Genomic DNA, 288,358 nt, shown 5'->3' with positions numbered 1-288,358 from the left:
ATTGCCATTCTAACTGGTGTGAGATGGTATCTCATTGTGGTTTTGATTTGCATTTCTCTGATGGCCAGTGATGATGAGCATTTTTTCACGTGTTTTTTGGCTGCATAAATGTCTTCTTTTGAGAAGTGTCTGTTCATATCCTTCGCCCACTTTTTGATGGGGTTGTTTGTTTTTTTCTTGTAAATTTGTTTGAGCTCATTGTAGATTCTGGATATTAGCCCTTTGTCAGATGAGTAGGTTGTGAAAATTTTCTCCCATTTTGTAGGTTGCCTGTTCACTCTGACGGTAGTTTCTTTTGCTGTGCAGAAGCTCTTTAGTTTAATTAGATCCCATTTGTCAATTTTGTCTTTTGTTGCCATTGCTTTTGGTGTTTTAGACATGAAGTCCTTGCCCATGCCTATGTCCTGAATGGTAATGCCTAGGTTTTCTTCTAGGGTTTTTATGGTTTTAGGTCTAACATTTAAGTCTTTAATCCATCTTGAATTGATTTTTGTATAAGGTGTAAGGAAGGGATCCAGTTTCAGCTTTCTACATATGACTAGCCAGTTTTCCCAGCATCATTTATTAAATAGGGAATCCTTTCCCCATTGCTTGTTTTTCTCAGGTTTGTCAAAGATCAGATAGTTGTAGATATGCGGCGCTTTTTCTGAGGGCTCTGTTCTGTTCCATTGATCTATATCTCTGTTTTGGTACCAGTACCATGCTGTTTTGGTTACTGTAGCCTTGCAGTATAGTTTGAAGTCAGGTAGTGTGATGCCTCCAGCTTTGTTCTTTTGGTTTAGGATTGACTTGGCGATGAGGGCTCTTTTTTGGTTCCATATGAACTTTAGTTTTTTCCAATTCTGTGAAGAAAGTCATTGGTAGCTTGATGGGGATGGCATTGAATCTGTAAATTACCTTGGGCAGTATGGCCATTTTCACGATATTGATTCTTCCTACCCATGAGCATGGAATGTTCTTCCATTTGTTTGTATCCTCTTTTATTTCCTTGAGCAGTGGTTTGTAGTTCTCCTTGAAGAGGTCCTTCACATCCCTTGTAAGTTGGATTCCTAGGTATTTTATTCTCTTTGAAGCAATTGTGAATGGGAGTTCACTCATGATTTGGCTCTCTGTTTGTCTGTTGTTGGTGTATAAGAATGCTTGTGATTTTTGTACATTGATTTTGTATCCTGAGACTTTGCTGAAGTTGCTTATGAGCTTAAGGAGATTTTGGGCTGAGACAGTGGGGTTTTCTAGATATACAATCATGTCGTCTGCAAACAGGGACAATTTGACTTCCTCTCTTCCTAATTGAATACCCTTTATTTCCTTCTCCTGCCTAATTGCTCTGGCCAGAACTTCCAACACTATGTTGAATAGGAGTGGTGAGAGAGGGCATCCCTGTCTTGTGCCAGTTTTCAGAGGAAATGCTTCCAGTTTTTGCCCATTCAGTATGATATTGGCTGTGGGTTTGTCATAGATAGCTCTTATTATTTTGAAATATGTCCCATCAATACCTAATTTATTGAGAGTTTTTAGCATGAAGGGTTGTTGAATTTTGTCAAAGGCTTTTTCTGCATCTATTGAGATAATCACGTGGTTTTTGTCTTTGGCTCTGTTTATATGCTGGATTACATTTATTGATTTGCGTATATTGAACCAGCCTTGCATCCCAGGGATGAAGCCCACTTGATCATGGTGGATAAGGTTTTTGATGTGCTGCTGGATTCGTTTTGCCAGTATTTTATTGAGGATTTTTGCATCAACGTTCATCAAGGATATTGGTCTAAAATTCTCTTTTTTGGTTGTGTCTCTGCCCGGCTTTGGTATCAGAATGTTGCTGGCCTCATAAAATCAGTTAGGGAGGATTCCCTCTTTTTCTATTGATTGGAATAGTTTCAGAAGGAATGGTACCAGTTCCTCCTTGTACCTCTGGTAGAATTCAGCTGTGAATCCATCTGGTCCTGGACTCTTTTTGGTTGGTAAGCTATTGATTATTGCCATAATTTCAGCTCCTGTTATTGGTCTATTCAGAGATTCAACTTCTTCCTGGTTTAGTCTTGGGAGAGTGTATGTGTCCAGGAATTTATCCATTTCTTCTAGATTTTCTAGTTTATTTGCGTAGAGGTGTTTGTAGTATTCTCTGATGGTAGTTTGTATTTCTGTGGGATTGGTGGTGATATCCCCTTTATCATTTTTTATTGCATCTATTAGATTCTTCTCTCTTTTTTTCTTTATTAGTCTTGCTAGCGGTCTATCAATTTTGTGGATCCTTTCAAAAAACCAGCTCCTGGATTCATTAATTTTTTGAGGGGTTTTTTGTGTCTCTATTTCCTTTAGTTCTGCTCTGATTTTAGTTATTTCTTGCCTTCTGCTAGCTTTTGAATGTGTTTGCTCTTGCTTTTCTAGTTCTTTCAATTGTGATATTAGGGTGTCAATTTTGGATCTTTCCTGCTTTCTCTTGTGGGCATTTAGTGCTATAAATTTCCCTCTACACACTGCTTTGAATGCATCCCAGAGATTCTGGTATGTTGTGTCTTTGTTCTCGTTGGTTTCAAAGAACATCTTTATTTCTGCCTTCATTTCGTTATGTATCCAGTAGTCATTCAGGAGCAGGTTGTTCAGTTTCCATGTAGTTGAGTGGTTTTGAGTGAGATTCTTAATCCTGAGTTCTAGTTTGATTGCACTGTGGTCTGAGAGATAGTTTGTTATAATTTCTGTTCTTTTACATTTGCTGAGGAGAGCTTTACTTCCCAGTATGTGGTCAATTTTGGAATAGGTGTGGTGTGGTGATGAAAAAAATGTATATTCTGTTGATTTGGGGTGGAGAGTTCTGGAGATGTCTATTAGGTCCGCTTGGTGCAGAGCTGAGTTCAATTTCTGGATATCCTTGTTGACTTTCTGTCTCGTTGATCTGTCTAATGTTGACAGTGGGGTGTTAAAGTCTCCCATTATTAATGTGTGGGAGTCTAAGTCTCTTTGTAGGTCACTCAGGACTTGCTTTATGAATCTGGGTGCTCCTGTATTGGTGCATATATATTTAGGATAGTTAGCTCTTCTTGTTGAATTGATCCCTTTGCCATTATGTAATGGCCTTCTTTGTCTCTTTTGATCTTTGTTGGTTTAAAGTCTGTTTTATCAGAGACTAGGATTGCAACCCCTGCCTTTTTTTGTTTTCCACTGGCTTGGTAGATCTTCCTCCATCCTTTTATTTTGAGCCTATGTGTGTCTCTGCACATGAGATGCGTTTCCTGAATACAGCACACTGATGGGTCTTGACTCTTTATCCAATTTGCCAGTCTGTGTCTTTTAATTGGAGCATTTAGTCCATTTACATTTAAAGTCAATATTGTTATGTGTGAATTTGATCCTGTCATTATGAGGTTAGCTGGTGATTTTGCTCGTTAGTTGATGCAGTTTCTTCCTAGTCTTGATGGTCTTTACATTTTGGCATGATTTTCAGCAGCTGGTACTGGTTGTTCCTTTCCATGTTTAGCGCTTCCTTCAGGAGCTCTTGTAAGGCAGGCCTGGTGGTGACAAAATCTCTCAGCATTTGCTTGTCTGTAAAGGATTTTATTTCTCCTTCACTTATGAAGCTTAGTTTGGCTGGATATGAAATTCTGGGTTGAAAATTCTTTTCTTTAAGAATGTTGAATATTGGCCCCCACTCTCTTCTGGCTTGTAGGGTTTCTGCCGAGAGATCCGCTGTTAGTCTGATGGGCTTCCCTTTGAGGGTAACCTGACCTTTCTCTCTGGCTGCCCTTAACATTTTTTCCTTCATTTCAACTTTGGTGAATCTGACAATTATGTGTCTTGGAGTTGCTCTTCTCGAGGAATATCTTTGTGGCGTTCTCTGTATTTCCTGAATCTGAACGTTGGCCTGCCTTGCTAGATTGGGGAAGTTCTCCTGGATAATATCCTGCAGAGTGTTTTCCAACTTGGTTCCATTCTCCCCATCACTTTCAGGTACACCAATCAGATGTATATTTGGTCTTTTCACATAGTCCCATATTTCTTGGAGGCTTTGCTCATTTCTTTTTATTCTTTTTTCTCTAAACTTCCCTTCTCGCTTCATTTCATTCATTTCATCTTCCATTGCTGATACCCTTTCTTCCAGTTGATCGCATCGGCTCCTGAGGCTTCTGCATTCTTCACGTAGTTCTCGAGCCTTGGTTTTCAGCTCCATCAGCTCCTTTAAGCACTTCTCTGTATTGGTTATTCTAGTTATACATTCTTCTAAATTTTTTTCAAAGTTTTCAACTTCTTTGCCTTTGGTTTGAATGTCCTCCCGTAGCTCAGAGTAATTTGTTCGTCTGAAGGCTTCTTCTCTCAGCTCGTCAAAGTCATTCTCCACCCAGCTTTGTTCTGTTGCTGGTGAGGAACTGCATTCCGTTGGAGGAGGAGAGGTGCTCTGCTTTTTAGAGTTTCCAGTTTTTCTGTTCTGTTTTTTCCCCATCTTTGTGGTTTTATCTAGTTTTGGTCTTTGATGATGGTGATGTACAGATGGGTTTTTGGTGTGGATGTCCTTTCTGTTTGTTAGTTTTCCTTCTAACAGACAGGACCCTCAGCTGCAGGTCTGTTGGAATACCCTGCCGTGTGAGGTGTCAGTGTGCCCCTGCTGGGGGGTGCCTCCCCGTTAGGCTGCTCAGGGGTCAGGGGTCAGGGACCCACTTGAGGAGGCAGTCTGCCCGTTCTCAGATCTCCAGCTGTGTGCTGGGAGAACCACTGCTCTCTTCAAAGCTGTCACACAGGGACATTTAAGTCTGCAGAGGTTACTGCTGTCTTTTTGTTTGTCTGTGCCCTGCCCCCAGAGGTGGAGCCTACAGAGGCAGGCAGGCCTCCTTGAGCTGTGGTGGGCTCCACCCAGTTCGAGCTTCCCGGCTGCTTTGTTTACCTAAGCAAGCCTGGGCAATGGCGGGCGCCCTTCCCCCAGCCTGGCTGCCTCCTTGCAGTTTGATCTCAGACTGCTGTGCTAGCAATCCGCGAGACTCCGTGGGCGTACGACCCTCTGAGCCAGGTGCAGGATATAATCTTGTGGTGCGCCGTTTTTTAAGCCGGTCGGAAAAGCGCAGTATTCTGGTGGGAGTGACCCGATTTTCCAGGTGAGTCGGTCACCCCTTTCTTTGACTGGGAAAGGGAACTCCCTGACCCCTTGCGCTTCCCAAGTGAGGCAATGCCTCGCCCTGCTTCGGCTCGCGCACGGTGCACGCACCCACTGACCTGCGCCCACTGTCTGGCACTCCCTAGTGAGATGAACCCGGTACCTCAGATGGAAATGCAGAAATCACCCGTCTTCTGCGTCGCTCACGCTGGGCGCTGTAGACCGGAGCTGTTCCTATTCGGCCATCTTGGCTCCTCCCCCCGGGTATGTTTCCATGTAAGAAATAAAAAGGAACATTCTTACATAGCTGTTTATTTGTCAAATATATCTGTATATGTGTAAAATGTCTTTTATTATTTTGAAATGCTTTGATTTGCATATTAAATATATGCAGAAAATCATATTAAAATACATGAGGAACTCAGTGCATTGCTACAAAAGGAACACCTCTACACTCACTCACTCATGTCACAAAATAGATACAAAACCAAGCAACCTCCCGTGTTCATCTTTATCACCATTCTTATTTTCCTCCTCGGATATAACCAAAGTGTTAACTTCACAGACACACACACACACACACAGACACACACATACACAGTGAAAGATGACACATTACCTAAGCAAGCTTATGTATAGAACACTTGAACAACTTTATAAACATATTTTACCTGATAAGATATTTTAGAAACACTCAAACAACAACCAGATACACATTGTTTTAAAGTGCACCCTAAACATTCACCTAGATTGACTGTGTTTTGGAAAATAAAACATTTCAACGCATTCAAAAGGATAAAAACAATGCAAACTATGTTTTCTGTGCACAAGGGAATCAAATTACAAATGCATAGAAAGATATTTAGAAAGTTTATAAAATCCTGAAATATTTAGAAATAAAAATAATCTAACTCTTGCTTGGGTTGGTAAAAATCAACAGAGTATGTTGAACTGAAATAAAATGGAAATCAAGGTATATCAAATTTGTTGGATGCTGACAAAACAGTAGGCACGGGGCAATTTATGTAACTAAACACATATTATAAAAGGTCTCAATCAATGACCCAATATGATAAACTCTGGTGTTTTTAAACTACTTAGAATTAATATGATTATTGTTATAACTGGATGAAAACCTTCCTTCTTTCTAGTAGTTTTTTGTTTGTTTGTTTTCTTTATTCTCTTTTCTTTATTTTTCCTTTAAAAAACTGTCTTAGGTTAATTCAGCATTTTTTTAAGGTTCAATTTTATCTTAACTATTGACTTATTACTTAGATTACCGTTTCCTAAAATATTTTAGGGCTTCAGGATTTAAAATATACATCCATAAATAATTCAATTCCACCTTCAAATAATAGTATACCATTTCATGTGTAATGTATTTACAGTTACAACACTGTATTTTTAATTCCCATTCTTTGTGCTATTAGTGCCATAGAATACTTTTACAAATGCTACAATAGCATAATATAGTGTTACCACTTTCACTTCATACAGTCAAATATTTTTTGGTCTAATTAAAAATAAGAAAAAATATGAATCCTAATTTACCTGTACATATTTTATTTCCTGTGCTTTTCATTTATTTGGGTACATCAACTTTTTAACTAGTATATTCTTTTCGCCTTAATACCTCCCCTTACAATTTCTTGTGGAGTAAATAAGAGGATAAATAACTACCAATGTTGTTATTTGTGAAATTCTTTATTTAAAGTCATTTTTGTAGGACACCGATACTGTGTTTTCCTTTCCTAGAACTTTCTTTAGATGCTTTTTTTTAATGATTTTCATTTCCTTGATTAAATTACTTTGCTGAATCATTCAAGTTTTACCTCGACTGAATGTTGTCTATATTTTTCACTGACTCCTTTAGTATTTTAATCATAATTATTTTAAGATTCTGGTCAAACTGTTTTTGTTTGTTTGTTTGTTTTGTTTTGTTTTGAAACAGGGTTTTCTGGTGCTGTTGCCTAGGCTGGAGTGCAGTGGCACTATCTCAGCTCACTGCAGCCTTGAATTGTTCCATTGTTCCATTATTTATGTCCTATCTGAATACTGTTCTGATGATTGCTTTATTTCTTAGGGTTCTGTTGCTTTTTTTTTTTTTTTACATGTATGTATGCCTCATCATTTTGTTGTTGTTGTTGAAAACCAAACATCTTACGTAGGCTGTTAGAAAGTGATGTAAATACTTTGTGTGTGTGTGTGTGTGTGTGTGTGTGTAACAGAGTCTCACTCTGTCAAACCAGGCTGGAGCTCAGTGGCTCGATCTCGGCTCCCTGCAACCTTCACTTCCCAGGCTCAGGCGATCCCGCAACCTCAGCCCCCAGAGTAGCTGGGAATACCAGCATGCCACCACCAAGCCTGGCTAATATTTTGTATTTTTTGTAAAGACGGGTTTTCCCATGTTGTCCAGGTTAGTCTGTCTCAAACTCCTGAGCTGAAGCGATCTGCCCACCTAGGCTTTCCAAAGTACTGGGATTACAGGTGTGAGCCACTGTGCCTGGCCTGTGTAAATACTCTTAGTGCCTTGATTGGGCACATCTTTCCTTTGCTAAGTCTTTGTCGTGGGGCTTTGAGTTAACCTAATTAGATGGTGGGCTGGATGTAACACTTGTTGTTGCTCTATTACTATCAGTGAAACATAGGCTTCGGTTACCTCTAGCAATAATTTATGTTAACGGCAGAGATGGTTCACCAGTGAGTTCTTTTCCATCCTTCATTTTAAGTGTTCTGTTTAGTCTTCACTTCAGAAATGGTCTGCCTGTGCCGAGTTGTATATTATTTGATAGTTTCCAGCCTTGTATCTATGGCAGGAACTGGGGTTGGGGAATGGTGGCATTACCTATCAGAATAGGTAGGCTCAGTCACAGGCCATCACTGTGTCCCTAAAACTCCTGAATGTGGCCTTCACATTGCTCCTACCCCTTCCCTGGCATGTTTCTGAGATCAGGCTATTTCCCTGACTCTCTCTTAGAAGGACAGCTGTGTGTGTGTGTGTGTGTGTGTGTGTGTGTGTGTGTGTGTTTCCCTGACTCTCTCTTAGAAGGACAGCTGTGTGTGTGTGTGTGTGTGTTTCTTTTTTTCCCCTTCCCCTAGCTGCAACTAGTTTTCTCTCCTACTTAATGGAAGGGATTAGGTGTAATATTTTGCTTCTACTGCAGCTGCTGCTATTTCCTTTCACTGGATCTGCTCCATGAGTAGGAAGTACTTTTCCCAACTTTTCTTGAAGAACCAGTGGTGATAATCGAGAAAATGCCTGCAAGAGAGTGAGAGGGAGAACTTGCTGTGTTTATCATCTTCAAGTTTTGGCCTTCACAAATCTGCAGGACTCTTCTTTCTGGTCTCTCCCTGCATCTTTCCCAAGTAAGCCTGTGCTTGTATCTCCTCTCTCCTTCTAGGAGCTCTCTCCCCTTAGATCTGTGTCCAGTTGGTTGCCTTGTGACCTCAGTTACCCAGAGGGTTCAAGAAAATCCTTTTGCTATTTGGAAGTAAGGTTTGGGTTGTTGGGTTGTTTTTCTTTACATTTATCTGTGTCTATGAATGGAGTCTTTTCCACAGATTAAGCTGGGAAAAAAGGATATCCTTCTGCAGTCAATGAACTTTGATCCATAGGTCAAAACATCTGTAAAAATTAACTCAAAATGAATCATAGACTTAAATGCAAAGCTTAAAACTAGAAGCTGTTGCTTGTAATACAAGTACTTTGGAGGGCCAAGATGGAAGGATTATTTGAGGCCAGTAATTTGAGACAAGCCTGGGCAACATAGTGAGACTGTACAAAAAATTAGCTGGGTGCAGTCGCACATGCATGCAGTCCTAGTTACTCAGGGGACTGAGGTGAAAGGCTCACTTGAGCTGTGTCCAGGATTTGGAGACTGCAGTGATCAACGATTATGCTACTGCACTCCTGAGTGGACAACAGAGTGAAAGCCTGCCTGTAAAAGACAAAAAAAAAATGTAAGAAAAACTGTAAAATTTCTAGAATTAAACATAGGATAAATACGTATGACCTTGGCTTAGGAAAGATTTCTCCTGTAAGTAGTAGGATATAAAAAATACAACTCTCCCAAATTAAACATTGATATGTTAATTTTGTCAAATTCAAACTTTTGCTGTTTACCTCTTTAATGTACCTTCTTAAATAAATGAAAAAAGTAATCAACAGACTGGAAAAAATATTTTAAAACATAGTGCATGATTGAAGTCTTACATCCAGAGTTTAAAAATAACTCTCAGAACACAATAAACACCAGGCAATTAATAAAAATGGACAATAATTTGGGCACACATGTCTCTAAAAAAGATGGTTCAAAGGCCAATATCCAAACGAAAGATGCTCAGCCTCGTATGTCAGTAAATAATGCAAATGAAAATAACAAAGAATTGCCACTATAGATCCAATAACTGTATTAACTAAAAAAAAAAGGACAATATTAAATGCTAAAGATGTGAAGCAACTAGAATGTTTACATATTGATCGTGCAAATGTAACATGGTACAACCAATTTGAAAACCATTTACTAGTTTTTCAGGAAATAACACACCTGCTTGTTATTTGACTCAGCAATTTTACTTTTACTTTATTTCCACAAAATAAATTACAAAAATATATATCTACACAAAGTATTTTATGTGACTACTCCCAGTTAAGGAAGCTAAAATATTCAGTAAGTAAGGGATGCAATTGGACTTCATATTCTTTCTGTATAATCCTGAACTTTACCTTGTTTTTGTCTAAATAGGTATTTCTTACCTGAAAAATATCTAGACTATTAATTTTAAAGCTATGCTGTATTTAAGGGGAAAGCTGGTGTATCTAAATAAGTCTCTTGAATGTGAATGAAACATGATTTATATTAAAGCTAAATAATATCTATGCACTTAGAAGAATGATATATAAGCATTACATATTTACCGGTTAAAATATGGCTGGAAAAAGACTCTTGCCTTAATAACAAACAACTTTTATTAATTATTATTATTTTCTAATTTAGAAAGAAGATGTGTAAAATTCTTATAGGCAGTAAAATGAAGGAAGCAATGGCCAGTTGGACATATTATAATTTTGATAATAAAATTAATTGCATATTGAAAGCCACAGATATTGAACAGCAGCAATGATTTTTAGTATTTTATTTATCTTGTTCTAAATAGTCTCCTGGCTTCTGAAATTGTCAGAATGTTTCTTCTCATATGTACTTTCAGGACCATTAACCTCCAAATACTTGAGAGAGATTCGCTTGCACTGTAATGAAAACACATACAGTATCACGAACAAACTACGCAATTTTTACTTCCTTTTGAATATTGGCTTCATAGAAATGTTCTGTATAATAGGCTGGATTCATGCTTGGCAAGACAATCTATGTTTTTTACTTTTATTGAAATTGTCTTAGAGAAATAGAAACTGAATCAAATGTTCACTATAATAAAATAAGTAATTACCTTTAATTGAAAGGATGTGTATAAGAAACGATTTCAAGATAGAAAATCATAAGGTAGACAAGAAAAATACAATTTTTATTTATTCAATTATAACTCAGATCTAAAATAAACCATTTGAAAAGCTATTTACATTCCCTTTATTATGTACAATTGAATTTACTGAGTAGAATACAAATAAATTGGGTCATATTATTTTATATATGAAAGGCATTAAAGTGCATAGTTTTTCATGTCTATCTGAAATGATAGAAATTCAAGTGTATTGATTCTCTTTTTTCTAGTTATTTAAGGCAATGGACATTTGATTCGGTTTGTAAACCAAAAACATTTGATTATGTTCATAAACTGCTTAAAAGGAAGTAGGAAGAATAACCATCAATGTAAAATCGTGTTGACATTACTACAGCAACTCATAAATATATTGGGGATGTATGAAATTTCTTTTGCATTGCTTTTGTTCTCTTTATTCCTCATGCCTCACCATTTTAAATTCCATCCTAAATAACGTCTCTAGGCTTTTGTTATATACCACCCCCAAATGGGGCAATTATTATTTACTCATTTATCACTCAATATTTGTTGAGCTCCTGATATGTTTTGGCACTATACTAGTGATGGAAGACAAACAAATCAATAGCTATGCACTCAAGGAATGAGATAAAGGAACTAAAAACAATCAAATTCTCTCTTATTTTCAATGACAGAGATTTACAGAAAATACCATTAAAGAACAGTTTTGTAGATGAAGATTTGAGGAAAGATTGGCTTTTACAAGGAACACAACTAATTCTTTAAGTATCAGTTCAAGTGTAAAAGGTAAATAGTGAGTAAAGAAAGGGGTGAAGATAGTCTATGTAAATGGCCCCCATGAGCAAAGACATATCAGGGAGAAACAGCCTGGTGTGCAAAAAAATACAATGGTTGTTTGACCTGAAAATTGTAAGGCAGAACAAACATGCAGAGTTATGATGATAGAGAGGTTGAGAGGCCAGAAGATAGCAGCAATAATGTGCCATTAGGGAGCATGACTTTTGTTCTATAGGCATTGATTATGCTTGCATAATAGATTATATCAGTGTATTAGTGTAAGAAAGATCACTGATAATTATCCAGAGATTATGTTAAAGGAAGGCAAGACTGGAACATGGTTTAAAAATTAAGAAAGTGCTAGAGTATCTTCATGTTGTTGGATGTGGATCTGAATGAAGGCACTGGTAGCAGAGATGGAAATTATTGACTTATTAAATATTTAAGAGATGCATACAGTAGGAAATGATGAGTGCTTAGATATAAATGTATACATCATGTTAAAAGTCAGAATAATTACCACTGGATGGTTGCTTCCACTTCGAACATATAACAGAAACTACACTTACCCATGTACAAATGATTTTTATTTCATCACATGCAATGAAAACTTCTATTTATTTTCTTCTTCAACCTTTCAGCCTCAATTGACATGGTTGTCCTCTTCTTCCTTTTAAAGACATCGTACCTGTCTTTCTTCTGGTGCACTGTGTATTCCTGTGTTCTGATGACTTCTCAGGCCCTTTCTCTATTGTGCTACTAGCATATGCTCTACTTGGCCTCCTAACCATCTTCTCTCTTTGTATATCTTCCCTCCCCAAGTGATCCTTCCCATTTACATGGCTGAAATACATATACATTCAGAAAATCCCCAAATCCAAGACATTTCCTCTGCATTTCAGGCTTTCATGTTAACTTTCTAATTGATATATTTGATTAGAATAACTTCTCAAAAATGAAATCTACTTATTTGTGTTCTATATTAAAACTTGGGGTTTGATGTATCCCAAATATGGACAATTAAGATCTTGACTACATAAAGATTATTTTTCTAATACATTATTTCAGAAATTCAACTCAGAAATTAAGGTTATTGCAACTGTAGAAGAAGAGTACAAGTCTTAAGTTTAACCTGATTTAAATTGTCTACTAGAGCTAAAAATATTTTTGTTACATATTTTCATCTTTCTATTGGGGCTGATTTGACATTTTGATTTTTTTTATTTTGCAAGGTTTATTATTTACTGGAGTTTATTTTAGTATTTTTGTTTGTTCATTTTACTTTTGGAAAAGGTTGGTAATTCAGCAAATTAGATTGGTGGAGACAGAATAATGGATAGAGTTGTACGTCTTTCCCACACCCAAACTGGCACACCGATATCATTGATTTACTTACTTACAGCCTAGTTGTTATGACTAAAAATTCTAGTTCAGACTGGAGTTCAAATATGGGCTCAAAAGTGTGTAACTGTTTCTTCTTTGTTTATTTTTATAAATGTTATTTATATGTAATAATTTTATGTATTTATAGGGTAGAGAGTAATATGTCAACACATTGTAAAATATATAATGATCAACTAAGGGTAATTAGTATATCCATCGCTTGAAATATTTATCATTCCTTTGTGTTGGAAACATTCCAAATCATCTTTTCTAGCTATTAGAAAAAATACATTATTCTTAACTATAGTGACATGGTTTGGCTGTGTCCCCACCCAAATCTCATCTTGACTTGTAGTTCCCATAAACTCTACACGTCAAGGGAAGGACCGAGTGGGAGATAGTTGAATCATGGGAGTGGTTACCCTCATGCTATTCTCATGATAGTGAGTTCACATTAGATCTGATGGTTTTATAAGGGGTTTTTCTTCCTTTTGCTTGGCACTTCTCCTTGCTGCCACTACATGAAGAAGCACGTGTTTGCTTCCCTGTCCACCATGATTGTTAGTTTCCTGAGGCCTCCCCAGCCATGCTGAACTGTGAGTCCATTAAGCCTTTTTCCTTTATAAATTACCCATTCTTGGGTATGTCTTTATTAGCAGCATGAGAATGGACTAATACAGTAAATTGGTGCCAGTAGAGCGGGGTGCTGCTGCAAAGATACCAGAAAATGTGGCAGCAACTTGGAACTGGGTAACAGGCAGAGGTTGAAACAGTTTGGAGGGTTCAGAAAAAGATAGAAAAATGTGGGAAAGTTTAGAACTTCCCAGAGACTTAGAGGGCTCAGAAGACAGGAAGATGTGGGAAAGTCTGGAACTTCCTAGAAACTTGAATGATTTGGACCAAAGGGTGATAGTGCTATAAATAATGAAGTTCAGGCTGAGGTGGCCTCAGATCAAGATGAGGAACTTGGTGGGAACTGGAATAAATGTGACTCTTGCTATGTTTTAGCAAAGAGGCTGGCAGCATTTTGCCCCTGCCGTGTTGAACTTTGAACTGGAGAGAGGTGATTTAGGGTATCTGGCAGAAGAAATTTCTAAGCAGCAAAGCATTTAAGAGATCAGAGAGCATAAAAGTTTGGAAAATTTGCAGCCTGTTGATGCCATAGAAAAGAAATTCTACCCCATTTTCTGGGGAGAAATTTAAGCCAGCTGCAGAAATTTGCATAAGTAATGAGGAGCCAAATGTTAATCACCAAGGCAATGGAGATAATGTTTCCAGGGCATATCAGAGACCTACATGGAAGCCCCTCCTATCACAGGCCCAGAAGCCTAGAAGGAAAAAATGGTTTCCTGGGTAGCGTGAGAACAGACAAATACATATAGTCATCCTATAATGCTATAGAACACTAGAACTTATTCTTTCTGTATAGATGTAATTTTATGTTAACCAACTTCTCCCCATCTCCCCCTGCCCCCTACCCTTCCCAGCCTCTAATAACTACAATTTTACTATTTATTTCTGTAAATTCAATATTTTTTAGCTTCCACATATAATGAGAACATGCCATAGTTATCCTTCTGTGCCTGACTTATTTCACTTAACAATGTCCTCCAAGCTCATCCAAGTTGTCATGAGTTACAGGATTTTTTTTATGGCTCAATCATATTCTAGTGTGTATATGTGCCATATTTTCTTTATCCATTCATCTGTTGTTGGACAATTAAGTTGATTCAATATCTTGGTTATTGTATATAGTCCCGCAATAAACATGGAGGTAAAGATATCACTTTGACATACTGATTTCCTTCCTTCCTTCCTTCCCTGCTTGCTTTCTTTTAATAAATACCCACTAGAGAACTTGCTGGATCATATAACACTTCTATTTTTAGTTTTTTGAGAAACCTCCATACTATTTTTATAATTGCTCTGCTAATTTGCATTTTCATTAACTATGTAAAAGAGTTTTCTTTTCTCTGTATCCTCACCAAAATTTGTTATTTTTTGTCTTTTTGAGAATAGCCATTCTGACCGGAATGAGATGATATTTCAATGTTGGTTTTATTTGCATTTCTCTGATGATTAGTGATGTTGAGCATTGTCAAATATGCTGCTTGGCCATTTGCATGTCTTCTTTTGAAAAATATCTATCTGGATTTCTTGCCCATTTTTAAATTGGAATATTTGTTTTTTGCTGTTGAATTATTTGAGATTATTGTGTATTCTAGATATTAATCCCTTGTTGGATGAATAGTTTCAGATATTTTCTCCTATTCTATAGGCTACCTCTCTTCATTCTCTTGATTGTCACCTTAGCTTTGCAGAAGCTTTTTAGTTTAATATATTGTCTATTTTTGACTTTGTTACTTGTAGTTTTGAAGTCTTACCCATAAAATATTTTCCCAAACCAATGTCCTATATGTTTTCTTTCAGTTGTTTAGTTTTACATTTTTTTGTCTTGCATTTAAGTTTTTTACTCCATTTAGAGTTGATTTTTGTATGTGGTGAAAGACAGAGTTCTAGTTTCAGTCTTCTGAATATGGATATTCAGTTTTTCCAGCACCATTTGTTGAAGAAACTGTCCTTTCCTCAGTATATGTTCTTGGTGCCTTGATTGAAAATCAATTAACTGTAAATATGTGACCTTTCTTCACAGTTCTCTACTCCATTCTATTAGTCTCTGTGTCTGTTTTTATAACAGTACTATGCTGTTTGGTTTACTATTGCTTTATAATGTATTTTGAAATATAATGTATTTTAATGTATAATGTATTTTGAAGTATTTTGAATATAATGTATGTTATGCTTGCAACTCTGTTCTTTTTGCTCAGCTTTGTTCTTTTGGATATTTGGGATGTTTTGTGGTTCTATACAAATTTTAGCTTTTTAAATTTTTGATAAGAATTCCATTGGCATTTTGATTGAGAGTGCATCAAATCTGGCAGTTGTTTTGGGTAGTGTAGTCATTTAAATAAGGTTAATTCTTCTAATTCATCAACATGGAATGTCTATTTGTTTCTGTGTGTCGTTTTCAGTTTCTTTCATCAGTGTTTTTCCATTTTCCCTTGTAGAGATCTTTCACCTTGTTGGTTAAATTGATTTCTAGGTATTTTATTTTTGTAGCTATTATAAATTAAATTTCAATCTTAACTTCTTTTCAGCTAGTTTGTTATTGGTGTATACAGATACTACTTGTTTTTGGATGTTGATTTTCTATTCTGCAACATTATTGAATTTCTTTTTTTACCAGTTCTAAGTGGGGTTTTTCAGTGTAGTATTAAGTTTTTCTATACATGACATCATGTAATCTGTAGCTATTAAACTTACATTTCTGTAACTGCTGATTTATAAAATGAGTAAATGGCATATTCCATTAGCTTTTTGCAAAGATTAAATTCATATAAATGAATATAAACATAAGCATATAAAATGAATTAAATATATATGCATAAATATATAATTTATTTCTATTACTCAAAGCCATTCATGTGGCAGGCATTCAATAAATATTAGCTTCATCATGATCATCACAATCATTATGATAAGCATCATTTTTATTGGAATAGCCATCTGCTATTTGCACTGCATGCAAAGATGGGAGGTTTTGTTTCTTTCATTCAATGGGTGCTGTTCAATGTTTTCAGTAGATTAACTCTCATTAAACTTTTGTTTTTGGCATAGTAAGAAAATGTAACATGAGATACACTCTTTTAACAATATTTTAAGAGTACAATGCAGTACAATATAGTATTTTTATTTTACTGTAGGCAGGATGGTGTAGAGTAGGTATCCAGAATTTATTAATCTTGCATAACTGAAACTTTATATCTGTTACATAGCAACTCTTTTTTTTTTTTTTTGAGACAAAGTATCACTCTTTTACCCACATTGGAGTGGAGTGGCATGATCCTAGCTCACTGTAACCTGAAACTCCTGGGCTCAAGCAATTCTCTCGCCTTAACCTCCTGAGTAGCTAGGATTAAAGACATGTGCCGTCACATTCAGCTAACATTTAATTATTATCACTTTTGCTTTGTAGAGATGAAGTCTCATTATTTTGCCAGATGCTAGTGTATTAGGCCATCTTGCATTGCTATAAAGAAATACCTGAGACTGGGTAATTTATAAACAAAAAAGGTTTAACTAGCTCCCGGTTCTGCAGGCTGAACAAGCATGGCATAGACATTGCTTGGCTTTGGGGGAGGCTTCAGGGAGCTTTTGCCCAGGGTGAAAAGCGAAGCAGTAGCAGGCACTTTACATGGCAAGAGCAGCAGAAAGAGAGAGAAAGAGAGAGAGAGAGGAAGAGGAGGAGGAGGAGGAGGAGGAGGAGGGAGGTGCCATCCACTTTTAAATGACTGAATCTTGCAAGAACTCACTCAGTGTCAGGAAGACAGCACCAAGCCACGAAGGATTTACCCTCATGATCCAAACACCTACTACAAGACCACAACACCAGCTTTGAGGATTACAATTCAACATGAGATTTGGGCAGGGATAAATATCCATGCTATATCAGTGGAAACGATCTATTGATTTAATCCTTCAGCCACTGGGTATTGTCTGGGAGAACGGCAATGACTCCATGACTGATTTTTTTTTTCCTCCTTGTTCGTTCTGTGGTCCTCAGCTCCCACTCTATAGGCTTTACTTTACCGAATTGATTATCTGTTAATCAACCTCCATTACTTCTGCTGATATGTAAAGGCAAAAATTGTTCTTAAAATTAAGATTTTAGGTTGTTCAACCTCCACATGCATTTCTGGATTTTGATCCTCACGTTTCTACCTCATGATTGATATGCTATTATTTGGAGGAGTTTCATGCACTCAAGCTCTGTTCCAATTGCCATATTATATTTCTTAAGTAAATATCTGTATCTGATTTCTATATTTTGCTTTCTTTACTTGACAAGAAGTGATTGGAAAATATGAAGTGCACAATAAAGATTCAGAGGACAATGTCACTTAAAATTTTTTTATTATATCATAAAAGAAAATCCATTAGTGTTCAGTATTATGAGTGCTTTTCTACCATTGGTAGGTAGACATTTCTAGGTGAAAGCCTAGATATATCTGTCAGCAGATATCAGTATAAATTTGTGAATTTATTAAGGCACCAGAGTCCACATCACTACTAAGGATGTATTTTATGTGTTGTTGGCCAAGGCAGCTTAATTTGCTTTAGAAACAATTTCTTGATTGTGCCAATATGCACTGAAATCTGATCACCTGTCATTATCTGTGAATATTTTCTTAAGTTTATAGAGAAAGGACTATTAAATAAAATGATTATTCTAGAATTCTTACATATTAGTTAATCAGAATATTCATTTCTAATTAAACAATATATCGAGTTACCATCTCTCCTTCATTTTAACAACAGTTTTCATTCTGAAAGAGAACCTTTCAATTGCAGGTCATAGGCAGAAATTCAAAAAAGCCATATTAATTTCAAATTTTTTTGGTTCCTGCTTAATTTTGTTGTTTACCCAAAAGTCAATCAGAAACAAGGAGGTGAATTTCTATATAATTGTGTGGTTTTGAGAGATCTTTTTGGTGTTGATTTCTATTTTGTATTCCATTGTGGTCCAGGATTATGGCTGGACTGATTTTGATTTTTTTAAATTTATTGAATCTCGATTTATGGCAGAGCATGTGATCAATATTAGACTATGTTCTGCATGCTGATGAGACAAATGTATGTTCTGTGGTTGGTGGATGGGTAGTTCTGTAGATATCTTTTAGGTCCAATCGGTCAATTGTCAAATTTAAGCCCAGAAGTTTTGGGGGTTTAGTTTTCTGCCTCAATAATCCGTCTAATGCTGTCAGTGGAGTGTTGAAGTCCCCACTATTAATTGTGTAATTGTCTTAGTCTTTTCACAGGTCTAGAAGAACTTGTATTATGAATCTGGGTGTTCCAATATTGGGCACATATATATTTAGAAGAGTTAAGTCTTCTTGCTTAATTGATTCCTTTATCACTTTATAATGGCTTTGTCCTTTTTTACTGTGGATTGTTTAACCGTTTTCCTGTTTAGAAAAAATAAGTGTAACTCACTGCCAGAGCTCATTTAATTTTATATAAACCTACTCTTTGAGGCTGAGGCAAATCTAAATGATTTTCTACGTGAAAATAAAATATAAAACTGTTATTGAAGTTATTTCTAAACAGAACTAATATCAGAATCATGTGAATCATCAGAATTGTCTATTTCAAAAAAAAATCAGATTTCTCAAATGAATCTTCAGTCGACAACTATTCAGAAATGACTTTAACATCACATGTAACAATGCTACCTTTTCTGGGGTTTGACATTTACAGCCATCAAGAATTACTATATTTTGTAAATGCAAATACCACCACTAGAAACAGAATGCTGTAAATAGAATGATGCCGTTTGTTTCCAAAGTCAATATACTAGAGCAATGCAAAAATAATAATAAAAGTGAGGTATTTCGTGGCAAAGTTATCTTGGGGTAAACGTTGCAGCAGTAAGTGCCACCAGCAAGTATTCTCAGGGCAAGTGGGGAAAGAGTTAAAGTTTGGTTTGTCTAATTTGAGAACAGTGACCCTTGCTCTTTTTATGTTTTTCATTTGCATTTCTCCAACACTTTATTTTGAGCCTACTGGTAGCAATATGCATGAGATAAATCACTTGAAGATAGCGGATAGGTGGGTCTTGTTTATTTATTTATTTATTTTTATCCAACTCACCATTCTGTGCCTTTTAACTAGAAAATTTAGACTGTTCAGATTCAGTTTTTATATTTATTATGTGAGGCTTTGATTGTATCATTAAATTGTTAGTTGGTTGGCCTGTAGTTTTTATCATGTAGCTGTTTTATAGAGTCTGTGGGCTTTATACTCAAGTGGGTTTTGTTCTGGCATGTATCAGTCTTTTGTTTCCATGATTAGAGCTCCCTTAAGGATCTCTTGTAAGGCTGGTCTAGTGGTAATGAATTGTCTTAGCAATTTCTTATTTGCAAAATTTTATTTCTCCTCCACTTATGAATCTTAGTTTGGTGGGATATAAAATTCTTAGCTGGAATTTCTTTTATTTAAAAATGATGAAAATAGGCCTCCAATCTCTTCTGGCTTGTAAGCTTTCTGCTGAAAGTCTACTGTTAACCTGGTGGGATTTTCTTTGTATGTGATCTGATCTTTTTCTCTAGATGCCTTCAAAATATTTTCTTTAGCATTAACCTTGGACAATCTAATTACTATATGGCTTGCTGATGCTCATTTTGTACAGTATCTTGAATGTGCACAGCATCTTGCATCTGGATTTCTTGTATCTAAATGTCTACATCTCTAGCAAGATTAGGATTTTTAAAAAATTATTTCCTCAAATACATTTCCTAGGCTGTTTACTTTTTCTGCTTCTCTCTCAGATGTGTCACAAATGTGTAGGTTTGTTTACTTTACATAATCCCCTATGTCTCAAAGACTTTGTTTTTACTTTTAAATTACTTTTTCTTTAAATTTATCTGACTGGATTTCAAGCTTTGAAACTGTTATTCAGGCTTTAAAATACTTTCTGCATTGTCTGCTTTATTGACAAAACTGCAAACTGTATTTTAAAATTTCTTCAGTGAGTTTACCAATTCCAGAATCTCTGATTGATTTCTTTTTACGATGTTTATCTCTTTCTTAATTCCCTGGATTCGTTTAGAAATTTCTTTGTGTTCATTTTCAACCTTGTCTTAGATCTCATTGAGCTAACTTGTAACCCATAGTTTGAGTTCTGTATCCATTATTTCTGAGTTTCCATTTTGATTAGGGTCCATTGCTGGAGAGTTTTATGATACTTTGGTAATGTCACAACACTCACATTTTTTATGGTGCCAGAATTCTTGCACGGGTTCCTTCTCATTTAGAGAAGCTGGGACTTATCGTTGTTGTAATTTTAGTTTTGTATGGGTAGAATATTACAAAATCTCTGGAATGCAACAAAAGTTATGCTGTGAAACACCTTCATCAAGAAGTTATAAAGATCTCAAATTAACATTTAATATCACTCCTAGAGAAACTAGAAAAACAAGGAAAAAAAGAAGTAACTAACCCCAAAAATAGTAGAAGAAAAGAAATAACTAAAATCAGAACAGAATTGAATGAAATTGAGACACAAAAATCTCTACTAAGGATTGACAAAACCAAAATTTAGTTCTTTGAAAAGATAAACAAGGTCAATAGACTTCTAGCTAGATTAGCAAGGAAAAAAAGAGAAGTTCCATGTAAACAAAAATCAATAACAACAAAGGTGATAGAAATCAAAAGATCCTCAGGGATCATTATGAAGACCCCTATGCACACAAACTAGAAAATCTGGAGGAAATGGGTAAATTCCTGGAAACACACAACTTCCCAAGATTGAATCAGGAAGAAATTAAAAACCTAAACAGCAATATCAAGTTCTGAAACTGAAACAGAAAACGAAAACAAAAACAAAAAAAAAACAAGCAACAATAACAACAACAAAAAAGCCCTTGACCAGATGGATTCACAGTCAAACTATCATATATACAAAGAACTGGTACAAATTCTACTGAAACTATTCCAAATAATTGAGAATGGACCCATCCCTAATTTATCCTGCGAATCCAGCATCATGCAGATATCAAAATATTGCAAAAACATAACAACAAAAAATCTTCAGGCCAATATTTCTAATCAATACAGATACAAAAATCATCAACAGAAAACTAGCAAACTCAATCCAGTAGCGCATCAAATAGTTAATTTACCATGATCAATTAGCTTTATTCCTGGGAGGTAATTGTGGTTCAGCATATGCAAATCAATAATTGTGATTCACCACATAAGCAGAATAAGAACAAAAACCACATGATGGTTTCAATATATTCAGAAAAAGCACTAAATATTACTCAGTAGGCTGAGGCAGGATAATCACTTGAACCTGGGAGGTGGAGGTTGCAGTGAGCCGAGATTGTGCCACTGCGCTGCACTCTAGCCTGGGCGACAGAGCAGGACTCCAAAAAAAAGAAAAGAAAAGAAAAGAAAAAGCATTAAATAAAATACAATTTCCCTTCATGTTAAAAACTCACAAAAAACTAGGTATTGGAAGAACATACCTCAACATAATAAAAGCAATCTATGACAAACCCACAGCCAGTATCATACTGAACAAGCAAAACTGGAAACATTCCCCTGAGAACTGGAACAAGACCTGATTACCCACTCTCACCATTACTATTTAAAATAGTACTGGAAGTCCTGGCCAGGTTAATCCAGTAAGCAAAAGAAATAAAAGGCATCCAAATAGAAAAAAATGACAAACTAGCTCTATTTGGTGATGATATGACTTCATACCTAGAAAGCCCTGAAGACTCCACCAAAAGGCTACTAAAACTTATAAACAACTGCAGTAAAGTCTCAGGATACAAAATAAGTGCATAAAAAATTAGTATTATTTCTATACATCAATAACAATCAAGCTGAGAACCAAATGAAGAGCCCAATCCTATTTAAAAGAGCCACAAAAATATCTAGAACTACATGTAACGAAGGAAGTAAACAGTCTCCACAAGGAAAACTACAAAACACTGCTGAAAGAAATCATAGATCACACAAATAAATAAAAATATATTCCATGCTCATAGATTGGAAGAATCACTATCATTAAAATGGCCATGCTGCCCAAAACAATCTTCAAATTCAACACTATTCCTGTCACAGCCCAATGTCATTTTACACAGATTTAGGAAAAAACTATGACAAAATTCATATAGAGTCAAAAAGAGCCTGAATAACCAAAGCAATTCTAAGCAAAAAGAATAAAGTCAGAGGTGTTACATTACCTGACTTTAAACTATTCTGTAAGGCTACAATAACAAAAACAGCATGAAACTGGTACAAAAACAGACATATAGACCAGTGAAGCATAACAGAGAACCCCAGACTTAAGCTCCACACAACAACCATCTGATTTTAAACAAAGTAAAAAAAAAAAAAATAAGCAATGAGGAAATGTCTCCCTATTTCATAAATGGCACTGGAATAGCTGGCTAGCCCTATGAGGATAAATAAAACTGGACCCTTATGTTTCACCATACACAAAAATTAACTCAAGATGGATTAAAGATTTAAATGTAAAACATAAGCATATAAAATGTAAAAGTTCTAGAATAAAACCTAGGAAATACCGTTCTGGACATCGGCCTCAGGAAAGGATATATGACTATGTCCTCAAAAGCAACTGCAACAACAACAAAAACATTGACAAGTGGGACATAATTAAAGAGCTTCTGTACAACCAAAGAAACTATCAACAGGCCGAGGTGGACGGATCACCTGAGGTCAGGAGTTTGAGACCAGCCATAAAAAAATGAACAAAGTAATGTTCTTTGCAGAAACATGGATGCAGCTGAAGGCCACAATCCTAAGCAAATTAATACAAGAACGGAAAACCAAATATTGTATGTTACCACTTGTAAGTGGGAGCTAAACATGGGTACACATGAACAACATGCATGTGAAGACAGAAAAATAGACACTGGGACTGTTAGAGGGGAAGAAAAGGCTGAAAAATTACCTATTGGATACCACGCTCACTACCTGGATGATGAGTTCATACATATTCAAATCCTTAGCCTCATACAATATACGCATGTATCATATCTGCACATATACCTCATGAATGTAAAATAAAAGTTGAAATTATAAAAAAGCCATATTATAAAAGTGTTCATTTTTTTATAACAAGGTTGTTTTTTGCAAAGCCATTATGGCAGAACATAAATATGCAATCAATGTGTTTTTTACGTTTAGTTTGGCAGAGAGCAATGGTATTTTCAAGCTTGGAATCTTACTAGAATATATGGTGACAAGAATAATGTTCCAAAGACTTGTTAATATAACTGAGAAGCTTAAAATGCTCTATTACATGAATAGTGATTTGATTAAAAATCTTGAAATTCTTTAAAGATAAAAAAAGGAATATAAAAGACCTAACTCACAGTTAACTTAAATCACTATGAATGATAAGGAAATATGAATTTAGGAGGATATTGAAGTTAACAGCTGAAAAAGAAGAGTCAGTTATAAAGGCTTAATATACAGAAGAAAAAAGTATTAATAATAAATAAAAGTAGTGTTTAACATACTTTTGTCTCCTGAATATTCTGAGTTAGATTTCTCAGAGTTTAATCATTCTGCACAGGGAATGCAGCTTCCAATAATAAATTTTTCTTCAAACAAACACAAACCAAAAAACAAAACAAAACAAAAAAAACAAAAAAAAACCCCAGCATCACATATTATAATATTGATAATGAAAATAAAAACAAAGAAATAAAATTGTATTAAAAATAAATACTACTAAGATACAAATGAGGAGTAACATTAAATCTAATTAATTTTCAGAAATTTACAATGAAGGACAGAATCCTTCAGTAGAAATAATGGAATATTTTTATTACAGTCATTTATGTGTAAATATTTGCCTGATATTGATTAATGTTAAGTGAAGAAAAGAGTAGGCGCTAAGAATGTGATTTTGTTTCTTAGATTTTATTTTACAAAACATCAATTATTCCAACAAATTTGGGAACATATTTGTATAATAAAAAAAGAATTAAAAGTTTAATTACATCTCACTGTGAACATAATTTCCTAATCTACTTGATTTAAGTAACTTTTATTCAAGAAATCATCTGAAAAAATATTGAGAATCTGCTCTTCTAAAAGTGTCAGCTTATGTGGTAAAATCTCCAGTGTGATGGAAAACATAAATCTTCACTTATTACTTATGATCACAGGGCTTAAAAAAGTATCTATATACTCCTTTTTACCTGGAAGATAATGTTTTATTCTTGATCCTCTTAATTTACAAGTTCACTTTTGATATTTACTTATAAAATTTTGTCATAGGGTGTAACAATGTTAACCTGATTGATCACTATTTACTTATTTTCATTTTTTAAAATGACTAGAAGTAACTGTTGTGTTAGTATCAGAGATATCATAAAAACATGATTAGCTAGACATATTTTAGTGTTAATACTAATGCAAAAATAAAATGAAGGCCAAATATTTATATCTAGAAATCTATCTATTTTTACACACTGCATACTCCTATCAAAACATGCCATTCCTCTTAGGAAGTTAATGTTACATTCCAATTTCATAATTTATACCACAACTATGAAAATATGGACAACCATTTTATATTTTCGCTGCTATATATTTAATTTATTTTTATTCTTATTTTTTTCAACTTTTATTTTCAATTCAGGAGGTACATGTGCAGGTGTTTTACCTGGATCTATTGGATGATGCTGACGCTTGGAATACAAGTGATTCTGTCACCCAGGTATTGAGCATAATACGCAATAGTTTTTAGCACTCTCTCCTCTCCCTAACCCTCTCCTCTAGTAATCCCCAGTGTCTGTTATTGCCATCTTTGTATCCATGAGTACCCAATGTTTAGCTCCAACTTAAAATTGAGAAAGTGCAGTATATGGCTTTCTGTTCCTGCATTAATTTGCTTAGGATTATGGCCTCCAGCTGCATCCATATTGCCGTAAAAGACATGATTTTGTTTTTTTTTATGACTGTGTAGTATTCCATGTTTTCTTTATTCAATCCACTGTTAATGGGCACCAAGGTTGATTCCATGTCTTTGTTATCGTAAATATCACTGAAGTGAACATACAATTGGATGTTTCTTTTTGGTATAATGATTTATTTTACTTTGACTACCTATCCAGTAATAGGATTTCGGGGTCAAATGGCAGCTCTGTTTTAAGTTATTTGAGAAATGTCCAAGCTGTTTTCCATACTAGTTGAGCTAATTTACATTACTACCAAAGGTATATAAGTGTTCCCTTTTCTCTACAGCCTTGTGAGCATCTGTTGTTTTTTGACTTTTTAATAGTAGCCATTTTGACTGCTGTGAGATGGTATTTTATTATGGTTTTGACTTGCATCTTTCCGATGATTAGTGATGTAGAAAAGTTTTTTCATGTTGTTGGCCTTGAGTTTGTCTTCTTTTGAGATAAGTCTGTTTTGTCTTTTGCCCACTTTTTAATGTGGTTCTTATTATTTTGCTTGTTGATTTAAGTTCCTCGTAGATTCTGGATATTAGATCTTGGTGTTGGATGGATAGTTTGTGAATATTTCTTCCCATTCTGTAGGTTGTCTATATACTCTACTGATAGTTTCTTTTGCTGTGCAGAAGCTCTTCAGTTTACTTAGGTCCCATGTAAATTTTCATTTTTGTTGCAATTGCTTTTCAGGACTTAGTCACAATTTCCCGAGTCCAATGTCCAGAATGGTATTTCCTAGTTATTCTTTTAGAATTCTTATAGTTTTAGATCTTACACGTAAATTTTTAATCTATCTTGAGTTAATTTTTGTATGTGGTGAAAGGTACGGGGTGCAGTTACTTTTTTCTGAGTGTTGCTAGCCAGCTATTCCCCACCATTTATTGACCTTTTCCCATTGCTTATTTTTGTCGACTTTGTCAAAGATCAAGTGGCTGTAGGTGTACGACTTTACTTCTGAGTTCTTTATTCTTAAACTCCTTTTATAATTTATTTCAAACACCTCAGAACAACCATGTTGGTCTTATAAAAAATACGTATTTTTTTGGTCAATTACAAGATATACTAATCTACTAAGAGAGCTCAAATCATACTTGTCATAGAAATAACGGAAGTGTTTTTCTAGAAATTACTAAAATTCATTTTACAACCCAGTGAAAAAATGAGTGATTTTAATGTAAAAAACAAATAGTTTTTGAATTTAAGAAAACGTTAATTTTGGACGTTGCCTTCAGAGGATGAAAAATTCAGAATTTACTGGCCACTCTGAAAATATGTAAGAATTTTAGCCATTTCACTTAATATTCCTATTAAATATTTATGTATATCAATGGCAGCTATGTTTATTGTGATAGCAGTTGATTGTAGAATTTGCTGCTGGTGCAATGTCTTTTGTTTAACAGGAGGATTCTTACTAAACAAGTATGTCTATAATTCTTTGAATATATTGATTTGAGGTAATGTTTTATTTGGCATTCAAAAATATGTGATCTCAAATGAATGACTAAAAATTGACAAAGTGAAATGTTTCCCTGAACAATAAAAACAAGCTTAGAAAAGTTAACAATATTTGTAAATACATAAAATTGAATTAAAATGATAAAATTTGGCTGGGCGCGGTGGCTCATGCTTGTAATCCCAGCACTTTGGGAGGCCGAGGCGGGCGGCTCACCTGAGTTCAGGAGTTTGAGACCAGCCTGACCAACATGGAGAAACCCCATCTCTACTAAAAATAGAAAAATTAGCTGGATGTGATGGCACATGCCTGTAATCCCAGCTGCTCAGGAGGCTGAGGCAGGAGAATTGCTTGAACCCAGGAGGTGGAGGTTGCTGTGAGCCGAGATAGTGCCATTGAACTCCAGCCTGGGCAACAGAGCTAGACTCCATCTCAAAAAGAAAAAAAAAGATAAAATTTGCCATACTGTTTAATATTTTTCCTGATTTCCTGTTCAGCTGATGTTCATGCTGCTGTGAATCTGTATTATGTAAGATAAATCCCTCATTATCTGTTTTTTTTCTTCATCCTTCACTTTTTTATTGCACTCTTTCTTTGGCATCTTTTGATAAAACTTTTGCCAATCACTTCCACATCTCTGGTGTTTAAAATTATACTGGATCCTTTAACAATGAGACCTTTCATGACTTTTGAATTTTCATTGCCTGTTACACTGCACATTTCAATTCTGTGATGTTATATGTCTACACCCCTTATTAATACCTATTATATATACCTCGTAGTTTCCTTTATATCTGACACTGTGGCTGAATGATTTTACTTCAGAGTTTATTTCTTGCGTTTAATGCTTAAACACAACTTTACATCCCTAAAAGGATCCATAGATTGCTACGTATGTTTCTACCTTGTTTAATATGGAATTCAGTTTGTAGCAGGTGGAAATAAGGATCTGTACCTATTTTTCGAAATAGCTAGATGTCCCAGCACCTTATTTAATGATCTTTCTTTCTCATTATTTTCCTGTGCCACTTGTTATCATATTATCTCAGAGATGTCCATAATTTTGGCTTGTTTTATCAATATGTAATCAAATGACATAACAGCTTTCATCATCATATGTTTTGTTTAACTAATATTGTCAAATATCTTGTATACATGTGCTTCCAATTATTATTTTTACATGTTTTCTTTTCAGTGCAATCTATTTATTTTTCCGGTTTCAGATGAAATTGTAAACTGCCTTATTATTTCTTGAAAGCTGGCATCTTCTAATCTCTCCCACCTGCTCAATTAAAAGAAAAATACTAGTGTTTTGAATAACATTTTATTAGAATTACAAGTTAATTGAGAAAAATGGAAAAATTTGCGTCAGTCATTAAATACCTTCAGGAACATGGCACAACCCTTGATTTCTTAAAATTGATAAATGATACGCATATGCTTCACCACAACAACGTAGATGTCGCCACGTAGGTCCTATCTATGTCAAGTAATAGTATCCTTAGAATTTGTATATTGTGAAATATGAGTATATTTATATATTACTGAAAAGTATTTTTCCGGTATAATTGTTATTTATGAATGTTGGAATATATGAAAGCTCTTGCTTTTCTAAATATTGCTTTTTAACTGACTACCTTACTGACTTCTTAGGAATAACTATTTTTATCATATTGCTTTTGTGGAACACGGCTAGATCATTCACAACTGATAATAATTTATCTTTCTTCTTAGGGTCATAATTTTCATTATATTTAATGCATTAAAAAACTCACATTTTTATGAGATGATTTAATAATTTTATATGTAGACCTAAGTAAGGAAGATGTGTAATTAATTAATACTGATTTAAATTGTTAATGATAGAAAAATATCTACAATCTTAAGATTCAGAAATTTTAACGTCAATAAAGCAAAATTTTGAACTAAACTTAAAAGCATAAAAAGTTTAATGAAAACTTACAAAGCTCTAAAAGAAAAGACAATTCGAACCAGATAACATAAGGACATCATCAGAGCTGCTATTTTCTTGAAAATATTTATTAATCCCTGCAAATGCAAGCTTTTTGTTTAATATTCCCATCAGTAAAGGTGAGTAGATATATAAGCCCAAATCCACACAAGTGAAGAAATATAATAGGAAATTGTCATCATAATAAATTAAGGCCAGAGGGTGCTGTACTCTGAAAGAAAAGGTGAACCAGAAATAAACCTGAACTACAAGGCAAAATAAACAACATCATAGCATAAGATTGTAATAGATATGTCCTAACATATTTGTCGATCCTTATTTACAGGTAGAACAAGCAGGCCAAAAAATAAGTAAAGGTATACAAAATGTGAATAGCAGGATTAACAAATTTCATGTAAATGGCACATGTAGAACTGGGAACACAACAAAAGCAGAACTGTATTTTATTTTATATTTTAGTTTTATAAGCCCATGTGGAACGTTTACAAAGGTTGACTGGTGCTAAGCCATAAACTTTACCTTATAAGAAATTAAAGATTAAAATCATATATCAAAGTGATATATGATTTTGATAATACAATTAACACCCAAATCAACAACAAAACGAAAACACATCCCCATATGTTTGAAAAATCAAGAATTTTAAATGTATATGAAAATTGTTTCAAAAAGGTTTCCACACAAGAAACTAGAACTATTATAGGGTAATGATTATTAAAAATATTTTATATTAAAACTTGAGAGATGTAAGTAAATTGTATTTAGAGAGATATTAGAAGAATTTATATACATATTTATATACATATATTTTGTGTGTATATACATATATACTTAATGTGACTATTAGAAAAGATGAATGGCTATATATTAAGGAGCAAGCATCCATCTCAGGACATTATTTTTAAAAATGTAAAAAATATTCTGCACAATTAAAGGGAAGAAATAATATAGTCAGAAATTAGTGAACTAGACCCAAAGTCATACAAAATTTGGCAATGTCAATGGTTGTTTTTTCAAAAAAAATTGAAACAACTTATAATGAAATTTATCAAGAAAAAAGACAGGAGACCGGGCTCGGTGGCTCACGCCTGTAATCCGCCTGTAATCCTAGCACTTCGGGAGGCCGAGGCGGTTGGACCACCTGACGTCAGGAGTTCAACACCAGCCTGGCTAACATGGTGAAACCCCATCTCTACTAAAAATACAGAAATTAGCCTGGCGTGGTGGAGACCGCCTATAATCCCAGCTACTCCAGACGCTGAGGCAGGATAATGGCTTGAACCCAGGAGGCGGAGGTTGCAGTGAGCCGAGATCGCACCATTTCCCTCCAGCCTGGGCGACAGAGCGAAACTCTGTCCCCAAAACAAAACAAAAACAGGAAAAGAAAAATGACAGGAAATACAAACGATGTTAATAATGCAATGGTATACAAATACTGATAATAACAAATATAATAAGCATGTTTACGGCAACAACATTTAATATTTAGATGAAACGGCCATATTCCTAGAAACAGACATAAGAAGAAATACAAAAAAAAGCAAAACTAACATAAAACTAAACAAAAACTGTATAAGGCAATTTAGAAAATGAAGTTTATGACCTCACAGTAGAAATTACTAGAAACAAAAATTAGAAACTACATATGTAAACTATCTTTATATTTATAGTTAACATAAATATTACCACAATAAATAATTGTGAGATTAGGTGTCTGATGGAAGTCTTCAGTAAACTTAAGAACAGCATAAACCTAAAACTACACACATATATATGAAGAAAAAAAATAAATAAAATGAAAAATATATAAATATATTCTACAGATCAAGTAGAATACTAACATTAAAATTGAACAAATAGCAAATATGATTAGTAGACAAACATAAGTAAATATGTAAATAGGAATTTAAAAAAGGTAGAAACACTAAGAATCCATTAATGTATGTGATGTTGTAAAACCTTTAGTAGTCATTAGAAAATGAAACAGTATCAATTAAAATATCATTTCACAATCACCAGGTAGGTGGTAATTAAGAGTAGGTCTATATTAATTGCCAGGGGGTGAATTTGGAGCAAATAGAACTCTTATCCACTGCAAGGGATGTGTAGATTCATTTAATTATTTTGACAATCAGGTTACAGTTTCCTAGTGAAGCTCAACTTGTGACTACCTTATGATTTATCATTTCCTCTGATTTCTTGCATGTGTGCACCAGGAGAAGTGTACTTACATGTCTATAGTAACGTTGTTCAGAATGACCAATAAAAACAGAAAGTTTTCGTGTAATCCCAGCTGCTTGGGAGGCTGAGGCAGGAGAATCACTTGAACCGGGAGGGAGAGGTTACAGTGAGCTGAGATCATGCCACTGCACTCCAGCCTGGGCAACAAGAGCAAAACTCTGTCTCAAAAAAAAAGAGATCAAGTTTTGTGGCATATTAAAAAAATAGAAAAATAGAATACAAAATAAAAATATGAGTGAACCTCCAATACAATTTTGAACAACCGAAGTGAGTCACAGAAATCATTCTGTATAGCTTCATTTATTTAAAGTTTAAAAACAGACAAAACTGTACAATATGTTGTTTAGTAACACATATGTGTTTCTGGTGATTTTCCGATATTTTCCACATATCCCTTCTTTGTGTTGTGTTGGGTAAAGGTGAGACACAATAGAACTTTTCATGAGATTTAAAATACAGCAGAAGCCATTAATGGTAAAGGACATCCTGGGTGAAGGCAGTGTCGAACAGAAGCGGAGGTTCTGGCTTTCCTTATTGACATCAACCCCACTGTGTGATAGTAACCCCAGTCCCATCCAGACATTGGCTGCAAACTCACAGAGCTGGTAATCTTCCCTTGACTGTTTACACCAGGCATTGTGCTTCCATTCCAGTGCTGGACATACCTCACTTCCTTAAACACCAATGTGTTAATGAAGCCAGGCATGGTTAGTGATATTTTTCCGATTGTTTTTGGACCTCTCCTTCCCCACCTAATTTCACAATTACGTAAGTTCCAGTTTCCTATTATAAATTTTATATTCCTTTGCGTATAGTGGTTTTCCTTCCCTCATTGCAACCTTACTGATAAAACATACATATGTAGTTTTAAAACTATGTAGAAACAGAAAGATATTAATATAAATTCAGAATCGTGGTTACTCCTGAAGGAGGAAAGAGTGTTATTGGGAAAGGCACATGGAGGGTTTTGAGAATAAATTAATATTTTATGTATTGTCCTGGAGTGTGGATATTTTGTATCATTTTTGTTTTATTATTGTTTTTAAAGCACATATTTTTTCATAAGCTCTTTTTATGATATATTTTACAATTCACTGCTCAGTATATTGAAAAGTAAACTTCTTATTGCTTACTGTCTTGAAAAAGTTTCTTTAAAAGGCCTAGTATGAAATAACAAAGTGCAAGAAACAACAATAAAACACACATAAACTAAATAACATTGAAGCAAGTTCGAACTTTTTTTTATGACTAAAAGTATCGATTTTAACTGGCTCACCTCCGAAAGATTTGAAATATAAATACATTTGAGATAAGCCACAGTGTCTTTTACTACTAACTACGTAAACCAAATATGAAACAACAATTAGCTTTTTTGGTAGTAAAAATGTTTTATCAAAGGCCAAAATTATTTGGCTGACATCTAAGACATTTATAGAAGGCTAGAAAGTTGGGCATACATGAATGCCTTCTTATCATTTGATTAATGTACAGCTATTTGGAGGAGTAATGGGTCCATTTTACATGCAAGCAAAGAAATAATTTTGCTTTCAATTTGTTAATTTCTATTTGCTCTGACATTTGCTTTGTCTAAACAAGATGTTTCCAACGATCTGGTTTTGAGAGCTAAGATGAATTGTCTTTTGGAATGACTTTTTTATTAAACTATAAATTAAAGCAGAGAATTAAATCAATTCTTTTGCCAAAAAGGTATAACTGGTAACTGTTCCAGTACATTTTCTCAGGGGCTACTTTTGCAGAATTACAAGGCAAGCAATATTGTGTCCAGAATTGGTGGGTTCTTGGTCTCACTGACTTCAAGAATGAAGCCGCGGACCCTCGCGCTGAGTGTTACAGCTCTTAAGGCGGCATGTCTGGAGTTGTTCGTTCCTCCTAGTGGGCTCATGGTCTCGCTGGCTCAGGAGTGAAGCTGCAGACCTTTGCAGTGTGCTCATAAAAACAGTGTGGACCCAAAGAGTGAGCAGTAGCAACATTTATTGCAAAGCGTGAAAGAACAAATCTTCCACAGTGTGGAAGGGGACCTGAGCAGGTTGCCACTGCTGACTGGGGCAGCCTGCTTTTATTCTCTTATCTGGCCCCACCCACATCCTGCTGATTGGTAGAGCCGAGTGGCCTGTTTTGACAGGGCGCCGATTGGTGCGTTTGCAATCCCTGAGCTAGATACAAATGTTCTCCACGTCCCGATCAGATTAGTTAGATACAGAGTGTGCACACAAAGGTTCTCCAAGGTCCCACCAGAGCAGCTAGATACAGAGTGTCCATTGGTGCACTCACAAACCCTGAGCTAGACACAGGGTGCTGATTGGTGTGTTTACAATCCCTGAGCTAGACATAAAGGTTCTCCACGTCCCCACCAGACTCAGGAGCCCAGCTGGCTTCACCCAGTGTATCCAGCACCAGGGCTGCAGGTGGAGCTGCCTGCCAGTCCTGAGCCATGCGCTGGTACTCTTCAGCCCTTGGGCGGTCGGTGGGACTGGGCGCCATGGAGCAGGGGGCGGCGCTCGTCAGGTAGGCTTGGGCTGCACAGGAACCCACGGAGGCGGGGGAAGGCTCGGGCATGGCGGGCTGCAGTCCGGAGGCCTGCCCCGCGGGAAGGCAGCTAAGGCCCTGTGAGAAATCGAGCGCAGTGCCGGTGAGCTGGCACTTCTGGGGGACCCAGTACAATCTCCGCAGCCGCTGGCTCAGGTGCTAAGCCACTCATTGCCCGGGGTCGGCAGGGCCGGCCGGCTGCTCCGGGTGCAGGGCTCGCCAAGCCCACGCCCACCCAGAACTTCAGCTGGCCCGCAAGCGCCGCACGCATCCCTGGTTCCCACTCGCGCCTCTCCCTCCACACCTCCCTGCAAGCTGAGGGAGTGGGCTCCAGCCTTGGCCAGCCTGGAAGGGGGCTCCCACAGTGCAGCGGTGGGCTGAAGGGCTCCTCAAGTGCCGCCAAAGTGGGAGCCCAGGCAGAGGAGGCGCAGAGAGCGAGTGAGGGCTGTGAGGACTGCCAGCACGCTGTCACCTCTCAATATGGCTGCCTTTACTCAAGCATATGGATTTAGTGGAAAGATCTGATGGAAGTCTTCAGCTTATAAAGATAATAAAAGCCATTCTCCAATTCAATCAAAAGGAAAATATGAGTATTTTATGAAAATATCCAAAATTTAATTTTCATTCTTCAAAATATCAAGTCGTGTATTATGTCTTCTGCACAAATTTGTAAGTAGTTTATTACAGACTATTTAATTAGTTGTTTCATGGTTGAGGCTTCCAACTGTAAGCTTACATAAGAGCTGTGGCTATAGTTCTCTTTTATTCTACATATCACATTCTAATAACTTGACTGTTTACATATATGTGTTTTCATTAGTTCTACATTAGTAGGGTTTTTTTTTTTATTTTGACGTTTCACCCTGAATTACAGCCTTATTTCTCTTTTTCCAGAGAATAATTACCATTCATCGTCTTCTTCATTCCCCCTTGTCCCTTTCTCTTCGGAACATACGTTTTTTGAAGGGGAGAGGGGAGGCACTCCCAAACATTCCTCGGAATTGCAACTTGGCAGTAACCTCAATGATGTTCATATTACAAAATCTAAATGCCAGATTCTTTCCCTTATCCACCACAATTAAGTGATATTTACAGACAAGTATTTCAGGCTTCCTGAAATACATTTCTGTATTTCTTTCAAGAAGTTACTCTCCTTCAATTCTGCTTCTACCTCGGGTAACCTTAGAAAGAATCGTAACTTTGGACTGCTGATCACAACAATGTGCTCTGTGCTCAGCCCTTGGATAACTTCTTGCCTCTATTTACACTCACACTCGAAGGGACCTTATGTAGTCAGCATATGTAGGCGAATGCTGACCTCTCCCAAATGCATAACTGCAATCCTGACAGCTTCTCTGAAATACAGGCTCATCTATTCAATTATGGATTCAATGTCTCTACATGAATGTCTACTAGTTTTTACAAACTTAAATTGTGCTACACAGAGCTTACTGTTTCTGCCCTTCCCACATGCAAATTATTTTTTCTTGACCTTTCTCATTCTTCTGTCCTTGATACACCAATAGGTGCTGGCAGCTCTACCTTCAAATACTTCTGGAATCTGACTATTCTAACAACTCCTGTCAACACAACCATCATTTCTTTCTATGAATATGAACAGTTTTTCCCAATGCTTCTGCCTTTTTTCATCATGGTCTCACCATCATATTCTACTTTATATGCACTTGTTTAGGCTATCCTTTCAAAATATAAGTCTATGTCATTCTTTACTGAAAATCCTTGTCTTCACTAGACAACTTTGGTATTTTAGTTCTTATCATGGACTACAAGGCTCTACCTTTCCCTCCTATTTTAATTTTTACTTTTTGTTATTAACATTATCATAATTTATTTTTACCATAACAACAATTATTGTTATGATGATGATGTCTCCATCTTTCACAAAAAGAAATTGAGTTGTCTTAACTCCAAAGACATATGTATTAAAGTAAATTAAATAAAAATTGGTGATAAAAGATAAAAAGAGGAAATAACCATATTTTAATGTACATTGAATTAGGCTCTGAGCTTTGTGCCAGCCAGAGTAAATAGGGAAACATAATTGCTTTCATACTTATCAGAAATATGCTCACTTCTCAGGGAAGTACTTTTTTCCTGATACTAAAATCTGAAATAAATGTTCAATGAGATTTGTATGGATGATACTGAACTATGCATTATTATATACCTTCAACTTTAGTTTACAGAAAACACAGAAGTGTGTTCACAAGCTCATGGATTGAAACCTAGCATTTAATGCTGAAACATTCAGTCAGTGGTGGTAGCTGCCTGGACACAGCTATGATACAGGGGGGCACAGCCAGGAAGAGTCAGGAGGCCGGGTGTTTCCATGTGTTCTTAGGCAGGTCATCTGGTTTTCTGGTTTCCAGTTTCATCATCTATAAATTAAAAGAGTTGTGGCTTGGTAATCTTTTGTTCCTGATGTTAAGTGCTCTTTTAATACATTCATAATTTGTTAGTCTGTTCTTCTGTTGCTATAAATACCTAAGTCTGGGTAATTTACAAAGAAAAGAGGTTTAATTGGCTGACAATTCTGCAAATGCAAGGTGTACAGGAAGCATGGTAATGTTATCTGCTAGGCTTCCAGGGGAGGCTTCAGGAAGCTTTTACTGAAGGGAAAAGGCAAAGCAGAAGCAGGCACATCACATGGCAAAAGCAGGAGTACAAGAGAAAGCAAGGGGAAGATGCCACACACTTTTAAACAATCAGATCTCACAAGAACTTACTCACTATCACTAGGAAATCACCAAGGGGGTGGTGCTAAACCATTCATGAGAAGTCCACCCCCATGATCTAGTCATCTCCCTACAGGCGCGACACCCAACATTGGAGATTACATTTCAATATGAGATTTGGAGGACATATCCAAGCTTTAGCATATGGTGTGATTTCAAAGCCGGCTTCCTAACCTCTCTCAATTCATTGTCTTCTCCTGTATGAAACACTATTTGTAAAGTGAACTAAAGTAGAAGGAAAAATAAGAATCACTTTCTGTCTTCCGGTTTTCTAAAGAAAACCGGGAGACAGAAAACTGGGTTCCAGCTCCCATTTTAACTGCTGCCTGTATGTTGGCAAATCCCTTCCTCTTTCTGGGCCTCAGTGTCTGCATCAGTAAATGTTGGACATGAATTAAAGAAATTCTAGGATTTTATCCTTTTCATCTACTAACTGTCTCAGATGATCCCAGTAGTAGCGTCTGGTGCCATGACGGGCTACTTTAGCCTGTGTGTGTGACCCCACTTAGGGCAGGATAATCTCTGCCTTTGGCCTTTTCAGCCTCAGTGCCAGCCTGTCATGCTGGGCATGCTCAGTATAGAGACCCATAAGCCTCTGGGCATCTTCCTTTTGGACCCCTTCATGGAACAGGTATCCTGACTTCTTCTCAGATCTGTTAACTAGCAACATAGAAGTATATTCAAAGTCTTTTCTTCAGAAGTACATTCGAACACAAGTCTCCATCAGACACAGCCACACATATTATATTAACTCAACAAGTCCTTAACTGCCCAGGAAATAGTTTGGGCAGGACAATATGAAGTCTGACTTACTTATCATTTCCATTATGCACCAAATATTCTGCAGGTTTCTCAAAGTGACCATCTAGCCAGACAAATCAGGCAGGAGCAAGAAATAAAAGGCATTCAAATAGGAAACGAAGTCTACTTATCTCTCTTCACTGATGTGATTCTATACCTAGAAAATCCTAAGCCTCTGTGAAAAGGCTTCTAGAACTGATAAATGACTTTAATACAGTTTCAGGATACAAAATTGATGTCAAAAATCAGTAGCATTTATATACACCAAGAATGTTCAAGCTGACAGTCAAATTAAGAATATAATCCCATTTATAATAGCCACAAAATAAATGAGATACCTGGGAATACAGCTAACTAAGGAGGTGAAAGATCTCTACAAGAAGAACTACAAAACACTGCTGAAATATATCAGAGATGACACAAAGAAATGGAAAAATATTTCATGTTCATAGATTGGAAGAATCGATATTGTTAAAATGACCATACTGCCCAAGGCAAGTTACAGATTCAATGCTATTCTTATCAAACTACAAATATCATTCTTCACAGAATTAAATAAAATTATTCCAAAAGTTCACATGGAACCCAAAAAAAGTCCAAATAGCCAAAGCAAGCCTAAGCAAAAAGAACAAAGCTGGAGGCATCATATTACCCAACTTCAAACTATACTTTAAGGCTACAGTAACCAAAAGAGTGTGGCACTAAAACAAGAACAGATAGAACACATGAAACACAAAAACACATAGAACAATGGAACAGCATACTGAACCCAGAAAAGCTGCACATGTACAACAATTTGATCTTTGACAAAGCTGACAAAAACAATTAATGGGGAAAGAAAAAGCTATTTAATAGATACTGCTGGGATAACTGGTCAGCTATATGCAGAAGAATGAAATGGGACCCCAACCTTGCACCATATAAAAAATTAGCTCAAAATGGATTAAAGATTTACATGTAAGACATCAATATGTAAAATATAAAAATTCTAAAAGAAAACCTAGGAAATAGCATTTTGAACATTGACCTTGTGAAATATTTATGGCAGTCTTCAAAAGCAATTACAGCAAAAACAAAAATTGACAAGCATGGCCTAATTAAATTAAAGAGCTTCTACACAGCAAAACAAAGTATCAACAGAGTAGACAGACAACCTAAAGAATTGGAGAAAATACTCCCAAACTCTGCACCTGACGAAGGTTTAATATCCAGAATCTATACGAAACAAACAAATCAATAAGCAAAAAAAAAAAAAAAAAAAACCCACATTTAAAAAGTGGGCAAAGGACATGAACTCCAAAGAAGATACCCAAATGACGAGCAAACATGATAAAATGCTCATCATCACTAATCTTCAGAGAAATGTAAGTCAAAAACTACAGCTTGATACCAGTCACTGTAAATACAGTGACCCATTCTCAAACCAGTCAGAGTGGCTACTATAACAAATAAAAAAATAACAGATGCTGATGAGGCTATGGAGAAAATGAAATCCTTATACTCCCTTTTGGGGAATGTAAATTTAGTTCAGCCTCTGTGGAAAGCCATTTGGACATTTCTCCAAGAGAAACAGTGCTACCATTCAACCCAGCAATGTCATAACTGGGTATATACCCAAAAGAAAATAAATTATTCTACCAAAAAGACACATGCACTTGCATATTCATCACAGCACTATTCACAATAGCAAACACATGGAATCTACCTAGGTGCCCTTCAGTGGTGGATCGGATTGAATAAAGAGAATGTGATACATATATTCCATTGAATACTAGGCAGTTTGGAGAAGAATGAAATCATGTCTTTTGCAGCAACATATATGCAACTGGAGGCCATAATCCTTAGTGAATTAACACAGAAACAGAAAACCAAATACTACATATTCTCACTTACAAGTGGGAGATTAACACTGAGCACACATGAACATAAACATGGGAACAGTAGACAGTGGAGCTAGTAGAGGAGGGAGGGAGCGAGGGTTAAACAACTACCTATTGGGTACTATGCTCACCACCTGGGTGACAGAATCCATACCCCAAACCTCAGCATCATGCAACATATTCATGTTAACAAATTGGGACATGTACCACCTGCCCCTCCTATTTGAACACTGTCTTCCTTCATCAGGCAACTCCAGCATGATGATCCCTCTGTGATGAATCAAATAAATTGTGCCCTCTTCTTGGGATATGTTTCATTAGTTATTTATATGACTAGTGGTTATATATTTTTCATTTCCTATGTCTTCCTTTATTCTTTTATTTTTTGTTTTTAGCATTTTGTATTCATTTCATTTATTTATATGCTTATTTACTTATTTATTTTATCATAGTCAAACATTAGTATTTTCTTTCCTTCAAAATTTAAGTAATGTACTATAAAAATAGTAATACTTAATGTATATATTTAGACATATTTGACCCTCACGTATTAGTTTGCATGTGTATGTATACATACATATATATAAAATATAAATGTACACATATATAAATGGTTAATTTTTAACATATTCTAGTTGCCATGATTTGGAAAATGTTTAAAATAATTATGTCACATGAACATTTTCCAGAAACATTTGGTAGATTCAGAGGCTGTAATATTCTTAGTGTGGAAATCTTCAACTCCCATGTAGCTCTAGTTAAAAGTGATTTTTAATCTTATGTTTTCTACTTGATAATATTTTTGAAGTCAGAAATCTAAACGTTCTTACTTAACGTATATTTTATGCTTATTGATGTGTTAAGACATATATTATCTATTTACAATAAATTATCACTCATATGGTACAATACTGTCAGATGAAAAAGGATAAAACAAATTCCCTCATAGTGTAGATATTTAGATTAAAAGATTTAACCAAGATTAAAAGAAAAAGATTACTTTACATAGGTGGAAGTATAATAATCCAGCTACTAGATCAATACTTTTTCAATTGTTTGATGCTGTTTCCTAGTTATCAGGATAAAAAAAATCCACAGTGACAAAGCAGGTTTTTAAAAACATATATTTGTGCTTTCTTTTAAAAAGTGAGAAGGTAGGGGAAAATAGTTTTTTAAATGTAAAAAAATAATATTAATGTTATCCCTATGGATAAATACATCAAAGTTTTCTTACTATGTATTTGTTCTAACATACGAAATTTTTATCACAACGTATTTTAAGCATAAATATCAGTCACTAAACTCAAAATATCATATTATACTTTTGATATAAGAACTTTTAATTTGTGAAAAATATATATTTTTAGTGCCAAAATAATAGTCTAACAATAAATGTCAAAAATGTATTAAGTAGGCCTTGATCATTGAGCATTGGTGTCATTTTGAAGTTTTGATTCTGTGTTTAAATAATGTATTTTATTTTTGTCAATTTTGTTTTTTGTAAAAAGCTTTTTCAAAGTATTTTAATGATTTTATAATATTCTATTATATAAAATCTAAAACAATCTCATGTCTTCTGTATTTTTCATTACTATTAAGTGTGTTAGTTACCATTAAGTGTGTGTTTTTTCAATAAAGAAAGCATTCTTTACAAAGCAGGTCCCTGGCATCTGGCATTTACTACTTGTCCATTAGCCCTACAGGTAAGGGACAACCATTATGACAAGAGTGCAATCTTTGAATATTTACATATTTCACAAATCAAAAACAATAATTTAAACATGATTAAAATTCAGATCACATATTGGGGAAATATTTTAAGAAAGGGATTTTTATTTCAAACCATTAAAATACAATAGTATACATATACACACATATACATAATATTAATTATAGATATAATAATGTGTTATATATACCTATTTATATATAAATACCATTAAAATACAATTGTATATATACACACATAAATATATATTAAATAATTTAATATATTTTAATTTATGTAAATATATATGTAAATACATGTATGTAAACACACACTTAAGATATTTACATATGATTATATAAATATATGTAAATATATATTTATATTTGTGTGTATATATACAATTATGTTTTAATATATATTTTATACATTAAAGGATATTATATATATACCTCCTTTCAGTTTGCCTGGCTAAGATTAAATAAAATGATATAGCAACAATATATGGCAAATATATGGCAGAGTCTTAACAATAGCAGCAGAGTCTTAATGTTAGAAACTTAAAGTGGGATAGAAAGTGTGTCAATAAACTTTGCCACATAGATGTAGAGATCTTTAAAAATATCTTTATTTATAAATCAAAACTATCTGAGGTAATTACTTGACAGGTATATTCCTGAGACTGAAACTGAATATACTGAATCAAAACCTCTGAAAATGGTATCCCTGGACATATATTTTAAATAAGCTCCTAGGTTATTCTTGAACAAACTAAATTTTGAGAACTATTTTGAGTTGTATTTGCATGCTAAAACGTGTTGTAAAAAATGTTTAATTAATGTTAATTGTGATAGCATTAACTCAAAATGTTACACATCCAACCATAGAAAATTGTAGAATTCAGGCTTTATAAAAATATTATGTCCTTTGCCCATTTTTAAAAAACGGGGTTATTTGGTTTTTCCTTATTTGTTTAAGTTCCTCATAGGTTCTGAATATTAGACCCCTGTTGGATGCATAGTTTATGAATATTTTCTCCCATTTTGTTGATTGTCTCTTTACTCTGTTTATAGTTTCTTTTGCTGTGCAGAGGCTCTTTAGTTTAATTAGGTTCCACTTGTCAATTTTTGTGTTTGTTGCAGTTGCTTTTGAGGACTCAACAAAAAATTCTTTGGTAAGGCTAATGTGAAGAAGAGTAATTCCTAGGTTTTCTTTTAAGATTTTTATTGTTTGATGTCTTACATTTAAACCTTTAATTCATCTTTACCTAATTTTTGTATATGGCACAAGGTAAGGATCCAGTTTTCTTCTTCTGCGTGTAGCAGAAGTTTTCATAGCATCATTTATTTAAGGGGAAGTCACTTCCTAATTGCTTGTTTTTGTCAACTTTTTCGAAAGTCAGGTGGTTGTAGGTATACGGCTTTATTTCTGGATTCTCTATTTTGTTCCATTGGTCTTTATGTTCTAGTAGTGTGCTGTTTTGATTACTGTATCCTTATAGCATAGTTTGAAGTCAGGTAATGTGATGCCTCTGGCTTTGTTCTTTTTGCTTAGTATTACTTTGGCTGATGAGGCTCTTTTTTGGTTCCATATGAATTTTAAAATAGTTTTGTTTAATTCTGTGAAAAAAATGATACTTGTCATTTGACAGAAGTAGTGTTGAATCTGTAAATTGCTTTGGGTAGCATGGCTATTTTAACAATATTGATTCTTCTAATTCATGAGCATGGAATGTTTTTCCATTTCTTTGTGTCATCTCTGATTTCTTTCAGTAGTGTTTTGTGGTTGTCCTTGTAGAGATATTTTACCTCCTTGGTTAGATGCATTCCTAGGTATTTTATTTATTTTTTGGATATTGTAAATGAAATTGTGTTCTTGATTTGACTCTCAGCTTGAACATTATTGGCGTGTAGAAATGTTACTGACATTGATTTTGTATCCTAAAACTTTACTAAAGTCATTAATCAGTTCTAAAAACCTTATGGCAGAGAGTTTAAGGTTTTCTCAGTACAGAATCATATCATCAGTGAGGAGAGATATTTAGACTACTTCTTTTCCTACTTGGATGTCTTTTATTTCTTTCTCTTGCCTGATTACTCTGGCTAGGAATTCCAGTGCTGTGTTGAATAGGAGAGTGAGAGTGGGTGTCCTTGTTTAGTTCCAGCTCTCAAAGGGGCTGGTTCCAGCTTTTGCCATTCAGTGTGATGTTGGCTGTGAGGTTGTTATAAATGGCTCTATTTTTTTGAGGTATGTTTGTTTGATACCTAGTCTGTGGAGGGTTTTTATCATGAAGAAATGTTTGATTTTATCAAAAAGTTTTTTCTGTCTCTATTGAGATTATCAGATGGTTTTTGCTTTTAATTCTGTTGATGATTCACATTTATTGATTTGCGTATGTTGAACTAGACTTGCATTCCAACAACAAAGCCAACTTGATGATAGGGAATTAACTTTTTGATGTGCTTCTGGATTTTGTTTACTGGTATTTTGTTGAGGAGTCTTGCTTAGACTAAACAGAAATATTGGCCTGAATTTTTTTGTTGATCTTTGCCAGATTTTGGTGTCAGTCAGATACTGGCTGCATTAAATGAGTTAGGGAGGAGCCCCTCCTCAACTATTTTTTTCAATAGTTTTAGTAGAATTGATACCAGTTCTTTATACATCTGGTAGAATTTTGCTATTAATCTATCTGGTCCAGAGCTTTTTATTTGGTTGGTAGTTTTTAAATTACTGATTCAGGCAAAGAACATAACAGATGCTTTTCAAAAAAAGACACGCAAGCACTCAATTAATATGAAAAAATATTCAACATCAATAATCATTGGAGAAATGAAAATCAAAACTGCAGTGAGATGCCATCTCATATCAGTCACAATGACCATTATTAAAAAGTCAAATAACAGATACTGTCAAGTCTGTGAAAATAAAGAGAATGCTTATAAACTGTTGGTGGGAATGTAAATAAATTCAGCAACTGTGGAAAACAGTTTGGAGATTTTTCAAAGACTTAAAACTGAACTACCATTTGACCTAGCAACTTCATTACTGGGTATATACCCAAAGGAAAATAAATTATTCTATCAAAAAGACATATGCACTCATGTGTTCATCTCAGCACTACTCACAATAGTGAATCAACCTAGGTACTTATCAATGTTGGATTGGATAAAGAGAAGGTAATATAAACATACTATGGAATACTATGCAGCCATGAAAAAAAGAATGAAATTATGTCCTTTGCAGCAATATTGATACAACCAGAGGCCATTATCATGAATGAATTAACAGGGGAATAGAAGACCAAATAGTGTGTGTTTCTACCTTTAAGTAGGAGCTAAGCACTGCGTACTCATGGACATATAGAAGAGAACAGTAGACGTTGTGGTCTACTGGGAAGTGAGGGAGTCGGGGGGAGAAGGAGGGAATGGACTGGAAAACTACTTATTGGATACTATGCTCACTATTTTGGTGAGGTACCCCAAACCTCAGCTTCACACAGTATACCCATGTAACAAATATGTACATTTGCCTCCTGAATGTAAAATAAAAGTTGAAATAATAATAAGAATTAAAAAATAAAATATCCCCTTTCCTATTCTGTAAAATATATCAGATGGAATAAAAATAGTCAAAATTATTCAAAGTGGGAAAAAATAAAGACAGAAGATTGCGTATGAAAATTCTTAATCTTTATTGCACATTAAGTGTATTATTAATAAACTCAGTATGCATGAGTTATGTTCATTACTGATTTTCTAAAGCAACTAACAATTGATGGAGGTTTTCAGTTCCACAGTTACAATCACAGAGGTCTATGGTTGCAAAGGAGTTATATAAATATAAATGAAAAGTGTTTAGAAATATATTCCAATAAATTTACATCCATTTGTATTTAAATACCTTAACTTCTGGTAAGAGTAATTGTTTCTCGTTCTCTCTCTCGCTCCACCCTTTTCTTTCCCTCTCTGTTTGTATTTTTTCTCCCTCTACTCTTACCTTTTATGCACATCTTTCTGCCAATCTTCATCTCTGCTTTGAAAAACAGAGATTTAAGGAGATATTCAGGTGTTTATTATTTTAGAATAAATTTATTTTAATTCCAGCCTTATATAGCTGTTTATGTTATACTAGTTGTTTTTCCTACTATACAGATACTTCATTTTCTCTGCTAAATACTGATTTAGGATGCCAAGTATACATTTACGTACAAAAACTAAGAGTGAGTATTAAAATCTAATTAGGTAACATGAGTTTTTAAATATTTTCTTTTCTCTCACTTCTTTCCAATATTCTCATCTTAATATCATTATTTTAATATTTACCATCCTCTTATCTTGAAATGTCTTATTTTTACAACAAAGTTTTAATCAAATACAGAACTGTGGCATGATTCCGTAATGTCTTAGTTCATTTTGTTCTGCTACAACAGAATACTGCAGACTGGATAATTAATAATGAACAGTGATTTATTGGCTTACAATTCTGAAGACTTGGAAGTCCAACATTATGACAGCAGCCTCTGGTGGGGGCCTTTTTGCAGAGTGATCACATGGCAAAAGGCATTACATGGAAGAAGGGAAAAGAGAGGGAGGGCAATAGGGGGCTTATCTTGCCTGTCTGTGGTGGCATTAGTCCCAACCCTTAGGGCAGAGCCCTTGTAGTCTAATCACCTTTTAAAGGTCCCAACCGTTAATACTTTTACAATGGCATTAAGTATATTTCAACATGAGGGAACAGACATCCAAACCATAGCAAATGTGAATACCATAAAGCATTTAAAATTCATGCCCTGTGGATTTTAGATTTTTACAGATTACAGTTTAAATTAAAGCCAAGCCATTTACTCTCTATGAGAGGTTAACTCCCTAGGCTAAAATTTTCTCAAGATTATAAATTTAGAAAAATAATACTTGCTTCTTACATTTATACTAGGGGTAAAATAATATTTAAAGTAGGCATAATTTTTGACATAAAATTATTTTTTAAACAGACTACTCATTTTCAAATATGCAAAAATTTCACAAGTTAATTTTTTCCACTTATTTATTGCGTTGGTTTTGTGTCTTTCCTCAGATGTAATAAAATCTTCGATTAAACTTTTATGGATGTTTTATATGTTCTTAAATATTGTCTCACATATACACACTTCAATCATTAATTGATTCAGAGATTCTTACATCTCCATACTCTCTTAATATGCATTTTCATTTTGGATGTTATTTAAATTGTGGTGCAATTCCTAGTTTATCTTTTAAATTTCTTCAACTGAATCAGTGAAGCAAGTGACTATATTTTGTTATTATTAATCATTAGATGTTAGCTCCATCCCTATCACAATAAAAGTACAGACAAAACATATTCAAATAAATGACTAATCATACATGAATTAAAATCAAAAGCATTCATTTGAATAATCTTACCCTTGAAGAACTTCATTTGACCATGAACAATATACAGTTTTTACTGAGAGAGAAATTAAATACTCATTTAAATGGATTTAGGTCCAAGTTACTGAATACTTTAAGGAATATCTGGCAAATAATTCATGAACGAGTTGTGTTGAATCAATATTATTAAATATCCATTAATTAAATATTCATTAATTGAGTAATCAACAAACATTAAAAAATTATATATCATAGTTTATAATACTGATATTTGCTGATGTTTATATCACTTTTTAATTTATTTAGTAAATAATATATTCATATGGTATACCAGGTAGTCTGTAAGAGCACAAGAATGTAAAACTTTATAGATTACAAACCTTTCTTTCTATGGGATTTACCTATCTGTTTTCTATTCTAGATTCTGAAAGTCTCAAAAGCTAAATTACAAGACTCTTCTCTTCGAATATCTAGGATGTAATAGAGAGCATCGGGTAGACTCTGGTATGTAAGCCAAGTCTCTACAACCCTCAGTATTAAAGCACTCCTTCTCCCAGCAACTGGGAGCATAGACAGCCAACAGCATGCAGCTAAGTTCCCTCTCCCAGACTATGTCCTTCGCTAAACAGAGTCAACTCACTTCTTAGCCCATTTGCTTTGGCTGAAGGAGCCTCCTTGCCTCATCCAATGGCATGAATGCAGGGAGTATAAGCACTCTCTTACTTCATCTGGAGCAACTTTGCAGGGCTATCCCAAATCCAGAGATTTCTATCGCAGAGTCTGGGGCCTTTGACTGTGATGCTGCCCAACTGTGATGTTTAATTGTATATGTCACCTGGCCCATATATTGTGCCCAGATATTTTGTCAACCATTATTCTGGGTGTTTCTATGAGAATGTTTTTGAATGAGATTGACATTTAAATGGGTAGACTAACTAAAGCAAATTACCCTCCCTATTGTGGGTAAGATCCTTCCAATAAATTGAGAGCCTGGCTAGCTTTCCCTCGAGTAAGAAGGAATTTTTTCTTGCCTGATTGCCATTAGCTGAGATACTGCTTTTGTTTTGCTTTGTTTTGTTTTCTGTCTTTGAACTAGAATTGAAATTATGACTCTTTCTGGGTCTCCAGCCTGCTACGTTAAGACTGGAATTATACAATCAATTGTCCTGGGTCTCCAGCTTGCCAGCTATAGATCTCAGGACTTGTCAGTCTACATAAAATTATAATAAATCTATCTATCTATCTATCTATCTATCTATCTATCTATCTATCTATCTATCTATCTATCTATCTCTATTATCCATCCATCCATCCATCCATTTATCCATCCATCCATCTATCCATTCTTCCATCCATCCATCCATCCATCCATCCATCCATCCATCCATCCATCCATCCATCCATCCATCTCCTATTGGTTCTGGTTCTGTTTCTCTGAAGAACCCTAATACCCTGTTTTTTAGTTCTTTCAGCTTCCTCAACTTTTCATAGGTGTGGTTACCAAGAGTAGTTTTCTTGGTAAGTAGTAAGAAGTAAACTTCCTGCATGTGCATGGGTCTCAGAGTTGCTTTTTGGGAACCCAATTTGTAACTGTGCTTAGCATCTAACCTTGCACTAAACATCATAGATAAATTCTTTTATCATTTTGCAATTTTTGAATGCAAAAACTATGTATTTTTAAAAAATCTCTAACATTCTTGTCATGCAAAAATATATGCAAATTATTTTTCTTAAATTAGATCACTCAGTGATTGTCACTATACTAACCTACTAGCGATTTATGCCTAGTGTTCCAATAGTGGAACACTATGCTTATGGGAGTTATTTATATCCTACTGCTCAAGGTCATCATCAAGGTCTGATTTTTCACACAAAAAAATTTGCAACCTCTGGCATAAATGGGTAAATCTCCGGTTTTTGAACACATTGTATACATTTTATACTTTACCTATTTAAAAGATTACTTTATTCTCCTTTTTATATTTCCAATATAATTTCTTCTGCTCATTTAACTCCTACTGCTACTAAACTTTTCATCTTCTGTCATTCCAACTACATCTTATAATTCTGAGAATAAGTAAAACTACAAAAAGCAATTTGACCCTCCTATTAAATTATATTTTTAAAATGATGACTAAACAGATGATGAATATTTGGTCTCTTTATAAAATTGATGCAAAATTACCCTATAGAGGATTCTGGATTTTTGTTTTTTGAAGGGGTAGGGTGCTGACGGAGGGAGTGGGGAGGATTGAGAATATAAAAGAAGACACATGAAAGGTGACGAGTGTTCTTTACTTTCTTATTTTGCCAAGTATCCCCAGTGTTCTCTTGTTGACAATACATCTCCAATAGTTATACTAAAGGTGTTTAGGGCTGATAAACTATATTTTTCTTTTGCCTTGGTTTTGTTCATCATTTGCTGTCCTGGGCTTTCCAATTTTCCACAGCCAATTCCTTAATTTCTTCAGTTCTCCTCATCTGATTTCCCTAAAATTTATCTGCAAAGAGCGAGGAGGACAAGAAACAAAGAAGATGAAATACCTATGAGAAACATGAAAGATGTCTTTCCCTGGCTAACTTGTTTTTAAATATTAATTAGGGATACTGATGACGACTCTCTACTAATATTTTAAAAAATCCTTTCAAACTGGCACCTTCCTGTCTGGTTTGACAGTCTTTTATTTTTTCTATTAAAAATTATTTTTTTAATTTTTATTTTGTGTTCAAGGGTACATGTGCAGATTTGTTATTTAGCTAAATTGTATGTTGGGGGCTTTGCTGTACAGATTACTTTGTCTCCCAGGTAATAAACATAGTACCTGATGGGTAATTTTTTTTAAGACGGAATTTCGCTCTTTCACACAGGCTGGAGTTAAGTGGTGCGATCTCGACTCACTGCAACCTTGGCCTCCCCAGTTTAAGTTATTCTCCTGCCTCAGCCTCACAAGTAGCTGGCTTGTATTTTTACAAGCTAATTTTTGTATTTTTAGTAGAGACAGGGTTTTGCCATGTTGGCCAGGCTGGTCTCGAACTCCTGACCTCAGATGACCCACCCTCCTCGGCCTCCCAAAGTGCTAGGATTACAGGCATGAGCCACTGCACCCAGACCTGATGAGTAATTTTTTATCTTCACCTTCCTCCCACCTTCCATCCTCAAGTAGACCCCAGTGTCTGTTGTTCTCCTTCTAGTATTTATGTGTTCCCATTGCTTAGCACTTATAAGTGAGAACATGTGGTATTTGGTTTTCTGTTCCTGTGTTAGTTTGGTTAAGATAATGGCCTCGGCCGGGCACGATGGCTCACGCCTGTAATCCCAGCACTTTGGGAGGCCAAGGCAGGCAGATCATGAGGTCAGGAGTTGGAGACCAGCCTGATCAACATGGTGAAACCCCGTCTCTACTAAAAGTACAAAAATTAGCTGGGCGCAGTGACGTGTGCCTGTAATCCCAACTATTCAGGAATCTCAGGCAGGAGAATTGCTTGAACCTGGGAGGTGGAGGTTGCAGTGAGCTGAGATCACACCACTGCCCTCCAGCCTGGGAGACAGAGCAAGACTCTGTCTCAAAAAAAAAAAAAAAAAAAAAAAGATAATGGCCTCCAGCTCTATCCCTGTTTCTGTAAAGTACATAATATTATTGTTTTTTATGGCTTCCTAGCATTCCATGGTGTATATGTACCACATTTGCTTTATACACTCATTCATTGATGAACACCTAGGTTGGTTCCATGTCTCTGTGGTAGTAAACTGCATGATGATGAACATATGAGTGCATGTGTTCTTTTGGTACAATTATCTATTTTCCTTTGGGTATGTACCTAATAATGGGATTGCTGGGTCAAATGGTAATCCCGTTTTAGGTTATTTAAGTATTCATCAAACTGCTTTCCACAATGGCTGAACTAATTTACATTCCCATCAGCAGTGTATAAACATTTCCTTTTTTTCAAAATCTTTCCAGCATCTATTATTTATTTACTTTCCTTTTAATAATAGCCACTCTGACTCATGTGAGATGTTATCTCATTGAGGTTTTGATTTGCATTGCTCTAATGATTGATAATGTCAAGCATTTTAAAATATGCCTGTTGGACATATCTATATCTTCTTTTGAAAAATGTATGTTCATGTCCTTTGCCTACTTTTTAATGGGGCTGTTGTTTTTTGCTTGTAAATATGTTTAAGTTTCTTCTAGATTCTGGATATTAGACCTTTGTCAGATGCATAAATTGCAATATTTTCTCCCATTCTGGAGATTTTCTGTTTACTCTGTTGATAATTTATTTTGCTGTACATAAGCTCTTTCATTTAATTAGATCTCATTTGTCAATTTCTGTTTCTGTTGCAACCGCTTTTGGTGTCTTTGTCATGAAGTCTTTGCCAGCAAAAAATACTCAACAAATTACTATCAAACTGAATCCAATAGCACATCTGAAAGCTAGTCCACCATTACCAAGTAGGCTTTATCCCTCGGATGCAAGATTGGTTCAACATACACATATCAATAAATGTTACTCACCATATAAACAAAAAACACATGATTATCTCAGTAGATATAGAAATGGCTTTTGATAAAGTTAAACATCGCTTCATGTTAAAAACCCTCAGCAAACTAGGCACTGAAGGAAAATACCTTAAAATAAAAGCAGCCATCTTTGAAAAAACCCACTGACACCATACTGAATGGACAATAACTGGAAGCATTCCCCTTAAGAACCAAAACAAGACAAGCAATTCCTCTCTCACCAGTCCTATTCAACATAGTATTGGAAGTCCTACCTACAGCAATTGGGCAAAAGAAAGAAGTAAAATGCATCCAAATAGAGAGGATGTCCAACTATCCCTGTTTGCAGACAATAAGATTGTATACCTAGAAAACCTCATAGCCTCTGCCCAAAATTTCCTTGATCTGATATGCAGCATTTGACTGTCATTTTGATAAAAGCCATTTTAACTGGAGTGAGATGACAGCTCATTGTAATTTTGATTTGCATTCCTCTGATAATCAATGCTGTTGAGCAGCTTTTCATATGCCTGTTTGCCATTTGTATGTATTCTTTAGAGAAATGTCTATTCAAATATTTTGCCCATCTTTAGATCAAATAGTTAGATTTTTTCCTATGGAGTTATTTGAAATCCTCAGATAGTCTTTTTATTAAGCCCTTGTCTGATGGTAGTTTGCAAATACTTTCTCCCATTCTGTAGGTTTTCTTGTCATTTTGTTAATTGTATCCTTTGCTGTGCAGAAGTTTTTTAACTTGATGTGATCCCATTTGTCCATTTTTGCTTTGGTTGTCTGTGCTTCTGGGGTATTGCTCAAGAAAGTTTGGCCCAGACTAATGTCCTGAACATTTTCCTTGATTTTTTATAGTAGTTTCATTGTTAGAGGATTTAGATTTAAGTCTTTAATTTATTTTGATTTTATTTTTCTATAAGGTAAGAGATAGGAATCTATTTTCATACTTCTGCATATGGATATCCAGTTTTCCCAGCACTGTTTATTGAACAGATTGTCTTCTCCTCAATGTATGGTCTTGGTACCTTTCTAAAAAATAAGTCAACTATAGGTGTATGGATCTGTTTCTGGGTTCTCTACTCTGTTCCACTGATGTATGTATCAGTGGATGTATGTATCATGCTATTTTGTTTATTATCACTTTGTAGTATAATTTGAAGTCAGGTAATATAATTCTGCCAGCTTTGTTCTTTTTGTCTTTTTGCTTAGGATAGCTTTGGTTATTCTAGGTCTTTTGTGGTTCCATGTAAATTTTAGAACAGTTTTTTTTTCTTTGTCTTTGAAGACTGTCACTGGCATTTTGAGAGGGATTGCATTGAATCTGTAGATTGCTTTGAGTAGAATGGACATTTTAACAGTATTGATTCTTCAATCCATGAACATGGAATTTTTTTCCATTTTATTGTGTCTTCTTAAATTTCTTCTATCAATGTTTTATAATTCTCATTATAGAGATTTTTCACTTCTTTGGTTAAGTTTGTGTATGGGCATTTAATTTCATGTGTGGCTGTTGTAAATGGGGCTACTTTTTAATTTTTTCTTTTCACATTGTTCACTGTTGGCATATAGAAATACTACTGATCTTTGTATGTTGATTTTGTATCCTACAACTTCACTGAATTTATTTATCAGTTCTAATAGTTTTCTTGTGGAGTCTTTAGGTTTTCCAAATATAAGATTATATCATCAGCAAACAAGGATAATTTGACTTCTTTCTTTCCAGTATGGATGTCTTTGGTATATTTCTCTTGTTTCCTGCTCTAGTTAGGACTTCCAGTACTGTATTAAATATGAGTGGTGACAGTAGGCATCCCTTTCATGGTCCAGATCTTAAAGGAAAAGGCTTTCACTTTTTTCCTATACAGTATGATATTAGTTGTGGGTTTGTCATACATGGCTTTTATTATGTTGAGGTAAGTTCCTTCAATCCCCAGTTTTTTGAAGGCTTTTATTATAAAGGAATGTTAAGTTTTATAAAATGATTTTCCAGCATTAATTGAAATGATCATATGATTTGTAGCCTTCCTTTGTTTGACATGATGTGTCACCTTCATTGATTTCCTTATGTTGAAGCATCTTGCATCACAGGAACAAATCCCACTTGTTCATGATAAATGATATTTCTAATGTATTGTTGAATTGAGTTTGCTAGTGTTTTGTTGAGGACTTTTGCCTCAATATTTATAAAAGGTATTGGCCTGTAGTTTTCTTCTTCTTCTTCTTCTTCTTTTTTTTTTTTTGAAATGTCTTTGTCTGGTTTTGGTATCAGCACGATACTGGCTTCATAGAATGAGGTTGGAAGCATTCCCTCCTCCTCTGTTTTGTGGAATAGTTGAAGTAGGATTGGCACTATTTCTTTAAATGGTTGGCAGAATTCAGCAATAAAGCTATGAGGTTTCTTCTGGGAGAATTGTTTTCTTTTTTTTTTTTTAGACGGAGTCTTGTTCTGTCACCCAGGCTGGAGTGCAGTGACGCGATCTTGGCTCACTTCAACCTCCGCCTCCCGAGTTCAAGCGATTATTGTGTCTTGGCCTCCCCAGTAGTTGGTATTACAGGCACGTACCACCATACCCAGCTAATTTTTGTATTTTTAGTAGGGACAGGGTTTCACCATGTTGGCCAGGATGGTCTCTATCTTTTGACCTCCTGATTCTCCCGCCTTGGCCTCCCAAAGTGCTGGGATTACAGGTGTGAGCCACCGTGCCCGGCCCCTGGGAGAATATTTATTATGGCTTCAATCTCGTTACTGGTTATTGATCTGTTCAGGTTTTGGATTTCTTCCTGCTTCAGTCTTGGTAGATTTTACGTGTCTAGTAATTTGTCAATTTTTTTATATGTTTCCTAATTTATTGACATATAGTTGCTCACAGTAGGTACTAATGATCTATTGCATTTCTGCAGTATCAGTTGTAATAGCTCCTTTTCTGTTTCTGATTTTATTTATTTTGATCTCTCTTTTTAGTTGGTTTGGCTAAAGGTTTTTCAATTTTGTTTAACTTTTCAAAAAACCAAATTTTTGTTTCATTGATCTTTTGATTTTTATTGTTTTCTTCATATCAATTTTATTTCTGCTCTGATCATTATTATTTCTTCACTTCTACTAATTTTGATTTGTTTTGCTCTTTCTTATCTAGTTCTTTAAGGTGCATTGTTAGGTTGTTCATTTGAAGTTCTTTCTCTTTTTATGTAGGCACTTGTAGCTATAAACTTCCCTCTTAACACTACTTTTGCTGTATCCTGTAGGTTTTGGAATATTGTATTTCCATTTTTATTTGTGTCAATAAGTTGTCAATTTCCATCTTAATTTACTCATTGACCCACTGGTCATTCAGGAGCATAGTGTTTAATTTCCATGTATTTGTATAGTTTCTAAAATTCCTCTTATTATTAATTTCTGGTTTTATTCCATTGTGGTCAGAGAAGATGCTTGCTATTATTTCATTTTTTTCAAATGTTTTAAGACTTGTTTTGTGACCTAACCTGTGTTCTATCCTTGAGAATAATCTATGTGTTGATGAAAAGAATGTATATTCTGCAGACTTTGGATGAAATGTTATGTAAATATTAGATCCATTTGGTCTACAGTGCAGATTAAGTCTGATGTTTGTTGATTTTCTGTCTGGAAGATCTGTCCAATGCTGAAAGTGGAGCATTGAAGCCTCCAGTTATTATTGTATAGGAGCCTATCACCCTGTTTAGCTCTGATAATATTTCCTTTATATATCTTGGTGCAACAGTGTTGGGTGCATATATATTTAAAATTTTTATATGTTCTTGCTGAATTGATCCCTTTATCATTATATAGTGATCTTTTGTGTCTCTTCTTGCAGTTTTTGTTTTGAAATCTATGTGGTCTGATATGAGTATAGTGACTTCCACTTTTTTTGTTTTCCTTGTCATAGAATATTTTTACGTTTTATCATTTTCAGCCTATGTGTGTCTTCATAGGTGAAGTGTGTTTCTTGCAGGTAACAGATCAATGGGTCTTGTTTTTTCATCCATTAGGCAAATCTATGTCTTTTGATTGGAGAGATTAATCCATTTACATTCAAAGTTATTTTTGATAAATGAGGACTTATTTCTGCTATTTTATTATTTGTTTTCTGACCTTCTATTCCTTATTTATTTCCTTCCTGTCTTCTTCTAGTGAAGATGATTTTCTCTGGTGACATGATTTAGTTTCTTGCTTTTTATTTTTTGTGTATCCATTGTATGATTTGTGCTTTGGGGTTACCATAAGGCTTGCAAATACTGTCTTATACTCATTATTTTAACCTGATAACAACACTGTTTGCATAAACAATCAAAAACAAAACTAGTAAAAACTTTATACCTTAACTTTGTCCTCCCACTTTTTAAATTTTTGTCATTTCTATTTATAGCTTATTGTAATGATTATGTCTTGAAAAGTTGTTGCAGTTATCATTTCTGATTGATTCATTGTTTAGTCTTTCCACTTAGGATGAGTATTTTATACACCACAGTTACTGTGTTACAATATTCTATGTTTTTCTATGTACTTACTATTTCCAGTGAGTTTTATACCTTCCAGTGATTATTAATATTTATTATTTTCTTTATGATTGATGTACTCCCATTAGCATTTATTGTAGGACAGGTCTGTAATTTATGAAATCCCTCTGCTTTTGTTTGTCTGGGAAAATGTTTATTTATCCTTCATGTTTGAAGGATATTTTTACTGGATATACTATTCTAGGGTAAAATTTTTTTGTTTGTTTTTTCCTTCAGTACTTTAAATATGTCATGCCACTCTATCCTGTCCTGCAAGCTTTCCACTGAAAAGCCTGTGGCCAGACATATTGGAGCTCCATTGTTTGATATTTGTTTATTTTTTCTTGCTGCTTTTAAGAACCTTTATTTATTCTTGACTTTTGGGAGGTTGATTATTAAATGTCTTGAAGTAGTCTTCTTTGGGTTAAATCTGCTTGGTGTTCTACAACCTTCTTGTCCTTAGATATTGATATCTTTCTCTAGGTTTTGGGAAGTTCTCTGTTATCAACCCTTTGGTGTTTTTCTTCATTTTACTTCAATAGTTTTTGAAGAACAGGTGGTTTTTTTGTTACATAGATATGTTCTTTAGTGGTGATTTCTGAGACTTTGGTGAACCTATAACCTGAGCAGTGTACACTGTACACAATGTGTAGTCTTTTATCTATCACACCCCTCCTGACCCTTCCCCCAAGTCCCTAAAGTCCATTATATCATTCTTATGCCTTTGTGTTCTCATAGCTTAGCTCTCACTTATAACTGCGAATATATGATAATTGGTTTTCTATTACTGAGTTACTTCACTTAGAAAAATGTTGTCTAATTCCACTCAGGTTATTGCAAATGCCATTATTTCATTCTTTTTTTATAGCTGTGTGTATATATGTACACATACACATACACACACACACACGCACACACATACACTCATGGAATACTGATATGTGATATATATGTATGCATATATCTCTCTCTCTCTCACATTTTCTTTATCCACTCTTTGGTTGATGGGCATTTAGGCTGGTTGGTTTCATATTTTTGCAACTGCAAATTGTGCTGCTATAAACGTGTGTGCAAGTGTCTTTTTCATAAAATGACTTATTGCCCTCTGGGTAGATACCATAGTGGGAATGCTATATCAAATGGTAGTTCTACTTTTAGTTCTATAATGTATCTCCATGCTGTTTTCCATAGTGGTTGTACTAGTTTATATTTCTACCAACAGTGTAAAAGTGTTTCCTTTACACCACATCATGCTAACATCTATTAGTTTTTAATTTTTTAATTAAGACCATACTTCGAGGAGTAAAGTGGTTATCACACTGTGGTTTTGATTCACATTCCCTGATCATTAGTGATGTTGAGCATTTTTTCATAGGTTTGTTGGACATTTTTATATCTTCTTTTGAGAGTTGTCTATTCATGTTCTTTGTCCACTTTTTGATGGGATTATTTGACTTTTTCTTGCTGATTTATTTGAGCTCCTTGTAGATTCTGTATATTAGTCCTTTGTCAGCTGCATAGTTTGTGCATATTTTCTATTTTCTGTTACACTGCTGATTATTTCTTTTGCTGTGCAGAAGCTTTTTAGTTTAATTAGGTCTCATCTGTTTATTTTTGGTTTTTTTCCATTTGCTTTTGGGTCATGAACTCTTTGCCCATGCCAATGTCTAAAAGAGTTTTTTTTTTAATATTATCTTCTAGAATTTTTATGGTTTCAGGTCTTAGATTTAAATCTTTGATCCATCTTGACTTGATTTTTGTATTAGGTTGGTGTAAAAGTAATTGCTGTTTTGCTGTCACTTTTAATGGCAAAACTGCAGTTACTTTTGCACCAATCTAATCTAAGTTGAGAAATGAGAATCCAGTTTTATTCTTCTGCATGTGGCTTGCCAATTATCCCAGGACCATTTGTTGAATAGGGTGTCCTTTCCCCATTTTATGTTTTTGTTTGCTTTGTGAAAGATCAGCTGGATATAAGTATTTGGCTTTATTTCTGGGTTATCTTTTGTGTTCCATTGGTCTACCTGCCTATTTTTATGCCAGTACTATGCTATTTTGGTAACTATAGCCTTGTAGTATAGTTTGAAATTGGGTAATGTGTTGCCTCCAGATTTGTTCTTTTTGCTTATTCTTGCTTTGGCTATATGGGATCTTTTTTTGTTCCATATGAACTTTAGGATTGTTTTTTGTAGTTCTCTGAAGAATAATGATGATATTTTGATGGGAACTGCATTGAATCTGTAGTTTGCTTTTGGCAGTATGGTGCTCATTTTCACAATTTTGATTCTACCCTTCCATGACCATGGGAAATGTTTCCATGTGTTCAAGTTGTTGATAATTTCTTTCAACAGTGTTTTGGAGTTTTCCTTGTAAAGATCTTTCACCTCCTTGGTTAGGTATGTTTCTGAGTTTTATTTTTTTACAGCGGTTGTAAAAGGTATTGTGTTCTACATTTCATTCTGGTTGTTGGTGGTGTATAGCAGTGATACCTACATGTGCGCATTAATTTTCTATCCTGAGACTTTACTGATGTCCTTTATCAGATCTAGTAGCTTTTTGTATGAGTCTTTAGTGTTTTCTAGGTATACAGTTATATAATCAGCAACAGTGACAATTTGACTTCCTCTTTACTGATTTGGATGCCCTTTATTTCTTTCTCTTGTCTGATTGCTCTCGCTAGAACTTCTAGTAATATGTTAAATAGAAGTGGTATAAGTGGGCATCCTCCCTTTGTTCAAGTTCTCAGGGGGAATGATTTTAAGTTTTCCCTGTTTGGTATAACATTGGCCGTGGGTTTGTCATAGGTGGTTCTTATTACCTTGACATATGTACCTTCTGTGCCAATTTTGCTGAGGGTTTTAATCATAAAGTGATCCTGGATTTTGTCAGATGATTTTTGTGCATCTATTGAGATGATCACGAGTTTTGCTTTTAATTCTGTTTATGTGATGTATCAAATTTATTGACGTGCATATGTTAAACCACCCCTGCATCCTTGCTATGAAACCCACTTGATTATATCTTTCTGATATGTTATCATATTTGGTTAACTAATATTTTGTTGAGGATTTTTGCATTGATGTTCTTCAAGGATATTGGTCAGTAGTTTCTCTCTTTTGTTATGTCCTTTCCTGGTTCTGGTATTAGGGTGATACAGGCTTCATAGGGTGATATTGGCTTCACAGAATGACCTAGGGAAGAGTCTCTCTTTCTCCATCTTTTGGAATAGTTTCAAGAAGTTTGGTACCAATTCTTTTTTGAATGTCTGATAGAATTCAGGTGTGAATCTATCTGGTCCTGGACTTTTTTTGTTGACATTTTTTAAAATTACTCTCTCAATCTCACTACTTGTTGATCTATTCAGAGTTTCTATTACTTTCTAATTTAATCTATGATGATTATATATTTCCAGAAATTTATTCATCTTCTCTAGATTTTCTAGTTTGTGTGCATAAAAGTGTTCATAGTAGCCTTGAATGATCTTTTGTATGTCTGTGGTATCAGTTGTAATACCTCCCATTTTGTTTCTAACAGAGCTTATTTGGATCTTCCAGCCTCTTTTCTTGGTAATTTCATTAATGGTCTATGAATTTTGTTTATCTATTCAAATAATCAGCTTTTCTTTCATTTATCTTTTGTATTTTTTGTTCTGCTTCATTTAGTTCTGCTTTGATCTTTATTATTTCTTTTCTTCTGCTGGATTTGAGTTTGGTTTGTTCTTGTTTCTCTAGTTTCTTGAGTTGTGACCTTTGATTGCCTATTGGTGCGCTTTCAGACTTTTTCATGAAGGCATTTATGCTGTGATCTTTCCTCTTAACATTGCTTTTGCTGTATCCCAGAAGTTTTGATAAGTGGTGTCACTGTTATTGTTCAGTTCAAAGAATTTTTTAAATTTCCATCTTGATTTTATTGTTGATCCAAAGATTATTCAAGAGCAGATTATTTAATTTGCATGTATTTGTATAGTTTGAAGGTTTCTTCTGGAATTAATTTCCAGTTTTATTCCACTGTGGTTTGAGAGGATATCTGATATAATTTTGATTTTATTAAATTTTTTGAGACTTGTTTTGTGACCTACCATATGGTCTGTTATGCAGAATGTTCCATGTGCTGATGAAAAAAAATGTATATTCTGCAGTTGTTTGGTAGAATGCTCTGTAAATATCAGTTAAGTCCATTTGTTCTAGGATATAGTTTAAACCTATTGTTTCTTTGTTGACTTTCTTGATGACTTTCCTAGTGCTGTCAGTGGAGTATTCAAGTCCCCCACTAATTATTGTGTTGCTGTCTATCTCTTTTCTTAAGTTTAATGGTAATTATTTTATAAATTTGGGAGTTCCAACGTTAGGTGCATATATATTTAGGATTGTGATATTTTCCTGTTGGGCTAGTCTTTTAGAGTTATATAATGTTTCTTTTTGTTTTTGTTTTACTGTTGTTGCTCTAAAGTCTGGTCTGATACAAGTATAGCTACTCGTGCTAGCTTTTGGTTTCTATTTGGAATATCTTTTTCCACCCCTTTACCTTAAGTTTATGTGGGTCCTTATGTGTTAGATGAGTTTCTCGAAGACAGTAGATACTTTGTTGGTGGATTTTTATTCATTATGCCATTCTGTATCTTTTAAGTGGAGCATTTAGGCCATTTACATTCAACATTAGTATTGAGATGTAAGGTACAGTTCTATTCATTATGTGAGTTGTTGCCTGTATATCTTGCTTTTTTTTCTTTTTCATTGTATTATTGTTTCATAGGCCCTGTGAGATTATTTTGTTTCACAGGCCCATTGCATTTTGTATTTCTCTAAGTGTGTCTTTCATTTCCAGAATTTGTGATTATTTTTTCTTTATGGTATCTATTTCTCTAGAAAATTTTTCATCCATATCCTATTTTTTTATATTTCTTTAAGGTGGTTTTTAACTTTCTCTGGTATCTCCTTGAGTAACTTAATAATCAACTTTCTGAATTATTTATCTGGGAATTCAGGGATTTCTTCTTGGTTTGAATCCATTCTTGGGTAGTTAGTGTTATCTTTTGGGGATGTTATGGAACCTGCTTTGTCATATTGCCAGAATTACCTTTCTAGTTTCTTCTCATTTGGGTAGACTATTTCAGTGGAAAGATCTGGAACTTATACCTTGCTGTTCAGATTTTTTCATCCCATCAGGTGATCTCTTGATGTGGTGCCCTCCCCCTTCTTCTAGGGATGGGGCTTCCTGAGAGCCAGACTGTAGTTACTATTATTACTCCCCTGGGTCTAGCCACCCAGCAGGGCTACCAGGCTCTGGACTGGTGCTGGGGAATGTCTGAAAAGAGTCTTGTGATGTGTGTGATGTGATCAATCTTCAGGTCTTCCAGCCATGGATACCAGCACGTGCTCTGGTGGAGAGTGAATAGATTCTGTGAGAATCGTTGGTTATAGATATGTTTAGGGTACTGGCTTTCTTGAATGCTGGTTATGTTAGCAGTGAAGTTGTCATGGTGACAGACTCAGAACCTCTGGTTAGCCAGGATGTTGCAGGCAGTGATATTAGCTGCTGTTTTCTTCTTCCTGGGAGCAAGGTTATTCTGTAATGAGCTGCTGTAATGGCCCGAGTTGGTTATCCTCCAGCCAGGAGGTGGTGCTTTCAAGAGAGGGTCAGCTATGGTAGTAGTAGGGGCATATAAGCTTGCCCTAAGTTGGCCAGGGTAAGTAATCTGGTTTATCAGGCAATGGACAGAACCATAAAGCTCCCAAGAGTTTCTGTGTTTTGTGTTCAGCTACAAGGGTGGGCAGAGAAATACCATCAGATGGGGGCAGGGTTAGGTGGATCTAAGCTCAGACTCTCCTTCGGTGGGGCTTGCCACAGCCACTGTTGGGGATGGAGGGGTGGTTCTCAGGCCAATGGGATTATATGTTCCAGAGGGGATTATGGCTGTCTCTGCTGTGTCATAGAGTTCACCAGGGAAGTGAGGGATAGCTAGTAGTGAGAGTCCTCCCCCAGGTCACATGCAGTTGGCATAGAACCTAAGGCCTTCTGTTCAGACTTAAGTCTCACTCCTGCAGTGCTGCATTAACTGTGTCAAGTTTCGATGGAGGCAGCCTGCACACAGAACTCAGACCTTGCCACTGGTCATAAGCTTCCCCACTGAGAAAGCAAGCATGGCTTTGAGGCCTTGCCCCTCCCCATTTGCCCACAATGCTTGCAGCATTCCTACAGCAGTTGCCATTCACCCCCTTGACTCTGCTCAAGAAAGTTTGTGCCTAGTCGAAATTATTACAAAATCCAGTTGGAGGCGTCTCTCACCCTGTGACCCCTCCCTAATTCTGCTGGCTGCGTTCCCCAAGGGCCCCTGTGACATATAGTCAGGGTTGGCTTCCCTGGGATCAAGCTGGACACTGGGAATGCCTACAAGGCTCTTTCTGCTGCTGCTTCTACTTTTATATTTCACACAGCTCCTTAAATCCATTTCATCTCTAAGTAAGGTTAAATCCTTCTCCTGTGATCTGGATTTTCACATTCCCCAGTGGGGATGTGTGTTTGGAGGCAGGTTTTACCCTTCTCACACTTTGGGAACTCACAGTTTTTTGCCTGCCCTGTGGAATTTGCAGTATCATGTCATTTCTTTCAAAGGATCTGTGAATTCGTTCAGTTTTCCTGTTAGGTTCCTGTGGTGGTCCTTGGAGCAAAAGTTCACAGTGTGAGTTTTGACACACTGCTCTGTGAATTCAAGTGGGATCTGCACATTAGCCCTGCATCCTATCCCCCATCTTCCTCCACAATCTGTTTTTAACCCTTTGAATAAACTACTCCTATCTCTTTCTCTATCTCCTCTTTAAGGCCAATAACTCTTAGATTTGCTCTTTGAGGCTATTTTCTAGATCCAATAGATGTGCGTCATTGTTTTTTATTCTTTTTTCTTTTGTCTCTTTTGACCACATATTTTCAAATAGCCTGTCCTCAAGCTCACAGATTCTTTCTTCTGCTTGATACATTCTTCAGTTTGCCAATTGAATTATTCAGCTCCAGAATTTCTGCTTCTTTTTAATTACCTCATTCTCTTCATTAAATTTATCTGATAGAATTCTGTATTCCTTCTCTGTGTTATCTTGAGTTTCTTTGAGTTTCTTCAACACAGCTTTTTTTTAAAAAAAAAAATTCTCTGTCTGAAAGGATACACATCTCTGTTTATCCAGGATTAGTTCCTGGTGCCTTATTTAGTTCATTTTCTGAGGTCATGTTTCCTGGATGGTGTTGATTCTAGTAGGTGTTCTTTGGTATCTGCACATTGAAGAGTTAGATATTTATTATAGTCTTTACTGTCTGGGCTTATTTGTAGCTATCCTTCTTAGGGAGGCTTTATAGATATTTGAGTAATGCTGTGGTTCTTGCAGACTTGTAGAGGCACCACTTTGCTGTTCTTGGACAAGATCTGGGAGAATTGTCTGTATTACTAGGCAGTAACTCTTGTTCTCTTCCCTTACATTCTCCCAAACATAGAGCCTCCCTCTGTTCTGAGCTGCCTAAAGCTGGAAGTGCAGTGACACAAGCACTTCTGTGGCCAACATATAACTGTGGTGGGTCAGACTTGAAGCCAGTGCAGTCTGCCTTCATATGAATACTGCCCAGAGTGTTTTTTTGTTTTTGTTTTTTTTCAAGGCAGCAGGTTCCCTTCTGGTCCAAGTGAATGCTTCAAGTGAATGCTTCCAAGTGAGTGCTGGCTTCAAGTGAATGCTGCCAGGACTATGTTCTTTCTTTCAAGGCAGCAGGTTCCTTTCTGGCCCACGGTGTGTCTGGAAATGTCATCTGGAAGTTAGGTCCTGGAACCGGGGCCTCATGACTCTGGTCATTTCCCTATCCTGCCATGGCTGAGCTGGTATCCTAGATGCAAGAAAAAGTCCTGTCCACTCTTTCTTCTCTTCTCCTCAAGCAGAAGGAAAGAGCCTCTTTTGGAGCTGTGAGCTGTGCAATCTTGGGTTAGAAGAGTTTAGAGGAGGAGTGATGCCCTCCCTTAGCTGCCCCAACTTATGTCTCAATATGTTGCATGCCCACCCTCACCCCAGTCAACTGTCTCTGGCCTAGTTCAGCATTAGGACTTGCCTAAGAATTGCAGTCCTTATGGCCTGGACAGGCTTTCGCATTTACCTGGAGACACAGTGCCGTATCCCTTGGTGGCAAGTTTTGCAGGTTTGGAACACTAGCATCAGTGATTCCCCTCTGGCTAGGGCTGGTTTAGATGCTTCCTCATCAGGCAGGTATCCTTTGAGTTTGGTTCCGTTTTCCTTTCTGCTTTAACAGGACAGCACTGAGTTCAATGCCTCACAATTGCTATGTTCTCCTCCCTCTGTGCCCACAGAAGCTCTCTGCCTGTTGCTGCAGCTAGGGGTGAGGGAAGGGTGGCATTAGTGATTCAGGACTACTTTTTCTATCTCTTGAGTGACTCTTCCGGCGCTATGAAGTTACAAGCAGGTACTATGAGTGCTCACCTGATTTTTGGTTCTTATGAAGGTGTTTTTTTTTCTTTTTTTTCTTTTTCTCCATGTAGATAATTGTTAACTTGATGTTCTTCAGGAGATAGGGTGCAATCAGTGGAACTTTCTGTTCTGCCATCTTGCTCTGCCTCCCTCCCAAACTTTAGTTTTGATTTCAGTAAGACTTGTCTCATACCTACTTGCTTTTTATTACCCTAGGAGATTAGGAAATATGTATTGTGTTTACTTTTATTTATGAAATTGTAAAATTAGTGTGTGTGCACCTTCCTGTGTTGGGCATGTGCTCATGTGTGCTTGTTTGTGTGTGTGTGTGTCTGTGTGTGTTTTACTATAAAAGTATATTTTACTAATAGAAAACAACTGGTAGAATAAAATATATACATTGTTAGTGGAATTTTCTTTTCTAAGTGTATTTACCTTTGGCCTTATTACAAGACATAAAATACTAGCAGTAATATCAAGTAGAAAACTGAAGTTCTTTCAATTGCCCCCGCTAACAATTTCAAACGAAATCATTACATTCTATTTCAGATTGTTTTCAAATTGAAGCATTCTGAATCAAATGACGTGAAAGAAAGATGAGCAATAAATGTTCAAAGGCTTTTAAAAGTTATTGCTATTACACTATCTGACATGGATTGTCATATTGATTATAGTTGAACAATGAAACATAACCACAAGCAATCATATGTATTTTAGCTGATGATTCACTTTGTAAGCTTCTCTTCTCATTCAAAAAGTATTTGCCTTAGGAGTTTGAATTGACTTTCTATATTTTCTTCCCTCCTGTAATGACAGTCTTGGATATTACGTCTTCATTTCAAACCCCTTGATCAATATGGTGCTTGGTTAAGTGGTGGCTCTAATAAATGTTAAACTGCACCTTTGCATTTATTATAAATTCAAAATAGATTTTAATAAAAAGCACAAAAGCACTATGTAGTGCTATACAGAGTATAGGAGAACTGCAAATTTACCCTCTAGATGCTTATAACCATTTCTAAAAATTGGTTTGAACTAAAAAGTACTATGAAGCATATTATATAATATTTGAATATATTAAAGTCCATCATGTTACAAATAAACGTTAAATCCTTACTTTTTAAAGTTTTGTTTTCATGTCACCATGTTTATTTCTACTGCTAGAGCCAATATAAAATAAACACTAATTGCATAAGCACTACATGAGCAATGGAAAATGAAATAATTGTTATGTAGTTGAATAAAGCTTCATTTTTAAAAAATTGTTGAGTTTTTATTGGGTCTGTATCAAACAATGTAGGAAATGAGCCTTTCATAAGTGCAAGGAGCAATATTACTAGATTCTGAGAACAACAGGAAGAAATGAATGCACAGAAGTGGTGAGCAGTAGATTGCAAAGAGAAATATGGATTCTGAATGGAGAGCCTTGGTCTTATACATTTGTACATACATTAAGCAAATGTCAAAGGCACTTTACATGTTCTTTATATTCTGATTAATAAAGCAGTTACAAACATGGAGGGGATACATTGGGGTATTTCCAGAAATTGCTTCATTTAGTCCCACATGTGTACTAATCAAATCTTTCCCAAGTGAGACGCAATAATATTAACAGCATAATGTTCACTAATGAACTACCTACTTATAAAATTAGCCTCATTCCAACATGTCTCTCCTTTAAAAGTATAATCAAACCACATCTTCCAATTGTTAATTCTTTATAGGCTGCTATTTCTAAAAGTCCAGTATTTGAATGTCTCACAATATAATTCAATTACCTAAAGTAATAAAAATATAAATATTAATATCTTGTAAATAAGGCTTGATATAATGAAGTTTATGGGAATGACTTGTCCAACCTCACAGAAAGAGTTTCCCACAGATGAAAGAGTTTCTCATAGTCCTGTAAATATCTAAAATAAAAAAAAGCAAAAGTGCTATAGTCAAGAACATCATGGAATTTATTTTGAATATCAAGGTATTAAGAAAGACCTGTGGGAAAAGAATTCTTAGAATATTGGTGCAAAATGGCTTTTATATTCACTTTAAGAGAGAATTCAGTATAAAGTAAAACATGTTTGATCTTGGTATCTTTTTAAAAAATTCCAGGAAATAGAACTAAATGAGTATTTTTTTTTCTTTCTTTAATTCCTAGCCCATAGGTATGGTTTAAACAATATTTTATAATGGAAAAAAATAAACTTTAAAATATTTGCTAATGTAGTTTCATAAGAAAATGTGCAAATTAAACATTAAAGATAACTAGTAGAATATTTTAAAACATTTCACATGCATTTGCTTTATATATATTTTACTACTATTATCCATACCAAATTCTTTTTTATATTTTGTTCATATCAGCACAGCCCACAATTGAAGACTTTTAGATACATATAACTCTAATTTGAAAAGGGTTACCAAGCTACATTTCTCTTTGCAATCTAAAAACCCATTTACTTATTTCTGTACCTGTTTGTTCAGTTTAACACCTGTATAAAAAGATTCTCTTGCTCTCAAGAAAATTTAGAATATAGTAAATTAACATCAGTACATTGTGTAAAGGACCTAGGCAGCAATACTTCAATCACAAACTGCTATGGAAAAACATCAAACAAAGAATCTCCAATATTTCCAGAGGCTGGAAAGAACTGCAACTGTGTTAATAGATAATGGTGTTAATATTTATATATAGATAGACTGTTGCTCTATTACACATTATGATAAACTTAAAAATCTTTATCTCCAAATATCCAAGTCAGCTCTTTCCCCTCTAGATTTCTCTATTTTTAACATTCATACCAAATCTATCAATTATTGGTGCAAAGCATAACTACTTTTGGCATTTTTGCTTCTTCTCTTTCACACTCCACCCCCCTGAATCAAGAAAGTTGAAAAAATAAGTCTTGCTTACTCTTCTTTAAGGTTTGCTGTTGACTACTTATTCAGATTTGAATTTCCAATGAGACAACATTATTGTAAGTGCTCATGGTCTGATTAATTCAGTCATCAAAATAGCTACTGAGTACCTATTCATTCATTCATACTCAAAATATCTATTGAGATTGCATGGGAATGACAGAGAATAACATGCTTGTTTCTTAATGTTTCTTGTGTATCAAAATGTGTTAGTTTGAAAAAGAGATCACTCAGAACGTGATTAGTTATTCATGAAAAAATAAAAACCAAAGATAGGTAAAGATCATATAGGCAGAAGCTTAGATGCAGCGAAAAAGTACCAGTTAAGCAATAATCATAGGAATAAAAACCAAGGAACCATAAAGCCTCCCCTTATCTCATCTACACATATATTTTTAAATACATATCTACTACTTATTTTAACCATTAAATCATTCATCCTCCCTCTCTGTTTTCACATCACCTTTTACTTAAAATATGGCACATTCTTTTAAAGACACTCATTTGGAGCGTACTCTCTTCATATTTAAGTCTGGACTGATTGCTTGTATATCTACAGTGTCCTTTGTTTGATGTTCACTGTTTTTTTGCTGAATGTGCCTTCCTAAGAAATGATGCATGGGAAAAAATTCTGTTTGCATTCTTATATATTGGAAAATGTATTTTATTTTATATTGATTCTTGAAAGATAACATTTAAGGGTATGAAATTGGTGAAACAGAATTATCTCACCTCAGAACTTAGAAGGCATTTTCAGATATCATCTGCTGTAGTTTTGCTGATGAAAAATCAGATATCAGAATATTTTTATTTTTTTCGGGAAGTTTTAGAATTACATATTTATCCTTAGAAGTCCCAGCATATAATTAAGATCTACTTATGCTTCAACATTGCTTTACTTTTGCAGATATACTGATTTTTTTCATACACATATGCACACACATATATGAAACAGTTGTGTTGTATTATTGCACAACAAAAATCATAAAATCAAAGAAGAGTATTCATTTAAAAATTTATAAAAATAAGACTCCTTAACTACATGAATTATATATTTATATGCACATATATACATACATATATGTAGACTATGTCTATAGAACACATATAGACGTCAATGGATTCATGCTTTATATTCTCCACAGTTTTGAAAATAGTTATCAATGTATCATAAATACTGAATGAATGCATTTTGTGGATTTGTGACATAATGTAGCAGAGGGGAGTGAAATTTTTTCTTTATGATTTCTGAAGTACAATTTATATAATATAACTTATAAGTCAGTATTTATTTACTATTTTCATCTGTGAAAATAGGAATCTGTATACATATTTCATATGTTTCATATTGAGGAATTTGACTGTCATGTATTACCCCTCCTAACACATTTGCAATGTCATTTAGAAACTCAAAATTCTTTCATCAGATATAAATATTCACATATCTAATTATATGTTGGTAGGATTATATATATGAGGTTTAACTCAAGGTGTTTTCACCTTAACACTTTGTTATTTTTTTCTTGATATATAAGATCAGTATGCAAGGCTATGTCACTTTTGACTGCACATTAATAATCAAAGAGTAGTTTTTCCTGCAGGAGTTGTGTCAGGGCAATTTGACAAACAGTACTTTGAAGGATCATGACCTTGGAGGTTTCTAGCAAGCCAATTTCTGAATTTGAAGAGGCTGTCAAGTTGAATTTCAAAGAACAGTATATTAACGCCCATGATTAAGACTAGAGATACCCAAGCAATGGTTTTTATTTCTCAAAATTAGTCTGTAATTAGATCATAAGATCCATACACAACTAATTAGAAACAAAATTATCTAATGAAAAAAGCATACGGTAAAGAAGAGTATTGATGCCTTTGCTTACATCTGTTTTTTTTTTTTTTAAATGAGTGTAGGAAATGCCATAGGTGTGGCTCAGTTTTCACCTAGTTTAACTTTACTATGTGATCAAAACACTGAATAACTATGCTATTCAAATCGTAAGTTTCATCATTGTGAAAGTAAAGCTGTGTGGCCTACAAGGTTAGAACTCCAAGTGTTAGCTTAACCTGTTAGAATGAGATCCAAGCAATTTTATTCTTGCAGCAGAAGTGATAGTGAGCAACGTATATAGTAAAGACACCATGTTATAATTTCTCCATAAATATATGAAATAACATTTTTATGATTTATCCATTTCAGGTAACTACTATAAAAGATCTTGAATTTCTTTAAAATTATTTATTTTATTTTTAGAAAAAGATAAATATTTAGCAGAAGAAGACTTTCAAGATTCAAAGCTTCAAAATAAAAGGTATGCCTCTATGGCATTTGAAAACACTTTTATGACAAATGGGTAAATATAGCATTTATGATGAAACTTTGAAAGCCATGTTACCATTGCAATACACATACGCATACATAAACATATACATACATATATTTTACATGTACAAAACAGACCATTTTTCCTATGTAGCTGATATAAAAATTAATGTTTTGGAAGATAATTATTGCCTAATTTTGAATTTCACAAAAACACTTTTATTAAGTGAGAATAATTTATGGAAGCTATATGTATGAAAATATTTTCCCATGTATATAGTCATAAAGTTTATATATATTCTGTTAATTGAATAACTGTTATTTGAGTTAACTGAGCTGTTGTCCATGTTCATAAAAATCATAAATGATTTTAGTATTTATAGATTTATAAATTTATAGTATTTATAGATTTATATTTTAGTCCAATTCATAGTTCAATATTGACACATAAAATATCAAAGTTGTACTGCTAAATATAACAATGACAATTGTTATAGTTAATCCTTAACTTGTCACAAATATAAGAACCAAAATAGTGCCCATGATACAAAGACACTAAAAGAATGTGTGAGAGGACAGTCTTAATAATAAAGTAGTATTCATGAATCATAAATGCTTTTTACTCTAAGTTGTTATTGTAATGGCATTTCTATTTAAATTTCTAAGCCATAGCTTCATTTCTATTTGTTCAATGTTTCTTATTTCTCAAAATACGAGAATTTCCACATTAAAAATACAGCCTTAACCATGGAGTTATTTCATACATATAGTCAGTTAAAGTATATATTAGGTTTATACCATGTGGCAGGATCTTTGCTATGCAGTAAGGATAGAGCGCTGTATAGTTAAATCATGTTCCATAGTTCATGCAGAACCTTACAGATCAGAGATAAACATTTAGATTGTATTCCAAGGGTAATGGGAAGCATTTCAAAGCTTTTAAACTTTCTAAGATTGGGATTATATCAATAATAAAGCATTAGAATTACAATTGGAAAATTCAAAGATATGTAATAGAATCAAAATGCACACATCTTTACAGAATTGCAGAGTGTAAAATATTCAGGACTGAAATATTCAGGAAGCCATGTTCTAAGCACGTTCATGAATATATAAGATAATGTCTGAAAAGTTACATTGAAAATGATGATAAGGTGGTTACATTTTCAGGTAAAAGTAGTAAGAAGGGTTGGCAGTATTTTCACATTTTAGAGTTTTAATCTTTTAAAAACTAATTAATATAATCATTATTTAATTAAAAATAAATTTAAGAAAAAATAACAAAGAAAATTACATCTGAGAATGTCTTCCAAGATGTCCATGATGTTATTTCATAATAGAAATTATTTGAGTAAATATTTGAAGAAACTTACGTATTTTATTCAATCGGTTCACAAATATTCAATTTTAAATATTTTGAACACTCAAGACTAATCTAGTCAAACTCTAAGCTCATATTTTCAGAAATATTAGAGTGGTCATTGGTGTAATGAAGTATTGTTAAAATCTTTTATTTACTGTTTCCAATGAGAAACATCTATGAAACTTTCAGTGTGTACTTTTCTCTCTCCCATCTTATTTTTTAAAATTTAAAGTTACTAGTTTTTAAAATTAAAACAAACTTTTACTTTCTATGCTGTTTTTTTTTCTACATCACATACATTTAACTTTCTAGGAATAAATTTATTTTTTTCTTCAAATAGAGTGGGAGAACATTTTTGCTACCCATGTATCCTTGGTTTTTGAGGTGAACATGTTTATTTTTTTCTCACAGTCCTTTGGAAGATTCTTCTAATCCTAAATTTTGTGGTGCAGCATCATATTGCATCATAATGTATCTAAATATATAGTATATTTAGGTATCTAATATAAATACTTGATAATATTTGTGAGTAATTCATAGTTGGTAGAACTTCATTTATTTATTTAAATAATAAGCTTTTTAAGTCTCCATTTTTCATAGGCAAATCTGAAAGTATTAGTTTTATATAATTAGATGATCTTTCGAATCTTTACAGTATCTATATATGAAAATGTCTCTAAATATTGACACAGAATTCTGATATCTATGTTCTCCAAACTGTTTCAAAAACATTTTTAAAGGGGCTTTATTCTCAAATACACTTGTGAGCATTTCAAATGAACACTTTAAATGACCATTTTATTACGGTGCAATGTTATTTGTTGTTTAAGATTAATTTTACTCAGAAATCACTGCTAAAGAACTTATTCATATAACCAAACACCACCTGTTCCCCATAAACCTATTGAAATTTAAAAATAAATGAAATAAAATATAAAAAAAATCTATTGTATAACATGGTGACTACAGATAATAACAGTGTATTGTTTACACTTGAAAATCACTGAGAGTAGATTGTGTTCTTATTTCAAAAAATAATAAATATATGAGGTTATACATATGTTAATTAGCGCAATTTAGTCATTCCACAATGTACACATATTTGAGATCATGTATCACGTTGTTTTAAATACATACAATAGGCCGGGTGCGGTGGTTCACGCCTGTAATCCCAGCACTTTGGGAGGCCGAGGGGGTAGATCAGTTGAGGTCAGGAGTTTGAGACCAGCCTAGCCAACATGGCGAAACCCTGTCTCTATAAAAAATACAAAACAACAACCAAAAAATTAGCTGAGTGCTGTGGTGTGTGCCTGTAATCCTAGCCACTTGAGAAGCTCAGGCAGGAGAATCACTTGAACCTGGGAGGTGGAGGTTGCAGTGAGCTGAGTTTGCACCACTGCACTCTAGCCTGGGTGACCGAGTGACTCTGTCTCAAAAAATAAAAATAAATAGATGCAATAAATATATATAATAAAAAGATTAATTGCACTTAAGAAGAGAAATCCAAATTTTTTAAACTGATAAATGTTCACCCAATTTAGGTCTGGTGGCATGTTATCATATTATAAATCTCTCTTCCAGGTAGGCCTTTTTAATTCACATAGGTTAATTATAATCTCCCCCCAAAAATATTTCACTTGAGGCTTAAATGCCATTGGAAAAAGACTTGCATAAATTAACACTTGTACCTTCTTAATAATGTTTTTGCAGAAAGTTATAAATGATAATATTTAGTGTTTGTAGGCATTGAACCTTTTGCTATCCTTGTGAATTTCAGTTTTATTGAATTCTTCCAAAATATAAGAACTAAATTCTTCTTTGCCAAAGTAGTTTCTGTTGCTAACAGAGCTGTAAAAGAAGCATGATGCATGATACTGACAGGACATAAAATGTGCAATAAAAAATGTTTAAAACTCTTTAAAATTTTATTATAAGTTTAGGGGTACAAGTGCAGGTTTGTTACATAGGTGAACTTGTGTCATGGGAGTTTGCTGTGCAGATTATTTCATCACCCATTTTTTTCCTGATCCTATCCCTCCTTCCACCCTCCACCTTCCTAAAGGCCCCAGTGTGTGTTGTTCCTCTCTATATGTCCATGTGTTCTCATCCTTTAGTTCCCACTTGTAAGTGAGAACATGATGGATTTGGTTTTCTGTTCCTGCGTTCATTTGCTAAGGATAATGGCCTCCAGCTCCATCCAAATCTTAATTGTTTCATTTATTTTTCAGTTGTATGGATTTGGGTACCTCATTTAAATTTCTGAATCTTAAATATTTTATCTGAAAATGTTACATTATTGAGTTTGGAGAAGTGGGAAATGTAAAAAGGAAGTGCAGGGGGAGAAGGAGGAAGGGAAGAAGGAGGAGGAAGAGGAGGTAGAAGAAAAGGAAATAGAAGGAGGAGAAAGAGGAAGACGAGGAAAAAAAGAGAAAGAAGAGCAGCAGCAAGAGGGAAACAAAAGTTCTACAGTAATCAAATTGCTAGAAACATCAACATTAAATTCTAAATTTGTAAGAGAGTTAAGGTTATGAACCCACATTTACAAATTTTGAAGGGCTATCATCTGAAAAGATGAGGTTTCCATTAAAAAAATATATCCTAGTATCATTTTATAGTTATTTATTTACTTATGTATTTATTTATTTTTTGGAGATGGAGTCTGGCTCTGTTACCCAGGCTGGAGTGCAGCAGTTCAATCTGAGCTCACTGAAACCTGCACCTCCTGGGTTCAAGTGATTCTCCTGCCTCAGCCTCCTGAGTAGCTGGGATTACAGGTGTGTGCCACCACACCTGGCTAATTTTTTTTCTTTTTTTGAGATGGAGTCTCGCTCTGTCACCAGGCTGGAGTGCAGTGGCACAATCTCGGCTCATTGCAACCTCCACCTCCCAGGTTCAAGCGCTTCTCCTGCCTCAGCCTCCCAAGTACCTGTGACTACAGGCACACACCACCATGCCCAGCTCATTTTTGTATTTTTAGTGGAGATGGGATTTTGCCATGTTGGCCAAGATGCTCTCAATCTCGTGACCTCATGATCCACCCACCTCGGCCTCCTATAATGTTGGTATTACAGGCGTGAGACACTGTGCCCGGCCTAATTTTTGTATTTTTAGCAGACACGGGGTTTCACCATGTTGCCCAGCTGGTCTCGAACTCCTGACCTCAAGTGATCCACTCGCCTTGGCCTCCCAAAGTGCTGGGATTACAGCTGTGAGCCACTGTGCCAGCCCATTTTATAGTTTTGAACTCATTGTACATAAAATGAAGAAAAGTATGCTTTTGTTTAAAAACTCAGACTGTATTTTTTAAAAAATAAATCTAGCCCACACATTTAGCAATTTTTGAAGACTGTAGACATTTATATGAAGGCAGATCTATCATGTAACAGCCAGCCATCAGAGCCCCCACAGATAATAACCCTGTTGAAGAGTCATCCTACATTCCCAGGCTGTTTTCTGCTCAACTGCCTGATACGTATAGGGCTCTACATGTAAAATGAGCCCACAGACGATGTCACATTATAGAAAATGGCAGGACTCTTCCCAAGTCTCAGGTGTGAACCCATTCCTTGTTACATTTTTCTAGCCGTATACATGATTGTTTCATCATAGACCTTTTTTGGTTTCTACCTTCATTTAGTATCTGAATTACCAGGCTTTTATATCAAGTGACAAAACCCTACAATTATTTCTATCTATGATAATTCTGGTTGCACTGTAGGAAACTGACTGGATTAAAAGTATTGCTATTTATTGAGATTGAAAATCTAGGAAGAAAGTATGTCTGGGTCTCATTTGAACTAGTTCAGTTTGAGATATCTACTAGGCATCCAAGTAGCAATTAAGAAAGGGGATTTTGGATATATGAAAATCAACTCCTCCTTGAAAATTTTCTTCTTTTTTTTTTAAACATGGTTTCACTCTTTTGCTTATGCTGGAATTGATCATAGATCACTGCAGTCTCAAACTCCTGGGCTCAAGCAATCCTCCTGCCTCAGCCTCCTGAGTAGCTAGGACTACAGGCACATGCCACCATCCCTGGCTATTAAAAAAAAAAAATTATAGAGGCCGGGTGCTGTGGCTCATGCCTGTAATCCCAGCACTTTGGGAGGCTGAGGCGGCTAGATCACAAGGTCAGGATTTCGAGACTAGCCTGACCAACACAGTGAAACCCCGTCTCTACTAAAAATACAAAAATTAGCCAGGCTTGGTGGTGCACGCCTGTAATCCCAGCTACTCAGGAGGCTGAGGCAGGAGAATCGCTTGAAACCGGGAGGTGAAGGTTGCAGTGAGCCGAGATTGCACCACTGTACTCAAACCTGGGTAATAGAGAGAGACTCCACCTCAAAAAGAAAAAAAAAGAAAAAAAATTATACACATAGTGTCTCGTTATGTTGCTCAGGGTGGTCTTAAACTCCTGGCCTCAACTGATCTTCCTATCTCAGGATCCCAAAGTGCTGGAATTACAGGTATGAGCCACCATATGCGGCTGAAGATTTTTCTTAAAGGCAGTAAGAATATTAGGTTTAAACAATTTGTCTTTGCTTAAAGAAATATTTATTGAGGGTATTTTTTTGACAAATATCTTATTTTCTCCTCCTATTCTCCCTTAAAACTTGTTCATTTAGCCACTCTTTGAAAATGATTCTGATGAACAAGTCCCAAAGATGGTTATGTGGTTATGTAACTGTGCTGGCTTTTCACATTAACTTTTAAAGTAATAGTTCCTTTATAAAACAAATTCTACAAAAGGGAATAGAAAGGAAAGAATCCTAAATGGTAGAGAAGAAACTATGGGAAAAGAATAAAGTTAGGTTATGATATAAAAAGTTTGAGCCAGATAGAACTGGCTTTAAATAATTACTCCACAACCAATACATGATAACAGAAAGTTCATAATCTCTTTGAGCCAAATCTTTCATTTTTAATTATTAATATGATAATCAGTTGCATTTTATTAAATTCTAATTGAGATTACATTATCAAACATGGAAAATTTTGTATGACATAACCTACTATTTAACTTACAAGACTCAATGTTGTCAAGGTTAATGAGAAATACAATATAAATCTTTTGGTCATAATAGAAACCCATTGAATTTAATACACTCTAACACATCCAAAGACGATGTTAGCTTTCTCAAAATATCTGATGTTGGTGACTACTACTTGCAAGACAGAAATAATTGCTTGCTCATGTTCAAGCAATTTTACAAACATGAAAAAAGCACCATTAAGATATCAAACTGCTTTACTATTAAATGAAAAAGAAATGATTAATAAATAGAGGTAAATAAAAATGTAATGTTTTAGAGAATCAAGAGAATATCAAAACAGGAAAAAACTCAGAATTTTAGGCTTGGAAAAGTTCAATAGGTCATGCAGCCCCATAATAATTCAACTGTATTTCCTAATCAATTCCCTTTTATTTGTCAATGTTTACAAACTGTACTGAAAAATAATGATAATAATAATGATAAAACAATTTTTGTAAGATTATATCTTAAATAGATATAATCAGTCACTTCATAAAACTCTGTACCTATGAGTCATATGTGCAAGAGATGTGAATCCAGGTATAATTAGAAAGTTGAAATCACTCTTTTGAGATTGTGTTTAAAATCATACATGCTACGCTGGATTTGTTAATCCATTCAACAGATATCAAATAAACAGTATTTTAAAGAAATTTTTTAATTATTGGAGCAATATCGGTAAAGTCTCTGCCTTTACAGACATTTCATTCTGGAATATTGATATTTATGTTAAATTAAATTATAATGCTTAATTATATATGTCTGTAATAGGAGAGGTAAGGATTGATAAACAATAATAACTAAAATTTGATGGGTATTTGCATTGTGGCAGGCACTGAGCCAAACAGTATTCTGCATTATCTAATTTAAATCTAATAAAACCCATATAACTTGCTTAGCACATTTTTCTAAGTTTATAAATGAGAAGACAGGAACATAAAAAATTAACTAGGTTAGATAATGTCTCTCAGAAAAGAGACTATCAATAAATGAGTATGAGACAGAATTTGCTTTGCAGTATTAAAGTATTAAAGGGTTTAAAACATTAATAAAATATTTTTCAATGTTTATGCACTATAAATTGAAAAATAGTTTATAAGACCAAAAATGGCTTCTACTTTAAAACTGTTTCAAACGCAGTGAATTGTTTAATTGACTTTCTTTTCTAATGTGTTCTTCTGTGCTGTGTATTCACAGTATCCCAGTAGGCTGACAAGAGCAATATGTATTTTATGAATAAACATCTGAAGAAACCAAGATATACAGCTGTTGCACATGTCAGTTTCTATCATTTATGATTCTCACATATTGTTCATTATGTGTTTTCCTTGGAAAGTACAGGATGCAATGATTACTCTCGTGGCAATAATACAGGGACATTGTATAGGCTCCAGAGGAGGCATTCTGCTGATCACGGTGGTATCTTCTACCTTAATTATGCACTATATTTGCATTATTGAGAGCACAATTGCTGCCAAGAAACTGTTATGATGTCAATGCAATTACACTGATATTATGCTGTCTCAGCATTTGTTCAAATGCAAAATCCTTACTATGCAAAATTTGATCAAAAAGGCAATTGGATATTTATATCATCCCTATCAAAAGATGTTTGATGTAAATCAAATGTGCATATTTAAAGTTTCCTAAAGAATTTAGTGTTTTAAAAGCTTGATAGTTAATGTATACGCAGATTTTTTCTGTACTGATATTTAGTTTAAAACATAATTGCTTATAGTCACACATTTGTGAATATTAGAAAAATGGCAATTTCACATGATTAAAACTAGTAAAAACAATGGCCACTAAATTGCCTATGTTCTTATAAATACTGTGTTTGAGAGCTGATATACTTTTTATTGAATTTATACCATTTGTTGAAAATATAGACAAAATGTATGTTTTAAAGAGACTCGAAATTTACATGTTACTTAAGTTCTTTCAAGTTTATACATACCATGATATTACGCCTTCCAGATAAGACACCTGCCATAAAGCTAAATGATCATTTAGTTAACTCATTCACACATTCAGCAATCATTTTAATAAATACTTCCTTATTTTAGGAACAGTATTAAATGATAGAAAAACAAACAAAAAACAAGAGTCACTGATGTTACCAGTGGAAGAGGTCCGAGTTATCCCGAGTTACTGGTATCCATGCGGGTCTGCAGCAACTTCAATTCTTGCCTTCTCAGAATAAAGAATTCAACTGGGCGGGGGGCATAAAGCAGAAAAAGAGACCAAGGCAAGTTTCAGAGCAGGAGTGAACGTTTACTTAAAAGGCTTTAGAACAGGAAAGAAAGTTAAGCTCACTTGGAAAAGATCCAAGAGGGTGCCTGAAGGTCAAAGACAGCATTTAACCTTGATTCCAGGACTTTATAGACTTGCCTGTTTCTCATGATTCTTCCCTTAGGGTGGGCTTCCCGCATGCACAGTGCGTTCCTTACCCCGGGGAACTGAGCCTGTGCAGTGTGTTTAGGAAGTTGTATGCACGTCTATCAGAAGCTTTCTTCCGTTCAATGGAGTGCACCCGGAAGGTCATACTTCGCCATTTTGTCTCAATGCGCATGTCCAGGAAGTTTCTTCTCCCTGGCATCTACATTCAATTAACACTTAAATGTTAATAACCATGGATCATCCGGAGATTGTCTCTGCCTGGTACCTTGGCACTGGCTGCCGAGTTATCACTGTTAGAGAGGCAGTGTGATAATTGTCAGAACATCATCTGACATGCCTAGTGGGTGGGGGAAGAGCCCACCCCTGTCCCTGCTCATGCCTATCTAACTACCTGTAACAACTGATAAAATTGCAAGCTAAAAAATAAGACGAATACGTAAACTATATAGAATGCCGAAAGTCAGTAATTTACAAAGAAGAGATATTAATAAACTTTTGTGTATATACAGATAAATGTGAATAGGGAAATATAGGTAAGCTTCATTGATGAGATGACATTGAACTGAGTCTTAATGAATGATAGAAATCGAAAAGATGTTTTAGGAGAGAAAAATATGTATAAAAAGAAAAAGGCATAATTCAGGCTAGTGAGTAAGAGCAGTTAGATCCTCAATGTTGAAAGATCCTCACCCACACTGGGTACAAAAAGAATAAAGTGGAAGCCATACAAGAAAGTTAAGGCCAGGCGCGATGGCTCACGCCTGTAATCCCAGTTACTGGGGAGGCCGAGGCCGGTGGATCACCTGAGGTCAGGAGTCCAAGACCAGCATGGACAACATGGTGAAACCCTGTCTCTACTAAAAATACAAAAATCAGCTGGGAGTGGTGGCGCATGCCTGTAATCCCAGATATTCAGGAGGCTGAGGTAGGAGAATCGCTTGAGCCATGGAGGTTGCAGTGAGCCGAGATCACGCCATTGCACTCCAGCCTGGCAACAGAGCAATAATCTGTCTCAAAACAAAACAAAACAAAAATTAAGGGTGAAAAAGTGGGATAGAAAATCACATACCTTAAATGTCGATTCAAGGAGTTTCAATTTTCTATTGTAGTCAACAGGGTTCCATGAGAGCTTTGTAAGACAAAAAGTGCTGTGATCATTTTATACAGGAAACTTTGAGCATCACGGAGAGCCTCTACAAACAGCAGTCATAAAATGCTGCTTCTTCCATTAAATGAGAACTAGAAAAATGACACCTATCTGTCTGTGGAAGGAATACATATGTGTTGATGAAGCACAAAGTTAACATTAGAAGTTAGAGTAGCAAAGATCAGGGAAATCTTGGTAATGTCCTATAAAGTAGAAAGTAGAATCACTGAAGAGAACTTCTGAGTATCTCAGCTGCCAGTAGCACAAAGGCAGGAGGTTTTCAGGCAGCAGTGTGGAGACTCACATGCTGGAAGCTGGCAAAACCTCTCATCCAACCCACAAAAGTCAGGAGGCACCCCTGCTCTATGTGAAAGGGATTTCCACTTGTCTTCCACCTTCCAGTTTAAGTCCTCATTCACGAGATAACAAAATCCACATGGATAATCCTTCTAGCACTCTGATCATGTCTTCACTTCCAACTACCTCTTCCTCACCCAGTCTCACCCACCAGCTCCCATCAGTAATACTATTGTTGCTATCATCAGTATTAAGTATAGTGTCCAAAAATCTATATTTGAAAAGTTCAACTCTCCCCAACATCCTGTCTTTAGAGTTTACTTGCTCTAATACTCGACTCTTTATATTATTCAATCACATTTGTACCCTATCATCATTTTCATTTTCCACCACTACCCTTATTTGCCTTTACCCAACCTAGATAAGAAATTCTATTCATTTTTATGTGTACATCCTCAATTCTTACTTTTCTCTTATTCTACTACATTTCTCCATTAGACTTTCCACCCTAATTACAATCATCCTTTGGCTAACTCTCTGCTTTCAACCACGCGGTTGAAAATGGCTGTAGAAAAGCACACAGGCAACTGGTCCGACAAAGAAATCTCAAGTGATCTCTCAGTGATACTCAGTAATACAACTATATTCTTCCATAGATTTACTCTCCTATCCCTCAGATAAGTATTTGTCTCCTTATTTCTCTCGTCAGATCTAATGCTTCCTGCTCCCTATAGCTTTCTCATAGAATGAACACACCTGTGAAATGACGAGTCACCAGAGAACTCACTCAACTTTACACCATTCAATAAACTAATGTTTTAAATCTGTTGCCATATACTCTGCTGATTTCTACCCAAATAAGCTGTCCTAGTGAATACATAGGGTATAAACCTTCACGTTGTTTGCTGGGCAACACTGTCTCTTGCCTTCTCTAGTTCTTTTCTGCAATATTCCTTTCGATCTCTTAAATTGTCACATTTTCCCCTTCTATTGGATTGTTGCCTTTGTCATAAAAGCATGTTGTAATTTAACCCCAAAAACACTGTCTTTACTCCATAACCTAATCCAATTATTGCCTCACTTCCTCCTCTTTAGGGCAAATATCTTTAAAAATGTCTGTTGCACAAGTCTTTGGTTTCTCATGTATCATTCTCTTCTCAATTCACTCCAACAGGTATCCATTCAATTATCATCAAGATCCTCAACTAGTATTCACTTCTCAGTCCATGATGCCCTATGCCTCTCAGCAACACTTGACCACTTCATCAGACATTTTCTTCTTAGTTTCCAGGATATAATAGCCTTCTTGCGTTTCTTTTTATCTTTGCTTTTTCTCAATAGTTTTTTTCTATTTCCTCCTCTTCTTTCCAACCTTTAAATGTTTGTGTTTCCAGGCATCCAGTCCTCTGTTCTCTTCCATTCTCCCTCGACATTTAATCCCTAGATCAGTGTTTGTTTTTCAAACTGATGCCTAATACAAAACTTTATGAAATTAATTTTGTAGGCTATGACTATTACATAAATATGGCCATTATTAAATAAAATAAAATAGAAATTCACTGAAAATATCAGTGAACACCACACATATTAAGTGTGTAAGAAAGAGCTATTTTATAGCCAGACTGGGACTGCACTAGGTTAATCTCTGAGAATGTCTGAAATTTTGTATGGAATCTTGGTCAAGATAAGAATGAGTTTGAGGCCAGGCACCTGGCACGGTGGCTCACACGTGTAATCCCAGCACTTTGGGAGGCTGAGGCGAGCAGATGGCTTGAGGTCAGGAGTTCAAGACCAGCCTGGCCAACATGGCAAAACCTGGTCTCTACAAAAAGTACAATATTTAGCTGGGTGTGGTAGTGTGTGCCTGTAATCCCACCTATTTGGGAGGCTGAGGCAGGAGAATAGCTTAAACATGGTAATCACTTGAACCCGGGAGGCAGAGGCTGCAGTGAGCCGAGATCATGCCATGGCACTCCATTCTGGGTGACAGATTGAGACACTGTCTCAAAAAAAACAAAAACAAAAACAAAAAAACAATGAGTTTGAATAACTAGTAGTATATAATGTGTACTTTAAGTGTAAAACATTTCCTGAAAGCAGCCAAGGCAAACTTATTGACATTATTTACCAATATATAAATTGATAGCTTACACCTAATTTAACTGCTTAAACAATCTAGTTTGGGAATGTGACCAGGGAGGTAAGACAAATCCCACTGGAAACTCCTGGACTGCCCTAAGACAAAGATGCTATGTACATGTCTGAGTGAAATAGATAAAAGATGATGTGCCTTCTGTGAAACTTAGAAAGAACTCTGGAAAGCTGCCTAAAAATCTCTCCACCACCGAGGATTGCTTGTACTTTCTTTCTTCTGTTGTACTGCATTATTTAACTTTGTTAAAGCTTTAGTAAGTGTATGACTTGCAAAGCCTTGTGGGTCTTTAAATATTCAATCCTGCATAATCAATGCAAGCAATTTTGTGAAACTTTTGTTTTAGTAGTTATACATGAATATGAGTTAAGAAGCAAAATGCTTTTTATTGTGGATCAAAAAAAAAACTTGACAGACACTGCCTCAGATAATGGTATCCAGCTCCATGATTTTAATTTGTATGTGGTGACTCCCACATTTATATCTACAATTGCTTCTCTAAATTTTAGATTTGCATAATGTACTGTATACTTGACATTGAATATATAATAGCCACCTCAACTGCAACATATCGCAGAGTAAATTTTAGTTTCCCCTATCAAATGTTTTGTGACATTTTTTCCATTATTACTACATTGAATCGTGAGTTATTCAATTGTTCATGAATAAAAAGGACTTTAAACAATATAAACCAGGAGTTACCTTTGTCTCTTTGCTTTTCAGTACTCATTTTCTGTACTCAAATCTATCAGCACATTACATATAATTGGGTTCAAAATATATCTCAAATCTAACACTTCTCTCCACTGCCCCTGATACTGTCCTTGGCCAGGTAACATCCCCCTCCTGCCTAGGCTAATAACAGCCTCCTGATCTCTCTATTTTTCATGTGCTTTTCCTGCTTCTTCATTTCTCCTTCTGCACATTTCCTAGGTCAGTAGGTTTTTTCAAACTGAGGCCTAAGACAAAGATTGATGATATTAATTTAATAGATTATGACCAAATTTGCTTTTAATAAAATAAAATAAAATAAAATTTTACGAAAAATGTCAGTGAATATCACACATAGCAAGTGTGTAAGAAAGAGAATTTCCTGTCTAAGGCACTCATTTTCCCAGCTGCTGGGAATGTTGGCTGTTGATGGCTCACAGCTGTGTACTTCTCGCAGCACTGCCTTTACCCAAAGGGAGGTGCCTTGCCCATAGAGTAAATGACATCTAGTTACTGTCTGATGTGAGGGTATAAAGGCCCAAACACTCTTGATTCCCTTTGGGACAACTCCAGAGGGCCAGCTCCTGAGCCGCATGTGGGATTGTCTGAGCCTTCTCTTTCACCTTTATCACAGTTTGTTTTCTCCCTCTGCCCAATCCTGCTTCCCAGCCTACTGTTTGCAGGGAACCAAACCTAAGATCCTGTATTGGAACCCTTTAATCACAGAATGGCTAAAATGTCTTTTCATTAAAATCAGATCAAGTAACTCCTCTGTTCAAATATCCAATGTCTTTCTACTACACACATAAAAGCACATGGTATGACTTTTAAGTCCCTGATAAATAATGACTCAGATTATCTCTCTTTTTAAAAACATTTTGCTTTTTTACTCATCCTGTTTTAAATACTCTGGCCACTTTTTATTATTTATTTCTGGCAAAATTTCTTTATGTTAGGGCTCATGCACCCACTGTCCCTGCTGGCTGGAGTGTTTTTATTCCTAATCTTCAAAGGTTTAGATTGATCCTGTCATTTTAGATCTCAACTTCAATGCAACCTAGCCCTTTGGCAGAGACCTCCTCTGTCTAAAAATCTGAAGCATCATTCCAGTTCCTTTCTATGACATTCTAATTTAGCTTTTTTTTTTTTTTTTTGGATAGCACTCATCACTAGATTATTTTTGTTTTTATGATTTATTTATGTATTTATTTTTTACCCGAAGCATATATGTGTGTACACATATGTGTATATATTTACTTATTTGTATACATCTCCAAACTGGAAGAGAAACTCTATAAAAACAGAAACTTTATCTATTGTATTTACTGTTACATCTCAAGTACATAGAACATGACCAGGGCTTTAGTAGGCTGACAATGAATATATTTGATACAAAATGATCTCGTGGCTGATTGTAACTTATATGAGTATAAAACACTCTGATTTATATTTTGTCTGGTGTCAGTACCATCACACTTGAATTCTTTAGTAAATATAAGTTGGACTTTCGGGACGTCAACAGAGAGGAACATTTATGTGGTAGTAATTTAGTCGTTCCCACAAAAAAACAGATTAGATGAAAGAAATTGGGACAAGAAAGGGAAGAAGCCAAGCAAGGGTGCAATATCAGCGAAAGTCCCAGAAAGGGTATTTCTGGCTCATGCTGGGGTGCTCTGGGGAGTGTTGGTCACACCATGGAGTTGTCTCAGTCAGCAGCAAGAGACCTGGAGAATTAATACTTCCTCACCTCTCAGGCTTTAGTTATAATCTGTCATCTGTGACATAAGGTTCTGGTCACTTGTGCAAAAAACCACAAGTACAGTGGGCATTGGCAGCCTGAGGGCAGTTCTTCTACATAGAGAAACGAGCAAACTGTAAGAAGTAGAAGGACACCCATGGGAAAGAGATTTGAAGAAATATGGGATAAAGCCAAGAAGACACTTGGTATATAACAGGTTTTTGAATAGAAGCTTTAAAAAGACCTAAAGTGCTAATTTTCCTTTATTAAATAGACAAAGTCAAAATCAGAGCTTATCAAAAGTGTGGCACTAACACAAAAATAAACATTTCCATGTAAAACAGAATACTGATAAACATGGTCCCATTAGATATTGCAATTTGATTTATGGTAAAAATGGTGAAATGTAGTTGGAAACAATGAATAGCCATATGGGACAGAGCTAAACTTGATCTTCAATAGACTAAAATATTTATTTCAAGGTAGAATAAAGATAAATTAGAGTGAATCATAGTCTGAGGTTGTTTTGCCTTTACTATACATATAACAGAAAATAGAAACCATAACATATTGAGAATTTTACTATGTTACATTTTATGTAACATACATAATTAAAACCAAAACAATAACTAAAATGACAACACATTAAGGTAGTCGAAGCAATCACATTATATGCTTTTAAAAATCAATTAATCTAACATGAAATATTAATATGTATTTTGTTGTAATTTATCTTCTCTTTTCTGCTAAAAATAAGTCTATGAGTCAACATTTCACATAACTCATATTGTTTTCTCTCTGAAGATTTTAAAAGACATCAAATTTCATTTTTATTGATGTTTATTTTTAAAAAGAAAGGAATCTTTTTGCCCTGTCAAAAGATGCTACAAATAGTATTCTTTTTTCTTCCTAAAAATACTTTGTCCTCAATGTTTTATTTTTCAGATTGCATAGGAGTACATAAGCATAGGCATATTTTAATTTATATACATACATATGTATCATTGTAACTTGGAAATTAAGAATGTCATAGAAGAATAGTTAAAGGCAATGAGAAAGTGTTGATTAAAAAGGAGGAGCCTATGGGGAAACAAAATAATTATATGCAAATACCCGAAGGTAAGAAATATGGAAAAGGCAATTGTCTTGCTCTAGGTTGTCACAGACAAGAGAATTGTACTAATTGGGTAAAAAATTGCATGTGAGTTTTTTCAAAATATTTCTATTAAAAAGTTAAAGATCATTTTTTTCTATCATATCATTGACCTCCTTTTTACAATAGCTATGGATTATTATTTCACCTCTATTTTCAAGAAAAATTAGTAAAAGTTAAAGATTATATCAACAGCTTCATGGAGGTAGCTGATTTTGCTTATATACACCCTTATTACATTACTTGTATTAATAAATGGCTTCTAGTTTTCTGAAACAGTTTACAAATATGCCCATATTAATAAATATTTTGCTATAATTCAATTAGCATTTTTCAGATATCTTTATGCAGCTAGATATCATTGTGTATTTATGGTATTTGAAAAATTGAAAAAAACCTAGTTTAAAAAAATAAGTAATTCAAAATTCAGTCCACAATTTATAATTAAAGATGGCTGTCTATGTATGACTTATGGTCTGCATCAGGTCAATTTCCTCATTCATATGGAAACTCATAAGAGGGTGAAATATATTGGGACTACTTATAATGTGGACACAGGATCTGTAAATTCTCTACTTGCATAATGATTTGTAACATTCTGAAAATTCATGTACAAGGACACATGCAAAGCACTAGTTAAAATAATAAATACTAACTCATAAACTTTGGAGTCACGGGTATTTAAAATAATTAAATATGAAAGTAAAGTTGAATAGTAGCCATTACTTAAAATTTGAATATTTCTGCACAGATATAACACAATTTTTGTATAATTAAAAGTTATAGAGAATATCAGAATACTTAATGAAAACAAAAAATTCCTGCTTCCCATTTACATTTGTCATCATCACTGGAATAAATCTGATTAATTTTTCAAGTTGAGAAGAGCAGAACAATTAAAAGTTTCACTTTTAGGCATCTTAAATAAAACTAACATGAAAAATAGTTTCATTATTAAGCATTTTTTGAAATTTCAAGATCATTTATGCATAAAAGCACAAAAGACATTATATAAGAGAATAAAAATCCCAGTCTTCAAATCAAAAAAATTTAAGCTCTCTTATCAAGGTGATAACGTTTTGATCCTTTGCCACCTAGGTAAAAGAAAGATGAAATAAAATAGTTAACATTTAAATGTCAAGAAACAAGTGAAAAATATAAAATAAATTATGTATTAGCTTTATAATTTTAGCATTACTTAAAATAATACAAAGTTTGAAAATAAATATTTTTTAAATTAGTTGGTGACTGAGTAAAGTATGCTGTGTCTACACAGTTAAGTATGTATGGGACTACAAATGGAAAGAAGGAAATGACTATATATATATTTTTGAAATACATCCAGGATATATCAAGTACAAAAAAGCAAGCTTGTTCAGGCATGGTGGCTCACACCTGTAATCCCAGCACTTTAGGAGGCCAAGGCAGGCAGATCACTTGTGCTCAGGAACTGAAGCCCAGCCTGGCCAACATGGAGAAGCTCCATCACTACTAAAAATACAAAAAATTAGCTGGGTGTGGTGGTGTGCACCTGTTATACCAGCTACTTGGGAGGCTGAGACAGAAGAATTGTTTGAACTTGGGAGGCAGACTTTGCAGTGAGCTGAGACCAGCGACTGTACTCCAGCCTGGGTGACAGAGCAAGACTGTGTCTCAAAAAACCAAAAAAAAAAAAAAAAAGAAGCAAGCTGCAAATCAGTCAATATATGAAAATCCAACGTGGCATGCTACTACTTTTCATATAAAAATGAGAGGATACTATATATATATGAAATATATGACTTTTTAATATTTATCTTATATTTAATAACACTTATTTACTACTTTTAGTTTATCTTTTATTATTTTTATATATTATATACTACATTTAATTACTTTATGTATAATATACTTTTCATGTTATATATTATAAAATGTAACTTATATAGTCGACCTTTGAATAATACAGGTTTGATTTGCATAGGTCCATTTATATGTTAATTTATTTCAATAAACATATTGAAAAAATGGAGAATTGGAACAATTTGAAAAAACTTACAGACAAACCACATAGCCTAGAAATATTGCAAAAGTTTAGAAAAACCCAGATATTTTCAAATGCATAAAATATATGTTGATAATAATCTATATTATCATTTATTATAAAATATGTATAAATCTATTATAAAAGGTTAAAATTTATATAAAGATACACACACAAACACTTATAGATGATACATTGCAAAATTCCAGGTTAAGAAAAATGTAACAAGTGTAAAGATGCAGTTTTAAATTGTAACTGCATAAAATTAACTGTAGTGCATACTGTACTGCTGTAATAATTTTGTAGCTACTTTGTGTTGCTATTGCTGTGAGCACCTGTTATGAGTATCTGTTTAAAATACCTTGTGACACTAATCATCTCTCCTTGAGTAGTTCATCTCTTCAGTAAATTGTATATCAAAATAAAACGTGATCTCCACAGTTCTTACATATTTTTTATGTTTAGTGCAATATCATAAACCTTGAATAACACCATAAGGCCCATCCAAAGTGCCACTAGTGATACTGGAGGTGCTCCCAAGTGGCAAAATCATCACATTATATGAAAAAGTTTAACTGCTTGATATGTACTATAGATTGAGGTCTTGGAGCCACATTCGACAGCCATTTTGTGATAAAAGAATCCAGCATAAGACCCACTATAAAATAAGAAAAAAAAAAAACCTTTGATGCTGTCACTGCAGCTACACCAGCAGGTGTAAAAACCTTGCACTTTTTGTGAAATACTTTTTTATCTTGTATTCAAAATCCAGCTTTTATGTGGGTGTAAGACTACTATAAGACAAGCATATCTATAGACTGTAATATGATTTGAGAAAAAGTGAATGTGAAGAATATAAGCTGAAAAATGTAATGCCAGCAAAGGATGGTTTAATAATTTTATTACAGAAAGAGTTTTGGCTTTTAAAATGTCAGGATAACAGCAGAAATAGCTTCTGCTGACCAACGGAGCAGACTAGTTCCCAGACAACATTAAGAAAATCATTGAAAAGAAATGGTACCTGCATAAACAGATTCATAATGCAGATGAAAGTGCACTATACTGTTAAAAAAAAACTGGACATTTATTAGCAAAGAACGGAAAGCACCATGATTTAAGGCAGGAAGAGATGGTTTAATCTTTTGTTCAAATTCAGTTGGGTTTACGGTCAAGGCTTATCTATAAAGCTGCCTTGAAGGGAAAAGATAAATACCAACTGCCAGTCTTTTGGTTGTACAACAAGAAGGCCTGGACAGTGAGAACTCTCATTCTGGATTGTTTGCATTGAAATGGAATGGATTGATGCTTTGTTCCTAAAGTCAGGAAGTCCCTTTCCAGTAAGGGATTGCATTTTGAAGCTATTTTAATATTGGACAATGAACCTGGCCACCTAAAACCCCATGGGTTCAACACAGAAGTTGTCAAGTGGTCCAACTGCCTTCAAGCACAATGTATCAAATTCAGCCTCTAGATCAGGGGATCATAAAGACCTTTAAGGCTCATTACACATGATACTCTATGGAAAGGATTACCAATGCTATAGACGAGAACCCCTATACAGATAACATCGTGAAAGTCTAGAAGGATTACACCACTGAAGATGCCATCATTGTTAGGGAAAAAGCCGTGAAAACCATCAAATCTGAAACAATAAATTCCTTCTGGAGAAAACTGTCCAGATGCTGTGCATGACTTCACAGGATTTACAACAGAGCCCACCAAGGAAATCATGAAAAAGATTGGGGATATGGCGAAAAAGATGGGGGTTTGAGGGTTTCAAGTTATGGGTCTTGGAGAACTTCTAGAGATAATAGACACCAAGCAAGAGGAATTTACAGAAGACGACTTGATGGAGATAAGTGCTCTGAACCAGTGCCAGATGATAAGGAAGATGGGGAAGAAGCAATGTCAGAAAAGAATTTGATGTTAGACAATCTTGCAGAAGTTTGCCAATTATTCAAGACTGCTTTTGACTTCTTTTATGACACAGACCTTTCATGATTTGGGCACTTGAACAAAAGAAAATGGTGGAAGAAGGACTGGTGACACACAGAAATATTTTTAGAGAAATGAAGAAGCAAAAAGTCAGAAGTTACAATGTACAATTTAGTGTAAAATTACACTGAGTGTGCCTGCCTCTCTTGCTTCCCCTTTCATCTCCTCCATCTCTTCTGACTTTGACACCCCTGAGATAGCAAAACCAACAGCTCTTTTTTTCCTCCTGTTCAGACTACTCAATGTGAGGACAAGGATGAAGATCTTTTTTTTTTTTTTTTTTTTTTTTTTTTTTACTTTAAGTTCTAGGGTACATGTGCACAATGTGCAGGTTTGTTACATATGTATACATGTGCCATGTTGGTGTGCTGCACCCGTTAACTCATCATTTACATTAGGAATATCTCCTAACGCTAACCCTCCCCCCTCCCCCCACCCTCTGGCAGGCCCCGGTGTGTGATGTTCCCCACTCTGTGTCCATGTGTTCTCATTGTTCAATCCTCACCTATAAGTGAGAACATGCGGTGTTTGGTTTTCTGTCCTTGAGATAGTTTGCTCAGAATGATGGTTTCCAGCTTCATCCATGTCCCTACAAAGGACATGAACTCAAGGATGAAGATCTTTTTGATGATCTACTTCCACTTAATGAATAGTAAACATGTTTTCTTTTTTCAATAATTTTTAAAATAAGTTTCTTTTTTCTAGATAATTTTATTTTAAGAATACAGTAGATAGTACATATAACATACAAAACAGGTGTTAATTGACTGTTTATGTGCAGGTAATTGCACCACTGCACTCCAGCCAGTGGAACAAAGTGAGAATCCATCTCCAAAAAATAAAATAAAATAAATTAACCAGTGCTTTCCTCAGTTTCCTCATCAGAATAATAAATAAATTTAAAAATTTATTTCTCATTGAAAGTTTGAGCATTTTTTATGTTAAGAATTGTGAAGGGTCTGAAATTTTTATTGTACTTGCAAGTTTACAACATACCCCACAGTATCACAGATGCTGGTAAAACACATGAAATTCCTAGATCAAAAACAAAAAAAATTTCTAGTTACTCAAGGCATAGCAGGCAACATCAGCTTTGTGTTTAAGTTGGTTTCTGTTGCTCTCCCACATCCCATGGAAGCTGTGTGGAGCAGCCCAGGTAGATGGTACACACAGTGAGTTTATAGAACTTTCAGTCTTCTAAGGCGATTACTGGCAAGCTTGCCAAAACTTTATGTCAGAAGGAGATGTTATCTTTATTTTTTCAAGTCAAGGCACAAATCTGTCCTCTGTCCCTGTGGGGATCACTGTTTTTCAACGTCATTTGCTGTATAAACTTTCTTGGAAAGATAGTCTGGAACAAAAGCTAATACAAGATATGTCGAAACATCATGGATAATTTTATCTCAAGATTTTATTATACATTCTAATAAAAAATCAAATGTCCACCTTCTTTATGCTCCCTAACTCTAAAATATGTTTACAAAATACTACATGTGGGAAAGTGAGAAGAAAATCCAGTCAAGTTAATTTAAACAATCTTGTTTCCTATTGATCGTGTTTTTCTAATATTACGTTATACATAAAATATTAAAAAGTAGGTGTTTGTGAAAAATACTGCAATTACTTTGCTTTAGAGTTTTTAATTATATTCTTACTTAACACAAATCATGTTTTCTATATTTGACCCTAATTTACCTGAGATCTTGTAAAGCATACCTGCCCCTAAAAATTTATGTAAGCCAATTTTTACTGTCTTCATGCCTATGCCACTGATTTTCAAATTATTCTTCCAGATTTTATTTCAGTTTAGCATAAATGAAATTTAGCTCTAGAGGAAATGGCAAAATATTAAATATTATAATAGAGTATTTTCAAATGAATCTGTGCCATAATAGTCACAATTATAAATTACAACTCTATTACCAAGAAAGAAAGATTAATGAGTTGAATATAGTATTTTATTTAAGATAAGCTAAATTTAATGCTCTCAGTGCTTAGTTCTCTGTGGGTGTGCGTGTGTGGGTATGCATCCACTATCGTTTATCAATTCAAGGCATCAAAATGGGTGTGTTTCATTTCCACATTTGTTTTTCTTTTCACTTTTCTTTTTAAATAAATTTAGTCATGTAGTGAAACTAATTGGTAAGCTCTATTTCAAACTGTATCTAAACTTTTTATGGACTTTTTTTTTTGCTTTGACTTCCTTGTTTTATTTTTAATAAGACTTATTTATTTCCACCTCCTCACAGTGCTTTATGCTTTTTGTTCTCTCTTTATAAAGTCATTGCAAATTATATTTCAAAGTGAGTGTCGTGGTTAAAAATGAATGTAGAAATGAAAATAGTTTCATCTTTTTAATGAATAGCCTCTAGCCCCCAGCTCAGATCACTTTAACACTTGTCTTTATTGTCTCCAAATTCAGCTAACTGATGTTTTTGGTCCTGGATTGCTTCTATTTCTAATCTATGCTCTACACTTTCACTCTTTTTAACAAAGCAGAAATCTCACCTGCCTAGCGTGGCTTATAGGAAATTGAGATTGCCCTAGTTTCACTTTGGATTGCTTGTTTTTAACTATAACACTTTGCAATGATGTCACTTTTATTTCAGACACGCTCCAAACATACTCCTTAAGATTATGGTTTGTTGAACTTCAAAATATAAAGTAATAAAGGTTACTTGTTATTTGGTTTATCATAGTGATATATTTTGGTGATGGTTCAAATGTTAACTTGCAGATTAAAGATAATGGTGAAGGAAATCCTGCAATATGAGGTAAAGCCTTACTGCTTCAAAAGAAATCTAATAAAAAGATGAATGAAGAATACCTATAGATAGATGAAAGAGAAGAGGCGTTTATCTTAGATGAAGATGCATTAACTATTCTGCCAATCCAGGCTTCTGCTAATTATTTCACACATCACTTTATGCTTAATCAAAGGAAATAACCAAAGATGAGAAACTGAACCCAAGTGGAGGCGCTTCAGAGGCAATCCATCTGAGAATTTTGGGAGAAGCTCTTACTTTTCTGTTCATTCGTTGGGCAAGATCAAGAAAGCTCTTGACTTAATATATCATCTGTCCTTGTCTCTTTATTTGAAACTTGAGCCAAAAACTACATAAATGATTATTTTTCTTTTCTTCTCAAATCTCTTATTGTTTTCTGAGGAAAGACTGGCAAACAACACTTCAATAAAATTGCAGATACTTGCTTGTTTCTTGGCCCTAAGTGCACTTCAGGCACAGTTGCTTTCTAGAAAGATGTTGTTAGGGTAATTAATTTAAAGTTTTAAAAATGCCTGCCCCAAATAGTTTTTGGCTTAATTACTTTTATTAGCCATTCCCTGCAGAATGTGACCCACATCACTCAAAATTACTTAACATTGTTTTTAAAAATACAGTAAAAGCTAACTTGATTGTTGTATAGACTACTTTTTTTTTCTTTTTTTCAATACAACCATCCTACACCATTACCATTCTGGACCATGAATAGTTTCTTAAATAAACCATGCTCTGTTATATCTCTTTGATATGGCTCATGTCATTAATTATTTTCTGAAATGTGCTTTTTCTCTTCTCCTTCTGAAAGTATTTACTAACTCTGGAAAGACCTATCCAAATCTAACCTGAACAAAAAATCCTTCTCTAAACCACTAATTCCTGCTTTTCTAGTGTAGAATTAATAAAATAGATCACTTCATTGTGCTTTCATATAATTTTTGTAAGCATTTTCCTATAAGTATGTAAACACTGTTTTATAATTGAATAGTTTTTTGCTTCCTATATCAAAGTTTAACCCTATTAAGCTACGTACTTCAGACCCTAACACTGTAGCCAGCATGTGGTATTAAATAACTCCTAGCTAAATAAAGAGTTGAATGCATGTTGAATCTCAAATGAACTTGTATTTTGCTGACATTTATCATTTTAATATTTCCGAAGTATTTTAAATGGCGTTCCATAAATGCAGACAATCGGGATTTCATATGTGTGCATGATGTTTTAGAGTGGACAATAGGTCTTGATCTAGAAGCAAAACATACAGTCAGGTAGTCTGCATGATACGTGTGGGGTAAGGTTGTAAATACTGGATATGTTCACTAGATGAAATGTAATCTGTCAACATCTCTATTACATAAAACTTTTCATTTACTTCTTACTCCATTGTATGTTGAAGCACACAAACGTCTATATTCTGTTGTTCTCAATGCACTTGGTGCCTTAGGACGAAAATACAGAATGTCTTCCGGTGACAAAGGGACAGGAAGTAACAAATGGACAGGAAGTAACAGAAAAAATTAAATACATCAAGTAATTTTATTTCTTTCTAGTATATTCTCTCTTCTTTTAGCAGTAGACAGTCTTCAACTACAGCAGGAGGAGCCTCAACCAACGAGGACTGATAACAAACTTCTAGGCTGTGTCTCACAAACCTTCAGCAATATGGCAGGCTGCTGTATTGAAGACAAAAATGTAGAAAGAAAACGTCATTGTAATTTTAATGGCAAGAGAATTACAATAAAAAAGGTACATTATGTCAATATTTTCCAAGAATATGAAGTTATTCAACTGCTCTTGTCATATAAGATTTTGAAATTTATAAAATCCTGTAGGCTGGGCTACCTTTGGTCATGTAACTGAATCTGCTCTGCTCTTCAAAACTGCTTTTCAAAAACAGAGTGGAATGTGGCCGGGCGTGGTGGCTCACACCTGTAATCCCAGCACTTTGGGAGGCTGAGGCGGGTGGATCACGAGGTCAGGAGATCGAGACCATCCTGGCTAACACAGTGAAACCCCGTCTCTACTAAAAAACAAAAAATGAGCCGGGTGTGGGGGCGGGCGCCTGTAGTCCCAGCTACTCGGGAGACTGAGGCTGGAGAATGGCGTGAACCCGGGAGGCAGAGCTTGCAGTGAGCCGAGAATGAGCCACTGCACTCCAGCCTGGGCTACAGGGTGAGACTCCATCTCAAAAAAAAAAAAAAAACAAAAAAACAGTGGAATGTTTTAATCTAAAATATTTAGATTTTTAAATACTCTAACATGTACAATACATTTTGTTTATTATAAAGTCACCTTTTAAATGCACATTTTAATTATAACATGTAATCGGCTGTATTTGAGCTTTATTTTCATAGAGCTATATTATGAGCTTTAATCCGTGTTATTCATGTTACCAACTTTTATTCAATGAACTGACAAAAAATTTGGCTTTTAAATCAAATGCCTTAAAATAGAACTTGTGGAAAATACAAAGTTCAATTTATTGACTGTTCACTTGATGAACTGTACAGTTATTCATTGATTTTTTTTCTCAACTCAATGTTATTGATTACATGAAATTTACTGAATCAACTTTTGTCCAAAAGGATCCCAATGAGTCAGCAAATAACTGTTTTGTAATAGAAATTATGTAAAACAGACTTATAAGTATTGAAATGTGGAGTTTGAATTGAATTTATCTAGTATTGGTAACTTTTTTCTCATCTAACGTACTATATATTATTTTTTTACAATCAAAGCTAAGTATTCATTTATAGGCTGGCTAGGCATGGCTGCTGATTTTGATATTATAATCCAATGGTTGTCTATTGAAAGCAAATTTATAACAGTTCCTTTAATATCAGGAGTCTGCAATATAGAGAAAGGGACAGATATTTGCAAATATTTAAAGTAAATCAATGTAATATTTTATTACTTGTGTTATGATTGAGCAAAGTATATCATTGGGAAAAATCAGTAAAAAATACAAAAGATAACTTATTTTAAAAGGAGGGATCTGGAAAATATTATAGAATAATGAAATTTAGGCTCAGTCCTTTAAATTTGACTATTATTTTAATAGGTGGAAATAGAGTATTAATTGGGGAATTCTTGGTGAGGAGAATAGTAAAAGCGTAGATGGAGAAGAAAGTCAAGTTTATGCTATCCATACCACACATGGAGCAGGACTGTATGTAAATATGAACTTATAGGTGTTTTGGAGAGCAACATTTCTTTGCATGATAAAAATTACTTCATAATTTCTTTTAAATATTAATCTTTGATTTAACATTACAACTTTTAAAAGTGAATTTTTTTCCAAATGTTTGGTATTAACTTATAAATTATTTTAATTTATAAATTTCAGCATATTTTAACTGAAATGGAGTGCAGGTGCCTGATCACAGCTCACTGCAGCCTCAAACCCCTGGGCTCGGTCAGTCTCCCAACTTTCCCTCTGGAGTAGCTGGGGCTACAGATGCATACTATCATGCCCAGCTAATATTTCTATTAAATATGCCTTAATTGTCTTACTACCAAAACCTTCCCAAGTAAGTATTAGCTTTATCAATATAAGGGGCCCTTATAGTCTTAAATACTGCAATAACATTATATATTTGTGAAATAAGTGGCTCCATTTTATTCACTTAATTAAAATTTTAATTCGAATCACAATTACAGTAGATTGTCGCAATGGCTGAAGTCACTAGATTAAACAAGCAATCAAGTTGAAGTGTTTCCTGATGCTGGTGTTATCACTGAGGAACTTTCTCAATGCATTGCACTAACTGGAGGTGCTGCAGAGGTTGCTGATTATGGTCATGATGGAACAAAGACAGAGACCTTCAGAGGGTTTTGTGGCCACAAGTTTCATGATGTCTTAATTGCCCCAGGAACAGCGGATCTAAACGCTGATGTGGACTTCAGTTATTTGCAAAGAATGGCACAGGGAAAAGTAGCTCTCTGGGCCCAATTAAACAACCCACATTTTTTGAAAATATGGGTATCGATGTCCAGCTGAAGATTCTTTTAGATAAATCAAATGAGACATCAATGAGGCAGCAATTACTTCAAGGATATGATATGTTAATGAATCCGAAGAAGATGGGAGAAAGATTGAACATTTTTGCCTTGCTACTTCATCAGAGACTTCAAGGTGGAAGGAATCAGATGAATGTGTGTCAGTCAAAACCCTATGCATCTCCTGTAGCTGGATTTAGTGAATTTGTTTGGCAGTGATATATTTCAGCAAGGATATTTTACCCTTCAGTCTGCCCAAGAAATCAAAACAAAGGAAACACATTTCATACATTGCAGGTAAAAAAAGAAACACAAAATACACAAAATATCAAAATGTTGTTTTGATTTATTTTATTCCCTATATTTAACTCTAAATTTCTTTAGGTTAGAAAGACTTTGCCTATGTTGAAGTGCTTTCCCCAGAAAACATTGACCGATAACTTCATAGTTAGTGGAAGTTTCATATGTAATCAGAGACAATCCTCAGCTCTCCATTCTGTACTCCCACCCAGATACATAATGGATTCTTACCTATATTTATGACCACTATAACAGGAACTTCATAACTTATTTATAGGAATTAATCATAAAGCTCATATCTTCAGATCCATATTATGTAATTACTTAAGTATTCTCTACTCAAAGATGTCCAAAAACCCTTGCTGGATATTTAAATAACTAAAGGAATGAATACAATAAGGAATAAAAGATAAAAAAATCATCAAGAAGCCAATATTTAGACATAGATATTTCATATCAACACTTTCCTTCCTCTTTTGTGTTCCATAGTAATGAAAGCCTATTTTGTTCAATGTCTGTTATAAGATTTTGCTTTTCTTTTTACTTATGACTTTTAATATCATCTCAATTGCAATATAGTTATGTTTTTTCTTTCTAGTCCTTTTAATTTTACCAAAGTAGTATACATAGGATTGGTGCTTAATATACGCTGTTATATTGTTCATTATCCGACAATATGAACAAATTTAATGCTTTTTAAAATTGACATTAAATAGTAATAGTTTTCTCCATGGAGATATTGTTTACATTAGGAATAAGTCATAAGTAAGTTAATCATACAGTCTGAAAAGAAGACTGTGACTTGGATTATAGAAATCTGTCAGAATTAACAATAATTTAATGCTTCCAAGAGATGTGGCATTCTACATCATTTTAATTATTCTAATATTTTTGAATTATACAATAAGAATTATGTGAGTATCATTAGAGGAGAAGCAGTTAGACTGTAATAAGATTTAATTCAGTGATTTATATCTACTTTTGTTTCTTGCTGTTTTCGAACAGGCTTTATATTGGCTACATTGCACATCCTGGAAGAAGCTGTTTGATCTTTCAGTTATTTTCAACATCACCACATGACAATTAGTGAAATAAGTTCAGGCTTTTTAAAATAGCAGATGTTGAATATTTATAGAATGTTACTCTGGTTTATTTTATAAAATTTTGTACATGAATTTTAGATTCAAATGTAAAAGAATGTCTGAAATGAGTAATTGCATATGCCAAAGATTTTTTTATATATATTTCAGGGTTATGATTATTGGAAGTCACTTTTTACTTTGATAAATTGGAACTCAATATGATATAAGGCAATTTACCTCAAACGATAAAATCCAAGTGATCATACATAAACGTATCATGTGTTATCAAATAAAACTTCAATAAATACAATGTGGCAGAAACAAAACTTATGTAGATTATCCATCCATAAACTCTTCATTAGCTTGTTTGTAAAGAAAATATGTTTATCCCAAATGACACTATTGCTAAGCTACATGGCGTAGATGAGGAAAATTAAATCCAGAAATCTCTCTCATAAATGTACTCAGAAATATAGCACTTTTGTAACAAGAATTGAATGTTGCTCATTTGTTGTACTCAGCAAAAAAAGAACCATTTATAATTTTACAATAATGCTGTTTTAAATTTCAGGCATTTATTTATTTAAAAAATTAAATTACTAATCAGTGAAAACTATTTTTATGCATATATAAAAAACTAGGTTTTGTAATATCACCTCAAATTTTTATGGTAATACACAATTCATGGTATCTTTTTTCAGTTATTGAAAACATTAAAATTACCTTGCTGTTAATATTAACAGGTGAGAAGAATAACATATTTACTAGATTTAATTTGATATTTTACTGTTAAGCAACATGTCTTTTTATTTTCTAAGTGTTCAACAACAGACTCTCATTCCTCCAATAATATTTTGGCAACAGAAGTATGTTTGAAACTCCCAATATATTAGGATTTATTGAATATTACCTTTTATGGTAAGCATGAAGACAGGTAATTATATTCTTAGGCTTATATTCATAAGGAAGTTGTGAGACTAGTTGGCTTATGTTTATTTGTTATAAATAACAAGTCATTATTTGCTATATAAAGAGTGTAATTAATATCTTATTTAGTGATAGTTTCATTTTTCTCCCACTGGTTTGAATTACACATTCTAATAATTGTCAGTGAGAGGAGCTTTCTAATATCATCTCTCCCTATGAAGTGTATTATTTCATGGCCAAGAGAGTCATACACAGATTTGGCCACATAATTTGTGGGGTTCAATTCAATATGAAAATGTGGGGTCTTTTTTTGCAAATTATTAAGAATTCCAAAATGGCAGCAGCACAGCATTAAACCAAGAGCAGATCCATGTAAGCATGGTGCCCTGTGCAACTGGACAGGTCATAGGTCCATTAAGTCAGCCCCATAGACACACTATGACATAATCAATTGTATTGTAGCATTGGAGAATATGGCCTCCGGGGCCGCATGCCTAGGTTTTAATTCTACATTATCAATTCTTTAACTGTTAGACTTTAGGCAAGTTACTTAAAAGCTCTCTGCCTCAGTGGTTTTACCTTCATTAAATAATGATTATAAGTATGTAATTTATGAGATTATTTTGAGGAATGAATACTATATGTAAAAGGTCAAGGAATAATATCTGACATAAGTAAACTATCAATAATATTAGGTAGTATTAGTTTATACAAAGCAGTTATTTTTAATAAATACAACTAGTGAATCAACTCATGTAGATCATCCTATTCCATGCTATTTCCATGAGATAACATCTTATCTTTGGCACTCTTTTTGTTGCATTTTTTTTTTTGAGGCAATTTATTGCTCTGTCACCCAGGCTAGAGTGTAGTGGCTCAGTCAATTATGGATAACTGCAGCCTCAACCTCCAAGATTCAAGCAATACTCCTCCCTCAGCCCCCGGAGTAGCTGGGACTACAGGCACATGCCACCATGGCCGGCTAATTTTTGCAATTTTGTAGAGACATGCATTTTTGCATGTTGTCCAACTGGTCTCGAACTCCTAGGCTGAAGCCATCCACCTGCCTTGGCCTCCCAAAGTGCTAGGATTATTCCTTGCAATTTTGAAGACTATTATTATGAAAGAAGATCAGAGGATACAACTCTGGTTCCCAAATGTCATTCTCCCAGGTTTATAATACCCTGGCATTTAATTCAAAGGGTAAAGTTAAGATCAATCTATTATCCATCTGATAATTCTGTAAATCCAGTGGACATACAATCTGGATTTTATAAGCCAGGTTTGACTTAATTTTGCCATTTTGAAAATATGATTAACTCCAACCTACCTCTAATGATTAACAACTACCAAAGTTTAAAAATAAAAGCTTAAAAGTTGTGCATTATTAATTTAAAAGAATCACTTTACAACAATTACATACATACTACAAGGACATAACATTTCACCTTCCTTTTAGGATTCCATATGAATATGTTCAAAATTCAGAGAAAAAAGTAGAACACATTTCCTAAGTATTAATTAAGAAAAAAGGTAATCATATTTTTATTACTACAGATGGGAAGAAAATTAACAAGTAATTAAAATTTACAATGCTCCTAGTCCTTTACTTATATAACCTCATTTTATTTTTATATTAGCCCTAAAATATTATTTTAGTTTTATTAATGAGGGAAATGAAGCTAAGAGATGTTAAGTATCCTAGCCACAACCCTATGATCAATAAATAATAGAACTAGGATTCAAACCTGGTATACATAACACCAAATCTATAAGCTTTATTTTTCTTTTCTTTTGTTTTCTTGTTTTTACCCACCATGTTTTACCTACCATTTCAGAGATATAAGAATAATTATGAGAATAATCATTGAAGAAATATAAGCCTTGTTATAATTACCAGGCCAAACACATATATCAAAATCCTGAAAAGTCACTTACCATTTTTCTTTTTATTGTCTTCTTTTTGTGATTTCCGTATAGATTTTTTTTGTAACTATCTTACCGTTTTTTCTCACCAATAAATTCCTCTTAGAGTACAGGTATGTATTTATTTTTTCTTTGCTATAAATATTTCCACTTAAGAGATTCATCCCTGCCAGTCAGCCATTGTGGAAGACACTGTGGTGATTCCTCAAAAACCTAAATACAGAAATACTATTTAACCCAGCAACTCCATTGCCTAGTATGTACCCAAAGGAATATGAATCATTCTATTATAAAGATACACACATGCGCACGTTCATTGAAGCACTTTTGACAACAGCAAATACATAGAATCAACTTAAATATCCATCAATGATAGACTGGCTAAAGAAAATTTGGTACATACATGCCGTGTAATACTACACAGTAATTAAGAAAAATGAGATCATGTTCTTTGCGGGAACATGGATAGAGCTGGAGACCATTATCTCTAACAAACTAGCACAGGAACAGACAACCAATTACCACGTGTTCTCACGCAAATTGGGAGCGAAATGTTGAGACACATAGATACACAGAGGGCAACAATGCACACTGAAGCTTTTTGGAGGGTGGAGGGTGGAGGGTGGGAAGAGCGTCAAGAAAAATAACTAATGCATACTAAGTTTAACACCCGTTTGATGAAATAATCTGTAAAACAAACTCGTGACCAAAGTTTACCTATGTAACAAACCTGCATTTGTATGCCCAAACTTAAAATAAAAGTTAAAAAAAGATAAAATATATTACATTTAAGGCCTTGACTAAATAATACATAACAAAACAGTTTTTGGGTTGAAAAAAAAGTCACAGTAAATGGAATACATTAGATCTTTAATAGCCACTCTAATATGCTTTCTCATATAATGAAAACAAACTGATGAAAATAAAAGTAACATTTGGTTTAAGAAAGTTTGCACATCTGGACACCAGATCAAATTATAAATAAGTCAGTCATTGTAACTAGTAGTCTGAAAAGACAGAAAATGTGGAATCTACAAAATAGAAGTAAAAATCCAAGTTTATATTGTAACTGAAGCTCAGTTTTGTTTATAAACAGTTGCCAAATAATGCCACAGTTGACATATAATTATTTACTGTCACTTTCTAAGTTAAGACTACAAGATAAATACACTATTCACCTATGTTTCTAAATATCAAAAATATTGAATATTCTAATGGTTGAGCCATTAATGGCATAATTTTGGAAACCTAGAATAGCTAATGACTTAGAAAAAAATTCACTAACTACTTATTCTATTTTAGAGTAGTTTCAAGCAGTGAGACTACAAATGATCTCATAAGACACTTTAAGTTTAAAGATTAACTTGGAAAAGGGCAGAGTATCGGCAGTTTTTTACATTTAACCATATTCACAGAGGGCCTAAATTTAACAAGGATTGCCGAGATTTACAAGCAGGGGTTATGTCACGGAGTATCTTATACACCATGCTATAGTATCAAGTTTCATCTTGTAGTGCACAAGTATTTTAACAGATAGTCACTTTGTCAAGAGGCATATATTTTATCTATATTTTGGGAAGTATAATTAAGTTGCTGGTGCCCCAAATTAAAGTTCTTTCCCAAATTATTTGTCCTAAAATGAGCAGCCGAAATTGTTGGAGCACAATGGAACTGCTAAGCATCTAGAAAAAATAAAACACCAAAGACAGCTGGATACATGGCTCTCAAACTTGAGAGTGAGAAGTCATGGAGATATAGATATGGGAATAATTAAAGCTATAGATGTAGGTAGCATTGTGTCCGGAATTGGTGGGTTTTTGGTCTTACTGACTTAGAGAATGAAGCCACGGACCCTGGCGGTGAGTGTTACAGCTCTTAAGGTGGCGCGTCTGGAGTTTGTTCCTTCCGATGTTCGAATGTGTTTGGAGTTTCTTCTGGTGGGTTCGCGGTCTGGCTGGCTAAGGAGTGAGGCTGCAGACCTTCGCAATGAGCGTTTCAGCTCTTAAGGCAGCGCGTCTGGAGTTGTTCGTTCCTCCCGATGGACTCGTGATCTCGCTGGCTTCAGGAGTGAAGCTGCAGACCTTCGCGGTGAGTGTTACAGCTCATAAAAGCAGTGCGGTCCCAAAGAGTGAGTGAGCAGTAGCAAGATTTACTGCAAACAGCGAAAGAACAAAGCTTCCACAGTGTGGAAGGGGACTCTAGCGGGTTGCCACTGCGGGCTCGGGCAGCCTGCTTTTATTCTCTTATCTGGCCCCCACCCACGTCCTGCTGATTGGTAGAGCCCAGTGGTCTGTTTTGACGGGGCACTGATGGGTGCGTTTACAATCCCTGAGCTAGATACAAAGTTTCTCCACGTCCCCATCAGATTAGTTAGATACAGAGTATGGACACAAAGGTTCTCCAAGGCCCCACCAGAGCAGCTAGATACAGAGTGTGGATTGGTGCATTCACAAACCCTGAGCTAGACACAGGGTGCTGATTGGTGTGTTTACAAACCTTGAGCTAGATACAGAGTGCCGATTGGTGTATTTACAATCCCTGAGCTAGACATAAAGGTTCTCCACGTCCCCACCAGACTCAGGATCCCAGCTGGCTTCGCCCAGTGGATCCCGCACCAGGGCTGCAGGTGGAGCTGCCTACCAGTCCGGCGCCGGGCGCCCGCAATCCTCAGCTCTTGGGTGGTCGATGGGACTGGGCACCGTGGAGCGGGGGGTGGCGCTCATCGGGGAGGCTCTGGCCGCACAGGAGCCCATGGAGGGGGCGGGAGGCTCAGGCATGGCGGGCTGCAGGTCCCGAGCCCTGCCCCGCGGGAAAGCAGCTAAGGCCCTGTGAGAAATCGAGCGCAGCGCCGGTGGGCCGGCACTGCTGGGGGACCCAGTACACCCTCCGCAGCCGCTGGCCCAGGTGCTAACCCCCTCATTTCCCGGGCGGCAGGGCCGGCCGGCTGCTCCCAGTGCGGGGCCCGCCAAGCCCACGCCCACCCGGAACTCCAGCTGGCCTGTAAGCGCCGGGCGCAGCCCCGGTTCCCGCTGGCGCCTCTCCCTCAACACCTCCCTGCAAGCTGAGGGAGCCGGCTCTGGCCTTGGCCAGCCCAGGAAGGGACTCCCACAGTACAGCAGTGGGCTGAAGGGCTCCTCAAGTGCCCCCAAAGTGGAAGCCCAGGCAGAGAAGGCGCCAAGAGCCAGCGAGGGCTGTGAGGACTGCCAGCACGCTGTCACCTCTCAGCATTTGCCCAAGGAGAGTGGGCTATGCGGAAGGAAAGAGAGAACTAGAAAGGATTATCTTGATTATTTATAGAAAAGGTAAGGAAATTGTCATCTTTGAAGTGGAATCTCAAATACTTTGAAGCTAACTAGATAAGGTTGTTGTCCCATTAGAAAACATATTAAGATGAAATGAATGGCATACAGTGAAAAATAATGCAGAGATTTAAAGTAGCTTAAAGATTGAAAAGGTCAATGGAGATCTTGGAGGACAACATTAATTTGTGTTTTGGGATGCAAACAGACAACAGTCAGTTGAAGGGTGAAAGAAAGAAATAAAATACACGTAGCAAACAAGCATAGACAACTCAAGAAGCTTGAGTGGGAAGAAAAAGAGTTAAGGGTCAAGGAGAGGAAGAAAAGGAGAAAGAGAAGAGGAAGAAAGGAGGGAGGAAGAGAAAGAGAATGAGAAAGAGAGACTGAATGGAACAGATGTGATATGATACACAAGTAAAGAAAATATCACTGTACCAGAGGCAAAAGGAGACCATTTCCGTTATAAGACCTGAGAGAATCAATGATGGGTGTCATTGTTTTTGGGGTCTAAGAGAAAAATAAATCAATCTAGAATGACACTATTTTATGTAAATCAGAAATGGCTTAATGGCTTATTTTTTTTAAGCAGGAGGAAAAACAATTACTACAGGCACAAATAGAAAAGTTAATATGATTTGGAATCTATCTCTGCCTAAAAGTAGATCTTGCGCTATTTTCTTGGTTTAGCTTTTTAAAAATCCATGCTCTTAACCAGTACCCTCAGATAACTCTATTTATATTGTCATTTAACCTGATATGTACTGTGTTTAGTAGCTAAACAGTATATTGTTAGTTTTTTAGTTTACAGATGAAGAAACTGAAACAATGATAGGTTAAGTGAGTTGTCAAGGTCACACATTTACTAAATAATAAAGCTATAATTTGAACTTCTTCCAAAGAAGATGGGCATGAACCACAGCTTAACTTAAAATACCTCTTTAATGGCTTTATTTAAACAAAATCATCATAAAAGATACTTTCCATCTTCTAAAATTTTCCATAGATACACAAGAAAATATATTACAAGAGAAGCGATATATTTGTAAAACAACAAAATGTAAATATGAATGATGATGCTAGAAGTGTTTCAGAAAGGAACTAACTTCAGAGAATGAGAGAGCATGTCTTAAGCTAGTTATCTAAAGAGTGTCTGACTATAAGATTTAACTTAAATTCCCTCTGAATTATGGAAATAGCGGAATAAAACTGGACTTAAAGCTGAATCTTCTTGTTTGCCTCAGACCAAAACTTTTCTTTCTAGTTGAAAGTGTAGATGTAAAACGTGAGACAGTTTCAGAGGTTCTGAGAAATTACAGGTAAATGGGCTATTTAACTCAAAATTGAATTCAATTCTTGGAAAAATAGAACTGAATTCACTTGCCAGCGGAACAAACTGTCTTGTAGACCATGTCATTCCAAAATCAATTCTAAAGCTTTTTTTATATCTGAACATGTAAAAGTTCTTATCATTTTGTTTTGTTTCGTCTTGTTTTTACTATCCTATTCATTAATATCCCTTCATGTATTATAGGAAAAGTCACTATTAATTATAAAATCCAAATTTCTCCACTATATAAAATACAGTTCTTAGGATTAATCTAACACACAACACAGGATAATGGATTTTTGAAGAGACTTTCTGAAATTTCTGTGAACTTTATAGCAATCAGTAGTATAATTGTACCAGATGATAACTTCTATATTAGGAACTCAGTTACAGATGCACCAGAGACAAGAAACTATTATTAAGTGCCTGACATATGACTCAGAGAATGGGCTTAGGTAAATATGAAAGAGAAACACTTCTATAACGTTGAATAATATTTTAAAAATTCAGAAGCTTCTCGTTCAATTATTTGTGCTCTAACTCTTATTTGTTGAAGTTTTCTCTAGTGTGATGCTCCTGCATATTATTTCTATTGTTAACTGGTAGCTTGGGTAGCTGTCATTTATAGCGGAGTGAAATGATAAAATTACATACTAAATGCAAGTACCATTTGAGTATAACAACTCTAATTGGAAAGATGAAGAGCGACTTCCCTGCAGCTCTGAAAATTACTTGGTATAATGTAAAAGGTGAATAAAACCTTTAAAGTCTCCTGGAAAACAAAGGTCAAGTTGTGTCCTTAGTAAATCTTAGACACCTTGCTGAGTACCTGGAACTCAGTGGTTGTATGCCAATTTAGGTTTATTGAAGGAAGAAAGCATAGCTGACATGTATTTGTAACCTATTGTGTAATAGGAATAAGGGAGACATTTTATGTTCTTAAAATATATAATTGTGGCCTTCTAGTTTCAGCTCTGACATTTAAAGAGCTTGGAAGTCATGACTTCTATCTTTAAAACAAGATGAATTGGAAAAACTTAAAATCGATTAATTTTCTTTGACCAACAGAGAACTGAATTTGCAAGGCAAACTTTTAATCCAATATCTGGGGTGATAGATAACTCCAGAGAGTCATGGCCAACATCTACTTACCTGGAACAGAAGCTTCTACAGCAATAAACTGGTAAAAAAAAAAATAAATAAAAATAAAGTGTATCAAAATTTGTATGGTGTAGAAAAAACAATGCTTAGGAAAAATTTATTGAAGTAAATTAATATATTAGAAAATATGGTAGATCTACAATCAATAACCCAAGTCTCTAAGAAACTAGAAAATAAAGACTGAGTTAGGCAGTCAGAAAGTAGAATAAAATTAAAATTAATATTAGAGAAATATCAAGAATATTGAAATACAAAACAAATAAAATGAAACCAAAATCTTGTTCTTTAAAACAAAGGATAAATGCTTGAGGGGATGGACACCCCATTCTCCATAATGTGATGATTACATAATGCATGTATGTATCAAAACATCTCATGTATCTCATAAATATATATTTCAACTATGTACTCACAAAAATAAAAATTAAAATTAAAAAAAATTTAAAGCTTTTTCTTTAAGAAGATTGATATGATTCAAAAACCTCTATCCAGGCTAATCAAGAAAAAAAGAGAGATGACCCAAATTACAACATCAGAGTGAGATGGGTCCATCACTACCAACTGTCGGGCAGTAAAATTTAAATAAAAGATACAACAAACATCTCAAAGGCACCAATTTTCTGCCTTAGGTAAAATGAAACAATTTCTTAAAAGACTACCAAAAATGAAAAATGGAGAAATAATGCTTGAATATTTCAAAATATATTAAACAAATTAAATAATTACAAATTTTCTAAAAGAGAGAGCACTAGACATATGGTTTTACTAGAGAATTTTAACAAACATTTAAAGAAAAATAATACCAATTTTTACAAAATCTCCCAGAAAGTAGAAACAGAGGGAAGTTCTAATCTTTACATAATTTAATAGAATATCTCCAGAATCTGTTTGTAGAAAACTACAAAATATGGTGAAAAAAATCAACAAATAATTAAATAAATGGAGAAATATTCCATGTTCACGGATTGAAAGATTTGATATTATTAAAATGTCACTTCTTTCCAGCTTGGTCTGTGCATTTCATGCAATCGTAATCAAAATCCCAGCAAACTATTATTGATGTTAATAAAAAGGTTCTAAAGTTTATATAGAAAGGCAAAATGCCTAGAATAGCTACGCAATATTGCTCAAAAATATAAAAGCACTCACACTACTCAATTTCTACATTAATTACAGTTATAAGAATCAAAACAGGATATTGACAAAAGAATAGAAACATAGGTAAATTGGACAAAATTGATTTCCAGCAATAAACCAATAAAATACAATCAATTAATTTTTGACAATGATTGAAAGCCAATTTAATTAAGAAAGAATAGACTATAACAAATGTTTCTGGAACAATGGGATATCCATGTGCAAAAAGGAAAAATAAATACCTGTGCAAAGACCCAACACATTTTATATTCTTAATAATTGTATCAAAATGGCTCATAGACCTAAATGTAAAACATAAAAGTATAATACTTATAAAATAAAACGTAAGGGAAAATCTATACGACCTTGGTTTTGGTGACAAGTTTTTCAATGCAACACCAAAAGAACAATCCTGAGAGAAAAAAAAAGAAAAAAATTGATAAGTTGGACTTTGTTGAAATTAATAACTATGTTTCCCTGAAATGCACTGTAAAGAGAAAGGAAAACCTAGCATCAGGAGGCTCCAATTAAAGCAAGTGTTGGAGGATCCAATTAAAGCAACAAGTTAAAAATAAAGGAGTTAAGCCTTTATTCATATACTGTGATGGCATAAGCAGGAGTCTAAAACCAAACTGTCTCATCTCTCCCATGGAAGGGCACACAGGTGGAGGGGTTTCTGTTGCACAGAGAGGTGGATCATTTCCCTGTTGAGGAAGCCGCAAACAATAGAGTCAGGCAGCTTTATAGACCCTGGTGTCAGGGGCAGGATGAGGAGGAAGAGCTAGGAGTGACAAATTACTGGGTGCTGAGTCAAAGTGGGAAAAAAAGCATATCTTGAAGTTTTCCCACCTTCTCCTCCTCCAGGAGGTCTCAGCAGAGATACTGGAAGAAGATCTCTCTGTCCTAGACCTCAGATAAAGAGATCTAGGAATGAAGGCACTAGGAATTTGAATACCGTAAGAGCCTGACCAGTCAAGAGGCCCTGAGTTCTCAACTGCAACTACCTTCAGAGACTGTAATGAACTGTCTGTGTACCCAGTCTGGTGTGTGGGAGTGCAGTTTATTCCCATGAGTCCTGCCAGGTAAAGCCTTTGTAGTTGCCTGTGGTCAGGTCTAAAAAATCACATATAGGTTTTGAACCAGGAGTTAATCTCCTCAACTAGACACAGTCATTTTTTTTTCAAAATGACTTGTATCTAAAATACACCAAGAACACCTAAAACTAAACAATAAAAAATACACAAAGAACACCTAAAACTAAACAAATGACACAATTACAAAATAGGCAAAAGATCTAAATAGACACCTCAGGTAAGAGGATACACAGATGAAAAGATGATCAACATTATTTGCTATTTGAAATGCAAATTCAATCCGTAAGGTATAACATCACACCTATTAGAATAGCTAAAGTAAAAATAAATAAACTATATCAACTGCAGTAGATTCAGAACTACTAGTGCTCCGTTCGTTGCTGGTGGGGATGTAAACTGCTACATTCACTTTTGGAAATGGTTTGACAGTTTATTTCAAAGCTGAACATAGGCTTATTTTACAATCAGGCCGTTGTGATCCTAGTTACTTAACCAGTGACTTGAAAAATTGTCCCCACACAAATCTTTATGTAGACATTAACAACAGCTTTATACATCATCACAATAAACTGGAAACAACCAATATATTCTTAAATATGGAACAGAAAAATATATTGTATAATATTATTCAGCAATAAATAGATATAACCCATCAAGCTATTCAAAGTCATGATGAATCTTAAATGAATATTGCTAAATGAAGAAAGGCATTCTGTAAAGACTATCTACTACATGATTGCAATTTATCGGCAAAATTGTAGAAACTATAAAGAAAGCAGTGTTTGTCAAGGGTTTGGGCAGAGGTTGAATTCATGAAGCACATGCATTTTCTTAGGGCGTTGAAATTATTCTGTATAACATCTGTATAATAATGGTGGATTCATACTACTTTGCAGTTGTCAAAACCTATTGCACTTGCAGCACAGGACATGAAAGCTGATATATGCAAATTATTAAGAAATAGGAAGTCAAGGAATCCCAGGATGAAATGTTGAGTGTGATAAAAGAATCTAACTGTATTTACCAATGTATGAAGCAACCTACCTGAAGGCAATGCACAAATGGTGCTGACCTAAGTAACTTTGGAGAAGGGTGGATTCTGTAAGACTGAAGGCTATGTAATCTTTACATAAACTCTGCACTGTACGAGTTCATATCTTGTCCCGACAGGGCATATGTTAACAATCCTGTACATGTACATTTGAATTGAATAATTGAGTAAATTGTATACTTGGTACATCCACTTTGGAAAATGGTTTTACAGTTTCTTTCAAAGCTGAACAGAGTCTTCTTATACAATGCAGGTTTCTCACTTTTACAGTGGAAGGTAACAAACCAGCAAGATGAGACTACTAGAATGATATATGTGGTATTCATTTAGAGTTGGAGAAATCGGTATTAATTCATGTTTCATCTTATGTAAATTTAGATAGATGATAGATAATGTGTAGTGTATACATGAGTTAGTGTTTGCGTATGTATTTCCTTACTTTGTCAGTTAAGAGAGCCTAGAAACATTGACTTTCTTGTAACAATAGCACACCTAGCACCCAGATTTTTGTTTAACATTTATTTTAGGTTTGGGAAGGTTTGCTGTATAGGTAAATTCCATGTCACAGGGGTTTGGTGTACAAATTATTTTGTCACCCAGTAATAAGCATAGTGCCCAATAGGTAGTTTCTCGATCCTCATCCTCCTCTCGCTCTTCACCCTCAAGCAGGCCTCTGTGTCTGTTGTTCCCTTCTTTGTGTCCATGTGTACTCAGTATTTAAGCTCCGACTTAAAACTGAAAACACTTTAAAGAAATTGAGAACACATCTAAATCTTGATTTCTGATGTTATTCTCCAATACAAGGTACAAGTGCTCCATGGAGAAAATGGTGATTCAGCGCCTGAGCCATGAAATATACAAGATGAGCCTGGAGAATCCTGCAGTTCTAGAAAGTAAGAAAGTATTTAAAAAAATCAAAACAAAAACCGAACCGAAACAAAAACCTTCACACAATAATGGTGGTATATCAAAGGCACATAGAAACAAAGGGAAAGGGTTCCCAATGATAAAAACTATCACAATTTGAGTAGCAAAATGAATAGTGTCATAATAGATTATTTCCCAAAGTGTAAAATTAATGGTGTAAAATATGTTTATAGTATTGTAAATAAATAATTGAGTAAATACATATATGTGGAGAAAATAAATATCTCATCAAGAAAAATACCAGTCACGTTAGGTAGAAACTCATATTCAGGTGGTGGTTGTAATGCCTTCCCTTTAAAGTGGGCTGCACACAGTGACTTTCTTCCAAAGAGTACAAGATAAAAAGATGGGAAAATAATAACTTTCCAGTGAAGAAAACTAAGAAACACTATCTCAACAGCTGATAGATCAACAGCATCAGCGATCAATCATGTTGACAGTATATATCTGATATGATGGAATGAAAATGTCATTTTACCTCCATGATCTTCCTTAAAAAAAAAAAATACGTAAAAAGTCAGTTTAAACATGAGAAGGTATCCATAAAGGGTATTCTCCAAATACATGACTGGTCGTCCTCAAAACTGTCAAAGTTATCAAAAACAAGAATGTCTAAAAAAGTGTTGTGGCCAATCCTAAAGAGAAAAATAACTAAATATAATATGGCATTCTAGGTGGGATCCTGGAAAATACAAATGGCATTAGGTAAAAACTAAGGAAATGTGAATATAGTATGGACTTTCATTAATAATAATGTATCAATATTTGTTTATTAATTATAATAAATCATATTAATTTAAAATGCTAATAATAAGGAAACTGGGTGTTGAGCATATGAGAGCTCTCTGCAGTATCTCTGCCAATTTTCTGTGAATTAAAAAAAAATTTTAAACTTAAAAACATAGTAAATGTTTTAAAAATGGTCTGAGAAACCCAGTGTGGTAGGTACAACACTTATTTTAAAAGAAAAGTCTAAATTTCATCAATATTAACAGTAACTCAATTTGCCCCAAGAGTAAAACATAGCATTAGAAATTTTATTTAATATTTCTGATTACAATTTTTTTTTTGTCTTTTTAAAAAATGAAATAGGGTTTTGAAACATTATCCAAGCTCAAGCCTACCCCAGCCTGCTCCAAAATATATCATGGAAATTATAATTGAAGTTTTTAAGGGGTGGTAACTTTCCTCCAAAAGGAAGCATAAAGTTACATCTTGTGTTTTTTCAGGGTGCTCCTTGACATCCTATGAAAGAATGTCCTTGAAGAAAGATGCTAAAATGTTCAACGATTTTTTTAAAGCAGAAAGTCTGAAGTAGCTGCGGTGAGTGACAGCTGAACACAAATTTCTGACTACTAGAAGAGGAGTCATGTTAACAGTACATAAATATTCACAGAGATGGTATCTTTAAATATAACTTGCAAATAATCTGACAGTAAAAATGTATTTTTATGCTACCCAGTGGAATTAAAGTGAACTTTTCTTCTTTCCATTTTCTTTGATGAATTTTAACAAAGTTGCTCCCAATTTCAGCATGTGCACATTGGTTTATGTTTTCAAAGAAAAATGTTGTTAGTTTCAATTGGCTTTATATTGATGTTTACCAGGTGATTAAATTTCTGATATATTTTTAAATCACAAAATATTTTATTTATCCTTTACATCTTAACATAAATACTTCTGAATCCAGTGACATTGGTTAAATAGTAATATGTAAAAAATCCACTAAATTATAACACTGTATGTGGAATATTGTACATCAATGGTATAGTAAGCATGAAATATTATCAATAGTTTTACTCTATTACTTTCCTCATTAATACAACACGTCTGAAACAACTGATACCTCTACATTTTGTTTTTAAAATTACAAGTCAAAGGCCAGGCGCAGTGGCTCTCGCCTGTAATCCCAGCACTTTGGGAGGCCGAGGTGGGTGGATCATGAGGTCAGGAGTTCGAGACCAGCCTGGCCAATATGGTGAAACCCCGTCTCCACTAAAAATACAAAAATTAGCTGGGCATTGTGGCACGTGCCTGTAGTCCCATCTACTCAGGAGGCTGAGGCAGAAGAGTTACCTGACCCGGGAGGTGGAGGTTGCAGTGAGCCGAGATCGCGCCACTGCACTCCAGCCTGGGCGACAGAGCTAGACTCTGTCTCAAAAAAAAAAAAAAAAATTACAAGTCAAAAAGTGATTTTTTTTTTTTTTCAGGGCAAGGTAGAATAACAGGGATGGGATATGGGATATACTCTACTGCTTGAAAGAGTCAAATATTCTGGAAAAATAATAAAAGAATAAACCTTTAGTTTTCAGACTTTAGATATTAAGAATTGCAAGAGAGATTTCCTGAAAAAGAGGAAAGAAATGGTCTTATGATCCCCCAGCATACTAACTGCAATGTGGTTTGACGCTGCAGTACAGGAAGATAAAATAAAGTTGGAGCCCAGGAATCTTCCTAGTTCGGGAGGCATAAAGAGTTTGCAGGAAAACACACTAGAAGAAAGAGGGAGAGAGAGAGATCCAGATGTCTCTGTCAAGATTTTACTTGAAGACTAAGCAGCATATGAGTGTATATAAAAAAAAAAAAATGCCAGAGAAAGCACCACCCAAACAAAGCAGAAAAAATAATCCCCAATGCTAATAAAAATGGGATAATATTTTCTATTCTTATTTGGAAGGATATTGACTCAGTAGTGGCAAAAATAAATTAGCAACAGATTGTTAGGTTATTGGGTCCTGTGTACAAAGACTAGAATAAGCCTTAGAGGAAACAAACTATTTCCAAGAAATTTATCTGTGTCTTAGAACAAAGCTCAATAACATTTTTGTGAATACACAAATATATGGGAGCTAGCAGGATAAAGGTAAAAAATTCACAGTATATAAACTCTAGTCAAAATTAACCAGGCATTCAAAAAGCATAGAAATCTGATTACTAATTGGGAGAATAATAAACCAAATCACACGTAGAAATAATATGATAGATTCAGTAGACAAAGACATTGAAATTATTTTTGTCAATCAAATTTATCAATCAACGAGGTATATAAAAATTGATGCTATTAATAAATATAGAAAATATAAAAAAGGTTCAAATTTAACTTCCAAACATAAAAAAGAAAGCTCTGAAAAACACAATCTATGAAATAAAAGATTAGAAACTGCAGAAAACCAAGCAAAACATAAAACTATATTAATTAACTTAAAGTCCAACAATAGAAACTATATAAGTAAAATATGGATTAAAAAGGGTCTTAAAAGTAGTAAATAGCTTATGTGAATTATGGGACATGTTTAAGTGATCAAATACATGCAAATTTGGGTCTAGACGGATAATAAGAGAGGCAGAAAAATATTTGCGAAAAAATGATGGGAATGTTTCCATGTTTTATTAAAACACATCAACCAACGGAGCCAAGAAGTTCAGCAAAGCCCAAGTACTAGAAATATGAAGAAAACTACATCAAGTCATATAAAAGTTAAGTTCCTTAAAGCCAGTGATAAATAGAAAATGTTAATAAAGATAAGAATTATCAACAAAATAAAAAATAGAAAAACAATAAATCGAATCAATGAATCAAAAGTTGTTTTTTTAAGAAAATCAAGTGTTAATATAACCTGACAAAGTGAATCAGAAAAGTGAAAGTATTCTAACCTTTGAGAATTAGCATGTCATCATATTTAACAGACTCACAGAAGGGAAATACTATGATAATTTCAATAAATGCAGAAAAAAACGTTTGATAAATCCAAAAATTCATCCCTGATAAATACTCTCATCAATCTAGGAATCATTCGGAAGTTCCTCAATCTAAAAAAGGGCATTTCAGAGAAACCTCTTGCTGACATCATAGTTTATCGTAAACTAAACATTTCCCCTTTAATGGTAGCAGAAAGTCAAGGTCATCTGCTCTTACAACTTCTATTCATCGTTATAATGGAAGCTCTAGTCTGTGTAATAAATGCAAGAAAAATACAAAAGACATTCAGATTACAGAGGAAGAAGTAAAACTATCACAATGACGTTATCATACATGTAGAAAATCCTATAATTTACATAAAGACCTAGAACTAATTAATTTGGTCACAAGATACAAAATCCATAAAATTCCATTCTACTTTTATATTCAAAAACAATAATCAGAATTAAAATAAAATATCATTTTCTATAATATACAAGTATAATTTTATTAGTGCTTAAACCATGAAAAATGTGAAAGACCTGTATATTAAAAACTACAAAAATTTAACTGACACAAATACAAGAGACAAAAATCAGTGGAGAGATGAACTGTGTTTATGAATCCAAGGACTCAATATTAGGAAAATTTTAATACTCCTGAAATTGATCAACAAAATTTTAACACAAACTCATTTGAAATTATAGTAGGCTTGTTTGAAAACATTCATAGGTTAATTTGAATGAAAATGTAAAAGAGTTAGAATTGCCAAAACAGAATTAAAAGTAAAAATAAATTTGAACGGTATATCCCATCTGACCTCAAGACTTACCGTGAAGCTACAGTGTATTCAAGACAGTATGGCATTGGTGTGAAGACAGTTCAATGGACCAGAATGGACTGTACATAAATAGTCTCATATATTTCACTGATTTTCATCAAAGGTACAAAGGAATTTAATGGACATAAGATAATGCTGCTTCACAGGAACAGGTAGATATCCATTTGTCAACAAAAATAAACTTCAATCCATACCTCACATCGTATATAAAGTTAACTCAAAATGACAATTGTCCCAAAATATAAAAATGAAAATTCTTAAATTACTAGAAGAAAGGAGAGGAGAAATTCTTTATGAATGCGTTCCAAGCAAATATTTCTTATAGATGGCATCAAAATTATGATTCATGAAAAAGAAAAGTTAAAAATTTTGACTTTATCAAAATTAGCAATTTTTTTCTTCTATTAAGATTTTTCAGGGAATGAAAATACAATACACAGTCTTGGAGAATATATTTAAAATTTCATGACTGATACAAGACATGTATCTATAATATATAAAAAAGTTTTCAAAATCCAATTATAAGAAAAAGGCTGGGCACAGTGGCTTACACCTGTAATCCCAGGACTTTAGGAGGCCAACGCGGGTGGATAACTTGAGGGCAGGAGTTTGAGACCAGCATGGCCAACATGGTGAAACCCACCCTGTCTCTATTAAAAATACAAAAAAAAAAAATATATATATATAGCTGGGCGTGGTGGTGCACGCCTGTAATCCCAGCTACCGGAGAGGCTGAGGCACAAGAATTGCTTGAACCTGGTAGATGGAGGTTGCAGTGAGCCGGGATCGCACCACTGCACTCCAGTGTGGGTGGCAGAGTGAGACTCCATCTCAACGAAAAAAAAAAAAAAATTATAAGAAAGAAACAATACTTTTTTTAAAAAAGGGTAAAAATTGCTAAAGGCATTTCACAAACTAAAATACACAAAGGATAAAATAGCACATGAAAACATGGTTAAACATCATTAGTAACTAAGGAACTGGAAACGAAAGCACATTGAGATACTACTACGCATCCTGTAGAATATCTGAAGTTAGAGAGAACAAGGCCAAGTGCTGGAGAACTGGAACTCTCACTCTCTGATGCTGGACATGTAATATGACACAAATACTTTGAAGAATAGCATGGCGGTTTCTTTTTCTGTTTCCTTTTTTTTTTTCAGCTACAGCTAAAAATATATTTTTTTCTTTCATTTTTTATTTTAGGTTCAGTGGGTACATGTGCAGGTTTGTTACATGGATGAATTGCATCACTGAGGTTTGGAGTACAAATGTTTGTGTCACCCAGTAGTGAGCATAGTAACCAACAGGTAATTTTTCAACCCTTGTCCTCTTCCCACGCTCCCCCTTCTGGAAGTCCCCAGTGACCAGTGTCTATTGTTTCCATTTTTATGTCTATGTGTAAACTAAACTCAATGTTTAGCTCCCACTTATAAGTGAGAACATGTAGTATTTGGTTTTCTGTTCCTGTGTTAATTTGCTTAGGATAATGGCCTTTAGCTGCATCCATGTTGCTGCAAAGACATGACTTTGTTCATTTTTATGGCTGCATAGTATCCTATGGTGGATGTGTACCATGTTTTCTTTATCCAGTCCAACACTGATATACATCTAGGTAGATTCCATGTCTTCCCTATTGTCAATAGTGCTGTAATGAACATTCAAGTGCACATGTCTTTTTGAAAAAACAATTTATTTTCCTTTGGGTATATACCCAGCAATGGGGTTGCTGGGTTGAACAGTAGTTCTGTTTTTTTAGTTATTTGAGAAATCTCAAAACTGCTTTCCACAGTTGCTGAACTAATTTACATTCCCACTGACAGTGTGAAAGCATTTCCTTTACTCTGAAACCTCACCAACACCTGTAATTTTTAATTTTTTTAACAATAGCCATTTTGACTGATATGAGATGGTATCCCGTTGCAGTTTTGATTTGCATTTCTCTAATAATTAGTGATATTGAGAATTTTTTCATATGTTTGTTGGCTGCATGTGGGTATTCTTTTGAGAAATGTCTGTTCATGTCCTTTGCCCATTGTTTTAAATGAGATTTTCATTTTTTGCTTTTTGAATTATTTAGGTTTTATAAAAGCTAAACACACTTATGGCCCAGCCACTCTTTTTTTTAGTATTTATGCAAAAGAAATAAAAGCATATGTCCTTACAAATACTTGTACATGAATGTTCAAAACAACTTTTATTTCTCAGGCCCCAAACTGGAAACAACCTAATGTCTATTGTCATGAGGGTGAATATAGTCATATAATAAAATAAGACTCAGCCATAAAAATATACTATTGATAGATAAAACATATAGGAATCTCAAACTATGCTAGTCGAAAGAAGTCAGACAAAAAGTGCATAGTGTACGGTGACATTTATATAAAATCTCAGACACAACAAACCAATCATAGTGACAAAAAGCATAGGTGCAGTTTCCTAGAATTGAAGGTGGTAAAGAGGGCAAGAAGGGGTGGGATTAAGGAATTATAAAATAGTTTGAGGAAATTTTTTGGGGTAAACTATATGTTAATTTTCCTTAATGTGGTGACAACTACATGTAAATGTGCAGATATATTCAAATGTATCCATGGTAGACAGAATTCTAAAGTGACCTCCAAAATTCGCAGTCCGTGGTGTACATACCTTCTCTCAGTTATTCTATCAATCATGAATGTAGGTGTTGCTAGAAAGGATTTTAAAGATGGAATTAAGGTACCAAATCAGGTTATCTGCAGAGTATTCAGGTGGGCCTCACCTATTCACACAGGCCCTTTAAATCTGAGCATGAACTTCAGTGCTAAAGAAGTCAGACACTGAAAGTGCATGAAAGATTTGACATAATATAGATAAGTTTAAGGTAATTAGGATATTCATCATTGCTGGTAGGCATGCAAATTGTACAAAGTAACTAGGGAGTTGGGAGCATCAATATTGTTTTACATTAAACAAAACAGTTTATTTTAATCTATGTGAATGAAATAATTAAAAATATAATGTGTATGTGTGTGTGTATACATGGAAAAGCTTCTGCCTACATTTGCATTATTTATTACACTGAATACTCTAAATAATCTTAAATGCAAATCATAATGGGTTGTTAATACCATGGAGCATTAAAATATGTGTTGTCAAAATTAATTGACTATAACAGGAAATTTACTAGATTGAATTTTAGTGCAAAAAATTAATGTGAATTATAAAGAAAATACATTCCAGGCTTGTTATGTATTTTACTCACAAACTTATAGATACATAATTATCACATCAATAAAGATACAAATCACAAGAAACAAATATTTAACATCTTAGTATTTATAGGTCAATGTTTCTTAAAGGTCAGCATTGTTTTGTATTTTATCATTTCTGTATATCTGATTTTTTTCTTTAGATAATGAATATCACTTTGGAATAAAACAGCAAATGAAATGTAAGTTACCCCAGGGTTCTAATCTCTCAGGTCATCTCTCCAATGACTTTACATCACAGCAATAGTCCTAACTCTCTATATTCTTCACCCTCTATAATGAATCCTCATTTATTTTTAGCCATTATGGCCTTCTTGCTTTTAGTTCAAAATCTGTGTAATGCATAAGATTCCCTCTTGGCCTCTGCCCATCTTTTTTTTTTTTTTTGCTTGTTATATTCTTTTTCCATGTACATACATGTATCACGTTTTCTCACTTTCTTTAGGTCTCTGCTCAAATGTCACCTTATAAATGGTTTTCTCCTAGGCCTCATTAAAAGAGCAGCTCCCTACTTGGCATGCCCTATTCACCTCACCTTCATTTTCTTTTGCTTATACCATTTATTATGCCCTTTTAAAAATCATTTATTTAGTTAGAATATAAGTCTACTAAAGGAAGGAATTTATCTGTTTTAATTTCTCTAATATTTCCAACACCTAGGCAGTGCTAGGCATATTTTGAGTTCTTGATAAATATCTATTGAAATTGCCTGGAGAAAGGAAAATAATGAAGATCATATATGTATGTATGTTTTCTTCCTAAAACCAAATGCCTTAATAATCAATATTCATTTTCAGATAGTTTTGAAATACTTCCATGATAAACATGTCATATATATATGAACAAATAAGCAGCTGAGAGTATATAGTATTCAAACAGAATCTTGATATCGGAACAGTCTCCCTAAGCTGACTTAAGGGCACCATTTGTCCAGAAGGCAGAACAAGCTACCTTGATCTGCTAGGAGATGTGCAAGGGAGTTTTCAAATTACAGGCTATTCAAACTTGCTAGGTTCAAATGTCAAGTATGAAGAAGAAAAAGTATAACCTATGAATTTGCCTTAGAGTTGCAGATTGTACCATCAGTTTATGTGGCCTCTAAGGGAGAAGATTTCATTTAAGATACAAAGTCCGAAGAAACAAATTACTCCAACAGGATTCAGCCTCGTCGTTTCCTGTGAAAAAAAAAGAAAGAAAGAAAAAAGTTTGCCTACCTATTTTGTGTTTTTCCTATTTAAACAGTTTCATGAGAACAGAAAAGTTGTCTTAGAGATTTTGCCAAAATTGCAGCAATTACCTTTAAAGACTTGGCAATGCTTAGTGGACAAGAATCTGAAAGGTAGCTAAAAAGGTGCATTCTAAGCGATAGTACTTATATTTGTATAAGCACTTTGTAGAATTTTGTGTTCACATACATATGCACATATACATATATACAAGCCTCTATAGTCTCTTTCTGCATATATACATATATGCATACACATATTTTTCTCTGTCTATCCTTATCAACCCCATGATACAGAAATGTAATGTGTTGGTACACTCAGTTTGTCAACTGAGAAAACACTGTCTCAATAAGGTTAAGCAATTTACCACATGGTACATTTGGAAAAAAGACAAAGCGGACCGAGTTATTTAGGTTCTTGGTGAATTTCCCCTTTCCCTAAACCCACAGGCTTCTATAACATCAATTACTAATTTTGAGCGTTTCTCTCATTCCTCATTCTTCTCATGTGCTTATATTCATTGCACTTTTTCTATCATCTAGTATACAATGATTTGTGTAATACACATATTTCTCTTCAATTCTAAAATATTTATTTGAGGGCCTAGTAACCTTTATATCCAAATATGTCAAGATAGGTTATTTTATGAGGTGGTCAGCAACTGTTTCTTTTTTTCTTTCTTTTTTTTGAGATGGTGTTTCGCTCTTTTCGCCCAAGCTGGATTACAATGGTGCTATCTTGGCTCACTGAAACCTCTGCCCCCGAGGTTCAAGCCATTCTCCTGGCTCAGCCTCCCAAGTAGCTGGGATTACAGGCACCCAACACCATGCCTGGCTAAGTTTTGTATTTTTAGTAGAGACGGTGTTTCACCATGTTGGCCAGGCTGGTCTCGAACTCCTGACCTCAGGTAGTCCACCTGCCTCGGCCCCTCAAAGTGCCAGGATTACAAGCGTGAGCCGGTGCACCCAGCCTTCAGCAGCTGTTTCTTATGCTCCATGCCAAAAGTGGGTCTGTGATGTCTAGAAGAAGGGTTTTGCTCATATTATCACTCAGGGACTGGCAAACTAAAGGCTTCATTTCAACATATGCTTCTACAATTACAGTGGTAGAAAGATAAGAACATAGTGAAGGGCACTAGTGTTTATTGGCTTCTACCAGAATTGAAAATGTATTTCTGGAAAAACCGATATTTTTTCTTATTTATTTATTTATCTACGTATTTGCCAAAGCAAAGGATATGGATCAGAGAAGTACAACGCTACCATGAGCTTAAATGAAGTACCAAATATATTTGTTAAAAAGCTCTTAAAATTACCAAATATATAATACAACAATTTTAAAAATTCAAAATTAGTTAACTAAGAATTCACAATATGAGATGGCTGAAAATATAAAATAATAGGCTCATTCCACTTTTATTAGTCCCAATATGATAATGTTTAAAATCATCAATAGAGGAAGAAAAATAGCTCCTTCCAATTTGCAGAGTCAACTCAAAACAATTACTAATGCATAATATGGGTTTTGCCATCAGAAAAAAAAAAAAAAACAAAAAAAAACACATGTAGATTACTACTACATATTGAAATTTTGCCCCAATTTAAAAGTTTAGGTCCTTAAGAAACTTTTTACCAGGAGCAATATTTTAGTGGTTTTCAGTATTTTATGACATTCTTCATCGTCCTGAGAGTGATCCCAGAGGAAAATGTCTGTTGGGATATCACTCCTGTGATTAAATCAATTGGCAAAAGGAATTTTGTAAATGAGTTAATGAAAAGGGAGATTATTTAGATGGACCTGACCTAGTCACATGAACTTTCACATAAGGTTCTACAGGTCAGAGACAGAGGAAAAAATCGTAACTCAAAGTACAGAAAGTATTCAACTTCTCATGGGTGGCTTTGAAGATTTAGGGGTCCATGTAACAGAAAACAGTGGGCCCAACCCAAAGGGGCTCAAAGTGGATTCTTCTCCAGAGCCTCTATACCTTGAGTGAAACTCCTTTAGCAGAGAATCCAGTAAAATCAAACCTGGAGTTGTAACATATAGAAATGTAAGATCATAAATGGATGTTGGTTTAAGTTACTAAGTTTTTGGTATTTTTATATAGTAATATAAAATTAATTCAAGTAGGACTATAATTTTCAAATTCTCAAACTTCATGATACAGGTAGAAGGGATCATGTTCCTCCATAACTCAAAGTGTTAGTGTGAAGTATCTGGCACAGTGCTCTCCAATAAGAATAAAATATGAATCACAAATGTAATTTTAATCTCCTAAAAAACAAAATTAATAAGTGAAAATAAACAGGTATAATTAATCATAATATATCTTAATCATAATATATCTTAATATATCGAAAATATTATCATCTCAAAATGGGATAAATACAAGATACCAGTATTATTCATTGTCTGTCTGTTTCTTGTATTGTCTTCAAAATCCCATGTGTATACTGCACCTTCCGCACTTCACTATTTCCACTGGCTACATTTCAAGTGTTCAATAGTTTCAAGAGATTAGTTGCTACACTACTGGGTATTGCAGTTCTGGGACTTAGTAGTTTTTTTATATATTATAGTTTCCTTTTCTCCCTGCCCTACTACCCCTCTGATTAACACAGTGCATAATATGAAAAGACCATCTTACTCATGACAAAAATATGTTTTGACTTTTATAAACATAAATTAAGATAATGAGAAAGCATGTTACAATAGTAGTACATAGAAATAGAAATAGGGATCTATATGAAAAGTTTGATTGTTTACATCAGGCAGCAGTCAAAATAAGAAGAAAAAAAGAGTTAGTGTTTTTTATAAATCTTTTTTTATAATCTAGTAGACATTTTTCAATATATAAAAAGTATTGCATAAGTTGATTAATGTTAATGATAAGACAGTATAGTACTTGGTAGTATTCATGTACTTAGCTTATAAATGATATAGTTGGTAAGAAAGGACTCATAACTCATGGAATGATAGAGTGGAGACATTTGCATATTACATTGGTTTTTCTTACTGAATTTGACAAATTTGAAAAGAGAAATTAAAGAAAAATATTACTGCCAGTAAAATATAATAATTAATAAATTGTCATACGATAGAATGATAGCTAGGAATGCTGTGTTACCACAAAGGGTTGAATTGCCTAGGCACACACACACATCACAGATATTCCCCAGCATTAAACTTTCCTAAAGACTCAAAAATACAGAAAGCACAAGCTATAGAGGAGCTATTTTATAGAACTCTTTCAATCCATCAGATGCAACATCTGACAAAACATTCCTTTTTGTTCTCTGCATTTGAACACGTGTTGGTTTAGGTTTAATAGAATGTATTATAGTAATCACTTTGGTTTTTGAAGTATCTTGTATAAAACAGATGTTACATGTATGTAGTTTTAAACATTTTGAACAAATTCTAAAAACTCAAGAGCAGTGCATTAATATGCTTAGGACTCCTGAGAAGATAGTGATAGAGGATCTGGGTCTAGGTAATCTACCAACAAAACAGTTGATTAAGTGGAGCCATTTTGGTTTAGGTATTCTTTCATTTTACATACTGTTAATTACTAAATAGAACACATTCATGTGGCTACCTTCTGTTCTTCAAACAGCCATGCCCCTTGAATACATCAGTTCTAGTTTATTTATGGTAATCAACTTAATCTGTGCAGAAAGATCCTATTAAATTATCTTATAGATAGAAACCCTTCTTTGTATTAGTAAATGCCAGTAATATGTTTATTTAAAAATTATTTGAAGACGATTGTGTGATTGTATTGTTGAGACACTCCTATTCAGCTAGTCATCCCTTAACAAGTCTGCATTGAGCTATTTATTAACCCATCACCGTTCTTAAGTCTTCCTTTTTCAGATTTTATAGTCCATTTTTTTGTTATTAGTTAATATATTTTTGTGTAGCTTTAAATATATGTGTATAAATTGTAGACCTACTGAACAAAAATATTCTGCACCATTAAAATGAAGGTTAATGATCTGGAAACTATTATTATATATATAGTTCATTTTTAGAAAATACTGTGCAAGCCTAGGTAATATGCACTTACAGATATGCCCTCATTAGATACTCACAGGAACAATATAAGATAAGCGTTTTTATCCCTAATTCACAGATGCAGAAAATGAGCCTCAGAGTTATTGAATAACTTATCTGTAGTGTCAAAAACAGTGACTGGCAAAACTGTAATTTAAACTGATTTATGTCAGACTCTGCTATTACTTACATTTTATGTGTGTATTGAGGGTGCAGAGAGAAAGTAGACTAGAGTAAGAGTTGAGAGAGAAAAAGTATAATTAATGAGCAAAAATTAATGAGCTAGTGAGCTACAAACTGCTTGAAATATCAGCTGTATTATTTTGTAATCAAACTGCATACAACTATTAATTTCTGTAAAACATGTTGTGTTTTGTTCACTTTGGAAAAATATAAGTTAAAAAGATGCTATCCATTTACTTACTCAATTGATGTTAATACGTGTATAATTACAGAATCGTATAAGAAGACTCAGGTGGCAGAAATGAGTGGAGGCCTTAATGATAAGAGAGAAAACCAATCTGGCTCAGGGTAATCTTTTGCTTTACTTATTTATATGATCAAAATAAGATGTTTCAAAAATGGAAACAGCCAGAGTCTATATTCTTTTCTTACGACATGCTTAAAATGTAGAAAGTACGAGATTTTGGCTTAAAAATGCCTAGTTGATTAAATTTTATAACCTTGAAATAGGATTTTATAAGATTTTGCAGTGAATACTGCAAAAAATGGGTTTGCATGCTGCGTAAGATCTTATCTATTGGTTTATTTCACAGATTCTGTGTAATCAAATATCTGACATCTAGTTGTTATCCTGAATATGTGCTAAATTTAATCTATAAAAAGGGACAGGGAGGAAGGAATATCAAATCATCTAGTCATTTTACCATGAAAATAAGTAATATATACATGTTATTGACTAAAGGGTACTTATTACTTACACCCTAAAAATTGCTTGAGCACGTAACTGAATAGTGCCCATGGACCCATCTTACTTATTTTGAAATACAGCAAATATACAGATGTATTACTCATATAGAGGTATTTATATCAAAAGTAAAAAACAATTAAATTTCTCACAACTTATAAGAGCAGCAATCTCCATAGGAACCAGTGTCAAAATAGGAAAAACTTAAGGGTTCTTGACAAATTGCCGGAGGCTCATTATGGAAGAGTCTGAAAGATTAAAAACTCCTGTGCTACAGTCTTTGGGACCCTCCCCCCGCCCCATTTGTTTCTGAGTTTTGCCTTCAGGAGCTCTGCCAGGTTCTCATAATGAATATCAGAGAAAATTCCCCTGAAGCTTTCAGCAGTGGGTGGGTAAAGGAACCATTTTGAAATTTTCCAGAGCAGTCTTTTCTTTACAAGATTTACCTACAGGAGAAACCAGTTAAAGAGAGCCTAAACTGCTGGGGTTTTATCTGAGCCTACATGACCTTGGGGAAGGGAAACACAGAACTCCAGCCCCTCCTTTCTTTACGTGGAAAATACCGAAACCCAGCTCACTCTAGCCATTGTGTCCCACCTAAAGGGGTGGGAAAACAAAGCAAAAAAAAAAAAAAGTTGAGAAGCAGATTCGAAGTTCACAACTCACAGGCGCAGGCTCATGAAAAGACTAGAGCTACTAACAGGATTAAAGAAAACCCCCTTTCTCCTAGTACACCATATCATCGCATTACTAAAGGCCTATTTACAATTCCTTTTAACCAGCCCATTTCCAACTATCAAGAAAACAATTTACAATACATAACAAAAGACAAAATAATAATAATTCCAAGAGACAGGGCAAGCATCAGAACCAGACTCAGACATAGCAGGCATGCTGGAATTAACAGAGAGAAAGACGAAATTGAACCATAAGAAATGCTCTATTAAACCACAAAAGACAGAAAAAGAGTGAAAAGTAAAAATAGAAGCAAAAAATAATGGCAGCAATTAGAAAACTGAAACAAATATAGTAGATATTAATCCAGCTTTGTCAGGAGAGAATCAGAAAACAAAGCCCAACTATGTGTTGCCTACAGAAAACGCACTTTCTTATAGGCACTTATAGATTCAAACTAAATAAATCGAGAAAGATATATCATGTTGATACCAATAAAAAGAAACCAGAATTAGCACTGTATTAATTTCAGACACAGCAAATTTCAGAGTAAGGAAAGTTGTCAGGAATAAAAAGGAGCATGATGTAATAATGAAGGACTCATTCTATGAGACATAACAATATTTAATGTGTATGTGCCTGACAACAGAGTATAAAGATATGTGAGGCAAAACCCATAGAAATATGAGGAGAAATAAATACATACAGTATCATAATTGACTTCAACACTCCAACAGAAATGGACAGATCCAGTAGGCAGAAAATCTGTAAGTACATAGCTAAAATTAACCATACCATCAATCAAATAGATATAATGGACATCTACTGACTACTTCATCCAACAACAGCAGAATACATATTTTTCTCAAGCTCACATGAAACAGTCAACAAAATAGACTGTATTTTGGGCCTTCAGAATCACCGTAAACACATTTTAAACATAAAAATTACATAATGTCTGGTGTCTGACCACAATGGACTTGAACTAGAAATCAATAACAGAAAAATAGCTGAGAAATTACAAAATATTTGGAGATTTAACAACATACCTCAAAGTAACACATGGGTTGGAGAAGAAATTTTAAAAATATTGTGAGCTAAATCAACATAAAAGCACTAGTTCTCAAGATGTGTGAGATTCAGTGAAGGCAGTGTTTAGAGTAAAATGTATAGCATTAATATTAGAATACAAGAAGAACTCAAGCAATTATCTAAGCTTTCACCTTAGGAAGATAAAGGTAAAGCAAATTAAATCTCAAGAAAGAATAAAAGAAGTCAATCTGAAAAGGGTACATATTGTATTATTCCAGCTAGATGACATTTCAGAAAAGGAAAAATTATGAAGATAGTAAAAATATCAATAGTCTCAGGGGTTGGTCGAGAGAGATTGATGAATAGGCAGAGGATAGCGTTATTTTCAGTGCCCTGAAAGTAACCTGTGTGATACTATAATGATGGATACATGTCATTATTAATTGTCCAGCCCAGGAATGCAAAGCATCAAGAGTGAAGCCTTGTATGAACTGTGGATTTGGGGTGATAATGATGTCTCAGTGTAGGTTCACCAATTGTTACACATGCACCACTTCTGTAAGGGACGTTGATAATAGGGGAGAATATGCATGTGTGGAGTCAGAAGGTTCATAGGATATCTCGGTACCTTCCCATCCATTTTGATGTAAACTTAAAACTGTTTTTTTTAAAAAAAATAACCTCTCTTAGGCCGGGAGCGGTGGCTCATGCCTGTAATCTCAGAACTCTGGGAGATCGAGGCCAGCAGATCACTTGAGGTCAGGAGATCAAGACCAGCCTAGCCAACATGGTGAAACTCCGTCTTTACTAAAAATACAAAAAAATCAGCTGGGTGTGGTGGTGCACACCTGTAACCCCAGCTACTTGGAAGGCCAAGGCAGGAGAATCACTTAAACCTGGGAGGCAGAGGTTGCAGTGAGCTGAGATCGCACCACTGCACTCTAGCCTGGGCAACAGAGCAAGACTCAGTCTCAAAACATAAATAAATAAATAAATACGTAAACAAATAAATAAAATCTCTTAACTATTTTTTTAAATTATATTGCAATAATTATAAATATAAAATAATTGAATAACATTTGAACTATACAGTTAAGTGTAAATATATTTTATATTTGTGTAACTGCCAAAATGGAAAATTATATTTTCTATTAAAACAAAAATATTTCTACATAGAAAATTTAACCAACACCATATTAATTTATGACAAAATATAAATTAATTTGGCTATACACTAATGTGGTATGGGTATTTTCAAGATACGAACAATATAGCCAAAATAACCTTTTTGCTCCCCAGCGATTATTTTTAATTAAAAATAATATATTTTAAAAACCTTGCAGTTGATTCATGTAAATATTTCATTTTTACGGAAATTAGCTTTTCTAGTTGTAAGAAACTGGAATACATCCACTTTGATTTACTACATTAAAAAATATAGCTTAGAAATCTCATGGGTAATATACTATCCCTAGGATTTTTATAGGCATGTTATCTTACTTAAGAAATTAATTTACATAAGCATTAAGCATGAAAAAGTTAGCAAAAATCTTTATACTGTATTCTTAAAATGTCTTAACAAATAGTACCTAGTAAGAGTTAAAAAGAACACAACTTTTAGATTTATATTTTAGTGCTCATTCAGCATATAGTGGTTAAAAGTTTCTGATCAAATCATCTGAGATCAGAATCTGTCTCTTACATTTATTATCTGTCTAGCCATGGACACCTCATTTCACCTTCCTGTATGTCAGTGAGTATGTTTTTGTTATTGAGTGCTTCTCAAGCTTTTTGACACATCAAGAATTTAAGACATATTTGTTGCTGTGACCTCTTACAGTATTTTTACATAGAGGCCCAACCTTTCTTAAAATTAACACCGTTTCCAGAAAGCATTTCAAAAGTAAATTGCTCAAATTAAGAGAATAAAACAATTAATGGTAAATAATGCCAGACATGTGATGGAAACCATATACATACTGTCTCTCATGTCGTTTTCATAAAATACTTCTAAGAAGACTTTTTTTTTCTAATTTCCATATTATACAAAGGCTTACTATGCTTAAGTAAATTAATCAAGTCACACAGCAAGTGTGTCTTCTTGATAAAATTTCAGGCCCAGGGGAAGGAGAAAGAAATGGCATGATGAAGATGAAATGAAAGATGGATGAAGAATATGATGATAATTAAAGTAAAGCAAAATATTTTAATCTTGACATGTAAATCACTTAAGCAGGACTTAGTATATATTCAGTGTCCCGTAAATTTACATTTTTTTTGTTTTTCTTAATCTTCTTTTCATGCGCGTCTGTGTGAAGAGACCACCAAACAGGCTTTGTGTGAGCAACATGGCTGTTTATTTCACCTGGGTGCAGGCGGGCTGAGTCCAAAAAGAGTCAGCAAAGGGAGATAAGGGTGGGGCCGTTTTATAGGATTTGGGTAGGTAAAGGAAAATTACAGTCAAAGGGGGGTTGTTCTCTGGCGGGCAGGAGTGGAGGTCGCAAAGTGCTCAGTGAGGGTGCTTTTTGAGCCAGGATGAGCCAGGTAAAGGACTTTCACAAGGTAATGTCATCACTTAAGGCAAGGACCGGCCATTTACACTTCTTTTGTGGTGGAATGTCATCAGTTAAGGTGGGGCAGGGCATATTCACTTCTTTTGTGACTCTTCAGTTACTTCAGGCCATCTGGGCGTATACGTGCAAGTCACAGGGGATGCGATGGCTTGGCTTGGGCACAGAGGCCTGACATTCCTGCCTTCTTATATTAATAAGAAAAATAAAACAAAATAGTGTTGAAGTTTTGGGGAGGCGAAAATTTTGGGGGGGGGGTGATATGGAGAGAGAATGGGCGATGTTTCTCAGGGCTGCTTCAAGCGGGATTAGGGGCAGCGTGGGAACCTAGAGTGGGAGAGATTAAGCTGAGGGGAGGTCTTGTGGTAAGGGGTGATATTGTGGGGATGTTAGAAGAAACATTTGTCCTATAGAATGATTGCTGATGGCCTAGATACGGTTTGGGATGAATTGAGAAACTAAATGGAATAACAGAAGGAGAAAAACAGGTATAAAATGTCTAAGAATTGGGACGACTCGGGATATCTGATTAGAGAGTGCCTAAGGAGATTCAGCATAGTCCTGCCAGCAAAGATTATTTATTTACTTCAAGAGTTAAGAGTGGCAATTTGGGGATAGCACCAGGAGATATCAGCTGTGATGGCTTGGAAAAACAGTGTAAACCAGCAGTGTAAACAAGAGCAGGGCATGTATGAGTAGTTGAGAACGGTGAATAGGAGTATGACTAGACAGAAGATAGCAGGGATGACAAGTTTTTTTGGGGCACAGTCTAAGTTGGTCTGGTGTCTGGAATGAGACTAGGGCCTAATAAAAAGGAGCATCTCTACAGGAGCTCAAATGGACTGTACCCTGTAGCATTCCGAGGACAGGCCTGAATTCTGAGAAGGGAAAGTGGTAAAAGTATTGTCCAGTCCTTTTTAAGTTGGTGGCTGAGCTTGGTGAGGTGTGTTTTTAAAAGACCTTTAGTCCACTCTACTTTTCTTGAAGACGGAGGACCGTAAGGGATATAAAGGTTTCACTGAATACTAAGAGCCTGAAAAACTGCTTGGCTGTTTTGACTAATAAAGGCCCTTCTGTTATCAGACTGTATTGAGGTGGGAAGGCTAAACTGAGGAATTATGTCTGACAGAAGGGAAAAAATGACTGTGGTGGCCTTCTCAGACCCTGTAGGAAAGGCCTCTACCTATCCAGTGAAAGTATCTACCTAGACTAAGAGGTATTTTAGTTATCTGACTCGTGGCATGTTGAGTAAAGCTAATTTGCCAGTCCTGGGTGGGGCAAATCCTGGAGCTTGATGTGTAGGGAAGGGAGGAGGCCTGAAGAATCCCTGAGGAGTAGTAGAATAGCAGATGGAACACTGAGAAGTTATTTCCTTGAGAATAGATTTCCACGATGGAAAGGAAATGAGAGGTTCTAAGAGGCGGGCTAGTGGCTTGTACTATAGCATAACCTGCCTTTGCTGGTGTGTGGCGATTAGGTCTGGTGGAACCGCCATCAATAAATCAAGCGTGATCAGGGTGAGGAACAGGAAAGGAGGAAATTTGGGGAAATGGGGTGAATATCAGGTGGATCAGAGATACCATCATGGGGGTCAGGTGTGGTATCAGGAATAATGTGGGAGGCCGGAATGAAGTGCGGGCCAGGAACAACGGTAATTGTGGGAGACTCAACAAAGAGTGAGTACAGCTGAAGGAGCCGGGAAGCAGAAAGTATATGTGTCAGGTATGAGGAAGAAAATAGATTTTGGAAGTTATGAGAACTGTAGAGAGTGAGTTGAGCATAGTTTGTGATTTTGAGGGCCTCTAAAAGTATTAAAGCAGCGGCAGCCGCTGCACGCAGACATGAGGGCTAGGCTAAAACAGTAAGGTCAAGTTGTTTGCACAGAAAGGCTACAGGGTACGGTCCTGGCTCTTGTGTAAGAATTCTGACCTCACTAACTATGCCTAGGAAGGAAAGGAGTTGTTGTTTTGTAAGAGATTGAGGTTTGGGAGATTAATCGGACACGATCAGCAGGGAAAGCACGTATGTTTTTATGAGAATTGTGCAGAGATAGGTAACAGATGAGGATGAAATTTGGGCTTGATTGAAGTAATGGGGGCTGTCTGTGAAGCTTTGCAGCAGTACAGCCTAGGTTATTTGCTGAGCTTAATGGGTGTCAGGGTCAGTCCAAGTGAAAGCGAAGAGAGGCTGGGATTAAGGGTGCAAAGGAATAGTAAAGAAAGCATGTTTGAGATCTAGAACAGAATAATGGGTTGTAGAGGCAGGTATTGAGGATAGGAGAGTATATGGGTTTGGCACCACGGTGGGGCTAGGCAAAACAATTTAGCTGATAAGGCGAAGATCCTGAACTAACTTGTAAGGCTTGTCTGGTTTTAGGACAGGTAAAATGGGGGAATTGTAAGGAGAGTTTATAGGCTTTAAAAGGCCATGCTGTAGCAGGCGAGTGATAACAGGCTTTAATCTTTTTAAAGCGTGCTGCCTGATGGGATATTGGCGTTGAGTGGGGTAAGGGTGATTGGGTTTTAATGAGATGGCAAGGGGTGCAGGATCGGTCGCCAAGGAGGGAGTAGAGGTATCTTATGCTTGTGGGTTAAGGTGGGGGGATACAAGAGAAGGACGCAAAGGAGGCTTTGGATAGGGAAGAAGGGCGGCAATGAGATATAGCTGTAGTCCAGGAATAGTCAGGGAAGCAGATAATTTAGTTAAAGTGTCTCAGCCTAATAAGGGAACTGGGCAGGTGGGGATAACTAAAAAGGAGTGCTTAAAAGAGTATTGTCTAAGTTGGCAGCAGAGTTGGGGAGTTTTAAGAGGTTTAGAAGCCTGGCCGTCAACACCCACAACAGTTATGAAGGCAAGGGAAACAGGCCCTTGAAAAGAAGGTAATGTGGAGTGGGTAGCCTCCACATTGATTAAGAAGGGGACGGACTTACCTTCCACTGTGACAGTTACCTGAAGCTCGGCGTCCGTGATGGTCTAGGGGGCTTCCGAGGCGATCGGGCAGTGTCAGTCTTCAGCCGCTAGGCGGAGAAGATCTGGGAAGGAGTCAGAGAGCCTTGGGCCAGAGTTCCAGGGGCTCTGGGAGTGGCTGCCAGGTGAGTTGAACAGTCCGATTTTCAGTGGGGTCCCACACAGATGGGACATGGCTTAGGAGGAATCCCGAGCTGTGGGCATTCCTTGGCCCAGTGGCCAGATTTCCAGCATGTGTAGGAAGCTCCTGGGGGAGGAGGTTCTGGAGGAACGCCTGGCCGCTGCGGTTCAGGCGTTTGGAAGTTCTTGTGTGCTGGAGATGTGGCTGGGGTTTGTCTCACAGTGGAGGCAAGGAATTGCAACTTTTTTCTATTATTGTACACCTTGAACGTGAGGTTAATTAAGTCCTGTTGTGGGGTTTGAGGGCCAGATTCCAATTTTTGGAGTTTTATTTAATGTCGGGAGCAGATTGGGTAATAAAATGTATTTTGAGAATAAGACGGCCTTTTGACATTTAGGGTCTAGGGCTGTAAAGTGTTTCAGGGTTGCTGCCAAACAAGCCATGAACTGGGCTGGATTTTTAAATTTGATGAAAAAGAACCTAAACGCTTCTGATTTGGGATAAAGAAAAAGGAGCATTAACCTTGACTATGCCTTTGGCTCCAGCCACCTTTTTAAGAGTAAATTGCTGGGCAGGTGGGGGAGGGCTAGTCACGGAACGAAACTGTAAGCTAGACCAGGTGTGAGGAGGGGAGGCGATAAAAAAATTATAGGGTGGAGGAGCAGAGGCTGAGGAAGAATTGGGACCTAGCTCGGCCTGGCGAGGAGCAGCCTGGGGAGGAAGGGAGAGGTCAGATGGGTCTGTAGAAAAGGAAGATTAGAAAGACTCAGCAATGCTTGGGGTTGGTACTAAGGGGACAGGCGGGAGGGAAAGAAGAAAGATTTGGTACGAGTTGCACTGGGCACAGAGACTAGGAAGGGACTGATGTGTAAAAGAATGCCTGGACATCAGGCACCTCAGACCGTTTGCCAATTTTACGACAAGAATTATTTAGATCTTGCAGGATGGAAAAATTCAAAGTGCCATTTTCTGGCTATTTGGAACTACTGTTGAGTTTGTATTGGGGTCAAGCAGCATTGCAGAAGAAAATAAGGCATTTATGTTTTAGGTCAGGTGTGAGTTGAGGAGGTTTTAAGTTTTTGAGAACACAGGCCAAGGGAGTAGAAGGAGGAATGGAGGGTGGAAGGTTGCCCATAGTGAAGGAAGCAAGCCTAGAGAAAAAAGAGAGTAGAGAAACGGAGGGAAGGGGTTCGGGGGTTCTTACCTTCCAGAAAAGTGGGAAAAGGGGTTGGGGCTCAGAGATAAGAGGTCAGGGTGCACAAATAAGGGATTGGGGCGTAGAGATACGAGGTTGGGGCGTGGAAATAAGGGATTTGGGCACAGAGATACGAGGTTGGGGCACGGAAATAAGGGATTGGGGCACAGAGATAAGAGGTGGGGCACGGAAATAAGGGATTGGGGCACAGAGATAAGAGGTTGGGGCGTGGAAATAAGGGATTGGGGGTTCTTGCCCCATAGAAAAGCGGGACTTGCCACTAAGGGTGAAGGAGAAGGGGTTGAGGGGTACTTGCCCCTCTCCCAGAAAAGCAGGACTTGCTGCTAAGGGTGAAGGCGAAGGGGTTGAGGGGTACTTGCCCCTCTCCCAGAAAAGCAGAGAAGGGGTAGAGACAAGGAGAGAAGGGGTTGGGCTACTTGCCCCTTCCCCAGAAACGCGGGACTTGCTGCTAAGGGTGAAGGACCAAGGCAGGCGTCTCTGCGTGGTCTGACACCCTTGAAACATGGGTGTATAATCAGAGGCGTCCCTGCAATGATTAAACACCAAGGTAAGGCTGCCTTCCCAGTCCGTGACCGGCGCCGGAGTTTTGAGTCCACGGATAAAACGTGTCTCCTTTGTCTCTCCCAGAAAATGAAGGGAATTGAAATTAAGAGAAGGGAGAGATTGAAGAGTGGAAAGGAGAAAGTGGTTGAGGGACAGTGAGAGAGGTTGGAGAAGAGAGTAAGAAGAGGCCGCTTACCTGATTTAAAATTGGTGAGACGTTCCTTGGGCTGGTTAGTCTGAGGACCTGAAGTCATAGGTGGATCTTTCTCATGGAGCAGAGGACAGGGGATTGATCTCCCAAGGGAGGTCTCCCGATCCGAGTCACGGCACCAAATTTCATGCGAGTCCATGTGAAGAGACCACCAAACAGGCTTTGTGTGAGCAACGTGGCTGTTTATTTCACCTGGGTGCAGGCAGGCTGAGTCCGAAAAGAGTCAGCAAAGGGAGATAAGGTTGGGGCCGTTTTATAGGATTTGGGTAGGTAAAGGAAAATTACAGTCAAAGGGGGTTTGTTCTCTGGCAGGCAAGAGTGGGGGTCGCAAGGTGCTCAGTAGGGGTGCTTTTTGAGCCAGGATGAGCCAGGAAAAGGACTTTCACAAGGTAATATCATCAGTTAAGGCAAGGACCGGCCATTTACACTTCTTTTGTGGTGAAATGTCATCAGTTAAGGTGGGGCAGGGCATGTTCACTTCTTTTGTGATTCTTCAGTTACTTCAGGCCATCTGGGCATATATGTGCAAGTCACAGGGGATGCAATGGCTTGGCTTGGGCCCAGAGGCCTGACACTTCTCACTGATCATATGCCAGTGTCTTTACTTATCTCTCCTTATGCAGATACTGTGCAATTTACTTCATATTTTCTGCTGTCCACAGGAAAACTCACACAGTCATTTCAGAAGCTACTATTCAGATGACATAGATATTATATTAGAGTAACAAATATAATGAAATAACGTTATTTAGTGGCCCATATTATCAATTTAGTATTTTGGAAAATATCACCTTGTGAATATAAAAGTCTTATTGTTATATGGATAACACTTCAACAAATATAGATGGTGTACATGATCATGAGGATCATGATAAACTCTTCTGCCACTGGGGAGTGGGGAAGGTGGAATTTATATATATATATATATATATATATATATATATATATATACACACACACACATATATATATATACATACATACATACATATATATAACAGATATAACTCTGTATAGAGCTTAAAAATTAACTCAATTTTGACAGTAACCTAATGACAAGCTGATTTTAATACTTTGTCTTAAAGCAAAAATAAAATGCTCTTTTATTTGTACAACATAGTAGATTACTATTCAAATAAAATGGGCCTAAAATAGAAAATCAGTAATATTCCTGGGGCTGAGAAAATGTTTAATTTCCTTACACGGCAAGTGTAATGAAATTGAACAATAGAAGGTCCTATTTGCCCATCAGATACTATCAATAACAATAATAATTTTAATAGCTAACTTTATTAAGTATTTCTCATTCTAGGTACTATTATCATTTTGTGTGCATTATCTCACATTTTTTGTTTTCATTTTTACACATAAGTAAAATGTGGCTTAGAAAAGTTGACATTTGCATTAAGTCAAATAGGTTTAAATGACTGAGTAGAATTAACCATGCCACAAGTTTACCTCTACTTAAGAAAAGCCTTACAATGATATAGAATGTGACATGCAGAAATAACTAATATAGAAAAGAATACACACGTAGAGAGAGCAAGTAGTCTGAAGAGACCATAATCTAGACATTTGACTAACAAAAAAACTCAGTAGTTGGTTTTTTAAAATTATTAAATGAAAAACTAGTGTGACCTGCAGAATAATGGCTCTACAAAATATACACACCCTAATCCTCAAAATCTCTGAATATATTACTGTCTTGTCAAAAAGACTTTGCACATGAGATTAAGTTAAAATGTTTGAGTTAGGGTGATTATTAGATTTGCCAGATTGGCACAATGTAATCACAATGATCCTTATAACTGTAAAAGGGAGGAAGGAGTGTCAGAGATAGAGAGAGGTTTGAAGACCTTGCACTGCTAGGTTGAGGAAAGGGCCATGGATGGAGTACTGGGGTCATTATTCAAGGAATACAGATGGTCTCTAGAAGCTGAAAAGCACAAGGAAACTGATTCCCCATAAAGCCTGCAGAAGGGAATGCAGCCCTGTCAACACCTTGATATTAGCTCAATAAAACCCATTTCAGACATCTGATTGCCATAACTATAAGATAAAATACTGTGTTGTTTTAAGCCGCTAAATTTGGGGATAGTTTGTTAAAACCACAATATAAAATGAATAAAACTAGTCTCTGTAAGGATTGCAAGTCTAGAAGAACATTGGGCATTTGCAGAAGTGCATATTAAAGACAAATGCTAATGAACAACAACAACAGTAACAGCCACAATTTATTGAGCATGCTCCTGTCAATTCATTGATGAGGAGACCAGAATTAATTCTGCCTTACAGAAGATGAAATAGCTTCAATAAGTTGTATGTATGTCCAAGGGATAGAAGGTTGGTGGTGAAAAAGAAAGTAACATAGCAAGAAAGAAATGGGACACTCAGAAAAAAAAAAAAACAAAAAAACAAAAAAACTCAGAATTTTGATGTCATTCAATTAATGAACATCTATAATCAATAAAAACAACTGTCAGTTTCTGTTACAACAGTGTACTTAGGATGACTGAACAGTCAAACTTCCATGGCTCAGACTTGGTCAAAAATCTTTATAGAGTATTCTGTTATCAACTTGTCTATGTAAAATACATATTAAATTACCACAGAGTATAAATACAAAGTCAAAAAATGTTTAAATTGATTCAAGTATGTTTAATGACATTTATTGAAATTTGTATTATAGTGTTACCCTTTGGAGCATCTTAAAATTTATGTTGTCTCTGACCTTAAAAGAAAGAATACTTAAATTTTTGACTTACCATTTCTAAAATCACAGCAGAATTCTTTATCTGAGTTAGCATAAAACCAGTAAGTTGATACTAGAAAGATCTTAATTTTTTCAAGAGTAGAGGGGAAATTGTTCCACAGCTTAGAAATCTGTTGGTATAAAGATTGATGACTTTCATAAATTAATGAATTGCTATTGTCTGGAAAAATCCAAAGAAAAAACATTTTTAACCACAATCAATAAATTATTTTATTGGCATGTATCTGAGGTTAAATACATTTAGAAATGTGACTTAATTGTCACCGAAGAATATTACTATGAAAGGCAAAAATATATTTTTCTTAGTGGAATCAAAACTAAGAGGTTTTGATCCTAGCAATTAAATAACCAATGCTATGATGAGTAGAAAGGGTTGCTGCAGGATACAGTGGAGGGGAACACAGCTTAAGAAAAGAAAAGAAACTAGCAAGCTTTTGTAACAGAGATCAATATGCAGTGACAATTGTAACACTGAGAAAGGATAATGCATGAAAGAAAAGAACATTCTGAAAACTCTGTGATGTGAAAGAAAAGTTAGCCCTTGCACAACTTTAAACTTGAGGGAGGAAAAAATGAATGTGGGGTTTGAAGAAGAATTAGAAATACAAGACTATGACAAAAATGTGTTATTATGTGATTGGGAAGATTGTGTTAACAATAATAAAAATAAGCAAGTCATCAATCATTTCAATATTGTCAAGTTCATTGAACTATAGCTTGCCATATTTTACTTGATTTTATATAGCTTTGCTTATCTTGAAACTCTTTACTTTGGATTATGTTTTATGTCATACCTTTATTTCTCTGGAAAGGATGATTCTTTGATATTTGTTTTAATTTTTATTTTAAACATACTACATTAAACATGCATTACATATATCTGTTAAGTATATGAAATATACATTAACCAAATGTAAACATATGTACAAGTCTGCAATAGTGTAATTGTTCCCCTCTATAACAACATCCAGCTTGCACAGTCATCAACTCACACCAATCTTATTTCATGATATCCACCACATTCCTTGCAGCTATTATTTTAAAGCAAATCTCACAGAAAAATGTATTGGAGAGTGTTTCATCAGGATGTATCTTTAAAACATAAATGTTATTTAAAAATAAAACACAGGCCAGGCGGTGGCTTATACCTGTAATCCCAGCACTTTGGGAGGCCGAGGTGGGTGGATCACCAGGTCATGAGTTCGAGAACAGCCTGGCTAACATGGTGAAACCCCGTCTCTACTAAATACAAAAAATGAGCTGGACGTGGCAGCACATGCCTGTAATCCCAGCTACTTTGGAGGCTGAGGCAGGAGAACTGCTTGAACCTGGGAAGCAAGGTTGCAGTGGGCCGACATTGAGTCATTGCAACAAGAGCAAAACATTGAGTCAGCCTAGGCAACAAGAGCAAAACTACATCTCAAAAAAGTAAAATAAAAATAAAACACAATGGCAAAGCATTCATACATCTATAAATTGACAACTATTTAATATCAGTATCTTTGGTTAGTAATCAAATTTCTAATTGTCCTACAAATTTCATTATGTAAATTACAAAATATTTGCTGGAAACTGGAGCCAAAAAAAGGTTCATAATTTGTAATCAGTTATGGAGTCTTTAAGATTCTTTTAATCTATAGGCTTTCTGTTCCATATCTTGCTCTCTCTGTCACCATACCAACACTGGCAATTAATTTGGAAAAGTAATTGGAAAATTTGTCATTAGAAGTTTCCAGAGCCTCAATTTTGCTGATGGCATTTTCTATCTCTGTATTTGTTTTCTTTTTCCTTTTTTTTTCTTTGAAATGGAGTCTCGCTCTGTCACCCAGGCTGGAGTACAATGGTGTAATCTCGGCTCACTGCAACCTCCACCTCTCTGGTTCAAGCAATTCCATTGATTCAGTCTCCTGAGTAGCTGGGATTACAGGCAAGTGCCACCATGCCTGGCTAATTTTTTTTTTTTTTTGTATTTTTAGTAGAGACAAGGTTTCACCATGTTGGCCAGACTGGTCTTGAACTCCTGACCACAGGCAATCCACCCACCTCGGCTTCCCAAAGTCCTGGGATTACAGGCGTGAGCCACTGCTCTCGGGCATATCTCTGTATTTCTTTTAAATGGGTGGTTGAATTTGGAGACAGAGTCAAACTCAGATTAGACTATTTGATAAGACTACTTCGAAGATGAAGGGCATTTCTTCTTGGGCTTTTAATGGATGTCTTTTCTTCCTTTCAATATATTGACATTCCATAAGCCTCCATTTCTGACCTAATTCTCATTAGTGCTACATAAAGTATGAGGGCAAGCTTGCCCAGAAAATAGCTTCAATAACTGCCAACCATACACTGACAAAATCTCTAGTCACATATTAGATTACTGTCCTGAGTAGAAGCCCTGAATACCTACCTTTCTACTACAAGAAGTATCTCATAATTACTGTGTCCAAAATTAAATAATATGTATTTCCTTGGAAAGCTGCTTTTTATATTCCATATTTTTATATGAATTTCAAATATCAAGAATATAAACATTGAGACTAGACTTGCTCTCTTATTCATGCTCTGCCAACTACTCTCTCAATAAATTTCACAAGTCAATTGATTAATATAAGCAATTAATTTATAAAAGTGGAGATGTATAATAGTAAATATTTTCGTGCTATGACATAAATGCTTTTCCAAGTCCTCTCCATACATATTTATGAACTAAATCTTACACCAACTTTATGAAGTAGATATACTATTTTAGTTTTAAAGATGAGAAAATAGGCACAGAGAGGTTAAGTAATTTGTCCAGGCAGTCAGTTTTCAGAGTTCATATTCTTAACATTCATTATATAATATTTTTATAAAAGAATAAATGGCTTAGTTAAAAAATTAAAAGTGTCTGAAACAATTTAACTATATTTGACTGAAACTAACTTTTTTAAATTAAGTTTGAAGTATCTTAGAAAGTTACATATAAGAGCATTTACAAATTGGCTCTTCATTTTCTTTCCAGCTTCATTTATATCTTCATAAAGAATTTGTCCTTCTTTGCTCTACTGTAATTTCTCAGTGATGTCTTACGTTTTTGCCCTTTTGTTCTAGAATGCATTCTGATTGCTCTTGGCATCTTATAGAAAATATGTCCTTTAAGACATAACTGACATTCCATCTCTTAAGAAGCATTTTGAGGTGTGAGGTTGAATTTGATGTTCCTCTTTGATATTTTTGTTTATAATTGTATCAAAGACATCCTGAAATCCAAACTTTCAGATGAATAGATATGTTATCTGTCTCCCAGATGGACAAATGAATGGACATCTTCCCATCCACTTATTTCATAGCTTGACAAATACTGATTCCATATTTACCAATTCTTGTTTAGAAGTTTTCCTCAAGGTCTCAGATAACGTACTAAAAATAATAACTAATGAACATTATTCTTGATTAAAAAATCGATGAGGTAGATGATAGATAGATAGATAGATAGATGATAGGTAATAGATAGATAGAAGGTAGGTAGCACTTTCACTTTCTGCTTTTGTTCCATGATATGACTCCCCAGGTTTTCCATACTATTCTTTATTTGTTCAATTTTAGTTCATTTCCAGTCTCCACTTTCCCTAAATGTAAATGTTGATAATCCTTAGAATTCTAGCTTCAGTCATTTTCTAGTTGTATTCTACATATTCTTTCTGGGACCTTCATTTTTTTTTAATCACTTCGTTTTAACACAGTGGCATTTTATTTAGGTAGAAATATCTACTGATAATTTTGAAACTCATGACTAAAGTTTTAAAATGACATCAGAAATTTAGGTAAGAAGAGATCATGTCCCAGAGTTGACAGTGGGACTAGTAGCAATGAATAAAACGAAATTAGAGATGGGTTTTAGAAGAGAGAGAGAGAAAAGGTGGCATACACATATCTACTCAAAAATAGCAAACATAGTCTAAAATTTGTCTAGAGATGTCTGCATTTATAAGATCAGAATAAGAGAAGTGACAGAAGAAACAGAGAAGTAGAACACATTATTAGGTTAGGCAGGACAGAAAAATTACAGAAGAAAATATTCACTTAAATTTAGTCGTGCAGATTCAACTTCTGTGATTCCATGTAATTCTAGAGGCCTTTAGAATTATCTTTAAGACTTTGATTTTAGGTAGCTTCCAAATGGTGGACTAAAGATTCTTGAGAAGGCAGGACAAAGAAATAATAAAGATGTTTTCATATTCTTAATCATAGTATAGGAATCACATAATATATTTTATGCACAGTCATTATATCATAAATATATAAATATGTACATAGACACAGATATGTACATACACGTACATACACATACATACAGACTGTAGTGATTCAAAAATTATCGAATGCATCATAGCTCCCTTAGCCTAGAATGCCCTTTTCTACACTTCAGTAATCTCTGGTTTCATAGCCAATCCATATTTAAACTTCATATTTCAGTTTAAGTGTGAGTTCCTATAGGTCCACCTTTATTCACTGCCTACATTTCTTCTTTATAACACTCAGCATTTTTATAATCGCTTAACAGGTACATCCATTTAATAAATATTTTATGTCTGTTTTTTGTATGTTGACATTGGCTTACACTCAGGATAAATTCATGTTCCAGATGGACAGTGACCTTTATGGAATTCAGTGTCTAGTGGCAAAATTCTCACTAAGTGTTCTCTGAAAAGTACTAAGAAGAGGTTCAGAGTGCTATGAAGGCTCAAAAATTTGAAACTTTTCAAGTCTAGGAGGAGGGAAAAATATATTCTCAGAGAATATAATTTTAGGATATAAAACTTACTCAATAATCTACATACTTATAAGCAAGAAAGGGAAGATTTCTAAGGGATTAGCCTTTAGATATAACCTATAACTCAGCACATGATGATAATTTGAACTTTTTAAGCTTTTGTTCATCATCTGTTTTCCAAATCTCTTCATATGCTATAACAGTTTTATAAAATTTGCTTTTATACAACAGATGACCTAAATTAATATGAGGAAATCATATAAAATTTGTCTCCCTTGACTTCACCCTTAATTGTATTATTAATTTAGTTTTTACTTTTTTCAGTATGAGTAATTATCACTAATTTTGCAACACACCATGCAATGGCCCTCAGATCAAATTATTTGGAGATAAAAAGACGAAAAAAGAAAACCAATACTGTGCACTCATATTCAAATCAATGCGGTAGCTAGTTTTTGCACTAAGGTTTTCAGTGGGTTCAAGGCTGCTTTAGGATGTTCAGATGCAGATGTCCTCAGCATGGAATCTGGGCTTGCTATGACTTTCACCAAAATACTAATGACTTGAAAAGATGAGAATGGTTATATTTTACAGAAACTACTGAAACCTTCCCCAGCTGGTGAAGCAGAACCATTAAAAAATACAGCACCAGAAAGACTTTTAGTAGAGCTGTCAGATTTTAACATTTCAGGGTTGCATAATTACTGTATTCTCTAATGCATGCCAGAAAAGAATAGTTGGGAATTAATGAGTGAATCCAATTGCTTAGTTTCTCTGGTTATGAGCAGCTCTGCCAAGTTTAGGCTGTGCTCTTCCTCTGTTCATTCATCAGAAGAAATGAGACCTCTGAACATTTTACCCACAATATCATAATTTGAACATCATTTTGTGTTGGAGTGTCTTAAACAGAAGAACTCCCCGTATACCATTCACTGTTCTTAGTTTCATCCAATTCTGTGTAATCTCTGTTTCCCAAGCATGCTACAGGTACACCTGCTTCCACTCTTCTGTTAGGCTGTTTTATTCTGTGAATGCTTTCTTACTTATCCTGTATTTCTTTTCTTCCCAGCGATACCCAGTCCACATGTCCTAGTTCAAGTTCCTATAAGTAAGCTCTTATCATTTTCCCTCTTGCTATCTTTCCTCTATCATTGTCATTATTATTGAGCAATTATACAACAAACATCATACAGAGTATATGGTGTATTAAATTGATGCCAACTATCTACAAAGAGGTTCCAAAATCAAATATTCATCTATATATGTATGTGTCAACCTATTTATCTGTCAGATATAACTTAGAGACAAATAATACAGAAAAGGTACAGTAAAGTGTTATAGTAATTCAAAGAAAGCAGAATTTACTTCAGTCTGAGTCATATAACACAAGCTAGATTATATCAGTAATTATTTTTAATTTATCATTTGCTGTATCAATTAATTTGCTGTCTCCCACGTAAAAGAGAAGAAGTACTAGGCTGGGCACTGTGGCTCACGTCTGTAATCCCAGCACTTTGGGAGGCCGAGGCAGGAGGATCACCTGAGGTCAGGAGTTTGAGAGCAGCCAGGCCAACATGGTCAAACCCCCTCTCTACTAAAAATACAAAAATTAGCTGGGTGTGGTGGCAGGCACCTGTAATCCCAGCTACTCAGGAGGCTGAGGCAGGAGAATCACTTGAACCCGGGAGGTGGAGGTTGCAGTGAGCCGAGATCACGCCATTGCACTCCAGCCTGGGAGACAAGAGTGAGATTTTGTCTCAAAAAAAAAAAAAAAAGAACAAGTACTCTATACTTTCTGACCTTAATTTCGAGGAAAAGTTTTATTGCAGAATCAAATAAACCTTATTATACACCTAGCATGAGCACAGCATTATTCTAGATAATTTTACTGACATTATTTATTGTTTATCTTTTCACAGTTAATAAATATTTGATTACAATAAAGAATAGCAAATCACATTTGTATACTGCTTTTAAGATATCAATGCAGATTCTCTGTTTGATGTTACCTTTTAATATGCTATTTCATTTATCTTACAAGGAAATGCATCACATTAAGCATATTGTCCTCAGGATGATGAAAGTTCAGTAATATTATTACATTATAAAGTTTTATTTTCCAAATATTTAGAAAACTGCTTCCTTATTCAGGTAAAAAGTAATTGACTGAGACTGTGAGGCTGAAAACTCAATGGTGGGAAAATTTCTGAAGCAAATGTAAATTCATAGAATGTGTATAACAGACTTCTGGGAAGAAAAGTTTGTAGAAACTTATCAACATGACAATCCAAAAAATAAACTTTAGACATTTCCTTTGTATTCACTACATGATTAATTTTCAGCTTGGATTAAAAAAAGTAGATATAGTCTGCTTTCAAAATAGAATGAGGAATTTTAGAAGTATATTACAATGACTTACATTTTATGTTAGCATTTTGTGATTGACCATGTATTATTGGCTACTTCTCAGATGCATATATAAGTCAGACTTAAACACTGTGTTCTTAGCATTTTCATATATAATTCCCCAATAATGCTGTTTTATTCAGTCTTTGCACAGGAGTTGATAATTTTGTATTCATACAGGAAGTTTTCATATGTATAAATTTAAATATATACATTATATATAATTCTTTTTTTTTTTTTTTTTGAGACAGAGTCTTGCTCTGTTGCCCAGGCTAGATGCAATGGCAGGATCTCAGCTCACTGCAACCTCTGCTTCCTGGGTTCAAGCGATTCTCATGCCTCATCCTCCAGAGTAGCTGGAATTACAGGGGTGTGCCAGCACATCTAGTTAATATTTTCATTTTTAGTAGAGACAGGGTTTCATTATGTTGGCCAGGCTGGTCTCAAACTCCTGGCCTCAAGTGATTTGCCCACCTGGGTCTCCCAAAGTGCTGGAATTACAGGTGTGAGCCAGGGTGCCTGGCCTCATATATTTTGTAAAATGTAATTGGAGTCACTATTTGCTATGAATCCCAATGTGTTTTAAACAAGTGTAAATGTAATAACATTACTTAAAATGAATTGTTATGAAAAAATCTTCACAAATAATGTACTTCATTTTGAGCCTGTGTGTCATACAATGTATTCTGAACACAACAACAAAACAATCATAGATTTTTAAATGGCTAAGTAGCCCATAAAAATGCTTACTAAGACTAAATTACTCAATTCCTATTAGAGTGATTCTGCTTTGTTTTAAACTTTAATCATTTAATTTTAGATCATTAAGCTTTCCCCAGTTCACTTGAAATCAGCTGATATAACTTGTTAAAATTTTTATAATACAATAATGACTAAGTATAAAGTTGAAGAATTATAATGTAACGAATATTACAATTCTGAAGTTGCACCCATTAACTGTGGAGTATAGTTGGTTCCAAACAAGAAGAAAATGCTTGAAGCATGTTACATTTAATTTTTAACTTTTGAAATATTTAGACTCTAGAGAATGTGTGGCCTAAAAAGTCTTTTGAGACATTGATATGGTTGGGCTGTGTCCCCACCCAAATTACATCTTGAATTGTAGTTCCCATAATCCTCACATGTTGTGGGAGGGAGCAGGTGGGAGGTAATTGAATCCTGGGGCTGGTTAACCTCATGATGTTCTCATGATATTGAGTTCTCACAAGATCTGATGGTTTTAAAAGGGGTGTTTCCCCCTTTGCCAGGCACTTCTCCTTGCTGCCGCCACGTGAAGAAGGACGTGTTTACTTCCCCTTCCACCATGACTGTAAGTTTCCTGAGGCCTCCTCAGTCATATGCAACTGTGAGTCAATTAAATCTCTTTCCTTTGTAGATTATCCAGTCTTTGGCAGTCCTTTATAGCAGCATGAGAATGGACTAATACAGACATTACATTTTGTTTGACTTTATTGATAATAAAAAACATTTTTTAAAAATTCTGTCACCCCAAAGCTAAAGATAAATATATATTACATATATTTTGCATATATGAGTAGTGCTCTTACTGATTTATTTATTATTTATGTATTTATTTCAGCATAGCAATGATAGTAAACATTTAATGTTTTTGTAATGACATCTCAGTGCAACTAGTTACCTGCTCTTTTAGTCAAGGACATTGAGTTAGTGACCCTTATGCCTCAACCAGTCAGCATCCTCCTATCCATCAGTGAAGACAATCAGATTATTGATGATGAATGTTCTCACTGGGTTACCTCATTGAGAATTCTTATCTACTGTTGGTGAATATTTATATAAACGTAAAGACCAAATTTGGGTATATCTATGTTTTCTTTAGTCCTTAGGAAATGGGCAGATATTTAATGCTGCTCCGTATGGCTAATGATTAATGCAGAAAACTTTCTATGTATGACAATGATTCTAACTTTAAATCAATTTGTATCCATGGAGACATGGGTATTGTATAGCCTGTATAAAAATCTGATGACAATAATATATAACAGTTTTTTCAACATTTTCAAAATGTTGACCTATATAGAATCTGATAACATTTATAGAGCTCAACCTAAAAAACAAACGAACAAACAAAAAACTGAGACTGCTCTTGAGTAGAGACAACTCAGGCAGGGGCTCTTACTGAAAAGGATGAGATAATCAGTATCTCAGCACACTGTAACACAACTGTGATAAAGCCGTAAAATGCCAAACACCTATTGGAAGCTTCAAATTAAGAAATTAAACATCAGTGTCATAACTTTTAGTCTAAACTCTACTTGCATTTATTAGTCACATTGGCTGAGGCAGGAAAAGCTGGAACAATCAAATTCTATTGCTGATGATTAAATGTTAACAGTGAACTATGATGAGAATCCCAGTTGCTGTGTCAAATTGAAAGTTAGCAATGAAATGAGATTTCTCCACGATGTGGGAAATTTTCTGCTATTGTGAAAGAGAGTCACACCTGATAAAGAGACTGGACATAATTTGCTTCAAAAGTTACAATGAACGGTTATACTGAAATTAAATTCCGCAAGTGAGATTATGTATAATTCCAGATTTGCCCCCATTTATTTCAGGAACAGCTAGCAGGTAATACTCATTATATGAAATGAATGCTCAAGTTAAAAATTGGAAAGACAGCTTTGAATAGCTATCTGGAACTAAGTGAAGGAAATAAAGAAGAATCTTGATCAATTTACAGGCTAACTAGAAGCCTGAAACACCATTCACAATTGACTAAATAAGAAAAAAAATAATTTGTGTGTATCTTCAAATAATCGTATACGGTGGTAACCAAAACGCAGTTAGGAAAGTTAGCTAAAAAATGTGTTGAAATTCTATTTTAAGTCTCAGTAAATTTAAGATGACATGAATTTGAAAAATAACCAGAGGTAAAATAATAAAATAAACAAATGAAAGGAGAGCTGTTTGGAGAATTAGGAGAAAGGGAAATAATGGAAATAGACAAGTACCTTAGAAGAATATAAGCTCTCAAAGAAGGAACAAAAAGCAGAAGTAATGGTGCAGAAAATAGAATTGGTGATATGGAATGTGAAGTTCAGTTTCTACCCTTTTATAGACTTAAATATATTATTTAGTGTTGACTCTGCCCTTGAATTTTGTAAATGAAAAATATTTAATACTTTTATTCCATTGTTTGTGTAAATCTTTATAAAAATGTTCCAAATATGAAATGTAGAAGAAAATATATTAGGTTGGATTATCATTTTAATTGTGGCGTAATTGTTTATGGCATTATGATTCTTAATGACTTTAAAGGTCTGTATTTATTTTCTAGTGTTTTAGCATAATTTATTTATGAATATTTTAAGAAACAATACATATAGAATTAGTCTATGATTTTGAGAAAGAATCAAAGGCAAAATGTCAATTTTATAACTTCATAATTTAATGAGGAGAAAATAAAAGTACAACAAATCATCTTCATTTTAGACATAATATATTTACTTCAGAGTACAGAGTATAAAAAAAGAAGAAAATTATTAGAAAAACATGAGATAGTCAAAATACATTTTTTCATCCTATTTGAAACTATAAATTCTAAAAATACAGAAAAATGAACCCTTACAGTTTTTAATAGATAGCAAGCAAAATATTTTTTAAAAAGCTTTCATGTTACACTTAAAATAGGTGAGTTTTGGCTGGGTGTGGTGGCTCACGCCTGTAATCCCAGCACTTTAGGAGGAAGAGGCGGACAGATCACGAGGTCAGGAGATTGAGACCATTCTGGCTAACACAGTGAAGCCCTGTTTCTACTAAAAATACAAAAAAAACTAACCAGGCGTGGTGGCGGGTGCCTGTAGTCCCAGCTACTCGGGAGGCTGAGACAGGAGAATGGCGTGAACCCGGGAGATGGAGCATGCAGTGAGCGGAGATCGCACCACTGCACTCCAGCCTGGGCGACAGAGCAAGACTCCGTCTCAAAAAAAAAAATAAAATAAGTAAATAAACAGGTGAGTTTTATATACATTATACTTTGGTAAAGCTATTTTCAAAATGACAACTACACAATACCAACTGTTGAAGTTAAAATATTTTAAAAGATTTGACAAGCACCAATCATAGTTTTAAACTTTCTTAAAGGAAAAAGGAAAATATGGAATTTTTTTCTTAATGAAAATGATATAGTTGAACAAACACAAAGGAATCAGCTATTTAGAGTACTGACAAATTATTTTCTTGCAACATAATATAAAAGTAGAAATTCTTTACTACTAAATTTTGGTGATGATACTTTTATATTACATTTTGTAATGATAACATTATCATACAAATAAAAAAAGTATTTTAAAATCTGATTTATTTCTCTATCCCAGTGATACAAAAATCACAGAGATAATCTAATTCAGCCAAATGTATATTTAACATCATGTAAATTAAATGTTAATTTGATTCACATATAATTCATATTAACATATATTTGGCATAATTATAACATAAATGGAATGATCAAATTGTGCTATAAAAGCTTTTTATCAAGTTGCTATATCCAGGTGTTGGTGTTTCTATCTGTTTCCTTCATATGCAACTTTTAGTTTTAAATTCAGGGAATAAAGTTATTGCATTCTCTTTCTTTTCTCAGAGAACCCAAATAACTTAGAAGCTCTAAAAATGAACAGAATCACAAGTACGAATGTCATTTTTAACAAAGCTAAGGAAATAACATACACATGAAGCATTGGGTTATTAGACTTAATGATCTCTTAAATTTATTTTCCTCTTCCCACTATCACTTGTTATATTTTGGTTGCTTTGTGGAAAAAAAATTTTTTAGGAAAGTAGTCACCTGTACCCCTCTCACCACTTCATCACCTCCTATTCTCTCAGGGGCCTATACAAATTGATCAAAAGTATCTTTATAGGTGAATTCAAAAATCAAGTTCCCTTCTCTCACTTGACTACAGGAAATGGTTTGCCATAGTCGATCATGCCCCCTTCTTGGTTTTTTTACCTTAGCTTTCCAGATGGCACACTTTCTTGGTTTTCCTCCTGTTATATACAGCTTCTTCTTCTGAGTTCCTTCTTAGTTCCTTGACTTATTCAAATTCTCTCTGTATGTACTCTGTGGTCTTATTCAATCCATTGGCTTTACATGTCTTTTGTACATATTTAGCACTGAAAATTACAGCTGTATTCTAGGTCTCTTTCCTGAATAATGGTCTCATATATACAAGTGTCTCCTTGACTTTTCCATTTGGATATGAAGTCGGTTTCTCAGACTGAACAGGTTCAAAACATAACTTTTAAAATTTTAAACCCATATCTACTCATCCCACACAAGACCAAAAACATGAGTCCTCTTTAATGCCCGTCTTTCCCTTGAACTCCATAATCAGTCAATCTAGAAGTACAATCAACTTTAACTTCTAAAATTGATTAAAAAAATCTGACATTGCCAACTGCCTCTTAGTTCAAGCAACCACCATTGATTACTTCAATTGTTGTAATAGTTTCCTAAGGTTTCTTTTTACCTCCATGTTGCCTACATTTAGGCAAAATTAGTCTATTTCTTTAAATAAGTATAAAAAGATAAAACAATGCATAGATTCTTTTTCTTTTTTGTGCCTAAATACATTGTAGGTTTTCATTATTTAATGAGTTCATGGCATATTTCCAAGTAACTGCTGAAAGAAAGGTAATAATTTAAAAACCAGTATAAAAATAAGAAATAAACAAATTATAATAATTCAATGTAAGACAAGAAAGAAACAAGGCAAAAAATAAGAAGGAAATAATCTTTATGTATAACAGAAAAATTTGAATAATTGAAATAAAAACTACTAAAATATTTTAAATATGGAAATCTTGAATCTAATATCAAATATAATATAAAGGCAAAGTTTTAAAAATATTAGGCAAATACAAGCCAAATAACTTGATGTAGACATTTTTATGTGGGTCAAACTAGGCCAAGTGCATTGGCTCATGCCTGTAATCCTAGCACTTTGGCGAATTTGAGGCAGGAGGATCCCTTGCAGCCAGGGTTTCCAGACCAGCTTGGGCAACATAGTGAGACTCTATCTCTACAAAATACACATAAAAAAGTTAGCCAGTTGTAGTGGTGTGCACCATATTTCTAGCTACTTTGGAGGCTGAGGTGAGAGGATAGCTTGAGCCCAGATGGTTGAGGCTACACTGAGCCATGATGCGCCACTGCACTCCAGCCTGGGTGACAGAGTAAGACTCTTGTTTCAATAAATAAATAAATAAATAAATAAATAAATAAATAAATAAGTAAACCTTACAGCAAAAAAAAAAAAAAACAAAAAAAAACAAATGGGGGCAGTTTACAAATTGAATCAACCCAAAATGATAAGGAAGTTCATCAAGAAGATCAATCAATTATAAACATATAGACATTTTTAACATACCCACAAGTATATAAAACAAAAATGGTAACATTATAGGAGTAATTGATCAGCTGAAAATTTGGCCAGTAATATATCAAACAATTATAAGATTTAAACAATACAATGTTTTATCTTGTTCAGTATAATTCTATTTCTGCTATTATAGGAATAGTTCATTTTTGATTGAATTAAAAATTATTTCCTCCCATTTTTCATACTTCAATTTCTTCAATATTTGCAAAATACACTATTTCAGTTTCAGTTTTATCTAACAATAATTCAAAATCAAAATAGTCCTCATTTCACACAAACTCTAATTGTATACTTAAATTAGGTTATACTCTCTTTTCTCCAGCTATCTCTTCTTTCTAAAGTTTGAATTCATTCTTTTCTACTAGGTGAACTTCCACAAATTTATGAGAAACCTGGCTCCAGGTTTCTATAATCACAACAGAGTAAAGCCTCTATGCTTTACTGACTACTTCAACATCAAGGATCCCAGGGAAGAATTCTGATTGATTCTGTTTGGGTCACAACTTGTCTCTTCATCCATCGCTATAGTCAGAGGTAGAGGCTTTATGATTTAACCAGATTTTTTAAAGGTGTAATCATTGTGTAGCAGAAAGAGAGTAGATTAACTATTAGCCAGCCCCAACATTCATTAATAGAGGAAAACATTGGAAGAATGCCCAGAGGAGCATTTTGAACATGTTAAAAATAGTTCCCAAAACCCTCACTACACAGTAATGTAGAATTTTCATTATCAATTTGTGTGCTGAATATGAAAGTATATATAGAATTTTATGTTTTCATTGAAATAAATTAAAGATATAATTTGTATTTTTTTTATCTTTTGTAAAACTATTCAGAAAAGGTGACAGCATATAATAATGAAATTTACTTTCTTACCTGGAGAAAACAAGATATTTTAATGACAATGCTAACAACAACTTTTTTAGTATATTAATAAAAGTGAGAGAATGGCAGTAAAATACAAACAGATACACACAAACATATATGTAATGTTGTCATTGGATAAAGTTTTAGGGCACAGAGAATTAACTAATATTAAGCTGTATTTCAAATATGTTCATGGAAAACTCAAATTTTCCAAAATTTTAGAAAGTTCAAACCTAAGTTAAAACACATCATTCAGAACATAAAATTGTTTTATGATTGCAGCAAAAGTGGTAGTACATCGTCTCTGCCGATGTTCAGACTGGATGTCAACTGAACACTCTTTATGTGTAAAGAAACATAATGGATCAGTCTCTGTTTTCTCTATTAAAGATAATAAACACTGCCTGGTAAGAACTACAAAATTTTGTGATTTATCTAATAATCTAAAAATGATGGCTATAAATTTAGGGTTCAAGTCTTAAAGGTTCGAAATTGATTTTATCATTACCAGAGGCAATGACAGAAATGAACATGATTTACTCACAGAACCTAGCTGTTATTGCCATAAAATCACATATAAATATTAAAGTTCCTTGGACATTTGTAGACTAGAAAGCCACTGAATTGTTTATAATTTTATAATTGTAAATTTATAATTTATCTTTTTTCTTCCAAATTCAGCCTGACTTAAAAATTGCAACGTGTCAAAAATATTTAAAAATACCTATTTTCATATTATCTTGTGAAAATTTATTTGGGAAAAGTTTAACAATATCCTCTGTTCATATTTGTTAATTTTGTTATTCACAGTTAAAGAAATATTTATTTGTAACTATACCAAAGAATAAATTTCACTATTGTTTTGCTATGAAAGATAAGAAAAACCAACATTGGTATTTGCATTGAATTTGATTTCTAGCTTTAAAATTTATTTATATTTTAAATAAACGATCTGTGATTATTCACATTGTATTAATTAGCATAGGCAAAATTACTATGATGAAACGGAATCTCAATGTGTTAGTGGTTTACAACAAAGAATTTGATTCATGCTAGGTATTTATTACAAGTTGAATTTTAACATTTATCTATGTTTTCATAAGGCAGGGATTTAAGCTAAGTGGCAAAGCCTAACTAGTATGTTGCTGATATTATAACACAAAAAATTATAAATCAGGGTGGAACCATATAATGATTCTTAAAATTTATTCTTTTGACACACATTTCTTTAACTCACACTTCATTGGTTTAAACACGTTATATGGCTAATTGTTACTTAAAATGGACAGAGTACTATGAGCTCCCCAGTAAGGGGCAGTGTATGTCAGTTCTGATGAACATATCATGCTGAACAAATATTTTGAATAAGGGTAAAAGCAACTACAGTTTTCCCGTTAGCCACAGATACTCATTTCTTTTCATTTCACATGTAAAACAAGCCCAAGGATGGAACTGGAGGTCATTATCTTAAGTGAAACAACTCAGAAACAGAAAGCCAAATACAGCATGTTCTATTTAGTGGGAACTAAATAATGCATACACATGGACATAGAATATGTAATAATAGTCATTGGAGATTTGGATCATTGGGAGGGTGGGAGGAGGGTAGGGGATGAGAAATTACTTAATGGGTAGAATGTATGCTACTCAGGTGATGGCTACACTCAAAGCCCAGACTTCATTAATACTTGTATTAGTTCGTTCTTATGCTGCTATGAAGAAATACCTGAGACTGGGTAATTTATTTAAAAAAAGGGGTTTAATTGACTCACAGTTCTGCATGACTGGGGAGGCCTCGGGAGACATACAGTCATGGTGGAAGGGGGCTCTTCACAGGGTAACAGTAGGGAGAATGAGTGCCAAAAGAAGGGAGAATCTCCTTTTAAAACCATTAGATATCATGAGAACTCACTCACTGTCAGGAGAACAGCATGGGAAACACTGCCACCATTATTCAGTTATCTTCACCTGGTCCTGCCCTTGACACCATGGGGATTATTACAATTCAAGGTGAGAGCTGGGTGGGAACATAGAGTCAAACCATATCACTACCCAACATATTCATATAACAAAACTGCACTGGTTTCCCTTAAATTTTTTAAAACAAAACAAAACTCAACCATTCTCAAGGAAAGGTAACATAAATATTTCATACAGTATCGGCAGTAAACTTATATCCAGGATCTCATTATCTCTAAATTACATCTGTCGTGACTCCTTTTGCTCTGGGGCCTGTAAACTAAAAAGACGAATGAGTTCTCCATGTCAACTAAACCTAAATGAAGAACAGTAAAGGGATAACTGTAATAAACATCACGTCTGAAGAGGAAACAATGGGAGACATAAATTATGTACTGTACCAATACATAACAATTCTGAAATCCAGCTGGGCAGATGTTTCAAGACTCTCTTACCATTAGGGTTGAGGATTCTTGATTAGACTCTCTTTTCGTCTCCAAATAATATGTTTAATCAATAATTTCGGTTTCTATATTAATCAGTACAAAATTCTTAAAAATTTGGTTGGCTTTCTATATTATGCAATTTTAGTCTGTTACCTGTACTGATACCCACACCCACACATTTTTCTAAAAATTTATTTCTCTAGACCTCATTGTGGTGAACTTGAAACCATCACACAAAAAAGAGAGAGCCACACTCTTACCCTCTTTTACTTGAGTAATTAGGAAACTCACTATTGGACAAATTAATCTACTCAGAGGTTTTTATCAATAGTCAAATATTTGAAGTGTGCCTGGTCAAGAGGCTGAGTTGTAATAGGCCCTTATCTTCTCAAGATATTCTTATTTTATATTGATTGTGTTAGATATAAAGTCTAAATTTCTCTTTAAAGAATCAATATGTCAGTATGTTCAATTCTTTGCCTTCTACTTTTAAACTTAACTTTCTCGTAAAGCAACCTTTTTTGATTACCTCCTCCACCATGACTCATTCTGATTACCTACTCCAACCTGACTCATTCAGATTACCTGCTACCTGCTCTGCCCTGACACATTCTCCACCCTGCATAACCATTTTTTTTCTCCCACCAAAGTACTCACCTCCTTGCTCTCTTTAGCCAATCGGAATTAGTTTAGCCTGTGCAGTCTAACCGTAGCCAATAGGGGAAAGACACAGCAGCAGGAGCCACATGCGTCAGAGATAAGAACCCCTTCCCCTCCTTTGTCCAAGTGTGCGCTCACCATTGCTCCATCTGTAAGGGCGCACCCTTCTGTAGAAATGTCTTGCCTTGCTGAGAATTAAAAAGAAAATTTTATATCCGAGTGCTATTTCTTTTGTGGCACCGGAATTTTATATATAACAACTGGAAACAATAAATAGTTCTAACTTTAAAACTATTATATAATTCCTGGTTTCTCTTTGGGGAGATTCTTTGTCTTCCAAGTTATCATAAGGAAGAGTTTTACCAAATATTTTCAGATTATGTAATATGAATAGTCATCTTACCAGTCTAAAATACGAGTGTTCTTCCCAATGACTCCACTGCCCCTTTATTCTTGCTATATTTGTTAGGTACATTTTATGACAGAAAGTTATTTTTATTATTTTATTATTATTTGCCAGGAATCTCAGTGGTTGAAAAACAAGGACCTGTTTCTTACCCCTGCTTCATGAACATCTTGGGTCACATGTGGACACTACTTACCTCAAGTTAGAGGGGAAGAAAAAATGGTAAAATCAATTTTTTATGATAGTAAAATGGTAAAATCAATTTTGTTCTTGCTTCTCAGAGCCATAAGTCATTTACGCACATTTTAAAAATATCATAACTTCCCCATTATTAAAATCCTATTTTATTTTTGTACTTCCAAGGCAATATTTATTTTGCTTTCTTTTGTTTTCATATCCAAGGATGACATGATATTTAAAACTACATTCTGAGGTCAATCTTGCCATATTCTTATTTACTTTATTTTCATTTGTTTATTACACTGTACACGAACACCAGTTACCATCATATGCATATACCTGAGTCTGTTCTGAAGAGCTTAAGCATAAGTCACAGATGTCATCTAGTCCCTGTAGTTCTGCAGCCTAATAGTTTACTCTCATCTAGTGTTTCATTTTATATTTGTGATTTACAGCCTCCACTTTGTGAAAAAGAATCTGCAGATAGATCATCCAGGAATTATTTCTTGTCTTAAAATTGTACTTGCTAGGAAGAACATATAGCCAATTGACCAGGCACCCTCCAGGGGTTTCCTAACATAAGCTAGGTATATGGAATTTTCTGTTGTATTTTTAAATCATCATATATTTGTATTTTTAAAAAGATAACTGAAGTAAAAAATAAAGCTGAATTTTCAAAATAAAAATGTATTCATGAAAAGGATAAATTCATTAGATAATAAACACTTTTCTGTTTCATATTTATAGTTTCAACCTGAATCAATTACAGTTTAATTGACAAACATATTTTTGATAGACCAATACATTCTTTAGTTAAGTTAAAAATATATAATTGGATAAGAAGGTGTGGAATTTAATTTTATGTTCTTAAATGTTATGAACAAAACGAGAAATATTGTATGGTTTATGCTATATATCTGACATTAATTATATATTTTCATAATAGTACATGCCTTTCACAAATTACTGTGTATTTGGGAAGTTATTGTGCATTGATTGCATTTCCTGAGAAATGGCTGCTGCTAAACACATTTATTTAATTCAAATTTCAGTTTTATTTCTGTTAAGAAGAGTATGTTAGAATATAATGAGAAACACAATAGTTAAGATAAGTTTGATAGCTTTAATGAAATCATTCTCTTTCTTAGTGACCTTGAGGGTGTCCTAAATTACTCTTCTTGATGGTGCATGTCAATAAGAATAAGAGTAATAATTGTGCCTGATGGTCCATTTCTAGTGTAGCTTTAACAACTATATCCCGTAAGGTTTGAAGGTCTTTTTATTACTCTAAGTGAAATCAATAAACAAATTAATCCTTCTTTTTTCTATCTTAATTTACTTTCAGAAGTAGTATTGCACTTGCTGATTTCCCTCTGAAAAGTGTGGACTAATAAAATAGCATTTTTAAAATGCCAAGCACAGTACCTAACATGTATTATGTACTCTATAAACATCTTTTTCTTTTTACTAATTTCTCCTTTTCCCCCCAACAATAATGATCAAAGACGTTTTAGTGACTTATGTTTCTAGTATGCCTCTGAGAAAGAAACACATGTTTATCCACAGAATGAGTAATATTAATATAAAGTCCACTGTAGACTCTATTTACTGATTGTTAGATTTTCATACACTCCCTTTGGAATCTGTTAGGAGCATTGCTGGAAATGAAATATAAGAAACAAAGAAGACAGCTAATAGATTTTCAATAATAGACTTTATTTTTCTTCTTTTTATAACCATGTATAGCTGTTAAACAAAAAAGTAATACATCATTCAATTGTTAATGAAGATATCAGTTCAAATCCAGGCAGGAAACAGAAGGCATGGTCAAAAGTGGTGATTGAGAACAATTTATTTATTTATTTATTTATTTATTTATTTATTTTTTTTTGAGACGGAGTCTCGCTCTGTCACCCAGGCTGGAGTGCAGTGGTGCAATCTCGGCTCACTGCAAGCTCCGCCTCCCGGGTTCACGCCATTCTCCTGCCTCAGCCTCCCGAGTAGCTGGGACTACAGGCGCCCGCCACTGCGCCCGGCTAATTTTTTGTATTTTTAGTAGAGATGGGGTTTCACCGTGGTCTCGATCTCCTGACCTCGTGATCCGCCCACCTCGGCCTCCCAAAGTGCTGGGATTACAGGCGTGAGCCACCGCGCCCGGCCCGATTGAGAACAATTTAACCCATTTATACCAGAGGTTGCAAAACTTTTTGTGAAAAATCAGACGTTGGTGATGACCTTGAGCAGTAGGATGTAAATAACTCCCTCAAGCTTGGCATTCCAATAATGGAACACTAGGCATAAATATGTTAATAAAGTATCATTATACAAATATGTGGGCAGGATGGAGGGAAATTACTAACATGAGGTCATGGAGGACCCCAGGACTAGTCACAGCTAGTAGGCATTATAGCCACTATGCCAGAATTTGCAAGAGGGCTTGAGCCCTCACATGAATTTACAATTTTGCTTCTGCTCTTGAGGAACCTCCACACAGTTCTTCATAGTGATTTTACTAATTCATATTTCCACCAACATTGTTTGTTTTCTTTTCTCCACATAATTGTAACTCTATTTTTTTTTATTTTTAATAATAGCCATTCTAAGTGGGGTAAGAAAATTTCTCATTGTGATTATGATTTGCATTTCCCTGATGATTAGAGATGCTGAGCATTTTTAAATATACTTGTTGGCCATCTGTATATCTTTTCTGGAGAAGTGTCTATTCATGTCCTTTGTCCATTTTTAATAAGATTATTTTGTGTTTACTGTTGACTTACCTGACTTCCTTGTATATTTTGGATATTAGTACCCTGTTAGATGATTAAGTAGTTTGCAAATATGTTTCCCCATTTTATTTATTTATTTATTTATTTTTTGAGATGGCGTCTCATTCGGTTGCCCAGAGTGGAGTGCAGTGGTGCAATCTCAGCTCACTGCAGCCTCTGACTCCTGGGTTCAAGTGATTCTCCTGCCTCAACCTCCCAAGTAGCTGGAATTACAGGCACCCACCACTATGCCTGGCTAATTTTTGAATCTTTAGTAGAGATGGGGTTTCACCATGTTGGCCAGGCAGGTCTCAAACTCCTAACTTCGGGTGATCCACCTGCCGTGGCCTCCCAAAGTGCTGGGATTATAGGCGTCAGCAACCTTGCCCGGCTTGCTTCCCCATTTTAGAGTTTGTCTCTTCACCATGTTGATTGTTTCTTTTGCTGTGTAGAAGCTTTGTAGTTTAATATAGTCCCATTTATCTCACTGTGTTTTAGTGGCTTGAGCTTTGGAGGTTTTAGCCATAAATTCTTTGCCTAGACCAATTTCTGAAGAGTTGTCCTTATCTTTTCTTCTAGTAGTTTCATAGTGTCAGGTTTAATCTATCCTGAGTTGATTTTGTATTTGATGAGGGATGGGAGTCAAGTTTCATTCTTCTTTCAGTTGACTTTTCCCAGCTCAATTTATAGGAGAGAGTGTTCTTTCCCCATTGTATGTTCTTGACAGCTGTGTGGAAGAGCAGTTGGCTATAAATATATGAATTCATTTCTGGGTTTTTAATTCTATTTCATTGGTCTGTGTTGTTTGTTTGAATGTAAATATTATGCTGTGTTGGTTACTATAGACTTGTACTATATTTTGAAGTCAGTGTGACACCTCCAGCTTTGTTCTTTTTGCTCAGTAATGCTTTGGCTAGTTATGCTCTTTTTTGATTCTATACAAATTTTAGAATTTTTTTTCTAATTCTGTGAAAAATGATAGTATTTTGGTAAGGATTGCATTGGATCTGTAGATTGTTTTGAGTAGTATGGTTATTTTAATGAAATTCATTTTTCTGATCCAGGAGCTTAGAATGAATTTCCATTTGTCTATGGCCTCTTCAATTTCTTTTATTACTGTTTTGTAGTTTTTCTTGTAGATATATTTTACTCCCTTGTATAAATTTATTCCTAGGTATTTTCATATGTATATGTGTGAAAAAATGTATTTATATATTTACTGGTAGCTATTTTAAGTGGAATCGTTTTCTTGATTTCTTTTTTGACTATTTCATTATTGGTATATAGAAATGTTACTAATTTTTATATTTTGATTTTGAATCCTTCATCTTTATTCAGTTACTAATTTTTATATTTTGATTTTGAATCCTTCATCTTTATTCAATTTGCTTATAATAATTTTTTGGTAGAATTTTTTGTTTTTTCTAAATATAAAATCATATAGTCTGTAAAAGGGGACAATTTGACTACCTCTTTTCACATTTTGATGCCTTTTATTTCTTTCTATTGTAAGATTTTTCTGGTTAGGACTTCCAGTTAAATACTAGTAGTGAAAGTATACATCCTTTTTTTTTGTTCCAGTTATAAGATAAAAAGCTTTCAAATTTTTCCCATTTAGTATGATGTTAGCTGTGGGTTTGTCATATGTCTTTATTAATTCAAAATATAATATGTTCCTTCTATGCCTAATTTGTTGAGAGTTTTTATCATGAAAGGACATTGCATATTATGATTTTTTTTCTGAGTCTCTTGAGATGATCATGGGTTTATTGTCCTTCATTGCTCTGCGTATGTTAAACCATCCTTAAATCTGTGGAATAAATCCAACTTGATCATTCTTTATGATGTACTGTTCAATTAGGTGTTCTAGTATTTTGTTAAGGATTTTAGCGTCTATGTTCATCAGGGCTATTGGCGTGTCTTTTTTGTTGTGGTTTTCTTATATCTTTGTCTGGTTTTGCTATGAAGGTAATGCTAGTCTCATAGAATGCATTAGCAAGAATTCCTCCCTCTTCAAATTTTTGGAATAGTTTGAGAAGGATTGGCATTTGTTCTTCTTTATATATTTGGCAGAATTTGGTATGAATCCATCTAGTTATGAGCTTTCATTTGTTGGGAGAATTTTTGCTACTGCTTCAATTTCATCTCATTCTCAGCCAGAAAAGAATAGAATTAGTTAGATTGAAGCAGTAATACAAATGATCTCTTCTGCTGAAAAATCCACTGTTAGTGGAATGGGGATTCCTTTCGAGGTGACTAAATGCTTTTTTCTTACTGTTTTTAGGATTATCTCTTTGTATTTAGACAGTTTGACTATAATCTGCAGTATAGAAGACGTTTTTGCATTGTATCTGTTTAAAGATCTCTGAAAGCTTCCTGCATCTGGATGTCTAAATCTCTTCCTAGGAAGCTTCCACACACTATTTTACTAAGTAGGTTTTCTAACTCTTTTGTTATTTCTTTGCCTTTTGGGACTTTGATAATTTGAGTATTTGGTTGCTTTATGGTGTCCTGTAGAGTTTGTTCATTTTTTAAAATTTTTCTTTCTTTATTTTTGTCTGATTGGGGTATTTTTTAAAAAAACTTCTTCAAGTCCTAACACTCTTTCTTCCACTTGTTCTAATCTACTGAAGCTTTCAAATATATTTTGTATTTTATTCAATGAGTTCTCCCTTTCTAGAATTTCTCTCTTTTGCTTTTATGATACCTATCTCTTTGGTAAATTTCTCAGTCCTATCTGGATTTGTTTTTCTGATTTACATTAGTTTTCAGAATTCCGTTTTATCTCACTGAGCTTATTTGAAGTCAAGATTTTGAATTACTTTTCTGAGATTTTGGAAACTTCTGTTTGGTGGGGATCTGTTGCTGAAGAATTATTGTGTTCCTTTGGAGGTGTCATATTTCTTTGTCTTTTCATGTTTTCTCAGTCCTTTTTGTATCTGTGCATCTGGTGCAATAGTCACTTCTGATTTTGTTGAATTTGCTTTTGTAGGGGAGACTTTTTCCTGAAGATGAATTCATGGTTTTGGTTGGGTAGGGCATTTTGGCTTTGATTTTGCTTATGTGCAGTAGTGTTTTCTCTGTATTTTCTCAACTATAAACAGTGTCATTGACATCTGTGATATTTTTTTGTGGCTTAGGGTATGGTTATTAATGAAAGCTATAGTAAAGTTTTCCTGGGAGCTGGGATCCTAGGTGGGCTAATCCTTTGGCTGCAGTGGTGGCAATGGTGGGCTTAGCATGCCCATCGTTGGGCTTCAGGGAAGCATATGCTGATATTGAAATTAGTAGATCCAGGAGGGCCTATTCTTGGGCCTGTAATTGAGCTACTCAAATGTCAGTAGTGGCAGTGTTGTGCAAGTGGGTGAGTGGGTTTTCAGGCCCCTGGACAGCTGTCATGTTGTGTATGTTGGCAAAGGCTTGGCCAGGATGATCCTCTGAATCCTGAGCAGTGTGTGCTGATGTTGGTGGTGGCTGCCATGGGCTGGGCAGGCCAGTCTCCAGGCCTGCAAGTGGTGCATCAGGTTGGCACGAGCTCTGGTGGCAGTGCAGTGTGGGTAGCCCAACCTTAGGCCCCCAGGAGAAATGCATAGGTGCTAAAGGTTGTGAGCTGGGGACAGGGTAATCCCCTGGCCCCTGGACTGCATGCTCTGGCATGGGATGAGAGAATAGCTTGGCTGGGCAGACTTGTCCTCATGAGCCCAAATGATGTGTGTAGGTGACAGCTGTGGTAAGCAGGAGCAAGATGCAGTCTGTTGTAGGTGGGGCTTTAAAATGGTGCCTTGTTGTAGCTGCTTACATCCTGGGTACTGTGTGGGATCCAGCAAGAACTCGTTCCCCCCAGCGATGCTGTCGCAAAATCTCCTGGCAGTTTCCTATGTTAGTTTCAGGGCCCACGAGTGTTGAGAGGGTCTCTTTTGTCTAGGATTGCAGAAGTCCATTGTGGGAATGTGGACTGCTGAAGATCTCTGACTTATCCCTTCCCTGCATTGGGGAGTCCCTTCCAGGTCTTTCTGAGCAGGCTGCCTTGTTTCTCTCTCCTACCTTGCTTCAGGAATTTCCTGTTACTTTTCTGTTGAATCCCAGTAATCATGATGGGATTCAACAGAAAATTAAAAAATGGATCACTTGAATGATCCATTTGAAGTGTGATTACCTCTTACTATTTTGGTTTGTGTTAGTGAAACTTAATTGCTAATTAAAGAAAGGAAATAAATTGATGTTGGCAAAAGATTCCAATGAGCTATTCAAGAGATATTCAATAAATACATACATAGATAGAGATATTCACTATATTAAATATATATATTTATAATAGATACATTAAATATTATACATTATATATGCAGAGATATTAAATAGAGCATACATACATGTATTAACTATATTAGGTATATACATTTATAAGAGATATATTAAATATTATATGTTATATATGCATACACAACATGTTGTATATAGTGTATATAGGATATATTCACATTAATTAGAATCATGATTTCTAATAATTTGAGCTCATTTTAATATCAAAGTTAAATATACTAAATTTAAATAACAGGTAGCTCAAGAAGAAAAATGACAGTGATATTCAAAATGGCTATTTTTACTGAGTTTAAACAGAGAAGCCAAGAGTAGTGTAGAAAGCAATGTGCTAAAGACCCATAAAAATTAAAAATTATATAGCTTAGCATAATTATAGTCAAATGATTTATGCACACAGTAGTGATATGCTTAAATCCAGTAGGAAAACTACTAAAAGTACTAAAAGAAAGAAGCATATCTTGAGTTATATATCTAAGATGAAAGAATTTCAAATAAGAACAGACTATTAAACTATTAATTGCAGGACCAAAGCAATATAAAATGTGGATATTGCCCATGATATTTAGGTAAACACATGCAGTATATAATTTCAGATCATTTTTGCAAAGAGCTTAGAATAGTTAGGAAGGTCCTCTTCTACCATATGACATTTGAGAATGTATCTGAATGAAGCAATAATTTCATGCCTTTATCTTGGGAAAGAGCATTCCAGAAAGATGAAGCCTTAAATGCCAAGATCTTGAGGCAGCAAATGAATTATCGGCATTGTTTAAAAAAGTCAAAAGTGTCTGATTAAAGCAAAGTAACTAGTAAGAGATTCATCTTATGCTGTTATTCTTTTCTTTATAAGTCCCTATGTCAGTTTTATTGTTTAGAATTGCGTCTAGTGTTGACACTGTTGCTTAATCAATGATTTGATCTATCATCTCTACCAACATCTTCCATCTGATGTAGATGCCTTTCTTTGGCCCTGAGCATAGATCTATTACAGGCTTTATTGATCATTCCTTTATCACAGGCATAATCCCACCCTACTATTATCACTGTTGAGAACATTTGTACTGCAAGTAATTGAAAATTTAAAATAATTTGAATAATACATTGCTTCTCAGAATCATGCCTCCCTTTGACAGTAGACAAAATAAAAATGCTTACCACTGTTTCATGTAATTTTTGGAAAGATCAGTAAAAACTTTAGCCTGCATTTAATATCCTCCTGTATTATTTTGCCAAGAGTGAATTTGGCAAGAGAACTAAGGAACAATAAAATTGACTTAATTAACATTACAATAAATCTTTACCTAATCAAGCAACACATTCCCATGTGGAGAGCTAGCTACTCCTTAGTGAGCCATGTGGCAGGTGGTTCCACAGGAGTGGTCAGGAAAAGAGAGCTCCTAAACTGATGGGCTTTTTCTTTAGCAGTTACTAAATGGAAGCTGCTTTTGGCTATTAAAACAACTTATTTTCCTTACCTATGTTTCTTAACTCTTTCTGTATTGTTACATATATTTTTAAAATTTCATATTCTTAAATGATTCTTTGTTCACACAGATTATTTTGTTGGCTGCGCTATTCACCAGGCCCTTTAATTTCTATGCCTAATGACATAGAAGCACCTTTATACTATAAGAAAAAAAGTTACATCACATTTCTTTCCTTGTCATGAAATTTGATTCAACCAAGCTCCCAGATGACTCTGAAGAAGTTTTAGAAATCTCACCAGTATCATTCTGCTTCAATTTTCTCTTTCCTTTCTATAAAGTTGACTTATAGCCCCTTTACATTCCCATATTTTAGATCTGAAAGAAACCATAACATTTTTTTTTTCCACTGAGAAAAACAAACATCAGGCCAAAGACAGGTCTTTAGTTCACTGCACCGTAACACTTCACAAGTATGACATGTTATGTTATTTTTAGTACTTTTGCATATTTCTTGGGTTCACTCCATTCATGCATGCCATTCACTAATGTATTCCTCCACTAAATATATATTCAAAACCTGCCAGAAATCCAATAGAGCACTAAATGCTGTTACAAATAGTAAGATGTAGTCTTTACCTTTAATAAAGTTGGGAGGAGCATGTGGAGATATGTCAGTGGACAGTTGAAATGCCACTCAGTAATAACAATGATGTAGAAGCAAACACTATTATGAGAGTGGCTCAAAGTAAAAGCAGGATAAATGTCTTAGAAATTCACCCTGTAGCTACAGCATACAAGACTAATTGGGTTTAAAAAATTGGTCGGGCGCGGTGGCTCACACCTGTAATCCCAGCACTTTGGGAGGCCTAGGCGGGCAGATCACGAGGTCAGGAGATCAAGACCATCCTGGGTAACACGGTGAAACCCTGTCTCTACTAAAAATACAAAAAATTAGCCCAGCATGGTGGCGGGCGCCTGTAGTCCCAGCTACTAGGGAGGCTGAGGCAGGAGAATGGCATGAACCCGGGAGGCGGAGCTTGCAGTGAGCGGAGATTGCACCACTACACTCCAGCCTGGGCGACAGAGTGAGACTCCGTCTCAAAAAAAAACCACATAAATAAAAAATAAATAATGGTAGCAGACAATCATTTTAAGTAGACGACAGTGTGAAACATATTAGTATTTGTAATTTTTCTTACTAGAATTTAAGATGTGAGATTGAGCCTGACAAAAATAAAGAAACAACAAGAAGCAAACTTTGGACTTCCAGATGAAGAAAAGTTTAAGACATGGAGTATTGTGTGTGTGTATTTACAAAATATCTTAAAGTTCAATGTATAAAGAGTGAAAAGGTATCCAAGTACCACTGATTTAAGTCAATCTAAGTTACAGTTTCATTATTTGTATTAATTTGAAAATAAAATTCATACTCATATATTTCTCCTGAAAGGTGAGAAATCTTATTTACTTAGTCATAGTAGATTTGCAGTAAAATATAATTATAATTTAATAGTCTTTAGATTGTATATATTTATACAATCGGTGAAACATGTAGATATTTAGCTTTTTCGAAATAAATATGATTTTGATGTTTCTCCACTTTATTTCTCCTTAAGATAGAAACTGAATGGCCAGCGAGTTAGGATCTTCAATATACCGTGGAATAAGATTTTCTTTCAGGTCTACACTAGTGCTAAGTCTATATTCTACTCAGGCACATATTGCTTTTCTTTGTATACATTTTAGATTTTCTGGCTTGTTTTTGGAAAAGCGTCTTTAACATGAGACAGGATCCTGGAAATTCAGAGTAACAAGGTTAACTTTAAATAACACTATCTCGCCTTAGGAACGAAACAGCATAAGGACTATCAGAGACTAAAAATGACTCTATTATCACAGCATGATTTGATACACTGTTTAAACATTACCAATCATTATTACATACTTTGTAAAGCAAATTCCTTTGTTGTTGTTTTCCCCCAAGTTGTTATGTGCCTAACAGATCGCTAATTGCCAATTTGATACTTTTCCAAATAATGAAAGACTTAGCGGAGTTCATGCAGACTATTGTAAAACTATACTACCTGAATCTTTAATAAAGCTGATTCATTTAGTAAGCAAAAAGGCCATCCTTAGTTCATCACACCTTTTTGTTCTAAAAGTATAATATACTTCATATTTTTAGAATATTTCTTCAGGATATTTCTTGGGTTCACTTTTTCTCCTCATTTATGTTATTCTTATTACTCATATATGTATTTGTATAGCAAGTCTGCATATATATATGTGTGTGTGTGTATATGTGTGTATATATATATATTCAGCACCTACCTGTATTGGTTTAAATCTGGGGTAACAAACTTTAAGATATAATCTATGCCATGCAAAAGAGTAAGAGGGTAATGAAAAGACATCTAAGTAAATAATTAAAATGTAAGGCAGTGATAACAATGCCAGAGATATGAGATTATAACTGTGACAGTACAGAGTAAAAACAGGTGTTTTTGAATGATTCCCAGTGAATTTACATTACATGATAAACTATATCTTGCAAGATGTGTGTGTTTGTGTGTGTGTGTATTAAATGAATTTTAGTTCTATTCTGAAATAGAGAAGAAAAAAACCTTGGTCTAATGATAATAATCTGTAATGACATAAATCATGTTTGCTTTCATAATAGAAAACCTAGACAAAAGATATAGAGATAAATTGAAAGTTAAGAAAAAGTAGGTCTTTTCCTGCAATATTTTAAATACAGGTGTTCTCATATGTGGTACATATCATCTATAAATTCTATCTATTTATTTGTCTAGCTTTCTTCATATCTATCATCTAGTGACAAGGCTGACTTTGTAGAATAAATATGAATGTTATATCTTGAAAGGAAGTTGCTATTTAAAACTTGACCTAATTGCAGTTGATTCTACATTTCTGGGCAGTGGATTAATTCATATGATTCGGGACATAAAACAATAAATAAAACTCAAGAGACATGTAAAGCTCTTTCCCTTTAATACTCCAATTGCCACATTCCTTTGACTTTAATGGGATTTATTATGCAATTGATCTTACCTTTTTTTCGCTGTCCCCAAAGGCTTTCATGTTCTAACTTCCTATGTTCCAGCTTAAATTTTGTCAAGAACCATCATAATTACTCACTGGCATTGAGCCTCAAGTATGTGAGCCCTCTCTTATTTTCTTATACCCTTAAAAAATTGCTTCCACTATTTCTGCCCTTTATACTCCTTATCAAATTATTCCTCTCTATCAAATGATCATGACCTACTGGATGATATCAACAGTTTAAGAGGATGCTGTAGATTTTCTGTGATAAACAAAAATGAAAACAAAAGCCTTACATCCATCCATCTTTCCAGCCACTGATCTGTAACCCTCTTTGTGTTTCCACAAAGTGTTCTTGAAATAATTGTCTGTGTGTGCTGCCTTCAATAATTCTCCCCCTATTTTCTATTTGATGCATTCTTCTTGGTCTTTAATCCTATTTCTCTACTAAAACTTCTCTTAGAAAGGTCACCAATAATTTCTATATTATTAAATAAGATTTTTAAAACTAAATCCTCACTTCATTCGCAAGGAAGAAACATTGGGCAAAATGTATCATGTTCTTATTCATGAAACACTTTACTCATAAAAGGTGGTCAGGTCATACTACTGGATAGGTGTTGGTTGGCAGCTAAGTTATGATATTATTTGTCCTCAAATTAACAAAAAAATTAACCTGTGAATTCAATATAATTCCAAATAAAATCACTTTTTTTACTGTTTTAAAATTAATTTTATTTATAATTGCTACATAATAATTGCACATTCTTATGGAGTACAGTGTGATGTTTCAATGCATGTAGACGTTTTATAATGATCAGCTCAGTATATAAATTTCATATTTATTTTAGGGAAGGTTTTAGACTTAGGAAAAGTTGCAACAATAGTACAAAGACCTTAAACTCTTTACCTCACTTCACAAATGTTAACATCTTACATAAATATGGTACCATTGCCAACAACAGGAAATTATCATCACTAGAAAAATTTCATAGTAGTAAATGTATTTAAAAATATCCACCACTGGATGCTAAAATTAGTGGCTAGAAATTAGAGGAAGCCAGAAATTATATAGTCTCAAAGTATTTCACGGAAGATACTGATCACTTACAATGAGAAAAATAATAAATTTACAGTGTTGAAATCTAGACGATAGTAAGTCAACCAAATGATTAAGATAAACATAATCAATAATAAGACAACTTAGTATCATAAGCTTCTTAGTATGATGCAGTGAAAACATAATATTTTTAATTTGGTATTCTTGCTAAAAATGCAGAACCTAACTCCAATTATGAGAAAACACTGTATAAGGCGAATTGAGAAACATTTTATAAAATAATTAATCAGTATTCTTTGAAGAGTATCAACGTTGTGAAAGACAGGCAAAGAGACATTACTTTTTTTGAGAGACACTTTAAACTTACTCTGAAATTTATATGAAAAATTTAAGGTCCAAAAATTGCCAAGTCACTCTTAAAAGATGGGAAAAAAAGGAATAATGTTCCACTAGATATTAAAATATAGAACAAATTATTGTATTTCAAATATAGATTCAGAGCAAGAAAAAAACAAATTAACTGTGATAAAGTACACAGAACTAAAAGACAAATCTGTACAAATGGAAATTTGTAAACCTAACATAATTAAACACAAAACAAAGATAAAAATAGATTTATTTAGTAATAGTATAGAATGAGTGACATAATATACAGAAAAATACATTTTGATTACTTTCTACATGTTACTATATACGGTGAACCCAGAAAATCTGAGACAGATCTCAGTTAATTTAGAGTGTTTATTTTGCCAAGGTTAAGGACGTACCGGTGAGAGCCTCAGAATGTCCTTGAAGACAGCCCAAGGTGGTCGGGGCGCAGCTTGGTTTTATATACTTTAGGGAGACATGAGACATCAATCAATATATGTAAGAAGTACATTGGTTCCGTCTGGAAAGGCAGGACAACTTGAAGCAAAGGCAGGAAGACTGGAAGCAGAAGGGAACTTTCCAGGTCACAGATAAGTGAGACACAAATTCTTTTGAGTTTCTGATTAGCCTTTCCAAAGGAGGAAATCAGATACGCATCTATCTCAGTGAGCAGAGGGTTAACTTTGAATAGAATGAGGCAGGTTTGTCTTAAGCAGCTTCCAGCTTGAGTTTTCCTTAGTGATTTTGGGGGCCCAAGATATCTTCCTTTCACAATAATTACATCTAGATAGATTAAATAAGCAGTCATAAAAGGGGATATCATAAAACTAATAGAAAAAAATGTAGAATAATATTTTTGTGACCTAAATGTGGGGAGGGACTTCATATAAAAGCCTTACAAGAATATGTCAAGGCAAATATATTATCTGTGTTTGATGGTAGAAAAGTTAATAATTTTTGTGCAATATAGAGACTACAGACAAAATCAGGAAAAGCAAAACAGGATGGGAAAGATACTTATTATTTCAAAGGCGCCAGTCTGGGCTGTGTGTGGTGGCTCACACCTGTAATCTCAGCATTTTAGGAAGCCAAGTTGAGAGGATCACTTGAGCTCAGGAGTTCAAGACCAGCCCGGACAACAGGATGAAACCCTGTCTCTATTAAAAATAAGAATAAAAACTTAACCAGGTGTGGTGGCATGTGCCTGTAATCTCAGCTACTAGGGAGGCTCAGGTGGGAAAATTGCTTGAACCTAGGAGGTCAAGGCTGCAGTGAGCTGTGATTGTGCCACTGCACTTCAGCTTGGGCAACAGAGTGAGGCCCTATTACAAAATAAAATAAAATAAAATGCCAACCTGTTAGTCTAGAAGAATGGAGTTACAAATTTATAACAATGACAACAAGTTACTTTCACGTGCGTCTGTGTGAAGAGAGCACCAAACAGGCTTTGTGTGAGCAATAAAGCTTTTAATCACCTGGGTGCAGGTGGGCTGAGTCCGAAAAGAGAGTCAGCAAAGGGAGATAGGGGTGGGGCCGTTTTATGCGATTTCGGTAGGTAAAGGAAAGTTACAGTCAAAGGGGGGTTGTTCTCTGGCGGGCAGGAGTGGGGGTCGCAAGGTGCTCAGTGGGGGTGCTTTATGAGCCGGGATGAGCCAGGAAAAGGACTTTCACAAGGTAATGTCATCACTTAAGGCAAGGACCGGCCATTTACACTTCTTTTGTGGTGGAATGTCATCAGTTAAGGTGGGGCAGGGCATATTCACTTCTTTTGTGATTCTTCAGGTACTTCAGGCCATCTGGGCGTATACGTGCAAGTCACAGGGGATGCGATGGCTTGGCTTGGGCTCAGAGGCCTGACAGTTACCCCAATAGGAGATAAAATGAACAGTTATGAAAAGTAATTTACAGAAGAGAGAACAAAAAGCTAACGTAAACACCAAAATATGCTAAAATGGTTAGTAATCAGATAAGTACAAATTTTAAAAATAATAAGTTATCATTTTAAAAATAACAAGCTGGGTAATGGAAAGTATTAGGGATGTGAAGTTGAAGGACTCCTCATGCGGTACTGGAGGGTGTGCATGTTTTATCATAGTATTACTTGTGGTAGTAGAAAGTTGGAAGCAAGCTGGGTGTTCATCTCTGAAAAATGGGTACTAAAATATGGTGGACTATCACCAAGACAGCCATAGCACTTCCCTAGATTTACTAAACTTTAAACAAATTTTCCCTGATGAAAGCCCCCTTTTCTCCTTTTTCTTAGATTGTTTGCTTTAGAAAACTTGCAATTATAAGTTTTTTCCTCTGTTGCTGTAAGATACAAGTTGTATCCCAGAGTCCTGCCAATTTTACCACCCGGAAATGTTTTTCTTAGGGAACTGGGAGTGATTTCTCCAAGGTGTATTTATCTTAGTGTCCCTATCTTCCAGGAAAAAAATTCAGTGCTGTGGGCCAACAATGCTAACTCTTGGGTTTGAACTGTACACCTATACCCTTGCTTGTTAGTATTCTGACTGCAGTGTCTATTACAGCTAATAGTAGTCCAAAGTGGTTGGACGTCTTTTACCCTAAATTACCACAACCAGCACTCAGGATGTTCACCTCCAGTCCATGACATGTCTCGGGTGGTCCATGGGTTACTAAATCTATTTCCTATGAGAGATCTGCAATGCCAAGGGGCCCTTCCAAGCAATGCTTTCTCAGCTCCAATTGATGTGTGATACTTTATTATCGTAGGATAATCTTATGCTTGCCAGGAAAAGTCAACTGCTCTTCATGCTTCTCCCATCGCTTTTCCCTTTAGCTTGACATCTATCTTTATGTGGAAGGTTGATATGCCATCAACTTTAACAGAGATTAAATTCTAGAAAACGCAATGATAGCCTAAAGATTTCAAGCGAAGTTATGGTTGGGTGATGTGTGACTCTACTTTTGTGCTATGAAAGGTAGAATAATATTTTAACATGACCAGAAAACAATTATTATTCATATTTTCTTGGATTTATATTCATCTTCAATGAAGCACAGTAATAATCTTTTAGCAAGTCATTGAAACTCAACATTCATAGGCACCATGATAAATGGCGCAACATCATAATAATGATGTAACTGCCATTAGATAAATGTCAGGCACTTGTAGTCCCAGCTAGTCAGGTGGCTGAGGCAGGGGAATGGCGTGAACCCGGGAGGCGGAGCTTGCAGTGAGCTGAGATTGTGCCACTGCACTCCAGCCTGGGTGACAGAGCAAGACTCCATCTCAAAAAAGTAAATAATAAATAAATAAATAAATGTTACAGAGGAACTGCAGAGGTAAAATTTTCCAACTTGTTTCTTTCTATTTTTTATTTTGTTTTTAGAGATAGGGTCTCACTCTGTTGCCCAGGATGGAGTACAGTGGCGTGATCATGGCTCACTGCAACCTTGAACTCCCCAGCACAAGGGCTCCTTCCTGCCTCAGCTTCTCAAAAAGTGTTGGGATTCTAGCCATAAGCTACCATGCTGGCTCAATATAAATGATTTCTAAACAGTCATGGCACTGTGATAGCAGTAGTATTGCTCCCTGTTTCTTACAGTAAGAGAAAGTAAATTAAGCTGAAAGGATTTCCTGGACATGAACAGGAAAAATAATGGTGCATGCACCATATGAAGAATTTTCACATGCACTGGTATAGATAATAATGTATCTCTCTTCTACCCATTATTCTAAATCTTCATCAATAAATCACTGTACCTCAGATATGCCAATGAATTTTATAACGTATTCTTAGTTGTTTATGTGAACAAGGATCTGATATAAAATATTTGTCTTGAGAAGCACACATTTTAGAGGTGGCCTTACCTTTGGGAATTCACAGACTTTATAGAGAAGACAATGGATTTTCCACATAAAGGGAATTCAAGGTGATTACAGCTGTGTTTCAAGGCATAGGGTACTCCAGCTGATGCCTAGGATATACAAATATAAGTTTTGAGCAATAAGGTAAAGTAGAAACATAACTTTAGGGTTTAATGCAGACCGTGTGTAACCTCAGTCACAAAATTTAAATTCTCCTCACTTTAATATGCTCATTTATAAAACTGGTTTGTTTTCTCAGATTAATGGTAGGATCTTATATAAAATTCAATTTTATTTGTTAATGCTTTCTTAATGTGACATGCTGCCTCCATTTTATCAACTGTATACTGGATATGCATGTCACCTATACTTCCCTAGAATATTGCAGAAAACAGTTAACTAAGAGTTTTTGACATGCTGAGTTTCGTTTAGGCACAGGAAAATTAGCAATCTTTTTTATTATACTCACTTTTTTTCAATATGTGGTTACTTCAAGTTGTTACTAGGACTGAAGTAAATTCAGTTTGGCTTTAAATATTCAGAAGAGTGCACAAAGTAAATATCTAAAAAAGGAACCTATTAAAAACACATATAAAGGAAAATTGCAGTCAAGCAGCTACACCATCTGGGTCATATGAAAATGAAAAGTAGTGATGAGTGTCTGCATGCTGATGGTGCTGCAGACCTAATCAACTTGCTCTCTCTCCAAGCAGTCATGTGTACAGATTAATGAAGAGAGGTGACAGAATAAAACTTCCCGCTGACTTGCTGTGGATAAGCTATTTTGCTCCATCATTGCCTCAGCTTTGCTTACAGGATAGTAGATTCATTCTAGCATGTACTTTTGTGCTAATCATTTTGACTAAATGAACCAAATCTCATGGTAAAAGGTGCCAACAACATCTGGTAGCTCTAAGTCAGAATCACTGTGTATCAGTGTGTATAAATGCATCCATGTTGCCCTTTACTCTGTGATGATCATAAATCAGCATGCTGCCACTGACCCAACACAACATAATCCTGTGTTACTACTTTATCAGACAGAAAAGAGGTTTTCCATGGCTTCATTGCTGCTTTCTTTGTCTTAATTTCAGGTCAGTTTCTAAAGTCAATGAAACCATTTTTATTGTGTTCAGTTTTAGTAGGTTGATTTTGTAGCCCTAACTACTAGTTATCTCACATTGGTCTAAGAATTGCATTGTAACAGTCATCTCTTACACATAACTCACATGAAAATAAAAACTACAGTTGGTACTTCTTATTTGTAGGGGGTATGTTCAAAGACTCCCAGGGGATTCCTGAAACCACGGATAGTAACAAACCTTATATATACTACATTTGTTTCCAAATTGTTCCAAATGTTCCAAATTGGAACAAATTTTTTCCAGTTGTCCAAATTCTTACAAATTGTTCCAAATGACCAAGATGACCTCTGAGCGACTAGTGGGCAGGTAGCATATATAACCTTGATATGCTGGATAAAGGGATGTTTTGCATCCCAGGCAGGAACTGTGGGACAGCATGCGATTGCATTGTCCTACTCAAAAGGGGACACAATTTAAAACTTATTTTTGGAATTTTCCATTTAATATTTTCCAACCACTGTTGACAACGGGTAACTAGAAATGAGAAAAGCAAAATCCTAGATAATGGGAAACTATTATAAATGTTTATAAATGTATTTTAGTAAATACATATTTAAAATGATCTGTATTTAATATATTTAAAATATTTAAACATATATTTAAAATGTTTAGAGGAACACTTTTTCCTTCAAACTTCTGCATTAATTTGAAAATTAATGAAACATCTTATTATCTTTATAGTTTAAGATAAATAAGTAAATATTTGAAAGGCTCAGGTATATGGGAATTGGGATCCTAGCCCTTGGTAAAGCTCATTTCTTTATAGCTTAGCAATTAGACAGTTTGATAAAGATAATGGTTTCCATATAAATGTACAACTTTTAGTAATTTGAAAAGGCAGTAATTTATTGGAAATGGATCTGCAATATTTTAAGAAATGCTTTGCTAGTCTAAGCTGGGTCTTAAATGTAATCGATCTTTATTAGCTTGGTATTCAGTATAGCCCAGCTCCAACAAATCGCCCTTATGACAACTTCTACTATTTATGCAGCTAGAACTCTCCATTACTGTCAGGATTAACTACTCATTAATTCCTGAATATACAAAGTCACCTTTGTGAAAATAGCAAAAACACACGTGAATTACAAAACTTCACCCTTCCTTCCAGGCTAACTTGCATCACTTCCAGCACATAGTGAAAGGGGAGGAATTCCCTTATCCCCATCGCAGGGTGTGCAATGGAGGCCAGGCTCACTTCTTCGGTGCCCTGCTAGGGAGAGCCTGCAGACTGGCAGGATGTGGGGTGCGTGGGCTCCGATCCCATGGCGGCATCTAGGGGTGAATGTTTCCAGCTCCTGAAGCCCCAGTGGGCATGTGTTAAACAGTGTGCTCTTTTAGTTTTGCTGTCTGTAGGCACTATCTGTTAGGCTCAGTTAGACCCTTTGCCTTATCGCAAGGACAGAGGGCTTTCTGTATCCCAAGGTTCTTGTCTTGGTGTTCGGGAAAAATCGGATAAACCCTGGGCTTGGAGAATGAGTGCAAGGTTTGATTGAATGGTGGAAGTAGCTCTCAGCCGATGTATGGGAGCCAGAAGGGGAACGGAGTGGGAAGGTGGTTTTCCCCTGGTGTCGGGCCACTCAGGGGCCAGACTCTCCTCTGACCACCCGGGCCAAATTTGCCTCAGTGTCCGCGTTGTTCTGCAAGTAGATGGCCTGCTGGCCTCTGCCGGTGCCTGTCGGTGTGCTCTTCCACTCCTCTCCTCCTCTCGACGTCCAGCTGCCTGTGTGCTCTTCTGCCTGTGTGCTCTTCTGCCTGTGTGCTCTTCTGCCGGTGTGCTCCTCTAGACACCCAGCCTTGTGTCTGTGCCCGCTAGGGTCTTGGGGTTTTTATAAGCACAGAATGGGGGCATGGCGGGTCAGGGTGGTCTTGGAAAAAATGCAACGTGGAAAATGGGCGTGAAAACAGGAGTGCCTGTCCTCACCTAGGTCCGTGGGCACAGGCCTGAGGGTGGAGCCCTCGCCAGGGACCCTGCCTTTCTCCTCCTAGCACTTCCCTGCCCTCCTCCCATATTAACAGTTTTTGGCGAATTAAGCCCAAGCAAAATGTCAGCGTCCTCTAGCACTCTGTACTTTGTGTACTACATTTACTAAACAGGTGTAGCTAGATGATGCCCTGGCACAAATTTGTAACATTTGTAGGGATTTGAGGTAAGAGAAAGAGGAATAGACAGAATATCCAAACTTTGAAAAAGTGATACACATATATGTATATTCATAAAGATATTTAAATTCACAAAGAAAACAAGTTTTAAATAAAAAATTTTCCTCCTGGGCCGGGCACAGTGGCTCATGCCTGTAATCCCAGCACTATGGGAGGCCGAGACGGGCAGATCACTAGTTAAAGACCAGCCTGGCCAATATGGTGAAACCCCCATCTCTACTAACAACAACAACAACAAAAATTAGCCAGGCGTGGTGGTGGGCACCTGTAGTCCCCCTTCTACTGGGGAAGCTGAAGCAGGAGAATCGCTTGAACCTGGGAGGTGGAGGTTGCAGTGAGCTGGGATTGTGCCACTGCATCTCAAAAACACAAACAAACAAAAAATTTTTCTCCTACAAAAGCCAATGGGTCATCATAATAATATGCAGCTTCTGTAATGAAATGAGGGTGTAAAATGATGGAGACAATGAATCTTTATAAAAAGTCACTAATAAGACACTTGTTTAAATTCCTATATAGTAACTAAAATTATTAGTTTCTCTTTAGAAAATTTTTACAATTCTTAGTGTATTGAAAATTTCATTAAAAAATTACTACCTATAATTTACTGCTTTCAGTCACATGTATGCTTTTCATGGTTGCAGAAGCAGATTTCTCAGGTATGAACCTTGCAAGTCAGTCAGAGAAGTGGGGAAGGAGTATATGGTAAATTCATCCACTATTGAGTTTTGAATAGTAAGCAAATAAGCATTTCTCAAATTCAACAAGGCAAACCTTTTTGGTTGTCTCTCAAAATTTTCTTTGTTCCACGTATCTTGAGAAACAATTTGTTAAATCTTTCCTATTAAGTTTATCTCAATTATTATCAGGTCTGGATAAACAGAAGAAAAGAATGTAAAATAATATATAAGAAAAGAGAAGCAGATTCAGCTTAGCCTTGTCTGTCTACCTACCCACCTCCCAATCCTTAGCAATTTAGTTGCAAGAATGCCTTCTTCTGAAAATGAATAATCAAGTAGTTTATTAAGAATGCCTCTGCTCATTAGAGAATATTTATTAAAAGAAAAAGTGGAATGCTATTTCAAATTTCCTACATCAAGTTTTCTAACAGATATGCTACTCAAATATTTACCCTAAAATTTTTATAAATTAATAAGATAGATAGCAATTAATATTTCTTCCTGTCCACATGCTCTTGAAATTAATCAAAATCATCTAATGTAAAACTTCACATGCCTTCTTTACTTTGTCTCCCTATATAACTAAGTTATGTTGAAGTTGGTGTGTGTAGCTCAAAAAATACTTTTGTAATTAAATATATAAATGCTCATAGACAATAAATAACATTATCTCACTGTTTTAAATTCATATCATTCTGAATGTGTCAGTTCCATGCAAAGCATTGCAACTGTGAAGAAATTCCTAAAGATTCATATTATCGCTGTCCAATATTCCAGTATTAATCAATATATTCATTCACTTATCAATGTATTTAGTCAAGCAGTTAGTATTTAGCACTAACTGTGCCCCAGATATTGGTATGGCTTTCCAGAATAAAGGTTCTGTTTTCAAAAAAGTTCAAAATGTTGTAAATACGTGTCTTAGTTCATTCCTGCCTCTATAACAAAGGCAACTCAGACTGGATAATTTATAAAAAATAAGAATATATTTTTCATAGTTCTGGTGGCTGGGAAGTCCAGGATCAAGTAACCAGCAGATTCTGTGTCTAGTGACAGTGCTCTGCTTTACACATTGTGGCTTACTTCTGTGTCTGCATATGTTGGAGGGCAAAAGGGACTAATTTGCTCCCTTAAGCCCTTTTATAAAGCCACTAATCCCATCCAGAGGGGTGAAACCCTTCTGTCTAATCAGCTCCCAAAGGCCCCGAGTCTTAATACTATCACCTTGAAGTTTAAGTTCCAACATAAAAATTTTGGAGTGATACACACATTCAAACCATAGCAATATGAGAAAGGCTTAAACCTGTGAGTATCAAAGTATGAACTAAGAATAAATATAGGAATGTATTCCTTGTTATGAAGCCAAGACAAGGTTTGGCCTAACACAAAATACTGAGACAAGGTAAAACCTTTCTATATTAAAATAAATTCTTAGCTGTGGCTTTTCCTCCCTCTACTTCCTTCTTAAGCTAAAATAAATTGCTCCTAACTCTGTATCCATATTCGAGATCATTGCACAATAAGTTTGTTCACAAGCTGTTAGATTGAACTGATATTTATCTGATTGAGTTAATCTGAATGTCCTCTGCATTGGGAATTGCAAAGGCCCAAGTGGTTAAAATTTAAAGGAGATTCCAGATTTAAGTTGTGGATATTGTGCCATCTGCAAAAGCTGCCATCCATACCAGCATTTCTCATATGTACACACAGAAACAGTATCCATGGAATTTTATTGTTTTAGTTGAATCCAATTAAATCAAAGAAAGAACTACGTCTTATATGTAATAACGTATAGAAAACTTATAATTCACAGATATCTTAGAATATCTCTAATATGTGGGATTCAGTGAGAGGTTAAGAGATTTCATCAGAATTGATCAATTTAGTATTAATATTGTAGCAGGAACCAAACTCGATCTCTTACCTCCTAGTACTATGGTTTAGAAAGTAGTTCTTAGGATAAATAACTACTTTTTTATTACAAATGTGTTGCTAGGATAATGGGTGCTTTAAGAAAAGCCTTAGGGGAGATACCTAATGTAGATGACATGTTGATGGGTGCAGCAAACCACCATGGCACGTGTATATCTATGTAACAAACCTGCATATTCTGCACATGTACCTCAGAGCTTAAAGTATAATTTACAAATAAAAAAGAAAAGGTAAGAGATCACTGCCTTTAAATTTACTGATTTTCTGAACTCTTCTGCTAATTCTAATTCTATATATATTCTGATTTGAAACTTTGCATTTCTTTTTCCATAATTATACTTGGTAGTATAGCTCTCTCTTTTTTAACCTCTTTTCGTTTTTAAAAAATCAGAAAGTTTTTTTTTTCCTACCACCTGAAGTGAATTTTAAAAACAGCAATCTACTGAGAACATAAGATATGTAATGGCACACTCATCGTTTACTTACACTAGTTCATAATGAATATAATTTAGAAAAAACATCCCTACTGATGAAAGAATAATCATGATTTCAATCAGATCTACACAATTAAACAAAAAATGCAGATCTGTACTCAGGAAGATATGACAGTTCTATCTTCATATGCCAATCACATTTATATTACATGTTGACAGTAATGTGTAATAGTCAATCATAATAAATTTAATGGACATTATTACTGAAAGCATAAGTTTTCTATTTCTAGAAATCACCTTCAATGTTTTTATCAAATCCTTTATTGCTTGTTGAGATATATCAGTTTATTACCGGTTTTAAAATATAAAAATAAAACAAATTTTAAAAATGGAAAAACTAAAAAGATTTACCTTTCTAACAGAATAGCTGAAAATTGTGAATTAACCAAACACTTTAAGTAAAAATGTAAACTGCAATGATGTAAACATGTACCTGCTTGGTAGATATCAAATTATGCTTTAATAATATTTGATTTAATTAAAATGTACTACATTTGATTTTTATGTAAAAACATTATATTAGCTTTTATGATGTTATGGTTGTCTTTACATAAATTTGGCAGTAAGGATTATTGAATAAATAAATCCTAAATAATTGATATAACATTTAATAAGTAATAGTAAATACTAAAAATAACATACAATTTTTAAATGAAATAATCACATTCTTTTGATCATTTTCTTAAGGATTTATAGGTAGAAGATAACATATATTCATAATAATTTGTGCAGTAAATACTAGAATGATTATGATTATATTATTTGCAGAATCAGTATGTCAGTAGGGTCTTAAATAATAGAGATATGACATTATTGAGTGCTTGATACATGCTGGTAAAAGTAGTGCATACATTATCTCAAACCATCCTCATACACTGCTACAATTAGAAATATATGATATTAAAGTTTAGTTTAAATAATGAATTAAGTAACTTCAGGTTAAATAACTTGCGCAAGATCCTACAGTAAGACAAAGTGGTAGAGCTAAGATTTCTAAAAATCTGGCTAAATCTAAAGCCTGTACGTCTTTTCTTTAATAAAATATGTTGGCACTTACATACATCCTTTATATTACGTCTGACTTATTTTTATTTATTTATTATTATTATTTTGAAATGAAGTTTTGCTCGTTGCCCAGGCTGGAGTGTGATGGCGTGATCTCAGTTCACTGCAACCTCCACCTCCTGGGTTCAAGCGATTCTCTTGACTCAGCCTCCCAAGTAGCTGAGATTACAGGCGCCTGCCACCATGCCCAGCAAAGTTTTTGTATTTTTAGTAGAGATGGGGTTTCACCATGTGGGCCAGGCTGGTCTCAAAGCTCCTGACCTCAGGTGATCCACTGGCCTCAGCCTCCCAAAGTGCTAGGATTATAGGCATGAGCCTCTGTGCCTGGCCGATATCTGACTTATTTTCAGAATGTTACCTTCTATTTACTTCTTCAATATGTTGCAGTATGTATTTATATTTTAAAAAATAATTTTGACAAACCTCTATGAAGTGCCTGCTTTGTGAATGGAATGGTTGTGCTATACTACATTAGTAACTAATGATGCCTGCTGTTTCTACTTTAAAACATCTTTATAAAGATTTAAATTATGTATATCAAATCCAGTCCTTGTGAAGCAGGATATTTCCCTGACCCCTTCATGTGACTCCTGACAGGGTTGCCTCGTTTACTCAGCCTGCCATGCTCAGCTGCTCATGGGAAGGAGCACACAAGAGAATGAGTACAGGAACTGAGGTGAACAAGCACTGGAACCAGCCAGTCACTTTGGCACCAGTGGGATCAAACTCCATGCACTCTGACCCACTGTGTTCCATACATCAGAGGAGGGAGCACACTGGTGAGTGGGTGCAGGAACCGGCTGGACACTTTAGTGCCAGCAGGAGTGAACTCCTTGCAGCCCTCACAGCAGCTTCCAGGTGGAGGTGACTGCAACTCCTGAAGCCCCAGAGGGTGTGTCACAGGGATCTTTTAGCTCTGCCATCCAAGGACAGCTTAAGTGTTAACAGCTCAGTGGGCTCTTTGCCTTTTCATGTGAGGCGGTTGCTGTCTGCCGGTGAGGGCAAAGGGCCAGTGTGACAGCCTTTTGTATCCACCTTCATGCCTCCCAAGTTCTTGTCCAGCATTCAGGAAAAATGAGGTCACACAAACAAATTGAAAAATGGTAAATGTGGGGGATTTACTGCCAGCAAAAGAGACTGAGTGGGAAGGGGAGCTGAAAAGGGAACGGGGCAGGTAGGTAATCTTTGACTGAAGTCCGGCTGTCTCTGGCCAGATTCTTCTCCAAAGTTATGCCAACAAGCTGTCCCTCTGAAGTCAAGACACTTCTCTCCAACATCTAGCCTTAGTTCCGTCTACCAGCTGAGTCTGGGGTTTTTGTAAGCACAGGATGGGGTGGGGAGAAGCCTGGGTGGTTTAGGAAAAGACAACATTCAAGCAGAAAAACAGGATTATAAGTTCTCACTTTGCGCTGTGGTTTCAGGCTTTTCAACTTGAGGGTGGGGTTTGCCAGGGATCTTTTCTGCCTAGAATTTCTCTGCCGCCTGTCCCTATCACTTGTATAAACAATGACCAAGTTTGATATTTCTAAGAGCCTTTCCAGTTTGCAGGGACAATGTGTCTGTAGTTTACCATGACTGCCACTAGATGGTAATCTTGTTGTTATTGCTGTAGATAGTTCTTAGAGTCATGAAAAGAAATATGAAAGAGCAAAAGCCCTTGCACATTTAACATTTATTGCAAAGTGTATTAGTCTGTTCTCACGCTGCTAATAAAGACATACCAGAGACTGGGTAATTTAGAAAGGAAAGAGGTTTAATTGACTCGCAGTTCCACATGGCTTGTGAGGATTCCTAATCATAGCAGAAGGTGAATGAGGAGCAAAGTCTTACATGGTGGCTGGCAAGAATGCTTGTGCAGGAGAATTCCCATTTATAAAACCATCAGATCTCTTGAGACTCATTCACTGTCACTAGAACAGTATGGGGAAACTGCCCCCATGATTCAATTATCTCCACCTGGCCCTGCCTTTGACATGTGGGGATTATTACAATTCAAGGTGAGATTTGAGTGGAGACGCAGAGCCAAACCATATCACAAAGTATAGCAACATATTTTATATTCAAAAATACAATGTGTCATGAAAATGTGAAACAATTTGAAATAGTCTATTATTTAGGGGGTATTTACTATTTGCCACTGTGCTAAATACATCACAAATAGTTACAAAGATAGATTCTGATATTGTCAAGTAAGATATATGTGGCCTACTGATAAATCCAGAATAGTAACATGAACATTCTTATACAAAGCCTGATGTAAATATGCTTCCTCTGCTGTGCCTTGAAATTTAAAAATATTTTTTATAACAAATACAGAGATGCTATTTGACAATATATTTATTTTTTGTAAGCATCCTCTTTATAGAATAAGTTTATGTAAACAGTAATTTTATTTTTAATTATCTATTGGACAGCAGAGTACCTGAAACCTGGAAGAAATTTCATGGCATTTTAATATTTTTCCCTAGGATACAGATCTTAAAAGTGTTCAAATATGCAGATAAAAATCACTTAGGTATTAGGAATTTGTTTTACTCAGTTACAACACTGGGTCTCAAATTTACTTAACACCCTTTTTGAAACTGTACATGATGGTTTCAAATTAAATGTCTGAAAATGTATAGTCAGAAAAAAAAATCTTGTTATAGGTTTCAGGTAAGTACATGCTTCAGTGATTATTCACCTTTTTATAAGTTTATAGCTTATTAGAATATGTGTATGTACTACAGAATCACCAGGAATAGAGTAACTGGAGTAAAGGATAATGGCATTGCAATTGTTAATAGAGTGGTGTATATACAGGCTTGAAAGATAAGCTTACATTTAAGCAGAGATGTAAAGGATAAGGTTGTTTGATTTTTTAAAAAGTACAGTACTTTGGTAAAAACCACCATAAAAATCCAGGGAGAAATTTTATAAAACCTAAGTAAATAGAGGTGTATAGTATTTCCAAGGCCTAGAAATTTCAATATTAACATGTTACTCCTCCCCAAATTAATCTATAGGTTCAAGGCAATTCCAATAAAAATCCTAGCAGAATGTTTTTGTTTTAAGAAATGGACAAGCTTATTCTAAAATGAAGTTATCTAGAAAGCCAAAACAACCTCATAAAAAAAATTTGGAGGTATAATTTACTTTACTACAGTATTTTATATTAAAAACTGTTTTTAAGATAGTGTGATATTCACTTAAATATACACAAGTAAGTCAGTTGAACAAAGTAAAATTAACAAGAAAACACATACATATAATGTCAATGAATTTTGAACAAAGGAGCAAGAGCAATTCAATATGGGAGATGATTTCAATAAATGTTCTGGAAGAATGAAATAACTTTGTGTAAAAATGTAATCTCTGGCCCATACATAGCACAATAACCAAAATTAATTTTTGATGGATCTAGGAGTAATAACTAAAACTAAACAAAATTTCAGTATAAAATATACTGTATTATACCCATGACATTCAATTGTGAAAACAGTTGCTTAAGAGGGTCGAGAAAGCATGAATTGCTCATAACAATTTTTTTAAAAAAAGATAAATTTAATTAAAAGTGAAAGCCTTTGTTTATCTAAAGATATTGTGAAGAAAATGAATAGGCAAGGTACAGACTGAAAGAAAATGTTCTCAATACGTATACATATATATGATAAAGATCTTGTATACAAAATATATGAGAATCCCTGCAACTAATTAATATAAAAGACAACTGGAAAGAAGGCTTGAAGGTAATTAAGAAAAAGTACACTGCATCAGTAGTCCTATGGGAAATGCAAATTAATACCAAATTGTGATACCACTAGGTAAACTACAGAATTCTCAAAAACACTGAGTAAATCAAATGTTATAGATTATAGGGAACCACCAGAACACTTGCACATTCTTGATTGGAGTGTACATTGTACCATGTAGCATAAAATAATAGGAAGTTACTTAAAATGTTAAGTTTAAAGCTTTCTTATAATTCATTAACTCCACTCCTAGGTATTTATTCAAGAACAATGAATGTGCATGTCCACAAATAATTCTCTTTTTTTTTTTTTGAGACAAGGTCTCATTCTATAGCCTACACTGGAGTGCAGTGACACCATCATGGGTCACTGCAGCCTCAATTTCCCGGGCTCAAGCAATCCTCCCATCTTAGCCTCCTGAGTAGCTGGGACCACAGGCATCCACCACTGTGCCCAGCTAATTTTTTTTAATTTTCTGTAGAGATGGGGTCTTGCTATGTTGCTCAGGCTGGTCTCAAACTCCTGGGCTCTAGCGATCCTTCTGTCTTTACCTCCCAAAATACTGATATTACAGGTGTGAGCCACCTTGTCTGGCTAAGAATTTTTAATCAAATATTGTATTTATAATGATTATAGTCTATTGAAATTAACAAATATGTATCAACAGACGAATGAATAAATAAATTATTGTAGTGAGTTTATCATATTACCTTTGGTGAGGTATGGTGAGTCTGGATACAGATTAAGAGAAAGAATTTGGGAAGAGTTTCACAATTTATTTTGTACATAGTTCTTTGGGGAGAAAAAAGCATACCACTCAGGGTCACTTAGGAAGCACTTTGGATCTCTCAGGAGGCAGAGAAAGAGAGGGAAACCGGGGAACAGCAGTCTTTATTGTGATGTCCAAGGGAAGGAACAGGGAAGGCAGAATAAGCAGGTTTAGGATTAGCTAGTTTGAACAGTTGCAATTGGCTCTGGGGTCCAAGGGCTGTCTCTGGCTCTCTGTTATCTGACTCTAGAGCAATTAGGGCAAATGTATAGTGGCCTGGAATAAGGAAGGTGGTCAGAGGTTTGGACTTAATCAGCTGTTCAACAAAAAGAATTGACCAGCCTCTAGCCAGTGCCTCAAAACTGGGTCAAGACAGCATTTATTGAAAAAACATTATAGCTACATTTTATAATGGATTTTTCTTAGTATTAAAATTAAATGGACTACTGATATGTGAAATGACATGATTGAATCTCAAAATCATGCTAAGCACAAGAAAGTAGGGATCATATAGTACATAAGATATGATGACATTATGTGATGTTCTAGAGTAGGCTAAAGTGATCTATAATAATGAAATGAAAACTAAGATTACATGGGGGTAGGTATACATGAATTTCTAGCCACACTCATCAGACTAAAATATAGTTTCCCAAAAATCTTTAATGCGTATGGCTTATTTTCTCGAGTTCTTTTTCCTTTGTCTCTTGGATAACTCATCTTTTCTATAATGCATGCTATCGCTAAATCTTATTATGATAGACAGTTTCTCAGTTCATAGGTATATCATTCTGTTCATAGTATTTTCTAATGCTTAATAATGAATAAAAATACAACAAAAAATTGTATTGCCGTATGAAAGAGAGGTAGGCATGTAGGATATATTAGTAAGAAAAAGAAAACAAAGTTCATTTATTCAAAATTTGAGATTTCAGATTGTTCAATCAATAATATATAATAATAATACATATGAACTAGGATATTATAGAAAATAACATAAAGGGATTAGTAATAATATTCTGGTATTATCTTAAAAATTGGATAGCTGAGGTGTAGCAGATGAAAATAATTTAGAATTGAGATATGTTAGTCCATTTTCATGTTGCTAATAAAGACATAACTGAGACTGGGTAATTTGTAAAGGAAAGAGGTTTGACTCATAGTTTCACAGAACTGGGAGGCCTCAGGTAATTTACAATCATGGCAGGAAAAAGGAGAAGAAGCAAACACATCCTTCTTCACAAGGCGGCAGCAAGAGGAAGTGCCAAGCAACAGCGGGAAAAGCCCCTTATAAAACCATCAGATCTTGTGAGAACTCACTCACTATCCTGAGAACAGCAGTATGGTAGTGACCGCCCAGATGATTCAATTACCTCCCACTGGGTCCACCCCATGATGCATGGGGATTAAGGGAACTACAATTCAAGATGAGATTTGGGTGGAGACAAAGCAAAACCATATCATGAGGCAAATAACTGTAACAAGATCTTGCCACACACAAAAAACTTGCAAAAGTGAAAGTTGAAATCACCCATGATAGTAAATAACAGAATGAATACAAAGACTTCGTGTTCGATGACTAAATCAAAGATTGAAATGAAGAGTGAAAATTATCACAGGGTCACAATAATGATGATTGAAATCTTGTAGTAATTTTCTTATGGCATTGGACTTTTTCTTATGGCATTGGACTTTGTACTTCTCACAAATATGGGGTATTAAATATATTTGATGACAAACACAGAATATAAAATGCATCCATATAAAAATATGAAATGCAAAATACAAACTTTTGTATTTTATCAGCACGGAAGAATCTATTCAGTTTCTGACACCTAATAAATATCAACATACATTGCTGAAAGTGAACGAATTGGAGAGCAAAGTGAATGGCAGAGAAAGGAAAGGGACGAAGGAAGGAGGGAGGGAGATGGAGGACAGGAGAAAGGGAGAGAGAGAAAAAGGAAAAGAAGGAAGGAAGAAATTAAATATCTACCTGTGAACATATTTAATTTTATATTGTGTCTAACCAGAGTGAAAGAGGAACTGTTCACCAGTTGAACTAAACACGTGCATACACACACACACACACATTATATGTATATGCATGGCTTGAGAATAAACGTGCTTGAGAAACTATCTCCAGAACGATACTTTAGCAAAAAAAGCACAGGCTTTGGAATCAGACAGATCTGTCTTGTACTCAGTTATGAGTTTTTGGAGCATCTCTATACCTGCAATGGTCAGTGGGAAATAAGGAGGTTGAAAATACCTGGCTAAAAAGAATGATTCTTCCTAATATTCTGTCACCTTGTCTTTCGTTTCATGTACAGTAAAAAGAAAATGTATTCTTTATAATAAAATCAGACTGTGGATTACTCATTTCATATGATAGTATTATCTATACCACAGTACATATGATGTATCAATAAATGAAATAAGTAAAATTTTATAATATAAAATTATTGTTTAAAAATTGACCTAAACTTTGCTTTAAAAATCGATGAAAGTAACAGATGCTAAAGAGCACTTTAGGCAAATTAATAAAATGTTTATCAACTATAAGACAATAAACATTAGTTTTGCAGTGCATACTTATTATTTTGCTTAAAAATTCAATGATACTTATTATGATTTTGTGGCAAATATAGCTAGCTGTTCACTGAATATTTACGTTCCCATTTTGGAGTTGTTGCAGGAAAGTGCAGACCAGTCAGAGACTGTTTTCCTATGTACTTTTCCTAGAGGTGAGGTTTTGTGATGAGTTCTGGCATTTAGAATCTGGGAGAACAGATCAACAACTCTTCTGGGCCTAGTCTATACAACATCTTGGGCAGTCCTTCTCTCTGTCTTTCCAGTAATCTGGATGATTATTGACAGAGAGACCCTGGAGGCTACATTTGCAGACAGCAAATCTTCCAACCGTCTGGGTCTTCCACTCACTCCCATTGAGGCCTGCAGTTAAGCTTTATGTGGATGAGAAATAAAACTTTTATTTTGTTAGGTCAAGGATAGTTCAGGGTTTACATTTTATAGCAGTTACTGTTATCCTAAATGTGTTGGTTTCTTTGTAAGATTAGCTATATATAGTTGAGAAGCAGATGAGCAATTTTTTTCAAGGACTTAGTTACATATATTTTTATTGCTTTCTTATAATAGTTTATATTGAATTGTTATATTAAGTGTTACAAATTTGCAAACGAAGAAGGTGAGGGACATAAATTTTGGACATAAGTATTTTTCAAAATTATCATCAGAAGTAAAACATGGTCCAGTGAAATGAAATACTGCTTATATCAGTTCATTCGAATATATTTATGAATTTTCTGCTATAGTTAAGAGTTTTTAGGCACTCCCGGTAATGAGCAAAATGGACAATGCCGTTCCTCTTAAGTGGGTTATGTAAGAGAATGACAGACAGACAACATAAAAGTAAACAAAAAATGAACAAAATCAAATAATGACATACAGTATTTCATAAATTTACATTGTCTCTTACATTGTTTCTTCTCTGAAATGCGATTGTATCTTAGATGCTGTTTTTAAATCCCTGTTGATTAGGCAACAATTGTGATTTGGTTGTCATATTTCACACACATATGGACTTGGTCATAGTTGTGTGTATTGTTGCAATTCATTAAGAAATGTACATTGCTAATATTGCATGTATATAGTATAAATTACATTTCAATCTCTAAAAATGAGAAAAACAGTAATATATGTGAAAAAATCCATAACCAATTCTAAAGAAGCTATTTTTCAAAAATACAATGTCTGAGTGATAAGACAGAATTGTGTTATAAATTGGCAGTGATTTTTTTCTTTTTCAGTGTTTAATAAAATAACAGTGTCTCTTACTGTCATTGACATCCTAGGATCAATGAAATACAGCATACCGTGACAGAAATAAACTAAAGTGCATGTTAAAGAGTGACTGCTCCTCTGACTGGAGAAGGCAGGCAAAATTTTGATGAGGTGGTACCATTTTTACAAAGATCCAAATTTAAAAAGAGGGGGTGCTGGTTATGCAAAAGCTGCATAGAACAGTTGAAAAATATAAAATACATGCACAAGACCTATACTGGAGAAAATATTGTGATAGTTGAGAAATGGAAAACCATTCATCAACATGGAATGTGACTGGAGCATTTTATGAATGGGGAAAGAATACGCGAGTTGAGGTGTGAGAAGCAGGCTCTGAGGCCAGACAAGTAGATCCCTAAAGGCTATACTAAAAAGCTAGAATCTTCTATGTTAAATGAAAAAGTTCTGAAAGTTTTTTAAAAAACCCAAACATCATAGAATTATGGATGCCATTTTCAGAGTATACTTCTATTGGGAAACTTAAGTTTTTCTTTTTCACAAAAATTTTGCATCAAAAGAAAAGCAAATGAATAACATAAGAAGACAATCTTTTAAAATCATCCTTCTTAAGCAAAATGAATTACTATATTCTACTTTTAATCGCACCCAGTAATAGCTTATCTTGTTTTCTCAGTGCAAAGAATTTTTGATAAAGTACTTTAAAAACATTATGGCAAAACAAATGAAACTAAATTTGATATGATTTTCATTACTTAAAGATAAATTACAGGTAGTTACTCATGAGAAAATGTAAAAATCAGCTAACAGATGTTTTAAACGTTTTATTCTTTGGATATAATATTTCAAGCTGTTTTATTTCTTACATCTTTAGGCCTCAACGACATTTAGATCTACCTTATTTGTTGTATATTTGTTTCTGAGGGGACAAAATTAAGACTAATCTCACCCCCCCTCTCAAAACACAAATCAAAACAAAGTTCCTGTTTATTTTGTATTGAGCTGTGCAAGTTGCTTCAGAGAGTGGCCATGGGCTTATAGCTTGGGGAAAAACAGTTTAGCTTGAATTAAAGCTGAAAGAGGGATAGCTTATGATGCATCTGCTTTCAAACTATGAAACAGAAGTGAATGAGGGGCATCTATTTATACTTTTTTCTCCTCATCTCTAGACGTGGTAAAGGAAACTTTCTGCAAGGACTTTTATGGGAAAAACACTAAGATATCATCAGATTAAGATTTTAACATGTAAGCATCTGGTAATATGAAACACTAATAGAATAAACATATGAAATATAAATAGAAATTACATTTCAGTGATAGGATTCAAAATAATAAAAGCATTTTGGAAAGTTATTTCTTCATTTCTAGTAAATTTGAAGGCATGCATGCCTTCTATAACCTAGTAGTAGATGTATATGCAAACTTAAAAAACTATCTTTACATGAGAACAGGAGAAATAGCTCAGAAATTTTAAGACAAATCATTTGTAATAATTAAACATAAGGTAATCTAAATGTCCATCAGCAAGAGAATGTATGAAAAAGTTGCGATATTATGAAAAGTAATATTGTATTTCATTAAAAATAATTAGCCAGAGATTCATGAACAACATGTATAAATTTTGAAAAAAAGAAATACAGAGTGAAACTATGTTGCTCTTCTTCCTTCTTTTTCCCACAAATCCCTGGGTCAGAAAAGAGTGGATGATGATGATGACGATGATGATGATGGTGATGCTTTTGTTGTTACTGTTTTGTTTCTCTTGAAAAAGAGAAAGGCAACCCTGACATCTGAAAACTTAAAAAAAATCAGACCACTTCATAACCTTTTGTAAGCCCAGACAAAAACAAGTTAACTGTGCAAAACAAACAGAAGTCCAAATGTATTCCATACTGGCTGATATGAGTGACTGTTTCTTCTTTCCAATTATAGTTTTAGCCTCATTCTATTTTTCCCTCCTCCTAGATAAGATCCATTAAGACACTCGATCATAAAATTACTTCTGTTTCCTGGCAGTATCCAATCCACTACCCCTGCTTCCTTAATTATTCCAAAGTTACCTAACAAAGCTCACATCCTATAATAAGTTATTTGTATCATCACTCTCTCATTGAAATGTCCCACACATCCAACTCCTTCACCTACAGGTGTATACTTGGTAGTCTTGACTAAAGGGCATTGGCACACTTCATGTTTATAAAAGAGTATTAAAAAAGTTAAAATATGACTCTCATACATACATGAATAAATACATATCAAAGACTTTATTTAATCCATTATTAACAAGGGAAATAGGAGATGATGAAACCGGTTAAAAGGAAAATATTTCGAGGGACTGGGTTTTTATACTTATTTTGAAAAAGAATATTGTTGGAGAATAATAGTTAAACACAAAATTGGTCCTATAAGAAGGCAAAAATAAAGCAGAACAAAAAGTCTTTGGTCATAGCTTTTCCACTGAACAGAAATCTACAAGTTATCATGTAAATTTATAGTTAATTCAAATATTAAATCACAAAATCAATTACAGGTAAAATTACCTAGAATATGAAATAATTCTTGGGTAAGTTTAGTCAACAATGTCTCAAAGTGACAGTAAAATGACATGCTGTATTTTCTTTGTAGATTTCCAGATTTTTCCATAATATTTTTCTTAACAGATATGTCTTTCTAAAATATAGAGCATGCATAGCTATCATAGGCAAAGTAGGATTATTCTTTATGACAAACTATATAAAGTAGATTATTCAGACATGATGGGGGAAAATACTAACAATTTGCATGATTATTTCTCAAGACAACCAGTGTAGCTTGGAGACAACTGTCCTGCCACGTGACTATAAATAGTTTTCATGGGCAGAATCTGAATATTGTTTAAAAACTTTCTCTACTTTCTATATGTAGCAAATCCTAGTCTAACTCCACATAGAATAGGAAGAGCAAAAAATAATAATTTTCTCATTTCGGGATTACCTTCTTTCCCTCAGGGTTTGGTTAAAGGATGTTTTCATATTAAAATAAATAGAAATTGCACTGAGGAAACAAATTAGTAGCACTTAGAGGTGTAAATCTTTTGTTAGATATAAGTACTTAAGAGTTCAGGCTCTTAGTTCAGATTGTTTGGGACAAACCTAAATTCCAACTTTTATTTGCAGCATGATCTTTGACAAATTTATCATTTCTCAGTCTCTGATATTCATGATAGAGAGGTCTTAGAGGAAATAATATTTATTAAATGAAAATTTAAGTGCTAAAACTGGAAGGGAGAATAAGGACAAATAAAAATATAGTCCTGACAAGAAGTAGCCCATTTTGGAGAGGATTAAATATGGCAGTCACATAAAGCATTAAGCATGTCATCTAACATAATGTTTGTTCAATCAATGTAAAATATTATAAAAATAAAAAATTTTGCTTCTAATTCTTATGTAAATATCTAGAAAGAAAAGGTGTTTAAAAACTTTTATGCAGCTTATATATATATACTTTTCAATGATATTTCACATTAATATTCTTAGAAAAATGTGTTTCCATAAATTTTGCAGAGTATAATGGTGTAGACCCTTATTCATCCTTTCAAAACTAAAATTTAAAAAAGAAGTTTAACATATTACATATCTACATATCTAAATTATGATGAATTCAAAATTAACATTCTTCAAATAAAAGAGATTTTACTGTATTTAGTTGCTTAGTATGTACCAGGAGAATCTGTGGATATAAAAGCATATGCAAGCTAAGTCTTCTCTGTTACATGAGAAGAAAACACATCTTCTGTGCCCCATAACATTCTCCTTAAACTTCAAGGGAACACTAGATGAGTAAACATATTTTACAAGTAAACAAAAATTAACAAATGCTATTTTAGCTATGTTTATAAAAAATAAAACTATCATCTAAAATCTAATATAAAAATATATTTTTTTCAGGAACCAAATCTCATAACAATTCTCCAATCGATAGTAGAGTAAAAGGATGCTTTTTATTGTTCATCAACAGCATAAATTACTGTAAATACATGAATTACTGAAACTGATTTAAAACACCAATCTTCATGAGCAATGTAGACAGAGCACTAAATAATTACATTTTATTCTTTCATGCCACTGGGTTTGCAGCTGCAGAGACAGTCCATGGAAGCAGTCCGGACAGCAATTCTAAAGCAGGATAATCTTCCCCAACAAGTTCAATTTTCACCAAGTGATGCAGTGCTGATCTATACATACTTATTAAATAAATATGCCTACACCTGCAGTTTACTGATTTGAGGGATGTATGCAATCAATAAACTTTATAAACACCGAAAAACTACTCGATACTAATAGATATTCTATCAATTTGGCATTTTAGAATTTGCAAACACCAGCTTTTATCACTGAAAGGCAAAGAAATCAAAGCAAGGGAATGTAGAAATGTATTGGAATTCAGCATGTTTAATACCAAGTAAACATTTAACTAACATGAGCACCAGTAGATGTTGAAATACAACTTGGAAAAAGTTTTAGCATTTCTTTTCTCTTCTTCTTTGCAAATTTTCAAACTTGTAGACAGTAAGAAACATTTATTACCTGTCTGCTCCTTGTGCCACACTTTTACACATAACTTAATACTTTTACTCTCCTTATGAACTATGTACTATTAGGATTCCAGTTTAAAGTTAAAGAGCCCCAAAATGAAGAGATTAAGATAATCTGGCCAAGATCATGGAGTTTGCAGTGAATGTTGTATAAATTTGAAATCACACTTTTGCTCCTATTCCTGTACTGCCTCCATAACCTATTACCACCTGCTTTTTCAAGATGCCATTTTCCCATACCAGACTAACGTCAAATGCCTTTTTTTATTATTTCCATATTAGGAATAAAAACGGAGTTGTGGCACCAACGGAAAGTGATAACATTTTAATTGTGGTAATGTTAAAAAATGAAAATATTGGGTTTTTATGCATTTAACACACAAGCTTTAAATTGCTATATGCGGTTTCCTCATATCGAACCATTGCTTCTTTTTTTTTTCTAGCTTCCATAATGTTTCACTGGGTAAAGTTATTAACTCTTGTAGCTCAACAGGATTTGTAAACTGATTAACCAATTTACCATATATTCTGGAGGTGTTAATTTCTGATAGTGCATGTGTGAGGAACCATGCGTTGCAGACACGAATCAAGATACCTTTCATGCCCTTAAGGGACTCAGTCTGCTTAAGATAAGGATTAAATGAATAGCAATGTTTCAGGGTAAAAGGCATTAGGGATGTGTTGACAATGAGAAGGAAGCTTAAACTTAATTTTGACTAAAGTGGTCAAGAAGTGAAATCCTCACAGAGTGATATCTAAATTCCGCTTGAAAGAATCAGTCACCAAAGGTCCAGGTCCATGTTTCCAAATTTATGATGTACATTATATTGGTATCAAACCAGATGTATCTAAATTTGAGTTATTTTCTTACAAATAAGTTTCCTTTTATTTTCTTCCTTATTTTTTCTCTAAAAAACTCTCAATTGTCAAAAGACATATAAATAGAAAGTGATTAGTCCTGCACATATATTTAGTAGCAAATTCTGTATTTTCAGTCTGATTTTAGATCATGCATATTGAGTCATAACGCTATACCTCAGAATAATTCAAAGATTCTTCCTGTATATGCTATAAATAATTTAGAAAAAAATACCCCTTTACATATATTTAGGTTAATAACTAAAATGTTGCATAATTTTAAGTAACTGAAAAGTGTAATAGTCCAGGAAATTTCTGTAAATATTGAACTTTTAAAAAGTACGTTTCAAAAATTGTATTTATTCAAATAAATGTAAATAGATTGATTTGACACTCTAGTCGTTCAGCAGAGTGGGTAGGAGGAAAGATTATGGGGTCAGACTATCTGGGTTTACACTTAGCAATTCTAATAATGTCTGAGACTATAGGCAAGCAATGTATACCTTGTGTTCATCCGTTTCCTTTTTAAAAATAAGAAGAATAATAGAACATGTCTCATATAGGCATGTGAGAAAGTAAATGAATAATACAAGCAAAGCACTTAGAAAGTAAAGGACTTAGAAAACTTCCTGGAACAAAGGAAACACTTTAGAAGTGGTAGGTATCATGATTACTGTCATAATCCTTTCTAAAATATAAGAAAAAACTCATGCTTAATGAATACACAGAACTTTAGATCATTCTATTTCCATCTTGAACTGAGATTTCCATTTCAATTTCCACTGACACATTTTTTCTTAATGTAATGAATAGTATGCTGGAAATTATTTTGTTGCTCACCTTTTATACTTCTTTGCATTAAAAAATTGTAAGTGAGAATTTAAATTTTTTAAAACAATTTTGCAACTGTAAAAATCTAAGTATTACAATTTTATTTTGAATTGAGTGTTTTATATTTGTTTTGGATCAAAACAATATCTAACTAATTTTATTGACACATTTTAAATATAGTACACGTTTGATAGTGTATAGTTTAATGAATAGATGGGTCTGTTCCTTTATTTTTTAGAATTATGACTACCTCGTTGGACTTTACTTATTGCTAAGAGCAGTGGGTTTTCCATTCCTACTTTTGTTTCTTATAGCTTAAAGTATGGAGAAACATTCACATAAATAATTATACAAGAATGGAAAAAGAATTTTTAGAGAATGTCACTTGATACTGCCTTTCGATTCATTCCAAGTTTTATGTTCAAAATTACATATTTGTCATCAAAAATATTTTAAATCTTAATTACTCCCATTACTTTTATTATTCCTCTTTTAATATTATTGAACACAAAGTAGTGCAAATCTTCAACTGAAAATTATTTTGTATTTCGTGCGCATTCAGGTGAAAATCTTTATATCTTCCCCTTTTGGTTGGAAACAAGGGCGATTTAAAATTGGGAATATGGGCAGGGCGCGGTGGCTCACGCCTGTAATCCCAACGTTTTGGGAGGCCGGGCCGGGTGGATCACGAGGACAGTAGGTTGAGACCAGCCTGGCCAACACGGTGAAACTCCGTCTCTACTAAAAATAACAGAAAAATTAGCCGGGCTTGGTGGCGGGCCCCTGTAATCCCAGCTACTAGCGAGGCTGAGGCCAGAGAATCGCTTAAACCCAGGAGGGAGAGGTTGCAGGGAGCCGATATCCTGCCATTGCACTCCAGCCCGGGCGACAGTGAGAGACTCTGTCTCAACAATAATAATAATGATAAATAAATACATAAATTGGGCAATGTACAAGAGTAATAGCCTACTGTGTGCAAGATGGTTACGCTCCTTCCTCCTTAAAACTGGAGAAGAAAAGTGAGCTAAAGGTACATTCTCAAGCAAATCCATTTTAGGATATAGTACAAATATATTTTGTATATATGGAAATTGGTTAGCTTAAATTATTAATGTAAAGATGTTGAGCACCTAGGATATATATAGAGACCAGTTTGCTGGTCACTACTGCGGAGCACAACCAAGCTAGACACGGCGGCCATTATTGAAATCTCTTCCCTATTACATGACTTTCCACATTTTTCCTACACCCAATCAATCGGACACGGAATTTATCCCATAAATTCTATCTTATAAGTGTCTTTTAAATTGGGATTTTTCTTACCAGAGCTGCTGCCACTGTGAGGTCATGTAACTATTACATAATCTCTTTCTTGGAATTTTGTAAGAGTCACTTACATTGCCTGGTCATAGACATCGGTTTTCTGCACAGTCCAACCCACAATCCCCATAGTTGCCAAATTTATCAATATTAAGAACAAAGAAACAAATGATTATGATGATTGTGCTTTTTTTCATACAAGTTGTAAGTGGCTTCTTATTGCTCAAAGTAACACACAGGTGTCTTACCATGTGTCTTCAATGTACATGTTTAGTTTAATTTTCCATTACTTCCTCCTACGCATGCTAACTATTCTACCTCCATTGACTTTGCCACTTTAAAAATATAACCAATCTTCTAAGAGTGGTGAGGTTTATCACATGTAATTTCTACTCCCTTGGATACAGCTTTTTACTTTATTCTAATCTTTCTTTCATGTATCTTAGTATTCCTCAAAGACCCAATCTAATTTTTTTCTCAGTTAAAATACACCAATTCAAGACAAACAACAAATCAAAACAAAAACAAAATTAAACACACACACATACAAACACGCTCACACACAAAAACACACGACCCAACTTGCAGCTGTTTCTAATTATTTTTCCTGTATTTCATAATGTTTTACTTTTAAACTCACTTAGATCTAGGTTGACCATACAGATTATTGTGCAATAGGAATTTCTAATTTTAGTTTAAAAGGAAAAACTAGGTTGGGTGTGGTGGCTCACTCCTATAATCCCAGCACTTTGGGAGGCCGAGGTGGGTAGGTAACGAGGTCAGGAGTTCAAGACCAGCCTGGCTAAGATGGTGAAACCCTGTCTCTACTAAAAATACAAAAAAATTATCTGGGCATGGTGGCAGGCGCCTAAAATGCCAGCTACACGGGAGGATGAGACAGAGAATTGCTTGAACCTGGGAGGTGGAGGTTGCAGTGAGCCGAGATTGCGCTACTGCACTCCAGCCTGGGCGACAGAGTGAGACTCCGTCTCAAAAAAAAAAAAAAAAAAGAAAAGAAAAAAGAAAACCCAATGATAACTGCTTAACGACAATTGATTTATATAAGAGCCATGCCAGGCAAACTGTGATAAATATCCACTCTGGTTTTAGCAGATATAATGCAGAAGTGCAATTCCCAGAATGGCTTATGTTTATTACTAGTCCTGGTTGTCTTCATGGAAGATATTGTGTTTGATCAATATATGTATCTTAGTATTTAGCACATAGCTACTTCTTGATAAATATTGTTAGATGAATGCATATAAAACTGTAGAGTCATTTGTACTGTGTACAACACACAATTAGTTGTTTTAACATACGTAAACATTGGTTAATATTTTAGTAATGTTATGTGTGGTTTTGACATATGGAAGAGCTAAGAGAAGCCTAGGATTGTCTGAGAAACCATTCTCACTATTCTTGGAATAAATTGCTGTATTTCATTTTAATGTAAAATTTTAATTATGATATATATATATAAAGTGCAAGAATCATAAAAAGGCACATATACTTATCGATTTGATAAGTATTTGAATATACTGCTGAATTAGAACCCAAATGAAAAGACAGATTTTTAGCAGAATACTGTGAAATCTCTTTCTGCCTACTTTTAGTCACTACCTTCCTTTGTCAGGATAAATAAAATTCTGAATTCTTAAAATTTAAAACAGTTAATCTTTCTGTTTTGATACTTTATATCAATTAAATTATAGTGTATGTATTCTTTTGTGTCTGATTATTTTTCTCTCAACATTATTTTTTGGAAATTTTTGATAACTTCTACAAAATCTGAACATTTATGCATACTCTATAATTTAGTAACTAATACATATTTGTATATATACAACAAGGCACACACATATTCATCAAAGATGAGAAAAAATATTGAGAAGCACTATTCATAACTGTCTCAAACTCAAAATAAAATTCTATTAATAGTACAATTTACTATCCTCATGTAATGAAACATTATACAAAAATAAAAAAATCACGTGAAACGATATAGATGTCTCACAAAATAATGTTGAGCAAAATAACTCATACTTCTCTTTAACTCTTGCCATTGGTGACATTGTTATTAAGAATTATGAGTTAAGAATTAAGCTATTTTTTTTGGCGATTAAGCAAAATTATTCAGGAGGCCGCTGTCATATGCTCTATGACATTGAGTTTCAGAAAAATATGCAATTTTCTGGTAGTCACCGAAAGTAAAATAGCTCTTTGAAGTTTTCTGATGGTGTGCATTTTAATGTAGATGATAAAAGACAGCTAGATTAGATAAATATCAATTTATCAGAAGAGAGTGAGAAAGAGAAAGAGATTATAAGTCTAAAAGTTCATAAACACCATTTCGCCAGGTAAATATAATTTAGGAAAAACCCAGTAGCTTTCTATTTAAATATTTATTTCATCAAGAATACTTATATACCATTGTCTGAAGTTTCAAATACTCTTTATAAACATTTAAATACCTGTGCTACTAATTTTATATGTAGAATTGTCTTACTCATACAAAATTATAATTCTTACATTATTTTGTGATTCTAGTGAATGAAAATTGACGATAACTATTATGTATGCCTTTAATAGTGATAGAACAGTGAGTTTGCATTTTTCAACATAAATGTATAATAATAGAATAATTTGGAATATGCAAAAAAAGCTGTAGCTTCACACAAATTATAGAAAAATTTGTGGGTTAATGAAAATTAGCATTGGAAACAGCACGTTTGAACATCTGCATTTTTATTTATGTTATGTAAATTTTCTTTTAAAACAAATGTTATATAGATTTTTATTTTATAACCAATTTTTACAAAATGAATTTTCAATTGTATCACCTTTTAACTGAAAAAGTAAAATATATCTACCAATATAGCAATAGGTTTTCAAAACAATTAAAATGCCACTGAAACAAAATGATTAATTAGTATGATACATGATAAGCCAGGGAAATAAATAATGAAAAGAATAATCTTTAAAATCTTGTAAAGTACACTGAAAAACTTCATAGAAGAATATCATTTGCCCAGAAACATGAATGCTCTTTACACGCATAATGTGCCTTGTCCCGTCTTACAAAATATTACTACAGAATTACTGAGAAGAGATATATTTGTATATACACTAATGAATGTAAAATAAGCGAGAGGGAGAGTCAATGGCAGTCACATTTCTCATGGTATGAAAAAAATAAATTGCTTGAATACAAGGAAACCCTAATAAAATGTTTTCCTCAGGTTAATAATCAGAAATATGCATACTACAAAGAAATGAGGAAAATGCTGACACAGACCATGCATGGTCCTGAAATGCCTTGAAAGTGAAAGTTACAAATATTCTTAAAAATGCTAATGAAAAAGGCTCTGGGCTCAATTCTGTATACTTGACCTATCCCATTACAAGTGGCATTTTAGTAAAGGCAATTTTTGTACATGGAATTCTTGCTTAAAGCAGAGCACTAGATAGAAAATAACACAGAAAGTGAAAACAAATCAAATGAGAGTTGTTTGCAGCTTTTAGCGTTTTATCTCCCAAAAAAGACAGAATTTGAATTTGTTTCCTTGTATTACTTTTTTCTCTGTCTTCCTTCTTCTCACCTTTCCTTTCTCCCTCTTTCCCTCCAGCCCCATTCCATTCTGTGCTACATTCATAACAAATTATATTTGTCATCACAGGTTACTAGAGAGAGTAATTTCTGGATTTAATTTCTGGACCTAATTTCTGGAATAAGAAATAAAGTTAGCAGGTCAAGCAAGTATCTGATTACAGAAGACATTTTATATCATAGTAAAGTATTTGTACTTCGAACTCCAGAAAATACAGAGCCAACGTTTACTTAAAATGTGAGGGTTAGAAAGGTTACATTTAAAAAAATATATAATTCCAAATAATATGTATAGATATTCTCTTTTCTAGGAGATGAAGCTTAATTCTTATCCTCTAGAGTGGAGGCTGAATTTAGTGACTAGTTTCCAAAGAATAGAGTATGGAAAAAAACAAAAACAAAACAAGATTTGGCAGATAGAATCTTAATCAAGTGATCAAGGTTAGCACAACTACTGACAATTCAGCTTGATGTCATTTGCCTTTTGATAAAGTTACAATAAGAAGACCATTTTCCCTATGTTGTAGTGATCTCTTGAAACATACTCAAGTCTAATCATGACAAAACATCAAAAACTTGATGGAAATTTGAAAAATATACTCCACCAGTAATTTTTACAACTGCCAACATTATGATAAACGAGGACAAACCATCTGAGACACTCACAAACCAGCATAGGCTAAAAATACCTGAAGGCTAAATTTAATGTGCTACCCTGGTTGGTATCCTGGAAGAAAAAGATGGCACTAATTTTAAAAATGTGTGAAATCCTATTAAAGTCTGCAGTTAATAGCCAAGTGTCAATGTGAATTTTTTTCATTTTAACTAAGAAATTATGTGCCAAGATTTTGTAAGATGTTAACTTTCTTAAAACTACGTGGAAGGTGTAAGAATACTCCACACTATCTTTGCAACTTTTGTATAAATCTAATATTATTCTAAAATTTGAGTTTAAAAACAAAAAATGAGAAAAATACTGGGCCAAACCAACAGCAAATGAACTGGTAGCAGAGAAGGCAGTAAAGATGTGAGACTATGCGAAGGTGATGGACGAGGGATGAATAAGTGAGCAAATTTGAGAGCTATCCATGATATTGCATCTAAAGCCCTTGGAACTTGATTATATGTGGAGAGTGAAGTGACATTTAAAATCTAATCTTTGGTCCATGTGAATTACCTTAGCAAGATAGAGAATAGAAAAAGGGAGCCAACCAGAGAGAGAGGGTGATAATTGTGTTTATTTCAGATGCAGCCTATCTGTCTGTGTGATAGCCATTCAGAGCTCTCCAGAAGGTAATTGGTCTTTAAATATAACTTTTGAAGCTCAGGAGATATAAGTTGGCAACAAGCCTATGAATGGAAATTAAAGCCTCTACCAATAATAAGAGAAAGAATGTAGAAGACCCAAAATCGATTATTTTGAAGATAGCAATCCACATAGAGACAAATATAAATTATGAAATAAAGAGAAAGAATACATTATGGCCAGGCGCGGTGGCTCACGTCTGTAATCCCCGCACTTTGGGAGGCTGAGGCGGGCAGATCACTTGAGGTCAGGAGTTCATGACCTGCCTAGCCAACATGGTGAAACCCCGTTTCCACTAAAAGTGAAAAAATTAGCCAGTTGTGATGGCGCGTGCCTGTGATCCCAGCTACTCGGGAGGCTGAGGCATTAGAATCACTTGAACCCGGGAGGCAAAGGCTGCAGTGAGTCGAGATCGCGCCACTGCACTCTAGCCTTGGAGACAGAGCAACACTTCATCTCAAAAAAAAAAAAAAAAAAGAAGAAGAAAAAAAGAATACATTATGTAGGGTTCCTTTATATAGAAATGACATGAAAGATTGATTAGTTTTATAGTCAAGAAATTGGTAGAGATAGGTTTCTGAAAAAGTTCAAAGGGGCTAAAATGATATATGACACATTTTTATTAAATAAATGAAACCAGAACCTGGCTTCAAAGAATCAGGAACCTAAAATATATAGACATACCATGATTATGCAATTAATTTTTTTGAGCAAGTGATAACGTTCTAACAAATACAAATTGCCGCTTAGAAAAAGAATTCATGTCTAACTTGAGTGGTTAAGGAATATTTTCTCACATTTGCTGCATCTTGTAAAGGTAAGGAAACAATATACTAAAGAAAGGAAACTCAATAAGCAAAGATAAATAAATGTAACAGTTAAATCTAAGCAGGGTAGAAGCATAGTTATTTGAAGGAGATCAGTAGAATAGTATACTAGAAAAGAAATGTTCAGGTGAAATTGTTGGAAAATCAAAAGCTGTATTAGAGACTGTCTATTTTGTTTACCCTATAAATACAAGCTAAATACTGAGCTATGTTTAATTTTGGTTAAATCCATGACTATGAAGACCTCTATATTTGGCCTGGCGCGGTGGCTCATGCCTGTAATCCCAGCACTTTGGGAGGCCAAGGGGGGCGGATCACGAGGTCAAGAGATCGAGACCATCCTGGCTAACACGGTGAAACCCCGTCTCTACTAAAAATACAAAAAAATTAGCCGGGCGTGGTGGCGGGCGCTTGTAGTCCCAGCTACTCGGGAGGCTGAGGCAGGAGAATGGCGTGAACCCGGGAGGCGGAGCTTGCAGTGCGCCAAGATTGCACCACTGCACTCCAGCCTGGGCGACAGAGCGAGACTCCTAATCAAAAAAAAAAAAAAAAAAAAAGAAAAAAAAAGACATCTATGTTTTAGATCCATTTTAGTTTCAGGTAAATTTGAGATGAGGAGTGTATGGTAATCCCACACTAAATGCACAAGACATAAGTTAAAATTAGAAGACAACTTAATGAGTAAATAAGATTTAACCTTTAAACTTAGCAATAAAAGTCTTAAATTTTAATGAAAATTTCTTACCAATTCATGGTACTTAAAAAATTTTCTGATTATTTTTATAAAAATATGAGATGAGATTTTTAAAGCTTCTGAAGAATAATTAAAAACCAGGTCAAGTTGTTAAACAATTACAAACTTTTATGAAAATTTATTAGATGATTGCATGACACAGGACAAAAGAGTAATGGAAAAATAAATTAAATTGACTAGTTATCAATAACTGCAAACATCAAATCTAGGAGGAAAAACTATGATTTTCTAGTCTATTTTGCTTTGTTTTCTGTTGATTGGCATGTATTTAGTAAGCTCTAAATTTTGTGAGTGCTTAATAAATATATGTTAGACTAAATTGACTAAATTACACAGACATAAACTCAAGAATATAGTGTTTATGTCAAGTCCCTATTTGGCACAAAATTTGTCTTTACTGTGGGTTTAGATATTTTTCAGGTTTTTTTTCTATCTCTAGTGCAAACTTTTCCAAATATAAATACGATATGATGAACTATTTTTCATCATATCTAAAAAATTTATGCTAATGTAAATTAAGATTCTATATTTGCAATTAGGAAATATCAGGGTGAATAGCATATAGTTTTCATTATTCATATTTTATTGATCTCCCTCATATATATAATGGTATAATACAATTTAAATATGAAGTTAGAATTTCAGATCATACAGTTTGGTATGTGACTGACCACAGAGCTTAGTATCAAAAACATATATCAAAATAGCTGTTCTTCTGATGCTTAGTTGCCCCACAGAAGATTTTTGTCCATAATTAAATTCAAGTATAATTAGTAGACCTTGGGGATATCATCTAAGAAATATTAATGAACAACTTTTAATCATTAAACTTTTGCATTTATTAATGAATGTGAATATCTGTACTTATGTTACTCATTTGAGAATTATTTTATGTAATCCCAAATGTAAGTGTAATCCACATGCAGTGGTAAAAAAGTTGAATTGCTGAAGGAAGCAGGGGCTTAATAAAGTTGTAATGTTAGCATAGTAGCCATATCTGACTCACACATTGGTTCTGCAAATGTAAACGTGGTGAAGGGAATGGAATGATAGAAATAATTTTAAAAATCGAGAAATGTCTGTTGCTGTAGTGATCTTATGGTGCCAATGGTATTCTGACGGGAAGTTATTTTGTGTCACTGAAAAACACTTGGACAAATTAAATCTGAGGAATTATTGACCCTTAGATAATAAAATAATAGAAAGATGAAAAAATTAGCAAAAGCCAAGAGTAGTCAATGAGGCCAATGTTGTCAAGATTGCTCAAGAAGATAAAAACACATGTAATTGTGAGTTCATTGATTCCTTGGCTGGATACATTCACAATGCCCCACATTGATTATTCTTTACCTAAGCCTCTAAACTTAACCTTTGCTTTTCAATTATTTTAACCTACATTTTCCCTAGATTGCCATGGCATGAATTTTCCCTTAATTTACATGCTGATATCTGTCATTAATGCATTTACTTATGTATTATTTTCACAAGTATTTATAAAGTGCCATTGTATGCTAGATATCTTTCTGAGTTTTACACACAAAACAAAAGAACAATATAGAGTTCCTGCTCTAATGTAGTTTACATTTTATAGAGGGGAGAAAATGAATAAATATATAAAGAAAACTATTTTGAAGAAATGGAAAGCATATTTATTTCCCCATGTATTTTGAGTTTCTTGAGAACAAAGCACTTATTTTTAAAAATATGTAATCTCTCATATTGCTGATATTAAAAGTCAAAATATATTAGATAGATTATATTTAAAAACATGTCACTGTTTCACCATGTCCCTTCCCTATTGCATTCCAGAGAAGTAAAAGGTTTGCAATTGTTTAACTATTAGTTTAGATATTTGCACATGTATTTCTAAAAATTAGCAGTGCTTTTAAAAAATAGTTGTCATATTATTCATTTACATTATATCATAGAAAATAAGGATTTAGTATGTTACCCTTCCCAGGACACTTACTTCTGCTTGATCTTGTTCAAATACTTAAAAAAGAACCCTTTAAACTATTTAGTCATAATAAAAATATAAAAAAGGCACAATAATCAGTACACAGCAAATACACTTTATAATGTACACCTGGGGTATGAAGAACACCCGACACTCCAGAAACTCAATTGGGCCAAGTGGCACACACCTGTAGTCCTAGCTACTTGGGAAGCTGAGTTGGGAGAATATCTTGAGCTCAGAAGTTCAAGGTTACAGTGAGCTGTGAGCTATGATCACGCAACTGCACAAGATTCTTTCTCAAAAAACAAACAACAACAACAAAAACTCCAAATGTGACTATTATTTTGACTTCAAAAACCATAACATTTTTTACAGTTTTGGACTTCATGTAGATGAAAGGAAAGTGTATGTATATTTTGTTGGTAGCATCATTTGTGTTATATTATGTTTTAAAATTCATCCATGTTAAAGTAGTTTAATTTTATGAACACACTCCAATATATTTATCCACTTTACTGATAATGGACAGTTGCACTGTTTCCAGTTTTTAAAACAAATTCTGGTGCTAGTCATATTTAATATACATTTTCTGGTACACTTATACTCTCACTCCTTTACTTTTTATATAAATACAACCACACTGAGGTTTAATGGGCACAAAAATAAACATATCGAATGTTTTTCATTTTTATGTGTAGATATATATTTGTATCTGGTATAATTTTTTTCTGCTTCTATGACTTTAATATTTTTTGTAATGCTGGTCTGCTATCATAATTATAATATATTAATATAATATAATTCTTAATCTTTCAGCTTTTGTAGCCTGACAAAAGTATTTCATCTTTGTATTTGAGGACATTTTTCTAGATATCTAACTGTAGACTGGCAGAATTTTTATTTTGTCTTTAGGAATTTAAAGATGTTGCTCCATTGTCTTTTGGCTTGTGTTGTTTCTGAGCAGGGATCTGTTGTCATCCTTATTATCTATTTAGGTATCCCTACTCCCCCTGGCTGCTTTTAAGATTGATTTTGTGGGATGCAGTGTCTCACACCTGTAATCCCAGCACTTTGGGAGGGTGAGCCAGGTGGGGATCAGGTCAGGAGTTCAAGACCAGACTGGCAGGAGGTCAGGAGTTCGAGACTAGCCTGGCAAACATGGTGAAACCTCATCTGTTCTAAAAATACAAAAATTAGCCAGGCATGGTGGTAAATACCTGTAGTCCTAGCTGCTCAGGAGGCTGAGGTAGGAGAATCTCTTGAACCCAGGAGGCAGAGGTTCCAGTAAGCCAAGATTGAGCCACTGGACTCCAGCCCGGGCAATAGAGAGAGACTCCATCTCCAAAAAAAAAAAAAAAAAAAAAGAAAGATTTTAAGTACTTTAATTATAAGGAAACATTTTCCTTATGTTTCTATTTCAATGTATAATTCCATTTATACAATATTTTAATCATGCCACAACAATGCAGTTAAAAAAAGAGACAAAAATAAAATAAAAGGAATATACAAAGCAATAGAGACAGATAATAGATTAATGACTCTCTGGTCCTCACGTGAAAATACTTTGAAGTTATACTGTGGTTATAGTAACATAACTACAAATATATTAGAAACATTGAATTGAGTGTTATGTTATGCAAATTTTATAATTTTTTAAAAAAACATTCCATAAAATACTAAAGTCACTAAATAACTTTCTGAAAACAAACTCACAGAATCTGAAAATCACATCAATTTCCTGTCCATTTCAAGAAATATGAAGTGGAATTTCTGTATTTTTCTGCTAGGTCTTGTTGGTATATTTATGTCAACAATTCTTATTCTACAACTTTCTGTGTCTGCCTTTAACTGTCATTTTTTTTTTTTTTTTGCTTTATATTGGGGTCTTTGTTTTATATATAATATATATATGCTATGTATATATTTACAATTCTTCTTGATAGATTTATAATTTTGCAATATATAATGCCTTCCTTTGTCACTTGTAATACTTTTTTTTTTTTTTTTTTCTCTGAGACGGAATTTTGCTCTTGTTGCCCAGGCTGGAGTGTAATGGCGCGATCTCAGCTCACTGCAACCTCCGCCTCACAGGTTCAAGCAATTCTCCTGCCTGAGCCTCCTGAGTAGCTGGGATTACAGGCATGTGCTACCAGACCCAGCTATTTTTTTCTATTTTTAGTAGAGTTGGGGTTTCTCCATTTTGGTCAGGCTGGTCTTGAACTCCTGACTTCAGGTGATCCGCCTGCCTTGGCCTCCCAAAGTGCTGGGAGTACAGGTCTGTGCCACTGCGCCCGGACTGTCACTTGTAATACTTTTGTCTAAATGTCTATCTTGTCTAAGTATACTCTTCCCAGCTCTCTTTTGGTTACTATTTGTATCAAATATCTTTATGCAATGTTTCACTTTCAACCTATTGGTGAGCTTGAGACTAAAATGAGTCTCTTGGAGATAACATTAAGTTGGATTATCTATTTGGTTGTTTATATCTTTTAAAAAATTTTATCTTAGATTCAGAGAGTGTATGTACATGTTTGTCAAGAGTATATTCTGCAGTGGTGGGGACTGGACTTCTAGCATACCCATGACCCAAATATTAAACATTGTACCAAACAGGTAATTTTCAAATCTGACCCCCTCCAATTCTGCCACTTTTGGAGTCCCCGGTGTCTATTGTTTCCATTCTTATGTCCATGTGTACCCGTTGTTTAGGTCCTACTTATAAGTGAAAATGTGCAATATTTGATTTTCCGCTTCTGAGTTGCCTCACTTAGGACAATGGCCTAAGATCCAGATCCATACATGTTGCTGCAAAAGACATGATTTCATCCGTATTTTATGTCTGCACAGTATCCCGTAGTGTGTATATACCATCTTTTCTTTATTCAACTACTGGTGGACATTTAGGTTGGTTCGTTTAGTAACACATGACTGTACTACTGTGAATAGTCCTGCAATAAACATATAACTGCAGGTGCTTTTTATATAATAATTCCTTTCTTTTGGGTAGATACCCAGTAGCGGGATTGCCAGGTCTAATTGTAGCTCTATTTTTAGTTATTTGAGATGTGTCTATACTATTTTCCATGGAGGTTGAACTAATTTACATTCCCACCAACCGTGTATAAGTGTTCCCTTTTCTCAGCATTGACAACAACAGCTGTTGTTCTTTGACTATCTAATAATAGCCATTCTGACTTGGGTAAGATTATATTTCAATGTGGTTTTATTTGCATTTCTCTGATGATTAGTGATGCTAAGCATTTGTTTATGTGTTTATTGGTGGCTTGTATTTCTTCTTTTGAGAAATGTCTGTCTATGACCTTTGCTCAGTTTTCAATGTGATTTTTTTTTTTTTTTTTTTTTTTTTTTTTTTTTTTTTTGAGACGGAGTCTCGCTCTGTCACCCAGGCTGGACTGCAGTGGCGCGATCTCGGCTCACTGCAAGCTCCGCCTCCAGGGTTCACGCCATTCTCCTGCCTCAGCCTCCCGAGTAGCTGGGACTACAGGCGCCCGCCACTGCGCCCGGCTAACTTTTTGTATTTTTAGTAGAGACGGGGTTTTACCTTGGTCTCGATCTCCTGACCTCATGATCCGCCCGCCTCGGCCTCCCAAAGTGCTGGGATTACAGGCGTGAGCCACCGCGCCCGGCCGATTTTTTTTTAAATTGTTGTTTGAGTTCCTTGTACATCCTGGATATTAATTCTCTTTTTTTTTTTTTTTTTTTTTTGAGACGTAGTCTCCCTCTGTCGCCCAGGCTGGAGTGCAGTGGCGCGATCTTGGCTCACTGCAAGCTCCGCCTCCAGGGTTCACGCCATTCTCCTGCCTCAGCTTCCCGAGTCGCTGGGACTACAGGTGCCGGCCACCGTGCCAGGCTAATTGTTTGTATTTTTAGGAGAGACGGGGTTTCACCGTGGTCTTGGTCTCCTGACCTAGTGATCCACCCGCCTCGGCCTCCCAAAGTGCTGAGAGGATATTAGTTCTTTATCAGAGCCATAATATTCATATTTTTTCTCTCATTCTGGAGGTTGTCTGTTTATTCTGTTGATTATATCTTTTTGCTGTACGGAAGTTTTTTAGCTTAATTCTCATTTGTTTATTTTTGTTTTTGTTACATTTGCTTTTGGGGTCTTCAACATAAATTCTCTGCTTTGGCCAATATCCAGAAGCATTTTTTTCTAGATTTTCTTCTAGGGTTTTTATAATTTCAGGTCTTACATTTAGATCTTTAATTCATCTTGAGTTAATTTTTGTGTATGGTGGGAGATAGGGGTCTAGTTTCATTCTTGAGCATATGGCTAGCCAATTTATCCAGCACCATTTAGAGAATAGGATGTCGTTTCTCCAATGTTTGTTTTTGTCAAATTTGTTGAAGATCAGTTGGTAGTAGCTATGGGGCTTTATTTCTGGGTTTGCTATTCTATTCGATTGATCTATTTTTTTACTAGTACCATGATGTTTTAGTGATAATTGTTGATTTTCTTGGATATAGTCTGAATTAAAATTGAAAAATCCTCACCCATTATTTCTTTAAATATATATTTTTTTCAGTCCATCTCCTTTCCTTCAGGGACTCCAGTTACATGAATATTAGGCTGATTGATGTTGCCCCACAACTATTGATAATCTGTTTATCTCCATTTTTTTCTTCTTTTGTCTTGTTTTGAACAGTTTGGTTGCTATATCAAGTTCACTATTCATTCTTCTGAAATATCTACTGTGATAGCGGTCTCCTCCAGTGTGTTTTCATAACAGGTATAGTATATTTTTTCTCTAGTATCTTAACTTGGGTCTTTTTTTTATAACTTCCATCTCTAATTATTATGCTAATTTTTACTTCTATGAAATAATTGAAATATAATAAAGTTTTACTAATATAATCACATTACAGTTATAATAACATTTTTAATGTTCTTCTTTACTAATTTTATCATCTGGGTCATATTTTGGTATCTTTATATTGATTTTTTCCCACATTATTAGGTTTATTTACCTGCTTTATTACATGACTGGTAATATTTGATTGGATGTTCGACATTGTGGAATCTATGTCATTGACACCTGGGCATTTTTGTACTTTGGTAAGTACACTTGAGCTTTAATCTGAATTAGCATTAAGTTACATGAAAATAGTTTAATAGTTCGATCTTTGGAGTTTTTATCCTAAGCTTCATTTGATCAAGTATACTAAATGCTGCTTTTCTCACTACATAGTTTTCTTCTACAAACTGAGTTTTTTTTTTACTTCCCTCGGATATAATTTTTCTTTTTCATTTTTTAAAATTAAAATATTTGTTCTTCATTGAATGTTTTATACATTTAATAAGGCGTTACAAAGGTTAGTAAAGTTTTCGTGTTTCAGTAATTGGTATGCCTGGACCATGGATGATTTATGATAGTGGATCCATCAGAACTGCCTTATTGTGAAAAATCTTTATTGCTTTTATGGTTGATTGTTTTTTCCACATGGGATAGTTAGCTTTCCGAGACAGGAGTTTTCTAATTTCCAGAGCTGGGATATAAACCTGCTTGCCAACATTCTAGCTTAGTGGCAGAACAAAGCTGAGTGGGTGTTTCAGTATTTAATGCAGTGCTTCTCCCTTCAGTCATTTTTGGTGTTTCCAACTTCAAAGTCTCAATTCCTTTAGAGATTAAATCTCTGATCTTTCGTTGGAGAGATTAGGGGAAGATATCTGTGCAGCAAGAAGCAGGATATGATCTAATTACTTTTTGTACAGGTTTTAAAGCAAGTTTCTTTTTTAGTGTCACTTAAAACGCCAGATTTCCAATTCTTTATCTCCACCTCCCAATCCTTTATCTTCACCTCCCAATCTTTCTTGTACTGCTATGGTATCAATCAGATTATTTCTTTACTTCCTGAACTGTTGGATTTTATGTAATCCTGGAGAAACCCCCTAATTCATTTCTTCTTGCCAATCTATCTTCTAGTATCTAAACTGTAATTAGTGTTATCTTCCATCCCATGCTGTTTTTTTATTATAAGTATATATTCTTTTTATCCCTTTTCAATCAATTTGATGTGGTTTTAAAAGGTCATGGGGGTAAATCTAAGTGCTCACCATGTTTACCTAGAAGACACTTATTTATCTTTGCACTGCAAGATCCAGTTGCAATGCCTAGTGCAAATGTGGCTTAATAAATATCTTTAGTTAATTTGATTTCATGTGCTTGAATGGATTAAGATAAAAATATTCACGACTAGGACAACATGACTATAATAATTGAAAAACCTAGTCTGAGAATTACTGTAATTTTCTTGTCTAATGATGGCTCTCACATTATTTGGTAGACAAAAGCAATAAAGCAATTTCATTAATAAACATTTCATAAATTGAAAAAAGTATGTTAAATTATGACTTTTACTGAAATTCCACAATTAGTTTTTAACCATGAATGTAAATGTATTCGTGCATGATAAATAAATATCATTAGTTTGCTTCCACTAATATTTAGTTAGCAATTGTTTTTTACTTTAGATCACTTTTTTCTATTTTTTCTAGCTTTAAGTTTGTTAAATGTTTGGTTTTTATTTCTATTTCTGAGTTATAACACAATTAAGCCAACATTTCATAATCCATTAATGAAAGGATGAAATAATGATAAAATAGACACATAATTCAAGATGGTGTTATTAAATTAAGGAGTAAATGAAGCTTTACTATAGAACATTTTATCTTGAGTGCTGAGAGAAGTGAATCTGTCACTGTGATGGCTTTGAACAAATAACTAAAATAAACAAAAAAAGTGAGTATCGAAAGTATGAAGATGACTATCTGAAATATGAAATTTATTGAGCTTACACTATCTTATTACCCAGTAGGTTGTCTTTTATGAATCTTCAAATAGCATCATGAAGCATCAAAGTTGAGATTCTTTTTAATATAATGCAAAGAGAATACTCGAGGAAACAAATAGTGTATTTTCCAGAAGAAAAACAAAATAATGCTCACCCATACAAAAATGATTAATTTTGTTGCTAAAGGCAAGCGAATGCCCTGGAACAGAAACATCATTCAAAGTTGTCCCACTTGTAGCAAAAACACGTCTGAATCGAACTGCTTCTGAGGAGTTAGTAAAATCAGATACAATATTAATGAAAATGTTATTCTCACAGAGAAAGCAGACTAGCTGTTGGCAAAATTTCTCCATCAAATGACAATTAGGCTTAATGTAATATTAATGCATCTAATATGGAAAAGCAACTATTATTATATATGTATGCTAGAAGATTATTTAATTTGCACTCGGACAAAAACACCAATTTAGAGAATATAAATTAACCCTTGGCATATCTGTAGTTCATATAAGGAGTAAATGTGCTTATGTTTTTCTTTTATTCTTTTGTCTATATTCAGTGATAGTCAGAAAAATATTTTTTCACTTAATAGTTATTTTGTGAATCATGATACAATCTTCATGCATACAATACACAAGTGTCTTAAATGCTAATATATGTTTTCTTCAGTCACAGAAAATATGTGCTGGCACAATGTTCCATTTTTATTTATTCAATTTGGAAAAAAATAATAGTGAAAACAAATATCACCACTTCACAATCACTGTGTTTTTTCAGTTTTTTTAAAAAGAAATTAAAATTGATTAAAGTATCTTGATTTGACATAATGAAGTATGTTAATTGTTACATATTATTGGACTCCTATGAGTTTCTGAAAACAGAAATTCAAAGTACACATTTATGACACAGGTAATGACAAAACCTTTTTCATGATAAGTGATTTTGTTTTTGTTTACATTGTATGTCTAAATGACAGTCTTAGAATTGTGAATAACCTGAATATCTCATTTCATGGTCAAAATATCCTGATTATTTTATTAAAGATAATATATGAAGATAATAGCAAACAGCTTCACTGATGAAAGTTTGAATATTACCTAACATCTGATGCTTATTTGGGTTTTTTTTTTATATAAAGGAAATAATAGTATGTTATTGGGTATATTTTGAAAGCATATTCAAATATTACAACAGAATATAAAGAATGTTTTCCAGGACTGAGTATATCCAGAGAGTAATGAGGAATACATAAATGCCAATCTCCAATGAAGAACCTTTCCACTTTGTAGTAATGGAATATAACATGCTCACTGGCTTAGGATCTGTGGGAACACAGAATTCAGTCTTTAACAGGAATCCCCACAATGTTTTAGAGTCAAAACTACAATAAATACCTGCCAATTGCTGCTTTGCCGGATGACCTCTAAATGTTTTGGCACTTTATATTTCCATTAAAAATTTTAAAATAAAAGTGACAGTTTAATGAAAAATCTAGTCTTTTATTTAACAAATAATATGTTAAGGATCAGGTTACAGAGAATGCTATAGATACTGGCAGTACAACAGTGGAGAAAAAGGAAAGGCAGACAGAAAGACAGAGAGATAAGAAAGGAGAGGAAGGAAGAGAGGGAGAGAGAGGGAGAGAGGAGAAAGAGGAAGGTAAAAGGGAGAAGCAGGAAAAAAAGTGAAAGAATACATGGTGGGGGGAGAATAAAAAGAAAAACAAATGAAATAAAACAAAACCTTAACCACAACCAGCTTGCCTCCTAAAGAAAATCTAGGATATTACATAAAGCAATAACGTTTGCCTCGTTGTGAATGAGAATTTAAGCTAAAATTTGAAATAAACGTGGGAGTGAGTCATGTGGATACCAGGGGCTCTATGTAAGTGCTATAGTCAAAACATATTGTTTGGTAATTGATGAAATATTGGCTATTGACAACTTCTCAAGGAACAAGCCTAACTCCTCCATTGGATGACATCCCTCCTAATTTACTGTAGAGACTAAGAGAAAAGATTGTTCCAGTATAGTACCTGGTTTCAAATCCTGTGTTTACGTCAACAATTGATGTATAATTTGTGGCATATTATCATAACTATCTGAATCAGAGTTTCCTCAACATGATTGGGATAAAAATAGTTTTAAACTAACAGGTTCTGTGTGACACAAATAAGATAATACATAAAAAGCATAAAGCATAGTGTATCACATGTGACGAGTATAAAATAAAATTTAATTAACATTATATTTATCTAATATTGTCAATTTTACAAATTAGCTTTGGTTGAATTCAGATTTCCACACAATATTGAAAACATCCATTTGGTGATAGTTTGCTCTATTAGCAGTCATATGGTTTGATTGTGTTCCCACCCAAATCTCATCTTGAATTGTAATCCCATAATCTCCATGTTTTGTGGAGCGACCCCGTGGGAGGTAATTGAATCATCAGGGCAGTTACCTCCATGCTGTTCTCGTGATAGTAAGAGTTCTCCCAAGATCTGATGGTTTTATAAGGGGCTTTTCCCTCTTTTGCTTGGCACTTCTCCTTGCTGCTGCAATGTGAAGAAGGACATGTTTGCTTCTTCTGCCATGATTGCAAGTATCCTGAGGCCTCCCCAGCTATGCTGAACTGTGAGTCAGTTAAACCTCTTTCCTTTATAAATTACCCAGTTTTAGGCAGTTATTTGTAGCAGTATGAAACATACTAATGCAGACAGATTTCCATATGTCTGTCAAATAGTAAATTACCAGTATGATTTGAACAGATGCTATATTCTTTTAGAGAAAACTATAATGTTCCTCTAATAATGCATGTACCTTCATGACAATACTGGGGAATACTTTGACAGCATTAGAGGTGAGTGTTTGTATAAACCTAAATAGAAGACTACTACTATATATAAATAACATACATTACAGTTAATATTTTTCACCAGTGCTTCAGAAATGCTGTCTATTACTATTTGTGTGTTCACAGGCTTACCCAATATTCAGTGATAAATACTACAACATAATGCCAATTGAGTCTTACTATAAACATTAATATAGTTTTACTTGATTTATCCATGTCTCTAGAAAGATTCAAGCACATGAAAGCAAGAATTATCATTTAAACCATTTTCGCTTTATGTAAAGTGAGTTTCTGAATCCATCCTGTGGTTCTGAAATGCATAATTGAAAAAGACATATGCAGCAACTGGCAGATTTCTCATATCGGTTCCTTGATCTGTGGAGTGAAGACTGTTATGGTAGGAAAGTGGAAGCCACCTAGATCTGCTTCTATCTAGGAAAATAGCTAATCAAAAGCACTACCAAATTTCTGGAGGGATTGTAGAGATTAGCACCACCATCCTTCAACTTGCGTATTTGGCATGTGCAGAAACAAATGAATCTTGGAGAATGAGTATAGATTATCCTTAATTTAACCGGGTGGTGAATCCAAATGCAGCTTCTGTTCAAGATGCTGTTTCATTGCTTGAGCAAATTAATACTTCCCCTGGTACCTGATATGCAGCAGTTGAGCTGGCACATATTTTTTCTAGATGCCTGTTAGTAAATATAATTAGAAGTAGTTTGATATAGCTGGTGAAGGCAGCAACACACCTTCACTGTCCTATCTTATGGGCGTATAAATTCCTCATTATCATGTTACAGCTTAGTCCACAGAGGGCTCAATCATCTTCCCTTCCACAAGAGATCACACTGGCTTCTTATATTGATGATTGTATGCTTATGGGAACTAATAATCAAGAAGTAGAAATTACTATAGACATATTAGTAAGACAGAGTACGTCAGAGAATGAAAAATCGATCTAACAAAAATTTAGGGATCTTTCACTTCAGTAAAATTTCTAGGAGTCTACTGGTGTGGAACATGTTGAGATGTCCTATCGAAGGTGAAGGATCAGCTCTTGCACCTGGTTTCTCCTATAATCAAAAAGAGGCACAATGTCAAGTTGTGCTGCTTTTGAGAGGGTCCCAGAACAAGGAGAAGAAGGCTCTGCAGTAGGTTGTGGATACTGGGGTAATTATAAATACCAGCTAGGATCACATGTCCACTTACAGAAATGTGGACTCTAATTGTTATGAGTATTTTTTATATGAATATATGTATTCACACACAAACATGATTTTTATAATATATTTTGTCTTCCCTTTCTTATGTATTTATCATCTAGCATAATATTTATTAATAATAGTTAATTTTACATCACATTATTTATCAGTCAAAGCTGCCCTTCTATGTGGACCATATGATCTAGCAGATTTGGTGGTGCTCTAAGGGTTGGTGGCAAATACAGATGGTGTTTGAAACGTTGGCAGGCCCCTATAGGTACAAGCCCCTAGGATACTGGAGTTAATTCCTAGCATCTTCTGCAAATAACTATTCTCCTTTTGGTAAACAGTTTTGGGGTTGCTGCTGGGCCTTACTAGAGACTGAAGGCTTAATCATGGGCCACCAATTTACTATTCATTCTGAGTTATTCATCATAAATTGGGCATTTGTTGACCCACTAAGTCGTAAATTTGGGCAGGAATAGCAGCACTGAAATCAAGAAGTGATTTAGCTGCTTGGATATGAACTTAGAGAAAAAATGATTGGACGATTGATGACAAGGATGTCTGAGAGAAAAGTATGTGGATAGGCTGCTCTGATTGGGTAGCAAACTTGAAGATATCTACATACCTTGCGGATGGCCTCAGCAGAATAGAATTTTAATAATTAAGTGGACAGTATGGCGTGTTTTGTGGGTATCAGCCCCTTTTCCTAGCATCTCCTGTCATTGACTAGTGGGCTTATGAACAGAATGGTGATGGCAGCAAGATTGGCAGTTAAGCACATTGGCAGCAGTGTGAACTTCTGCACCTAGATCGTCCTGTGTACAGCCACTACAGCTCAGCCAGCCTTGAATAGAAAGCAATAGAAAACACAGTTACAATGTCAGCTAGGTTGCAATACCTTACAGTGCCGAGTCATTGTTCTCCAGGAGGCTGTATGTGGTCTAAATTAGTGGTGAGTTTCTCCCATTTCCAGTATTCAAAAGGCCAATTTATCAAGAGGTAGAAATGGGAGTAATACCTCTTATTATCCCTAGTTGATCCCTAGTGTTCAACTAACAAAATACTTGCTTCCTACCCCTGTAATCTCATGTTCTGAAGGTCTGTAAGTTTTGGTTTCAAAGAAAAGAAAACTTCCAGCAGGTGACACAATAATTATTTCACTGAACTGAAGTTGAAGACTGCCACCCAGCTGTTTTCGGATCCTCATGCCTCCAAATCAGAAAATAAATAAAAGACTTTCTATATTAGCTTGGGTGATGGATCCTGATTACTAAAGGGAACGTGAGCTATTTCTGCATAATAGAGGAAAAGTAGAGTATGTTTGGAATATGGGAGATTCCTTAGAATGTATTTTATTACAGCTCTGTCCTGTGATTAAAGTCAATGGAAAACTACAGTAACCCTACTGGGAAGGACTACTAATAGTCCAGAACCTACAGCAATGAAGGTATGGATCAGCTATCCAGACAAAAAACCATGAGCAACTGAGGTGCATTCTGAAAACAAAGGAAATATGAAACGGAGAGTAGAAAATGGTAGTTTTAAGCACCAGCTTTGACCACATGGCCAGGTGCAGAAATATTAATTCTACTTATTCTAAATATTTTTTTCTTATTTGTTATGAATATATAAAGATGTGTACATTTATTAAAATGTCTTTGTTTTCTTCTATCTCTTATCTTTTCATCATCTGCAGTACATAACCATAGTTAACTTTATATCATATTATTTAAGTTACAAGATATAAGGGATGGCTTACAACTACCAGAAGCATGATACAATTTCTCTTTCAGAACCTCTGAAAAGAGAAAATTCATCTAGCACCTTGATTTCAGAATTCTAGTCTCAACGACTGTGAGATAATAAATTTCTCGTGTTTTAAAATACTTAGTTTGTGTTACTTTGTTATGGCAGCCCTAGGAATCTGATAGAAATATGAATGGATTGTTTGAGGATATTGCCCTTTAAAACTAATTCAGTGTGAACTTACAGAATAAAGTTGCCATAGTTAAATTATTACCTTTTATTATCAGATTTTTTTTTTCTTTTTGCTTCAGGCTTTGCTTTATTCTGAAGCCAGACTAGAGAGATGGCAACCACCTTGGAGGGTGGTAGTGAGGAAACTTTTTTTTTTTTTTAATGTTTAAGTTCAGGAGTATACGTGCAGGTTTGTTACACAGGTAAACTTGTGTTATGCGGGTTTGCTGTACAGATGGTTTCATCACCCATCACCCACTAGGTATTAAGCCTAGTATCCATTAGTTATTTTTCCTGATCCTCTCCCTCCTCTCAGCTTCCACCTCATGTAAGTCCCAGTGTGCACTCCCCTCTATGTGTTGTGTCCATGTGTTCTCATCATTTAGCTCCCACTTATAAGTGAGAACATGTGTTTGGTTTCTGTTTCTGCATTAGTTTCCTAAAGATGACCTCCAGTTCCATTCTTGCCCCTCCAAAGGACATAATCTAACTTTTTTTATGGCTGCATAGTATGCCATGGTGTATATGTATCACATTTTCTTAATCCAGTCTATCATTGATGGGCATTTAGGTTGATTCTATTTGTTTACTATTGTGAATAGTGCTGCAAGGAACACACACATGCATGTGTCCATAAACAAAATGATTTATATTCCTTTGGGTATATATTCAGTAATGAGATTGCTGGGTCAAATGGTATGTCTGTTTTTAGGTCTTTGAGGAATCGTCACATTGTTTTCCACAATGATTGAACTAATTTACAGTGCCACCAACAGTGATAAGTGTTTTTTTTCTTCACAACCTTGCCAGCATTTGTTATTTTCTGACTTTTTACTAATAGCCATTCTGACTGGTGTGAGATGGTATCTCATTGTGATTTTGATTTGCATTTTTTTAATAATCAGTGATGTTGGGCTTTTTTTCATATGATTGTTGGCCGCATGTATTTCTTCTTTTGAAAAGTGCCTGTTCATGTTCTTTGCCCACTTTTTAATGGAGTTGTTCTTTTTTTTCTTGTAAATTTGTTTATGTTCCTTTTAGATGCTGGATATTGGACCTTTATCAGATGCACACTTTGCAAATATTTTCTCCCATTCTGTGGGTTGTCTGTTTATTCTGTTGATTGTTGATAGTTTCTTTTGCTGTGAAAAAGCTCTTTAGTTTAATTCAATCCCTCTTTAGTTTAACTTAGTTTCAATTTTCAATTTTTGTTTTTTTGCCAACACTTTTGACATCTTTGCATAAAATCTTTGCCTGTGCCTATGTCGTGAATGGTATTTTACATTTAAGTCTTTAACCCATCCTGAGTTAATTTTTGTAAATGGCGTGTTTTTGTTAATTTGCATAGCACTATTTTTTTTCCTTTTTTAAAAAAATTATACTTTAAGTTCTAGGGTACATGTGCACAACATACAGGTTTGTTACATATGTGTACATGGGCCATGTTGGTTTGCTACACCCATTAACTCGTCATTTACATTAGGTATCTCTCCTAATGCTATCCCTCCCCCATCCCCCTATCCCACGACAGGCCTGGTGTGTGATGTTCCCCACTCTGTGTCCAAGTGTTCTCATTGTTCAATTCCCACCTATGAGTGAGAACATGTGGTGTTTGGTTTTCTCTCTTTGCAATAGTTTGCTCAGAATGATGGTTTCCAGCTTCATCCATGTCCCTACAAAGGACATAAACTCATCCTTTTTTATGGCTGCTTAGTATTCCATGGTGTATATGCGCCACATTTTCTCAATCCAGTCTATCATTAATGGGTATTTGGGTTGGTTCCAAGTCTTTGCTATTGTGAATAGTGCCACAGTAAACATATGTGTGCATGTGTCTTTATAGTAGAATGATTTATAATTGGGTATATACCTAGTAATGGGATGGCTGGGTCAAATGGTATTTCTAGTTCTAGATCCTTGAGGAATTGCCACACTGACTTCCATAATGGTTGAATTAGTTTTCAATTCTACCAACAGTGTAAATGCATTCTTATTTCTCCACACCCTCTCCAGCATCTGTCATTTCCTGACTTTTTAATGATCGCCATTCTAACTGGTGTGAGATGGTATCTCCTTGTGGTTTTGATTCATGTTTCTCTGATGACCAGTGATGATGAGCATTTATTCATGTGTCTGGTGGCTGCATAAATGTTTTCTTTTGAGAAGTGTCTGTTCATATCCTTTGCCCACTTTTTGATGGGGTTGTTTGATTCTGTCTTGTAAATTTGTTTAAGTTCTTTGTAGATTCTAGATATTAGCCCTTTGTCAGATGGGTAGGTTGCAAAAATTTTCTCCCATTCTGTAGGTTGCCTGATCATTCTGATGGTAGTTTCTTTTGCTGTGCAGAAGCTCTTTAGTTTAATTAGATCCCATTTGTCAATTTTGGCTTTTGTTGCCATTGCTTTTGGTATTTTAGTCATGAAGTCCTTGCCCATGCCTATGTCCTGAATGGTGTTGCCTAGGTTTTCTTCTAGGGTTTTTATGGTTTTTAGGTCTAACATTTAAGTCTTTAATCTATCTTGAATTAATTTTTGTATGAGGTGTAAGAAAGGGATCCAGTTTCAGCTTTCTACATATGGCTAGCCAGTTTTCCCAGCACCATGTATTAAATAGAGAATCTTTTCCCCATTTCTCATTTTTGTCAGGTTTGTCAAAGATCAGATGGTTGTAGATGTGTGAAGTTATTCCTGAGGCCTCTGCTCTGTTCCATTGGTCTATATCTCTGTTTTGGTATCAGTACCATGCTCTTTTGGTTACAGTAGCCTTGTAGTATAGTTTGAAGTCAGGTAGTGTGATGCCTCTAGGTTTGTTCTTTTGGCTTAGGATTGTCTTGGCAATGTGGGCTCTTTTTTCCTTCCATATGAACTTTAAAGTATTTTTTTGCAATTCTGTGAAGAAAGTCATTGGTAGCTTGATGGGGATGGCATTGAATCTTTAAATTACCTTGGGCGGTATGGCCATTTTCACGGTATTGATTCTTATTCTTCCTACCCATGAGCATGGAAAGTTCTTCCACTTGTTTGTGTCTTCTTTTATTTCTTTGAGCAGTGGTTTGTAGTTCTCCTTGAAGAGGTCCTTCCCATCCCTTGTAAGTTGGATCCCTAGGTATTTTATTCTCTTTGAAGCAATTGTGAATGGGAGTTCACTCATGATTTGGCTCTCTGTTTGTCTGTTGTTGGTATATAAGAATGCTTGTGATTTTTGCACATGGATTTTGTATCCTGAGACTTTGCTGAAGTTGCCTATCAGCTTAAGGAGATTTTGGGCTGAGACAATGGGGTTTTCTAGATATACAATCATGTCATCTGCAAACAGGGACAATTTGACTTCCTCTTTTCCTAATTGAATACCCTTTATTTCCTTCTCCTGCCTGATTGTCCTGGCCAGAACTTCCAACCCTATGTTGAATAGGAGTGGTGAGAGAGGGCATCCCTGTCTTGTGCCAGTTTTCAAAGGGAATGCTTCCAGTTTTTGCCCATTCAGAATGATATTGGCTGTGGGTTTGTCATAAATAGCTCTTACTATTTTGAGATACGTCCCATCAATACCTAATTTATTGAGAGTTTTTAGCTTGAAGGGCTGTTTAATTTTGTCAAAGGTCTTTTCTGCATCTATTGAGATAATCATGTGGTTTTTATCTTTGGTTCTGTTTATGTGATGGGTTACGTTTATTGATTTGTGTATGTTGAAACAGCCTTGCATCCCAAGGATGGAGTCAACTTGATCCTGGTGGATAAGCTTTTTGATGTGCTGCTGGATTCGTTTTGCCAGTCTTTTATTGAGGATTTTTGCATTGATATTCATCAGGTTTATTGGTCTAAAATTCTCTTTTTTTGTTGTGTCTTTGTCAGGCTTTGGTATCAGGATGATGCTGGCCTCATAAAATGAGTTAGGGAGGATTCCCTCTTTTTCTGTTGATTGGAATAACTTCAGAAGGAATGGTATTAGCTCCTGTTTGTACCTCTGGTAGAATTCAGCTGTGAATCCATCTGGTCCTGGACTTTTTTTTCGTTGGTAGACTATTAATTATTGCTTCAATTTCACAGCCTGTTATTGGTCTATTCAGGGATTCAACTGCCTCCTGGTTTAGTCTTGGGAGGGTGTATGTGTCCAGGAATGTATCCATTTCTTCTAGATTTTCTAGTTTATTTGCATAGAGGTGTTTATATTATTCTCTGATGGTAGTTTATATTTCTGTGGGATAGGTGGTGATATCCCCTTTATCATTTTTTATGGTGCCTATTTGATTCTTCTCTCTTTTCTTCTTTATTAGTCTTGCTAGCGGTCTATCAATTTTGTTGATCTTTTCAAAAAACCAGCTCCTGGATTCATTGAAGGGTTTTTTTTGCCTCTATCTCCTTCAGTTCTGCTCTGATCTTAGTTATTTCTTGCCTTCTGCTAGCTTTTGAATGTGTTTGCTCTTGCTTCTCTAGTTCTTTTAATTGTGATGTTAGGGTGTTGATTTTAGATTTTTCCTGCTTTCTCTTGTGGGCGTTTAATGCTATAAATTTCCCTCTACACACTGCTTTAAATGTATCTCAGAGATTCTGGTATGTTGTGTCTTTGTTCTCACTGGTTTCAAATAACATCTTTATTTTTGTCTTCATTTCATTATTTACCCAGTAGTCATTCAGGAGCAGGTTGTTCAGTTTCCATGTAGTTGTATGGTTTTGAGTGCGTTTCGTAGTCGTGAGTTCTAATTTGATTGCACTGTGGTCTGAGAGACAGTTTGTTGTGATTTCTGTTCTTTTACATTTGCTGAGGAGTGCTTTACTTCCAACTATGTGGTCAATTTTGGAAGAAGTGTGATGTGATGCTGAGAAGAATGTATATTCTGTTGATTTGTGGTGGAGATTTCTGTAGATGTCTATTAGGTCCACTTGGTGCAGAGCTGAGTTCAAGTCCTGCATATCCTTGTTAACCTTCTGTCTTGTTGATCTGTCTAATACTGACAGTGGGGTGTTAAAGTCTCCCATTATTATTGTGTGGGAGTCTAAGTCCCTTTGTAGGCCTCTAAGGACTTGCTTTATGAATCGTGGTGCTTCTGTATTGGGTGCATACGTATTTAGGATAGTTAGCTCTTCTTGTTGAATTGATTCTTTTACCATTATGTAATGGGTTTCTTTGTCTCTTTTAATCTTTGTTGGTTTAAAGTCTGTTTTATCAGAGATTAGGATTGCAACCCCTGCTTTTTTTGTTTTCCATTTGTTTGGTAGATCTTCCTCCATCCCTTTATTTTGAGCCTATGTGTGTCTTTGCAAGAGATGGGTGTCCTGAATACAGCACACTAATGGTTCTTGACTCTACTCAATTAGCCAGTCTGTGTCTTTTAATTGGGGCATTTAGCCCATTTACATTTAAAGTTAATATTGTTATGTGTGAATTTGATCCTGTCCTTATGATGTTAGCTGGTTGTTTTGCCCGTTAGTTAATGCAGTTTCTTCCTAGCCTCGATGGTCTTTACAATTTGGCATGTTTTTGCAGTGGCTGGTACTGGTTGTTCCTTTCCATGTTTAGTGCTTCCTTCAGGAGCTCTTGTAAGGCAGGCTTGGTGGTGACAAAATCTCTCAGCATTTGCTTGTCTGTAAAGGATTTTATTTCTCCTTCACTTATGAAGCTTAGTTTGGCTGGATATGAAATTCTGGGTTGAAAATTCTTTTCTTTAAGAATGTTGAATATTGGCCCCCACTCTCTTCTGGCTTGTAGAGTTTCTGCTGAGAGATTCACTGTTAGTCTGATGGGCTTCCCTTTGTAGGTAGCCCGACCTTTCTCTCTGACGGCCCTTAACATTTTTTCCTTCATTTCAATCTTGGTGAATCCGACAATTATGTGCATAGCACTCTTTTATCAAGTCCTTGTGACCCGGTAATTTGTGCCTCAGATTGTTTGTGTAATGTCCTTGTGTCTTTTAATATTTTTCTGAACATCTCTCACTTTGCAAATGGAGATTTTGATAGGCTGCTTAAAAATGTATATGAAATAGCAAATGAGTATTTTTAAAATGAAATAAACAAACAAAACACAATGCAAATTTTACAATACGGTGGTTTCAAACTTTTCGTGCACAAAAATCACCTGAAGTGTTTGTTAAAAGCAGATCACTAGCCCCCAATATCAGAGTGTCCTGATTCAGTAGGACTGGACTGAGACCCAAGAATTTCTATTTTCATAAGTTTCTCAGATGATGCTGTTACAGTTCAAGGTCTATAGTTTGAAAAACACCAGTCAGAAGACTTCGTATTTTCAACATGGTATATATACTGCCATATCTTAGAATAGATCATTAAAATAGCTCATATTTTTATATGCCTTATTTTTAATATTTTAATATCGTTGAGTCTAGAAAAAGAATAAAATAGCCTGAATTTTATGTCATTTGGAACTTATCCCTATTCTCGGATTGTAGACAATATTTGTGGTTTATTATTTTGTGGGAAGAGATTATTATTGTTTTCGACTTCTAACATCTCTACCTTGACACTGCCATTATCGCTCAACTAGATACCTGCAGAAACTTTCTAAAGGTCTCTGTGCTTCCAAGTTTCCCTACTGACCGTGATTCTTCTACAAATAGAATTTACATGAAATATCATTTGTATAACCTATTGTATAAACTTTTCAATGACTTTGCCATTGAACTTGAGATAAAATCTAGACATCTTAACAGAGCTGACAAAATCCTATTTAGCTGTCTTTTTACCTTGTTCTGTCCAACACTGAACATTTATTCCATAGTCATTCTGAATTTTCATTTTATTTTAGTTTCTTTAATACTGCTCTGCTATCCCTTGCCTTTCAGGTCTTGTCACATACTCTTTCCTCTGTTACTTTACTTCTCAGTTTAACGTGAGAACTTCCGGGAAGTCATCCCTGACAAAAAACCTTTTTTAAATGCAAACCAGAAAATCTAATAATGTTTGTTTTGTATCCACAGTATATCATGCTCACACATTTTATGATTTGCTGTATTGAGTGCTCATGTTTTTTGGACCTACCTAGTAGAGTAAAAGCAACTTGATAATGTAAATCTATCCTTTCACCATTATCACTGGGTGCCTTACACAATGCATTGTACAGGCAAGTGTCCTAAAATATATTTGCTTAATTAGTATATTAGTGAATTAATTTATAAATGAATTTGGAGTCCACCTCCTTGACATGCATATCAAAAGTTTCAAAAGCAAGATATCTCTTAAAAATAATAGAATTTGAAATTTATAAATGCTTTTAAAGACTATATATTTTTAAAAAATATTTTTCTCAAATGATACTAAAACAAAAAAGAATAGAAACGTAAGCCAGAAACAGTAAATCCAAGAAACAATTTTCAGAAAAATGACACATAAATACAAATATGAACAGTGTACTGTTTTAATATTTATTCCCCAAAAATATATTCTTTAATTTGATGAGTAAATGAAGAACAAAGTCAACATAAACAATGTAAGTTTTTATCTTGGTATAACTGTATTGTAACTCAGCTAGTAAGTACTTATATCTTTAAAAAATCAATAATATTAACCCACCAGATAAGGTATTGTTAAATCCATCATGTAGTGTGTGCTACTGCTAATTAGCCTAACTTTTCTTTGGCATCCTAAATGTAATTTCACATATACTATTAATACACATATCAGAGCATCTCCAACAATGTATAGGAAATTCACAAGGCTATCTGTGGTGTGTGTCTTCCAGTGTGTGTAGATCTGCAGATGAATGTTGTTAAGTGACAATGTAAATAACACGAGTAGATCCTATAGGCAAATTAGCTGTATCATGTGTTCTGTCCAAAACCCAATCTAGACAACCTGGCAAGTCATGCTGCTAACTAGGTAGACAATTGAACTGACATTTTCACAGTACTTCTCATGTGCCACTATAACCTAAGTGACTGTTATCACAATTAATTTCAGTCACTCAGTTCTAATAAAACAAGAGCCACTTTGTTGTTTATTTCACATTTCTCTTTTTAATAGTTTGAACTCATCTTAACAGTGCTTAACAGAATAAATTTGTGCTGAAATGGATTAAACTGTACTGATTAATGATGTCCACAAATCAATGGCTGTTTTATTTCAAAGCAAGAATGCTAGGTTAGTTTTCGTTTTATAGCTGTCGGTCCTATTCTCTCTCCCTTTCTCTTCCTCTTCCTTTTCCTCTCCCTCTGCCTCTTTCTCTTTTCTCCCTTCTCACTCTTCCTTCTTCCTTTTCTCACATAATATTAGACAAGGTTTATAGTATAATGATTATAGTTAAAATACAGTATTGATATTGAAGAAACTATTCTGTAGTTTTCAGAATATCAGCTTCTATCAATGATCACATGCAAATTAGACACAATTTATACTTAAGTTATTCAGATATTGAAATATCTACCTAAAATCTATTTAAGATTTAAGTTAAAATTATATCATCATTTATTGTTTAGTGCCTGCTATTATTCAATCACCTAATTTGACAGTTGTTTAGTGAGTGCTTACTAAGTGTTTGGCAGTATCATGATCACTGTATGTGGTAGAGTTCACACGCTAGTAGGGAGAAGCTAACAATAACAATCAACAAAATAAAATTAACTTTCATAGATATAAGGACGATGGCAAGGTCTATTCTACATTGCATGTCAGGGATAGCCTTGCTGAGGAGGTAATACTGGATTTTGGATCTGAATTATGAGAAGCAGCAGCCCTCTGAAATTTCTTGAGAAGAATGTTTACATTACACTGTACTCCATAAATGCAATACAATTACAATTTACTAATTAAAAGTAACATAAAATGTGTGAAAGTAACAACAAAAAGCCAATGAAGCTAAAACTTTATAAAAGGGAGAGTGGTAGATGAAGTCAGATATGTGGGCACACATCACAGCATGAATGGAATTTCTTCACCATGATGAAGAATTTGGATCTCATTTTAATTATAAAGGGAGACCTGAAGAATGTTTTAAGTGAAGACATTATGTGGTGTTATTTAAGATTATTTTACTTTTAAGTTCTGTTCATCTGCTATTAATTGAGAATGGACTATGAAAAAGAGAAAGAGGTACAAGTAAAATGGAAGTTTGGATATCCTGTGGAATCCTATTATAAGCATCCAGAAGAGATATGGTAATATTGTTCAGGTTAATCTAGCAGATTCTTTCCTTTCTTTGATTATGTAAATATTAAGGTAATGTTTATGTAAACTATAGTGAGTTATACTTATAATATTCTGTAACTGCATGTAAAATTATCTACTATATACAAAAATGCCTGTTATAAATTATACGCAAAACAAAAGATATTAATTTTGCTTTCTTAATTCAGACTCAAGAATCTGGCACTGTGTGTGTCTTCTGACCTCGCTAGGAAATTACATAATAACATATGATGTGAGATTTTCTCTTCATAGTCCTGATATGTAACTAGCCCTCATAAGTATTTTAATAGTGTTAATAGCCAAACACATAGTTTTGAAAAATACTTTCATATAATTCTATTCCTTTTGGCAAATAAATCCCTAGGCCTGAATATTATATATATGGATAGAGGATCATTGAGTAATAGGGTATTGGATGATTTACGTTACTCAAAAGCTTTGAGTGAGACTTTATTTTCACGTTGTATCATAGATTAGAAATGCACACACACACACACACACAGACACATATCATTATAGGCAAACAGTAGTTTTCCATATTTTAAGAAGGAAAGATTGACATGTGCTGTCATGATAACACAATATGTCTTTCATGAAATCAATCTCTTCTTTCTATCAGTGCTTCCAGAACTGACCTTGATATTTATCCATTTCTAGTCTCCTTGCCACTACTCTATTTCAGTTCCTTATCACTTGTTGCCTGGATTATTAAAGTAACCTCTCCTTTAGCTTTAGCTTTTCTGCCCTCAGTCTCATACTCCTCCAAATCATCTTGCATATCTTTGGCAGATTAATTTTCTTAAAACATTATTTTGGCAAAAATCAATAAAAATAAGTTTTGATATAAAATCACATTTTCATTATTGCACTTTCCGAAAATCTCCCATGGAATAGGAAGATTAACTGCTAAGAGAATTATTTCCAGATCATCTTGGATAATACTCAAGACCTTCAACAAACTGCCCTCAACTTGTTTAAACATCTTCTTGCAATATATTGAAAGCAACATGACCAGGAGTAATAATGCACAAATTCCAGTCTTGATTATGTTCCTTTCTAGCCTTGTAATCTTAGACAAATTAGATAAGCCCTCTGTGACCAATTTTTTATACATTAAATACGGTAAAATTGGTAATACTTACCATGCCTACCTCAATGTATACATTAGAGAATAAAATACACAGGGTTTGATGTATTTCTGAGTTAGGATTCTCACATATCATTTATGATCTATGACTTTCCTCAGTTACCCAAAGATTGTAATTTTAATGTATTCATCTTTAAATATAGGCTATGGAAAATTCCCAACTCAGAGTTGTTAACAGTATTAACTATAGAAATGGGTGTGAAGAGATTTTTATAAATTATTAAAATGTGCTTCCATTGTCAGTTACTGTTTCATATGCCAAATAATATTTTGAACAACAAAACAGGAAACACTATCTCCCAAGAAACAGTGGTAGAGAATAGGGACGTGACAGAAAAAAGAAGACAGCAAAAAAGGGGTGCACTTGTAAACAAGTTACGTCTGGTTGACAAGTGGATCTTGTTCTTGCTGGGGAACTCTGGGAAATGACGTAAAACACATGTAGTTAGAAGTGTCCAGCCTGAGATATATGGAGGTTATTTTATTTATTTATTTATTTATTTATTTGCACACAAAGTCCTTTAGTTATTTTTGAGAGCTGATTTTCTGGGGTGTTCATTCTCTGGCACTTCTTGGCAACAGTACACAGTAGGTTGATACATTTTGGCAGATAAGAACTCTCCTCAAGCAAATAGGTGAAGTTACTGATACTTTCATCAACACATTCTCAAATGCTAATGAAAGTCCTCCAAAGATCCCATGCCCTAATCTTTGTAGCTTGTAAATAGGTTAGGCTACATGGCAAAGGGGGATTTGTAGATGTAATCAAGGTAATGCAGATTAAAAGAGAGAGATTATCCTGGATTATTTAGTTTGGTTTAATAGAATTACTTGCATTCATCTTCATTAAAAGTAGAGTGTACTCAGGCTAGGGCCAGATGGGAGGTAAGAGAGATAAGGTGTGAGAAGAAGTCATTGATGGTTTTGAAGATGAATGGGTGCACAAATCAAGGAATGCCAGAGACATTTAGGAGCTGAAAAAAGCTCTTGGACAACAGTCAGTAAGCAAAAGGGATTTCAGCCTATAACTAAAGTAACTGGATTTACCCAAAGACCTGGAAGAACATGGGGGGAATTCTCTCTCAGAGCTTCAAGAAAAGACCCCAGCAAGCCTTGAGTTTGGCGTTGAAAGACATAACGCAGATGAAACAGCTGAGCTCACTCAGACTTCCAGGTGAACAATAATATAATTTCTGTTGTTCTAAACTGCTGATTATGTCATAATTTGTTGTAGCAGCAATAGAAAACTAATACAAAGGAACGTGGTAAGACACTCAACACGGAAAACAAAAACACATCTGCAATTTTTCTTTTCTTTTTTTTTTTTTTTTGAGACGGAGTTTTGCTCTTGTCGCCCAGGCTGGAGTGCAATGACACGATCTCGGCTCACTGCAACCTTTGCCTCCTAGGTTCAAGCGATTCTCCTGCTTCAGCCTCCCAAGTAGCTAGGATTACTGGTGCCTACCACCACACCTGGCTAATTTTGTATTTTTAGTAGAGAATGGGTTTCACCATGTTGGCCAGACTGGTCTCAAACTCCTGACCTCAGGTGATCCGCCTGCCTCGGCCTCCCAAAGTTCTGGGATTACAGGAGTGAGCCATTGTGCCCAGACTCCAATTTTTCATTCCACCTACCGTGAGTGTTTCTTTTTTTTTTTTCTTTTCCAACATTCAAACTGCAGGAGCTTTCACAGCCTCTCTTAAGTTCTTGTATATAAGTCATTTTTCTCTAAACTCAAACTGTATTTACAGTAAGAGCTACATAATTTAGAAATGGATCATCTTCTCTCTTGCATATTTCTGTGTTTCTGTATTAAAAAGTTGTCTTCTCAGTCATATTATGCATTCTTCTCGGGCAAGAACTCTAAATATATAAAACTCTTTTCTACAACTTAGGAAAATAGAAGAAAGTAAATACTGAGAAAAACTCAACAAAATATTCAGCAAGGCACCTCCAAGATACAATTGCCTGTATTTATCCACAATTTATTTATTATCATTTTTTCCATCTATGAATAGTAAGTGTACTCTCTGCATAAAGAAACTTAAAATCACTCTCCCGACTCTCTCTCTCATACTTGTTGCTTTATTTCTCACTTTCCCTTGTAATTTTCTGTTGCTACGGGGCATCTCTGTTCTATTTGTTTAGTCTTGACTGAGCATATTTTCTTTTCTCATATGGTGAATTCACCTAGCTTTCCCTTCTTTCCGTTTACACACTTTTGTTGGACCAGGCATGATTTTTTTCTTTTTTAGTACCACATCCAAAATTTAATTGCCTCTGATTCCTGCTTAAAAGCAATGGCTACCTAAAAAAGAAAGGTAAATTTTATTTCTGTATGAAGAGTACAACTCAAATTTTGGCAGAACAAAAGATGATTTGGAGGCTGTATGTTCTAGAGACTTTGGATTATGGTTATTGATGTTTATATTTGTGTGTGGATGACTTCCACTGCTGTGATAAAGACAATAGCAGAAGAAAGAATGAATGAATAGGATGGAATAACAGTTTAGACAAATCAAATTTTCACAGTCTAATGATTGTTGAATATGTATATTAAAAGAATTGCTATAAAATATTTACCATCAACATAAAATAGCAGCAAAGGTAGTTTTATTTAATAAGTGAATTCTTACTGGTTTACATTTTATCTAAGGGTTTCACATTACTAGAAAAATCATAATATAGTTAATTCTCCAAAGACCATCTGAATTGTAAATTAATAAAAAACATTTTTTTCTCTTAAGATAGCACTTATGTTACTGTACCTGCCACAATCTTTTGTTGCAATCTGAGAAGTCTTCTGTTAATCTTAAATGATTTTTTTTTTTTTTTTTTTGAGATGAAGTCTGGCTCTGTCGCCAGGCTGGAGTGCAGTGGCCCTATCTCGGCTCATTGGAACCTCTGCCTCCCAGGTTCAAGCGATTCTCCTGCCTCAGCCTCCCAAGTAGCTGGAACATAGGTGCATGCCACCACAACCAGCTAATTTTTGTATTTTTAGTAGAGACGTGGTTTCACCATGTTGCCCAAGAGAGTCTTGATGTCTTGACCTCTCGATCTGCCCACCTCAGCCTCCCAAAGTTCTGGGGTTACAGGCGTGTGCCACCGTGCCCAGTGGATTTTTTTCTTATAATTTCTTTGAAAATTATTAGATATAAAAAAGAGTTAAAACTATTCTAAACAATTCTTAACTCACAAGAACAATAAAGCTCATCAGTTCTAAATTAAATTCCATGATTAGTATCTTTTTTCTGTCCTTAGCTAAATTCAGCCTAAATTCAACACTTATGATGTGTGTTCCCTGAATTATTTTGTTGATATTATACCTTGAAAAATGCAGTAGATGTAAACAAGTTATACTTACATAAGTTAAGTCAAATGACAAATCTACTGACTTAGCACTCATAGATTTTTTGAGCTACATGTAATTTTGATAAAATATACCTGATATAAAAATATGTAAAATAATAACAATAGTAATAATTAGGAAAACAATACTTAAAATGTGTTAAGCTGTCTGGTGAATGAGATGATCATTTTAATATGAGCCCCTCCTTGGATATTATTATAGAGTAGATGAAGAGAGAGATATGACCAGTGCAAAGTAGTAGGAACATACTTCTATCTATCATATATACCTTTTGTTTGAAAGAATATTACCTTTATGTGTTAAGATTCATGACTGATTTTCAGTTCAATTAAGATTTCTCTGGTAGTTATAAAGAAATACATTATTATATCATTTTTCTATGATATAAGACACAGAGAAATACTTTGGACATTTGTGACAGAATAATTTATTTTTTCCTACAGAAAGAACTGAAAGGCCATCACTGCCAATATCAATTAATTTTAATAATGACACTATAGAGAAAAATGGTAGTTAAGCCTTCAGCTGTGAGGCACCTTTTATAGAACTTTAAAAAACTGCAGGTGCTGGCACCTGGCCCAGAATGGAGAAAACTGTATTATATATTGTTAGCACTAAAACATACTGATTTCAGCTGAGATGTTTTTTAAAAGCCCACCAATCATGGAAATAGGAAATAAATTAGTTTGTCCAAATAATATTTCTTGACTTTCTAAGAAAATTCAAATAAAGCACCATAAGTCAAGGACAAAGAAATGAACATCAAGAGCAATTGCACACTAACTGTGACCTCAAGGATGGTATAATTTCTAATGCTAGTTTATTTATCCAGTTTTTAATTTAGAATGAAGTGTGTCTAACCGTCTGAAGAACCAAACTTCCTTGTGAACTAATTACTCTCAAATAAGGAAAAACAATTATCAGACTCTGTAAGGACGTATAGAAACTATTGATGCTACTTAAAATTTCTAACGGATGCATTCATTTATAAAAACAGGCTCTATTATGTGTCATATATGTGGGTTGGCTTGAAGTATTGAAAAAAATTACTGTCGGGTACTAGGCTTAGTATCTGGCTGATGAAATAATCGGTACCACAAACCCTTGTGGCATGAGTTTGCCTATACAACAATCCTGCACATGTACCCCCGAAACCCGAAATAAAAGTTAGAAAACAGAAAATGATATAGAATGGTGCATGTATATGAAGAAATTACAATCTAGAGGGTGGGACAGGACAATATCACATGCAAATTATGAAGACGAGGGTAAAATGAGAGAGAATACTTCATTTTGAAAGAGCATTGAGACATCTTTAGAAAATAAATGACCTAAGAATTTGGCATTCAACTTAGGAATACATTAGGTAAATGGAAAGACTGTTTCAAAATGAGAGAAATCCAGGTTGTAACTCATAAAAAAGAACATATAATGTTGCAAGAATTTATAAAGTATAGGCTGGAGTGTATACATTTGTGGAGAGTGTGAGGCTAGAAAGGTAGGTTGGAAGCTGAGAAGGAAAAGATTCAGTAGCTAGACTTTAATCTCTTTCCTTCCTATACTGGAAGAACATTTCTGGGAAATCCTTGGAATTCTTATGTTGGTAAAAACTTTAGTAAAAGTTAATACTAAGATGTTGTATTTGTGTTAGTCTGACTTAACTATATTTTAGTTTGCATATTTTATATTTAATGTGGTCTGTCTACTGACAATAGAATAAGCTAAACATAATTGAATTTTAAGCAGATTTTGGAAGCAGGTTGAAGGATGAATTACAGAGGTATAAGAACAATGGGTCGAAGAGATTTGCAATTTCCCAGATTAAAAAAAAGATTATCTGAAATTGGCAATGGATTTAGAAAGAAGGGCTGCGCATGAGAAATTTTAGTGGCAGGACTCTTTGACTGATGGCTGTTTCTCATGAAGTAGAGATGAGATGATACTAAAGATTTTGTCTTGGGCAGCCAGTTATATGGTTAGATGATGATGCTATTCACAGACAGAAAAGAATATAACATGAAAGACATGCTCAGAGGTGAAAGTATTAATAATTATCTTAGTTTGGACATTTTGCATTTTAGTCATATAGGAAATAATCGGTTAGAGATGCACCTACACATTTATTAACTTAAAGATGAATGTAAGTGGATTTCTTTACCTGTTTTGTGCTTACATCCATTTGTAATCCAGAATAATTCTATGCTATATGTTGTCCTTCAAATAATAGCTCTTAACAATGATGCTATAGTTCTATCAGCTACAGTAAACTTTTATAATTTGCTAAAGGAGATTTCTGTAGTTACACTGATTGAGTTGCTTTCCCTTTCTGATAAAGTAAAATAAACTATATTACTTGCTAATAATATGAAGCTGAATAATATGGTTAACCTTTACATGCCTCAATTTTCTCATCTAAAATAGTACATTCCTTATAATCTTGTAAGAAATTAATTAATTACCACACACACTTCTTTTACATGAATATAAATATGACATACCTACATATATTTTCCTAGCAGAGTGTACAGGATATTTTAAGTATGGAATATTTACTATTGTCATAGCTCAATTTTCTGTTGGTTGATTGTTAGCAACAGCAATATGGTAGCTCATTGAAAGTATCTCATATGTTTGGAAAATTGTATCACTAGAGCAGTCAGGATGGGTTGAATGTCTTTTTGTGTATATCACAGAGTTTGTGATATCATTGAATCCAATTGATGTTTTAAAAAAGCAGAATGGCATAGAGGATTCTGGATTTATTTAATTTTAAGTTGATAAGATAGCTATGCCTTTCTTAATGAAATATGGCACAGCTTCCAATTGCTGAAGAAAGAATACTGAATTCCAGTGATGTATGTAAACGTTGCTTTCCCTTTCTGATAAAGTAAAATAGGAAACCTGGAATAGAAAAATTAGAGACTTCGATTTATTATAACTATAATTTATAAGCAAAAATAATATAGCTTTGTCTAGTAGCTTCTCTGTGGGAATTTAGTTATTGTAGGGGATTCATGATTCTCAAACTGTGGACTCAAGATTTTAAAATATTTTCCCTGCTGGGATGTAGCAACAATTCTTAAATCACCTTAGAATATTACAGGCTTTTCATTGCCAATCAGGAATCTTGTCTGGATCCCTACCAGGAGTCTTATATCATTTCATACCTTGATGAACATGGATTTTTGTGTTTTCTATTAATTGATCCATTATTTCAAATTATTTTAAATATTGATGATTCATCCAGGAAACATTAGACTAAACTGGTGGTTTTTAAAAGTCATTGCATTAGCTCCTTCCCAGCCCTGGTTTTGGGGGTTGGGGAGGCAGGCGCAATAAAAATAAATAAATAAATAAAAGTTAAAAAAATATATATATATATATATCTGTGCTCATCAGCATTCTCCAGGCTGCCTTTTAAGTTTATTGAGGCCATGTGAGTAATTCCTGATGAATGGGATATTAGAGGAAGTGATGAAGCCATGTATAGGCATGATCTTTAAAAACTCATGTGAGTCCAGGTGCGGTGGCTCACGCCTGTAATCCCAGCACTTTGGGAGTCCAAGGTGGCGGATCACCTGAGGTCAGGAGTTTGACACCAGCCTGACCAACATGGAAAAACCCTGTCTCTACTAAAAATACAAAATTAACTGGGCATGGTGGCACATGCCTGTAATCCCAACTACTTGGGAGTCTGAGGCAGAATTGCTTGAACCTGGGTGGTGGAGGTTGTGGTGAGCCATGAGCCGAGATCCTGCCTTTGCACTCCAGCCTGGGCAACAAGAGTGAAACTCCGTCTCAAAACAACAACAACAACAAAACTCATGTGCCATCCTGTACTTGTTTATTCTCCATCATCATGATCTTGAAGACAATCTGTTCCACATACCACAGATACAAAATGAAGTGGAAATGCCTGACACCGATAATGCTGTCTTGGAAAGAACATTTGTCTTTTTATAATTGAGTTGTTAAGAATTTTAAAAATATTATTAAAGATACAAGTCCATTAACAGATGTATGATTTACAAATATTTTCTCCCATTTTGTGAGTAGTCTTTTCACTGGATAGTGTCATCTGAAAAATAGATGTTTTTAATTTTGATGAAGTCAAATTTATCTATTTATTTTTATTGTCATTGTTTTATGTGCTTTTGGCATCTCATATATAAGACTCCATTGCCATCTCCAAAGTCATGCAAATTTACCCCTATGTCATCTTCTAAGAATTTCATAGTTTTAGCTCTTACATTTCCATTTTCAATGAATTTTTTATATATATGGTTCCAGGTAATGGGCTAATTGCATTCTTTTGCATGTGGCTACCTAGTTACCCAAGCACTATTGTTGAAATGTTATCCTTTCTCTTTTGAATGGTCTTGGTACCCTTGTCAACGATCAGTTGACCAAAGGCACAGAGATTTACTTCTGGATTCTTAATTCTATTTCATTGATCTATATATCTATCCTTGTGATAATACCACCCTCTCTTGATTACTGTTGCATTGGAGTGAGTTTTGAAATCAGGAAATTTGAATGCTCCAAGCTTATTCCTTTTTGAGATATATTAGACCATTCTGTGTCCCTTGTAATTCCAGTTTAATTTAAAACCAGCTTGTCCAAGCATGCAAAAAAACTACATGGAATTGTGATAGTTTTGTGTTGAATCTATAGATGAATTTGGGGAGTATTTCCACCATTATAATACAATGTCTTCCAATCCATGAATAAAATACACTTTTTTTCATTTATAGTAGCCCTCCCTTTTCTCAGTGGATGCCTAAAACAAGAGATGATACCAAACTCCTATATATACTATGTTTTCTATCTACCTATTATAAAGTTTAATTTATTAATTAGACATGGTAAAAAAATTAACAATAATTAATGGTAAAATAGAACACTCATAACTATATACTATAATAAAAGTGAATATGGTCTCTCTGCTACTCTGTCTTTCTCTTTCAAAAGATCTCACTGTATTGCACTCACCGATGTTCAGAACCCAGTTGACCACGAGTAACAGAAATCGTGGAAACCAAAACCACAGATAAGGGGAAAAATACTTTATTGAGATTTTTACTTTTTCAAGAATGTTTCATAGTTTTCAGAGAATAAGTATTGTATTTGTTTAAAAATGTATTTATTCCTAAGTATATTATTTTTGATGCTATTATAAATATAATTATTAATTTTATTTTGTGATTGTTCATTGCAAGGATAAAGAAATATAATATTTTTGTTGTTGTTGTTGTTTGAGACCGAGTCTCGCCCTGTTGCCAGGCTGGAGTGCAGTGGCATGATCTCAGCTCACTGCAACCTCCACCTCCTGGGTTCAAGCGATTCTCCTGCCTCAGCCTCCTGAGTAGCTGGGACTACAGGCGTGTGTCACCACACCCAGCTAACTTATGTATTTTTAGTAGAGACGGGGTTTCACCATGTTGGCCAGGATGGTCTCGATCTCTTGACCTTAATCTGCCTGACTTGGCCTCCCAAAGTGCTCGGATTACAGGCATGAACCACCGTGCCCAGCCTGTAATTGGTTTTTAATTACTGATTTTGTACCCTGAAACTTTGATGAATTTGTTTACTAGTTACAAAAGTTTTTAGTGAAACTTCAGGATTTTCTATATTTGTGGTCATGTCGTCTAAAATTACAAATAAGTTTACTTTTCCTTTCCAAACTAGATGTAGTTCATTTCCTGCCTAATTTCCCTGGCTAGCATCTCCAGTACACTATTGAAACAAAGTAGCAAGAACATATACTGTTGTCTTTTTCTGACTTAGAGGGAAATTATACAATATCTCACTGTTAAATATATTAGGTGTGAGTTTTTAGTAGATTTCCTTTATCAAGTTGAGGAAGTCCCTTTCTATTCCTATTTGGTAAGGGCTTTTATTATAAACTGTGCTTAAATTTTGTGAAAGGCTTTTTTCTGCATCTATTGAGAGGATCATATTGTTTCTGTTTTTTATTCTATTGATCTAGTGTACTAGCTTAATATATTTTTGGATGTTAAACTAACCTTGCATTTCTGTAGTATTTCCCACTTACTCATAATATATAATTCTTTTTTATGTATTATTTTATACATTTCTAGCATTTTGAGGGTTGTTATATTCATATTTGTAAAAGATATTGATATGTAGTTTTCCTTCTTTATGATGACTTGCCTGGTTTTGGTGTCAAAGTAATACTAGGGCTCATAGGATAAGTTTAGCAGCATTCCGATCTTTTATTGTTGGAAAAGCTGTGTGAAGAATTGGTATTTACTCTTCTGTATATGTCTGCTGGAATTTATATCTTTTGCTATAAAATCTAACTAAAGGTTTGCCAATTTTAAAAATCTTTTTAAAGAATAACCTTTGAGTTCCATTGATTCTATTATTTTTCTATTCTCTATCTTTTTTATTTCCACTCTAGTATCTATTATTTTATTTCTCCTGCTTTTTCTAGGTTACATTTACTTTTCCTTACCCTGTGTTTTAAGGCCAAATGTTAGGTTATTGATTAACAATCTTTTGCCTTTGTTAATATAGATATTTATGTGTATAAATTTTTCTCTAAGCACTTCTTCAGCTGTATCCTATAAATTTGGTATATTGTGTTTTTATGTTCATTTATCTCAGTCTTTCCTAATTTTCCTTTTGATTTGTTATTTTACTATTGATTATGTAAAATGTGTTGTTTAATTTATGTACATTTGAGCTTCCATTTTTGTCATTGATTTCTAAATTCATTCCGTTGTGATGAGGAAAAATACTTTATTTCTATTGTTTAAAATGTGTTGAGGTTTCTTTTACTACCAAGTTTATATTCTGTCCTGGAGAATGTCCCACACACATTTGAGAAGAATATATATTCCACTTTTTGGGTGGAGTGTATAATAGATACCTGTTAGGTCTAGATGGTTTATAATATTGTTCAAGTTATTTATAATATTTCTTTGCTGTTCTTCTGCTTAATTATTCTGTTATTGAAAGTGGGGTATTAAAGTTTTCATTATTAGAAGACTTTAATAATTATTATATTGTCCATTTGTCACTTCATTTCTGTCAGTTTCTGCTTCATATATCTAGGGCCTCTGATAGATGGAGAGATAGATGATAGAGAGATAGAGAGATAGATAGATAGATAGATAGATAGATAGATAGATAGATAGATAGATAGATAGATAGACTTGTTTTATATCTCTGATGGATTGGCCTGTTTGTTATAATAATAACTGTAATAATTGTATCTTTCAACTGTAGAATATCTATTTATTTCTTTTTTATAATTTACATACCCTGTTGGAATTATCTATTTGATATGACACTATCTTCATACTTTCTTTTAATTATTTAATCATGGTTTTGTTTAGTTCTCTGTATTTATAATGTCTGTTTTGAAGTCTGTTAAATCCAACTTCTGGCACATTCACAAGCAGTTTATGTCACCTCCTTTTTTCCAATGTATAGGCAATAATTTCCTGTTTCTCTGCATATTTCATGTTTTTATTTGAAGCTGGATATTTTATATAGTATGTTGTAGTGACCTTCTCCCTCCTTCCCTCATTTTCTGGGCTTGTTGTTGTTATTTTCTTGATTAGTTGATTAATGACTGGCTGCTTTACTTTGGTGAAGACTATTTTCTCCTTACAGTGTCAAGCCTCTTAGATTGTTCCTCAGGGATTACAGTACTGGCTGGGTATGCTCACAGTCACCCCAAGGTGGCAGTGGTTTTCACCAGGATTCTCTTTGACTGGTTCTTTTCCTGACCAACTCATCTGTCAAGATGCAATAATTGTTAACTGATTGCTATTAAAAATAAAAAAAAACAATATCCTGGGGCTAAAATTACTTCATAGACTAGTAAGAATAATATATAAAATCAGATATGATCAGACAGCTTTAAGGCACTAAGGTTGACTTTAAGATGTCATTGCTTATAAAGCTTCCCTTGGAAAACTGGATTTGTACCTGGCTTTAAATGTTGTTTTAGAGGTAAGTAAAAAAGGCCACTTCTCAGAATGCCTAGGAACTTCAGGATATTTTGAGGACATCAAGAAAAGAGGAATTTGCCCAAATCTGTAGGTATTGCAACATCTGATGGCAAGCCCTTGCGTTGGCTTCTTAGCCGCAGGAGGCTTTTAAAAGTCTAATCTGAGATTCTTTATGAAAAGTTCCATCAAAGCAAACTTAAAAAGGCTATGTGATCAACCACTATTCATGCTGCACTTATATAAGTAACCAGGACAAGTTTAATAAGACTGGTCTCATTTGGCAAACAAATTAGATTCACTTTATCTTTGAAAGAAATGGGGGTAATTGTAGAAAGAAAAATAATGTTTCAATGAAGATCTATGGCACACTTTTGTGGGCATTAAATGCTAGTCCTGCTCGTTGTATTTAAGGTTTTGTTATGATCTTAAAACTAGAATTGACCCTAAATCACTCTAATTTCTTCAAACATCTGGCTACAGCTCTCCGAATTAACGTTTCCATTTTTTATCCTACCCTTCTGGTTTGGAATTATTAAAAATTAAAACTGCTTTTCTTCCCAAAGACTAGCAGGTTGATGCTGGATTACCTCATATAAGCTTCAGATAAATTACAACTACAGATAATGTATAGATAATATTGTTGCCTGATGTTGCAAGGGCTACTCAGAAAATTCACTGCAAGATTCAATGTCATTGCCAGAGACACAGAGACATTTAAACTGCCCACAAGAAAATTTACAAATGGCCACTGGGCTACTGCCGTTCTCACTTTACCTTCTACAGATGCGTTGAACCCCACATCTAGAAATCTCAACTGGCAGCCCCGTGGATTCAGAAACTGTATTTCTAATGATTAATCTTTGTTTTTTATTTTTTGCATTTTATAAAAATTCCCCTCATTAAACACACGACTGCTAGCACCGTCCATCAAATATCCTCTACTACCAAGTCCTAACATACGATTCAGCAAGTCCTTAAGGAACAAAAGGCAGCCAAACAAGAAAATTGGACTTCTATTAGTTATAGGAATGAAGAATGTCTCTTTTGTTCTCAAATAAGAAGGGGGAAATATAAAGATTTTTGGCTGACCAAACTTTAGTCAGGCTTCTGAAACTTTTCCTAGGCCCAACTATATACTTCTTAATTAAATTCAGTTTCATCATACAACACTGTTAAGTCAGTTTAGCAAGAACCCTTTCCCCCAACCTTGATTTCCTATCATCCTCTATTTTTGATCGGGTTCATCATCCTTTCCCCTTCACAGGTGAAGTCTGTTCACCTCGCTTGTATTCATCAATAATCATGTCAGGTTGTTTCAACCAGAATCACCCTTACCCATGATGATTTTTCTTTGTAATTTTCCATCCACAGAGCCCTGCACCGATCCTGGGCTATAAACTCACACTTGCTCACGCTGTATTTGGACTTCAACCCAATCTCACTCTCCCACTGCAAAATCTCTTTGCCATGGTCCACATACCCATTGTAATGGTACTGAATAGTCTTCCTTACCATGCTTTAGAAAGTTTTATTGAATAAATTTGTCTTTATCACTCTTATCCTCAAAACTGTGCTCAAAATGATGGCTTTTATAACCATATGCTTGTACTCCTCTATAATGTTATCATTTAATGCCTTTAAACATTCTCATATTTCTCATTTCAGAACAATAATTAGCTGTCTCTGAATCTCTGTAATATGTTTGTGATTTCTTAACTTGATTTCAGTAAAGGTTCTACTCCAAGATTATCGATGACTTTCAAGTGATAATCCAAAATACATATTTTTTTCTTTATTGTATTCATCTTAACTTCTCATAACCAGAGTCTCCAATTGTTCCTTTCTCTTTAAGAGTTCCTTCTTCACTTAAAAAGTATTTTTTTTTTAAATTTTTTATTTAGCTTTATTTTAGGTTCACGGTTACATGTGCAGGTTATATAGGTAAACTTTTTTTAAAATTTATTATTATTATACTTTAAGTTTTAGGGTACATGTGCACAATGTGCAGGTTAGTTACATATGTATACATGTTCCATGCTGGTGCGCTGCACCCACTAAGTCCTCATCTAGCATTAGGTATATCTCCCAGTACTATCCCTTCCCCCTCCTCCCACCCCACAACAGTACCCAGAGTGTGATGTTCCCCTTCCTCTATCCATGTGTTCTCATTGTTCAATTCCCACCTATGAGTGAGAATATGCAGTGTTTGGTTTTTTGTGCTTGCGATAGTTTACTGAGAATGATGATTTCCAATTTCATCCATGTCCCTACAAAGGACATGAACTCATCATTTTTTATGGCTGCATAGTATTCCATGGTGTATATGTGCCACATTTTCTTAATCCAGTCTATCATTGTTGGACATCTGGGTTGGTTCCAAGTCTTTGCTATTGTGAATAATGCCGCAATAAACATACATGTGCATGTGTCTTTATAGCAGCATGATTTATAGTCCTTTGGGTATATACCCAGTAATGGGATGGCTGGGTCAAATGGTATTTCCAGTTCTAGATCCCTGAGGAATCGCCACACTGACTTCCACAATGGTTGAACTAGTTTACAGTCCCACCAACAGTGTAAAAGTGTTCCTATTTCTCCACATCCTCTCCAGCACCTGTTGTTTCCTGACTTTTTAATGATTGCCATTCTAACTGGTGTGAGATGGTATCTCACTGTGGTTTTGATTTGCATTTCTCTGATGGCCAGTGATGGTGAGCATTTTTTCATGTGTCTTTTGGCTGCATAAATGTCTTCTTTTGAGAAGTGTCTGTTCATGTCCTTCACCCACTTTTTGATGGGGTTGTTTGTTTTTTTCTTGTAAATTTGTTTGAGTTCATTGTAGATTCTGGATATTAGCCCTTTGTCAGATGAGTAGGTTGCGAAAATTTTCTCCCATTTTGTAGGTTGCCCGTTCACTCTGATGGTAGTTTCTTTTGCTGTGCAGAAGCTCTTTAGTTTAATTAGATCCCATTTGTCAATTTTGTCTTTTGTTGCCATTGCTTTTGGTGTTTTAGACATGAAGTCCTTGCCCATGCCTATGTCCTGAATGGTAATGCCTAGGTTTTCTTCTAACGTTTTTATGGTTTTAGGTCTAACGTTTAAGTCTTTAATCCATCTTGAGTTGATTTTTGTATAAGGTGTGAGGAAGGGATCCGGTTTCAGCTTTCTACATATGGCTAGCCAGTTTTCCCAGCACCATTTATTAAATAGGGAATCCTTTCCCCATTGCTTGTTTTTCTCAGGTTTGTCAAAGATCAGATAGTTGTAGATATGTGGCATTATTTCTGAGGGCTCTGTTCTGTTCCATTGATCTATATCTCTGTTTTGGTACCAGTACCATGCTGTTTTGGTTACTGTAGCCTTGTAGTATAGTTTGAAGTCAGGTAGTGTGATGCCTCCAGCTTTGTTCTTTTGGCTTAGGATTGACTTGGCGATGCGGGCTCTTTTTTGGTTCCGTATGAAGTTTAAAGTAGTTTTTTCCAATTCTGTGAAGAAAGTCATTGGTAGCTTGATGGGGATGGCATTGAATCTGTAAATTACCTTGGGCAGTATGGCCATTTTCACGATATTGATTCTTCCTACCCATGAGCATGGAATGTTCTTCCATTTGTTTGTATCCTCTTTTATTTCCTTGAGCAGTGGTTTGTAGTTCTCCTTGAAGAGGTCCTTCACATCCCTTGTAAGTTGGATTCCTAGGTATTTTATTCTCTTTGAAGCAATTGTGAATTGGAGTTCACTCATGATTTGGCTCTCTGTTTGTCTGTTGTTGGTGTATAAGAATGCTTGTGATTTTTGTACATTGATTTTGTGTCCTGAGACTTTGCTGAAGTTGCTTATCAGCTTAAGGAGATTTGGGGCTGAGACAATGGGGTTTTCTAGATATACAATCATGTCCTCTGCAAACAGGGACAATTTGACTTCCTCTTTTCCTAACTGAATACCCTTTATTTCCTTCTCCTGCCTAATTTCCCTGGCCAGAACTTCCAACACTATGTTGAGTAGGAGTGGTGAGAGAGGGCATCCCTGTCTTGTGCCAGTTTTCAAAGGGAATGCTTCCAGTTTTTGCCCATTCAGTATGATATTGGCTGTGGGTTTGTCATAGATAGCTCTTATTATTTTGAGATACGTCCCATCAATACCTAATTTATTGAGAGTTTTTAGCATGAAGGGTTGTTGAATTTTGTCAAAGGCCTTTTCTGCATCTATTGAGATAATCATGTGGTTTTTGTCTTTGGTTCTGTTTATATGCTGGATTACATTTATTGATTTGTGTATATTGAACCAGCCTTGCATTCCAGGGATGAAGCCCACTTGATCATGGTGGATAAGCTTTTTGATGTGCTGCTGGATTTGGTTTGACAGTATTTTATTGAGGATTTTTGCATCAGTGTTCATCAAGGATATTGGTCTAAGATTCTCTTTTTTGGTTGTGTCTCTGCCCGGCTTTGGTATCAGGATGATGCTGGCCTCATAAAATGAGTTAGGGAGGATTCCCTCTTTTTCTATTGATTGGAATAGTTTCAGAAGGAATAGTACCAGTTCCTTCTTGTACCTCTGGTAGAATTTGGCTGTGAATCCATCTAGTCCTGAACTCTTTTTGGTTGGTGAGCTATTGATTATTGCCACAATTTCAGCTCCTGTTATTGGTCTATTCAGAGATTCAACTTCTTCCTGGTTTAGTCTTGGGAGAGTGTATGTATCAAGGAATTTATCCATTTCTTCTAGATTTTCTAGTTTATTTGCGTAGAGATGTTTGTAGTATTCACTGATGGTAGTTTGTATTTCTGTGGGATCGGTGGTGATATCCCCTTTATCATTTTTTATTGCGTCTATTTGATTCTTCTCTCTTTTTTTCTTTGTTAGTCTTCCTAGTGGTCTATCAATTTTGTGGATCCTTTCAAAAAACCAGCTCCTGGATTCATTAATTTTTTGAAGGGTTTTTTGTGTCTCTATTTCCTTCAGTTCTACTCTGATTTTAGTTATTTCTTGCCTTCTGCTAGCGTTTGAATGTGTTTGCTCTTGCTTTTCTAGTTCTTTTAATTGTGATGTTAGGGTGTCAATTTTGGATCTTTCCTGCTTTCTCTTGTGGGCATTTAGTGCTATAAATTTCCCTCTACACACTGCTTTGAATGCATCCCAGAGATTCTGGTATGTTGTGTCTTTGTTCTCATTGGTTTCAAAGAACATCTTTATTTCTGCCTTCATTTCGTTATGTACCCAGTAGTCATTCAGGAGCAGGTTGTTCAGTTTCCATGTAGTTGAGTGGTTTTGAGTGAGATTCTGAATCCTGAGTTCTAGTTTGATTTCACTGTGGTCTGAGAGATAGTTTGTTATAATCTCTGTTCTTTTACATTTGCTGAGGAGAGCTTTACTTCCCAGTATGTGGTCAATTTTGGAATAGGTGTGGTGTGGTGCTGAAAAAAATGTATATTCTGTTGATTTGGGGTGGAGAGTTCTGTAGATGTCTATTAGGTCCGCTTGGTGCAGAGCTGAGTTCAATTCCTGGGTATCCTTATTGACTTTCTGTCTCCTTGATCTTTCTAATGTTGACAGTGGGGTGTTAAAGTCTTCCATTATTAATGTGTGGGAGTCTAAGTCTCTTTGTAGGTCACTCAGGACTTGCTTTATGAATCTGGGTGCTCCTGTATTGGGTGCATATATATTTAGGATAGTTAGCTCTTCTTGTTTAATTGATCCCTTTACCATTAAATAATGGCCTTCCTTGTCTCTTCTGATCTTTGTTGGTTTAAAGTCTGTTTTATCAGAGACTAGGATTGCAACCCCTGCCTGTTTTTGTTTTCCATTTGCTTGGTAGATCTTCCTCCATCCTTTTATTTTGAACCTATGTGTGTCTCTGCATGTGAGATGGGTTTCCTGAATACAGCACACTGACTCTTTATCCAATTTGCCAGTCTATGTCTTGACTCTTTATCCCATTTGCCAGTCTGTGTCTTTTAATTGGAGCATTTAGTCCATTTACATTTAAAGTTAATATTGTTATGTGTGAATTTGATCCTGTCATTATGATGTTAGCTGGTTATTTTGCTCGTTAGTTCATGCAGTTTCTTCCTAGTCTCGATGGTCTTTACATTTTGGCATGATTTTCCAGCGGCTGGTATCGGTTGTTCCTTTCCATGTTTAGCGCTTCCTGCAGGAGCTCTTTTAGGGCAGGCCTGGTGGTGACAAAATCTCTCAGCATTTGCTTGTCTGTAAAGTATTTTATTTCTCCTTCACTTATGAAGCTTAGTTTGGCTGGATATGAACTTCTGGGTTGAAAATTCTTTTCTTTAAGAATGTTGAATATTGGCCCCCACTCTCTTCTGGCTTGTAGAGTTTCTGCCGAGAGATCTGCTGTTAGTCTGATGGGCTTCCCTTTGTGGGTAACCCAACCTTTCTCTCTGGCTGCCCTTAACATTTTTTCCTTCATTTCAACTTTGGTGAATCTGACAATTATGTGTCTTGGAGTTGCTCTTCTTCAGGAGTATCTTTGTGGTGTTCTCTGTATTTCCTGAATCTGAATGTTGGCCTGCCTTGCTAGATTGGGGAAGTTCTCCTGGATAATATCCTGCAGAGTGTTTTCAACTTGTTTCCATTCTCCCTGTCACTTTCAGGTACACCAATCAGACATAGATTTGGTCTTTTCACATAGTCCCATATTTCTTGGAGGCTTTGCTCATTTCTTTTTATTCTTTTTTCTCTAAACTTCCCTTCTCGTTTCATTTCATTCACTTCATCTTCCATCGCTGATACCCTTTCTTCCAGTTGATCACATCAGCTCCTGAGGCTTCTGCATTCTTCACGTATTTCTCAAGCCTTGGTTTTCAGCTCCATCAGCTCCTTTAAGCACTTCTCTGTATTGGTTATTCTAGTTATACATTCTTCTAAACTTTTTTCAAAGTTTTCAACTTCTTTGCCTTTGGTTTGAATTTCCTCCCATAGCTCGGAGTAATTTGATCTTCTGAAGCCTTCTTCTCTCAGCTCGTCAAAGTCATTCTCCATCCAGCTTTGTTCCATTGCTAGTGAGGAACTGCGTTCCTTTGGAGGGGGAGAGGTGCTCTGCTTTTTAGAGTTTCCCGTTTTTCTGTTCTGTTTTTTCCCCATCTTTGTGGTTTTATCTACTTTTGGTCTTTGATGATGGTGATGTACAGATGGGTTTTTGGTGTGGATGTCCTTTCTGTTTGTTAGTTTTCCTTCTAACAGACAGGACCGTCAGCTGCAGGTCTGTTGGAATACCCGGCTGTGTGAGGTGTCAGTGTGCCCCTGCTTGGGGGTGCCTCCTAGTTAGGCTGCTCGGGGGTCAGGGGTCAGGGACCCACTTGAGGAGGCAGTCTGCCTGTTCTCAGATCTCCAGCTGTGTGCTGGGAGAACCACTGCTCTCTTCAAAGCTGTCAGACAGGGACATTTAAGTCTGCAGAGGTTACTGCTGTCTTTTTGTTTGTCTGTGCCCTGCCCCCCAGAGGTGGAGCCTACAGAGGCAGGCAGGCCTCCTTGAGCTGTGATGGGCTCCACCCAGTTCTAGCTTCCTGGCTGCTGTATTTACCTCAGCAAGCCTGGGCAATGGCGGGCGCCCCTCCCCCAGCCTCACTGCCGCCTTGTAGTTTGATCTCAGACTGCTGTGCTAGCAATCAGCGAGACTCCGTGGGCATAGGACCCTCCGAGCCAGGTGCAGGATATAATCTCTTGGTGCGCCGTTTTTTAAGCCCATCGGAAAAGCGCAGTATTCTGGTGGGAGTGACCCAATTTTCCAGGTGCCATCTGTCACCCCTTTCTTTGACTCAGAAAGGGAACTCCCTGACCCCTTGTGCTTCCCGAGTGAGGCAATGCCTCGCCCTGCTTCGGCTCGCGCACGGTTCACGCACCCACTGACCTGGGCCCACTGTCTGGCACTCCCTAGTGAGATGAACCCAGTACCTCAGATGAAAATGCAGAAATCACCCGTCTTCTACGTCGCTCACGCTGGGAGCTGTAGACAGGAGCTGTTCCTATTCGGCCATCTTGGTTCCTCCCCCCTAAAAAGTATTTTTAATTGACAAATAATAATTGTCTATATTTATGGGTTAAAATATGATGCTTTGATACAAATACACATTGTGGAATGATCATATCAGGCTCATTTACATATCAGTTACCTCACATACTTATTTCATTGTGATTAGAACACTAAAATCCACTCTCTTAGCTGGAACTTACAGTACAAGAGTAGTGAGAGTGGGCATCCTTGTCTTGTTTCAGTTTTCTCCCTTCACTATGATGTTAGCTGTCAATTTGTCATTTATGTACTTTATTGGTCTGAGGTACCTACTTTCTATACCTGATTTAATGAAAACTTTTATCATAAAGCCACACTGAATTTTATCAAATACTTTTTTTGCATTTATCAAGATAATTATATTATTTTTTCTTTCATTTTATTGATGTGATATGTGATGGTTAGTGATTTATTTATGCTGGAACATCCTTGCATTTCTGGGAAATCCAGTTTGATCATAGTGTAGTATCTTTTTGACATCTTGTTGGATTTGGTCTGCTATTGTTTTGTTGAGAATTTTCACATCTGTGTGTATCAGAGATATTGGCCTCCTAGCCAGAAAAAAATAAGCAAAAGGAAGAATAAAAGATATCCAAACTGGAAAAGAGGAAGTCAAATTGTTCCTGCTTGCAGATTACATGATGTCATATAGAGAATAACCTAAAAGCTCTACCAAAAACTCCTATAGCTGATAAACAAATTCAAAAAATTGCAGGATACAATATAAATATAAAAAATTAGTAGCATTTCTATGCAGGAACAACAAACTAGCTGAATAAAAAAAAATCAAGACTGCAATCCCCTTTTCAACAGATAAAAAATAAATAATAGAATGCTATTCAGCCTTAACAAAGAAAATGTTATGTCTAGAGGACATTATGCTATGTCAATAAGCCAGGCACAGAAAGAGAATTGCCATATTCTTCACTTATATGTAGAATCTAAAAATGTGGAGCTGATAGAAGTAGAGAGTAGAATGAAGGTTACCAGAGGCTGGTTGGGGTAAAATGGAGAAAGGGAAGATAACAGTCAAAGGGTACAAAGTTCTAAATAGATACTTCTTCATCACTTTTATAAATTTCATCTTCACAAATTTCTGTATACTTATATTCCATAGGCTGCTTCTCCGTATATTTTCTTATCCTTAAAAGGTAGTTTCACATCAAATCAACAAAACCACCCAGTAGTCTCAACTCAGAAGCAAGTGTTACATCAAGGTGCCAGAAAATGTACCTCACAGGTATTTTATCATATTGATATATTCTCTGCTTCTCTCAACCAAAAGCAAGCAGCATTGTTTTAGTACTTCCCTAGGTTAGTGGTCAAATATTTTTGATCTCTATTAATGAGTTAGAAGCTCAGGCTAAGGTATTGGCTTGATTCAGAAGCCTGGGTCCTTCCTACATTAAAAGTGGAAAAGTCAGACTGTGAGAGAAATGTCAATATTCTTACAATGGATAAAAATGGATAATCTGTGATATTCATAGATGGAAGATGGAAGATGTAAACTGCACAGACTTTTTTTGTTCTATTATTTAAACAGCTTTAAATAAATCAGCTTGTGCAAATAATAGCTTCAGCCTGCTGGTATTGAAAGCACAAATGTGTTTCCTGAAAATTGCTAACAGAGTAAATCGTAAGTGTTCTCACCAGAAAAATATTAAGTATGTAAGGTCTTGCATCTGTTAATTAATCCAATTTAGCCATTCATATTTCAAAACATGTACATTCCTATTCCACTTGGCTGTGTTCCTTAGATCATTACAAGAGATGCTTTGATTTAAACTCTCTTCACTTTAAGCACTTGAAAAAAATTCATATAGGCCGGGCGCAGTGGCTCACACCTATAATCCCAGCACTTTGGGAGGCTGATGCGGGCGGATCACGAGGTCAGGAGATCGAGACCATCCTGGCTATCACAGTGAAACCCCGTCTCTACTAAAAAAAAAAAAAAAAATAGCCGGGCATGGTGGCGGGCGCCTGTAGTCCCAGCTACTCGAGAGGCTGAGGCAGGAGAATGGCGTGAACCCGGGAGGTGGAGCTTGCAGTGAGCCGAGATCGCGCCACTGCAGTCCAGCCTGGGCAACAGTGTGAGACTCTGTCTCAAAAAAAAAAAAAAATATATTGCCTCACAGCAGCAGCATGATGAGCATCATCTTCCATGTCAGACGTCATAATCCTGAAAGTCAAGACAAAGTGGACAACAAAATTATGCATTTGGAGTTGCTACTAAGTAAATCCAAATTATTTTCAAATTCTTTCAGTGAAGATCTTTCTCTTCTGTAAGTGCAGAATCCCTTCTCTGTCAATTACCATTATACAAAGTAAACATCAGGTATATAGCATTGTTTGCTCCAATTTTCATAGATGTCATTTGCAAAGCTAAATTTATATTCATATTATAAACAGTTATAATTGCCTTATAGGTTCTTCTTTCCTACTGCACAGATAAAACCAATTCACAGAGACAGCAGTATTTCAGTAGAGAAAGAGTTCAATAATCACAGGGCTTGCCTAGCAGAAGGACAAGAGTTATTACTCAAATCAGCCTCCCTGAAAACTCAGAGGCTAGAGTTTTTTAAGGATAGTTTGATGGGCAGGGTCTAGGGAATGGGGAATGCTGATTGGTTGGATTGGGGATGAGATCACAGGAGGCCAAAGTTGTCTTCTTCCACTGAGTCAGTCCCTGCATGGGGGAGTCACAAGATTTTATGAGCCAGTTTCTTAGTATGGGTTACTAATCTAAATGGTGCCAGCTAGTCCATCAAAAGTACGAATCTAAATGGTGCCAGCTAGTCCATCAAAAGTGCGGAGTCTGCAATATACCTCAAACACCAATCTTAGGTTTCATAATAGTGATATTATCTATAGAAGCAACTGGAAAGTTTACAAATCTTGCCACTTCTGGCTACATGGACTCCTAAATCATAATTATCACTTATCACTTTTGTCTTAAACTATAAACTAAATTCCTCCCATAGTTCACTTGGCCTATGTCCAGAAATGAACCAGGTCAGCTTGAAGGTTAGAAGCAACACAGAGTCGTCTATGTCAGATTTTTTGAATGCCGTAATTTTTCTACGTCAGATTTCTCTCACTGTCATAATTTTTGCAAAGATGATTTCAGAATGCTTTTCTTTAAAATAGACATACAAATTACACAAAATACAAAGGCCACAACTCGCTTTATTTTTACATCCCCAGAAAGAATTGTGACATTTGAAAGGTGTTTCTATCACAATCTCATAGTTTAAAAATAGATTTACAACATATATTTCCCATAAATATTTTCTCAAAGAGCAAGCATTTTCAATAATGTTAAAATTAACAGTTTGCTTTAAAAATAGCATCTGACACAGCCTCTCTAACTTTCATCAGAATCTATGAAGTCAGAGGAAAATGAAAAAACACATAACACAATCTTTGGCTTAGATCTTTGCATCCATCAGAGAAGAAATTTACCTAACCCAAGGACAGTGGAATTTCATTGAGAGAAGTGATTGACAGCTTCTTGTTCTTTGTGGTATGGCATAAAAGTAGATTAAGAAAACCAGTTTTTCATCTTCATTTTCTATAGCCCTATGGTAACAACCTTACAGATTTTTTTTTGCAGCATGGGTGCTGCGTTTTTATGTAGCCACAGCAATGTGCACCCTCTTTGCTATTAGAACTTCTTTGAATGTAACAGGTTAGAGAATGGAACAGCTAGATAATACTTGTATAAAATTAATCTGAGGCTTAGAAGAGAAGTGGAGATGGCAACTAACAATAAATTATTTCACATTGGTGGTAAAATTACCACAACTAAAGAACAAGCATAAATTTGTGGAAAGAGTTTTGATAATAGAGAAACTAGGAATTGCAATTTCTAATATTTTTCAAACAGTAGACTATACCAATAGTGGTGGAAGACATGCCCATCTAAACTTAAGTTAAATAAAGTTAAGTAAGAACAATTTATTATTTTTAATGGGAATGTTTTTATAAAACTGTAGCAGAATAGAATAAAAAAGGGAGAAGGTGAATTAAAAATAACAGGATAAAATTAAATGAGAGATAAATGTGAAAAGGAAACATTGAAAAGCAACGCAGGAAACAGAAACAAACATTAAATACATAATAAAGAAAATAAAGGAGAATTTTGTTTTGTAGAAAATCCAATCGGTGAAGTAGAGAACAAATGTAATTAGATGTTCTAAAATGTAGAGTAGAAGAACAGGAGTCACAATAGATGTGATAAATAATGGGAGATATAAAAGGCAGATTAGATATCTAGCCTGGCAATGTTAAATTTCTTTAGAGAAGCACATTTTAAAAATTGAGATATTAACTATGTTCAAACAATGACCAGAAATATTGTCTGAACTTAAAGTATGAGTATTTACATTTAAAGGTTTACTATAGTCTGAATGAAATACATTAAGGATATTTAGACAAAGGGATGCTCAGGGGATTCATAATGGCTCTAATTTGAATAGCCATTTACCAGGATATAGTAAACAATAGCAAGCAATTTTTAATAAATTTTAATTATAAAGATAAAATATAATTTACACATACAGAATCAGAAATAGATTAAGCTACAATAAATATTTAGAAGATTATCCATTATCTGACTCCTTTAACAATAAATAACATAAGATCTAATAAAAATTGGCTACAATAGTTGTTCAAGTTTCCTATTTGGTGAAAATATAAGATATTTAAATATAGTATGCTTCAAGAGAATAGATAAACAACTTTTAAAAAAATATTTGAAGATGAACTGCGCCAATGAGAAATGAATCACACTTTACAATATAAAAGGCAAATTTAAAAAATGATAGCATTAACATCAATTAAACATCATTAAACTTGAACATAATTGGCTACAAAAGGAAATGGAAATGTCACAAATATTTATTAAAATAATAAGAAAGCCTAAAACAATTCAGTAACAATAAGCAATGGAAAGAAAACAAGCAGATTCTATTAAGGATATTTAAAATACAGGAAGGGTTTTCCAGTGAGGAATAATAGTGTACACTTTTCCTTAAATATCCAAAAGATAACATCAAAATATAAAATTTAGTCTTCAATTCAATCTAACGGTTATTGTTTTAATTTTCTTTTATATTTAATAAATTGCACATCTCTAAAAAATGTAAAACTGTTAGAAGGACCAGAAGCAAAATGTGAAATTTTTATCCTTGGCTCCATGTAATTGCTACTTCCAGACACTTCGTTAGAGTTAACCCTTGTTAATGATAATCCTGAATTGTATTCTTTACTACTCTCCAGTAGAAAAGACAGAATATCCAACTCTAATTGACCTAAAAAAGACAAAATTTTTTGGCTCATATAACTGAAAATTCCAGATTTTATTCTGGAACTTCACTGAGGTTTCATTAGGTGCTTTAAAAAAAGTCACTACTACTTAATTTTTCTTTCTCTCTATGATCTTTCACAATATCAGCAAAATTGAAAGACTGCACAGGGTCCATGAGCAGATCTAGATTTTCTTCCTAATACTCTTAATGTAACCATTGAAATTGTAGACTCCACCTTTCAACAAAAATCTTTCCTATATAAAAGAGTCTTTTAGATATTGGGAGAAGAAAATGGAAGCTTGTTTGTTAATGCATTATTTTAATGTAGTGAAACCAGCTGATATGATTTTGTTGTGTCCCCACCCAAATCTTGTCTTGAATTGTAGCTCCCATAATTCCTGTGTGTCATGGGAGGGAGATGGTGGGATGTAATTGTATCATGAGAGTGTGTCTTTCCTGTGTTGTTCTCATGATAGCGATTCAGCCTCACAAGATCGGATGGTTTTATAAAGGGGAGTTCCCCTACACAAGCTGTCTTGCTTGCCACCACGTGAGACATGCATTTGCTCCTCCTTTGCCTTCTGCCATGACTGAGAGCCCTCCCCGGCCATGTGGAACTGTGAGTCCATTAAACCTCTTTCCTTTATAAATTACCCAACCTCAGATATATGTTTATTAGCAGTGTGAGAACAGACTAATACAGTAAATTCATACTGGGTAGTGGGACACAGCTGTAAAGATACCTGAAAATGTGAAGGCAACTTTGGAACTGGGTAACAGGCAGAGGTTGGAACAGTTTGGAGGGCTCAGAAAAAGACAGGAAAATGTGGAAAAGTTTGGAACTTCTTAGAAATTTCTTTTTTTTTAAAAAAAAAAATTACTTTTAGTTCTGGGATACATATCCAGAACGTTCAGGTTTGTAACATAGGTATACATGTGCCTTGGTGGTTTGCTGCACCCATTAACCCATCATGTAGGTTTTAAGCCCTGCATACGTTAGGTATTTCTCCTAATGCTATCTCTCTCCTTGCCCCCAGCCCCCGACAGGCCCTGGTGTGTGATATTCCCCTCCCTCTGCCCATGTGTTCTCATTGTTGAACTCTCACTTATGAGGGAGAACATGAGGTGTTTGTTTTTCTGTTCCTGTGTTAGTTTGCTGAGGATGATGGCTTCCAGCTTCATCCATGTCCCTGCAAAGGACATGAACTTACTTTTTTATGGCTGCATAGTATTCCATGGCATATATGTACCACATTTTCTTTATCCAGTCTATCATTGATGGGCATTTGGGTTGATTCCAAGTCTTTGCTGTTGTAAATAGTGCTGCAATAAACATATGTGTGCATGTGTCTTTACAGTAGAATGATTTATAATCCTTTAGGTATGTACCCAGCAATGGGATTGCTGGGTCAAATGGTATTTTTGGTTCTAGATCCTTGAGGAATCGCCACACTGTCTTCCACAATGGTTGAACTAATTTACACTCCCACCAACAGTGTAAAAGTGTTCCTATTTCTTCACATCCTCTCCACCATCTGTAGGGATATTTATAGCACTAAATGCCCACATCAGAAAGTGGGAAAGATCTAAAAATGACACCCTAACATCACAATTAAAAAAACTAGAGAAGCAAGAGCAAACAAATTTAAAAGCTAGCAGAAGACAAGAAATAACTAAGGTCAGAGCAGAACTGAAGGAGAGACATGAAAAAATTCTTCAAATAATCAATGAATCCAGGTGCTATTTTTTTGAAAAGATTAACAAAATAGATAGACTGCTAGCCAGAGTAATAAACAAGAAAAGAGAGAAGAATCAAACCGACACAATAAAAATGATAAAGGGGATATTGCCACTGATCCCACAGAAATGCAAACTACCATCAGAGAACACTATAAACAACTCTACGCAAATAAACTAGAAAATCTAGAAGAAATGGATAAATTCCTGAAAACATACACCCTCCCAAGACTAAACCAGGAGGAGCTGAATCCCTGAATAGGCCAATAACAAATTCTGAAATTAAAGCAGTAATTAATAGCCTGCCAACCCCCCAAAAAAAAAAAAAAAGCCCAGGACCAGATGGAGTCACAGCCAAATTCTACCAGAGGTACAAACAGGAGCTGCTACCATCCTTTCTGAAACTATTCCAAACAATAGAAAAAGTGAGACTCCACCCTAATTCATTTTATGGAACCAGCATCATCCTGATACCAAAGGCTGGCAGAGACACAACAATCAATAAAAGAAAATTTCAGGCCAATATCCCTGATGAACATTGATGTGAAAATCCTCAATAAAATACTGGCCAAATGAATCCAGCAGCACATCAAAAAGCTTATCCACCACGATCAAGCCAGCTTCATCCCTGAGATGCAAGGCTGGTTCAACATACACAAATCAATAAACGCAATCCATCACATAAACGTAACCAATGACAAAAACCACATAATTATCTCGATAGATGCAGAAAAGGCCTTCAAAACAATTTAACACTCCTTCATGCTAAAAACACTCAATAAACTAGGTATTGATGAAACATATCTCAAAATAATAGGAGCTGTTTATGACAAACCTATAGTCAATATCATACTGAATGGACAAAAGCTAAAAGCATTCCCTTTGAAAACCAGCACTAGACAAGAATGCCTTCTCTCACCACTCCTATTCAACATAGTATTGGAAGTTCTGGCCAGGGCAATCAGGCAAGAGAAGAAAATAAAGGACATTTAATAGGAAGACAGGAAGTCAAATTATCTCTGTTTGCAGATGACATGACTGTATATTTAGAAAACCCATCATCTCAGCCCAAAAACTCCTTTAGCTGATAAGCAGCTTCAGCAAAATCTCAGGATAGAGATTAAATGGCTTTGACCAAAATGCTGATAGTGACATGGACAATAGAGTCCAGGCCAAGGTGGTCTCAGTTGAAGATGAGGAACTTGTTGGGAACTGGAGCAAAGATCACTCTTGCTATGCTAAGAAACTAGTGGCATTTTGCCTAGAGGTCTGTGTAACTTTTTGAGAGTGATGACTTAGGGTATCTGGTGGAATAAATTTCTAAGTAGAAAAGCATTCAAGGGGGAAGCAGAGCATAAATTTGAAAAATTTGCAGCCTGATGATGTGCAGAAAAAAAAAAAAAAAAAAAAAAACAAAGAAAAAAACACCAGTTTTCTGAGGAGAAATTCAAGTTAGCTGCAGAAATTTGTATAAGTAATGGGGAGCAAAATGTTAATTGCCAAGACAATGGGGTAAATGTCTCCAGGGCATGCCAGAAAACTTCACAGCAGACCCTTCCATCACAGGCCTGAAGGCCTACGAGGGAAAAATGGTTTAGTGAGTCTGGCCCAGTGGTGCCTTACTGTTTGTGCAGCCTCAGGACTTGGTGCCCTGCAGCCCAGCCATGGCTAAAAGGGGCCAATGTACATCTCAGGCTCTTGTTTCAGAGGGTACAAGCCCCAACACTTGGTGGCTTACACATGATGTTGGGCCTGTGGGTGCACAGAAATAAAGAATTGAGTTTTGGGAACCTCCACCTAGATTTCTAAGGATGTATGGAAACGCCTGGATGTCCAGGCAGTGGTGTGTTAGGGGTGGAACACTCATAAAGAACCTCTGCTAGGGCAGTGCAGAAGGGAAATGTAGGGTGGGAAGCCCCCACACAGAGTCCTCACTGTGGCACTGCCTAGCAGAGCTGTAAGAAGAGGGCCACCATCCTCCAGACCCCAGAATGGTAGATCCACTAACAGCTTGCATCATGCACCTGGAAAAGCCACAGACAGTCAATGTTAGCCTTTGAAAGCAGCCAGGGTAGGGGGAGCTGCACCCTGCAAGCCACAGAGGCAGAGCTACTCAAGACCATGGAAACCCACTTCTTGCATCAACGTGACCTGGATGTGAGACATGAAGTCAAATGAGATCATTCTGGAGCTTTAAGATTTGACTGCCCCACTGGATTTTGGACTTGCATGGGGCCTGTAGGCCCTTTGTTTTGGCTAATTTATCCCATTTGGAACAAGTGTATTTACCCAATGCCTGTATCCTTATTGTATCTAGAAAGTAAGTAACTTGCTTTTGATTTTACAGGCTTGGGGCAGAAGAGACTTGTCTTGTCTCAGATTAGACTTTGGACCATGGGCTTTTGAGTTAATGCGGAAATGAGTTAAGACTTTTGTTGGACTGTTGGGAAGGCATGATTGGTTTTGAAATGTGAGGACATGAGATTTTGGAGGGGCTGGTGGTGGAATGATATTATTTGACTGTGTCTCCACCCGAATCTCATCTTGAGTTGTAGCTTCCATAATTTCCATGTATTGTGGGAGGAATCTGGAAGGAGGTAATTGAATCATGGCACTGGGTCTTTCCTGTGCTGTTCTTATGATAGTGAATAGGTTTCACAAGACCTGATGGTTTTATAAAGGGGAATTTCCCTGCACAGGCTATCTTGCCTGCCACCACATAAGATATGCCTTTTCTCCTCCTTTGCCTCCTTCCCTGATTTTGAGGCCTCTCCAGCCATGTGGAATGGTGAGTCAATTAAATCTCTATCCTTTATAAATTATCCAGTAATTTATAAAATTTGGTATGTCTTTCTTATATTTCCTTGGGTATGTCTTATATTTCCTTGGGTATGTCTTTATTAGCTGCAATGAGGACAGACTAATACTCCTGGCACCAAAATCTGTATTAGTCAGGGTTCTCTAAATGGATGGACTAATAGATGAATATATATGAAGGGGTTTGACTCACATGATCACATGGTGAAGTCCCACAATATGCTGTCTGAAAGCTGAGGAGCCAGGAAGCCAGTCCCAGTCCCAAAACCTCAAAATTAAGGAAACCAACAGTACAGACTTCAGTCTGTGGCCAAAGGCCTGAGAGCCCCTGGTAAATCAATGATATAAGTCCAAAACCTGAAGAGTCCAAAACCTGAAGAACTTGGAGTCGGATGCTCAAGGGCAGGAAGCATCCAACACTGGAGAAAGAGGGAGGCCAGAAGACACAGCAAGTGTCCTCTTTCCATGCCTGCTTTTATGCTTGCAGCTGATTAGATGGTGTCCACCCAGATTGAGGGTGAGTCTGTCTCTCCCAGTCCACTGACTCAAATGTTAATCTCCTTTGGCCACAAACTCACAGACACACCCAGGAACAATACTTTGCATCCTTCAGTGTAATCAAGCTGATGCCCAATATTAACCATCACATCAATCCAATGGTGCCATAGATAGTTTTTATGATTAAACATAGAAATTCACCCATCTGGTCATAAAGCTTGAAACTTACATTTGTTTTATCTGAGTTCCTTCCTCAGGAAATGACATTCGGGCCTCTCAAAAAGGTATCAGCTGGGTTCAACATCAATGATCATTAGAGAAATACCAATCAAAACCACAATGAGTTATCATCTCATGCTAGTGAGAATGGCAAATATTAAAAAGTCAAGAAACAATAGATGCTGATGAGGCTGTGAAGAAATAGGAACGCTTTTACACTGTTAGCAGGAATGTAAATTATTTCAGTCATTATGGAAGACAGTATGGTGATTCCTCAAGGATTCATAACCAGAAATACCATTTGACCCAGCAATCTCATTATTGGGTATATATCCAAAAAGTATAATTCATTCTACTATAAATACACATGCACACATATGTTTATTGCAGCACTATTTACAATAGCAAAGACATGGAAACAACCAAAATGCCCATCAATGATGGACTGGATAAAGAAAATGTGGCACATATACACCATGGAATACTATGCAGCCATAAAAAGGAAAGAGATTATGTCTTTTGCAGGGATATGGATGAAAATGGAAGCCATTAGGCTGGGCGAGGTGGCTTATGCCTGTAATCCCAGCATGTGGGGAGGCCGAGGCTGGTGGATCACCTGAGGTTGGGTGTTTGAGACCAGCCTGATCAACATGGAGAAACCTTGTCTCTACTAAAAGGATAAAATTACCTGGGCGTGGTGGTGCATGCCTGTAATCCCAGCTACTTGGGAGGCTGAGGCAGGAGAATCGCTTCAACCCAGGAGGAGGAGGTTGCAGTGAGCCGAGATCTTGCTTTTGCACTCCAGCCTGGGCAACAAGAGCGAAACTCCATCTCAAAAAAAAAAAAAAAAAAAGAAAAAAAAGAAAGAAAAGAAAATGGAAACCATCATCTTCAGCAAACTAACGCAGGAATAGAAATCCAAACACCACATGTTCACACTCATAAGTGGGAGCTGAGCGATGAGAACACATGGACACAGGGAGGGAAACAACACACACCAGGGCCTGTTTAGGGGAGTGTGGGGCGAGGGGAGGGAACTTGGAGGACAGGTTGATAGGGGCAGCAAACCACCATGGCATATATATACCTATGTAACAAACCTGCACATTCTGCACATGTGTCCCGGAACTTAAAGTAAAATAAAAGAAAATAGAAAATATCGACTAACTGAAACTCATCAGATCACATCCAGACAATGAGATGCCTAGAACCCTTCATTCCTCATGATTGCTTCGTTGCCCTTCCCTAGATCCTGTTTTCTTACACATTTTTACATTTCTTCCCGGCTATATAAATTCCTTATTTTAATTGGTCACAGAGATGGATTTGAGTTTGATCTCCCATCTCCTTGGGCTGCCGGACACAATTAGAGCCTTCTTCCTTGGTAATACTCATTGTCTCAGTGATTGGCTTTCTATGGAGTGAGTAGAAGGACCCAGGTGTTTTGGTAGCAGTAGTACTATCTGCAAAAGATGTTTCTTTTATTGACTATCTTCATATTAATTGCACATACCAAAAACAGTGGGGATGGAAGAGAATTCACTAACTGGAATGAATATAGAGACTATATATCAGGATTTTCAGGAACAGTGGGAGGTTTGCTAGGAGAGATATGGTTTGTTCCTTTCAATATGCGTAATTATTAATTACACTCTCAAACATATCCAGATTTGGATCATAAATTACATGGGCACCTTTGCTTAAATCATAAAATACCTACCCTTGAAATGAAAAAACAAAAACAAAACATGTGACTGGGAAATTAGGATTAATGCTCTATAACACACCATACCGCATGTCTTTACATTCCTCTTTCCTATGAAATTAGAAACAGATAAACATATACGGCTTTTGAAAATTGATAGCACCATATTATCTATAGTATTTTCCTGTATTAAATGTAAAAATTTAATAACATATCTTCAATTTTTCCATGTCAATAAATTTGGTTTGATTTTACATTTTATTAAAAGCTGCATAGCACTGCATAAGTATAATCATATAAAATTTGCTTGATGCTTCCCCATTGATGGCTGCTTATTTCTTATTTTATTTTTAAAAGAGTGAAACAATATCCAACTGCTTCATGCATTTTTTTTTTGTGCCTACTTGGAGTATTTCTGCAAAACAGGTTCTGAGAAATAGAAATTATGAGTCAAAGGGTATATAAATAGAGTGTTAATATTTAATAACATGCTGCTTTCCCAAAAGGTTTAACAAATTTATACTACTACAAAATTGTGTATGTGCATTTTATTTCACATTCTCACCAATATATGATGTTATTAATCATTTTAATAGTTCTTAATCGGTGGGTAAAATTCCATATTCGTGTTTTCAGTTTATGTGATTAGCAGTAAGGTTAAGCATTTTTAAAATTTTATGAATTTTCAATTTATATCATTTGTCTATTACTCTATTTCATAGTTTGTCTTCTTCTTACAGGTTTTAGTTCTTTTTTCTAGATACAAACCCTTAATTTATTTTTATTTTTTTGAGACAGTGTCTGTCTATCACCCAGGCAGGAGTTCAGTGGCACCATCATGGCTCACTGCAGCCTCGACCTGATGAGCTCAAATGATCTTCCCACCTCAGTCTTCCACGTAGCTGGGACTACAAGTGCACGCCCCCATTCCTCGCTAATTTATTATTTTTGTTTGTTTTTAGAGACAGGGTCCTACTGTGTCACTCACATTGGTCTCGAACTCCTGGGTTGAAGCCATTCTCCCACCTAGGCCTCCCAATATGCTTGGATTAAAGACATAAGCCACTGTTCTTGGCACTGGGTACATCACCTTTGCCTTAAACCTATGCTACATATATATTCCTGGGTCTAACATTTGCTTTATAAATACGTTTTTAGTTGATTTTGTAACATAGAATATTTTGGGGGAGTAAAATATATCAGCCAATTTCTGTTTGCCTCGTGTGTATTTTATCCTGCCCACCTCAAGATTATGAAAATTATTATTTTCTAAATATTATACAAAATATTTTCTATCTCAAATTCTTAATGTAAGGCAAAGTAGAAATACACTTTTTCATTGGGCAAAGAACATAAACAGACACTTTTCAAACGAAGACATGTATGCAGCCAATAAGCATATAAAAAATGCTCAACATCACTAATCATTAGAGAAATGCAAATCAAAACCACAATGAGTTACTATCTCACACCAATCAAAATGGCAGTTAGTAAAAAGTAAAAAAATAACAGATGCTGGTGAGGTTGTGCCTCAAAGGGAACACTTATACACTGCTGGTGGGAGTGTAAATTAGTTAAGCCACTGTGGAAAGCTGTATGGCAATTCCTCAAAGAAATTAAAACAGGATTACCATTTCACCTAGCAATCCCATTATTGGGTATATACCCTCCAAAATATAAACTGTTCTACCATAGAGACACATTCATCCCTATGTTCATTGCAGCACTATCTACAATAGCAAAGACATAGAATCAACCTAAATGCCCATAAATGGTAGACTGAATAAAGAAAATATGGTACATATACACCATGGCATACTATGAAGCCATGAAAAAGACTGAGATCATGTCCTTTGCAGCAACGTGGATGGAGCTGGAGGCCATTATCCTAAGCAAACTAACACAGGACCAGAAAATCAAATGCTACATGTTGTCACTTATAAGTATGAGCTAAACAATTAGAACACCTGGATAGTAGGAGGGGAGCAGCAGACACTGGGGTCTCCATGAGGGTGGAGGATGGGAGGAGGAAGAGAATCAGAAAAATAACTATCAGGTACTATGCTTATTACCCAGGTGACAAAATTATCTGTACACCAAATCCTTGTGACATGCAGTTTACCTACAAAACAAACCTGCACATGTACCACTGAAACTAAAATTAAAAGTAAATAATAATAATTATAATAATTCGTATTAGAAAAAAGTGTTAACAAGTAAACATGTTTTCAAATATATAACAATTTTGCCACTATAATTTATTGAAAAAAACTATAATTTCTCTTACATTGAATTTATAATTTCATTTTTCAAATTCTTTAAAGAGTTATTTGCATTTTGACTGCAACTGTGTAATATGTAGAGATTATATTGGTTAGAATTGACTTTTTACAATATTGATTTCGCCATTCATAAACATGAAATTGTGCCTGCAAGTTTTTTATTTTTTATTTTTTTAGTTAATCTTTGTTGTCCTCTACTGAAGTATATCATTTTAGAGGCCCAATGCAGTCCTTCTCAGGTTTACACTTTGGTATTTTGCAGGACATATAGTATTTACAAGAAAGTTGTTCCAATGTTTTTGCTTTTTTTTGCATTAAACATTTTATTTAATATTTTAACATAATATACAGCTCATTAATTGCAATATCTTTCCAGTATTTTCTCTTGGATACTCTGGGTAGAGTGTCATGTTAACTACTAACAATGTCTCTTTAATTTATTCCTTTTGAAAATACATTGTATATTATCAGTGCGAGATTCTAACCTTGCTTTTGATTTTAGAACAGATTTTCCTAATATTTCATGACTAAGTATGTTGTGTCTGGAAACTTATAAACTAACAGAGCAGAAAATGTTTAGTAGATTATGACATAAATAATAATCACAATTTTCATTTTTTTTTGATGCTTGTATATGTCTCATAATATTAAATGAAAAATTTAGGTATGATACTTCTGTAAAATATAAGAAATGATAAAGTATTTGTGTAGCAGTATGTGTATGGGTAAAACCTTGGAAAGAAAATTAGCAAAATATTACTAGAAAGTTGAATTAGTAATGATTAATAAAATGTTCTTCTTAGTGCCTTTATTTTACATCTCCTGAAATGTCTATGTATGATTTTATAACAAAAATAGAGAGAAGCCATTGTTTTCTTTTTCTTCTAATACTCATGTTTAGAAGAGATATATATGTCTAAAATATTATAGATTAACATTAGTTATATATTATAGGTTATATATTTTATATACTTTTTATATCTTTAAGAGAAATGAAATCATATAAAGTATATATTTCATTAAATGACTATACAAAGTTATCCATATATATTCCACCTATAAATTTGGCATTTGAAAATAATATAATTATATCTAGTTTAAGAAATAAAGAGCATCTGGTTTAAAAAACGCATGGAATCCGGAGTGACATGGACTGAGGTTCAGGGTTGGTTCTTCCATTTTGGAGTTAGATTTTTAAATTTTGGACAGAAGAGTTAACATCTCAAAATCTCAGGATCCTCTCCTTTATTATGGGGATAAAAATGTCATGCTTCAAAGGAATAACATGAGCACTACATGGAGTTAAACAGTAGAGCCTGGCACTCATCAAAAGTTGGTTTATCTTTATTATATGCAATTGTAATATGTTTTCGTTGCTTTTGTTATTATTATAACTGCCATTATTATAATTACTATTGGCTTTCAGAAGAATGAGGATATCTGTTAATTCATTTTTCCCTGAGTATCCAACTTGATAAATTACATTAATGATAAAACCTACCAAATATAAGAACTCTCATTCTCTTAATCAAGAATAAAATTAAAGCAGTACATTCATTAAATGCATTGCAGTTGAACTGGAAGTTGCTGAATGCTATAGCAAGAGGAATTGGCAGTTATTCATAGCACCACATAAAAAGTAAGAGGCTTCATTGCAGTAAGTGATGGGCCATTTGCTGAATATTTTGGAGGGAAAGAAATTTAGCACTCTGACTCATGAAATTTCTACACTTCAGATTTTTACAGCAAAATCAAAAAGATAATTACATATACCCCACTTAATGCTGCACAACACAGCATGGTAGCATACTAAGGGCCACTCTTCCCACATATTTTCCTAAAAATAACTACAGTATATTAGTATTCATATTTTGTTTACATTTTCTGTTATTGTATTCCTCAGAGATAATTACACTTAGCATGTCAGAATGTACAATGGCTGATATGGCAAGCTTGTGAGCATGACTGAAACATATGCAGATGCTCCCAGCCAGTGCTATATTTCAAGTTGATTGTATATTGCTTAATACAGCTTGTCACCAGTATAACTTGTGCTCTAGGACATAGTATGAACCGCAATGCCAAATAAGGCCAAATGCTGTACCACTGGACCTTCCATACAGAAACAAGGGAAAGTATCATGCTGTTAAACTGGAAGTTTTCTAGTTGGTCAAGACACCTGTAGGGGAACAGGCTGAGCAATAAGAGGTTAAACACCAGTGGATGATAGGAGATTAATGGATGGAAATCGCCTGGAAACACAAAGATCATAACAAACACCAAAGTAGCTTGTAATGATAAAAATGTGTATAATCAGTAGTCAGAATAAACAATTGCTGAAAGTTCACTGTGCCTTTAGAAATATTGAAGAGATGAGGAAAATCCAAATCATCTCCATGGGGACTAGGTCATGGTGACCCTCAGAGTTAATGTGAGCTTCTTCTTCCAAAAACACATCCACTGCTGTAAATGATATATGTGCTGGTAAAAGCAAAGTTCCTGGTACAAGAAAGCAACAACCCAGTTCTGACCAAGACAGGGGGAAAAAAAATCTGAAGGAAAAATACAGAAAGGATCTGATAATTTGAAAAGTATAAAAAATAGAATTAGCCCTAAACAGTAGAGCAACTCTTCTCTTAGACCTTATCTATTTTAAAGTTTTCAGTATTGTCCTAGTGAGAATAGAACTGTAAATATGTCAGAAATCCATTACTTATAAAACATGTCAGCATGCACATTACGATTAAATTAACCATATAGGTAAATGCTTGGAGTTTTTATTTACTACTATAGCTTTAATCATTTTCAAGAAATTCCTTTATCATCATTACATTTCAATTTAAATCATACATTAATGTCCTTTTCGTAAGTAAATATCTGATGATGTAGACTGTGGTGTCTAGAGCAAAGGAACATGTTAAGCCCTAGTGACCTCCCTCCACAACTCAGAATGTTATTTTAACAGGATTTCTTTTTATTTGTTACCTGTTAAAGGTTTAACAATTTAATGGAGTTATAGAAAATCCCTCTTTATTTTCAGTTCTGAATATCTCAAAATTTCCCAAGTAAGGAAATTTTTAGTTCATAGCTATTGCTGCGAAAATACAACAGAAATATTTTTGCTTAAAATTACAGCAGAAATACTTTTCTCTCAATAGATACAAAAAAAAGGATTTCAATTTAAAAGTCGACACCTATTTATGTTAAAAACTCTTAATAAACTAGATATTAAATAAATATACCTCAAAATAATAAGAGCCATCTATGTCAAACCCATAGCCAACATTAAACTGAAATGGCAAAAGCTGGAGGCATCCCCCCTTGAAAACTGGTGCAAGACGAGAATGCTCTTTCTCACCAATTCTACGTAACAGTATTGGAAGTCCTAGACAGAGAAATTAGGCAAGAGAAAGAAATAAAGGGCATCCAAATAGGGAGAGAGAAAGTCAAACTATCTCTGTTTACAGATGACATGACTCTATATCTAGAAGACCCCATAGCCTTAAAGTAAAAGCTCTTACAGATGATAAACAACTTCAGCAAAGTTGCCTGATATAAAATTAATGTCCTCAAATCACTAGCATTTCTACACATCAACAGCAGCCAAACAGAGAGCCAAATCACAAAGGCAATCCCATTTATAACTGCCATAAAAAGAGTAAAATGCCTAAGAATACAGCAAACCAGGAAGGTGAAAAATCTCTACAAGGAAAATTACAAAATACTACTCAAAGAAATCAAAGACACAAACAAATGGAAAAAATATCCCATGCTCGCACATAGGAGAAACAATATCATTAAAATGACTACATTACCAAAAGCAATTTAAATATTCAATCCTATTTCTATCAAACTACCAATGGCATTCATTAAGAACAAGAAAAAACTATTTAAAAATCTGTATGGAACAAAAAAAGAGCTCAAATAGCCAAGGCAATCCCAAGCAAAAGGAATAAAGCTGGAAGCATCTCATTATCCAACTTCAAACTATACGAAAAGGCTACAGTAACCAAAAAGCAGTATGGTATTGGTACAAAAACAGGAACTTAAACCAATGGAACAGAATAGATAGCCCAGAAATAAGGTCACACAACTATGACCATCTGATTTTTGATAAAGCTGACAAAAACAAGCAATGTGGAAAAGACTACCTATTCAATAAGTGGTACTTGATAATTGGCTAGCCATATGCAGAAGACTGAAGCTGGACCACTTGCTCATACCATATACAAAAATCAACTCAAGATTGATTAAAGATTTAAATGTAAAGCCCGAAATTATAAAAACCCTGAAGACACCAAGGCAATACCATCCTGGATGTAGAAACAGGCAAATATTTCATGACAAACACCAAAAGAAATTGCAATAAAAGCAAAAATTGACAAGTGGGATCTGTTTAAACTTAAGAGCTTCTGCGAAGCAAAAACTATCAACGGAGTAAAGAGACAACCTAGAGAATGGGAGAAAATATTTGCAAACTATGCATCTGATAAAGGTCTAATATCCAGCATCTGTAAGGAACTTAAATACATTTACAAGATAAAAACAACTCCATTAAAAAGCGGGCAAAGGACCTGAAAAGACACTTCTCAAAAGAAGACATACATGATGTGGCCAAAAATCATGTGAAAAAACCTCAATATCACTGATCATTAGAGAAATGCAAATCAAAACCATTGTGAGATACCATCTCACACCAGTCAGAATGGCTACTATAAAAAAAGTCAAAAAATAACAGATGCTGGTGAGCTTGTGGAGAAAAGAGAACACTTACACATTGTTGGTGGAAGTGTAAATTAGCTCAACCACTGTGCAAAACAGTATGGCGATTCCTCAAAGAACTAAGCAGAAATATCATTTGACCCGGCAATCTACTGAGTATATACCCAGAGGAATGTAAATCATTCTGTCATCAAGGCACAGGCATGTGAATGTTCATTGCAGCACTCTTCACAATAGCAATGCCATGGGATCAACATAAATGCTCATCAACGATAGATTGGTTAAAGAGAATGGGGTACACGGCAGCTCGCTGTGGCTCACGCCTGTAATCCCAGCACTTTGGGAGGCCAAGGCAGGCAGATCACGAGGTCAGGAGATCAAGACCATCCTGGCTAACACGGTGAATCCCCGTGTCTACTAAAAATACAAAAAAATTAGCCGGGCGTGGTGGTGGGTGCCTGTAGTCCCAGCTATTCGGGAGGCTGAGGCAGGAGAATGGCGTGAACCCGGGAGGCGGAGCTTGCGGTGAGCGGAGATCGCGCCACTGCACTCCAGCCTGGGTGACAGAGCTAGAGTCTGTCTCAAAAAAAAAAAAAAAAAAAAAAAAGAAAATGGGGTACACATACACCATGGAGTACTATGCAGCCAAAGCAAAGAACAAGATCATGTCTTTTGCAGGAACATGGATGGAGCAGGAGGCTATTTTCCTTAGCAAACTAATGCAGGAACAGAAAACCAAATACCACATTTTCTCACTTATAAGTGGGAGCTAAATGATAATACCTTATGAACACAGAGAGGGAAACAGAAGACACTGAGGTCTGCTTGAGTGGGGAGAGTGGGAGTAGGGAGAGAAGCAGAAAAGACAACTATCGGGTACTGGGCTTAATTTCTGGGTGATGAAATAATATGGACAACGAGGCCCTGTGAAATGTGTTTACCTGTGTAACAAAGGCACATGTGCCTCTAGACCTAGAATAAAAGCTAAAAGAGTAGCTTCACAGAAAAAAAAAAAAAGAAGAAGAAGAAAGAAAAGATTAGTGGTTGTTAGGAGTTGGGGTTGGTGCCAAAGAAAGGAGGAAGGAATACACAGGTGGAGCACAGATTTCTAGAGCAGTGAAAGCATTTTGTACAATACTGTAATGGCAAATAAATAGCTTTATCCAGTTGGCAAAACTTGTAGGACCTAACAACACAACAAGTGAATCCTATGTAAACTTTGGATTTTAGTTATGAATAGCTTATCAACATTGGTTCAACAGTCTTAACAAATGAACCACACCAGTGCATGGTGTTAAAATACAAAAAAACTGTAAGGAGAGTGGTAGTGGCGGTATTTAAGAACTTGCTGTACTTTCTGTTCATTTTTTAAATAAATCTAAATTGCTATAAGAAATAAACTCTAATAATTAAAAAAAAAAAAAGGAGAGAGGCAGGGATTTTCCACTGATAACAGGGCTACACATTCAGTCCATAAACCCTGACAGATGGTGATTCAAGCATGGCTTTGAAACTTGAAGTGAAAGAACTCACTCCCTCTAGGAACTGACTAATTTACTTCTCCATATATCTGATCATTAGTACTCATTTTATCCCTCTACTCATTAGCATTGTGCATATACTTCAGTTTCTGAAAAAAATTCCCTTTGAACTACATAGTGCAGCAGTACATAACTCAATGTATGACCTTCTAATAGAGTCAAACTCCACTTAAACTATGCAAATGTGCTCTTTCTCAAATTTTCCCCAAGCAGAAATTATAAAAGTGTTTATGTTGCAAAATGAACTATGCATTCACAGTAAATAGATTTTATGTTAATTTTTAAAAAGTACCTAAGTAAATAGGAGCTAAAGGTTCATATGTTAGAAATCAAGTTTGGCATTTGATGAATATGGTAAAGTTCACAGCATGAGAATATAATACTTTTTGATAGAAGTATGCATTATACCGAATATTGCATGTTAAACCTTTAGTTCATCATCAATCATCTTGTTTTATCATTGACTGAAAAAAGTCAGGAATAAACCGTCACTTTGGAGCAGTCATGAGAATGAGCACTCCTATGATTGTAACACATTTGTAAAGCTTACGTGTCTTATGGTGACATTTTTTAAAAATTTATTTATTTTTACCAAGTGACTAACTACAAATTCACTCAAAATCTACTCTCTAATTTCAACAGTAATTTAGTCACTTAGGAAGGAACATTAACTCTTTTAGGTTTCTAATAAACAATTAATTTTCTTTGTTCTATCAAGGTATACTGAATTTTTATTTCTTTTTTAATTGTACCTCAATCTCTCTTAGATTCAATTGAAAAATCTTTAAGATCCGAGTTTTTAAATTATTATAAGCTTAAATTTAATTGTCAGTTAAAACTTAAAGAACAGTAATCAACTAATTTAAAAGCTCTAATATGAAATACAAAAGGACATGCATTTGGAAGTATATGAAAGAAAATATTGATATTATTTTATTAGTCTCTAATTGTGAGATCATAAAGCAAACTATAATATGCTATGTTTTAAAAATGATTGAAAACATATTTACACTTATATTTTTCTTTTGCAAATTTATGGGAAAATAATTGTAATAAAATTTATTTTCAAATACAGAAATCGTAATTGAGTTTCATGAAATAAACATAGAAATATAATATATAACACTGCAAATTTAATATTAGCTCAAACTATACTGGGCCTAATAATAGAAAATTTTATTTTATAAAATTTGTAAGATTTTTTATTATTTTATAAAACAGAAAATTAAATTAATTTCCAAAGACATACTAGTTTGAAACTACTTTTGTGTGCTTTCTTCAATTTTCATTGTTTAGCTTTCCTATTTATCATGTTTATCACTTTCACTTTCAAACTATTATGTATAGAAAAAATGCATTTATAAGTGATTAGCTAATATACTCTTAGTAACAAATCACAGTTAAATACATTTTTTTTCCCTCATCTGTATGTGAAAACTTTCGATAAATTTTTAAAGCTAAATCAGATCCTAGACAGAGGTTGTGAGTAGCTCTCAGGGACATAAATTTGGATTCTGGGGCAAGACATAGCATGGAATAGGTTTCTAAGGTTGAGTATGTTATGAGTTAGAGAAAATAAAACCGGAATATTATCATTTCAAGGTTACATCTATGTTCTGTTCTACTGGATACAATTTTTGTTCCACTAAAATTTGATGTAAGATATAAGATAGAAAGCTGCTACATATCCTTCTCATTTAACAACATTAATTATATATTAATATATGTACATATATAAACATATATTGACATAATAAATATATGTTATGATACATGAGGAAATAAAAATATCCTGATTAACAGATAGGTATAAATTATTGAACATCAAAGATTAAAAATTATTTCTTAATGTGAACAATACTAAAGAAAGCAGAAAAAGTCAGGTTGACTCTGACTTCTTCAAGGCATCAGTCAAAACTGGAAAGAAATGGAAGAAATGAAAGAATATCTGTCTGATTTTGAAAGCATAATTTGATCCAGGAAATTATGCAAAATCAAACTGTCATTCAAGTAGAAGGCAACCACAAGACATTTTGAAATATCAGACATCATTGGATAAAGATATTTTAAAAGAAATTACTAAACCCTAAATTATAGCCAAGCAAGGGATGAATTAAAAGAAACAAAACAAAACATAATAAACAGCTATAGTAATCCTATGTCACAATAAGTTATGGTTAAGAAACAATTCATCTAAATATTGAAATTTGAACAAACAACTTCTGTAGCTATACAGATATGGCTACAAAACCAAACAAAAATGTTATGAAGTATGCTAAAATAAAAGTGATGTACCCGAGGAAAATTGCTAAATCAGGTGAAAGAGATGTGAATATGTAAAATAAAGATGATACTTAAAGTTGAATAACTGGAGAACATCTACTTAATGCAAAAACAAAACAATTCCAAAGAAACTACCCTAGCAAATTAAATGAATATTTTAAGACTAATATCTTTCTTGGTATGTTTAAGATATTTTACTTCAGGAGATCATTGTTTTACCTATAATTTTCTATTTAATAATTTGATAAAAATAAATCTAATAATTTTATTTAAAATTATATATCTAATATAATTGGATTATAGTTCTATAATAAAATTGATTGCCTCATTAACCAAATAACCAAAGAAAGTTTCTCATTATAATATTATTCCAAATAATAAAATAAAAACAATAAAAAATTGAATAAATCCTCAATTTATAATCCTTTTTATCAATGCATCTAGGCAATTATTGTCAATGTCTTCTATCCTTTCAAAGATAGTTCCAAACACTGTAAGGCTCTGGATAAACGTACACATCACCACTTATGAATTATTCTTGCAAGCAGTAAATATGATTTTGAAGATACTTTCCAAATATAGGTAATAAAAGGGAAAACAACTTTTTGAAACAAAATGAAATCAATAAACTGATTCCAGATTATGTGACTTTCTATAGGAAAATGAGCTGATTTCTTCAACAAATAAATTTCAAAATTAAAACCAAAAATATTTAAAAAGAAAATAGAAGAATTATAGACTAAAAGAGGCTCAAGATACATATCATGTAATTTGGATCTTGATTCAAAGTTAGAAGGAAGCATGAGAGGTTTAAGGGCATCTATCACTTGATACTTGATAAATAATACAATTGATATTAATATTAAATATTACCTCTTATTAAAAGATTATAGTTGATTTTAAAAGCATAATATTGTCACTATGTTTATGAAAAGATTTTTATTTAGATATACATATTTGAACATTTATGCAGCAAATAACATAACATCTGGAATTTACTCCAAGAGAGTGAAGACGTGGGGATGTCTTTGGTGCGATAGATTTGCCATAAGTTGATGGGCACTTACAGATAAATTATACTATTTTCTCTAATATAAAATAAGTTTAAAATTTTCCATAAGAGAAGCAAGAAAAAATAAAAAGATAGACATCTCTGAAGTTCTTGGTTTAGATGCTTACGCATGCTAAACACTCAGAAATAAACAAGTATTATCAGTTCATTTATAATTCTTAAACTATGATTAGAAAATAGGATTTATAAGAACTCTAACTTTTGATATTTATTATGATTTTCTTTGCAGCTTTGTGTTTTACATGTATTTTGTATAAACTCTTGGAACATTATAAAATAATTTCCCTCTTGTGTTTCATATGTATTATTTCTGTTTAGGTTTTAATTAAATCTAATATATTTGTTTGCTCATTTATTGATTAACTAGTTCTATAATTGTTTTTAATGGACCTCTTTGGGCCTATCTGGCAGATATCCTGCTTTCTGGTAGTGATGCTTGCTTAATGAATATCTTATGAGTGACTTTATTAACACAAAGTGCTCTAGAAAAGTCATTAATTGGCAAAATTTTCGTAAAAGGAAAAATTATTTTCCCACAAGGAAGATTGAGTTTTTATGTATTTTTTATTTTTACCATGTCTTATGCACGAAGCTTATAAATTACAATAATTGCCTCCATTCAGAGAAATTAAGGTAACGTTAAGTCATTCAATAAATAATTCACCCAGATATTTGGGTTGATAATGAGGCTTAACGGTGTACAGCGCCCTTTAAAATTGAGCTCTCATGTGGAATCTACAATAACAATGCATCAAGGAAAGAAAACACAAATATGATTTTTAAATGTAGAAATATAGTCATGCATCATTTAATGAGAGGGATACTTTCCAGTAAATGCATTGTTGGGTGATTTTGTCATTATGCAAACATCATAGAGCGTACTTATATAAATGAAGATGGTAGAGCCTATTTCACACCTGGGCAATATGGCAAAGCCTATTTATCGTACTACTTAATTAAGATTTTATTGTTTTCTGTTACTTGCTACTCAAAGAATCTGAATTAAAAGAAGTATGTTCTAAAAAAATCCATTAGTTAACTATGGCTGTGTCTTGAAGTAATGATGCTAGGTCCAGGATTAAATCAGAAGCAGGGACAAATTTCCCGGCCTGCTTGCTCTAAATTACTACTCTAGAAGCATAGGTCAAGTTATTTTTCATTCATCCGCTTAAAAGACAAAATATTTTACAGATTGAAACATTCTGTACTCACTACATAATTCATTTACTTTTGCTTTCTTACCAAAGTAATTAAGTTTCAGAAATGAACTTGATATTTGTTTCACTTTTATCTCTCTCAAAGAGTGATCATATCAACATAAAATATAGTGGCAATATTTAGAATATGAGCTGAACCTTTAACAACTGGTAGCTTTGGAAATGTGGAGAAAAAAAAACAAGGGCAAAGATGGAGTTCAGAGTATGTTCTCTAACAGCCAGTATTTTGAATTGCCTCAAATATAGTATTCCTCTTTGGGATTAGTCAGTTAAAAATATAAAGAGGTGGGCTTCAAGATATACTTACTAGAAGCAGCCAGCACTCAACTTCTCCACAAAAAAAGACCAGAACAGCAGTAGATAATTACATATTAAATAGAGACTCTAAGAGAGAACACTGGAAACCATAAAAAAAAAAATGACAGGGAATCTTTAAAGCACAGAAGGAGCGGAAACAAAGCAACTGTCCTAGATACAGTTAGCTGGCATCCATGAGGAACTCCCCAGTGCAGATGGATAGTGGGGAGGTAAGTGAGGTATTCTCAGCTGTCCAGATGCCAACCATGGACTCCTAAAATCCTAGCAATAGAAGAGCTCCATGGTCATCATGGACCCTGAGTCTAGTATAGATAGCTGACTGGGGCCCATGTGATGGCATGGTTCCAGAGAGGAAGTTTGTGCTGTATCCTACGCACCTCCTGAAAACCAAGCAGTTGCGGAACAGTGCCATTAGGAAAGCCCAGCCCCCACAAGATTTCCATGGGGCCTAAGAGTCCCTGCATCCCCAGATCCAAGGATCCCAGCTGGGATCTTCCACATTCGCCCAAGATTGCTATAGTGTTGTAACACCAGCTGGACCCAATGGTGCAACTAGCTCCCCAGCACTCTAGTGCATGCAGTGTCCTATACCTTGGGGAATGGTCAGTGCAGTGCATGGGGAAGGCTGCCCCAGGACAAAGATGGCCAAACTACATGCTCTCCAGACCTGAAAGCCACCTGCTTGAGGCCACTGTCACTGACAACAACCCCACCCCCAGCCCCTAGCAGCAGGAACACTGTGCACCTTCCTGTACTTCCAGAGAATCTGAGAAACAGCCTGCCCTTACTGTCACAGCTGGTGCTCATGAACACAGTCAGAAAAACTGAGGACAGGCTACTCCTCCTTGGGATATCCCTGCCAATGCCTACATGTGTTGTCTTGGTGCATGAGAGTCAAAACACCCCCCACCACCTCTGCCACTGGCACCTGCAGACACTTTGTAGGGCCTAAAGACAGGACTGCCCATTTTGCTGCCATTCACAAACATTGACTGGTGAACTAGGGTTTGACCAGCCCTATCTGCCACAGCTTGTGACAGCATACACAATGAGGGGCCTGGGGACCCCTTGAGGGGTGCTACCCTAGCCATTGCCCATATGTGTCATGGTGGAGCCTGGGGATTGACCTGCCCTGTCTGCAACCACTGGCATGCATGCACACCAGCCGGGAACCTAACAACAGGCCCAGCTTTCCTGAAGCTGGCATCTGAGGCCTGGGGATTGACCCACCTGGCAAGCCACAGCTGGTACTTGCCACACCAATGGGTGGCCTGAGGACAAGACTGGCCAGCCTGACACCACCCTTGCCAATTCTCATGTGCATTGTCCAGGGGCCTGGAGATCAATTTGCTCCACCTGCTGCCACTGGTGCCCACAAACACATTCCAGGGGCCTGAGGACAGACCTGCCTAACCTGTCAGCCCCTGTACACATTGACTGAGTGTTTGGGGATAGGCCAACCCTACCCTCCACAGACTTCACCTGCACAAAACATCAGGAGCCTGAGGACAGCCCTGCCAATTCCAGGGCACATTGTTCAGGGAGCTACAAGTCAGTCTTCACTGCTTGCCACCAATTACACATGTGAACATCATCAGGAGGCTGGGCAAGAAGCCCTGCCTGCCTTTTCAAGCCATCTGGGGACCTGGGGATAGATATGCCCTACCCACCATAGTCTGTGCCCTTGCATACATTCAGGGATCCTGAGAATAGGCCTGTCCCATCAGGGGCCACCCTACTCCAGGGATCTAGAGATATGTTCATCCCAGTTGCTGCAACTTGTTTCTTTACATGCCTTTCAGGGATCTGAAGGATGGCCTGCCTAGTTTGCTGGTACCTGTGAACATAGACCAGAGGTCTGGGGATCGAAATGTTACTCAGCACAGCCCATGTCACATGTACAATTAGGGGCCTGAGGACAGGCTCACCACAACTGGTGCCACCCCTACCATTGCCTGCACACATCATCTGGAAAGGTCTGGGAATTCCCAATCCCACCTACTACCAATGGCACCCATTCACTTCCCCTGAGGGTCTGAGCTTCTACCCAGCCTGCTAACAAGACTGCCAGTGCCACCCACTTACCTGGAGGCTGACCCAGGACCCTCAGTGTCATCACTGACCCCACACATAATGCTTAGGGTCTTAGGACACACCTGCTCATCTAGTCCATCATTGCCACAGCCAGCACCTGAGCACGAGCTGCCTGGAAGCCCAAAAATCAGTCTTCCTAGACTTTCTAACACTGGTGCCACTGTATGCCACCAAATGGCCAAAGGGAGGCCCCACCACCTCTATGACTAGGGCCTAAGAACAAACCCACTTTGTGTCCTCATACCTAGCAAAGCCTAACCACAGCCTCCACTAGCAAGAACATCTTTATCCTTAGACACTGAGGAACACAAAACACCACTGATGCTGATTATAGCTGAACAAATCATATAAAGAATACACCTACTGCAGTTACCCAGAATCAAAGCAAAAACATGCTATCCAATTTACACTATAGATGCCTTTATAGGAAAAACACTTTCCCTACAAAAGCCAATCCATAAAAATTGAAAGAAGTATAAGGTGTAAGTAAGGGATCCAGTTTCAGCTTTCTACATATGGCTAGCCAGTTTTCCCAGCACCATTTATTAAATAGGGAATCCTTTCCCCATTGCTTGTTTTTCTCAGGTTTGTCAAAGATCAGATAGTTGTAGATACGCGACATTATTTCTGAGGGCTCTGCTCTGTTCCATTGATCTATATCTCTGTTTTGGTACCAGTACCATACTGTTTTGGTTACTACAGCCTTGTAGTATAGTTTGAAGTCAGGTAGCGTGATGCCTCTAGCTTTGTTCTTTTGGCTTAGGATTGACTTGGTGATGCGGGCTCTTTTTTGGTTCCATATGAACTTTAAAGTAGTTTTTTCCAATTCTGTGAAGAAAGTCATTGGTAGCTTGATGGGGATGGCATTGAATCTATAAATTACCTTGGGCAGTATGGCCATTTTCACGATATTGATTCTTCCTACCCATGAGCATGGAATGTTCTTCCATTTGTTTGTATCCTCTTTTATTTCATTGAGCAGTGGTTTGTAGTGCTCCTTGAAGAGGTCCTTCACATCCCTTGTAAGTTGGATTCCTAAGTATTTTATTCTCTTTGGAGCAATTGTAAATGGGAGTTCACCTTATACAAAAATTAATTCAAGATGGATTAAAGACTTAAACGTTAGACCTAAAACCATAAAAACCCTAGAAGAAAACCTAGGCATTACCATTCAGGACATAGGCATGGGCAAGGACTTCATGTCTAAAACACCAAAAGCAATGGCAACAAAAGCCAAAATTGACAAATGGGATCGAGTTTAACTAAAGAGCTTCTGCACAGCAAAAGAAACTACCATCAGAGTGAACAGGCAACCTACAAAATGGGAGAAAGTTTTCGCAACCTACTCATCTGACAAAGGGCTAATATCCAGAATCTACAATGAACTCAAACAAATTTACAAAAAAAAAACAAACAACCCCATCAAAAAGTGGGCAAAGGATATGAACAGACATTTCTCAAAAGAAGACATTTATGCAGCCAAAAGACACATGAAAAAATGCTCATCATCACTGGCCATCAGAGAAATGCAAATCAAAACCACAAGGAGATACCATCTCACACCAGTTAGAATGGCAATCATTAAAAAGTCAGGAAACAACAGGTGCTGGAGAGGATGTGGAGAAATAGGAACAGTTTTACACTGTTGGTGGGACTGTAAACTAGTTCAACCATTGTGGAAGTCAGTGTGGTGATTCCTCAGGGATCTAGAACTAGAAATACCATTTGACCCAGCCATCCCATTACTTGGTATATACCCAATGGACTATAAATCATGCTGCTATAAAGACACATGCACACGTATGTTTACTGCAGCACTATTCACAATAGCTAAGACTTGGAACCAACCCAAATGTCCAACAATGATAGACTGGATTAAGAAAATGTGGCACATATACACCATGGAATACTATGCAGCCATAAAAAATGATGAGTTCATGTCCTTTGTAGGGACATGGATGAAACTGGAAATCATCATTCTCAGTAGACTATCGCAAGGTCAAAAAACCAAACACCGCATGTTCTCACTCATAGATGGGAATTGAACAATGAGAACACATGGACACAGGAAGAGGAACATCACACTCTGGGGACTGTTGTGGGGTGGGGGGACGGGGGAGGGATAGCATTAGGAGATATACCTAATGCTAAATGACGAGTTAATGGGTGCAGCACACCAGCATGGCACATGTATACATATGTAACTAACCTGCACATTGTGCACATGTACCCTAAAACTTAAAGTATAATAATAATAAAAAAAAAAAATTTTGAAAGAAGTGACTTACACCAGATGCACAGAAATCAAGGTAAGGGCACAAAAAAACATTGTAAAAAAATAAAATAAAATATAAAAACAAGGAAACATGAGACTTCCAAAGGAACAAAATAATTCTTCATCAGTAAATTCCAATAAAAAATGTATAAACTGCCTAAAAGATAATTGAAAACAATGATATTGAATAAGCTCAGTGAGATACAAGAGAACATAGATAAACAGTATGATGAAATCAGAAAAACAATTAATGATCTGAATGAGAAATTCAACAAAATGTTAAATATCATTAAAAAGAATCAAACAGAAATTCTGGATCTGAATAAGTCAATAAATGAAATAAAAAATAAAATAGAGAGCTTCAACAGTAGACTGGATCAAGCAGAAGAGACAATTTCTGAATTTAAAGATGGGCCTTTTGAAATAATCCAGTATACAAAGGAAGAAGAGAATAAAAAGATAAAATAAATAAAGTCCATGGGACATATCACCATAAAGTCAGCAAATATTTTAACTTTCTGTTTTGCAGAATGAGAAGTAATGCACAAAGGCATAGAGAATCTATTAAATAAAATAATATCTGAAAATTTGCCAAATATCTCAAAAAATAGAGACATCAAGATACAGGAATCTCAATTTCAAATATATTGAGCCCCAAAAACTTCTCCAAGGCACGTAACAGTCAAACTGTCAAAAGTCAAAGACTAAGAGAGTGCTAATAACAGCAAGAGAAAAATCATTAAGTCACATATAAGGGAACACCCATATGGTTTGGCTGTGTCCTCACTCAAATATCATCTTGAATTGTATTCCCATAATTCCCATGTGTTATGAGAGGGACCTGATGGGAGGTAATTGAATCACTGGGGCAGAATTTTACCCCATACTATTCTCGTGGTAGTGAATAAGTCTCACGTGCTCTGATGGTTTTATAAATGGGAGTTCTCCTGCCCAAGCTCTCTTGCCTGTCACCATGTAAGATGTGTCTTTGCCCCTCCTTCACCTCCTGTCATGATTGTGAGGCCTCCCTAGCCATGTGGAATGGGACTCCATTAATCTTCTTTTTCTTTATAAGTTACCCAGTCTCGGGTATGTCTTTATTAGCAGCATGAGAACAGACTAATACAGCTCGTCAGACTAAAAGTGCATTTCTCGGGATTTCCTGGCAGAAACCTTACAGGCTAGGAGAGAATGAGATCATTATTCAAAACTCTGTTAGAAACAAACAAAAAAACCTACTAGTCAAGAATAATATATCCAGGAAAACTACTCTTCAAAAACAAGGAAATAAAACCTTTTCCAGACAAGCAAAACCTGAGGGAATTCATCACCAGTAGGCCAGTCCTGTAAAACATGCTTAAAGCAGTCCTACATCTGGAAGCTAGATGATGACATTTACCATCATGAAATCACACAAAAGTATAAAATTCACTAGTAGAGCAGACAGACAAATCAGAAAGAGAAATAACTCAAATGTTACCACTATAAACAATAAGAAAGCAAAGAAGAAAGGATATACAAAGCAAACAGAAAACAATTAGCAAAATTACAGGAATATGTCCTCACCTATCAATATTAACCTTAAGTGTAAATGAGTTAAATCATGCTGTTAAAAGATAAAGACTGATTTAACAGATTTAAAAATGATTCAACTATATGCTGTCTACATAAAATGCATTTAACTCTTAGGAAACATATAGATTAAAAATGAAGGATAGAATAAGATAGTCCATTCAAGTAGAAACCAAAAGTAAGAAGGAGTAAGTATACTTACATCATCATATAAAATGTACTTTAAGTAAACAACAGTAAAGAGAGACAAAGAAGGTCGTTATATAATGATAAAAAAATTAAGAAAGACAATATAATAATTGTAAACAAATACATATCCAAAGCTGGAGTATCCAGATAAAGCAATTATTATTAGATATAAAAGGAGAAATAGACTACAATACAATAATAATAAGAAACTTTAACACTCCATTCTCAGCATTGGAAAGATTAGGCAGAAAATCAACAAAGAAACATTAAATTCAAGCTGCATTTTAGAGCAAATGGACTTAATAGACATTTACAGAACATTTAACAGCCATAGAATATGCATTCTTTTCAATAGCACAAGGAACATTCTCGAGAATGGAATATATGTTAGGACACAAAGCAATTGCCAACAAATTTTTAAAAATGAAAATTTTACCAAATATTTTCTGAAGCCATATGGAATAAAGCTAGAAATTAGTACCAAGAGGAACTTTAGGAACTGTACAAATACATGGAAATTAAACAACATGCTCTAGAATAACCACTGGATCAATGAAGAAGTTAAGAAGAAAATTAAAAAAATAATGAAACAAATGAAAATGGAAACATAACATACCAAAACATATGTGATACAGAAAAAACAGTGCTGAGAGGGAATTTTATATCAATAAATACCTTCATTAAAACGTAGAAAGATTTTAAGTAAATGACATCAAGATGTATCCCAAGGAACTAGAAAGTAAAATCAAAACAAATTGAACATCAGTAGAAAAAAAGAAATAATAAGTATCAGAGCAGAAGAAATGAAATAGAGACAAAAACAAAGAATCAACATAACAAAAACGTTTTTTTTTTGAAAAAATGAGCAAAATCAATAAACTCATAGCTAGACTAACCAAGAATAAAAGAGGAGACTCAAATAAAAAAATCTGAAACAAGAAGTTACAACTGATACCACAGAAATAAAAAGGATAATCACAGACTATTATGAAGAACTATAGCTAACACATTATAAAACCTGGAGGAAATAGATAATTTTTTGAAAACCTACAACCTTTTAAGACTGAACCAAGAAGAAACAGAAAACCCAAAACGACCAATAATGAATAACAACATTGATTGAGTTTTAAAAAATTTCCAACAAACAAATGCCTAGGACTGAAAGGCCTTACTGCTGAATTCCACCAAACTTATTTTAAAAAGAAAAAACTAACAGCAATTCTCAAACTATTCTAAAAAATTGAAAAGGAGAGTATTTTTCCTGATTCATTATGTGAGGCCAGCATTACCCTAATACCAAACCCAGACAAGGACACAACAAAAAGAAAACTACAGGCCTATATCCCAGATGCAAAAATCCTCAACAAAATACTAAAAGTCAGAATGTGGTGGCACATTAAAAAAAATACACCATGATCAAGTGGGATTTATCCCAGGGATGCAGAGATGTTTCACCATAAACATATCAATAAATGTGATATATCACATCAAGAGAATGAAGAACACAAACCAAATAATTATCACAGTAGAGGCAGAAAAATCATTTGATAAAATTCAATGCCCTTTCATGATAAAATCTCTTAATAAATTAGGCATAGAAGGAACATACCTCAACATAATAAAGGCCATATGTTGCAAACTGACAGCTAACATCATACTGAATAGGGAACATTTGAAAGCCTTTCCTCTAAGAACTGGAAGAAGACAAGAATACCTACTTTCACCACTCCTATTCAACATAGCACTGGAAGTCCTACCCAGAGCAATCAGGCAAGATAAAGAAATAAAAGACATCCAGGCTGGAAAAGGGGAAGCCAAATTGTCCTTCTTTGCAGACATGATCTTATTATCTAGAAAAACCTAAAAACTCTACCCAAAGAAACTATTACAACTGACAAATTAATTCAGTACAATTGCAGGATACAAAATCAACATAAACATTAGTAGTATTTGTCTACACTGATAGTGAACTAGTTGAAAATGAAATCAGAAAGGGAATCCCACTTACAATAGCTACGAAATAAATAAAATATCCAGGAATAAATTTAACCAGGGAGGTGAAAGATGTCTATGAGGAAAATTACAAAACATTGATGAAAAAAATTAAAGAGGTCAAATAGAAGGATATCCCATGCTCATGTATAAGATGAATTCATATTGGTAGAATGAGTATAATATGCAAAGCAATTTATAAATTCAATGCAATCCGTATCAAAATGCCAATACTATTTTTCACAGAAATGTAATACAAATTGTAAAATTTGTATGAATTAAAAGATTCTGAAGCAATCCTGAGGAAAAAGAACACAGCTGGAGGCATCACACTACCTGACTTCAAAATATATTACAGTGCTATAGTAATCAAAACAGCATAGTATTAGTATAAAAATAGACACAGAGACCAATGGAACAGAATAGAGAATCAAGAAGTAAATCCACTTATATACAGCCAACTGATCACACACAAAGGCTCCAATAGCACACAATGGGGAAAGACATTATCTTCAATTAACGGGGCTAGAAAAACTGGATATCCATATGCAAAAGAACAAAACTGCACCCCTATCTTTCACCAGTTATAAAAATGAATTACAGGCTTAAATTCAAGACCTGAAACTATAAAAAAAAATAGAAGTAAACATTTGGGGAATGCTTCATGATATTTGTCAATGTAATTATTTTATAGCTAAGAGCTCAAAAGCACAGGCAACAGAAGCAAAAAAATACAACTGGAACTGTATCAAATTAAGAAGCTTTGATACAGCAATAAAAAATCAACAGAACGGTGAGACAACCTGTTGAATGAGAAAAAATATGTGAGAACTATTCATACCACAAGGAATGAATATTCTGAATATACAAGCAACTCAAACAACTCAGAGCATAAATAAATAAATAAATTAATTAATTCCATGAAAAAGTGGGTAATGTTTTTCAATAGACATTCCTAAAGAGAAGACATACATACAAATGGCATACAGGTATATGAAAAAATGCTCAATATCACTAATGGTCAGAGAAATACATATCATAACCACAATGAGGTATCATCTTGCCCAGTTAGAATTACTATTATTAAAAAGACAAAAACTAAGAAATGCTAGTGAGAATGTGGAGCAAAGGGAACTTTTATACACTTGGTAGGAATGTAAATTAGTACAGCCATTATTTTTAAAAGTATGAATTTTTTTCAAAAAACTCAAAGTAGAACTATCTTAAGACCCATCAATCCCAGTACTGCATATTTATGCAAAGGAAAGGAAATCAGTATATTAAAGAAATTGTGGCACTATTCACATTAGCCACGATATGAAATGATGAAATGCCAAGTGATCCTCAACAGATGAATGGATTAAGAAAAAATGTGGTGTATATATATGCCATGGAATACTACTGAGCCATAAAAAAGAGATTAAAACCTGCCTTTTCCAGCAATAAGGATTGAACTGAAGAACATAATATTCAGTGAAATAAGCCAGAAACAGAAAGTTAAACGCAGCATTTTCAAACTCATATGTGGAAGCCAAAAAAGTTGATCTCGTGGAGGTAGAAAGTAGAATGATAGTTATTAGAGGCTGGGAAGGGTGTGTGTTGAGGGAGGTGGATAAAGAAAAGAGGTTTGTTAATAGGGATAAAGATACAGTTAGGTGGATTAAGTTCTAGGGTTCGATAACACATTAGGGTAACCATCATTAACAATAATCTATTATGTTTTTCAAAATAGTAGAGAAGATCTGAAATGTTCATAACACAAAGAAATGATAAATGTTTTCAGGTGACAGATATTCCAAATACCCTGATATAATCATTACACATTGTTTGCATGTATTAAAATATCACATGCATTCTATAAACCTGTTCACATATTATGTATCAATAAAAAAATCTAAAAATCATAAGAAAAACTCTGCTGTTTTGAAACTCCTGAAAGCTACTCTAAGTAGTGTATAATTTATTCTTGATGCTCTTCTTTCAAATTTTTTTTAATGTCATTACTTTCTCTATATCTGATTATGGGCTGTTTCTATTTAGAATGCCCTCTCCTCTTTTCCACTGATCCACAAATTGTAGGGCACGTAGTTCTGTATTCACGTACCTTTCAACCCTTTCTAAATGTTTAGGGCTACTGTGAACTCACTGTGGCTAATAATCTCCACTTTCTTATTTGATATGTTATTTGCATATTCATTTTGTTGTCAATGTAACTTTTTCTATATGAAGGTTAATTCTGTCAATTCCAAGTTGCAGAAGCAGAAAGATCACTTCATGTAAGTAGTCCCTATTGAATGAAAGCACCGTTTTTCTAGCATTGTCAGCATTCTTTTTCACAGTGGTCACCATTTAGCAGACGGGTAAAACACACATTCTGAGTGTTGATGGACTGTTCTCTACGACATATATTAGGAAGCTACTTATAAATGCTAGCTGTCTTAATGTCCCAGGGCTGCCAAAAAAATTATTTTTTCCTAATTTTTGAGGCTAGAAGCCTAAGTTCAAGATATTGTCAGGATTGGTTTCCTTGAAGGCCTTTCTCATTGTCTTGTAGATGGCTAATATGGTTCGGCTGTGTGTCCCCATCCAAATCTCATCTTGAATTGTACTCCCATAATTCTCAAGTGCTGTGGGAAGTACTCAGTGGGAGATAATTGAATCGTGGGGGTGGTTTCCCCCATACTGTTCTTGTGATAGTGAATAAGTCTCAGGAGATCAGATGTATTTATAAGGGGTTTCTGCTTTCTGCTTCTCTCATTCTCTCTTGCCATGCCATGAAAGAAGTGCCTTTCACCTTCCCCAGCCACATGGAACTGTTGAGTCCATTAAAGGTGTTTTTCTTCCCAGTCTCGGGTGTGTCTTTATCAGCAGGGTGAAAACAGACTAATACAATGGCTGTCTTCCCTTAGTGTCTTCATGTCCCCCCCAGCCTGTGTGTGTCTGTATTCTAACCTTCTGTTCTTAAAAGGAGGCTAATCAGGTTAGAATAGAGTCCACCTGGCTGGGCGTGGTGGCTCACCTCTGTAATCCCAGCAGTTTGGGATGCTGAGGCAAGTGAATCACTTGAGCTCATGAGTTCAAGACCAGCCGGGGCAACATGGCAAAACCCCAACTTTACTAAAAATACAAAAAATTAGCTGGGTGTGGTGGCACTCACTTGCACCTGTAGTCCCAGCTACTCAGGAGTCTCAGGTGGGAGGATCTCTTGAGCCCAGCCGGTCAAAGCTGCAGTGAGCTGAGATCCTGCCACTGCACTCCAGCTTGGGCAATAGCGCAAGATGCTGTCTCAAAAAAAAAAAAAAAAAAAAAAAGTATCCTAACGGCTGCATTTTATCTTAATTACCTTTTAAAATATTTTATCTCTAAGTACTGTCACATTCCGTGGTACTATGGATTAGGATTTTAACATATACATTTGGGAGAGTCAGAATTCAGCTCATAACACAGGCTGAATAAAAAAGGTTCTTCCACCTGTTATTTATCAGCAATGTTAATGGAGATAAAGAGATGTCAACAAAAATACTAAAATATTTCAAACTGTCTTGTCTTTTTGTTCTGGGATTCTTAGGATGGATAATTCTACCGGTAATTAGTTTCTTCTACATAAGGACATCATACATATAACTGAAGGGTGGTGAATATATAATGAGTGACCATACAGAACAAGGTCTGTATGTGTTTTAAGATATGAATAATTTTATTGAGACTACAGGCCATCCCAGAAATAAAAGGTATACACACTAAATAGTCTATACTTTTTAAAAGGCATATACACCTTAAAATGAGTTGATGCAGCTTTAAAAAAAAATGGAGTTTTTAAACTCCAACTCTCCAACTCCAACTCTCTGTGCCATTAAGCATGTAATAACATTTTTATTAGACAAAAAAAAATGGAAAGGGGAAAGCAACAAAAAATTAAAATTGTCTAATTTGTAAACTGGAGAGAGGATTTTTACAGTTTTCTGGTAGTCTGTTATCCACAGAATTGAAGAAGATATAAGGAATATCTCCTATATAACTGGTTAGAAAAAGTGCATCAGCTTTTCTTAAATGAAAATACTTGAGCTGAAATAGTCTATTTTTATTATTATAAGAAATAAATTAGATTTTGACATAAGAATGAATAGCTAATTGTACTAATTATAAAGATAGTCATTTTTCTCTGCTGTAAAGAACATGTACAAGGTATACATGATGTTCAAGACATAGCTTAAGAATTAACCCGTTTATATCTGAGGCTGCAATTTTTTGAATTTTTGCAATCAGACTTTGGTGATGACCTTGAGCAGTAGGATATAAATAACTCCCACATGGTTAGCATTCCAATAATGGAACACTAGGCATAAATGGGTTAAGGGGTGTAATGCAGACAGAGTATTTTGCACATTGTGTAATACTTGGTACATTATATCTAAATAATACATATCTTAGTCATTGAATTCTTGTTGTGGTTTTCAGCTGGATAGGATGAATACATTTAATATTTTATTTCTTAGATTAAAATTCTATCCTGAACAAAATTGGTGCATTATCTACAGCTCAAGAATAAGCCATATTCCATTAGTTTATTGGAAAGGTGATCCTTCTGGTTTTCTCAGTAATCTCCCACATCATTCTAAATAAGAGTTCATTCTAAAGTAGTTTTAAAGGATTTGCTTTAAAAATAATCTTCCAAAGATTTAGAGTCTGTGGAGTGACCACCTCCACACTTTACTGGTCACAAGTCATTTTTAAAGTAACTAAATCCATTGAAAGCCAATCTGATAGGAATGTCGTGTCTGTGTAATCCTCAGGGGAGAAGGTGGAAGTTAGTCACATAGCCTAGCTAAAGAACTGCCTGCCAGACAAGTGCCATAGATAAATAGTCCCTGAAGGACTGTGAGGAAAAGGAAAGTCAGTCTATATCTCACAGAGAGAAGTACATTTTTCCTTGCCATGACTAGTGATAGTTTAGATATTTTAGACATTTTAAAGTTTTCCATTTATTTAATTAGATATGTAATTTTCTTAACAATTTTCTTGGGTTATAAAAATCATGTTTTACTTCCTGAATATTCCTCCCATTTTTAAGGACTTCTAGTGACTCCTTAAAATAATAATTTAAAAAGTACCATGTCTCTCCTGCTTATGGAATCAATTTCAGCAAATGGCAGAGAAGCTGGAAAAATCAGTAATGAAACAGTGACTGACAGATGAATGGAGCAGAAAATAGAAACATTCATGAAATACCTGGGATTTCTGGTCAATCATGTGTTCCAGAAAGAAGGTAGGTCTTACAGAATAAGTATAATACATGATTTTTGGCAGGTAGTGACAAAATTGCAAGGTTAGTTCAAGACATGAAGAGCACTGTTAGTCACATTATCACTTTTCTTTTACCTTGATGACTCATCCACAACTCTAAGCATTAAAAACGAAAAATAATGTGTCTTCCACATTTCCCTTCTATAATACAGTGTGATATGGCATGGCACTTCTTAAGTTCTTGAACTTTTCAAGACAAATAACGACGTGGAATGGAAGAGGGGTCTGTGGGTGATAATATTTTTGCTGAAATATTTTTTAAAGAGCATTTTTGCACAAAATTTCTCCATCTCATCAGCATGTCAGACAAATAAACTACTTGATATGAAAACATTTTATTGTAATCTTGCTTTTATAATTATTGAGTATTTTTGTAACATTTACCATTTTGTTTGACATCTTCCTATGATGTATTTCACTAACCATCTTAATCAGACTGTGCAGAGCATCATTTTACTTTTCTCCTCTAACTCGAGGCCTTCATAAGACTATCAATTAGCACACTGCAGTAAGAGAGCAATGCCTTAAAGGACTATTAAGAGGTGGAGGCCTTCTTGCCCTGATCTACATGGTGCCAGATGGCTGCCTAATTAGTTACTCTGCTGCATGTATACTCCACTTCATAGCTGCAATCTCCTTTGCAGAATTTCAGCTAACAGACACTATGTACTTTTTTTTTCACATTTATCTGACCTGGTGTCTTCTATAGCCTAAGATAAAATAAAATTACAAAATAGGTTACATTTTAAAACTTAGTCAGTCTGATTAATGCAAAAGTTTATCTTCAGTATCACCCAAAGAGTAAAACGTTATGTAAGTATGACAGACATCCGTATGTGTCTTTGTATGTGCCTGCCCCCACAGCCTTATTAGTACACTTCAGAAATTACAGGTCAGTGATCTTAGAGTTTACTTTTGGAGTCCTGAGACATTAATGAATATTTGTTTCTGAATATATCTGGCATCTGATTTTGAATTTATAACACATAGGCCCCTCAAATCCACAAAAAAACCTATTCTATATATATAAAGCATGTACATACATTTAACTATATATATGTATTTTTTTCAATATGCTGTTCCTGAGATAGTTAAACTCAATGAATTATATTCATGCCAACGTTACCTCACGATGTTATCTCCACGAGCTTTAACAAGACAGACATATGTGCGGAGTATACAGATCCCAACGGAGTGCATTGCTAGCAACAATAACCTTGTAAAAACAGCCACTTTTAATAATTTTTCTTATGAAATTTAAAAATATGTATTAGTTATATTAATTGCAGTGACTTTGTGTACATGATATATGCTTTAAAAGATTGTACTATGAAAATCAAAACAAAACCACAAGAGGCTTATGTATTCCCAAATTAGTGCCAGTTGAGTTCAAATTACTAATTATTTAGAACAGAATACAATTAAAGATATATTAAAGTGCACCAGAAATCCACTGTTACATACTGTGATTTGGGAAAATAAACAAGTCAGTTGGTCCTCCAGGAATCTGTATTTGGGTTAATAACATAGGACACTTCATGAGTTTTCTTCGAATTTGGAAATAAATAAATATATAGATTTACCACACCTAACAACTATTGAATTCATAGTTGACTTTAATTATTATATTAAATTATTTTATATAATAATTTAATTATATTAATTTAATTATTATATTAAATTTATTATAATTTTATAATATATAATATAATTAATTTATTATATTAAATTTAATTATTATATTATATTGTCTTTAATTATTATACTTTTCAATTGACTAAAATTTTTGTTGCTGTTGACTTTTGTGTCATGTATAATTACCTAGCTACCTAGAAACAAACTAAATAATTATAATCTAAGAAGTGATAGTTTGAAGTTATGGCTTTGGACAAAGACCAAATTATTAGACATATTAGTTTATAATCATAAAATATCATATAGAAAATGTAAATTTTCCACCATGTTTGGATGAACTCAAAATGATTTATTATATATACTTATATCTAGCCAGGAGGATCAGTAGGTACCATTTTCTACTATTCATCTTGCTGTTCATGTTGCACTATTTCATGTTGCACAGGGCTCATGATGGTCAATTTGGTGTGTCAACTTGGCTAGACGATACTTCTCAGTTTTTTAATCAAACACTAATTTAGGTGTTCCCGTGACGGTATTTTGAACACATGATTAAACATCTACAATCAATGGACTTTATGTTCTCAATGATTTAGGTGGGCATGCTTGATTTAAAGAACTGAAAGGCCTTCTTAATTAAGAAGACATCTTGCCTGTGGACTGAAACTTCTCCCGCCTGAAAATTTCCAGCTTTCCCTTCTTGACAGTCTACCTTGTCACCATTACTTATGCCAATACCTTATATAATTATGTGTGTGGATATATAATATACCATGTATATTATGTATTTACATATATGTATATTATGATTTTACATATATATATCTGGTTGAACCTTGATTGATACTCTCTGAGTGGTGTTAGGTTTTGTCTGTATTTTGTCAGTCTCAAGAAATATAAAATCAAGCACATTCGATTTTTATACTGAATGCCTGTCTGAAAGTGGATTACCTGACTCTGATCTTGTTCCAAAGAATGGCTCCATCATACCCCTCTACCCCCAAATAGTACTACAACCACATTATTTTTCCTTCCTCCCTTGGTGAGTGAAATAAGCCTTCATTGCATTCTATTTTATGTATCAACAATAATAATTTGCTCTCAAACTTTTGTCCATTATTTATTTAAACTTCAGCTTTATTGTTCAAATTATTATTTATTTAACTTTGAAATCACTTAGGTAACTTGAATTTCTGTATACAATAAACAACCCCTAAATTACAATGTTTTTGAATTTCTTTGTTATACATAGGCCTTTAGAAAAAATGAAGAATAAGCAAAAATTATAATCACTTTTGTTACTTTATTTCTGTAACTATCATTGCTTTAGGTTTATCTGTTTCTTGGAATGTTTTCTTATTCTATTCCTAGTTTATTCCTAAAACATACACTCTTCAGCTTCATTTATTTTCTTCTAATCTGCAGTATGTTCTGGAACCAGCAAGTCTTTCTCTTAAAAAAGCAGAGCTTGCAGTGTTACCTTTATATATAATAAATGTAAAACATATTCATTGTGAAATATTATGTAATAATGTAAGGAGAAAATATAGCAACTATATATACACACCCAGATGCATACACACAAAACCCACAAATATGCATCTATCAATTTCAATCATATTGCATATAAGTATGCATAGTATTATGTCTTAGTTTTCTTCTTAACTATGTTTTGCAACTTTCTTTCATGTCATTGTAAATTATTCCTATACAATTTATAATGGTTGAATATTTTATCACATTGTCACGTTGTACTTGATTCAATCCATCTTATTATTAAATCAGTACTTGCTCATGAATCTTTATTTCCATGTCTGATAGTGTCTTTGGTTGAATTCCTAGATAAAATTGTTAGTGAACCAGAATAAATACTTTTAACGTTTTAAAATACTTCTAAGTTAATGTTTCTAAAAAGACTAAGCTTCAAATTTTTAAAAATAATATATCATTTTGCTTGTATAATTCTTACAGGCATGAAGTATTAGGAGCAGCTTTGTCAATTTTACAAGACAGATATGATATTTATTTGAATATAACTTATTAATGCTGATAACAATTTTTCATAGTTATTAGTATTTGCATTTCTTCTGCTATTAATAACCTATTCACCACTTTCTGCCTCTTTTGGGTATTATAACTTCTTTATTTCTGTTCCATTTATCTGTCATTTCTTGCACTACTAACATTTTAATGATTATAGATGTAAAGTATAATTGTCATCTTATAGTGTGTACTATACTATACAGTGTGTATACTACAGTGGATTTTTCATTTTATAATAATACTCTTAATTATCAAATTTCTCACAGAATATTAATATCACTTTAATTAAAATAATCCTACTGAAGTTTGTTTTAATATCATTAAATCTGCATCATTTTAAAATGTGTTCTATACACCACACATCACCGGTTTCCT

General features: G+C 34.9%; 2 long non-coding RNA genes and 1 pseudogene across 3 annotated transcripts; all 3 read left to right on the top strand.

Annotated features, from left to right (window-relative positions):
- Positions 1–95,233: 95,233 nt before the first annotated feature.
- LOC101127288 (protein arginine methyltransferase NDUFAF7, mitochondrial-like) lies at positions 95,234–95,840 on the top strand (annotated as a pseudogene).
- Positions 95,841–102,505: 6,665 nt separating this feature from the next.
- Positions 102,506–115,620, top strand: LOC129524031 (uncharacterized). 2 transcript variants are annotated; one of them, XR_008667674.2, is made up of 4 exons: positions 102,506–103,072; positions 109,644–109,732; positions 110,996–111,089; positions 115,493–115,620. It is a non-coding gene; the product is annotated as an uncharacterized lncRNA (long non-coding RNA). The 2 variants fall into 2 exon arrangements; XR_008667673.1 differs by lacking the exon at positions 102,506–103,072 and having other exon boundaries at positions 109,501–109,732.
- Positions 115,621–132,812: 17,192 nt separating this feature from the next.
- LOC129524030 (uncharacterized) lies at positions 132,813–211,658 on the top strand. The gene is made up of 4 exons (XR_008667671.2): positions 132,813–132,875; positions 144,280–144,341; positions 207,301–207,384; positions 207,613–211,658. It is a non-coding gene; the product is annotated as an uncharacterized lncRNA (long non-coding RNA).
- Positions 211,659–288,358: the final 76,700 nt, after the last annotated feature.

This window comes from Gorilla gorilla, chromosome 7, assembly GCF_029281585.2.
Source record: "Gorilla gorilla gorilla isolate KB3781 chromosome 7, NHGRI_mGorGor1-v2.1_pri, whole genome shotgun sequence".
Classification (NCBI taxonomy): Eukaryota; Metazoa; Chordata; class Mammalia; order Primates; family Hominidae; genus Gorilla; species Gorilla gorilla.
Note: the sequence above shows the minus strand (reverse complement) of the source record. Positions and strands in the feature narration are given on the sequence as shown.